General features: G+C 45.2%; 7 protein-coding genes across 9 annotated transcripts; 3 read left to right on the top strand and 4 right to left on the bottom strand.

Moving 5' to 3' along the window:
- The first annotated feature begins 12,021 nt into the window (after window positions 1-12,021).
- On the top strand, window positions 12,022-52,305 carry LOC8053991 (solute carrier family 26 member 6). Its single transcript, XM_029966792.4, has 17 exons — window positions 12,022-12,292; window positions 21,462-21,572; window positions 23,211-23,323; window positions 23,980-24,144; window positions 25,907-26,062; window positions 26,526-26,605; window positions 28,690-28,843; window positions 31,908-32,021; window positions 37,935-38,012; window positions 39,929-40,024; window positions 40,788-40,894; window positions 40,971-41,040; window positions 41,941-42,050; window positions 43,265-43,328; window positions 47,093-47,272; window positions 48,560-48,614; window positions 52,124-52,305. The coding sequence occupies exons 1-17, from the start codon at window positions 12,022-12,024 to the stop codon at window positions 52,303-52,305; spliced, it is 2,106 nt and encodes a 701-aa protein (XP_029822652.4).
- A 10,918-nt stretch (window positions 52,306-63,223) lies between these two features.
- On the bottom strand, window positions 63,224-115,492 carry LOC8029842 (exportin-1). Of its 2 annotated transcripts, XR_005797949.2 has the most exons (24): window positions 115,094-115,316; window positions 112,576-112,649; window positions 104,213-104,334; window positions 101,445-101,726; window positions 97,623-97,738; window positions 95,127-95,241; window positions 94,563-94,682; window positions 93,950-94,078; window positions 93,458-93,616; window positions 91,972-92,199; window positions 90,951-91,089; window positions 90,641-90,744; window positions 89,805-90,039; window positions 82,814-83,112; window positions 81,679-81,969; window positions 79,861-79,986; window positions 79,175-79,246; window positions 78,555-78,630; window positions 78,008-78,100; window positions 76,955-77,089; window positions 75,899-76,070; window positions 73,945-74,041; window positions 72,119-72,947; window positions 63,224-64,434 (listed from the first exon to the last, which is right to left on the bottom strand). XR_005797949.2 is itself a non-coding variant. In XM_029966788.3 (23 exons), exons 2-23 carry the CDS (start codon window positions 112,628-112,630, stop codon window positions 72,801-72,803), a joined length of 3,312 nt encoding a protein of 1,103 aa, XP_029822648.1. In that variant the 5' UTR covers window positions 112,631-112,649; window positions 115,094-115,492; the 3' UTR covers window positions 70,913-72,800. The 2 variants fall into 2 exon arrangements, 1 of the variants encoding a protein (XP_029822648.1); XM_029966788.3 differs by lacking the exon at window positions 63,224-64,434 and having other exon boundaries at window positions 70,913-72,947; window positions 115,094-115,492.
- A 1,261-nt stretch (window positions 115,493-116,753) lies between these two features.
- On the top strand, window positions 116,754-122,305 carry LOC8029841 (small VCP/p97-interacting protein). Its single transcript, XM_002407819.5, has 3 exons — window positions 116,754-116,911; window positions 120,607-120,774; window positions 122,125-122,305. Exons 1-3 carry the CDS (start codon window positions 116,843-116,845, stop codon window positions 122,137-122,139), a joined length of 252 nt encoding a protein of 83 aa, XP_002407863.3. The 5' UTR covers window positions 116,754-116,842; the 3' UTR covers window positions 122,140-122,305.
- A 2,941-nt stretch (window positions 122,306-125,246) lies between these two features.
- LOC8029839 (menin) lies at window positions 125,247-155,468 on the bottom strand. Its single transcript, XM_029966790.4, has 8 exons — window positions 154,997-155,468; window positions 144,262-144,414; window positions 143,450-143,625; window positions 142,763-143,028; window positions 141,519-141,697; window positions 139,021-139,286; window positions 137,589-137,789; window positions 125,247-127,683 (listed from the first exon to the last, which is right to left on the bottom strand). The coding sequence occupies exons 1-8, from the start codon at window positions 155,424-155,426 to the stop codon at window positions 127,456-127,458; spliced, it is 1,899 nt and encodes a 632-aa protein (XP_029822650.2). The 5' UTR covers window positions 155,427-155,468; the 3' UTR covers window positions 125,247-127,455.
- A 2,511-nt stretch (window positions 155,469-157,979) lies between these two features.
- On the bottom strand, window positions 157,980-159,742 carry LOC8029840 (cytochrome c oxidase subunit 7A2, mitochondrial). The gene is made up of 3 exons (XM_002407817.4): window positions 159,624-159,742; window positions 159,171-159,272; window positions 157,980-158,196 (listed from the first exon to the last, which is right to left on the bottom strand). The coding sequence occupies exons 1-3, from the start codon at window positions 159,636-159,638 to the stop codon at window positions 158,044-158,046; spliced, it is 270 nt and encodes an 89-aa protein (XP_002407861.3). The 5' UTR covers window positions 159,639-159,742; the 3' UTR covers window positions 157,980-158,043.
- Window positions 159,743-159,912: 170 nt separating this feature from the next.
- On the top strand, window positions 159,913-181,642 carry LOC8029845 (cleft lip and palate transmembrane protein 1 homolog). The gene is made up of 11 exons (XM_029966779.3): window positions 159,913-160,157; window positions 163,109-163,357; window positions 166,106-166,264; window positions 166,879-166,996; window positions 168,170-168,255; window positions 170,024-170,244; window positions 172,063-172,295; window positions 174,213-174,499; window positions 177,055-177,190; window positions 177,823-177,990; window positions 180,293-181,642. Exons 1-11 carry the CDS (start codon window positions 160,080-160,082, stop codon window positions 180,496-180,498), a joined length of 1,941 nt encoding a protein of 646 aa, XP_029822639.2. The 5' UTR covers window positions 159,913-160,079; the 3' UTR covers window positions 180,499-181,642.
- A 253-nt stretch (window positions 181,643-181,895) lies between these two features.
- Window positions 181,896-212,343, bottom strand: LOC8029846 (glutamine-dependent NAD(+) synthetase). Of its 2 annotated transcripts, XM_029966777.4 has the most exons (18): window positions 211,933-212,343; window positions 211,544-211,604; window positions 208,895-209,011; window positions 207,647-207,700; window positions 207,068-207,209; window positions 206,181-206,269; window positions 205,945-206,062; window positions 204,517-204,648; window positions 204,015-204,089; window positions 202,303-202,427; window positions 200,266-200,417; window positions 195,421-195,589; window positions 194,299-194,541; window positions 193,256-193,387; window positions 192,414-192,483; window positions 192,196-192,324; window positions 188,511-188,687; window positions 181,896-183,769 (listed from the first exon to the last, which is right to left on the bottom strand). In XM_029966777.4, the coding sequence occupies exons 1-18, from the start codon at window positions 212,015-212,017 to the stop codon at window positions 183,425-183,427; spliced, it is 2,415 nt and encodes an 804-aa protein (XP_029822637.2). In that variant the 5' UTR covers window positions 212,018-212,343; the 3' UTR covers window positions 181,896-183,424. The 2 variants fall into 2 exon arrangements, with proteins under 2 accessions (XP_029822637.2, XP_029822638.2); XM_029966778.4 differs by lacking the exons at window positions 207,647-207,700; window positions 208,895-209,011; window positions 211,544-211,604; window positions 211,933-212,343 and having other exon boundaries at window positions 206,147-206,269; window positions 207,068-207,204.
- Between the last annotated feature and the right edge of the window lie 40,558 nt (window positions 212,344-252,901).

Raw genomic sequence — 252,901 nt, 5'->3', positions numbered from 1 at the left:
AAATAAAAAATAGAAGGAAGACGAAAACCATTGACAAATTCAGATAGATAAGCCCCTTCACTAATTCAATTCTGGCTTCAGGTAGTTCATCGTAACCTTAAATAACCCAAGAGGAGCAGCGATATCTGTTAGCCACCAGCTATCCTGTAGGCTTCAATAGTCTTTCGGCCGAACTTATTCTTGTGTTTCCCAATTATGCTGGTGTCCTGGAAACGAGTTTCACAGTTCGTGCAGAGGCGTTTTTGCACCACAATCGGATCATACGATTCGCTTGAAGCACGGAAAACCTCGAGGATGTGCTCTTTTAAGCGGTTGTTCAGGCAACGCCCTATATGACCAATGTACCGATCACAGCTTCAAAAAGGGGATGGTGTACACAACCCGCTATTCACAGGGAACGGTCTGATTGGAATGTTTGATGGCACATCCTTTGGGGGCTTCGTTGTTGTTAACACTTCTGCAAATCTTTTTAGGCGCAACTTGCAGAAGAAGTCAATTGGAGTGTTGAAGTGCGCTGCTGTTCCCTTCAGTCTGAGTGCAAAGTTGTGCACATATGGTATGAAGATGACAAGTGAAGCTTTACTACATGGAGCACGGGGCATCTGGGGAGATAAAATTAGCTGAACAAGAATTGTACTCAGTAGATCTAACGAATATCCAGCTTTGAGAAGTAGGTCTTGTTGTTTTGCAGTGCTTAAGCCAACAAAGTGAAAACAGAATTTGGCACGAAAAGATGAAAGGAGGGACCGAACAATTTCATATTTCACCAGTTTAGTATGGGAACTGCAAAATGAAAGAACTGGTTTTCGAGACCGTTGTTGGAAGGCCCAACAAATGCCGGACGGAAAAAAATGTAGACCAAGATCAAAATACTGGAGTCTGTCGCCCTGTCTTATCTTGTGAACTTCAGACCTGAAAACGAAGAGGTAAAGGCGTGAACTACAGAATCAGGCGAAACGGAGATTGGGTGAATGACTAAATAATCACCCACATAACGATAAACATGGAATATGTGTGTCAACTCTTCAAGACGTCCTTTGATCTCCTGGTCAACATGCTGGACAAATATTTTTATGAGTACCGGGGCGAGGCAGGAGCCAATGCAGACACCTTTCTTTTGCCTAAGAATTTCCTTTCCATGTTCGGCCAGTGTATATTGTAGATGTAGGGCTAAAAGATCTAGGAAATCTCGTTTAGATGCTCCAGATAAGTTGTGAAAGTCCTGTCTGTCAGACACCCCAGATGAGCCTGAAAGTGATGTCTGTGTTGTCTGTCCTCGTCCCTACGTGTTTTTATTATTACTTTAATTCTTGTATTTTCACCAACCCGCTCTTTGTTTTTTGACTAAACATACAACAACAAATGTCCAAACAACAAAAATGCAGGGCGTAATTCAAGAGCATCTGCTCAATTTCACACGGACTCTGCATGACCTGTCAAAAATATTCCGTCATGCCACTTATTAACCAAAGCTCAAAATAAAAATGGTTATCAAATGTTGTGTTTAAAAACTATCTAACCCTTGAAAGTAACCTTGTAGACAGCTTGTTCACAATAAATGTTCTCGTGAACTTGTGCTACCAGATATCTTACGTCATTGTATATAATGCCACATGGTATTTGCAAGCTTTTCTTTTTTTAGAAAAGAAGACACGATGATAAAATGGTTTAAACGAGCTTCAGGCCTTCTCACAAGGGTTACCGTTCGTTGAGAAGCGACATTTTAAATAAGGTGAAACTGCGCGTTGGGGCTGTCAGCACATCGAAAATAGATTGTTTTGCTCCAAGGACTTTAGTATCCCGGATTAACCTTTCGGAGGGATATACACAGGGTGTTTCGCGAGACGATGGCTTTATTACTCGTAATATGAAACACTGATAGGTAGTATACACACACAGATTTCAGCTTTTAATGCGAAAGCATTAACTGTCTCATGGAGCGAAGCCGGCGGCGTCTGTAGCAGTTGTCTGTAGCAGCGAAAAACGGCACCTGAATACGCACTGGCTGAGCGAAACGACATTTAAAGTGACATTGTGACGCGTCATATCAGATGCTTCGTCACGGAAGCCGGCAGGGCCGCTCGAGGTCAAAGCGGACGCGCCTCAGAAAAAACAAAGCACGAAGAAAAGCACAGCAACGCAGATGCATCGTCACGGAAACCGGCGGTCCGCTTACGGTCAAAGCGGACGCGCCTCTACAATAAAACACAAAGAAAAGCACAGCAACGCAGATGCATCGTCACAGAAGCTGTGGAGCCGGCGGGCGCGCCGCGACAGCACAGTGAGGGAGCGTGATCTCACCGCCGGAGAGCCGTCTGAAAAAGAAATGCGTGGCACGCTTCGTGTAGGAATGCTGTCGCATTCCTACACGTAAGCAGCCTTAAGTGTCTCGAATTTTTTAATGTCAATCGTTTGCATCTGGAGACCAGGCAACATCGGCAGGATACTGGTGTAACTAGCCCATAGGAATCAGATAATGGTGTCTGAAACCACGTGACCAACGGGACTAGGGTCACTTAGTTGAGCGCTCTGTAATTCTTGCTGAGCTCTGCTAAGCACGTGCTGACGACGGACTTTTAGTTCTTCTGCAACGTGCATACCACACGATCAAGATTGCCGATTTCAGCAGCCTATTGATGTAAGCTCGTTCTGAGTGTACGCTCTAAACACCGCCCTCAAATATGGCGTCCAGTGAATACCCCCTGTAGCTTGTATCATCGGCGTCGCTCTCACTCATAGTGAAATAGAGTATTGTCAAACGTCAATACGCACCATTCCAGACCTTGCGGCTGAGCGTTTTCATCACCGCCATCGCCCATCTCGTCGTCGTCCACCGCGGCACTCTCGCCGCCGTCATTGGAACTGGTCGTCAGAGGATCAAAGTCAAAATGGCCTGCTTCAAACAGCTCTTCGTAATAATCGCTGTAAATTCACGCTCGTCGGAATCTTTGAAAACAAGAGACTCCGACCACATACGATATAGCTTCGCCAATACTTGAATTTCCTTCTAAAACCTACGAGAGCGGCAGCGAACGTGACAGTGGCGCCTCTATCGGGCTCGCAGTCTACGGAAGCAGACGACGCAATGGAAAAAAAAGTATAGACTCTGTGACGTCCTCGAGCTTGGCGTGCCTCGTTTCGTCACCCCAACAGCAGAAACAATTAATTACGGTCAGTCCGCTTACAAAGCGGAATCTACTGATCGCAACTGCAACGACAATCAAATAACAACGCGCGCAGAAACAAAGATAGAACAGCGTATTTAGAGGTCTCAAACGCCACTCAGAGGACCACACGCTCTTGAAGCGCATCTGGGAAGCAAAAAAAAAGGCGTTAAGCTACTCGAACTATGCCGTGAAAGGTTAGTGTTTATCCGTTACAAACTGCGTTGTCACAATTTCTTACCTGAATAGGTGATTATTAAAACGTGCGCAAACAACATGTTAAAATTACCAGAGCAGGCGCACCAGTCTCTGCGGCATTACAAAAACAAAAAGTAGCGAGAAAAATGACCGTGCAAACACTTTCCGAACATAGGAAAAATGTTGAGGTCCCCATCCCAGACGAAAATAAAAAGAAATGGGGAACAGTCGCTAACAACGGCGAATGAAACAAAAAAGTTAGCAGACGATACAAAGATACAAATCACCCAGAATAGACCTCCTTTAGCGGCGACTAGGGCCACTAAATAAGCTACGCCTCAGAGTAACGACACTTGGCCATATTGTGGCTTAAAATTATGGTTGCCAGTTATCTGAAGCTTTATCTGAAATCACAGGAAACGCTTTTCCGTCCTCCACAAAAGTTAAAACAGTTCGCGACAAAGCAAACCGATATTACCTGAGCTTCCTAACACCGAATCTAATGCTGAGGTAGTCGCACTTTTGAATCATGACGATCGGCAGTTGCATCTGTTCGGCACAAGCCCCAAAATGGCGGCCCCCAGAACAATGTCGGGGAACGAAGTGCCGATACTCTAAGCGTAGCTCATTTAGTGGCTCTAACGACGACCATCGCATGAGGCGTCGGTAGGAGCATTGAAAATTAGCAGGTGGTGATCACCGTCGGTGTCGAGTTCACAACAAACAAAGCAAGAAGTCAAGATCCATCACGAACGGTCCCCGTTCGATGTGCGGGTAACTATTAAATATGCCTTTCTATTAATCTAGTTTTACAGCGCGATGTTTCCATGAGTTTCTTCCCGCCCATTTGTTTATACCAGTCTCGAGCACCTTCGCAATTTATTTAGTGATATCGTCATTTATGGTTTTGTCCCCGCGAACGAACGCTCAGAAACTACATGTCGCAAACATGCCTATATCTTATTAGCAAAACTTTTTAATGACTTAGTGTCACCTATAGGCAACAATAAGAACGTGATATTTTAAACAAGTACGTACAATACTGTTCAAGATTGCTCGAGAACCCCAAAAAGCTGAATCGGTGTTTCGGGGAGACGTCTAATACCCTTGTTACATGGGCACACTTAACTGCTGTTACGCTAAGCTACAGTTAACACACAATAGTTGCAGACACCATTCAGCGGCTATGCAGTCAAAGCCATGGACGCACGTACACTTGAGCATCTTGCGCGCCCATCAAAGCAGTCCACGCGGACTCTACACTTCTTCTGAAATAGCTATCCGAGAGTTTAGTGCAGTAACTGCGGTGACGCTTAAGTAATTGAATTCCCCGCTAAATTTAGTGGGGAATTCAATCAGTGTTGAGGCCACGTGACGTCAATTTTCCCGCTAAATCTGGCGGAGAAATTGAATTTGTATACACGGGACGTCACACGAAGTCATGCGACGCCATTTTCCCCGCTAAATTTAGAGGGGGAACTGAATTGGTGTTGAGGTCACGTGGCATCGATTTTCCAGCTAAATTGCGGGTTGAACTGTGGGAGGAGGTTAGGTTATGGCGGAGGAGAGTAGGAGGGGAGGGGAAGGGGAGGAGGAGGAGGAGGGGAGGAGGAGGAGGACACAGAAGAGCAGGGGAGGGTACGGGGGAAGAGGAGGAAAAGGTACGCAGGAGGAGGAGGTGAGGGTACGGAGGATGAGGGAGAATATGGAGTACCTCCCCTCCTCCTGCTTCTCTCTTCCTCCTTCATACAATTTCTTCCGTACCCACCCCTCCTCCTCAAGAGCTGCGCTCTAATTTCGCATTACAGGGATATGTAATTGTCTTTAAATATTTCGCCCGCCTTTAGTGACACCAAACACTTGTTGTAACATAACGTTACAGGAAACAAAAAAGGAACTGCAAGACATAGTCTCTTTGTTTACTGCTCGTCTTTTCTTATGTTGTACCCACGGAAAGAAAGAAAACACTGATATGGAAATGGACAGCTCTCGCTGTCCCATTCCATTTAGTCACCCCCTGACGACGGAGTCAAGTCGACCCCGAAAAGTTGGAAACTGATTGTTTCTGAGCTTTTGGTTTGAAATTCCTTTGTTTCGAGTCACTAGATGCCATTTTTGATGTGGTCATGCTCACCGAAACGTGGTACAGAGATGATGACGCTTTTTTTGTTCTACCGGGTTACAGTCATTTTGTCCTTAATCGGGATTACGGTCGTGGTGGCGGTGTGTCATTGCAGACTAGTGTTTCGGGATTTGAGCTGCTCAGCGATTATTCTATTGTGACGCCGGACTACGAAGCACTTTGTATAAGAAAAAACCGTGATATATACTCAGTTTTATACCGCCCACCTACTGGAAACGTTGCGGCCTTTATTAGCTTCTTAGAAAATTTATTTCATTCTGTCAATGATGAAAGATGTCAGTTGTTCCTCGGTGGCGATTTCAATATAAATATGTTAGAAGACTCTCGCCTCAAAGATGAATTGATTGTTTTATTGACGTCTAATAGCTTTTGTAATGTGATTTTACCACCGACACGAATTACAAGCTCATCATCAACATTGATCGATCTTTTTGTGACCAACCATGATGAGAGCAATATCACTGCTGGTGTTCTTAGTTATGGGCTCAGTGATCACCTTCCCATATTCATGTTTGTTAACCAAGATATCCCACTAAAAGAGACCATAAGACCTCCTTTAATATTACAAGACATAAGTTGTGAAACGCATAACATATTTAGAGAAAATATTATCAATATTGATTGGAGTCATGTGCTACGGTCTAATGATGTCAACGAATGCTATGACCTTTTCTTAAACGAGTTAAAACGTGCCTACTGCACAGCGTTTCCATACAAAACAATTTATGTCAACAAAAAAGTCTCGAAAGCCCTGGATCAGTAAACAGCTTTTGAAACAAATTAAAAAAAGAAATTTTTTGTATGATTCCTTTCTTAAAACTCGAGACGAAGTAAAGTTGCGTGAATTCAAAAAATTTAGAAACTTCGTCAATACGCAGTTAAAACGTGCAAAACAACGTTATTTTTCTGCCAAATTTGATGAGTCTTGTTTTAGGCAGCCCGAAATTATGTGGAAGCGTTTGAACTCCCTAATGCGGAACCCGAACCAGGCCGGTATTGAAAGTATGACCATTAATAATAGGGAAGTATCCGGTACCGAACTTAGCAATAAATTTAATGACTACTTTGTCAGTGTGGGAAGCAGTACTTATAACAGTACAGCCATAAGTAATTTTACCACCTGCAATGAAACCATTTTTGTAAATCCTACCAATGAAGGCGAAGTTTTCTCCACATTTATGAACATAAAAAATAGCCGTAGTCATGACTGCGAGGATCTCCAAATCGGACCTGTGAAATTTGTCTTGGATTTGATACTTCCGTGCTTAACTCATTTGTATAATCTTATATTATCATCCGGTATCTTCCCGAAGAGGATGCAGATTGCTAAGGTTTCTGTTCTTTATAAAGGTGGGGATAGGAATGATCTGAGTAACTACCGTCCAATTTCCATCCTTCCTATATTTTCAAAGCCCATTGAAAAAATTATGTGCTCTCGACTTTTCAATTTTCTGGGGAAATACTCTTTGTTGTCGGAATCACAATTCGGCTTTAGAAAACATAGGTCCACAGAAACAGCTTTACTAGTACAGAAAGAATTAATATTAGAAAATTTTGAGAATAAACTTTTAACTTTAGGGATATTCATAGACTTTAGCAAAGCGTTCGATCGGATAAACCACCAGACTCTTCTTGACAAGTTAAAATGTTATGGTATACGTGGTATACCTTTATCACTTCTTGCGTCCTACCTAGAATATCGCCACCAATATGTTCAGATTGGAAACTCGTCATCCAACATACAGCGTATTTCGTCTGGGGTTCCCCAGGGAAGCATATTAGGTCCCCTGTTGTTTATTATTTACGTCAATGATATTACAAAGATAGAATCTTCCGCCAGGCTGATTATGTATGCAGATGACACCAGCATCTTTTTTTCTGACTCAAGAGAAGACCTACTCACTTCCAAAGGAAACTATTTTTTACGCAAGTTAACACACTGGGTCGCCATTAATTCTCTATCAATAAACCCGTCCAAAACAAAAGCAGTCCTTTTTAAATGTCCAGGATCACGGATCACATTGTCCAGAGATTTGTACTTTGGGCCAAATATAGTAGAATGCGTTGACAGCGTGAAGACCCTCGGCGTTGTGTTCTCAGAACACATGTCGTGGAATCCCCATGTATCCTACATACATAAAAAACTTTGTAAAGTAGTAGGGATAATGAACAAATATAGAAATGTATTTCCTGTAATAAATTAGTATATAATTCCCTTTTTCACTCAATTCTTTGTTTTGCCACCTGGTATGGGGGACAACAACAAAAAGTAACTTTGACAGGTTGAGGTTAATGCAAAAAAAAGCAATAAGGATAATTGAAAATGTCCCACGTGACCATAGTTCTCTTCCTTTATTTGCAAAGCATAAAATACTTGACGTATCTAACATGTACTCTAATAGATTAACGGTCACATATCATCGTGCCTTAAGAGAACATATTACAGTAATTTTTGACCTCGCTAAACTTGAAAATAATGTATCATTATATTCCTCACGCCATTGGCGTCCATGGAGAATCCCATCATCTAGAACTAATTTTGGCTTCCAGAGGTTGAGTTACAGATTACCGTCACTGTTGAACACCTTATATTCCCAAGAAGTTGATTCACCTTCATTAAATGCCCATAGAACTGAGGCTTTCTTATATTGAGTGAAAATGTTTGTCATATGTTTGGTATATTTTCTACTTCAGTCTGTTTTTGAAGCGCAACCTATTTCCAATGACACTTATTTTATGCGATATCTTATATAAGTTATCTTTATTGTGTTTTTCTTTCGTGTCTGGAGATGAGTGTTGGTAAACTTTCGTTAAATGTCCATAAAACTTAAACTTGCCGGTAATAAATAGATTCTTTGCCTTATGTTTGTTATATCTATCTATCTCAATGTGTATTGAGACGATGCTTAATATATTGCTAAATATCATGTTACATCAGTTATTTTCACTGTTTTTTTGTGTGTGTTTTTGATGACAGTGCCGCTCTGCCCTGTGTTTTTTGGGGGGCAGGAACCCGTCAAGCTGCAAACTTGCAGCTTTTTTTCCTGGCCCCCCTTGTCACATGTGTGTAAAAGCGCTGTGACAAAAATAAACTGATTCTGATTCTGATTCTGATTCTGATGTATTTGTATTCTCCGTCCCCCTTATTCGCGTAGACAGTAGCACAATTAACTCTCCAAGACACATCAATACATATTTGAGTCAAACGCTTCTGGACGCTGTGCGCAGACATGTACTCGTTGCCAAAATAAGTAACGAAATACGGATAATTGTTACTCGCTCAAGAAGTCATTAAGTATGTTACTCATTATTGAGGTTAAAAATACTTCGGTACTTAAGCTGATAACTAACGCGTTATTTTCTCGTTACTCTGAATGTCGTTTTCTCTGAAGCAGTCCCCGCTCTTCAGTGTTTAGACATGCAAATACTAAAGGTCAAATAGAGGGGTTTTACGTGACCAATTAAAGACCGGCAGACGGCGTGCCACAACGGAGAACTCGGGGTTAATTTTGACTACCTGGACATCTTTTGACGTGCAACCAAAAGTTCGGTTCCACGACGCCTTGTCGCCTCCCTCAGATTGCGGGCCCCTCGGCCGGGATTCGAACCCGCCACCTGGGGATCTTTAGGGCGGTGCTTTGCATCAGAGCCACCGAGGCTTTTTTTTTTCTTTATTTCCTGAATTATACACAAGCAATCACATCAATAAAGCGCTAGAAAAGCCACCCTGGCTGATAATAGAAAAGAAAATATAAAATCCTTAATGGTCGCCAGCTCTTCAAAAATGGGCAACCACTCAGGGGAAGGTTGTTGCATTTTCATCACTTCCTGCAGGCGACACACCATTTCTACAAAGTACTTGTACACTGGGCGGACGTTGACGTCTGCGTGGCGTACCGCCAGACGGCACTGCCAAATAATATGCAGGCCTAAAAGCATTATAAGATCATAAGGCACCGTGCTTTCTCCTTCAGACAGGTATCGAATGCCGTGAGGCGATAGAGGCAAGTCCTTCTTTAGCGTTCTCTGCAGAACATCCCAGAAGAACGCCGCGTCCCAGCAGTCGAGAAATACGTGTTCTATTGACTCGGGCTGCTTTCAGAGGACACAGTGCTCTGACCATGCTGTTGGTACGCCTTTAGTGATGAGCCATGTTTTAACCGACAGGGTTTCACTGTGCAACTTAAAGAAGAAATTTTTCACGTTTGCGGGAACTACCATCTTTTTAACTCTTTCTAAGACGTCTAGTCCCGGGCCAGCACTGTATCTGGACCGGTACAACGAGACAGGAAATAACAAATCAATCGAATCTCTTGACAAACGTTTACGCGAAATCTCAGAGAGATACTCCAAAGAAAAACGCGTCGCTAAAAAAGGCACCGATAACTTCCTTGAAATAGCCGTATGCACCAGAAAAACAATCATCACATGAAGCAACTACAAACTCTGGTAAAACATTGTATAGCCTTAACTGAATAACAGTCCTAAGAAAAGGGTCTTTCTGGTCACGAAGATAAAGAAATCTGTTGACCAGTTGTCTTATGTGTGTGCGACCTAGCCCTTCGTCTTTCACCCGACGAAAAATATTACTTCGAAACATTTTCTCCCAGGAGGGACTCCAGACAAAAACAGCAAAAACCCGATGCGTACGCTGTATGTTAATTCGCGAACAATGTATCACCTGTAGTACGTGCCACAGCTTTGCTGCTAGAAAGGTGTTACAGATAGTTGCGCGCGCAAAAAGAGACTATGGCATTTCCTCTCCACTTCTCAAACTTTGCACGCAAAGTTTTCGTTTCCTCGCGCCAAAACTGATCGCTGGCGCGGTAGGGCTCTAACGGAACGCCTAGATAGCGCACCGGCGTGACAGACCGTTCAATGCGCTCAAAAACAGGAGGCGTGGAGGGCCAATCACCGTGCCAGATACCCAGACACTTCTGAAAGTTGACAGAACTGCACGTGTTTTCACAAAACATCACACTTAGTTCTACGACTTTCTTAACAGTCTCTTTATCCGTACGAAAAAACTGCCACGTCGTCCGGGTAGGTCAAAATCCGAACGTCACTGGGCTGTAATTTGAACCCACATATTTGGCTACTACATATGACGCTTAAACAAAAGGGTTCTAGAAAAATACAAAAAAAGCAGTGGTGAAAGTGGACAGCCTTGCCGCACTGAAGAAAAAAGGGGAACGCGGCCACTGACACATTCGTTAACAATAAGACTGGTGGCGCAGTTCTGGTACGCCATACGCAGACCTTCAGTCAAATTAGAGCCCACGTTTACATGCTCTAAAATAGAAAAAAAGTATTTCATGGGACACTCTATCAAACGCTTTTTCGAAATCAATTTGCAGTACCGCCACTCTGCGCTCCATAGCATTGCAACACTCTGGAGCTATCGAGGCGTCTAAGTGAACATATTGAATTCACACATTATACAAAATGTTTATTCCAAGAATCAACTGACGGCTAGTGTCGCCGCGGTTGTAAGCATCTGTCATGCATGTCAGTGCAAACAGGCGTGACGAAAAGTGTATGGTGATGATGAAATGACCTCTATGTTTTTAGCACAGAGAGATACTTAGATTGAGCGTTCTTTCTTAGGTGAAAACCTAATTGGTTAATTTATGTTCTACACGTTCCCCTCCAGAAGTAACTGCATACCTTTGCTTGTCACTCAATCAAAAAGTAACGAAGAGTGTAATATGGTAGAAAGTTGGGCGAGTTGGTGGTACATGTTTAAAGAAAAATAAAACAGGGCCAAAAAAAAAAGAACCAGAGGACAAGAAGACGGAGTGTACAAACAGCGCTCTGTTTGAACGATTCGTCTTCTTATCCTCCGCTGTTTTTTTTTTTTTTTTGCGTTGTTTTATTTTTTTTTTAAATAACGAAAAGTGCGTTAATCATTCCTTCTCTTAAAAAGTGACTAAGTCGTTACTTTGATACCGCAGAAGTGACTAGATACAGGAGGGCGTTACTTGTAACACGTTACGTACAGGTCTGGCAGTATGGCGCTGTCTTCCAGCAAAGTGTGCCAAAAAGAAAATCCCCAACTGACTGCGTCCAAGAGTGCACGTTCGACTAGAGGTAAAGTTGGTCCTCTTCATTGTAATCGTTTTAAAATTGGTGGCCTTTGTAAGGAATACTACATTCACAATGCAACTGGCATCAAGGTAATTTATAAATTAACCTGCGATCACGTGCCAGGCACGGAGAGCCTATTCTCTTTTAAACAGCGTTTCTTTTCTCTCACTTAAATAATCAACGTGTTATTATTGGAGTGTCGGCTGTCGCCATAACAGTAAGACGACTTGAGAGGCCATGACGCGACAGCGCAAAATAAACAAAAAAAAAGAGCAAGCTGAGAGGCAAACATTTAGCGACTCGATGGTGCGGAAAGCGGCAAATTATAGTCCCTCGTAAAGCGTCCAACCCTCTCGGGGACCTTGCGGCGTCTTGGCCCGCTGGCTGGCCCTTCATCAGCCATCTTGTCCGGTGGCTCGCCAGCCCGCTATGACCCAGCGCGGGTACCAGGCGAGAACCAGACACGTGTTCAACCAGGATCGCTTCAACGTCGAGTTCGCCAATGTGCCCACCGCCAGGGGTTCCCCGGTGACGAGGATACGGCATGCCCTGGGCCGCAAGTGGAACAGGAGGCGGGTCAAGTCCAAGCTCCTGGGTTGGTTCCCCATCGTGACCTGGGTCAGAGAGTACGACCTGAGGCACGACCTTCTGCCCGACTTGCTCACGGGTGTCACGCTAGCAGTGTTCCATGTACCTCAAAGTGAGTACGCCCGATCATTTCGCGGCGTCATTTTACTGATACCGATTATACTTCGTTTCACACTAAAGGCTGGTTCACACATATGCGACTGCTTACGACCGGAGAGGCTTAAAACCGTATGTAAGCATTCTGCGAGTGCTTACAACCGGTTGCGCTGCTATGGAGGCCGTTTGTAAGCAGTAACAAGAGACTTAAAAACCGGTTTTAACCTTCTCCAGTCGAAGCACTCACAAATGTGTGAACCAGTGTCAAGTCCGACCGCAGCCCAATAGAGCCAGTAAGGTAGCTCTAAAAGTGCCTCGTCACGGTGCTTCTTGTTTTTGTGAGTTTGTACGCACCGGCTTTACCGATCACACAAAAACAGAGCCTAGGATTATGGCGCATTCACTGTGTGGGATTGGTTTAGCCTCGAATAGAAAACGACCAAAGACGACAATAGCCGTGACGATGCAGTTTTCATGCCGCTTGATTGGTTCTGTCGGAACGTAGCGTCGACATGGACGGAAAATATGGACGGAACAACTTTCAATCTATCCAACTTGTTTTTATTCTCTAGCCATTTTCCCGACCTAACTTTTGGAAATGTAAGATATAGAAAACGACTTATTTTTCGCGGGCTGAATATTTCGCGACTTAAGACAAAGCTGGAGTTTTGGAACAATTTGCTGGTTTTAATTTCTGAGACGCGGTGGGACCTCAATGTAGATTCCAATGTGTTTACATTTTACCGGAATTGGTCGCGGGACCCCTTGTTCGCGATTGTACGCGATTCGCGAAAATTAGGTCGTCGCGAAAACTAAGTCGTTTACAGTATATATATTTTCGTACCACAGTGGTAAGTTGGGCTAGTTGGTGTAGCATCGTAAAAGGATAAAAAACAGGGAGAAAAACGACCCGGACAGAGAATGTGTACACAGACAGACCGCTGACTTTCAACTGATTATTTTGAGAAAAAAGAAACACGCCCACCGATCGGTCACGTACAACAAAATAAGTCACATCATCACCTGACCATCGCGTCGAAAACTGCTAATAAACGCAAGTTCGCAGTCATATAAACTTATCGAGGGAGCGCTTACATACTTATCTTTGTTCATTCAAATAAAAAAGCTTCCGTAATCTCTTCAGTCGTCTGTTGACGACGCATTCCAAGAATCTTGGTCTAGATTAAAACAGGAGTACACCCACACCTATCGCAGTGCACCGCCGAGTTTCCTGGCGGTGAAGCCCTCATCGAGCACGCATGTTCACGCAATCTGTCGTTTATACAACAGCCTGTTTGGCCGATGTATACCTTCTTACACGTCAGCGGGATGCAATAAATTGCCCCTCCCACGCAAAGAACTAACCTACTTTTATGTTGCTTGACACATCCAGCGATAGGGGTCCGACCACTATCCACCCTTGCACACAAACGTCCCAGCTTACAAGGCACAGGAAAACCAAAGGAATGCCGTGCCGTTGTGCAGATTCTTTTATTTTGTGCGCAACCTTGTGGACGTAGGGCGTACCAACAGGGCTCTGCGTATCCTTCCTACCCATGCCACCCTCCAGATTACGCACCCTCTTCAAGAAACTCTCAGCTATACCTACCAGGAGGCTGCTAGGGTAACCACCATCCAAATATTTGCTAGCCTGCCCGCAAAAACTTCTGAACATTTGGTGCTGACACGATCTCGTGAGACACTTCGAAAGACTACAGGTTACACACACTCTTTTATCACTTTTGAGTGGCTCGAATCGTGCAGAAGAACACCCTTCTTTGACGTATGGGAGTAGCTCCAGCACACATGAGACTGGCAGAAAGATAGCTCAATGTCTAAAAACTGCATCGCACCTTCAACCGGGTCCTCCCTGGTGAACTTCAGCCCATTATAATGCCTTTTGAACACACTACACATGTCAGCTAACACAACCTCCCTATCTTGAGTATACCCAATTCAAAACAAAAGCAAAAAATCATCAACGTATCTGAATATCCGTATCACGTCACTCCCGAGGTCATCCGCAATTCTCCGGTCACACCTGGCAAGAAAAATGCAAGGGTAATAATTTTTTGGATGGTGGGCACTTTAGCAGCCTCCTGGTAGGTGTACCCGAGAGCCTCTTGAAGAGGGTGTGTAATCCGGAGGGTGGCATGGGTAAACATAATACGCAGAAACCTCTTGTGGCGCCCTACATCAACAAGGTTGCGCGCAGGATAAAAAAAAAGTTGCACCACGGCACGACATATTTGTGGTTTTCTGGGCTCCCTGTAAGCTGGAACGTTTGTGTGTGAGGGTGGACAGAGGTCGGACCCCTATCCCTCGATATGTTAAACAGCATAAAAATAAGTTTGTTCCTTGAGTGGGAGAAGTTGTTTCTTGCATTCCGCTGATTGTGTAAAAAGGTAAACATCGGCCAAACAGGCCGTTGTATAAACGACAGATTGCGTGAACATGCGTGCTCGATGAGGGCTTCACCGTCAGGAAACTGGGCGGTGCACTGCGATAGGCGTGAGTGTAGTTACGTTTTAATCGAGACCAAGATTCTTGGAAAGCATCGTCAACAGTCGACTAGAAAGAATACAGAAGCTTTTTTTTTTTTTTTTATTTCAATGAGCAGTGATAAGTCTGTCAGTGTTTTTTCGATAAGTTTATATGACTGCGAACTTGCGTTTATTAGCAGTTTTCGACGCGATGGACAGGTGATGTGATATGACGTATTTGATTGTATGTGACCACGCCGGTAGGCGCCTTTTTTTTTTAAATAAGCAGTTGAAAGTCAGCGCTTTGCGTGTGCACGCCTTCGCAGTCCGTGTCGTTTTCTGCGCTGTTTTTGACCCTTTTATATATCTTTGTACACTTCATGGAAAACCTGCGGCATTAATTATGCATATATAAAAATTCGAGAAGACACTTACGGCTGCTTCCGTGTAGGAATGCGAAAGCATTCCTACAGGGAAATTGTTGTTATAACAACAATTTTGGTGTTGATGGATACCGTCATAAAATTCCTGACGTCTACGTAACGTGTTACTAGTAACGAGTTACTTCTACCTAGATACTTTTTTCGGTAACGAGCAGCGTATTTAGCTAATTTTTTTTAGAAATGAAGTAACGTATTTAGTTACTCTTAAGGCCAAGTAACGAGTAACGGTATTTTGTTACTTTTGAGGAGCAACGTGTACAACACCGTTTAAACAGACTCGTTTTAATTCTAACCTGAGTAGGCGTCTATTGCGACGAAGCCAGATGGGCAACCAGAAGCACAAATAAACAGTATGACAGCACAGCAACGTTTATCGCTGAACACGACAGTCTAACTCTACAGCTGGGAATGTCCTTCACCCAGCGAACACAATAGGGTTCGTTGGTTGAACCTTCCAGAATCGTGTGGAGACCGAGTCAAAACACGGAGGTTGCCAACACGGGAAGGCCCAGAACCCCTTGTAAACTTCGGACTTTAGAAGCATGAAGGGCAAAAGAGAGGGGAATCCCAAATTCACCAGCTCTTCCCTGAAATAGATCACTGCCATTCCTTCGAACGCGTCACTAGAACGACTTTTCAGTGTCGCCGGATATGTATTTTGAAGCAAGCGGGGAAACATAACTGATGGAACCTTCGAGAGGTGGTTTCAGCTTAAGTGCAACGGCCACTGAAAAGAAAACAATAAACAATAAAACAATTGCAGTTGTGTACTTGGTCGTCGAAGTAACGAGAAAGGTAACTCGCTACTTTTGAGGTAAAGTAACGCGTTCCTTTTGAAAATCGGTAACGAGTAACGCATTTAGTTACTTTTAGAGAGGGTAACGGTATCTAGTTACTTTTTGGGGGGTAGCATGTACATGTCTGCAAAACTTCACATATGCACACTAAGACTACCGATACAAAGTCAGGAAAAAAAACGTATACACTCATAGAACTGTTCCGCCTCCCTCAATTAAGTGTTCTATACTCTCTGTCATCAAAATTTGTTCTTAGCAGATGCTATACTCTGGGTGGAGAAGAACGACGCTGACTATATTAGACTAGCTAAAGTAGCCAAAAACAAACGCTGGTCGAAGGCTGGGGAACAACGCCTGCTAAGCTACCACGATCGCACTTCAGTGTTGCGAAGTTTCATAAACAAAGGCGTTTCTTCACGAGGTGGCACAAATGAATCGTGGCCTAGTTCAAACCAATCTGCCGGCTCTCGTGATTCAGAACATAGATTGCGGAAAATATGTTCATACTGCTTTAAGTCCGGCCGCAACCGACGGATTTGAACTCAACAGCGCCGAAGTGCATCGTCACGTAATGTGAAATAGAGTATAGTAGAACAGGCGGCCTGAAGACTTCCATTTCATGAGGCTAGGAACGAGCGCGCAGTCAAGATGGTTGATGTTGACTATAGTCGGTGACAAGTTCAGGGCCGGTGCCCATATACAGCGCGCAGCGCCGAAGCGGCGCTGGAAAAGGCCGCCTGATGCAGCTCTGACTTGCACCTCACGTATCGCCGATGCCGCGCTGGGTGCTGTATGTGCGAACGAACCCTTTAAGAAGCCAATAAATGCTCGTCCCGCGGCCGGGATCTTTCCGCCTTCAATATAACAATTGGGCACACGCGCGCAGTCAAATCCCGAAGGCAATGCGCGCGTGTTGGAGGCAAACCTTCTGCTGTTTTTCTTTTTTTTTTTTCTTTCAAGTTTCATCGACTGCACAGTGGCTCGATTTTACCCCAAACTGGTGACAGAGACTGCGGAACTGAGGACCTATAGGAAATTGGCAAAAATGTTCATCGCTATTTTATCTTAATCGGTCCCTTTATCTTTCTTCTGTCATCTCGGACGCAATGGAGTTATCACCGGTGTAGGTTCTACCTTGACCCTTCGTCTTTAGCCTGACAGGTTATGCTCCGTTTTGCATTAAGTCTGACCGCAACCAACCGTATACAAACGGAGCCAACCTAGCAACGCAAAAAACTGCCTCGTCACACCGTCTGTCTTCTTTGTAGATTTGTTATCGCCGACTAAACCAATCCCGCTGAGACAGAAGCACGGGATCATGAAGCATTCACTGCGCGTGAATGGCTGAGTTGGTGATAACAAAGACAAGAGACGCCGTGACGATGTGAAGTCTTCCAACGAGCGGCCAATAGATGTGAAGTCCACCGATGGGCTCCTCGTGGCGATCTGCCGTTGTATACCACGAACAAAAGGTCCACGGCGGCCGAAAGCATCACGCGGTTGTGGGAGAGTTTGGAGCCACGTGCCGGAGGGGGAACAATCACGGAAAATATAAAGACGTAGTCTGTCGTTGCCCCAGACGTCCGTCGTCAAAGGAACAAACTCGTCGGCGTCGTTCTCCTCTTCCCACGCCCCGCCCGCTTTCGATTTAGCGGACGTGCATCGAGGCCAACCGAGCGCTAAAACATGCGACGATGACGATTTTTTTTTTCGGTGACATCCATTGATTTTTTGCGCTTGACCGATGACGGTTACAAAAAGAAAAAGGACCAATCAGTTTGCAAACAAAAAAGAACAAATCATCCGATACGAACGGACAGATGGTACCATCACTGCTGGAAACAAACGAAAAGAATGTCTCACAAAGCGGTCCCGGGGATCTCGTCGAAGGATTTCCACGAACTCGTTGCTTTCCGGAAATAGTCGTCACGTGTCGTCATGGTCCAGAGCTCCGGTGCCGTACCTTTCTTTCCATGTTTACTTTGGATAAGCCTCCTCGTGACAGGCCGCGGAATACGTCCGTTTATCGATTTGGGCCACTCATAACTACAAAAGAAAATGTAATTCTTAAACCGAACGATCCACAATATACTACGATAAGCTATGCAAACACAACACTACACAGATTGATCATAGACCGAGGAGCGTTGCCCTGCGCGCAGACGACGGTACTGCAATACGATGGAACCAAGCAAGCAGGGTCAAAAGTGCAACGTCGCGGCGCCCGTTGACTTTGTAGCTTTACAAGCTAAACAAATCACGCACAACAAAAAAAAAACAGAAAAACACGGTCACGACTCATTCGCTGTAATGAGTCGTGATCGTGGGTCATTCACAAAAGTAATGAGCGCCGTGACTATGCACTTTTGTGTCGCTTGGCTCCATCGGGTGGTGACGTCCGCTGTGGTCGAATTTGCGTCCGATGCAGTAGAGTGGAGTATTGTTTGTTGACGTTAGCGAAAGTTCGGAAGAACCCTATGGCATATATATAGGGTGATATTTTTTATTCGAAACACTTTCACGTGAACGTAAATGTGAACTTGAATTCACAAAACACGTGAATACCGTCTTCACTACATGTTTCTTGAGCTCGGCGGACATTCGAGGGGCGAAGAAACCGTCACAGTCTGGGGAGAAATTAACTAAAACTCGTTAATTAACTTTTTAATTATTGGCTCTACGCGTCATGCTGCAATTGTAATTTTGAAAACAGCCGCCCTGAAAAGCAAAACTAACTTGCAATATATAAAAACGAACTGGTTTAGAGATCTTCGTCGACAATTTCTCGCTTTTCTATACTCCGATGCCGAAAATGAAAGTTGCAAGTGCATTCTTTCTTTCTTTCTTTCTTTCTTTCTTTATTGGTTTTCCATTTCATACAGAATGGAGGAGGCCGAGGAAAAAAGCTACAAACGCAGCTTGTGGGGCCCTCGGCCCCCTTTAAATGATGGCAGCATTGGACTCACAAAACACTCACACACAGTAACAAAACACTTCCTGGTCAATCAGATTCACTCATTCGATACAGCTCCACACATTAGTATACAGTTGCAATTTAACATGATTAGGTCGGGTAAGGAACACAAAACAATTCTAGGAAATAGCTCGTTTTCATCTCAGGCAGTTCTAAGGGCACCGGTATCAGAAAATGAACACAAAAGATATCTCAGTTCAGAAGGGGTTATAGAGAATATATCGGTGCCAGCCTCCTCAAATGAATTTAGTAGTCGAGGCAAAGTATTCTTAAGCATTTGGTCACCGTAATTTGTCCGAGAACGAGGAACTATCCATGGTTCTGGAGTTCGTGTTTTATGCGAAGGTTGCCTTTTTTCTAAGTTTCCTATTTCTAAGAGTGTAGAGGTATTTTTCCTAATGCTATAATAAAAATCTCGCATAAGCCTCCTTCGGTATATGTCATGAACTTTTGGAATGTTATATTTCTTGAAAAGGTAGTCAGTATGTTCGGTGTATGAGACATTGGCAATAACGCGCATCATTCTCTTTTGCATTAAGTGTAATTTATGGAGGTTAGATTCTGTTGTTGTGCCCCATACAAGATGGCAATAGTTAATATGAGATACAAATAGCGTATTGTAGATTAATAATTTAACTGATTCCGGAAGAATATACCTATTTCGATTCAGTATACCAGCTATTTGACTAATTTTGACTAGTACAAAGTTAACATGCTCGTCCCATTGCATGTTACTGGAGAAGTACGTGCCAAGCACTTTTATAGTGTCCAAAACTTCGATGTTTGTGTGATTAAACGCTATGTTATGATGCAATGGGATAGGCGTTCCTCTTGTATAGAAGAAAACGGCTTTAGTCTTATTAGAATTAACTTTTAAACGGTTCTGTTTTGACCAAGAGCTTAATTTACGTAGAACATCATTTGCCATATTGGTTATCTCGGCGTAGGAGCTCGACGATAGAAATATGCTAGTATCGTCCGCATAGACTATAAACTTCGCCTGTTGACATATATGTACGATATCATTGACGTATAAGTTAAAAAGCAACGGGCCAAGAATGCTACCCTGAGGCACACCAGAGATTATTTCTTTGCTTTTAGACGTTAAGCCATTCAGAAAAACGAATTGTCGCCTTCTGCCGAGATAGGATTTTATGAACTCAAGTGGCAGACCCCTTATGCCATACCGCTCAAGCTTTTTAACTAGAATATTGTGATCGATATGATCAAAGGCCTGGGTAAAATCAACAAAAATGCCCAAAGTCAGAAGCTTCTGCTCGAAGTTTTGTAAAATATATTCTTTTTGCTCAAGAAGAGCCAGCTCCACAGACTTATTTTTTTGGAATCCATACTGAGTTTTAGTTATTAGCTGATATTTTGCACAAAATGACGATATTTGATTTAAAATAACTTTTTCTAAGCCTTTCGAGAAAATTGGGAGGATAGAAATTGGGCGATAGTTCTTTATGTCTAACCTATCACCTTTTTTATATAGTGCTGTAACTTTGGCAACTTTCATTTTGTCTGGAAAGGTTCCTGTGGAAATACATAAGTTGCATATATGAACCAAGACATTCGGAAGCGGTGACCGTGTGACGCTTGTAGAAGTGACGGCAAGGTGACGTACAAAACGTCATGATCTCGTATCTGTACTGCGGTTCTCAGGGTGCGGCTCGTACTATGCAAACTCGTTGTGCGCGCCTGCGCTATCTGGCGAAGCGCCTCCCCCGCCGGCAAACAATCGTGAGTGAAGCTCCGAGAGCAATGGCACGTCAAAAGCGAGAGTTGCAGAAGCGAAAGCGAGAACGAGGCAACTTACACATTTTTTTTTTCTAAGTGTGTAAGTTGTCTATCCTGCAGGGTGGCTGTTTTCAAAATTGCAGTTGTAACATGGCCCATAAAACCAATAATCAAAAACTAAAGTAACGAATTGTAAAGTGACTCACCAGACTGTGACGGTTGTTCGCCCCTCAAATGCCCGCATAGCTCAAGAAACATAAAGTGCCGACTGCTTTCCCGTAGCAATAAAGACGCCTTAAAAAAAAAAAAAACGTTTCGAATAAAATATATCACACTGTATATATGGCGAACGTTGAAGGGGTTAGGTTTCTGGCTTTTTCGTTGTTTCATAAACTTCGTTTACATTTTGACTCGCTCGTTCTTGACGTGTTTATTACCGGAGGACCTGAGTATTTCAGAACTTTCAGCGTGCATGTGGCGGTATGGTAATCAACTTGTATTCCACTCTCTGAATGGTTCAACATGAACAGATCTGACATATAGATATAGATGTCACAATACAATCTTTCTAAATCCCTTCAAGATGTACTAGAAAATTTCTAAATATTTTTTGGTTATTGCCATGATAGGTATCGGAAATCAATTCATATAGTGCTGATGTCGATCTAGTGAACTCTTTCTTGTTTTTGGTGTTATTGATATTTATTCGCACAAACACCATTTTCTTTTCATCTACGCTCTCGTGCAGGTTTTGGTTACTCATTACTCGCTGGAGTGTCCCCTATCTACGGACTCTACACATCTCTCTTCCCCATGATCATGTACGCCATATTCGGCACGTCACGGCATGCATCCATAGGTGAGACTTTGATTTTCAAAGGCCTTTGCAAACAGGACACTTCAAAAATCGTGAGGCGATACGACTCGGTCAAAAATCGTGGAAGTTGAAGCGTCCGGAACTCCGGCAGTCCGATGTCTGTTTGAACGGCCCAAAACAAACATCACGATTTTCCTCCTCGCTTCCTCCGCTTTTCGGGTTACCTCGGAGCTCGTCAGACTCGACGTCACAAGCCACTTGCAAATGATGTCTATCTGTTCTGCCGGGCCCTTGTATCCTGCACCGTGTTCCAAAATTTACTCCATCTTACTCCAGAGTAAGGGTTTTGTACCTTTGCGTTCGAAAACCTACCAGAGTCCGGCGTCCCGCTGTCTGTGTTATCACGTGACACGACCCGCCGGAATAGCTCGGATCTATTTGGGTAAGATTTCGGACACAGCCTTTTCCTTTCCCATTTTTTAGACCTGAAGAGCAGGGGAGGCCTTGCGGAATTGACCAACAGCCAACAGAGATTGTGAGTGACTGTCCGGACCCCCGTGATGAGCATGCTCAAGGTCCTCGTGGAGGACATCGGCGAAAGTTCATGGAGGGAACTTTTCCCCGCAAAAAAAAAGACGGACGGAAGCGGACCGTCGCACGACTTATGTCGTAGTCGTGTCGCATCACGATTTTCGAAGTTTCCTGTTTGGACGGGCCTTTACAGAGCCATGCATGGCGTAACCTCTTTGACTGGCGTTACACTTTATATTGGCACATTACGTGCGTTCTAAAAAAGTATCGAAATGGGAATCCAAAGAGTTCCAGGAAAAGGTCTCAAGGTTGTAGATGGACAAGGTCTTGGACCTATATAGACGCTTTAAACACGCGCCAGATTGAACCGCAACTGCCGACCTTCCCTTGTCTTAACGAGATGCCAAGCCACTGAAGCGTGCGTTGACGAGCCTTTACAAAGGACATAATAGCACCTAAAGAGGCAATAACCTGTCCTGCTGTGGTAATGATGAAGCAAAGCGAACGGAATAAAAGGAAACAAAAATTGAAGGTCTGTTATGGCGGCGCCTATGCACAGCTGCCTGAAAGCGTCTATAGTTTTTGTCGGTTTGTGTATGGGCTTGCAGCCTTCTTCAGTTTAGTTTTAATATACCTAGCCCACTTAATTTTAGTGTGTGCACCACCGTATACATGTAAAAACCAGCAAATTTTTCATTTTCACAGTAGACGTTTTACATCCTGCAAGTCGGATTTCAAGTTAACACGTCATTGCTTCTCAAAGAGTTTTTCATGACTTCTACGACACTACTGAAGGTCATTTTAATTTGTACGCATCACTGATGATAGTTTTATAAGCTTTAGACACTGAAGGACGTAGCAAACTAGCTTTAACTAAATTCCACATAAACGACGAACGTATTAAATTATCAATGCGCTTCCCTGTCAACAGCAAAAATTATTTTAAAAAAAACTTTTGTCTGCCATAAAATGTGCAGGAATTAGCCCGTGCGTGGACAAGTGTGTGCATATGCACAAAATCCTTTGGTGCAAAACATTCGGTTTAACTCCAAACACCGTTTAGGGACTCCATCAGTTTCTTACGTTGCACAGATTTCTCAAGGTCTAACAGCACCAGATGCAGATGTGGCAAATGTTCTTCTCTTTCAGGCGCATTCGCAGTAGTCTCCATCATGACCGGCATCCTCGTAGAAGAAAACAAACAGGAGTACAGTGCGGCCGACGTGGCCGCCACCTTGTCATTTCTAGTTGGACTATACCAAGTGAGAAAACCTTCACCGCCTCCAAGTTTCGGCTCTAGGTGCTGAGTCATCAAAGGCTATTAATGCGGTGTTTTTGGGGATAATACACTATCATGCTGCGGATTATATTGCTAGTATACTTTCTGTATTACTTTATTTTCTTGAAGTCTTTAATGTTTGTTACTACTGGAGCCACCCACAGCACTTGTAGAGAGAGGGACGGTAACATTGGCCGAGAAAAACGAACCGTGATTCGAGTACAAAATGATGACCAGCTCGCCTGTATATACTTTACCGCGCAGTATTTTGTGTGGCGTTCTCCGTTCTGTTAATTTCCTCGTCTCACAGTTTAGGTTATGACAGGTGAGCTGGTTAGAAAACGCCATATTCCTGCCGTGTATGTTATTGTATTTTCCTTCTCTCAGAGTTTAGATTGTTTTCTGATTAGCTCGCTCGCACACTTTCTTTTTACTAAAAACACTGTGTGTTTTTCTCGACCGGAGATATCAGTCAGTTTGTTCCTGGCGCCTACAGAGCGACGGGGTGCTGCTAACTATGACTTCCTTCGTCACCTCATGATTGCTTCTTGATGTGCATTACCGGGTGCTGCCACGATCTCGTTGGCTGCTCAGCGGTCGGAGCTCCCTAGGGTAACCGCCTTCCTTGTTCGTGCACAGTTGGCATTCCACGCTTTGGGGTTGGGTAGTCTGAGCGTGTTCCTGTCGGAGCAGCTGGTGAGCGGCTTCACGGCGGGAGTGTCGGTTCACATCGGGTCCAGCCAGTTGCCGGGCCTTTTCGGCATCAACATCACACTTTACTCCGGGCCTTTTCTTCTCGTCAAGGTACGCTTTCCAGCACTCGTCCTATTGCAGCGTGAACCTTTTTCTTACCGTAGTCGGCTCAATCACACTTTGGCATGAAAAGAACGCTTAAAAAAATTGGCAAAGACCTTTACCTTCGAGGTTGTATAACGCACGAAATGCATTATGGGGAATTGCTGAGAGAATTGGTATGTCACGTGACGTATATTTTCTCCCTAAATTTAGCGGAGAAATTGAATGGACGTATAGGTCACGTGACGTCGATTTCCCCTCGCTAAATTTAGCGGAGAAACTGGATTTGTGTCTAGGACACAGGACGCGCATTTTTTCGGTAAATTTAGCGGATAACTGAATGGTGTATAGGTCAGGTGACGTCACGTTCCCGCTAAATTTAGCAGAAAAACTGAAATGGTATTTTGGACACACGAAGTGGATTTCCCCGTTAAATTTATGAGTTGACGTATAGGTCATGTGCAGTCAATTTCTCCAAAATGTACAGGTCACGTGACGCCACGTGACGTCAAGTGAAGCACCTTTAACCGCTAAATTTAGCGGAAAATGCACGGACGGGCGGGCAGACGGACGGACAAAATTTTGGGATTGAGTGGTAGCGTTAACTAGTATTTCATGCTTCAAAAGCGTTTCAGAAATGAAATGGCAGCTGCCGCAGAGTTGGCCGGTTGCCAAGTTGATTTCTCCTCGTGATCCACCTGCGTCGTTGGGAGTTGTCAATGTCACAGTTTCGCGTCGCTTGTCAACACGCCTTAAACTCCAGCGCTGGTTTGCTGGGGAATGGCGGAATGTGTGTATTCCTTCCAGAGGTTAAAATAGCCGCAAAAAGGTACCTACGTTTCAGGAAAATGGCTGCTTTAAGTCCGTCCTCGCTTCGGCTATTCAACTTTGATTTTAAGCGCGGAAAAAGAATGCTAACAGGCTTGAAACGTAACTGAAATGCATCGAATTCGTATGCATCAGGAGTGGCATGTATCTCTTTCTCTGAGGAATGCTGCGTTAAGCGTGAATAAAAGAAAACGGCAGGTAAGGCTTACGTCCCTTGAGCGGATTCGACTAGAACTGTATATGTACTTTCTCACCACGCAACTGGTCATGCGATTTTAAAATCCCTCGAGTGACTATCTTAACCTCCGGGAGAAATACACGCCTTCAACAAACCGGCCCACCTGCAGTGTGTCGCTTTCAGTGCCGTAAATACGAAATAAGAAAAATGTTAACGCATGGTGTAGAGAAATGTGCTCCGAATGCTCAAAGATGCACGAGACGTTGAATTCACAACGCGCAATACGTGAAACTACAGCATTCATATTCGCTCAAGCAGACTTTTCTTTCTTGCGCAAAATATGTCATCATGCCGCGGCTAACAATTGAAATCTCGCAGAAGAAACTGTAATAGGCAAAATAGTTTGGATTGCTAGGATCCATCGACATTCATGGTTTAAGGCATGTTCACACATACACCACAGCGCCATTAGTCAGGGCTGGAAAAAGCGCGGCCTTGCTGAAGCAGCGCTGTCTCCGCGCTCTGTCAGTGATGCAGCGCTGATACAGTGCTGCATTTGTGCGGTTATGTTAAAGACTGCAGCGCATCAGCGCTGTTCCAAGAGTTGATTTTGCGCTGTTGTGTGTGTATGAACCAGCCTTGACAGGAGAGCGAAAGAAGGACACTTTGGTTGGAATGAGCATGGTTCCTTCATGCAAACGTGTTCAGATTTCAGGTCAGTAAGGATCACTTTCGGGCTAATGGTGTTGGGTTTCGGCGTCTCAGTCGTACGCCGAGTTCTTTCACAGAATCGCTGAGACACATCTACCGACGCTGGCGCTATCCGCGACCAGCTTCATCCTAATGCTCCTCGTGAAGATCTTGTGCGATCCATTCGTCACCAGCAAGATCGGCGTTCCGGTACCCATCGAAATGGTCGTGGTGAGTCGGAAGCCTTTCTTGCGTTTATTTAGTCTATTTATTCCAGCTTGTTAAACGTTGCACAGTAGACAACCGTGCAAATGTCATCTTTCGTTTTTATTGCTTTCGGCTCTTCTTCAGACACTTTTACCTTTACTCTCGTCAACCCTGTTTCATGGGTCTTCAATTTTATTAAATAGTTTTGTGCTTGACTAAGATCCACCGCGTGCGGCTGATCATGGCGATATTCGTGGGTTTGCAATTTAGCCTTGCTTTTTCCTATACCCAGGCTTCTGCTGCGATTTCGTGAGACTTCTTGGGAGTTCTTAACCCATATAAGTCACATAACATCTCTAGTGTTTTCTTTAATTATTAATATATATTACACACCCTATCTCCACACTACTGTAAGCTTCTCGTTTGCCCACGTTACACGTTAAAAATAAACATGTATCTTACTTACTTTATTAATAACCATCTTCAGGTCATCATGGGCACGCTGCTGTCGAAGCACCTCAACCTTGAAAGCTACAACATGTCTGTCATCGATCACATCGCCCACGAGTGAGTACTGCCCCATGGCGCAACAAATTGAGTTGATTCATTGTGTTGGACTATTGAACAGGCAGCCTGGCATGCCTGCACTTGCAATAAACGGAGCTTTTTAACATTTAGCATTTAATAACATAAAGCAGTTCGCACTTTCTGCTGAGTAACTCATAGTATCGTCACACTAATTCGATGCTTTTAAGTTGTCTTTTTTCTTTTCTCAACTGTGTCAAATTTATGTTGTTTTTTTGTTGTTGTTGTTTTTTTTTTGTAATCAGAGAGAGACGTTCATTAACGCCGTTAACTAATTTCTTGGGCCAAATGAAATATCTGCTGAATTATGTTACAATGCGTTTGAGATTAAACCAGGTACGTACTAAAACTCAGAAGCTACTAAGATTATTAGATAGATAGATTAGATTATTATATAAGATTAAGACTAAGATCATGCATCCTCAAATTCTGGAAATAGCTGAAGCAGTAAATTCAATAGATACGTTCAAAAAAAGAATAAAGGATTATATTTTGAAGGTTGAATAATATATTGGATACAAATGTGTAAACAACCTTGTTTTTTTTTTGTTTTTTTTTTTTGTTTTTTTATCTGTGTTGCCGCTTTGAAACCTGTATGGGGCTCGGGACCTTGGTCAGGTGCTATTAGGCACCTTTTGTCCCTGCCACCCCACTTCAAAATGGTTAATAAATGAAATGAATGAATAATTATAATGCAATTAAATGCAAAGGTGCAAATGAGCTGGACAAGAATGGCGAAAATAATCCCTGGAGAAGGGGAACAAGCTGTGTTTGGAGATTTGTGTTTGTCCTTTGTCCTTCTTGTTCCCCCTCTCCAGGGATTATTTTCGTCTACTAAAATGTCGCCCAAGTGAAGTTAATGCAGGCTAAGCCTGTATTGAAGACAAAATATAATCAAGACTTCTTAGAGGTCGTCATTTAACTTCGATTCTTACTGACTGGTGCCTAATAGATCCTGCGATATGGATCCTGCGATATTTACAGAAAGTCAATGTCTCCTCAAAAAGGAGGTTGATAGTGCTACCAGCTGCACTCTGAAAAAATCTCTTCGTAAAAGAACTTTAGGGGTTCTTCGGCTTGTTCGTACGTTGCACCCTAAAAAGTTTTAAGCACCCCCTACAAGGGTTCTTTGTGAAGAAGATATAAGGGTTTACTTTTAGCTCTTTTTCTTTTTATGCGCCAGAGTCTTTCATCGCCCAGTTGCCTTTGCGCCAGGGGGCGATAGTGCTTGAGGCGAAACCGTTCTTCAAGAGCTGAAAGAGTTCTTAGGGCGTCAAAAATCCTTTCAAGACCAAACTTTTTTTCATCGTCTCACTAGGAAGACAAATAACAAATACTGTTTGCAAATACGTCATATTGTCACGGGTGGTGACCAAAGGAACACTAAATAAACAGAAAGAAAGAAACGTTTAATGTGGCGAACTTGTGCCAAAAACTAAAAGGGTACAAAGATAATAACAGAGCGTCGCGGGCGTCGAAGTCGGCGTAGCAGCACAGTCGAACGCTGGGGCGAAACTGACTGCGGCTCGCCACGCGGAGCCCCTTATGTACATGCGTGGTCTTCTGGAATAATCGGCGAAGAAACTTCGACGCGTGGAATATTCGGGCCTGGAACAAGCAACATGATTCTCGAATTCTCCAGAACACTAAATTAGAGGAATAAACAAAAGACATGTCCTCCAGGATTCGAACCCTAGCTTTTCGCGTGGGAGGCAGGCGCGATAACCATTAGGCCACGCGCGCGCTGCCTACTTGGCGAGTGCGCGCGGCAATATTAGTAGCCATATTTAAGCATCGACACATGCCTGCGAACATGCAATACCAAACACAAATTGCTTTGTTAACCGAAATCCGACTTTATTTTGCCCACTAAGAAAAAGTGTATGTCGCACTATTAGGTAAGACTGTTGAATGATGCTTTTACAAATTTCGCTGAGCGTCTCCTCAATTCAGATCAAAGTCAAACTACATCAAGACACCGAATCCTAGCTGTTTGTTGCGAGGTCACAAGTTTCGTGTCCAATGGGACAGATGGTAACATTAATTCTGTGCGTGTAACCTTGTAGGATGCCGCGTCCCCACCTGCCCGTCTTGGAGGCGCCGTTGCTGTGTCACGTGGCGGCCCCTGCTCTCGCCGTCTCGGTGGTCAGCTACGCCATCACCATCTCACTGGGACGCGTATTCGCCAGGAAGCACAAATACATCGTCAATCCTAACCAGGTGAAGGCACCCTCTTTGTATTGGCTATTTTACTCGAATGTCAACGAATCATCTTGTTTTGTTAGATGGCAGCACAGGGATAAAGTCAGGAACGCGTGAGCACTACAATCTTGGTCACCTAAAATTAATCGTATGTAAACGCTTTACCGTATTTACTCGGGTGATAGCCGCACTGCTTATAAAGGAAACCTGAGGGTCGCTTTTCTGCGGAGCATGCGGCTTGCCAATCACCGCGACCGGCAGCATGATTCCAGTGGTTTACAGGACAGAGATAACGTCTTCGCGCGAAGATATCATCTGTGAAGAATGCGTTTGTATGGAGAATCGTGTTCTCGATCTGGTTATTCGCTATGTTATTTCTACGCAACGCAATGATTGGCTGTATATGTGTTCTGCGGGAAAGTAGACGCCAGGGCATTGTTCATAGATAGTGTGGTTATTACTCGTGGAAATACGGTATATATGCACGAAACCAAACGACACAACAAAATGTTGCAAATATTTACTTCCGTAAAATCGCCATTTGAAGAGTACAATATAGAACATCAATTTCAGATATGTGTGTTGTTATCACTTTGTCTCTAGTTAAGCATGCGTTTCGAGAATTACACAATAGAGTCATAGGTGGACTTGTTACAGAAGGTTTTGGCAAAATGTGAACTATGAAACTCAACAATTAATTCCACAATTTAAAAAAAGACGTTCGCTCATTTAACAACTGTAGAGTACTATTCGCCACACCAACTCACTATAGGTGGCGCCACTCGTTTCCCAAAATGGCGGTAATAGTGAGGGTCGGAGATGCGTGCCGCTGCTGAGTCTGTTAGTGGGCTGGCTTCACTAAGCGACAGAAATTGTTTCTGGTAATGCCAGAAAGCTAGGGTGTTTAAGCGCAGGTCACCTCTTTATCCTGAAAACAAAAACGGTGTTTAGCGTAATATTTACGCCAGAAGGCACGTTTTAATTCCAGAGCAAAACCGAAACTAACCTTTATTTTGCATTTAATTTCTCGGTATAGGTCTTAATTTCGAACTCTTTCGTAACTCAAGACTTGTCTCACATCGTAATTATTTAGTTAAAAACTTGTTCGTGGAAACTTTATTTTGTGACATACATGTTTGTTCCAGGCACTTCAAATTATTTTGAAGATTTCAGTATCCCTTTAAAGACACGGTTTCTTATACACCTTAGAGGTAACATACTGTAGAATATCGTAGTTGATGAAAAAATCAGTGCGTTCTCGCACTGATGTGTGCGTTCTCGCTGACTATTCTCGCTCAGATAATTGTCACGTAAAATAATTCACTGCGGGCCTTTTAGTCGGTTTATCGGCATTTAGATTATTAATTGCTTTACCATTATTCCCAGCACAAGGATAACAGAATAAATCAAATTTTTACAATATGCCCAAAAAACGTATAAATTAATAAACGCTCTTCTCACTACAACAGCCCAAAGAACGGAGTTCGAGTCAGACAGCTGAAGTGTGTGTGTTTTTAAAAGCAACGCGTGACTTACATGACTTTATATTGCATCCAGTGTTTGACTGTTTGTTTATGTTTATAACTATGTCAGAGATTTTTATATGCTAAAAAGAAAACAAAGTGATACATTTCTGGGAAGACTCTTATGGTTATTGAAGATGGTTACGGTTAAATAGCGTATTTCTTGTGAACGTGGCTTTAATTGGGGGCATACATTGATACAATTTGTATTAATAATAATAATATTAAAATTCAGATATTTTAATACGTAATTTTTCAAGCTCAAATATAATTTGTTGCTTATAATCTAATTTCAAACGCGCAAACAAGTATGAGAATCAAAAGTGTGCTAATTATTATCACTGGTGCCAATTGCAGCATTTTTAATTACAAAGTTATAACATAAAAATTGTCTAAAATCAATTAAAACATTCGAGCTAATGTGAGAAATTAATGTAAAATTACATTAGTTGTGGGTAAAGCATATTTTGCTATCAAAGTCGCGACTTTTGACAGTCGGTAAAACTTCCAAATCGCTGTCAATACTCTTCCAGACCAAATGCCCCCCCCCCCCCCCCCCCAAAAAAAAACATTTTTGTATTATTGATTTTTTATAACATTTAGTTACTTTCATTTTTAGGCCCCGTCGTTTTGCCAATCTCAGCCTTTCCATTTCGGAGGAACGCCTTCGAACTTGAAAGCTTGCACGAGCTTGCATACGTCTGCTCACTGCAGCACGTTTCGTTAGAGTTGGAAGCCGGTGAAACAGTAGGGAGATTTAGTATTGAATATATGAGCGAACGCAAGCGCCGTGTGTTTGCGTTAGCTTTTCGTGTTTCACACTGCGCGTGCGCGGAGCCCAAAATAGCGGTCTTGGATTGGCGCATAGCAATGACGTGCGTGCACAACGTGGGGCACGCAACTCTATATCAAACACACAACGCTTGCGTTTGATTCTATACGCAATACTCAAACTCTCCTATAAGGTACAATCTCATACCGGCTGCAGCACTACATTGGGACAGTGAGGTGCGTTGTTTAGGTTCGGAAATAACATTTTGCGAGCCATGATCGCGAGTTGCTCCGCCGTGCCCTCTGAGCAGGAGAATCGGGGGACCCTCACTAGAGCGATTCCCGTTTTCGCCGCGGGAGGGCGAGCAACGAGCTGGAAACACGAATACACCATTGGTTTAAAAATAACATAAACATTTTATTTATATTAATTGAACGTGAATGACCTTCAGCGCGATGTTTTCAATCCCGTTGGTTACAGAACTGACAAGCCTGTTAGAAGGCGCAGACGTTCCAACCAAGATGACGAAGTAGTTCTTACACTACCCTCGTTACTTTTTTTTATTCAATGTCGGTGTCTTTGTTTAGTAAGTTTACCCACTTTAATGTGCGGTCTATTTGCGTCGGTTTAAAATAAATACCAACAACAGTCATTATTTTGGGGGCTTAACATCATTCATATGTTAAAGTGTGCGTTTATAATTATAAATATAGACTGATATAGACTGCAGACTGGAAGGATTTCATTTCTATGTCACACAGCTCATTTTTAGTCTGCTCTTTCTCAGGAATTCCTGGCCCTGGGGGCTTCCAACTTGTTCGGAGCCATGTTCGCGTGTTTTCCTGTTGGAGCATCTGTCCCTCGCAGTTCCATTCAGGAGGGGGCGGGCGGAAAGACGCAGGTGAGGAACGATACGACAGTCGACAAGACCTCATTCAAGGAATTCTAAGAAGTTTAATCCAAATCGTGTAAAATAAACAGCAATCGATTTTGACTTCCCGCCTACGAAACGTCTTTTTGATTTCCTAAATGGCGTTTTAGCATGTATTTAACATTTAACAACATTATTTAATTTAACAGCATATTAAATTTTGAAATAGTTATATCTTAATCTTGTGAAACTATTTCGAAGAGATGGGCAGCTTCCAACAAAACTTACCAGTAGTGAACTGAACTGAACAAAGTTTAGTTGTCAAACCATTTTACTCGATTCAGTAGCATTAAAAAAAAAATTCCAGTATATAGCCACGGCTAAAAATGCTTATAGTAGAGTGAATGTCATGAACTTAATAGGAAAACTAGGAACGCTATGAACATAGAACATAGAAGAAGAAGATGATGTTTGCATGACCCGGTGAGCGTTCTCACCGTCCGAGGATTTCCCTCGAAAGCAAGAAAAACGTGATCTGCCATACTCCTGCGAACAAAGACTTGATGCCTGGAGTTGTGCTGACCTTGCCATGATCATCTTCGACGGGATATCTTCAAAAGAGCTGGCTGCGGCTTTCTGTCACCGTGAGGCCTAGCCACTCTGACGCTCCAGAAAATGCCTGCGCGACCATCTATGACCAGGTATCGTGGCGTCTCATGCCTTCTCCCACCCTCCCCAGCTGCGGTCTGACTGGGCTTTTTAGATTCGCCGGTAGGTTTACTGTATTGGGTATCCAACTTCGCTTATTCTGCTCTCAACGCCCGTCGTGCCGTCAGTGTGCAGAGGCCGGCAGCCATCCTGACTAGCTACCTGCCCCGTTGGCTTGGGTCATTACTTCGCTGCGCTTTTCTCGAGCCTAACGGCAGTACACGTATTTCGCCACCTTTCTGCGCGTCGATTCAACTATGACTCCAACCATCGAGTGTGTGGCGTGTACCAAGTCAGTGGAGACCGATGGAAGGCACATGTCGTGCGCAGACTGCAAAGGTGCTTACCATTTGGGCCAGACTTGTTCCGGTATCGCCGACAAGACGTTCACCACTATGGGTCAGTCTAAGCGTGACAGGTGGAGATGCCGGACGTGCCGTGGGAAAGAGAGTCAAGCGGGACCACCTGATGGGATCGAAGCCTCGCAGGGTGTGGAGAATCTATCTGCTCAGCTGGCTGCCATGACTGAGAAGCTGCATGGATGGGCTGCTCACCCTGAAAGGAAGTGTAGATTCCCTCCTGTCTCTGTCGGCGCAGCTCAACGAACTCTTATTGGTAAAGCCACTGGTTGAGAGCCTGAGAGAGACAGTCAACGAAATTCAACAGTCCATGGACTTCTTCTCCGCTGACTATGATCGTCTTCTCAAGCTGGCAACAGCCAACGAGCAAACTGGCAAAGGTCTCCAGGACGAACTGTCGCAACTAAAGTCAACTGTGCAGATACAAGCAGCCGAAATCCAGGAGATCCGGGGCGCGCTCAACGACAACGAGCAGCACAGTCGTCTCTCCAACCTCGAAGTGCACGGACTTCCTGTCTCGCCTAAAGAAGACCTATTATCCTTTATTGAGTCTCTCGCGGAAAAGCTGAACATCTCTCACTTCCATAAAACCGATATACTCGCTATACATCGCTTGCCTGCCAAACGTGAAAAGGCCCCGCCGATTCTAATTCGATTTGCTTCCGTCAGCATGAAGGAATCGTGGATGGAAGCGCGGGGAAAGCTTCACTCACTCAGTCAGGTTGGTCCTTTCCCCAAATTGTACTTAAACGACAACCTGACTCGTGCGAACAAGGAGCTGTTTTGGCAGGCTAGACAGAGAGGCAAGGAGCGAGGCTACAAATTCGTGTGGGTGACAAGGGCTAAGATATACGCCAGAAAGATGGAGGGTTCTCTCCCTGTGAGGATCAACCATAAGTTAGACCTTGAAAAGATTATTTCGCTCAGGTTTCAGATTTTTCGTCTTTAAAGGGATACTGAACCGAAATTTGGATTTCGCAAAGTAAGGCTGCAGAAGTGTTGAACGGGACGCAATGAACTCCAAAACATCACTCGTACATCGATATCTCAAACGGATGGCCGTACTTTTGGAAAAGAAGGGCGCGATCAAGCGAGTTCTTTGACGTAACTGTCCTCCGGGAGAATGTGAGAATGAGGAGAAGCGGCCTCGCTTCTCTCCTCCTCGCTTCGGTTCACCAGCTTGACGGGACGTAGCGAGGAGGAGAGAGAACGGGAATCGTGACGTGCCTTGTCGCGTCGGCCTCGTCGGCCGGGTTCAATCGCGCACTTCTTTTCCAAAAAATACGGCGATCCGTTAGATATATCGCCGTATGAATGATATTTCTTGGTTTTGCAGCTTCCCGCCTATCCGCCCGGCCTTGTTTTGTGAACTCGAATTTTCGGTTCAGTATCCCTTTAAGAAAGTTTCTTGGAGTCTCTCATGACCACTCTTTTTCTGTTTTACATGTTAATATAAGGAGCATACGAAAGCATTGGAATGAATTCGAGATAATTTCAAGGTATATTAGTTCGCTGGTAGATGTCTTTGTTTTAACAGAAATAAGCATTTCCTCTGTTGCTACAGATCAATTTTCTTTACCAGGATATATAGGTAAATTCTACACGCGGTGTTCCGGTCATGGAGGTGGCATCGCGGTTTTCGTGAATGAGAAGTGGTCCATTACTAATATTTCTCTGTACTTCAATCACGCAGAGCGTGTCGCCCTTTCTCTAGGAAACGCGGCAACCTCGGTATGTTTTTTGGCAGTCTACAGACCGCCTTCCACGAACGTTGGATCTTTTCTGGAAGAACTTGAATCTTACATAAGTAGTCTCACCATGCATGACCAGTTATGCCTTGTAGGAGATTTTAATATTGACATTTTAAGCACGACCAAATCTACGGTGTGCAAATACTTAACGATCTTGTCAACGCATGGGATAGAGTGCACTATTAATGCTCCAACTCGTGAAGAGTTTCTATTAGACAGACTAGTTTGCTCCTGCATTGACCATATCAACATCAGAACATCTGCGTCGATCGTTAAATCGGCCATTATTACAGAAAAACTCGCTGACCACTACTTTGTGGCCTGTCATTGATCTTTTGGTAACTTGGCATCGCGCCAACTACCGGGCCGTATTAAAATAACCAGCATAGACAATCGAGCCTTTGATAAGCTAGTCTCGTCATATGACTGGATCGGATTTCTGGAGTCCGTCCACCACAGTGACGTATATAAAAACTTCGTTCTTTTGTTTGATAAATTCTATAATACCTGTCGGAAAGAGGTGTACATAAAGAAACGTAACCCTGACCTTTTATGGCTAAATACAAATATTTTGACAGCAATTAGCGATAAAAATGCTTTATGGGCTAGATGCCGTCGTTCACCTAACAACGTGCAATTGAAGTCAGACTTTAAATTCCTTCGCAACAAAGTCAACGCAGTGATTAGATCTGCCAAACGAAACTACTACCAGAAAAAATTCGCAGAATTTCGTTCAGATGCACGAAAAACTTGGTCCCTGATTAATGAGTTCCGTGGAACTAGCACGCGCCACTCTATCGACGATACGATGAAGCAAAATTTTGGCGGTAATTTATGTTATGTTGTAGAAAATTTCAACGCTTTCTTTGCTACTTTTTCTGGAAAGGCGAGAGATCCACCAACTCCTATTGGTAACACTGTCAGCTCCTCTGCGTTGCTTTTCCCACTCCAAGAGACGGATCTGCACTCGATCTTGTTTAGCTTTAAGCCAAGCAAGTCGCCTGGAATTGACAACATTCGTCTCTCCGATCTTCGCAGAAATTATGTCAGTCTCAAAGCGGTCCTTCTTTTTATGTTAAACGGCTTTATTAAGGCTAAATCGATTCCCGATGACCTTAAAACATCAATAGTGCGTCCTCTATACAAAGGTGGTGCCAAAAATAACATCGAGAATTATCGACCGATTTCTATTCTACCGATAATCGTGCAGATACTCGAAAAGCATGTGTTTCAGGTAATGACGTCTTTTTTAGATAAATTTAATATATTGTCACCTACTCAGTTTGGATTCGTGCATGGGAAGGGCACACAGCCCCTTCTGGAAGATTTTTCTGATTATCTTTACTCTGGGTTTGATAACAACGTTGTCACGTCAACACTATTCTTAGACGTATCTAAAGCGTTCGACACCGTTAGTCACTCGTTACTTTTACGTAAACTTCACAGCATAGGCTTCCGTGGCACTTTTTTTTTCTTTTTTTGAGAGCTATCTTGACAATCGCTCCCAGCTGGTATCTGCTGGAGGTTTTCAAAGCTCACGAACCAAACTAAAAGCAGGTGTACCACAAGGTTCAATTTTGTCGCCACTTTTGTTTAACATCTTTGTCAATGACATCGCCAGCTATGTACCAGGATGCAAGATCTATCAGTATGCAGATGACACTGTAATCATGTCCCAACATATTAATTACGTAGACTCGATTCGCCAGTTACAGCACCATGCGACTGCGGTCATGGACTGGTTTGAGAAAAACCTAATCTATATCAATGTAAAGAAAACAAAACTAATGTGTTTCTACAATCCACATAAAACAATCAATCTCAGCGTTCCTTTTATTTTACACTCATCTGCTTGTAATCAGTGAGCCTGTGTCCCCTTAGAGTACGCTAGTAGTGTTAAGTACCTTGGTATTTTTTTTTGATAGTGGCCTAAAATGGCATGCCCATTTAGCATATATTTGCAAAAAATTAAGGAGCGCCAGCTGCATCTTATATAGATCCAAATGTCTCATGCCTCTTTATGTTCGTAAGGTTATTGCTCATACTCTAGGGTACAGTATCCTTCGGTATGGCATAACAGTTTTTGGTAATTGTTCCGCTTTCTGGAGAGCTAGAATTGACAGCATCCTTAAAGCAATCCTAAAGAGTGTCTCCTATAACATGCAAATACCCGAGGACACCACTCTTTTCGACCTTCTTCAACTGCCTGACTTTCACACCCTCTATGTTCACACAGTTATTTTGAGACATTTCTGGAGCTCTGAATTCAAAACTTTAAGCTCATCATCTTGTGCCCTCCGACACGTGCAGTCTTTCCAAATACCTCTTGTGCATACCCGATACGGTGAAAGTACGCGAGCATATTACGTTCCAAAGCTTTTCTCACAGCTGCCGCCCGAGCTTCTAGGCCTTACTTCGCTCCGTAAACTTAAGAAATCACTTAGAAGTATGAGTTTTTGATGATCTCTGTTTTACTTTGTTTAGTGTTTTCCAGTGTGGGTTTCACTTGTTTAGCCTGGACGTCCTGGACAATCGCTCGTTGGACTCCGTGTACTGCAATTTCGTTTTTCGCCTGACTATTTTTTCTTTTTCTTTTACACATCAGGCGCGACACTTTGGTCTTCGTGATTATCGTTATTTTTTTATATTAAGTTCTTTTAAACCTTATATGTGTACTTGAATCAGTATTTGGAGGCGTGATTTTGTGTGTTGCATGCACCCAAGTGCTGACTTTGACTTTGGGACATTCTAAGGACGTGTGTATGTCAATCTGTCTTATTTTCTTTTGTATACCGGGTAGCAATATTTAAAGTGTTAATTTTAGGGTAGCATCCCACAAGCCTTGTTTTGGCTTTGATGCGCCCGTCACGCAAACAGTGTTGTGCTCCATACAATAAATGTATTATTATTCTTATTATTATAATGTCGTGATTACAGGTGTAGCCCTTCAAAAATTATTTGTTCGGTCTGTGTGTTTTATTTTCTCAACCCCAGATTCGTGCGTAGGGCTTCAGGTTCTAAATTGTTATCAGAATTCGGCACTTAAGTCGCTATGATGTAGCTGACTTTTAGTTCTACAGAAGTTACATAACTAAGGGGTCATTTTGATTTCGTTTTGTTCGCAGGTCGTCAGCTTCGTCAATTCGCTGTTAATTTTAATCGTCATCACCTGCCTCAGCCCATACTTCGAGAAACTTCCTGTGGTAAATTGCCTGATTTTTATACTTCCAACAAGCAAACCAAATGGGTCATATTCCCCCGAAAATCAAACATTTCACTTCATAAGAAGTTCATTTGGAGACATTTGCTTTAGTTTACAATTTTACGTTGATCAATTTGTAATGTAATTGTTATTTTTTTAATAGCACAGCCGAGCGCCCAGATGTTTTCTTTATATAGTTGACAACAAATATTACAAAACTTACTCATGATAAAATAAGCGATGGCTATTTTACGGATTTATTTTTATTTGTGCTAATCAGAATGTATTTTGTTTTCATATTGAAATATTATTATTTGCAATGGCATGCATAAAACGTACAGACTCATATTTTGTGTCTGGATAAGAAAATATTCTTGTGAGGGCGGCGTTACTCCGGATCTTTTTCCCACTTCAAAATTAAGTTGATTGTTTTGATCATTTTCAAGCGTGCACAAAAAAAAAAGACCAGTGTCAGTCGTAAGCAACCTTGCAATGTTGGAGTCAACGACAAGTGACATGACTGATCAACCCGTGATTAGAGTGAACCGTGACATGACTTACCCGCGAAAAGTCTGCTCGTGGCACGGCTGACTCGAGGCACGACTGACTCGTGGCATGACTGCTCCCCTATATGACTTTGAGTTCCTACAAATTAATTTCAATCGAGTTGTGTCTTAGCTGAAAGGTTTTGTTTTTAATTGAGTTGTTTAAAAACACAGGGCAAAAGGTATTCGTTATATGACAATTTGGAACACTTTATTTTTTATTAAGAAACTTAGTTAGAATTTAATATTTTGAACACAACATGAGCGTATGTCTGTTTTGTCACTGCAAGTAATTTCTCATCGAGATATTATGAAAAATAGCACGTAACAAATCCGATACACCACTGACACAACAAAAAAGTAGGCATTTATTTATATTCATTCGTAACTTCATAACATTTTAGGTTTTGACCCAGGGTGAATGCCTCTTAATCTAAAACTTTCAGGAAAGCGTGTTAGACAGTCTGCATACTTACAAATTGGATATGGTTGGTAGAAGTTTTTAAATAAGTTTGTGTATCTTTCGTTACTACACTGACATTCAGGTCCGTCAAACTTGTTTCTTTTTAAAATTCGTAAAAAATGTAAATACGTTAGCAACACTGCACGCTGGGATAATATCATAAATTATGGCTGACGTCAGTGTATGATTTTTTTTAATCAAACTACTAAAACTTTACTTCGCTAAAAAAAGTTCACGCCTTTGAAACTTATATGGTAGTTAGCAGATACAAAACAAATGCTGAAATCACATATATGACGCAATCTAAACTCTTCTTTTTTCCAAGGAGTCTTAGCTATGAGAACTTGCAAATATTTGTTTTTAATGCACCCCGATGCTATGCTATGCAAATTATATTTTTGGAATGATGGGTGGAAGGCGTTTAAAAGTTACTTGACAGTCACATTAATGTATAATTTTCGGGAGAATGACCGAAATATTTAACACCTAAACATTTTTTCGACATATTTCGAAATCGCCGATTCCATCATTTTCAGGCCATAGTCTTGCAAACGTGTATGTATGTATGTATGTATGTATGAGACGATAACCCACATCTAGATTCATCATCTCTCGTATCCAAACGTTGCCTTTTGCAAAAAGAGAAAATCCGATAGCTAGAAAATAAAAGAATTGCTGATTCGTTTTCCTTTCTCAAAACCGGAATTTGAAAATAAATTATTTACTTCATCTTAAATTTTGATATTAGCAAAAGTTTTATAAAAAATACATTGGAATCAGGAAACCGACGTGCTATATTTCAAGTGTGACACGTTTACTAGGAAACATTAATATGGCTCCTAGAAACAACTGTATTAAGAAAGATGATTGGTATTATTAAAGCTTTGGCGGTATTTTTTGTCTTTCCAGGCGATTTTATCAACTATCATCTTCATCTCCCTTAAAAAGGTATTCCTTCAGGTCAAAGATTTCAAGAGGTTCTGGAAAGTTTCTAAAATCGACGGGGTGAGTTGGTTCGGTCAACGCATTACTTTAAGTAATTTCTCTTGCTGAAACATATTATACCCGGAAGTAATTGTGAACAGCCTTTCGCTTACAAGACCACAAACACTGAAGCAACCGATAGAGATTTAAGCAGAGTATGAAAAATAAAAAGACTACACAAGAAAAGACACAGAAAACGTCGCCAGTAGATAGATATCGAAGTAATACATCTGATTTTTTTGTAAAACTTCAGTGCTCCATGCACTTCGACAGGGGCAATATGCATGAATGATGTATTTTATAAAATGCTAACTAGAGGCTGTCATAAGTAACACTGTGTATCAGTAAAAACAACGGTGTAAAGGCTGAGACGACTTACCTTCTTGCACCGAATGGCCAAAATTGTTGGTGGTAAAAAAAAACTGCGAATAACCTAAAACATTGCATGGCCATCATAAAAAAGTTTTTTTCATTCACCTCTTTATTTTAAAAATCCAGGCGGTGTACACAATATTTTTTTCAAGTTTAGCCGGTAAATTTTACATATATACAAGAAATATTCAACTCTTGCAGCAATAATTGACTTTCAGTTATGATATGGCAACGTAAGCGGTCTTGGCGAGCTGACACATCACTCTGATACCAATGCCCCCGTCGCGTCTGTTTTTTATCATGCTCAAAAGAAATTGTTGGCTTGTAGCACACCTTAGATAAAAACTATTTTTCAGCCGTCAAAGTGGCTAAAATTTCACCAATTCTTTTAATGGCACGCCCTGCCCCGCAGAATATATGGCTGGTGTCCTTCCTGGCAACAGTGATCGTAGACGTCCAGTTCGGCCTCGTCATCGGAATCATTTTTTCTCTCCTCACTCTCGTATACCAAATAAAAAAGTGAGTCCGCAAAATTCTTCGGCACAAATTAAATGCGTAAAGGTTTAATCAAAGTGCGCGCGTTTGACTGTCACAGGCCCAAGACCTGCCTTCTAGGCAGCATACCCAACACTGATTTCTACGTGCCGCTCAAAAGCTATGGCTTGGTAAGCAGAAAGCGTCTCTTCACATTTTTGTTATCCTTTTTGAAGTCCCGCTCTTGAAATGTCCATGCACATATCCGTTAACTTCTGAACAGACATACTAAGAGGAGTAATATTACCCGTCACAAGATTGTTCCAGCATTGCCCACAACGAATGGGAGCTTTAGCAAAGATGTGAATTAGATAATCAAATTTTGATTATCGACCAGTGCAAGTCGGACCACACCCGACACTATAGGGTCCGATGGAGTTCATCAAGCAGCACGAAAAGCGCATCGTCATGGCGCTCGTCATCTTTGTGGGTTCGATATCATCGGCTTAAACCAATCACGCACAAAAGAAGTGCACGATCACGGCGCATTCCCTGAAAGTGACCAGCTCAGCCGATGTTAGCAGGCGTATACCACTACAACCGGTACGTTACGATGGGTCGTCCGCTATACAAACTCCGTATGTGCTTGTCTTCTGCGTTAGCGCATGCGCATTTCGTACCGGAGGGACCATCGTACCGTATCGCATGGGAAAGAACGGTTCCTCTCTATTGATTGACTCGATCGGGATCTAGCGTTGGCTACGGTCGGACCAAGTGTGCAGTCACGAAGAACATCTTTGACAAAGATGAAATAGATTGACAAATTTTATGTATTTGAGGTGCGTTTGTTTACCGTGTCGAGCAACAATTATCTTCCTCAACTAAAAACTCGACCTTCTATGGCAGACTGGAGGAAACTATAAAAAGTTAGTTTGTGGGCCAGAAACGCGATTGTTCACCTGTACACTTTTATTTCATTATGAAAGCGTCGTAGCCCTCGAGTTAACAGTATTAGATTTTCAAATGTATTTCCTTCCCTCGCGCCTAGATCGATATATATATATTTTATTGATCTATATTATTATTTTTAGGCGTCAGAGATTTCGAGCGTCAAGGTCTTTCATTTCGGAGGCCCGATCCATTTCGCGAACGCCGAGTACTTTCGCTCCGAGGTCGCCAAGAAGACGGGAATCAGCACAACGTAAGTTTGCAAACAATTTTACAAAGGGTGTATTCAGTAACATCCATCCTTTCATCCATGCGTCAGAGCCACTGACAACTTAAAATATACATGGTGTGGTGAGTTTCGAGAATCCTATGATCGCTACGCAGCCAATGAGAATGCGGGATTGTCCGATGAGAACACCGAAAAACCAGTCGCAAAGCATGAAGCGAGAACATAGAAATTCTCGCTCTGTGTTTCATAAGCTCTCAGCGACTACAGGCAGTTTTGTCATATATGAGGCGTTTCTTGTAGCGTTTCAATTGAACTGCATCCACTGTAAAAATAATAAAACTGTTTCTAATGATTTACATTGTGGCGTAAGTTAAAATGTGATTCATGATGCCGAAAAATACGCTAAGTGCAAGATCAGTGAGCATGACGCTTCACTTGCTGATTGGCCCTGCTCAAATTTGACTTTTTTAGAACTAATCGTAATTCTGAGCTTCCTTATTTGCTAAGGTTCTTCTGTTGTTTGCGGCGTGATTTGCTGTCTCTGTGTTCTGCAGGAAAGGAAACTCGCGGAGTTTTTTGGGGTGTGTGTAATATAGTATTCAATGCAGACATATGGTAACCAACGGCGGATATGTCGGATAATTCCTTGACAATGTGAAGCGCTAACAAATGTAAAATGGCGATCCTATATCCTCCCCAATTATGACGCTCATCATCCGTCCCAAATTACTTTTAAATCTCGAAACTCTCGAAGTTAAGCTTATTTTTTATTATTGTCAGAGACATATATCTTTAAAGTCCTCGAATGCATGAAATGCAGTATTTAAGGCGCGATCGTTTAAGTTTGTTTAGAAGACATTAAACAGTGGTTTGCGGGAAGTGAAGAACCAAAAATTTTATTCATTTTTCCGCTAAATTTGGCGGGGAAACTGATTTGGTACGAAGGTCAAGTGACGTCATTATCCCCGCTAAATTTATCAGCAAACTAAATTTGTGTACAGGTCTCGTGACGTCAGGTCGCCTGACATCAATTTCTCCGCCAATTTTAGCGGGGAAACAATATCGCTGTACAGGTCACGTGACGTCAATTTCCCCGTTAAAAATACAAAGAACGCCCGGACGAATGGACAACATTTTAGGCTTTGGGTTGGGAGAAAAGGGAAGGGGGGGGGGGGGGGGGATTTCGTTAAAAAGCTTTTCATGTTTTAATCACTATTTCCCTTGCTCTTCGTCTTTAGGTACACTAAAAAGAAGCCTAAAAGGGTTCCCTTCAGTGACCTGTTCACCTCAAACGGCGTCAAGGTGAGATCACCAGAGATCTTCCCTAGGGCACCCGTTTACACTAACGGTCTATCGCATTGCGGCAGCACCGCCTAGAAGACAAGGACTGCGCATGATGTCATCGTTAGTGAACCTCCGACCCGCCCCAAGCGGAGGTAAACATGCAGAAGCTCTACAAGAGTCGCCGCAAAGCGTCAGACGCGTCCGTCTTGGCGTCGCCGCATTCTAACTTGGTGCTCGTAGTGAGACGCAGCAAGACGCGTTTCTGGCGACGCTGACGCGAACTAGGCGGCGCTGCGTGGGTCCACTAGTGTCGATGACGTTTGGGTGGAGGGAAAGGCGCAGGCCTTGTGTTCTAGGTGGAAATGACTATGTCCAGTGAGAAGACTCCACGGAGCGCGCAGCAGTTGGTCGACTGACGTCTCCACAAAGCGTGCACACTTTTCCACAATACGCCCATTAAAGCGTGCATAATCCGTCCCCATATCACTTTTAAATCTCAACCTTCTTGTCGAACAACTGTTGTACGGTCAATTATGTGCCATCGCTACGCATGTGCCCGTAGAAGATCGTGTTCGCAAAGTGTGGCATTTCATTAATTTTAGTGGGACAGACTTACCGAATTCTTTTATAACAAATTTTGTTGTAACGAATTTTGCTATAACAATCAGCGAGAAGGGCTACCCAACATTGGAAATATGACTGCGCACTACTCTTGACGAATCATCCTCGCTTCGCAAAGCTTGTCCTTGATCTGCATCAATGCAAATAGCTTATTTTCTATTAGGAAAAATCCGAACACGACATTCTTAAGTTATAATGGCATTCAGAACGCTATGGCACTTCGAGAGGAAATGTTCTGCGGAGTATGCCCAGATTACAATAAGGATATAACAGACATAATAAAGTGGGTTGCTAGTGTTACTGGATAGATTGAGTTTAAGACCTTCAGTGAGATGTTTAGTCCTAGAGTCAAATCAACCTCAAATATTACAATCTCGTTTGTTACTGGACACAGATCCAAATGCCAATTGTTAAGAATTGTATTGGAGTCAACCAGCAGCATGCATGTTTGGAGCGGTGGTACGTGTCAATGCCCTTACAGCCTAATTGGTTAAAAAAAGGCGTCCACACTTTTCGCCACTGCCACATGATACAATATAACCTCGTTACAACATATCTGGTCAGGGCAGACATTCAGTTACAACACGCCGATTTTGTGAAGTATTGTTGATCTCCCGCTCTATGCCATTGAGCCAACTTTGCTTACTACAGATTATTTTATACATACGGATATAATGGACTATATTGGAAGTTTGTTAGTAGTTCACTATTTCATTATAGAAGACTCTTCGACAGCAGTCCTTATTTCGGACATCAGGTTTGTTGGCGGTCGCCGCGGTAACATTCATTTTGCGTACAGCTGCCACTGCATTCGGCTTCTCAAGAGGCTCGTAAGGCCCAAAGCGTGCAGTGATGACGATAACCAGTATACAGCTAATAAAATATCCGTACCTTCTTTCAAACTTCACAAGTTTCAATAAACCAGTTCTTTTCTAATATCCATTCTCACTTCGTCAGTCTCACTGGTTGCAACAGACTCCAGTGAAATTCCACCTCAAAGACTGCAGTAAGGGTTTGCTGTTAAAATTGTATGCATTCTGCATACCATTTTAACAGAAAATCAATATATTCATAAATATCAAGGTATGTTATAATATGTTTATACCGTAGCACCCATGCCAGTCACCATCCTTACTTTAGTGCTAAAGATCTGATCAAAGATTAAAGTTTAGAGTAGGTCGCGGACAGTAAATGTTCTAAACAAATGTCCACGTGTAGAAGTTCACGTAAATCATGCAGCGGTCTAATTTCTCCTATCTGCGAAGTGCAACCAGCGAATGACTGTGCGGAGCGCAAGTTCGTCTGGTTCTTTTGCAGGGGTTGTGGTGACGTCAGAAAAACGCCGAGCTCTGAATGGCTCCGATTGAAAGATAGTGGGTAGACCTCAAAGCAAGCTGCCTTGAGGCCTACCCATCATCCTTCAGTCAGAGCCAATCGGAGTTCGGCGTTCTGACGTCACCACAACCCCTGGAAAAGAACCAGACGAACTCGCGTTCCGCATACGGCGAGGAAATGTTCCAAAATGCGCCTTTGGCGCATCGGAAGGCGAGGGGGAGTACGCCAATCGAAGGGCAACATAGAGAACGCCCAGGAAACGCGCGATGAGGCGGAAGCCAAGCGAGCGCCGCCACTGGTTGATGTCGGGGGAAAACAAAAGCACGTGGGCGCGTTTGGCTAGTAAACAAACGCACGAGGTGTGCAAGGAGCAGACGAACTTGCACGCCGTCTAGTCGCACACCACGTAGGAAACGCAGGTTCCGAACATCTTATTACCGCTCTACAGCCATTGAGATTGCAGGACTTGCCGATAAGGATGAACGCCGAGGAACGATTAATCTCAAAGCAAAAAGATTATCTTAGGCTGTCACTAACAATAGGCGTAAAAAAAATAAACCCCATAACTCAATCTGCGCAGTTATAATGTGCTCACTGTCTGTGCGCATGTTGCGTTCTCACAGCACAGCTTTTATTTTTTTTTTTATTTTTTCTTTTTTTTTTTTTTTTTGGGGGGGGGGTTTGTTGGTTGACAGGCTTCCAGAGATTTCAGTGATTGGTCCTCACATGCTGTGTGAGGAAGTAAACGAGCTGACATTTTGAGAATGCAGAGGTTGGTTCACATACTTGTGAATGCTAACGACCGTGTGCCTTAAATACGTCTTCGAATCTCTTACGACGAGAGGACACACTGTTGCCATCTATCCGGTAGCAATGGAACACTTGCAGTTCCCGTATACGTATGCTCTTTTTTTCCATTTTCGCCCGTCATTCTTTCTCTTCTTCACGCGTCGTTCTTTTTCACTTGGCTCGAAAAAAAATAAACTTTTGACTGTGTTATAAACGACTATAACTAGTAGATAGTATGTACATTTGATATTACAAGTACCGCAAAACTTCCGCTCTCGTGCAATGTAGTTCCAGGGTCACTTCATAGAGGACGCCAGCGTACCAGTGTGTCAGGCCTCATCCCCACATCTGATTCCCTTCCCCATTCCCACTTCATCCCCCCCCCCTTTCTTGCCAGATTGTACCAACCAAGAGGCAACGACATAATCACTTTCGCTTTTCAAAAAACGTATTTACTGCTACTACACTCTAAAAAAAGTCTATGCGTCTACTTTCCCGCACAACACTCGGAGAGCCAATCAGCGCAACTTACGGAGGCAGCTCAGCGAATGACGATGCGGAAACATACGTTTAGACCAAAAAACGCAGAATTAGCTGTGACATTAGGGAGTTTTCGTAGATCGTTTTCGCCGTCCCGCAAGGCCCTCCGCAACCCGCTACGGTAGCGGGAACTCCACAGTCAAGGCTATCGGCGCGCAGGCGCAGTAGCAACTTCTTCGTTGCGGAACGCTTAGCGGAGGGTGCTGCGCGGTCTACGAAAACCCCCTATTAAGCAATGCGAGCGTGACGTTTTGCGTTGCCTAATGTCACAACTCAGACTGCGTTTTTTGGTTTAAACAGATGTTTCGGCATCGTGATTCGCTGAGCTGCCTCCGTAAGTTGCGCTGATTGGCTCTTCGAGTGTTGTGCGTGAAAGTAGACGCACAGACTTTTTTTAGAGTGTACCTCGCGAGAGATCACAAGAACCCGGCGGTGAGCCAACGCAAGTGCGTGAACGGAACATGAGAGTTTTGACGCAGCACGTGCCATGTTTTCAGGGGAGGTCCGTGTCGATGGTGGGTCGTGCGGCCCCCTCCAGCTATCTGGGGTCCCCGCCCACGCCCCGAGCGGACTACGGAGCCTCGGATATGTTTCTGGTTTCGACGACGACCTGCATCGTGTTCGACTTTTCCCGCGTCACCTTCGTTGACGGCTCCAGCATGACTACACTGGTCGAGGTAAGCTGACAGCCAAACAACGTTCGACGTTTAGGCCCTGGAACGATATCCGATCTGCGAGTCGAAATTTGGAAACTAATTCATTATGTAATGGCCACGTGCAGGCGTAAGTTGGTATAGATATCAAAAAAGAAAAAGAAAAGATTGGCGGTTCTATTCACTTGTTTTTTTATAAATATATTATCGTAATAATTCAAGGTGACCTCATACAATATAAAAATCAAAAGAATTCTAGGAACCGTCGAACCGTCACGAGTCTTAAGTTTTTAAACGTATTACTAAGCCATAAATAACTATATTCGTCGTTGATTACATCAAATGTAATCAATACTATTAGACCTAAGATCTAATATAAACCAATAAGTACTACAGCTTTCTTTGGGAGTTGGAATACTTTTAAATTATACTATGTTTTGGGAACTATTGAACACTGCGCAGGAAGCGCCTACCTGAAAACTTTAAGTTTATGTGTGGAATCGTCTCTTTTTTTTTTTACAATATAAGCAACAGGTGCTCGCAAACTGTGCTGACAGATTTTTGTAGTTTAGTGTGTTCGCGTGTTTCTGTGTTTCTATCAATTTTAAGTTCGCAAAAATTAGTTATTTAATTTATTTTCTAGTTTCTGCGATAAATGATTGATTTCCGCCATTTTAACTAGTGAAAGCTACCTCCTACCTCGTGCTTTTACTATAGTGACGATAGGTTTAAAGATTCCTCCGCTATTTATCGAAAATATTTTATGTAAAACGGAATGGGATATTTTATGCGCCCTGTCACATTCTTTTTTTTATGATTCGTAAAGTTCCAACATAAGGGAACTTTGTTTTTCTTTGTTGCGATTTTTTGCACTTGGTTGGGTGATTGTGTGATAGCAGGGCACCAAAGCGGATGCGGCGACAGGACTTCTAGCGCGTCCGAGACTATGTATCCTTTCTTTATGGTATATCATAGAACTATGAAAGCTGTTATGTAAGATGTTATACAGGTTTACAAATGTCAAAGCATCTCAAGACATTCATACGGTATTATAGTTTAAAATCAAGTTGCTTTGGCGCTAAATTTGTAGCCACTCACTGAAATTGCTTCTTCTCAGTCAGTATTGAAAAAATTACTTCATTTATAATTTTAGTTTACCCAATACTATACTCACCTACCTGACATATATTATTACCCCTTTTTAACTAAATAATTTACATAAAATTCGGAGAACCTTTTCTTATTTGTTATTTCTTCGGTGTTCTTAATTGGCTAGTCAGAATATTTAATGTTTTTATTCCATGTGCGCAGATGCTGAAGGAATACATGAACCTTGGCATCACTATCCTGGTTGCAGCATGTTCGGGTGAGGCAAATCACGCATTACTCGGTTAGTTGTAAATATGACACATGCGAGCAAATTTGTGTTTCGATGTTTTGAGTTCGATTCCGCGGAGAAGGCAACGGGACTAAACTTCACTTTGAAAGAAATTCGTCCTCCATGACGCACGATCCTCCACACGCTTCCCATGCTGACAGTCGTTAAAGCTGAATGTGTTCAACATTCAGCTTATGTACTTCATTATTTGTTATGTTTATTTCCTTATTATTCATATATTCATATTCTTATGTTTATTTCCTTATTATTCAGCTTCATTATTTCATTATGTTTATTTTCTGTGCACACGAAAAGCAGATGCCTTGGTAATTATGTACAGTGAGATTACAAATTACACAAAACTTAAGTGCTACAAACTGAGTTAAAAACGTCAATATCCGCTGCGATCCAATACGGGCAATCCTATACGCATAGCGCAAGATCGCAATGTTTGTGTAAGTAACAGATGATTAAGCGAGTCTAAGGCCTTTGAAAGATCTAAGTATACTGTATCCACCTGACCAAGCTGACTAACAAGAGACGAGCAAATTATAATAATGACATTAAACTTATTGTTACCGATGTTCCATTTACAAGCCGTGTGGTATAGGGCTAATCTTACGTTTAAAAGAAATCTACAGGTGTTTAGACCTTTGCGAACGGGCATATCAAAGATACGGGTCTGTGAGTTTTACATCATTCGTTCTTCCACTTTTATGTACTGGCACAATCACATAATTTTTCCAGCGCATATCTTTTTTTCCAGAGCACCCTTTATCAATGAAACTTGGGACACCATCGAATGCGACTGAAAACTTTGGCACATTTTTTTTAGTATTGCAAGTTTGATGTCAGTGTTAGCGAAAGATTAGATTGACAGGTAATCGCTCGAACCGCTACTCAAATTGGGCATAGACGTTCCAGATTCTTTGAATAAACTCAGGCGAAGTAGTTTGCGGAAACGTTTGACACATTTTCAGGCTCACGTGAGATAGTGCCCGATGAGTCGACTAGCTTATTGTCGAAGTTGTAGTCGTGCGTTCCTTGACATAGCGCCAAAACTATATGAGATTACTATTCAAACTACAATCCACACAGCCGCGGTACATTCTTTTATCACGCCTCATCAAAGACTTAGCTCGTGCGCGAGACTCGGAAAATTTCGCACACCAAAACGCTAAGTGTGACACTTTATACGAGGTGTGATCAAAACGTTCAGAGACTGATTTTGCAGCGTAAAAAGAGAAGGCTGCACAGTGCTGCGCGCGCAGCAGTCGAAGGCAGTGACATTCCTGTGTCGTTATGCCAAAGGACGTCGCTTTGTGAACGTTTGGAACTGCGCTACACGAGTTTGTCTGAACACATGCACGAGCGTAATGGCGATATCTCCATAGAATGCAGCAAACCAAAGCAAGAGCGAACATCAGTTTTATGTCAAACTTGCAAATATAAGAGATACCTTTGAAATGATTCACCAGGCCAAAAAGCTGAAAATTTCGCAAAGCGTTTTAAGTGGCACCCGCGCTTCAGGGATGGCAGAACATCGCTGAAAGACGAAGAGCGGTACAGCGACCTTACCGAACCTCTCCTTGACTTCAGTGGTGTTCTGCCACTCTTGAAACGCGAGTGCCACTCAAAACGCCTCGCACAATAACTATTGTTTCACTTAACGAAACAATACCATAGTCACACAAAACGACCTTGTTGAAAAACAGATTAGCCATTGCACGCCAACCACGGACGTTTTGGTAGAACGCTGTATGTTATACAATTAATTTAGGTGATCTAGTTTGGCGCAGCTTTGTGATCTCCGTTACTCCGTATAGCACGAAGAAAATGGCCTGAAAAGGGAACCCATTGGCTAGACACCGTCAACATTACCCTTGTCGAAGTATTCTTTATTCAAAGCAATGTGAAATGAAGATTAGATTTGATGTTTCGTTTTAACTTTGTGCACGGAAACGTTTTCCCTTGTAAAACTGTGCTAAGCACTTCCCCAACATCATTACATAAGGTGGCCAGATAAGGGCGTGGAACGAAAAGTGCCTCGATCCTCGAGGCTCTAGGGGCTATAGACAGCTTACTACTTTCGCAGGCTCTTGATGACGCGTCTTCACTATTTTTCCCCCTTTAGACGAGCGTGTAAGCGTCGTCATCTTTCGGTGCCCCACCGCGGGTCACTTGTAACGGCGGTAGAGTGCCAGCCACAGCCGGTGTTACAGACGGGCGATCACTTCCGGTCATCCGCTTACTGCCCGACGCAAAAGGTCGGGAAAATGAATCCTTTTAAAGAACCATAGCGAAGGTCGCAGAACCAGGAGCGCGTTGCGACAGCAACGTCGGAGTTGGCGATGACAAGACGTTCTAAGTGGTACAATGACGCAGCAGTTTCGTGTGTTTTTGAACAGATGCAGTATCAGGGACGCGTTCTTTGCCTTAATCGGGGCCACTTACTTGACGAGCGAATCAATTTTATCGAACAACGTCACCAGCAATTCGTTGCCATAGCCGCACCCACTGCAGGCACCAAGGAAAGCAGCCGCCGTTGCTCTGTGCGTACTGAAGCCCCTCTGCATGAAGTATTCGTATTCATCTTCGATGACTTCAATGCACTTACAACAAAAACGGCGGGTGCCACAGGACCCCGAGCAGCGAAGGAATTGCATCCAGCCAATAGACGGTTCAGAGCAGAGCCCGCACACATCTTTCGACCACGCCACGCTGCGGTCGAATGAACATATATCTACTATGCACAATGTTCCGTTGAGTTAGCTAACTTCGGCTTTTGCGTTTTAAACGAGCAAAGTGTAAGCCAAAACCACATTTATTTTCACGCAAGGTCCGGGCACCACAACTTCACTGTCTTCCAGCCACAAATGCACCGAAACACCTTGCCACACGAGTGAAACCATCAACAAAAAGTCTTGTCAGACATGACAAATACGCTGTTAGCAGCATTCTTAATGCTCAAACATCAAACACTGGCCATAACAAAAAAAAAAACGCTTTTGTTGTTTTTTTACGAATCTGGACACTTGGTAAAAAGTCGCCGAGGAATTCATCCTCCGTCATTGAACGGCGCTAAGGTGAAGCGCAGCGCCGGCCAGTCATGGCCGCCGAAATCCTTGCCGAGTTTTTCGTCAAGTGCGCAGATTAGAGCCCTAGTACAATGGAAGATTTCCCCGGTCACCAGTGCTGCTTTTCTTTTTAGTTGCAAAGAAATTTTTATTTTTGTCGTGCTAATTAAAACAGACGCGCCTGCTTATAAATTATAATCCATCATATATATTCGCAGCGGAAGTCTTCGGGAGATTGGGTGGGGAGAGGAAGGGGGGTGGGGGGGGGTGGGGGGTAGATTATACTTTCCTTTGCTTGATTTTATTGTTTAGTAGGACTACCTGTCATCCAGCTCTCCTCCGACGCAAAAGCTTGGAACTATGCTTAATGTGCAGGTAACGGAGGCTGTACTTCATTCCGCTTCATGTTTGTGTTCACAGCACACGTGTTCTCCATGCTGAGGAAAGGCGGCATCTTCGAGATCCTTCCCACGACCAGCTTCTTCCCGACCGTTCACGACGCCGTACTCCACACGCAGCGCGACAAAAAGGTTTTGAACTTTACGCATACACTTATAGTCGGGAACGTTACAGCCTCTCCGAAAATAAATTGCACCCCCTAGGGAGTGTTGTAAGCGCTTAAGAGATTAACTAAACCACCGAACGTGATGGGAGTAGTCCCTTTTGAGTGGTGTCCATTCGGGATGGCTTGTACACCCTAAACGCGGGTGTACAAGTTGTGAGGCCGACTGTAAACAAAGGGCATCTGACACCGCAAAAAGGAATTTCTTTTTCAATTCAATTGAATTCAATGTTTATTTACCATTTTTTACAAAAAATGTTAAATAACCATTTACCATTTTCGCACCAAGCGTCGTGTAATCGTCTGAGGACACCACCCAATTAATTGGTCACTTTATAATGCGATATTTCCCCCCCAAAAAAGGTCACATCAAAACCAGAGGATTAGTGCGAAAATATGTAACGTCACCAATTCGGGAAGTCACGTGGGTGTTTTCATTATTTCTCGCGAATACGCGTTCGATGTCAATTTTTCGCCAACCTGTTTATGGGGTTTTGGTGCTTGTAAAAATTTTGCTCCATAAATTATATTAAATTTTTAAAGCGATAGCTTTAACGAGCTTGTGTCGCAGAAACGCCGGCGTCGGTGGCTTGGGAGGGGAAAATCTTGATTGGTCGATAGGGTCATGGTCACAGCCACATGACCTCGCGCGGGAATTTCAAACCCACAACGCAGGCGTGACGTCACGAGTGGAACGAAAGTGATTGAAACATGACTTGTGGTGCGAATCGGAAAGATAGTGCGTGGAAATGTTGGGTAGCAAAAGTGTGGAGGGTTTGTTGATGTTCCGTGTGTAAGCAATTGTTTGAATATGTCCTAAGCTTCTCTCGTAAACCCATGTAAAAAAGTTGTATCTAGAAAGACTGAAGAGCTTCTGGGTCAGGGTCCCAAGTTTTGTTTAAATGTAAAGCCGTCAAGATTGGATATCTTATCGTTGATTCAGACAGTTGCGAAAGTAGTCAGTCAGGGTGAAAAGGCAGCATTAGTGGATCAAGCGGTAGGTCGGGTGGTAAGAATAATGGGCAGAGATTACCCATCATAAAGAAGGAGCTTTCGAGAAGCAAGAGCGGTAAAAAACGAGTTGAAAGGAAAATTGTTAGAGTTGGTACAAACAGACAAGAGTGGAAAGCTCGCAATCTTACCAAGGTCAGTTTACGGGAGGAAGGCAAAGGAAACGCTGGATAACCCTTTTTTTTTTGCGTGTGTGAATGGATTGGAAACATCGAAAAATTTAGGAAAAAGATGTGTGGGATTCTTAAGGAGGAAGACTTCGAAGGTAAGGCGAAAAGTATAATGAGTCAAAAGCAGTCAACTCTGAGTTTCAAGTTTTTTTCTCAGTGATTGTAAACCAGAGCTTCCTTTTCACACTCCTGCCATCCAACATTTCCATTTGCTATCTTTAAAACTTTGCCTCCTCAAGTGTTGAGCATCTTAACGCTGTTCAAAACCAAAGTTCTTCACTTGGGGAAAGAACTTTGGTGTAAATGTGGCGTTCAATACGAATTTCAAGTTGGGCAACCTTACCTTACCCCATTTCAAAGAGAAAACCCATAGAGAGATATCGGCCCCTTGTGAGGAAGAAGTCGCGTATGAGATACCTTTAACGCGTGGTTTTAAGTCTGTGTGTTAAACTTCCAGGTGTTTGGATGATAGACTAATTGAGCATAAAAGAAACGTAAAAATCAAAGCGGCCAATCCTTAAAATCGCAACAGATATGCAGGAATGCAACAACTACACGACACAGTGGCCGGAGACAGAAGTGGTACAATGATGTCAAGCGAGTTGTAAGATAAACATTTATTATTAAGTCAATAGGCACCTGTATAAGCCAGGCATCCATGCACCTTGCTGACAGTACCAAGGCGTTCCTGCATTTATAATTACTTTGGTTCTTGCCTTGTGTGTGTGCGCGTTTATTTTTTTGTCTAGTGTAGCAGTGCAAGAATTTTTTGGAAAGTTAGATTTTAGTGTGAAGATGACAAATAGCGTGGACGGGAGTTTAGGCGAACTAGTCCCGAGCCAACTCGTCATAGAGGAACTGGTCCCAGCGGATATCTCGTCATAGCCATCTCGTGCACGGGGAACTCGTAACGGCGGACAAGTGAACTTTTGTCAATTTCGTTGAAATTTGTTTGTCGAAAAATGCACCTCCGAGGCTTCAATTGCATAATTTACAATAGGTCATATTCGTTTTTCTACTTGTTACAAATTATAACAAGTAGAAAAACGAAGAGGCGTTCTACACAGTGCGCATCTCGTTTTTTTTTAAATTTGAACTAATAAAAAAAAAAAGCGATAAATTGGGCGAGTTGGTTGAACATCTCCAAACGTGAAAACAGCGCAAAAAATTGACAAGGGACGAGTGAAAGAAGTGCACGGACAAAGCGCTTTGTCCGTGCACTTCTTTCACTCGTCCCTTGTCAAATTTTTGCGCTGTTTTCACGTTTGAAAAAAAAAAACATTCTTAAAATTGAAAGAATAAAAACACGAAGGTTCACGCAAAAGAGTGCTTAGGGTGCGCACCATACCTCGTCGGCACGTAGATAAAGGGGGGACACCGAGACCGCTAGACACGCGAAATCATCGAATCATTCCAAATCGAGAACGCGAAAAAGAACGTTTCATCGGCATCCTTAACTCCATCGAGACGTCCAGCGAAATTTCTCAGGCCAGAACTGGAAAGAATGTGCAATTCCCCGTAGAAATTGTACTGTCATGGATCTTCCGCCCTCGCCTGGTCGTTCACCCCCTCTACCATTCCAGCATCTCCTTGTCAGGGTGATCTCGGGTACAGCGCGAATTTCGTTAACATAATCAGACGTCGTTGCTAAATGAAAGGGTGTTGTTGTTTAGTCCTCCTTCTTCGTGTTTGTGTTCTTTCAATTTTAAGTATCCACATTTAATCGTCTCAACAGAAGCATTTCTCATATTGAACTTTACGATACCTCTTACAAAAGTCTGCCTTTCTAAAAGGAACTATGAAGAGTGATTATACAATAAAAAAGAGGGGTCACAACGAAAGACAATACTCCCGTGTGGGACGAAAGGCTGTCTAGCGAACAAGATAAAAAAAAAAAAGAAGTAAGATATGTGAGAAACGAACTGAAAACATTTGACCACTTTTCCTACGACGAGAAGGTCAATGGAACTATGGTTGTATTGACCTTCTCGTAGTAGGGAGAGTGCACTCTCCCTACTAGGGATCACCTAGATCGAGATGTCCTCCTTGACCAGTTCACCTACGACCACTTTTCCTATGAAGAGTTGGTTGCGACGAGTGGACCTGTTTTGTTTATTCGTCGAAACCAAACACGTCGGCGGCCCATTCGTGGAATGGGTCTATTCGTCATGGGGCAATTCGTCGAAGGAAAACTCATCAGAGAGGCCAACTGGTCGCAGCTTTCTAAAAGCCAAAATATGTTTGTGCCTGAAATTTTAAAGCAAATACCGCGCTATAGTAGTAATACGTAAAATCGCCGCACGGTAAGTGACCTCCGATGTGCTCTTTCTTGTCGATGATAACAACTTGCCACTTTCGCCGCTTCCACGGTGCAGTGTGGGACGGTCATATATATTTCGCGCGTGTATCATTGGGTCGCGTGTTAACCTACCCAGCCCACCCGTTCACGCCGCTTGTCGGCGAAAGTCTGCGGGAACTCATTATACAAAAAGTAAGAAAGAAAATTAACAAAAAGGACGATCCCCAGATGACACATTTTTCAACTTATCCCAAAGTTATTTCCTGTCTTCGCCCTCTTGTGATTTTTTTTTTGTCTCATAATTTAACGAGTTCATTGCGCTTAGTCCAGACACAGATAAAAATGTTGTTCAAAATGTAACCACAAAATTTTACCTCGGACCGTCATTCCACCCATTCGACGAATCGACCTTCGACAGAATGACTTTTTCGACTAGTAGTTTCCTTTCGACAAATTGCCCTATTACGAATTGGCCTATTCGACGAATTGACCATCGACGAGTTGGCCTTCGACCAGTTCGCTTTCGACGAGTTGGCCGGATCCCGTCGGAAGTGTGCACATAGGTGGCTGCGAAGTTAGTAAAAAATATAGGAAAGAGAAAAAATTTTGTTTGTTTGTTGCATTGGTTGGTTGGTTTCAAAGTGTATATATGCTTAAAGAAAACCTTAGCTTCAGTGTATATGAGAGGTTTACTGAGTAAACTTATCAGCTGAGTTTGAGACGTCCGTCTCACCGACTTCTTGCCCTGTCTCTTCTACTTTTGGTTGTTTCAAGGTTTTTTTTACGCCCAGTCTCAGGTGTTTTAACATAATGCTGTTTTAGATTATACGTGCCTGAACAAGAGTGTGGGGAAGCCATGAGGGACCGGTTTTCGACCGGCGGTTTCCTTTGAGAAAAAAAAACTGGTTTTTATTTGCATCTCCTTGATAGTTGGGTACTTATAGGTTATGTTTAAAAAAAAAAATCTATGTATGTTTAAAGAAAACAGCTTGTCAAGTTTTCTTTCAGCATGCGTCAAAGATCCAAAGACCACAATAACTTATCTGCCGGTGCTGTCGGTTTCGACATTGACCGGAATTTGATTTAAAAGGTTAAAAAGCGCAAACGAAACAAGGAGAATAAAGATACAAAGACGACGGAATTCGACCATCGGAGCAGTCGAGTAACGACGGCTCCGGCAAACACTGCACTCGCCAAATCGCCTCGCCTGAGAAGACAAAACAGCCCAACTTCCCGCTTTCTAAACGTCGGGTGCAAATGACCTGACGATCCACAAAAGCATGAAGATGGTTCCGAAGGACCAGTAACGCACTTTCTCAGAAAGTGAATTGAATTGAAGTGATGGCTGTCGATTTAGAGGAGGTGATACGCTGTGCGTCTAGGACAGAATAGTTCCGCGCACAATTATCTGGGACAAAATGGCACCGAACAAAAAATTGGGCTCAACCTTTGTTTATGAGATATTAAACGTTATGTGACGTTATGATGTCAAGCTGTGAAGTCAAGTGATACCGGGCGACGTCAATGATAAATAAGGCGTATATTTTCCAGCGTTTACTGATAAGACAAATAGGCGGGTGTTTTTCAGTGCTCATTATTTTTAAATGTCGGTGTATTACGGGGATTAGCGGTTACAAAAATATCTCATAAAAAATAGAGTCTAAGTGTAAGAGTGAAGGATTTTGACAAAAAACACTATTAGCTGGAACAAAAATCTCGAGAAATCGGTGATTTTAACCAATTTCGTATTTTTCACACCATACATGTTTATCGCTGTTTTTTGGTCTTAACCGATTCGGTAACTTTGACACCTGAGCGGACGTTTATCTGCCTTTCTTGGTTAAACCTTGGAAGTATTTTATGCTTTAAAAACGTTAAACAAACTGGATCTGAGCGAATACCATGTTCAAACCCAAACTAAATAGTTCCAGTTACTTTCTTATTATTTATTTTTATCATTGTCGTTATTAATGTATAAAGATAAGACACGTCTGCGAAAGGGGTTTGTTGTTTTCACGCACCAACTCATCTTTCCGACGACATTCTACTGCGGTGGCGCTGCTGTCGGCATTTCGTATGCATGTTCTTCGCCCAACCTTACTAGAACCACTCAGTTGGGAAACTGCCATAGAGCCTGCTCTGAAAAAGCGGCGCCGATCCTTATCCCAGGACCGAGCTAATGGCGATCAGAACGCTGTCATTTCTCCCGCAGCGGCCACTCCGTGAACTGCACGGCTGCACTTACTCGCTCCGTCGAGTCACGGAAGGGCTGGTGGCGCCATCTCGCAGGACCATCTTGCAGTAGCTATGTAAAGCAACTTTCATGTCTCAACTTGTCTCTAAAGGGTGGCGCTGTTATCGTATTTAGCTCGGTCTCGGTGGGCGCCAGCGGCCCAGGTTTCAAGCGCAAGTTTCCCACCTGAGTGTTTTAGTAACGTTGGCTTCGCCCCAAGCCAATCTGGCTTGCGACAGGCCCCTAACTGCCATAGCTGCGTGCTCCATTTTGACTGGCCCTTTTTCGTATACAGGACCCCAGCAGCCAACCGGCCCAGCCCAGTGCGCCCTACTGAGCGCCAATGCCAAGGAGAATGGGCCGATCGGCCAAGACCCCATCTTCACGTACAGTTCGGACGCTGGTTCCAAGCCCATCGCGCCGAACTACAGAACCAGAAGCGGCTCGGCGGGAAGAAGGCGTTCAGTAACCAACGAGTGCAACAGGCTCTAGGAAACTATCGCTGTTGATCCTCTCCTGCGCGACTACGTTTCTGGGAGCAAGATCCGTCAAGAAGATCCAATGTGGTCACGCGGGTGATTAGGCCGCCACCAATTTATCGAAGCAAAAAAAAAAAAATACCCAGAACGAATGATTTTGGGAAACTGTCCAACAATACATGGATTGCACGTGACGTCATCGCTTCATGCTGGTGCTCCTTCGCACTATAGTCAGTTACAGGTTAAGAAGGTAGCGGCAAATGCTCCTCAAAGGGAATCGGATATCCCTCCGCCACCTCCGCATCCAATAGCGTCCCACCGTTTCCGTGACGCCGCGGCCAACGCGCGAGGAGGGTCTTGCCTTTCTGTACATATTTGCTTTATCTTTCGACTTTGACTTAGCATTGTGGAAGCCACGAGAGGGAGATTAGAGTTCTCGCCCACCGACGGAAACAAATACGACTTTCGGGGATTAGCTTCCCCCCCGATGGATACAAAGGCTGCTTTCAGGGGCTCGGTTCCCTCCCCGATGAATACAAAGGTCGCTTTCTTAAAAAGTGGGATCGGAGACAAGTGGGACTCCATTGAAGCGGAACAAGGAGCGTTTCCAGTGAACTCTTCTTTCGACTGCGGAGAGATTTGAAACGGGCGCATCACACTTGTGGGAGGAGCTTCTCCTACCTTCTTGACTTGTAACCGACTATAGCTCTTGCCGAGAAGTGCACGCCGCAGTAGGTACGCGCTCGGCAGCAAGGTTACTAAAATTCCCTATGATGTGACGTCAGTGCAGCTTATGTATGCGAGTATTCGCAGGCGGCCGTATCTGTTTGCTTTGGGATTAAGCGCATACTGACAGAGAGCGTTCGCCAGATTCATTTCACATTGGCAAGACCATTGTTCGTGGCACTCGACGAGTGTCTTCAACAACTCATAAAGTCACCGACATGTTGTTGAATTTTATCGAGTGGCCTTAGGCCCTATGGATGGGTCATCGAATCCTGTTCATGCCTTCAATCGAGTCTAGCATTTTCCGAAGGGAAATGAATCATCCACGAGCAAAATAAAGCAGCTTTAAATAAGGACGGTTGCACAAGCGCACTCCATCAGTGAAACTGCGCAGCAAACTTCGACACAGATCCAAACGTATGAGCCGTGCAATGCATGGCACGCGTGTTGTTGCGTAGGAATAAAAATGAACCAAAGCTGTGAGCTAGACTATTCAACTGCCTTTATCTTAGAAGAGGAACGGCCGTAAGAAATGTCATCACATTTCAAAAAACGCGCCATGCTGGGTATTCAGAATCATATTGATTGGGAGGTTCTGGGATGCCTTTGAAAGGTTCAATACTCCTGAAGAGGAGGAATTTCCCGTAAAATACCGAGCATGTGCCTGTTGCAATAAGCCCTCGCCTCCCACTTCTCAAACGTTTCAAAAATAGAAAAAGGGCATATCACGCGCCCAGATGACTTCCACGCCAGATGCTCGTCGCGTCAGCAGCTTCTCCGAGCACTTCGGTGCAAAGCGGTGAAGCCCACCACATCAGGCACCCCTTTTGCATTATGACAAGACAAGCGCCCACCCCGTCTTTTAAGATTATCTCAATATTTTAAGCGGGCACTTGCCCAAGACTATATCGCGAAATGCTTAAATATAATAAAATACATTGATTGTGTGGATTCATCCGAGTTATATATTTACAATTTTCCCCCCAACTCTAAATATTTACTTTGGACCAATTTGGATTTGGGATCATTCTGTCGAGGGCGATTTTGCCATATACCCTGCATTTAGAAAGTAATTTGACTCTATGTTGGTGTATCTGCCTCACATCTTGGTGAAATGTAGAACTTAGCAGCGCAAACGCTCTTAACAAAGTGGTGTGATTGGCCTAAGCTATTTTGGGGCACCTTTCGGAGCAGCTAAAACAGTGTTTTGGAGCAGCAAAAGTCGCCTTTGGAGCCGCCAAAACAGTGCTTCGGAGCAGCAAAAGGGGCTTTGATAGCAGATATTCTTAGAAAAATAAAAATATTCGTTTGAACTGCTGGAAAAACGAAGGGCACTTGGTGTTGTGCTGTAATGTGATGTGACGAAACTCGCTGCTTGTGTTTTTACTGCTGAGACATCTTACAAGTGTACAGTGTTGTAGGCGTTGCCGACCGCAATTCGGAAAAACCGCTTGCCACCAAAATCTGGCACGTCGGACACCGGTAAGGTGCCCGACGTGCCAGATTTTCGTCAAAAAGTGGGCAAACGTAAAACAATGGATTGCAAGCGTCCCGGCTGGTGCCTCTGTCGTGCAGTCATGTTCACGTTCACGTGAGGGAAACTTCGACAAGCTTGCCGGTGCACGTGCTTCGTTCAGCGAGCAGAGGCAACGGCTGTTCGATCGAAACCGAAACCATGCCACTCGGCTCCGTCGTCAACTGGTTCCTAAAACTGTGTGCAAAGTGTAACTGTCCAGCATACGACAAAAAACAGTCCGGCGGCGCGTGATGGCCAGGCCGGCAGGCGAGGTGCAAGCTAAACAAACGAACAAAAACTTTCAGCCTTTCTGCTTTGGTGAAGAAGGTAGACCAGTGGAGCTCTAGCTTCTATTCTCGGCTTTTCAGGCGAGCGACCTGCTCCTCTTATGCAAGGAAATCTGAATCGCTCGACTCGGTGTAACTTTAGGCGATAGCAGCCTCGCGGCGGTTTCGAAACCATTTGCGCTGCTGCGCATGCACTTCGCCGCTCATTCCGTTCCCGCTCTTCTTCCTCCGAAGAAATGTTGCCGCCATCTATGAGCGACGGCGGCAAGCGGACAACCGGCAAACACAAACACAACCCGCTGGACAGCTACCGCCATCTATGAGCGACGGCGGCAACCAGAGTTATGACGTTTTAGCGAACTGCGACATTTGAGCGAATCGACGTTTTAGCGAATAACGGGGGCGCGCGTTAACCCATTCGCCGCGCTGCGCTTACGCCGCTTCGCGGCGACAGTCTGCGGCGGCTCATTACAAAAATGTGAACCCATTTGGCCCACCCGAAAACGCCGCTGCGCGGCGTCTGACTATTCGCTAAAGTGTCATTCGGTGAAACGTGGGTGTTCGCTGAAACGTCATTCGATCAAGTGAGTGCCTCCCTGCGGGGGACACGATCCTGGGGAAACTAGCCCTTCTCCGCAGTAAAAAAAAAAGGACCTGAGCGCTTCGATGGAAGACATCGCGAGCCAGGGTCAAAAAGCTCATGGAGCGCATGTGCAACGACTGAACTCGAGACAAACAAGCGCGCTGTGCGGGTTCAGCGTGCAGACATTGCCTTTTTTTGCTTTAGCTCGCCTCTCTTCATCAACGTTCTCTCGCGGCAGATTTCATGCACCAGGGTCCCTCGAAAGTAAGCCCACCGAAAGAAACCTAGGTAATCAATACTTCAACACAGCAGTCTTTGTAGTAACGTATGATTTAAACAAGAACACGAATGTTGACGAACAGGTGCTTAGTTTCATTTTAGAAAGCGCCATATCTCCAGCTACGTGGGGATGGCAACACCCGGCGTCGCGCGACCACAGTGACTGGAAGGCAGGGAACAAATATAGTTTTCCCACGGCCGTTGCTTTAAGGAGCGAGTGCTTCAGCTCGCAAAGTAACTCCCGCCGAGCAAAAACGTGGTTTCGTTTTACAGCATGACGGCATGACTGGTACCTGGCACGGTAGCGTCAGAGCCACGGTGGAAGAAACATTTAGTTGATGACTTTGTCCGACGCGTCGAAATTATGTTCTGCGCACCGAGCGCTTCACTCGGACGGGGATAGATGGCGCCCAAGTATGGGATCGGGCAGAGCCGTATAAACGGCTCTGGGATCGGGATCCCTCCCAAATCGACCTGGTTGTTTCTCCCCAGCGGTGGTCCTGCCATTCCCTCGCTCACCGCCGCTTCTAAGTCATCGGAGTTCGTAATTCTGTGTTCTCAAACTTCTTCTGGTTAAGGCTCACCCTCGTGCACGATGCTGGCACCTGTGATCGACACAGCACCAAAGCAAAACACGAGGCCAGCCACTGGCCGCACACCACCACCACACCGCGAAAAAGGCGAGCACGCTACGCCGCCGACACCGTGGCCGCCGAGGGACCTCATACCTCAGCACCCTCCGCGACGGCGCGGAACTAACTACACCTGGTTTGAGGCTCGCTCCCCGCGGAGGGAGCGGCCAGTCGTCACCTTTGTGTTTCTTCCACTGTGGTCAGAGCGTACGCAAACGCCCACTAAAACAATTCCAAAATGACGAGACGGCAGGAAAAGCCGCGCAAAAACCAGATGGACGATTGATGCAGGGTATTTCCTGTCGTGCGGCCGCTTGTGCCCACGCATGCTCAATTACGATACTCGGTTTAGTTTGTTTTGAAAGGTGACCGAAATTGGTCCTTTGGCGCAGGCTTGGCGCAGATTACCCATATTTTGGCAAAATTTAGCAAGATGTAGCAGGGTTGGTCCTTTGGCGCAGTTTGGCCCAGCAAACACATTACTGGTAGAGCCTTCTAGCCCAGACAAGCAATTGCCATACACAGTATATTTCTCTTTATCCTGAACTTCCTTAAGATATGAAAACTCGTACAGTAAGCTTTGTAGCCCACCTTGGTACAAGACAGTCTAAAAAAAAAACAAAAAAAACTGCACGAGATATACGAGGCACGACTACATTATGTGAGCACAAAATGATTTGAATCAACGAATTACCTGACCACAGGTCAGCCACATAAAGAATCGAGGCACATCACTTCCAGAATGCCAGCTATGTAAAAACACTCATTTATTCCAGCAAAAACGTGTTTTTTTTTTTTTTTTTGCTCTTCTCCAATACACTAAACAGCCAAGAAAAAAAAAAAATCCTCCAACACGACAAAAAAATGCACACATCTAATCTCACATAACTGTTTCCAATCAGGCACGGATGCACACCAACCAACCACACACCGAAATTTTTTAACGCACATCGCACACCAGCAGTTTTTCTTTTTTCCCCTTGAGGTTCCATACGCAACACATAAGAGAGAAAAGATGCACAGACATACACGCTCGGCATGTGCACAAAATCCGCCCAATGCCACCATCTTTTTTTTTCCTTTTTTTCTCACGCACACACAACACTCACGCCACATTCTCCCAGATGCTTCACGTAGTGGGTAGCTTCTTCACATGCTGCTCGTGCTTCCGTCTTCCGCCGCGTCGCTGAACCCAAAGACTGCAGAGTCATCTTGCATCCGTCCGGTGGACGTCGCGTGCTCCGACGGTCTAGAAGGGGCACGCTACCTCCCGCTGCACTCGTCACTGCTTCCGGTCTTCCCGCAAGCCCGAAAAATAAAATAAAATCGGAACGGCACAACCGTAGGACTCTGACGGCAAAGACAGCGTTCGTACCGTCGGAAACTCAAATAAGCTACAACGGAAGCGAGTTAATAAATATTGAAACGCAAGAACGTCGACGTCGGCGCTCGACGACGAGTGAAAACGAAAGAGGAAAATCAATGTCGTGGGTTGTGGAACGTCTCTCTTCCAACGTTCTTCCTCTGTGTTCCGCCACAGGTGTCGGCCGCAGGGTCGCAGTTGTCGTCGTCTTCTCAATTCGCATCTTGAAAGCCACGCGCCGTCTGCCCCTGGTCGGGCAGAGTACTCTGTGTTTGCGATGACAGACGCCCCGCGACGAGAAGTCCTCTGTCGGAGGCGTTCGCTCGCCAGGCACGCACGCACACACGCACACAGGCACGCACAATCGCACAGCCACACTGCAGCCAGACCCACGAAGAGCGCCGTTCCTCTTCCCAGCACCGACGGGACGTTTTCGGCGGAGCGGGAAATCCCCACTGGTACTCCGGGAAAGAATTTTAACCTTTGGAAGATTATATGAAACCAACGCTGGATCGAAAATGGATGTTGGGTTGACCGACGTGGAAGCAGTTTCGAACCAACGTTTGAAGTTGGAACAAACCGGCCGTCGATGTAACTTTTTTTTTTTCCGAAGATTTTTTAACCTTCGGAAGATTATATGGACGTTTCCGTCGAGTCACAGAAGGGCTGGTGGCGCCATCTCGCAGGACCATCTTGCAGTAGCTATGTAAAGCAACTTTCATGTCTCAACTTGTCGCTAAAGGGTGGCGCTGTTATCGTATTTAGCTCGGTCTCGGTGGACGCCAGCGGCCCAGGTTTCAAGCGCAAGTTTCCCAACTGAGTGTTTTAGTAACGTTGGCTTCGCCTTAAGCCAATCTGGCTTCTGCGACAGGCCCATAACTGCCATAGCCGCGTGCTCCATTTTGACTGGCCCTTTTTCGTATACAGGACCCCAGCAGCCAACCGGCCCAGCCCAGTGCGCCCTACTGAGCGCCAATGCCAAGGAGAATGGGCCGATCGGCCAAGACCCCATCTTCACGTACAGCTCGGACGCTGGTTCCAAGCCCATCGCGCCGAACTACAGAACCAGAAGCGGCTCAGCGGGAAGAAGGCGTTCAGTAACCAACGAGTGCAACAGGCTCTAGGAAACTATCGCTGTTGATCCTCTCCTGCGCGACTACGTTTCTGGGAGCAAGATCCGTCAAGAAAATCCAATGTGGTCACGCGGGTGATTAGGCCGCCACCAATTTATCGAAGCAAAAAAAAAAATACCCAGAACGAATGATTCTGGGAAACTGTCCAACAATACATGGATTGCACGTGACGTCATCGCATCATGCTGGTGGTCCTTCGCACTAGCTCTTGCCGAGAAGTGCACGCCGCAGTAGGTACGCGCTCGGCAGCAAGGTTACTAAAATTCCCTATGATGTGACGTCAGTGCAGCTTATGTATGCGAGTATTCGCAGGCGGCCGTATCTGTTTGCTTTGGGATTAAGCGCATACTGACAGAGAGCGTTCGCCAGATTCATTTCACATTGGCAAGACCATTGTTCGTGGCACTCGACGAGTGTCTTCAACAACTCATAAAGTCATCGACATGTTTCTTGAATTTTATCGAGTGGCCTTAGGCCCTATGTACGGGTCATCAAATCCTGTCCATGCCTTCAATCGAGTCTAGCATGTTCCGAAGGGAAATGAATCATCCACGAGCAAAATAAAGCAGCTTTAAATAATGACGGTTGCACAAGCGCACTCCATCAATGAAACTGCGCAGCAAACTCCGACACAGATCCAAACGTATGAGCCGTGCAATGCATGGCACGCGTGTTGTTGCGTAGGAATAAAAATGAATCAAAGCTGTCAGCTAGACTATTCAACTGCCTTTATCTTAGAAGAGGAACGGCCGTAAGAAATGTCATCACATTTCAAAAAACGCGCCATGCTGGGTATTCAGAATTATATTAATTGGGAGGTTCTGGGATGCCTTTAAAAGGTTCAATACTCCTGAAGAGGAGGAATTTCCCGTAAAATACCGAGCATGTGCCTGTTGCAATAAGCCTTCGCCTCCCACTTTTCAAACGTTTGAAAAATAAGCAAAGGGCATATCACGCGCCCAGATGACTTCCACGCCAGATGCTCGTCGCGTCAGCAGCTTCTCCGAGCACTTCGGTGCAAAGCGGTGAAGCCCACCACATCGGGCACCCCTTTTGCATTTTGACAAGACAAGTGCCCACCCCGTCTTTAAAGATTATCTCAATATTTTAAGTGGGCACTTGCCCAAGAGTATATCACGAAACGCTTAAATATAATTAAAAAAAAATTGGGTTGTGTGTGTGTGTTTATACAGCCTAGAACTTGGTCTGCCTCAGAGGGGCGACGAGTCTCCCAGCTGTAGATGAGAAATTTAGCCAGTGCGGTCCAGCCGCTAGCCTGGGGTCTTTAACGTGCATCACGCAGTAGTGATACACGACCGCACGCCGGTACGATGCTCATCCAGATCGAAACGGGCAGGGGTGGGGCTCGAACCCAGGATCTGCAGAACCCAGGATCCCTGGGTTCTGCAGCGCGAGCTTTCGCTCCACGTGCTCCGAGCTGGTGTGCGCTAGACCACTCGGCCACCGATCCCCCCTTTAAATATAATAAAATGCGTTGATTGTGTGGATTCATCCGAGTTATATATTTACAATTTTCCCCCAACTCTAAATATTTACTTGGGACAAATTTGGATTTGGGATCCTTCTGTCCAGGGCGATTTTGCCATATACCCTGCACTTAGAAAGTAATTTGACTCTATGTTGGTGTATCTGCCTCACATCTTGGTGAAATGTAGAACTTAGCAGCGCAAACGCTCTTAACAAAGTGGTGTGATTGGCCTAAGCCATTTTGGGGCACCTTTCGGAGCAGCTAAAACAGTGTTTTGGAGCAGCAAAAGTCGCCTTTGGAGCCGCCAAAACAGTGCTTCGGAGCAGCAAAAGGGGCTTTGATAGCAGATATTCTTAGAAAAATAAAAATATTCGTTGGAAGTGCTGGAGGAACGAAGGGCACTTGGTGTTGTGCTGTAATGTGTTGTGACGAAACTCGCTGCTTGTGTTTTTATTGCTGAGACATCTTACAAGTGTACAGTGTTGTAGGCGTTGCCGACCGCAATTCGGAAAAACCGCTTGCCACCAAAATCTGGCACGTCGGACACCGGTAAGGTGCCCGACGTGCCAGATTTTCGTCAAAAAGTGGGCAAACGTAAAACAATGGATTGCAAGCGTCCCGGCTGGTGCCTCTGTCGTGCAGTCATGTTCACGTTCACGTGAGGGAAACTTCGACAAGCTTGCCGGTGCACGTGCTTCGTTCAGCGAGCAGAGGCAACGGCTGTTCGATCGAAACCGAAACCATGCCACTCGGCTCCGTCGTCAACTGGTTCCTAAAACTGTGTGCAAAGTGTAACTGTCCAGCATACGACAAAAAACAGTCCGGCGGCGCGTGCTGGCCAGCCCGGCAGGCGAGGTGCAAGCTAAACAAACGAACAAAAACTTTCAGCCTTTCTGCTTTGGTGAAGAAGGTAGACCAGCGGAGCTCTAGCTTCTATTCTCGGCTTTTCAGGCGAGCGACCTGCTCCTCTTATGCAAGGAAATCTGAATCGCTCGACTCAGTGTAACTTTAGGCGATAGCAGCCTCGCGGCGGTTTCGAAACCATTTGCGTGGAGTTCCTGTGCTACCTACGGTAGCAGAGTTGCGCATTCAGCCTCGGCGCGTGGCCGTAGCCGTAGCGCCGGCTTTCCCTGGATGCTTTGCTCCTCACGTGACTAAATTTGGCGAATAGCGGCGCCGCGCGCGCCGCCGCGCATGGAAAACAGGAGAGGAGGAAAAGGAGGTGGAAAGCAGGGAAACACACGCCGGGGCAAGAGAAACGTCGGCGGAGCGACCGTAATGCGTGGCTTTCTTGCACGCCACCGGATGCTTTGCTCCTTACGTGATGGATCTCGGCGAATAGCGGCGTGGCGGCGCGGGGGAAACAAATGCGCAACTCTGGCTCCCGTAGGGAGCCTATACAGGAACTCTACATTTGCGCTGCTGCGCACTTCGCCGCTCACTCCGTTCCCGCTCTTCTTCCTCTTACTTCCTGGATGGATGGATGGATGGATGAATACGGCTGAGCCCTTTGAATCGGGCGGTAGCTTACACCACCTAGCCATTTTGTTTTACCATTTAAGCTTAGAATATTTAAATGTGAAATCTATATTCACTCCGCAGTGCAAAGAAAGTGAGGCTATGAAACCCCCTTGCCATCAGTGGATAAGAAAATACCTAGTTTTCTCTCGATTTCTGCCACCATTCACTTAATCTTTGCTTGGTAATCTCTACAGTCTTGAAATCCACTCTCCCTTCGCTGTCTCTAAAACCCAATGACTTTATTAAATCTATGTTGTCTTCGGTAGGCATAGGGTGAAGCCCTTTACAGTAGAGTATCAAGTGCTCAGCCGTCTCGTCCTCCTCTCCACAAGCAGTGCACACTGTATCAATTTCCTGGTACTTCACTCTGTATGTTCTGGTTCGCAGAACACCCGTTCTTGCCTCAAACAGCAATGAGCTTCCCCTAGAATTGTCATAAATGCTTTCTTTGGCAATAACTCTTTTGTTTAATCTATAGCTTTCCAGAGCTGTCTTTGTCTGCATTCCCTCTAGCCACCAATCTCTTTCTGTGGCCTTAACTTTCTTCTTAACTGAGACTTGCTCTTCGGTATCTTCGCTATAGCCCAAAAACTTTCCTCTTAATTTCCTAGTGCGCTGTCTCCACTTTGTGTCTACACTCCTCATGTATAAATAGCTGAAAACCTTTCGTGCCCATTGCTCCCCGTCCATTTGCCTCAACCTATCCTCAAATTCTACCTTGCTCACCGCTTCCCTGCTCTCAAATGATGCCCATCCCATGTCTCCTTGTACTCCCTGGTTTGGCGTTTTGCAATGTGCCCCCAAAGCCAGTCTACCTACTCCGCGCTGTTTTATTTCTAGTCTCGCATGCACTTCGGATTTCATGCATAGCACTGCGTTTCCAAAAGTCAAGCCAGGCACCATGACCCCTTTCCAAATCTCTCTCACCACCTCATACCTGTTGTAATTCCAAAGTGCTCTATTTTTCATTACAGCTGCATTTCTGTTGCCCTTACCTATTATATACTTTTCATGGTCTCCGAGATATTCTGCACCATCCGAAGAAATGTTGCCGCCATCTATGAGCGACGGCGGCAACCAGAGTTATGACGTTTTAGCGAACAGCGACATTTCAGCGAATCGACGTTTTAGCGAATAACGGGGGCGCGCGTTAACCCATTCGCCGCGCTGCGCTTACGCCGCTTCGCGGCGACAGTCTGCGGCGGCTCATTACAAAAATGTGAACCCATTTGGCCCACCCGAAAACGGCGCTGCGCGGCGTCTGACTATTCGCTAAAGTGTCATTCGGTGAAACGTGGGTGTTCGCTGAAACGTCATTCGATCAAGTGAGTGCCTCCCTGCGGGGGACACGATCCTGGGAAAACTAGCCCTTCTCCGCTGTAAAAAAGAAAAGGACCTGAGCGCTTCGATGGAAGACATCGCGAGCCAGGGTCAAAAAGCTCTTGGAGCGCTTGTGCAACGACTGAACTCGAGACAAACAAGCGCGCTGTGCGGGTTCAGCGTGCAGACATTGCCTTCTTTTGCTTTAGCTCGCCTCTCTTCATCAACGTTCTCTCGCGGCAGATTTCATGTACCAGGGTCCCTCGAAAGTAAGCCCACCGAAAGAAACCTAGGTAATCAATACTTCAACACAGCAGTCTTTGTAGTAACGTATGATTTAAACAAGAACACGAAATTTTAGAAAGCGCCATATCTCCAGCTACGTGGGGATGGCAACACCCGACGTCCGCGACCACAGTGACTGGAAGGCAGGGAACAAATATAGTTTTCCCACGGCCGTTGCTTTAAGGAGCGAGTGCTTCAGCTCACAAAGTAACTCCCGCCGAGCAAAAACGTGGTTTCGTTCTACAGAATGACGGCATGACTGGTACCTGGCACGCTAGCGTCAGAGCCACGGTGGAAGAAACATTTAGGTGATGACTCTGTCCGACGCGGCGACATTATGTTCTGCGCACAGAGCGCTTCACTCGGACGGGGATAGATGGCGCCCAAGTATGGGATCGGGATCCCTCCCAAATCGACCGCTCTGGTTTTTTCTCCCCAGCGGTGGTCCTGCCATTCCCTCGCTCACCGCCGCTACCAAGTCATCGGAGTTCGTAATTCTGTGTTCTCAAACTTCTTCGGGTTAAGGCTCACCCTCGTGCACGATGCTGGCACTTGTGATTGACACAGCACCAAAGCAAAATACGAGGCCAGCCACTGGCCGCACACCACCACCACACCGCGAAAAAGGCGAGCACGCTACGCCGCCGACACCGTGGCCGCCGAGGGACCTCATACCTCAGCACCCTCCGCGACGGCGCGGAACTAATTACACCTGGTTTGAGGCTCGCTCCCCGCGGAGGGAGCGGCCAGTCGTCACCTTTGTGTTTCTTCCACTGTGGTCAGAGCGTACGCACACACCCACGAAAAAAATTCCAAAATGACGAGACGGCAGGAAAAGCGGCGCAAAACCAGATGGACGATTGATGCAGGGTATTTCCCGTCGGGCGGCCGCTTGTGCCCACGCATGCTCAATTACGATACTCGGTTTAGTTTGTTTTGAAAGGTGACCGAAATTGGTCCTTTGGTGCAGGCTTGGCGCAGATTACCCATATTTTGGCAAAATTCAGTAAGATGTAGCAGGGTTGGTCCTTTGGCGCAGTTTGGCCCAGCAAACACATTACTGGTAGAGACTTCTAGCCCAGACAAGCAATTGCCATACACAGTATATTTATCTTTATCCTGAACTACCTTAAGATATGAAAACTCGTACAGTAAGCTTTGCAGCCCACCTTGGTACAAGACAGTCTCAAAAAAAAAAAAAAAAAACTGCACGAGATATACGAGGCACGACTACATTATGTGAGCACAAAATTATTTGAATCAACGAATTACCTGACCACAGGTCAGCCACATAAAGAATCGAGGCACATCACTTCCAGAATGCCAGCTATGTAAAAACACTCATTTATTCCAGCAAAAACGTGTTTTTTTTTTTTTTGCTCTTCTCCAATACACTAAACAGCCAAGAAAAAAAAATCCTCCAACACGACAAAAAAATGCACACATCTAATCTCACATAACTGTTTCCAATCAGGCACGGATGCACACCAACCAACCACACACCGAAATTTTTTTAAACGCACATCGCACACCAGCAGTTTTTCTTTTTTCCCCTTGAGGTTCCATACGCAACACATAAGAGAGAAAAGATGCACAGACATACACGCTCGGCATGTGCACAAAATCCGCCCAATGCCACCATCTTTTTTTTCCTTTTTTTCTCACGCACACACAACACTCACGCCACATTCTCCCAGATGCTTCACGTAGTGGGTAGCTTCTTCACATGCCTCTCGTGCTTCCGTCTTCCGCCGCGTCGCTGACCCGAAAGACTGCAGAGTCATCTTGCATCCGTCCGGTGGACGTCGCGTGCTCAGACGGTCTAGAAGAGGCACGCTACCTCCCGCTGCACTCGTCACTGCTTCCGGTCTTCCCGCAAGCCCGAAAAATAAAATAAAATCGGAACGGCACAACCGTAGGACTCTGACGGCAAAGACAGCGTTCGTACCGTCGGAAACTCAAATAAGCTACAACGGAAGCGAGTTAATAAATATTGAAACGCAAGAACGTCGACGTCGGCGCTCGACGACGAGTGAAAACGAAAGAGGAAAATCAATGTCGTGGGTTGTGGAACGTCTCTCTTCCAACGTTCTTCCTCTGTGTTCCGCCACAGGTGTCGGCCGCAGGGTCGCAGTTGTCGTCGTCTTCTCAATTCGCATCTTGAAAGCCACGCGCCGTCTGCCCGTGGTCGGGCAGAGTACTCTGTGTTTGCGATGACAGACGCCCCGCGACGAGAAGTCCTCTGTCGGAGGCGTTCGCTCGCCAGGCACGCACGCACACACGCACACAGGCACGCACAATCGCACAGCCACACTGCAGCCAGACCCACGAAGAGCGCCGTTCCTCTTCCCAGCACCGACGGGACGTTTTCGGCGGAGCGGGAAATCCCCACTGGTACTCCGGGAAAGAATTTTAACCTTTGGAAGATTATATGAAACCAACGCTGGATCGAAAATGGATGTTGGGTTGACCGACGTGGAAGCAGTTTCGAACCAACGTTTGAAGTTGGAACAAGCCGGCCGTCGATGTAGGCTGACGCGTGCACGAAGTCGAACCGGCGTTGTGCCGAGGTTAGACGCGCTTGCCTCGACCGAGATTAAGCTGTCAAACGTGGAAAGGACACTGAGATAACCTCTGAACAAATTCTTGAGGATTCGACTCGTGTCGAGTTACATCGAAATTGTCTCGAGTAACCAATCTCAGACCCTCGGCGTCAAGACCGTTTCAAAATCAGACTTCGAAAATCTCGGCACTGATCCAATCTAGCCGACACGACGGCCAACCCTAGCCAGACAGCGGCGGGCGGGACAGACCGCAAGACGACTCCGCGTCTTCGTAACCAGCAACCAGGAGAGGCGACCAAAGCCGAGGCAGACAACCGTCGACGACGCAGCGGAGGCGGTGGACACCAAAATGAAGAAACTCCGTCCAAAAATTTCATCTCTCGCAAAAGCGTGTTTTCGATCAGAGTCGAAGGAGGACGTGAAGGGGGGGTGGGGGGAAGGGGTGGTATGGTAAATATACAGCAACGCAAATATAACTTATGCGACGACAAAAAAAAAAGAAATGACTCGAGAGAGAGGGGCGGGGGAGATGGGAAGCAAAAGCAGGTATAACCACTTCCGCGAGGGGGAAAGGGGGTGGGGGAGAGAAGAGGCTTTAGGGGCAGTCGCACAAACACGCCTGCACTAAGGAAGCGGAAAACCGGCTCAGTCCTGCATCTCTTCTGGGATCTCGTGGGGATTGAGGATTCCTGGAACGAGCATCCTGATCTTGCGCTTCTCTTCTTCTGCTTGCCGCAGCGCCACCTCCCGCTCTTCGAGGAACAGGTCGCTGTCGTCCTCGCCCGTGTACTCCTGCATTCGCGTGAATTGCACCGGTCAAGACCGTCTCAAAAGTAGCCCCCCCAAATCTCAAAGGACAACTCCGTTTCAATTCTGTTATTGAAAACACAGTGCCGTTCTCCTGTGTCATCTAACGAGACTGCCTATTAAATATTGGGATCTAAATACGTCAAAATGTTTCAAATAAAGGGCCGGTAAAGTTTCACATGCACCATGTGGCCGAAATCTGCAAACTCAAGCTGGTTGTGTTCGCCGCAATCAATAACAGTCAGCCAGTAGTGAGCTACGAAGTCAAAGATGTCGCCTTACGTTTCGTGTTGCTTTTTTAGGCAAAGCCTCCATCGTGTGAAAGATTATGTGACTGCACCACATGGTTGGGCATGTATGGTTATGACAATGAAAGACCAATGTTGCCCATTCAAAACACCAGACTTTTCGCGATATATGACACGGGGCCGTTCATTAGTACTTCGCATTATGAAATCAAACATCATCCCAAAATTTCTAGCATAGAGCGGAGCTGCTTTTTAGGACTAATGATAGCATAAGCACCAGTATTTTAAATTGAAAGGAAGTGTAAAGTTGCAGATATTGGGACGTTCCATGAGCCTGCATTAGCAACGGAAAAAAAGAGCTCTAACCAAGGTTCACTTCGAAGCACAGGAGTCATGCATTTAGCCAGGATCGAATCATACAAATTTATCAATTTCGGAAACTAGGTACCGTATCTACAGTAAATACGGTACATAGTGAATACGGTACCTCTGTTTTTAAAATTTGAATATAGGTCAACCTTTTTTTTTTTTAAGAAGAGAGGAAAGGTAGCTCCATGCCCTCGGTAGGGTCACAGAATTTGGTAACGAATGTAGGTCGGAAATATTTAATCGCGATTATAGCTCGACCCTTAATTTTTGACAACATTTCCCCCCCCCCCCCCCCCCCAAAAAAAAAGATAGACTTATTGTTGAATAAGTATGGTAATACGGTGGTGTAGTACTGTCATACTGACCCTGATTTGAACTAGGAAGTCCCGCAAATGCTCCTTGAATGCCTGGATGTCTTGATTCAAGTTGAAGAAGCCCTGGACTGTGATCTTCACTTGTGCGCTGCAACAAAACACAAGGTAAAGTAAGGTTAGTACTAGATTGAATCCTTGATACATTGTCTCAAGAACTCAAAATTGCCCCTCTAATATAACACCTGCGATAGAACAGCTATTTGTTTGTGTATTGATGCCTACCAACAGCAATTTGCCTTTCCCATAGGGCAGTGGTTCTCAAATGGAAGTCCGCAGATCCTTTGGGGTCCGCAAAGGCATTTTAGGGGTCCGCGAAACAATGCCTCATCAGTCAAACCCGGCAATAAAAGTTGTCTTTTTTTTTTTTTTTTTTCCAGAGTGAGAAAAAATGTTAATCAAAATATGAAACATGCACAGTGTTTCCCGATTAAAAGCGTTTGCACAGAAAAAAGAAAAACTGCAACATAGATATTGCTTCAAGATACTAAGATGTAAGTGTTCAGTCGCAAAGTACAAGTGCGTGCATAAAGATAACTCAATTTTTTTTCATCAAATCTACACGTGGCTATATTCGGGTCGCGACTTGCAAGAAAGAACATAATCACAAGTTTGTGCAAGGCCAACTTGACACTCAAAATGTTGGAACAGACAATTTGGAAAGCGCAAGGAATAGCTAAATTGTATTCGGTCAATGACATATTATTCATAAAAAAAACTGAAAAGTAACGACAAAGGTAATGTCGTTACTTTCATCGTTACCTCAGAAAAAGTTAATTGAGCTACAGTTAAAAGTTATATTTTTTAAAAGTAACTCATTGCAGTTACAAGTTACCACAAAAGTAACAAAGTTATGGTAAAGTGTTAATAGCAACGCATTACTACCCAAGACTGGTTTATCGGAGTTAATTTTTTCAGATTCCCCATTCTCCGGAATTCAAAGTCAGTTTTTGGGCCTTGTCAATTTTCCAAAATTTGGAAATAAAAAACTGAAAGCCGTTTACAACTCCCTGTAATACCGAATTAGAGCGCAGCTCTTGAGGAGGAAGAGGGAAGGGTACTGGGGGGGGCGTCAAGTGACCTGGGGGGGGGGGGGTCACGTGACGATGCCGATGATGCCATCAGTGACGTCACTGATGATGTCATCAGTGACGATGCCGATGCGGATTCCGATGACGTCATCAGTGACGATGCCGATGCGGATTCCGATGACGTCATCAGTGACGATGCCGATGACGTCATCAGCGATGATGACGATGACGATGCGGATGTCAGAGACGTCACTGATGACATCATCCGTGATGATGACGATGACGATGCCAGTGACGTCATCAGTGACGTCGCTGATGACGTCATCAGTGATGATGGCGATGACGATGCAAATGCCGGGGACGTCATCAGTGATAATGACGATGACGATGCGGATGCCGGTGACGTCATCAGTGACGAAGACGTCATCGGGGAGGTCACGTGACCTTGGGGTGACCTTGATTACGCCGACGCCGCTCAAGCCGGGAACGGGCCCCTAAGAGCTGTGCTCTAAAATAAACATCTGGATTTGGGTGCCGATACCAAACCAACCAATACACACTCAAGCTTACAATTCATAACTTCTCCAAGAGCCCAAATTTCCAACTCAACGTTTAATGGCACTATCGGCACTTTACCACAATGGAGTCGCAGCAATGGTTAGGCAGCAATACGGCACTACGAAAACACTTCAACGAATATGGTGGCAGGTGCAACCACACGCAAGAGCGATACTCAATTTTAATAAGCGCGAGCTCGGCAGAAGCCACAAGGAGAAAGCACCGGGCTTTCAGCATCCATACTCAGCACGCGCAACCGTGCATGCAAGCATCGTTCAGGGCTACACGCTTCGCATACAGATAAAGTGAAACAAACTAGCACAGCGCAGTACTGCCTAGTTGACTGTAATGGCACTGACTCCGAGAGGTGAGAGAAGGCGGTCTTGAGCAGGTTTGCGACGAAGTCCTGGACGTAGGCCAGGTTGGCCAATCCGTTGGCCTGCTGCAGGGCTGGGTTGAGCGGCACCGTCACCCGGTTCGCCTCCACTATGCTGAACATGTACGCCAAGATGGTCGCCTGCATGGACAGCCCTGGACACAAGTATGTGCGCCGTCAGCGTCAAGTCCAAGAGCCACAACACAATTAAGACCAAGCTCGCTTACAATCATTTCAAAATTGGAATTATCCAACCAGAGAAACGAGAACCTTGCAGGCGTCGCCACCAACTGTTTGTTGCAGTGCTGGGAGAGTTGCATTAACCCGTTGTGCCAACTAAGATAAAAAAAAGCTTGTGTGAATAGCGACTCATAAAGAATGGCACAGCATCATCCGCGTCGCCAGCACTGCAACAACAGCCGGCGTGCACTATGTCGTGGCTTTCCCTCACGTTCCGAGGCCTACAGTCAAACTCAATTCTCCGACGCCGCGCCACTGCGGTGGTGCTGCTGTCGGCTCTGCGCAGGTGCTTTGCCTCTCCAGAATCTGATTTCTGTGCACGCACAATGCCCACACCCGGTGTGGGCAAACGCGGGCTTGTTTACAAACAGTGAGTTGGTCGATAAATGATGCATCACTGGTCAATTCAATCCACCACTCCCCCAAGTCTAAAGATGGACAAAAGAAAAGGTCACGACAAACTGAAGAAAAGCCTAGAAACCTGGTACATTCTTTGCTGCAACACTTCCGATAGTGGTTGCAACGCTTTCATGCACCGCCGTAAGGCTAAGGAAACCTAGCTTCATCATTAGGCAAGCCCTTAGTTGACACCTTTGTTACACTGCCACAATGTCGGGGCAACATAGCTGCAATGCCAAACCAGCCCTTGTGTGCTGCGACACCTTTGCTACAATGCTGCAATGCTGTTCTGTATGCAAGCTCAAGAAAGCTACGGCACCTTGAAAAGCGGCCGCGACGTATCCGTCACAATTTTTCGCGGCTACTTTCCGTCGCAATGTCGTTCCGTGCGGTCACCCACCTGCGGTGTGGGAGGTGTCCGTGACGACGGAGAACAGGTGCTGCATGACGTCCGTGTAGTAGGTCTGGTAGAAGCTCTGTGACGCCATCTCCTCTCCCGCTATGTTCTGCAGCAGCTGGTACAGGATCTGCAGGCCTGGTAACATGCAAAGGCACGCAGCCTCACTGTTAAAAGCGCCGCGCGCTGGTCTTGCCGTCGAGCAGTTTTCAATGCCGACGACGAGGAGGGGAGAACGGCACGGCGTCCCCTCGAATGCCGGACCTCCAGCACGCGCTCAAACTGAGCGTGCACACACGCGGCTTAAGGGACGCCAAAGTGCTTAGGGAAGTAGGAGCCTGGAGACGGGACAACTCAAACTCCTCTCTGCCATTCTCATTGTGTCAGTGACTATGGCAGTTGACTGGTTAGCTGGGTTCAACGCAACATGATATGAAAAAAGCTTTCCTAGAATGAAAGGCCATTCCAACGAGAGATCCCCACCTTAAAATATTTTTGTTATTTCTCGATTATTTTAGCTGGAATTCCTACATTTGATGCAATATGGTGTGTGGTTTAAAAAGCACGACTTAATAGCGAACACTTCTGCCCTCTCAAAACTATGGCCAAGAGGTACTATGTCTATGTTTTACACCAAAACCAGAAAGTGAAACAAAAGCACCCTTACAGCTTTGGGCATCATACTAAAAAAAGCAATCACACATCCTAATTCCTTCCCTAATAATTTGAAATAAAAAATTACAGGTACTACCAGTTAAAAATTTGGTTGGTATGAACACTCTTCGGAAATCTTCACCTTGTTGCATCCTCCAAATGAAGAAGTATCAAACCAAACAAGCATCACTCCAATCCAAGCTCTTCATTCAGAGATAATCACGGTCAAAACATTGAGTTGCGACAAAATACATTCATTTCGACGTAATATTTTCAAAACTCAAAGCATACTCCTAGCCAGCCTGGACATGCGATTTTGACAAAGTGGTTTTGTGGAGTAGTAAGTTTTTTGCTTTTTCCAAGATTGCCACCAAGGAGACTGCATAGACAAAAACGGCTCACCGACGTCGGCGACATTCCGCATTGTGTGTTTGAACGCCCAGATGATGGAATCGAGCACGAGCTTGAACTGTGCAGGAGGAATATTCAGCAAAGCTGGAAGAGAACATTCGGCGTCACACACCTTTCCTTACACAAACAAGCGAAATTCAGCGACACAGACCTAGGCGCCGGATCCGGACGCCAAGGCCGCATTCACATCGCTGATACATCAAATTAAAAATCACGCAAAAGACAGCCTGCCAAAAACGTCCGAGGCGTGGCTCTTTCTTGAATGATGGTCGTGTCACATTAGTCCTACAATAATTGAGTGCAAACATTGCTCGAAGCACACAAACATACGAAGCAAAGGTGCTTCGAAGGTGCTCTAGGCGAGTCCGCAGATAGTCCTGTCATCAGGTCTACAGTAAACACGACGTCTTTTGTGTGATGTAGGATTCATTCGTTAGGCACCGACGTCGCAGCCACCTACAGGAATTAACGCACTGCAGTGACTCATAGCGGGGGCTAGAAACGAGGCTTCTTTACAAACTCAAAGCAAGCAACTCACCGGGGAAGCAGTGAGTAACCACAGCCTGGAGAAGAAGGAAGAAGTTGGTTCTGTGTTCTGGGAACTCCTCAAAGTCCTGCCACAAATAGAAAACGGGCAGAGAAGACAGATCAGGAAAACATGCCGCGTGTTACAGCGACCTCTAAACTGTTAGTTCCGAGCGCACTTCTCCGAAAGTGCTCGGCCACTGGGAATAAAAGGGCGTTAGACTCCTGGACAGTTTGCAGAAATAACAGTGCTGTCGTAAATGTGCTAATCAACGAGCTTTGTTGAAATTGATTAAATACTTCGGAAAACGCAGTCGAGAGCTTTAATTTGGTGATTTACAAACTGTTAGGTCAGTCTAAGCTCGTTATAGCAGACCCTGATTTTGACCAAGATTTCGGTCTGTTGTAAGAGGAGTACGTTGTATAAAGATATGAAGTTGAGTCAATGGTATGTAGAGGAAAACCAACCAAACTTCATAAATCGGTATGTTACATCCAAATGTCTGTTGTAACCAGGTCTGTTGTAACGAGCTTAGGCTGTAATTAGCTCAACTTGACCCATGAAAAAGTGGGGAAGTAATGCGGTCAAACACCGAACCAGAAATGGGTGGAGGCGGCAAGAGCCAACTGTACCTTGTTGATCATACTCAACGTGCACTCGAACACCGCGTCGAAGATCTTGGGAATCTCGCAAGTGATGAAACTCTGCGAGCAACAAAGAGAAAATGGATGCTGTCACGCACGGGCCACTAAACGAAACAAAAACGCCTGTTGGCAACACTGTTGCCTGGGAATTCAAAGGACTAACCAAAGTGTACCTTAGTCCTACAGAAAAAGTTGGGATACGGTATGTTCAGTGCGTTTTGAGCTGTTAGGTTAACAAACAGTGCCACCCGACTTCACATCATGACATTACAACCAACCATCTGACCATGTCACATGACATGACCATGATGTCAGGGTGTCACGTGACTTGACATCAAGTAACATCGCAACCATGTGATCATTTCACATGACATGACAGTACAGTGTTGTCACAACATTCCTCTCTCACATGACCTCACGTGACTTCAGCTCATGCGACATCATAATGTCGTGATGCAGAGTCATTCAGTCACAAGATGACTGCCACGCTGATGACATTGTGTGAACACTGTTCGCTAAATGTAGCGCCGACATAAAATCGCTAACATTGGTGAGCGTGCCACAGAATTTCGTGACAGTTTCCTGTGATGTCACCTCATCTTTTCCTCAGAACTCCCAGAGGTTATTCTTTGTTGAAAATAAAAAGGAGGAAAAGGTAAAAAGAAAGTGCTCACCTCTAACCGGTGCACAATCATGGACATGGCGGAGAGTACTTCAGGTTCCCGGGCAGACGGCACCGTGCACCGCTGGTAGTCGAGGAGTACCGCATCCAGCAGCGGGGGAATGAAGTTTTCAAGCACCTGGAAGTGTGGGAGAAAGACAAGAGTGTGGAGAGGTTGTTAGGGCTTTGCAACTCCACCGCACGGAGCAGTCCTAAACTCTGCCGAGTGTTCCTTGGGTGGGCAAATATTTTGGAGAGTGAATACAATAGATGCGGTAACCTCAAAATGATTCGGTTCTGTCTCGGAATTCTCTACATGATGCTATGGATACAGTCTAAGCTCGTTATAACGAACCTTGATTTTGAACAAGATTTTGGTCTGTTGTAAAAGGAGTATGTTGTATGCAAATACGAAGTTGAGTCATTGATATGTGGAGGAAAACCAGCCGAACTTCACAAATCACTATTTTATATCTAAATGTCTGTTGTAACCAGGCCTGTTGTAATGTGCTTAGACTCCGTGAAAGCTCACCACAGAAAATGAAGCAAGTGTGGCATAATAGATGTTACGCGCACGCACTCTCACCAACTTCTTTTACTTATCATATTTACACACAATTTGTGAGCTTTTTTTTTCAATTTGAAGCATAAAATAAAGTGCATGATCTTGTGAACGTGTGACTCATAGTGGCATAGAGAGTATAACAATAGTAGCATCCTCATATTCCCATAATATTACGTACATTCCATCTCGCAAATACCGCAAAACCATAGCTCTAGTGCAGGGGTTCGCAAACTGGATTCCACGAGCTCGTCTCATCGGTTCCACGAGCACCCGAAATTCAGTAACCCCTCCCCCCCTAGTTTAACCTTCCACGGACTGAGTCATGGATTGAATCGGTGTTGTGAAAAGAGCAATCTCACCCTTCGCACTAATATGCATATACATTCTACACTGTGCCCCAGGTTAACCTCTCTGCCTTCTTATTCTGTCTGTAGTACTCCATTTTGTCTTATTCCCATCAGTGCAAAAACTCTAGTTCACTATCTAAATGCCTTTATTGCCCAGTACTTTTGGTTGGCAACAAGAGAGGAAGGGGGGGGGGGGGGGGGGGTTTCTTTGGGACTTTTTGAGGCTCGCTGGGGTTCCCTGGGACAAAGTTTGAGAAACTCTGCTCTAGTACAATGCGGCTCAGGGGTCGCCCTATAGATGGCGCCAGCGTACCAGTCTCTTCTCTCATCTTAAGAGATTGGAAAAGCTTGGTTGTAAGCAAAAGCAAGTGTGCAAACAAGCCTTAAAAAACCACTGAAAAGAAAAAAATGTTTTTTTTAAACGATCTAATTGGGCACGTGTGACAAAAAATTGATTTTACCAAAAACCTGTTTGTTTAGCAATATTGGCGGCGCGAGATTTATTTTCAATTCTGCAAGCAGTCCATCACGTTACAGAATGGTCTAAACTCTTTCCATCCCAACAATATGGTCAGACACTCTCTCCACTTCAACTGGTGGCAAAGCCAATCCACCTCTCCTCCATGCACCAGAAATGCCCAGAAAGAGAACAAATAGAAAATAGGTGACTGCCGACTATATTGTGTCTCGTGCCGTCCATACTGCCCTAAAAAAAAGGGGTTTTTTTGTTGTTTTTTTCTTGGCGTAAAATTTATTTTTTGACACGCACGTCCCTGTTCAAAAAAAAATTTTTTTTTTTTTGTGTGTTTTTTTTAGGTTAGAGCGATGCGGCGCCAATGCAAATCTCAACACCACTTTCATTCAGATGCATTCTGTGCTTAAAAATACAGAAAGACGAAGGGACACCTGAATGGCTCACCATCTTGGGGTCGTTGGAGCGTGACACCCATCCCGAGATGAGCTTGAGGGTCTCCTTCTTGACGGTGCGCATGGAGCGGATGAGGGGCTGCTTGGTGACCACCTCCCCGTTGAGGGCCACCGCCGCACTGATGTTCTCGCTCATCACCTTGTACACGTTGAGCATGTCCAGGTAGATGCGCCCCAGCTGGGTCACGTAGGGGTGGCCCAGGGCCTTGCAGGCTCGCACATTCGTCTTGAGGATGTTGCCCAGCTGGCGCACCGCATCCGCGTCCTTCAGCACGTCCACATTCTGCGTGTGCGCCACCAGGGAGAGTTCAGTCCTGGCATATTGTCACGGCGTGACCTAGAAGCTTTGGGCCCACAGTGCACGCGAGACTGATTTTGAAAAAGGCGGGCAGTCATTGGGGATGAGGTACCACCTCACATTCCTCACCAGAGGCAAGATCTAAGACAAGGTCCTCGAAGATTAGATCCTATGACAAGATTTTAAAGGTAAGATCGTGGACAAGATTTTCATACCTTATTTTAGACAATGTCCTCAAAGATAAGGTATCTTAACAAGATCCTCAAAGATAAGGTATCTTCGACAAGATCATCATCAAATGTAAAATCTGATCTTAGACAAGAACTTTCAAAGACCTTAGACACAACCTATAAAGATGATAACTTATCCTTGATGAGGCCCTCGAAGGTGAGATCTTACCTTAGACAGGGTCTTCAAAGGTAAGATTTTATTCCAGACAAGTTTTTCAAAGATGAAGTCTTATCTCTGACATGATGCTCCATTAAAACAATATCAAATAAGATAAAAGATTACTTTATGAGATTATCAAAGATAAGACCTAACCTTAGACAAGACTGTTCAATAAGATCTTAATGTCAATAAGATAGTTAGAGATAAGACTTCACCTTTAGAAAAGATTGCTATATAAGAACTTAGCCTCATTAAGATCAGACATAAGACCTATAGACAAGACCTTATCTATGATCGTCCACCCTCATATAACGTCATCTCGCGGACAGTCGCCAATTGTAAGAACAATATCAAGCGTGCATTGGTCCCCTGCGGCCCCACGCCTGTCACCCAAAAGGCAAGAGCATGCACAGAACGATTCGCCTCCCAAAAGACGTACCTTGCTGGCCTGTTTGATTATGTCGTCCCAGACCTGGTTGGGCAGCAGCATGTAGCGGTCGACCAGGCGTTCCTGCACGGCCTGGTCGGCCTGGGCACTGATCATGTAGCCCACCGCCTCGCAGAAGGTGTGCACCTGCTGGGGCTGCAGGTCGTAGATGATCGAGCTCATGTTGGCCAGGATCTCCTCGATGAAGGGCACCGCCTCGCCCACTTGCACTTGCACAAAGTGCCTCCGGCATTTCTGGGCGATCTTGATGAAGGTGTCGCACGCCATGTCCTGCACCCCTTCGTGGGTTTCTGGAGCAGTCAAAAAGGAAACGGGGTTCCCAGTCATCTCTTTGAGAAGCAGGGCATGCGCCCGTGCAGGCCAGGAAACCTGCGCTTGCGGCGTGGCTCCGGCCTGTGGGTCGCTGCTTTCACTGAAAGCTTACTTCGCTTCAGGCATAGGAAGGACTAATTCCTTCTCTCCCTAAGGCACAGTGTAAGATATATGTTGAAGTGGAGAGATTTCTGGTGCGAGGTCTAAGCCCGCGCATGGCAAGGTCCCAGCAGACGCGCCGAGCAGGAGCGTACACGACCAGGTGCCATGGCAATGAGGCACTTTTTTTCTTTTTCAATTTTTTCTTTTGGTTGCACTGTCTGACCAGTGGAGACGCTGTCAGCCAAGGCTACTCGGGCGCACGACAATAGGACTTTATCTGGTCTACCGGGTCGTAGCGCTTGCTGTGCAGCGCATCCTCACCTGAAGACTATCTTGCATTGTGCTCTAATGTGACCCGCAGCAAAAGCTACATGCCTAAACTAAAGCCCCTCGATGCGTCCATGCTCGTCTTGCAAGCGACGTCAAATGCACCGAAGCACGAGGACCGTGCCTCGTGTGGCCCTTAGAAGCAAACAACGGAGCAGCACTCGCTCGTGGCACGTGTCTTCTGCATTTGCATGACGAGAGTTGTCGGCATACTTGAAAAAATAAAAGTGAAGGATATATTTTATCAGGGGGTTAGAGCTTGAACAGGTACTGCGGAGCCGAAGTACAGCGAGTTCGCTAGAAACGAGAACAGAGTTTTTCGGCTTGGGTAAATAAACGAAGCGTCGCAGAAAGCTCAAACTTCGTGAGAATCTGATGCCAGCGGTTGGGATAGAATGCTAAAGTTTAAAAATATGAAGTCATCTGGATCAAAAGATAATTAAGAAAAACTAAATTTTTCTTTGAGCCAATGTTTAGCTAAGCCTAATATCGGCAAGACAAGAAACAACACTATCGGTGCCGGTAGTATCTATTACAGTGAAAATAAATTGTCAGCAAGGAAAACATTATCCCCTTTAATGCTGACAACTTTTTTTTTCACTGAAAAAGATGCTACATGCTCCCAGTGACATTCCTTTTTTTAACGATATTAGGCTTACATGGACGTCGGGTCTTTGAAACTTTTGTTTCTCTAACCGCCAGCGTCCCATTCTCACGAAGTTTGAGCTTTCTGCGATGCAAAGTTCATTTACCCGGGCCGAAAAACACTGTTCTCGTTTGTCGGAAACTCCCATTAAATCCTCAAGATTGCGCTTATGGTCCTTGCTGCAGTTGATGCTAAGGTTACAGAATGTAAACGTGAAACAAAAGGAGCATGGCAGCTACAAGCAGCAGCAATAGACAATGCAGGTGAGCCGTTGGATATTTCTTGCAGATTCTCCAGAATAATGGAAACAAAGAAAAATACAAGAATGCCTCAGCTACTGTTGCGTTTGAGGCCTGGCTCGTGACATATAGTACCCACGAATTAAATGCAAAAGGTAAAGTAGCTAAACAAAGTACCATATGCCGCTTCACCAGCCCTCCACGGGCAAAATTCTACGATGATCCCAAGTCAGACGCTGCGATTCTTAGCGCCTATATGCTGTCTTATTGAAAATGTAAAGCAATTAATTTATATAAAATGAATTAAATTGCAGAAGAGTGTCCCTCTTTATACAAAACTCCTGCTTGTTGAGAGACGTGGAGATTAATCCCCCTCCACCAGAAAAACTGCATTTTACAAGGTGCCTTTCTCCAGGGGGGCAGAAAAAAACCTCGGCACTCTCTAAGAGGCACTAAAATGCTTTTTGAGATCGTTGTTTTATGGTCGCAACTCAATCTACGGGCTCCAAGCCTCCTAACAAACCCAAAATTACATTCATGCGTGGCCAATTTGCGTATTAAAAAAGTGAACTAAAGATCCTGACACTTACCGTTGGCGCAGGACGACAGATGGCGCTACCGAATCTTGATGAATTGTTGGGATCTTTGATCACTTTTCCAATGCTTACAGCTTGTAGACTGTGTTACGACAATGAACGAGGATCTCGAAAAGCACTTCAGTGCCTTTTTAACATTATCCTTTGCTACTAAAAATAAGTCTGTGCCAACAACAAACTTTATGAAGATTAGAGATTTAAACACTCTGCAATGGTTTACAAACTGCTCCCCGTGCATGCCATAATAAGGTTACCTTGTTCGCCGGTTGGTCCAGTAGGGAACACCACCAAGCAAATGGCGAAAAAACCCAATATCTGTAATGTCAGCTTTTCTTCATTCTACCAATTCACAAATTTATGTCAAAATCCACAAACTTCATGCTACACGGAAACTGATGGGCGACTAACGGTTACAGTTGCTGGGCCTATGATAGTATAGCAGGTGCTATCAAGCATTCATCCAGTCCTGGTCCCAAAGGCGGTTGGTTACCCTACCCTTAAGCGTGTCAGCTCAAGAGTTTGGCCTTACCATTACCTTCATCGAGATTGTTTCCACTTCACCAAAATTCCCTAGTGCATAGGCTCCATGATGATTTTTGTAAACTCAGTCAATGGTTCCGAAGATCAAGTAAACATGCCCTTTAATAGATTAATATGCTAGTCACATATTAACAAATGTGTGTACATGCCACAAAACCCCACATTTTTATTGACTTATGAAATGAAAATTTGATATAGTGGACATGGCAAGTGGCCACGGTTTGCGAGACAGCTTCCAAACTCAGCATTAAAAGCTTTTTGCTGGGTTTAAAGTATTAAGAAATAACAAAATGCTGTAGCATGTGCTGACATCCGAGAATGAACTAGCCGAGAAATTACTTTTAATGCGGAAACCAAAAATATAAATCACTCGCCACCCTTAAAAAATAATTGCAGAACCACTATAGTCCGATGCAACTCAAGAAGGTAGGGTGAGAGAAAGGAAGGCCGGGGAGGGGCAAAGAATGCAGAAAGCTGGAGAGGAGGGGGAAACCTCCGCTCTCAAGTGTTCTGCCTGCCTCCTCCTCCCCAGCTTTCCTTTCCCTCACCCTACCTTCTTGAGTTGCAACGGACTGTAGTACCTTACTTATTTTTCGTAAAAGTACAAGAGAAAATTTCAACAATGTTTTCTCCATATAATAGTATCTAAGGTAGAATAAAGAACACTGCTTACAATACTTTAACATCGTACCATTGAGCCCACCACCAATAGTGATGCATTTTCACAAAGACATCTAGAGGGACCCAAAAGCAGCATTCAGCAATGATTCGCACAAATTATACGAGTCACCACACAGACACCAGCCAAACAAGTTTAAAGGTTTATTCACTTAAATCCAGTCAAACAAACACACACATCTTTCAACCACACTTTTACAGCAGAGGCGCCATGCAAAGGAAGCCGCAAACACAGAAACCGCAGTCCTAGACCAAGCATTCACAATCTTTTTTTTAAATAATATGACGCGAAGAGCCATCACCTCTCGAAAAGTCCAACCACGCAAGTCCGCACTCACACACCACTCACACCTCGCAGAGTCACAGTCACGCAGTTCACATTCTTGCGCACATTGTCCACGGGCAAATGATCACTTCTAGAATGTTATCACCACTTAGAAAGACGAGAGTTCTGTCCAACTGTCATGCCACTCCCACACATACCGCACAGCGCGGGATGAAGCACTCCAAATTTTCAGGACATCCACACAACTCGGAGAAGAAAAGCCACGTTAAAGTATCACAGTGAATTATAAAGTTCTGCGCAGATCTCACATCTTGGAGTATTAATTGAAACCCCTCACAACCTACTGCCAAAAACTGAGCGACGAAAGTGGCTGAAAAAAATCACACAAAATGTAATCACCGCAAGAGTGACAATTAAGATGGATGGAAAGAAGACCAAGCTTAGCAGCAGAGTAAAAATGCCCACAGGCTATGCTAGATACTTACCTTTGAACAGATTAAATTTCAGAACTCTTAGTTGGACCATATCTTTCCAGGCAAACCAGTCAGTTCTAGCCCTTTACTAATTCCAAGTTTTTTTTTTAGTTTTTAACAAGTATCATGTCTGAGGAAGCCAGCTGCAGCAAATGCAGCCATAAAGACACACAAAAGCTCATCAAGCAGATTGTGAAAGTGAACTAACAGAACTACATTCAACTCCCATAACAGCTCTCAAAGCTTTACAATAGGCAAGCCTGAAGAACTGGCACACCTACGGCTCATATCCTAAAAGCATCAAAAAGGGGATATTGATAATAGCAATTTTCAAAAGTTCAAGACAGTTCACCAAACTGTCCTAGTGAGACAAAAAAAAAAAATGCTCTGTGGTGCCTACTTTATATGCCAAAGTCAACAGGAAAGCACATCCTTTTGCATGGAAACACCTAAGAAATAACACTGTCAGTTACACCATGTACAGAACCGTGCAGTGAATTTCGGTAGAGCCTTGCACTTGCAGCATTGTTTTAAGACGGCCATACCAAGGAGAGTCAGCGGTTGAATTGCACCGGTGCAGATTTCTATGATTGCTGCAGTGTGATGCAGACCAACAGCAGTCATGCTGGACTAGCGAAATTGCTCCTACACTCTACGGATGAAGGTCACCTTGATTCATGGCAAATTAACTTGAAGATATGTAAACGTCCATAAAACCAAGGATAATAACTTTTGAAGACAGCTGTAATCATCAAACACAACAACTGTGGCGGTTCGCTAGAGCTTTGTTTCATACGACCGCTTGCAGGCTGACAACTGTACAATCCACAACCAATAGGGCACATTTACAAAAATAAAAATTGCCGTCCTTGCGCAAATTCATCAAAGAACTTCTGTATTGTAGAGACAGCTAAAAGGGGCATTACAACAATTTTAAGTTTGAAAGAATTTGCAGCTTGTATTTTTTTATACTGGTTATCTAGGCACAAAGGAGAAAAAAATGAGCCTCCTTCCCCCGAAAACTTGCTTTTCTGCTCCGTAAGTGACACCGCTCAAAGGACCATGTGAGAGTTGAGAGGCACTTTGACCCTCGATTTGTTTTGTTTTCTTTAAATAAAAACTAGCGTGCACACAAAAAAAAAAAAAAAGATTATTTCTTCTTTGTTTTATATGTGACATATAGATTATTCAACACAGTTATTTAGCCCAAGTTCTAAAATCGTTGCATCGCCCCTTTGAGGGGAGATCCCAGTCTTAAAACAGGAAATGACAAAAGAAAGTTATTTTTGAACATGTTTTTTTTTTTTCTTGACTTATTATAAGTCACAAACAACATGTATTGTGAGTACTACACTCAGAAAGAACACATTTATACAGTTACATCGATTTAAAGTTTTATATCCCGGGTAGAAAAAAAAACTCAAGACGACTTAAAATTGTGATTTAGATTGCGATTTAAATCGGACTTGTTTTACATGATGGTTAGATCAAACCTTCTCCACAAAAATAATCCCAAAATTATTCTTTTCATTTGATCATGATGTAGAATAGCCGAGACTGTGGTAAACACTGAAAACCTTGGTCGAAAAAAAAAAGAGAGGGGAAGTTTCCCAGTTTTTACCACAGTCTCGAATATTCTACATCATGATCAACTTCCACCAGCTCGTCTGCACACTCACTGTTTTTTCTTCTTATTTACCGTTTATCTATTATTTGATGCTTTTATGTGTATTTCTTTTTATTTAAATCCAGGAATCATAGAGCAAGAAAAATATATATCAGGCTGAACACAAGCACAAAGCAGTGGTTTCTCAGCAAGCCTGAACTAAAAGATATTGAGCTTTTTTGGTCATACTATGGGGGTTTATTGAATAAAAAGTTGTTACTTAAACTGTACTTTAAATTTGCAGTGACTCTTTCTTCCGCAGTGTTTTCAGAAATCAAAAGGATTGATCAACAATTTGTCATGTTTAAAAAATCTATCTAGGCAGTAATTAAGAAGCACTATTTTATAGGTAGGATTAAAATCACATTATTCTGGTTTAAACCAAATAATTTCTTCTTACACTTTGGTTTATAAGCATGTTTTGAAAAGCTTTTCCAATTTTCTCAGAATTAATATTTTTCATCACAACAGAAAGTTTTGCCCACAGACCTCTGGATCCAAAGCTTGGACCCGAATACTTTTTTCAGGGTTTAATACCTTGCAAGAACATAAGAGTAGGTGTGAAAATTCCATATAAAAAAAAAGGAAAATGGCAAAGACCAGGGTCTGCCCATAAAATAAAAATTTGACTCAATGTATAGTTCTACAACCTTAATCATATATATTTTTGTTTCTTTTTAACATCTGTTTTGTTACTATATCAATATAGTAGTTTGGGTGACTATGATACAATCACAGGCATGCCAGCAAAGTTACGATAAGCTTATATTCGGGTACGAAGACTTTAAGCAACCTCGAAGTATAGAGAAGTATTTTTTTTCCTTTATTGGCTTTCCAATTTGGACTGCCCCCTGGTCATCCTCCTAGATAAGAACCCCCCCCCCCCCCCCCCCTTGACTTACCTGCTCGTGACAGGTTAAAACTAAAATGGAAGCTCCTCCCACCTCTTTCCACTTCAGTAGAGCAAAGACTGGAAAGAATGATCTTCAGCTCTCGCTCTGCTAAAGTAGAAAGGGGTGGGGCGGACTCCCTTTGGACTGTGCCACAGACTGTAAACGCTCGACTTGTGGAATTACTCCCCCACTGTAAAAGAGCGTCCCCAGAAAAGCCGACTCACCGTGCATGAACTCGAAGAGCTTGTTGACGACGGTCTTGAGGAACTTCCAGTGGGCCCGGAGGAAGCGTGGGTACTGGCCCACAACGTACATGATGTTGGAGGCAATGATGGCCTTGTTGTCCTTGCCCCTCTTCTGCTCGCACAGCCCCAGCAGGTCCTTGATGACCGTCACCAGGAAGCGCTTCTCGTCCTCCTCGTGCATGGCCCCGCTGATCGAGCCAATCGCCCAGCACAGCTGCACCAGGGCGGGTAACGATTGGGTCACGCGTCCGCTCGGACGAGACGCAACACTCGACCGGTCCTGTCTCACATAATCAGGTCATGCGTGATGTGGACCAAATGATCGGGACGTACGACGTGACCAGGATGCATGAATGGTCACACAAGACTAGGTCATGTTTGCCATGAGTAACATAATTGGGACATGTGACATAGCAGGTCATGCGACTGGTTGCATCAACATGAGTGAGGCATGTTGGACGAGTGTTTGCACATTATGTGACCAGGTCGTGCGACTTTTCACGTCCAACATGACTAAGATGTGCGTTACATGGCCGGATCACACGAATGGTCCCATCCGACATGACAAAGAGACGTGTTACGTGACCAGGTTGTTGGCCCCGTATGATGCAAACAGGTCACAAGACTGGTCACAAGCGACATAGCCAAAACATGCGAGTGGTGACGTGTGGCTAAGTTACGGCCAGGGCACGACTGGTGATGTTGCGGAGTGCACGACTACACTTTATATACCCGATTATCACAACTCAAACGTGTCACAAGTGAGATTTTAAACGGACATGCCTCGTGAAAGTAGACCAGAAGCCGTGGCTCACCGTGTTGAGGTTCTTCCAGGACCACTCTGTGCCATTCACCTGGTAGTGCAGCTTCTCCGTCATGATGCGCTCCGTGTCCATGTAGTCCAAGTGCGTCAAGTATACTGCAGACATACCAACATCAAACAATTCCTAAAAAGTCAATCCAGACAAGCGAAGAGTGTCCCGTTTCTGCCGCATGAAGTTCACCTAATTCTAAACATGACACCTAGTTCCTAAAGAAAGGACATTGCCAAACCGAAGTCTACCTCCGGAGTTCACATGCCAAAAAAACAATGGCGAATCAAAAGCGGAGAATGGTCGTACTCACCCAGCGTCTCACGCATGTTCTTGTAGAGCTGGATGGCGTCCGTGTCCTTCATGAACTCCCGCACCACCTCACCCTGCTCATTCTCCACCACTATCACCTCCTCCGGCTTCGCCATGCGCCCAATCATGATGTAGCGGAGCTGCGGGGGCGAGACAAGAAAGCATGAGCTGAACCCGAAAAACAGAGACGTCCATTGACGCCGATGGTGCTCCGAAGCTAGAAAAAAAAGCTAGCTTTCGACTGGGGGCGTTTTCTTTTTTTAGGCTTTACAGAGTTTTGGGAAAGCTGCGCAAGTTACAACTAAGCAGTCTGTGAAGGAAAATTATGCAGCCAGGAGAACATAATGTGAGGGTCTAATTGCCAGGACAAGTCAGATATTTTAATTAACGAAAGATTGAAAATAATTGCGTCATAAACTACTCAAAAATTAAATTTTAAAAAAACATTAGGAACATGTGGGGAGCACAGTTGTGCGCCAAGGCCGCCACTCGTCGAAGGGGCACAAGTATGGCGGTGTAAAAAAATGGAGATGTATCGCACGCGTTTTCGCACCAGCAGCCTCGCATCCATATCACGAGCACTAACTTTGCCTCACCGCCACGCTTTTCACGCACTCCAAACCTCTCTCAAACTTGGCGACACAGCGGTCCCCGACGTTGCTCGGCAAGTTTCCAATTGAAGATGTCTATTGAGGTACGCACCGCACACGTAAAGACAACAACTTCCGAGCACGCAAAAGTCTACCGGTTGCTGGCGCTGCCGGAGTCGAAAAGACGGGGGAGGTACGACTGACGCCGGTTTGAGCTTTTTGCTATGGTCTCGTTTGCGGCGACCAAAACAGCAACGATAAGGACGCCGGGACGACAGCGACTCGCAACCGCTTCACAAAGCTACCTCTTGCACAATTCACCACGTTCCGTTCGGGAAGCGGCTGTCCCAATGACCTCCTTGCCGCAGTCTTTTCAGTCACCCCGAACACAACCCACACTAGCGTCCGAATCGGGGTTCACGACCGACCCACCTTGGTGAGCACGGGCCCGTAGAGCAGGCGCCTGGCGGACTGCGGGGAGCTGGCAGCCCGTCCCCCCGGGGTGCAGGGCCCGCTGCCCACATAGAGCGGGGCCGCCGTGCCCAGCCCGTACGGGATCTCCCGGTACAGGTCCGAGGCCAGGGCGTTCCAGTACTCCAGGCAGATCTTGAAGATCTCCACCTCCTCCACCTCAGAGATGAGCAGCAGGTAGTGCAGGGCCTGTCCGGGGGTTGGAGGGACGCGGCACAAACGTGCGAGACACGCGTTTTCAGAGTGCAGCACACAATGGGCAGTCGGTGGCTGAACGGTACGACACCAAAAAGAGCCAAGCTCAATATATAGGGGGTCGGCGACTACACGCGTGCTCGTAAAGTGTCACTCAAGACATGCTCATGCTTCTCGCACCAGCTTCGCTCACATTCATAATGAAAGAGGCTATAAACAGTCGCCGACCGATTTTCCAGAGTTTGCAGGGTGCAAAAAAAAAAAAAAGTCTGAATAATAGAGCACTCTGAAAAATCGACAGATTAAAAAACTTGCCTCCATTACGTCCGAACGGGCTTAAAAGAGCCATCACTAGAGCCTTGCTTCAGGTTACACCTCTGCATGCGTTCGACCACTTCCTATTAGCTTGAGGATCGCTGCCTTCTTTTCTAGCGTTATGGTCAAGTACTTTTCGTGCTTGTTAGCGACACTTTGCTGCCGCGAAAGAACAGGTGGTGCCATGATGTCCAAGCCAGCGTAGTCAGAAAACATGATTCACCGAGGCAAGATGAGACGCAAGTCCACGACTGCAGAATGGCGAATGAAAAGAGTAAAATGGTAACAATGACGCTAGAGAACTAGAGAAGCTAGAGAACAAAAAAGGCAGTAGCATAGCATCACCTAGCGGTAGGGGTTAGCAGTACTCAAGTAGCGCTGCCAAACCAAGTCAATCCATGTGTAACCAACATAGAAACTAAGATGGCGGCTTCACGATGGTGTTTCCCGCTGATCGCCTGCGACGATTTTGTTCGAAAAATGTAACTTTCGGACTCCAAGTTGTCCGAAACATTGGTCGTGAATACGCGCTACTGCTATCAGGTAGGTCACTGCTTCTCCTTTAGGTCCGATATGTCGAACAAATCAGAAATATTGGCGTACGAAAAATCGGTCGGTGAGTGTAGATACTGTCAGTTAGCAATCTCCTATAGATGCTCATTCGCAGGAGTTGCGCCTTTTCCCCCCACTACAAATGTTTGCTGCCGGTTGATGAAAGCGTCACCTTTGTCGCACACTATGGCTGCTCCCTGGACCTCAGTCACGGAGACGCAACAGTGTGCAACGTAGCTACAGCTTAGATCTGTCGGCAACGAACACTGGGGAGAAAGGAAACCCAATATGTCTCGAATATTTGCCAACCGAGCCGATCTGGTAACGTCCACTTCCTGGTAAGACACGAGTTTGGCGGCAACGGCAGCCGGCATGTCCCACTCACGGCCTGCAAGATCTCGCGCAGGTCCGTCCGTTTCTCCACCAGAGCCCCGTGCTCCTTGAGGAAGGTGCACAGGAACAGGCTCAGGTTCTGGATAAACTTCTGCTCGTCGTCTTGGCCGTTCGAGTAGGCCTCCTTGATCACCGTGGAAGGAGGCAGCATCTGCGAGTTCAACCACAGAGCAAGCTGCTGTTTACGTGCGTCTCCCTCTGAAACACTTGAACACACTCTGAGAAGTCGCCGGGCTCCTAGATACCCAGTTCGAGAGCCCATGGTCTTTGGTACAGAGGAGCTTTGCCTGCTCTTAAATTTCGAAAGTTTACAGAAAAAACCAAACTTCCCCCAAGAAGAAACTCAGCTTCTGCAGGGCTAAGTATGCCAGCAAAACTTTTAGCAAGGTCTCGAGAAAGCATACATGCTACATGCTGTGTAATCTCGTGCTGAACATGCCCTCGTCTAAGCGTGTCCACAGAAGGCATGTCTAGCGGTTCATACCTGTTCCAGCTGCGCCATGGTCTGCGTGAAGAGGAGCACAAACATCTCGTCGTAGTGAGACGCGTTGACCCCGCTGATCTCCGTCAAGCACTTGAGGGTCACGTTGCGGAACAGCGGCACGTTGAGGAACTAGGGGGGGACACGGGGATGCTAATTAGTGGCCACAACTCGTTAGCTTATTTATTTATTATACACCCAAAGGCATTACGTAAGGGTGTACTACAAAACCAAAAGAACATGAAATACTAACATTAACTTAGTAGAACACATCAAATAAATTATATCATGCAACTTGTTACCCCTTGATGGAAAAGAGCAAGACCAGCTTGTTAAGATGGAAGCTAAGGCAAGTTTCAACAGCCCAAAAACTACAAGGACGGAAAAAACTAAAAGGACAAACAAGGGCACTGTCTTATAACTCTTGTGTCTTCCACTTTTATGAGAAGCAACAAAGCACAAAGAAAACGAAAAGATGCCCGTAGGATTTACATACATCACATTATCATCAGATCATTGGCGATGAAAATAATTGACTCTGAGAGGTCGTACTTGTTCCAAATTGCCCAGGTATCGTCATTTGTCACCAGCGCCGACAATAAAGTATCGTCCTCACCTTGTAGATGAGGGTGCTGATGAGTTTGGTCTCAAAGATGTAGCCGAGCGGTATCCAGTTGAGAAACCGCAGCAGCGTCTCCAGCGTCGCGTGAACCAACAGAGCATTTTGGGAGTTTTCCTGTCGATAACGACAAAGGGTAAGCAAAACTAACAGAGAAAACCGGAAACTTAAAACAAACGCGTTTGGTAACGCTACGCTTTCGTTGAGTCATTGGCACAACCTTCATCTTTGCCTCTGGGAGAGAAAAAGAACAGAAATTTCCAGTTCTATGCTGTGCCCAACAAACTACCTGTAGCGACTGCTGCGACACTGCACACTGCGGCTCACAGGCTACATACAATTACACTGCACACAGTGTCGTGCGACCTGAAGGTGTCACGTGACATCGCAATGCCACGTGACCATGTCACCTGACTTCACTATATCGAGCGACGGCATTTCCAAGCTAAGCGGCGGAGTTTTCCCGCGAAATTCGGCATAGAAATTTCCTAGCCACGACTCGCACGCTGCGAAACTTCGCCAAGGACAACTGTTGACGTAAGGACGAGGGAAGGCACGTACCATGACGAACTGGCAGAGCTGAAATATGTGGGAGAATTCGCTGCACATGGTGTCCTTGAGATGCTTGGCCTTGGCTTGCGTCATCTGGCCGCTCGAGAAGTCAAACACCTCCTCGCTGGACAAACAAATGCGGTGTCGGCATCAAAAACACGGTCAAGGTCTAATGGGGACGCCCTCAAATTGTGCTCGGCGTCAACTCGCGCAACACTGACACGGCTAGCACGGTTTCCGCTGCACCATCAGAGCTACTCGTGGGAGCACATGGCTTTCGCGCAAGAGCATGTGCGAATGGAACACGAAACAAAGCCTCCCACCTGCGCAGCATTATGGAAATTGGGATAGCCTCTAACTTGTCGCACACAAAAGTCGACCCAGAATATAGGCTTTTGAGCGTACCGTAAAGTACTCAAATAACACCCACCTCTAAAGACTGCCCCACTAAGTTTTATGGCCAAATTGAATTCCTTTAGATCTAAAGAAACCAACCAGGTGTTGCAGACCACTCCCACATGTATATTTATTTTACTTTATTTGTTCTACTGACACAATACCTGCTGCACTGTTTGGCAATATGCAGGGAATAAAACAAAGCACACAAAGAAACACATTTTCAAAATACATGCACGAAGCTACAACAAAATATAAATTTTTGTAAGGAAACAGCATTCTGAGAAATTGAAATTTTGGGGTCTCCAATGTCGAATTTCAAGCAAACAAAAAAAATAACATGGCCCCAAATTATGCAGATTGGAGAAAATACTGATTGAAATGTCTTCAAAACCTAAGAAGCCCATTTTTTTTATTGTCTAATTAAAGTTTTTGTAAAAAGAAACCTCCTTTTAACAAGTTGTGAAAGACAATAGACCATTTGTTAAAGATCCCTAAGCGCAATGAAGCACGATGGGTTTTTAGTCGCGGGTGTGGGCATCTGCAGCAGTTATTTGTCAATGTCCAAAACGGATGGCACTTTCCAGGTGCATCTGCCATCCCCTTATTTTAGTGATTTACTTAGCTGAGCACTGATACAGTGCCACAAAGTAGGAGTTGTGCCTATGGTGCACAGTTAGCGCTGCAATGCACATGGGAACAGGCCATTAGATTCTGCTGGAGTGCCCTGAAGTCTGCATGGACTGCGCAATAATTAGCAGCCACCCGAAAGACTGTGGTGCATCACATCTCTGTAACACAGCACCAGACTACCTTCAGTGATTCAAGACCAGCCCCTTCCCCCCCCCCCCCCCCCCCCCAAGCACAAACGGTTGTCTACAAAACAACACAAGAACGCAAGGGGGACACTACCTGGGAATGTTAACTTTTGAACAGCTCACTCAGTCGGAGTGATATTTGCAGGTGGTGTTTGTGGCCATGTAGATGGAGGGCATGCAAAGTTTCAGCCCTGTGAACCAGTTTATACCCCCAGAACGAAGTAAAGCGTAGCTTTGGATGGAATCTGCTCAAAGAATATGTTGTTGAGAAATGGTGTTGATAACGACATCTTTCTGGTGGAACGCATACTGGAATACCTGTTGCAGGTCCTTATGAAAAGAAATTTAAAAAAAATATGCACTTCCCAAATAAAAAAAAACATTTTTTTTTTTACATTTACCAAGTTTGTCAAATTACAAATTTTCATAATAAAGAACATGAAAATGCGAAATCTGAGTTCAAAGTAATTGACTCCCAAAATTTCGGCATATAAGCCGCAAATTTTAAGTCTCTATGGTTTCATACTGAAACGCTAGTTTTATTAAAGAGCCCCCGATTCTTTTCAGGGGCGCTTTAATAAAACTAGCGAATGTTAAAAAAAACTAACAAATGTTTTTTTTTAAACAGTCTGGTTGGGACACGCATGTCAAAATATAAACTTCACATGAAAAAATTTTTTTTAGTGTAATGATGGTGCGAGACGCAATTTAGCCGGCAGTCACCTCCTGTCCACTTGTTTTCCCTCTCAGCATTTCGGGCGCGTGGAGGAGAGGTGGATCGGCTTCGCCTTCTCAACCGAGATGGTCATTCCAGAATGACCAGTGGCGTCATGGACTTCACGCGCAGAATTTGAAATAAATCTCTCGCCGTCAATATTGCTCTAAATTTTTTTTTTCTTTTTTCGCTTAGATTTTATTTTTGGCACGCGCGTCCCAACCAGGCTGTCCAAAAAAATCATTTTTTTCTTTTCACGGGTTCTTTAAGGTGGGATTTATGCCAAAAAGTAGATTGGAGAAAAAAAAAATTCAAAGTGCTCGAACCTTTTGCTTTAGCATTGGTGGACTGAAAATAATTTATAAAACAATAACTATGCACTGTAAACAAATGGAACTTTCTTGGAATACTCTCTAGATGTTGGCGGATGCAAATAGGGCATTTTTCACAATCAGGTTTATTGCAGGAATTTCTTTTTCTGGGTAGTTCTGGGAAGGAAGTTCTCGTTGCCCATTAGAAATCTTTGCTCCCATTGTTCAGTGCATGAGACACATGAGAAGAAGAAGCAGAGCTCACCTGAGCAGCTTGAGGATGATCATGTTGTTCTGACAGAGGCTCTCATTGGTCTTGCTGGCGCCCACAATGTCACTGATGAAGGAGGGCCAGTTCTTGGGCCATTCCCGCTTCAGGATCTATACACAGAAATTAAAGAAAGACTGACTGTCAGAAAACAAAAACAACTCTATGTTCCTCTTTAAGGGGAGACACCCCCTGGGAGGGTCAACTTTTGAACCCTTGGCTTAAAATTAATGAAATTTACAGGGTAGGCTGGTGGTCATGCTAGAGGGTGCATGACAACATTTTAGGTCTGTTGGTTGAGTGGGAAGGAAATTAGGGCAGCTTCTATCAGTAACACCCCTACACTGTTTAGTTAATCTATCGTCAGAAAACTGTCACAATATTAAAGATTTTTATTTGCTAGATATGTAACAGAATGCCTAGGAGGTGCGCCTATGGAAAGGCTTTTGTAAAAAGTAATTGATTTCTATCAATTTTCTCTTCTGCGAAATTGGTCAACTTTTTGGTCTACTGTGTCTCCGACAAAATGTCAACATTTTTTATAAAAGACATCCGTAAAGTGACAAACAAACTCCATAGGCGCATTCCTTACTAAATTTCAGTCAGGAAAAGTGAAGAATGAGCCTTGCCTGTATTTCCATTCTCAAACGATAGATTGACTAAAATGGAATTTATACAAAAAAGTGGAACGGAGAAAAATGTGTTCAAAGTGCTCCAAACCCTACCTTTTCTTTAGCTTTGGTGGACAGAAAATAATTTATAAAAAATTAACTATGCAGTGTAAACTAGTGAAAATTTCTGGGAATACTCTCTGGATGTAGATGGATGTAAATATGTAATTTTTCAAAATCAATGTTTTTTTAAGAATCTTTTTTTCTCCGGGTAGTGTCCCCCCTTAAATACTATTCTAAAGGCAATATTTCTGACAGAACTTCTCAGCAATCAAATACACTGGCCGATCTTCATCTTCAAACTTTCCAAGACTCGCGACATATGGAGAGTACAAACTAGTGCAAAATACCGGAGAAGAAACGTTCAATGGGAATTCAAGAGAACCGAAATGTTGCGCATCTATCGACGTCCTAGTGACCAACTAAAGGCTGGCTTGCACACTTGCAACAGTATACAGTAATTCCTTGTTATAACGAAATTGTTTTTTTAGAATTATTGCTTTTATGGAAGCCCAAAGTGATGCCGACCGAAATGCACGCATTTTTAACCCCATTATTCTAAATGTACCGGCCGCCGACGACGCTTATTTCAAAGGCCGCAGTGCCGAAAGCACACACGCTTACACGGAGGCGCACTGAAACCCTTGCGTTCCCTCCCCGTTCTCTACTGAGGCAAACAAAAAACAGAGAAAATGGAGGAAACTGGTGATGGAGGGCAGAGTGCGCAGAGCTGGCAAGGCACCGCTTCCGACGCCGATGCACCGACGCATTGGGAGTGTTTACCAAAAGGCGCTTAGATCTGAGAGGTTGAGAAAAGTGGCCGGCTTAAGTTCGAAATCACCAAAGAATTAAACATTGCGGTACCGGCTGTTCGACACTGTCCACCATTTTGGGAACAAGCGAGACATATCAGATAAGTTTGAGAAGTTTCTCATACAGGAGAAAGAGCGCTTCGATCCGAAAATGAAAGATTGCCAACTGCTTCGTGCACATCTGATTTTCTCTCGCGAGCATGCTTGCCGAGCCGGCGCACAATTCTGACGGCTGCAACGACCTCTACAGGTGTGAAATCATGTTGGCAAAGCCACCGAGGATAACTTTGATTCGTTCACGCTTGTCGATGCGGACGTTCTCGTTGTTGCTTCTGCCAAAGATGCAGTGATCGTAGACCTTGCATGTGGCCAGGGTAAACACAAAGCGATGTCGGATAGGCACCTCAAGAAAGGCCGACGACTGCGGAGACGCAAAACATCCTACAGCTGCTTCGAAACAAAGTGGAGAGCAACGGCGGTGACAGTGTTCTTGCGATGCCTGGAGAAGTTCGAGGAAAACTGATGCCCGGATGAAATTATTGGCAAACTCTACTTAATTATTTTTTTACTCAGTAAAGGTGCCGTGAGATGTCCATAACCGAGGTTTGTTTGATTAAATATAGAGTCAGTGTGTTCCACAGTGTTCCCGTACACCTTCAAGGCTTCTGGCAGTGTTTTTTGGGCTCTATCACTTTTATCGAATTACCGCTTAGATCGAATTGTTTTGCCGTCCCGTTGACTTCGTTATAACGAGGGATTACTGCACGACCGAATGCCTTACAATCTCGTGATCTCTTACAGCGAGAGAATTCAATGGGGCCATCTATCGGGTAGCTGGGGGAAGTTGTGGGACACTTGCAGTTTCCGCATATTTCATACTTTCTCACTAATCATTTTTCCTTTATTGGCTCAAAAAACATTTGACAGGGTTGTAAACGATCGCTTCCCATAGTACCCTGTACGTTAGATATTGCAAATACCGCCAAACCTGCATTCTAGTGACAACCAGTTCCAGGGTCACCTTATAGGTAGCTTTAGCATGTCCTCTCGTCGCAAGAGGTCGTAAGAAAATGCAAGTGTGTGAACGAGCCTCGAGAGTAGAACGCGTCCTCCGTCCGTCGATTCCCGAGGCAATGTCGTCGGTGCGATCGATTCGTTTTTTTCCTGCATCTGTAAACTAAGAAACCATTCGTTCGGATGAGAACTTCCTCGGTGTTGGCTGGAGGACCACACCTGCTATGCATTTCAAACCAGAGCTCTACAAGTTAGTTACTCGGGATGAAATATAATAAATCCTTTTCAAAAGTGTGCGCCCCCTGGCAGCTGCTGTTGTGGATTGCAAAAGACCACTGGTAGTGCAAGGAAATAAAAAAAGGAAGATCCGAGATCAGCAGAGGCACGAGAGGAACGGGTCGGTGGCGCGGGACGGAGCTCGGCTGTTGAGCTGCATGATCAGTGCTTCCCTTGACTATATTGTACATATGTAAATATCTCGCTCAGTAAATAAGCGGTTTGTTACCGTTGAACTGTCTTGAACGACGTATTCCGCTAAAACACAACAGCTGCTGCATAACTTATTTTATCCCGCCGTCGTTTTGGGCACGGGTGGTGCATCAGAGTTCGGTGCCAACTCTGCTCAGCTCATATCAATAATGGTGAGGACTCGTACGCAAACGCACGTTTTGTGCCCGAGAAATCATGACCGCCAATGTTGCCCGACGGTGTTTTGAGAAGGGTCCATCGAGTTACAACTGCGGCTACACGCATCGGTGGATTCTCGCGTTTGGCATTTCTCATCTCGCCCAACTTTTGCTTTGCAAGAAAGAAGCCGCCCAAAGCACGCAATACCCCGGGCAGTTGTACACTTTCTCCTTCAATATGCAGTATCGATTTTTCCGATAATGAATTCAATTGCTGCTGCACCCACATTATCGCGATGTTGCAACGATGTTGAACTGGAGGTGCTGTAAAATCGCAACAATGTAACTCTGGCATTCCCGTAATATTGCAAAGATGCTGCACTGACATAGCAACAACGTTGCAACAATGTTGCACTGACACTGCTGCAACATTGTATCGACGTTGCTGTAGCACTGCAATGACGTTGCGCAGAAGTTACTGCAACATTGCAACAATATTGCACCAATGTTTCTGTAACATTGCAGCAGTGTTGCACTGCATTCCTGCAACATTGGAACAACATTGCGCTCATATTCCTGCAACGTCGCAACATCGCCGCAATGTTGCACCGACAATGCCGTGTCATGGCACCAACGTTGCTTCAACGTCCCCGACAACGTCCCCCGCAAACGAGCTTCCAAAGAGGGGCGACGCACCTGCACGAGGATCATGTTGAGCTTGTTGAGGTAGACGCGCTCCCTCTCCAGCACCTCGGGGTCGGACGAGGTCTTGATGATGAGCCCCACGATGTACTTCTTGATGCCCTCACACTGGTTGCGGGGCAGCACCTTCCAGCGGGTCTTGATCACATTCTCCAGGATCTGCAGGGCGTAGTACTTGGTCTGCTGGTTCTTGGAGAACTCTAGAATCGTGTCCACCCGCGTCCACGCTTCTGGGTGCTCCTTCAGCGTCGTCAGCACCTCCTGGGCCAGCCGTTGCTGCGCGCAAAGGCGGTGGTGGGACATAGCGACAATGTTACCTCAATGCGGGGACAGTGTTTTCGTGACATCGGTGCAACAATGCTGACATGATATGGCTGCAAATACAATATAATTTCTGCAATGACATTGTTGCAAGACTGAAACATTGCACTGACAAGTTGCAACATTCCGCCGACAACGAACGTGAAGCCGACGAACTCGACAGATTCACCACGAACAGTTTCTAAATATTTCCTAAATAACACATGTATGTCACAAAAAAAAAAAAAAAAAATGTTGCCAGAAAAAATTTGTAGAGAAATATTCAAAGGGGTATGGAAACAAAATTTTAGGGCTCATTTTATTGCTTAGGTAAATACCACGTCGCATCAGCACCTCAGAAACATCAGCCTTCCATTTGTAAACGCAAGAAAAGTCAAAAGTAATTTCGAAACATATAAAACGATTTCCCACTTGCACCTGGTAATTGAGGGGCCGAAGCTTTGTTAAATGGTCGCGACGTGTTGCTCCTCCTACAGTGGCACCACCCTCGACAATACACCGCACTCATGTAGATATCCTACCCATGAACGTAATGACGCAATCGCACGCTCCTCAGCACCGCCTTCAGCCGTGCTGAGGAGCTTGACGTCACAATCACGACGGAGTTCCTATGATGCATAGCATGCCTCGATGGCCGATTTCGAAGCGCTTGCTAGAATTTGACGCTTGAAACGAAAAATATGGCCTTCCGCTCAAAATATGAATGTGCGACTGTCATTTACAGACATCATAGGTCATATTTCACCCATTTCAAAAAGGTTTCCGTATATTTTGATTTTCGTTTCTGTACCCCTTTAAGTTGCGAGACACATTTCAAGTTACGATCAATTTCTAAAAATGCCTCTATTTCTGAATTGCTCAAACGAGTCATGTAACGTAAATAATGTAATTTCCTTTTTTTTTCTTTTTTAAGGAAGGGAGGGGGTTATTTTACTAAAATGTGTTCAATCTGGGCACTTAAAAATAAATGTTTTTTAGAAAATTCAGTGTTCCTTTAAATGGACCAGGGAATTAACTGCTAATCTTCTGCACGTCTTTATTTTAAATTCAAGCTTATATGTTTGCAGCTCACTGTTGATGGCTCAATTATTAGTCAATTTTCTATATCCATTTCGTTTAGGACTTGATGTGTTCTTTATGAGGCTTTTCAAGTTAATCGACCTTCTTGAAGTTTTCGATTTATTTTCTTTCTTTTTTTCGTGTTGTCTTAGGCTGTACTTTTGAAGGCATCCCTAGCTGCTCTGTTTTCTGGTACTTGTTATGAAATGGCTGTTTGCTACCCTTTTCACAGATTTTAATCAGTGTGTATCTCATCATGTCACAGGTTGGTGGTCTTCTATATTGTGCATCTTTAGCCATCACTCCTGTAACAACCAGAGTATAAGCCAACCGTATCAATAAATAAATAAAAAGGGTCCGTTTTTTTTTTGTTTTTTTTTCTCTTTTTGAAGATCACCTTGTCTGACCTAATGTATATGTATTGGAACAAAGGCTTCGAAATAGGCAAAAAATACCCAGACATCTACTTCAGTTGAATCACCTTCGTGAAAAAAAAAAAAGAACCCAAACTACTTCACTCTTTTGTGCATAAACACAGCATGCACACCATAAAACTAATTGCCCCACAATTCTGTTGCTACGTGAAAATTCTTAGTTTGGCACTTGCGGTGCTAAACCACTAGAGCTAAACCAAGTGTTAGGTAGAGTTCATCCTGAGTCACTGTTAGTAGTGCTAACTCCAATAACTCGAGGCTACACTTTTTGCGGCTTCACTTAATCTGAAAACTTAGCCTAAAAACATTTCACCTAAAAATTAAAAATTATTAAAAAAGGAGGTTTTCCTCGTGTGGAATGCCCACTAGAAGTAATTATGACAGTGTTAAGAGAAAAGAACACTTTAATTAACCCTTTTAAGTACGGACAAATATCGAAAGGAGGTTTTCCATGTGCCCCACTGCTGTATAAAACGAAAAATAAATGTACATGCTCTCAAACAACACCATAAAAAACAAACCAAAACAAAAATAATTAGCTTGGAATTGAAGTAGTGCTACTCTTTATCCAACTATAGTCACTGACAGTTTATCCAACTATAGTCACTGACAGCAGGGCGTGGCGAGTCCCACGCATCTCATTGTCGCTCCGCATCCAATGAGGTCGCTGCATTCACCAACAGTAACACCAAAGGACAAATCGCAAAGCGAGGAGCGTGAACGTAAAAGCCATGCCATGCGTTTTTCAAGCCTTCAGTGCTTATACCGTATTAAAATGCAAAATACATTGTGCAAATGTTGGAGGAGCACACCCTGAACACGGCTTTCTTTGTGCCTTAAGAATCCTTGCACGCCATATTAGAGGAAAGTACCAATAACTTACCTGAAACCCACTCCAAAAATAAAAAAAAAAGATGAAAAGAAATGGGCACGAGAGACGCTTCTCACCTGGGCCCCCTCGCCCGTGTACATGCAGCAGACGACGCTGTCCAGCAGATTGATGTCCAACTTCTGGGAGAAGTCGAGCAGACGTGATGCCTGTTCGGACAGCGCATTCATGCTGCCGTTCACTGCAAAGTCCAAACAACGCCGTTGCAATGTTAACAGGTAACCCTCTTAACCCATCACATTTTTTTTCTTCACAATAATAGAGTACGAAGTTTTATTTCAAATTAACGAATTGCACAAAAATTTAAGGAAGCGTTCACTTGGCCTCCAGATGTCGTTTGTTGTTCTCACTGGTGCTCCTCGGCCATCAGATGCGTCGACTAAGCAACTGTTCACCGTGCGGTACCGCCGGAAACATTCAGGAAGAAGGAGACCAACAACACAGAATCTGGAGGCCGAGTAAATGTTTCCTTCAATTTTCGTACAAATTGCCCATTTTGAATAAGTTTCCAATTCACCAGAGAGGTGGTATGAGTCGTCAATGGAAAAGGTGCGAGTATGTATCGCTTTCCCATAAAAGTTTCCCTATTCCTTCATCAGCTAAAGTGGACTCCTGCATTGATGCCATGTGGCCATGCCACCTTTCCCTGAGAGCATGCAGACATCAAATTTTGTTTGATTATTTTTTTTAGGGCAATCGAGCCCTTTCCCGGTGAAAATACAAAACAAACAACTAAATAACCCGCAAGAGAAATATTAGTAGCACTACCATCTGCTGAAGAGCGCACAATCCAAGCTCTGAAACTGAAACATGAGCCAGACTCACGGTTGGGCTTTCTGGTCCGTATTGAACCACACGAGAGGAACTCGCAATTAATAGTCAAGGGTGTGAACACAGCCGAACGATATGCCTCGGCAGATGAAATCTAATGGCCCCAGTAGGACCCTTAAGGGGAAGCTGAAGTCTGTATATGAGCAAAGACACTTAAATAAACTCCATTTGGCCCTCAGGATCACAAATATCGATTATTTTTTAATTTGGTGCACGGAGGTTGCAGGAAATCCCTTTTAAAGTACCGCTGAAGTTCCTCCTTCCCGGGGCATGACGTCATAAAAGGAGTTTTCCGAATCTCCGCTCTCGCACATCTTCAGCGCCTTTCAAAGCTATGCACGCACACTCTCGTTATTTTCAAAAATATCAAAAAAAGACATCACCACTGGTGTCAGTGTGGGGGATACTTGACGAGCTTGCAATTGCACGCACTGCCTGCACGAGCGACACACGCTTGGCGGCTGAGGCACCCTTCTATGGCAAGATGACTGGTTGGAGTTTTTTCGTGTTTTCTTGCGTTTAGTTACATCTTCAGGGAAAACAAATGTGATATTCAGATTCATGGGATAAGAATACCCTAGAATTCACCTCTAACTCGTCTTTTTCAAGAACCTCTTAAGCTTCCCTTTAGCCCTTCGAGTGCAGCGCCCGAGTATACTCCGGCGCGCTTCCCTGCACACTCCCTGCCGCGCCCGAGTATGCTCGTTTCGGGTTTTCAATGTACTCTCTGCCTTCCCTGGCTAAACTCGGGCCGACAATATTCTTCTGAACAGGAAGCGCCATCTATGGATAATCAATTGAATCAATGTTTTGAGTGGTGGTTTCGCCTCGACGGAACGTGGAGATTTTTGTAAAGGCGACTTCCGTATGCGTTTCCGCGTCAACGTTCTTTTCCAATGGCAAACGCATGTGCTTCGACTTCGCGCTCCTTGTTGGATGCTGAAATACAGGAACTTCTAATAAATTCTGAATCTGATGACAGTGAAACCGAGTGTACTTTGGAAAGTGACGAAAGCGACGACGACTCGACGCCACCTGAGAGGCTACTTAAAAAGAAAAAAAACTCGACGACACTGGCTACAAGTGGACTACAGGTGACCTCGCTCCCATTCTTCACAACTTTTACTCGTCGTCTTCCGAGATTAAAAAGAACATATTTCTTAAATAAATGTACACATTGAAGCATGTAAACATATTATTACCCCCAAAATAAATTATTTGCAGTGAAAAAAAAAAAAAAAACTTGGCACAGGGGGACCGCTGGGCCAAAAAAACCCAGCACTTGAAGAATTAAGGATTGCTAAATTACTTATTGAATTCACCTACGATAATGCATTCACGTTGCCGTTTGCCAGAACGTAGAAACAATGTTGTTGCTACATCAGTTAGCTCCAATGTAACTTGACAATGCATCTATGCTGCCATTCAGTACAGTGACAAAGCAATGCAAATGCTACCATAGTTAGCGTAATTAGCGTGACTGGGAAGGAATACCTCAGAGGACAGTGTTCTGCGCGGCCAACATATACACACCGCAGTTAAGCATAAAGTCTCTAATTTTTCAACTTAATTGCATTACAAGGTAATACGGCTAGATTTTTTCTGATGTTGCTAATAGGACCTACTTTTGAAGCTGAACATCACTGATGGCATAAAGATTACAACATCTCTCAAAACTTTACAAACCTAGTATTTCACACAGTTAAAAAAAGAAAAGAAAACTGTTGCTCCTTGTTTGGTGGGCTTGCTAACAAAGCTGTGGCAGCCATTCTAGGTAAAAATCTCTCCAAAATTTTAAAATTAAAATATGTAGGCTATTTTGGAATATCATCTCACTCTCAAATTTTTGCCAAATTGAAGAATGAAATGGAAATTCCCAAGTTAATTTACATGCACCCCACATGAAACAAAATGGTAAAGTGTAAGCGTAAAGTGTAACGTTAATGTTTATGAAAAAATTAACGTCATACATTGTTGTTCTCAGCATGACATTTCTCCACATCAAGACAAGCACAACGAAGCATCAGCCTACTCTTTTCTTCTTTAACCACCACCAGATGGCCTATTGCACCATGTCTGACGAAAGTTTGAAATCCCCTGCTTTGTTGGTGGAACCTTTGCATGTAGAAACCCTCTGCAGAGCAGTAGTCTTCCTTGAAAACCAACATCACTTTAACAAACCGATGCCATTAATCGCAGCTTCTCAGAAAACTGACCGATCATTTTATTTCCTAGTGTTCAAGTTTGACGAAAACTAGCAACGGTATTTGGTGGCCATCGACTGGGCATGGAAAACTCTGGACACGCAATAATTTCTAGACTTCCCAAGATCACTAGTTCGACACTCAAGGCCTTAGCACCGACCAACCCAATGTCTATTCTAAGTTAATAGTACACCAAGACATAAACAAAAAGGCCAGTTCACTGAGCAAGTTTACAGTCCACAATGAACTGTGCACAGTTTAAAGGCATCAGGAAAAAAGGAAGACAATAATGTAGGTGATCGTATTTCTACCTTTACATATAGTTTACCTTGTCTATCATGCAGTGACGAACACAAAAAACTATGACTGAATGCACAATGAATGCATGAGTACCTTAGACCGATTCACTTACTATGTCACATTTTCTTACAACGTAATTTAAGTAGCAAATCTGCGAAACTTGGGATTCGAGATAACCTACTGTCACTCGAGAGACTACATCCCTTATCCTTGGGCTTCTATTTCCGGCAGTGACAGTAACACAGTAATACACATTTTCTGCTACATCAACTCGCTCATGTAATTTTTGAGTTAACATTACGAAAGTTGTTGCACCACTCAAAATTAATTCACACGATATATAAAACTATATCCCCTTCCCAAAACCAAAATAAAACTAGCCAAATAAAAATTGTTAGTTCTACGAAAATTTTGAATTGATATGGCTTCTCGCAGCTGCTTGCCGCACGGCGACCGACAGAATTTAATTGTTTGATGGATTGCGCAATTTCGTAGAAAAAAAATGTTACGAACAAAAAACAAATATATGACAAATGGAACGCCATGCACACATCTTTCGACACTGAAAGGCACGCACGACATTTTGTTTGTCTCGTATGTTTGTTCTTTCCTTGTAACTTGGAGCAATCCATACCGTGGTGCATTTAGCATGGAAGTATCATATTTTCCTATGTATAAGTCGCGTTTTGTTGCTTTCTTTTTGTGTTTTTTTTTTTTTTTTTACAATTTTTGTTGGTGTGTTTTATATGATGGTGCACCTTATATTAACGTCTTTTTACGAGCATGGACCTTAACTACAGAAGTTTGCCACGGGGATTACATTTCTCACTCGATTCGTCAACGAGAACATTGAAACTTGGTCTTGCTTGCGCATATATGGCGATAGTGACACATGTATGCGGGCTTTTCAATGCAGCTCTGCCGCACCAACCGTACAACCGTGTGCCGTAAAATACCGGGCAAGCGCCCACTCGAAATTTAAAGATATTCGCGAAAAAATGGGGGATGGGCGCTTGTCCGGTCATCAATTTTACATATAAATGTACTGTGCATATTTTCTCAGATCTTTAAAATTTGGGTATGGGCGGATGCGCGGTATTCTATGGTAGGTGCCGCTTTAGACTGAAAAATATGGTACTGTTAAGGCTTGTTCACACTCTAGCGTTTGCTTGGGACCAAGTTTTGTCATCTCTTCCAACGAAAGAAGACACTGGCACCATCTACGACGGGACCCCAGAGTTGCATTTCACCAGAGCGAAGGTTTTTACGGTATCTGCGAGGCCAAACGTAGGCACTACCTATAAGAAGTGGTCGTTAAAAACATTGTGAAAAAGTTTTTTTTAAAAAAGAGAAGAGGAAATATATGGAAACTGGAAGTGTTCCACGAATAACCAACAGATGACGCCCGTTTCTGTCGCCGCAAGAGGTTTTAAGGCACACGGACGAATAACCAACAGATGGCGCCAGTTTCTCTCGCCGCAAGATTTTTTAAGGCACACGGTCGTAAGCTGTCGCAAGTAGGGATGCCGCGAACTTTTTTCGAATCGAAGTTTCGATGATCGAATCAAGCGGTTCGAAAGGTTCGAAAGATTTTGATTTTTCGAATTGTCTATATCGTAAAATTCGACGGAGGTCGAATTTTCGAACTTGTTAAGCTAAGAAGTTCGACGCTTTTCGAACCGTCGAACTTATTACGCTAAAAAATTCAATCTTTTTCGAACTTTCGAACTTATTGCGCTGCAAGGTTCGATGCTTGTCGAACTTTCGAACTTGACTGACCAAAAAATTCGATTAATTTCGAACTTTCGAACTTATTTATCAAGAAAATTCGAAAAGTTTCGAACTTTCGAATTCTGAAAAGTCAGAAGTTCGACGAACTTCGAACTTTTAGGGTAAAAGTTCGACGTTCGTCGAACTTCGAAAGACCGGCGGACGGTTTCATTTGATTTCAAGTAGTGGGGTACATTCGTAATTTTTTTTTCTCGAACTTTTACACGCGGTGCTGCGTTTCTTACGAAAGACAATGTCATTTATTTCAATGTTCTGGCATGCTTAGGTTTAAAGAAATAAATCCCCGAAGGGGCGAGGACGGACGACGGGTTTTTGACGATTATCGTTTGTGCCAGATTTGAAGCACGCTGCAGCCGGAGCTATTTATGGTAGATATGTTATACTTTTTTAAGAATGATCTATGTATAGCCTAGGTAAGTGCCGTCTTAAGATGTGATTGTTGTTATTCAACGCGAGTTTCGAAGAAATGTCCAAACATGTATCTGCATGCAATTATGACCTAAACTTGATATTTATTTTCGTCTAAGTTGTTTGAGGTATCGCATTTAAATTAACACCACAGACAGTACATATCATTGCCATCTGCAGAATACAAAATAATATATTTATTGTTTTTTCACGTTAAGGAATAAATTAACTCATTGCAGAAGATTTCTAGTAGTGTTCAAGTTCAGCACGTCATTAAAAGAAAACGTTTTTTTTTTTTTCGCTTCACGTTCCTGGGACGTGTTTCTTTTAGCCTGTACACATTTTAATAAAAGAAACTTGTTTCGAAGTTCTGAACCTCTGAATATGCAAGAATAGAACACTTCCGACGAATTCTTGATAGTTTTCTTTTTCTCCTGCTTTTTATTCCCGCATTTATTCTTTTTTTTTTCTTTTGTTACTATCGGCACAGGTGTTTAGGTCGAAAAGACATAGCTTTGAACTTCCGAACCACTATACTCCGTTTCATACTTCATATGCAACGCTGTCAAAGCTACTGGCGCGAGCGCGTGGCTTTGTCCATGGTTTCGTCCGCGCGAGCACGCGCGCAAATGATCAACCAGATCAAGCCTCATGCTCGCGCCAGTAGCTTTGACAGCGTTGTACGCCAAGTGTGAAACAGAGTATAAGCATGTGACGAGCAGTGCCTTCTGACAACGAGTTTCTAACAATGACCATCTATGCAACCTTTTATGCAGTGAAGAGCGACATATGCATAAATAATTTCAGATTAAAATAAGCTCGACCACGCCCTCTTTCCCCGTATTGTTTTCTTAAACAGTCCGAAATACCTGCAAGAGGAAAAAAGAGGCTAAAGCCCCCCCCCCCCCCCCCCCCGCTACCCTCTTTCCCGCCGTTTTTCCTCTTCCGCGATTCCTCCGTCCCAGAAAATAAACCTCCAGGACAATTATAAACTTCACCGGATCGGATTACTACCAGCGTGCAAGGGGTGACGAGGTAGTTTGCCAGGTCGCTTCAAGGTTTTTCTGAGCCTCAACCTCCTGCTCGCCCCTGGCCGTTTCGAACTGGATGAGTCTCGTAAAACAGTGTGTTCGTGCAATATCACTACTGCGTGATGCAGGTTAAAGACCCCCCCCCCCCCCGGGGCTGGCGGTCACAATTCTGCGCTGGCAAATATTCTAGCACGTCCGGGACACTCGTGTCTCATTTAATTGCCTGACCAACTTCGCAGAATCTAGATATCACACCCTAACTTTTCTAAACTTGATTTTGTGAAAACCAGTGAGTCGTGAAAACGTTATTTGAAACTGAAACTGTAGAAAAACTTGAAAATCGGACTTCAAACTTTGAAAACTTGGATTAGAAAAAAATTCAAAATCTTCGAAGGTTTTTTTTTTTTTTTTTTTTTTTTAATTTAGCGTTAAAAGAGAATCGAAACTTTCGAACTTTTCGAACTTTATGCCAAAAGAAATTCGAAATTTTCGAATTGTTCGAACTTTATGTCTATAAAAATTCGAAGCGTTCGAAGTTTTCGAATTTTTTTTACAAAGAATTTCGAAATCTTCGAATTTATCGAACCTGAAGTAAAAAAATATTCGAAATATTCGAATTCGAAATTTTAGAAACCGTGAAAGCTTCGAAATTTTCGAATTCGAAACTCCGCTGTGGACAAAAGTTGCGAATTTTTCGAAATCGAACCTCGGTCGGTACGAAAATATCGAAATTTTTCGAAATCGAACCTCAGTTCGCTTTGCAAATATCGAAACCTTTCGAAATCAAACCTAGGGTGGTTCGCGACATCCCTAGTCGCAAGTGTGTGAACCAGCATTTAGACGTGTAGCAGGTCTGAAAGGGGCACTGACACCCCAAAGGTTGTATTTTTTTTTTATCGTCTAAAACAATGAAAGTTGTAATCATAGACACGCAAAAAAAAAAAAAAATAACGCATCGAAAAAAAAAAAAGAAAAAAATACAAACTTCTCCACGTGCGCGCCCGCCTTTTTATTTTTGGCGCCTTTTCTTTCCCGCTCCTCTCCTCCTCGCTTCTTTTGATTAGTAACATCAAAAATCATGAAATTTGGAAGCTTTGTAGGTGACATTTCTACAACATTTAATAACGGTAATCGTAAAACATGTTTTTTAACGCAACGGCGAACGCACTATGGCCCATCTTTTCAAAATACCAAAAATCTGAGTCCGGTGTGATGTCGCCTCCTGGATTTGTATCCTCCCTCGGAAAACGTGGAGACGCTCGAAGCACATAGCAGAGGATGATCGGTGAGTCGGGAAATCGGACAAAGTAGTCTTTTTTAGGTGCCCGACGACCTCTCAGACTTCGAAAGGGAAATCGTCAAACAGTCAAAACAACTGGGTTTGGTGTCTGTGTATCGTAGTTTCGGCTGTGACTCCTCTGGGGCAACCTCTCAGACGTCAAGCGTCGTCTGGTCACTGCGATAGGCAGGCGGGACGGCACGCACAAAATAAAGCCTTTTTTTACTTCACAAATACTGAATTCCCAAGTTCCGAATTTTGAGGATAATGTCCCGGTATAGTTTTCAATTGTTTCGGATAATAAAAAAAAAAAAAAGTGATTTTGATGTGTCAGTGCCCCTTGAAGGAACGTGTGGAATTGAGACAGGTAAAATACTGTGGAAACGCTCGCCATTAACGTTTCCCAAACTTGGGAATTCTGTGAACCATACGTCAAGCGCCCGAGTCGACCGGACAAGCGCCCATGTCTAGATTAACCCAGTTTCCGGCAAAAGTGGGGTGGGTGCTTTTTCCCCGGTATTTTATGGTAGTTCTCCTCACCTAGTTACGAAATTTAGTTTGAAAATCGTCACACTTACCAGGCGTCCCAAACGGTGTTACCGGCTGCTTCATCCCATCCACTTGTACAGACATCAAAAAGATACCAGTTTACCTGGAATAGCCGGAAAATGCAGACGACCAGCAATGCTGGAGTTTCTTTACACACAAAAGACCAGTGTCCGAAATCCTAGCACCCAGCGATAAAATAATCTCAAATGCAGGCTCTTGTGAAGAGAGGGACTGCCCATAAAACACAAGACTTTCGCTTTTTACAGCACTCTTGGCATAGGTGCTGTTCTTGGAACTTTGTGATCATGCATTTCTGAAGTTTTTTTACTACGGTATATACAAAGGTTTCTAAAAGAAAAAAAAGACTTGCAGAAAAGCACAGCCCCTCCATGTGTCAAAAGCAGTGCAAGGTGCGTCGATGCACGTGCAATGTGCAGCCCTTGAAAAGATCATGGCAGCACAGCGCAGCACTGAGCCAGATTTTGGATGCCATGTTCTTCACAAAAGTGGTGTGTGGCATGTGTCTCGAGCGTTTTTGCAACAATGGCACTTTTCCCATGGCAGAGGGGCTTTAACTATGCTGTGTCATGGCATCAGCATAAACAAACGGCGCCCACTTTCGTTCCACTTGCTCCAAGCTGCGGTTCAGTTCGTCGACACTCCCAGCCACCGAAATCCCACTCGAAAGGCCCGAGAATCAAGAAAACCACAAAATATGTCCTCCCCGGCCGGCCGAGAACTGCTGTTTCAGACGAAAGCACATCTGTGCACAAAGAAGGGACAGTTGTGCACACGGAATACCGAAATTTGAAAGCCTAGACTCGAGGAAACGCACGCCAAAGGAGTCTAACATAAGGGACGCCGCAAGAAGTCGGCAGAGCATGGAAGCAATAACAAGCACATCGCAAGTGTCAACGAGTCATTTGCTGCATTAGGAAACTTCAATGAACGAAAACACCATGTTGTGACAAGCATGTCATTCAAAGTGCGCCAGTTGTGCTGGTTCGTGGCTGCAGCGCTCCGCAGGTGCAAACAGCTTTTCGTTCCCGAGATCTGGTTTGCTCAAAACTGCGTCTTAGAATTTACCGAGTGTGCCAAAGGAACTTAATCAGACATCATACTGAAGAAAGCTCGAGAAAAAGGAATTTAATAGACAAAAGGCGACTGCACTGCTCCACTCTGCTGGCTGCGGAGTGGACGGCTGTAGTTTCTAATATGGGGTTTTCATTGTACAGAAAAGAGGCCATCGTAGAAACAAGATTGCAGCAATGCCTTAAAACCTTGTTTGTTTGTTTTTTTTTGCTTCCAAAAAATTTTTTTTTTTCTTTTAGAACGATTATACACTAGTTTGCCTGTGCATTAACTCTCGTTTCGTTAATCAGACATACCTGGCAAACGCTTCGATTCACACCGACCTAGACTTCATACGCGTCCGAAACTTCTTGCCGCATTCTCTACCGCGATGACTCATTACGTCAACGCGCAGGCACGGCCTCAAAGCAAAGAAACATACCAAACGAAGAAGGCAAATCCAGATCACAACTTAACAACAATAGGGAACGAATGGTGGCATCTAAGAAGACGAGAATCCCCGCGGCACCTGAGGTTACGTAAAAACAGACCTCGGCGACATTTAGAATGGGGGTTCGGAAAAGAGTTACATAGCCGATCGACGGTCGGCGCAGATGTTGCCAAGACATACGTAACGACCGAGATCGCTACATCGCGAATGAAAGCTTGCTTGTAAACAATCGACAAGGTTTGTAGGGCAGACAGGTGTGCACTGCTGGGTTCGCGTCGCGACGGCTAGCTAGCACGTTCATTCTCTCGGTACGTTTTGTTTTGTTGAACGCTAGTTGCATAGTTTGAATTAAAGATACTAGCAACGCTACGTAACATAGGGTATCTGGCCTCCTGTTCCGTTTTTTGACGGCCAACGAACCCTAATTTTGCTTTTGTTGTTTTCCTTGCTGTCCACCCACATCAAAAGCCTCCAAACAACGCGAAAGAGGACCCAGTTAGACATAGTCCTGGGGTAAAGAAGATGCAACGTAAGTAGGTACCATGGAGGAAAAATAAAAATAAAAAAAATCGAAATCTCACACGTTATTAGCAGCGGCGTGCCAATTCGTCGGAAATGGTGACGCGAGCATTGTTCGAGGAAATGCTCCTCAGCTTCAAATCTTCCAGCGGGAGTTCACACACGAGAAGTGATGGACACTCGGTTAGGATGATTTTTGATCCTTCCGAAATTGACTCGTGCAGCGAGGTAACAACAAAATACCGCGTTTTGGAATGCACCAAGAGTTAGTTTTGTCGCTAGCCCAACGGTCGCTGAAACGTGCGAATTTTGTTTGGCGAGCGTCGCGTTGGCGTAGGTTTTGTTGGTTTTAGGGGTTCGTTTCAATCGTGAACGGAAACATAAAAGGGCAGATATTTTCGAGAAGGGTAGTGAGCCACGCTTACGGGCGACTGCACGATTTTGGGACTTTACACAGCGGTAGGACACAGGGGAGAAATAAGAGAGCATCGTTTGGAACTACTCACGTTTTCCGTTTTCCAGTTTCGGAGATGAGTTTTCCCTCAATTTCTAACGAAAAACACAGACCCCGTTGCGTTATATGGAGATCGTAATTTCGGTTTCTTTTGAAAGGGACCTCCGTTTTTTTTTCTTGATTTTTTTCCTTTCACGCCAAGTACAGCTTCACATCAACCACGCTCTTATTCGGTGACTGTGAGGGACCACGCACAATTATTGTACCTCCCCTAACCGGTTGGAACTGGTTCGGCGTTCGCGACGCTCGGCAGTCTTCGGCTCCGAACCGATGTACACAAAGAAATTTTCTCCAATTTTACAAAATTATGTTCATAAAAAAGTTTGTTACATTAAAATTACAAAATTTTAAATACCATCGTTAGCATGTTTGAGTAAGGGTTCAGGTTTTGAGTGCAAAATGAAACCATCGGAAATTTCCGTCGGACGCTGCGGCGCTCGGTGGCTAGTGGGTAAGCCCGCCGCCAGGATTGCAGGTGCTGTCATCTGTCGTTGCGGCACTCTAGGACAAAAAGAAAAATCACCGCGACTGCGTAGAAATTCGCCGATTTTTTTTTTTAGAATATACTTGTGGGTTGCTTAGGTTGTCAGGGCAGCTTTCCACGCGATTGTCAATAGCGCGCTTTTGACTGGATTAGGCGAGTTCTTTATCTTTGGCGCGAATGGAAAAGTTTGGCGATAATAAATTGAAGCAGACAAAAATAACGCGCGCACTTTTGACTTCCGTCAAAACACTAAACGGTTCTGAAAACGTAAGGAAAAAAAAAAATGAAATGTGGCATACTGTTGTTTTGGGCCGCGTTAGCTTATCTTTCCTCGTGATAACCTACGTATACTTTGTAACAAATCAAATAAAAAATTACACAATTGTTTCTTTTATTATTATTATTATTATAATTATATATATTCAATGCAGCTAATCGGTTCTGGTAGGAACCGGTACTGGCGTGTACATCTTACTTTATGGGTTTGCTGAATTGCTGAACAGAAAGCGTTGAACGTATTGGTTGAACGCGTAGGAGGACTGTGGAAGAATAATGCATGCCCACACATGCATGCCACATGCTTTGCACAATACTTCTCGGAACCTGCCGTTATTCAATCGCACGCTATTATTCAAAGAATAACAATTAAAACACAGAACATAGATAACCTACACGCGCCAATGTACCAGTAGGTGGACACGGTGGAGTGGACACCGAAAAACGTCATTATACGAAAAACGTATAATGAGAAAAAAATGCAAACAAAAAAATCATGATGTTTCTAGCTGTGTGTTTTACAACGCAAGACGTTCATGGATTTTTTTTAATTGTTTCATACGTTTTAATTGCTGAAGAATGTCGCCAGAAAGTAACTACAGTGTTGTTTAAAATCATGGGTGCGAAATATTCCAATTCGGAACTGGAACCTGGTGCAGCCTGAGCCTAGAACCACCTAGAACAGCCAACGCACTTGGGAGCATCTTGTGTTCACCGAATTCCTTGTTCCTTGTTTTGAATGCACACAATTTAAAAATACACGCTTCGAAATACGAGTAAGTAGGTTTTCAGGTTAACGTTATTTCGAAACAAATCTAGTCGATTTTAGCAGTTAGCGGAGAAAACGTGGCGACAAGCATGGCAGTCAGCAACACTGAAAATTTGTTATTTGCGCTTTATTTGTTTATTTTCTGCACATGTTCGCAGCTGACTTTGAGATCTTGTTTACTTCTCGGCTCGTTTCTGTCCGACGCTCCAAAAATGGGGATTTTCGCAAGTTGTTTCAAGGGCTCCAACGACGATGTCCCTTCTAGCACCGGACCAGACGCCGTAAGCGGAATACTATTTTTGTTCTTAATATTGATGACGCTCGGTATCAGTGTCCCCAAGTTGAGGGCGTAGTACCTCGACCACCCGAGCGTGAAGTGATATAAACGGTGTGCTGCAGATGCGTTGCTAATTTTCGGTGCTGTCAGCTAGCACCTCAATCTGCCAACACGAGAAGATTAGTCGCGTAATAGTGCTTCGGTTTCTGCGTTTTACCCGTCTTAAACTGGGCTGAACAAACATGACCACTGACAGCTAGTCATGGTGTTGTGCATGCCGACGTCTTCAGAGTACCACCTGCACACTGCAACAACTGTCGACGCGTCGCGTTAGTGATAGTTGGGTTAGCAGCTGGAATCATATCGGCCCATCTCTACCACATTGGTGATCTGCCGCACAACGGAACGTGTTATCGTGCAACCAGGCGATACACAAGCACCTCGACAGCCTTGCTCTCGTTAGCGCAGCATGACTTTTGTCCCGGCAGAAGTTGTGAAAATGATAGTATTTATTGCACTTCAAATTTTGTGGTGCCGCTCGGTGTGCAGGTGAGGAGGGAAAGGCACGCGCCCATACACATATTGTGCCCCTCTCACCAACCGGACGGCCCTATGAGGACTAGTCTAGACAAAAAAGAAAAGGAAAACACGCATGCGCGCACACACAAACCCTCGTCACCGTCACAGTAGTACACAGGATCAGTGACAGTCTCGACAGCGCAGTGCCATGCGAACTCGTACAGCTGGACTTTACGGAGGCCTTCGACAAAGTTGACCACACCCTTTTAGGGAAGAGCGTGCCGGTTTTCAGGATCAAATTCTAGTTCGGCTATCAGACTTCATTTGTATACTACAACGGCACATCCTAACAACCCCAATCTGTCATATCTGCAATCCCACAAGGCAGCGTTCTTGGTCTTGCACTTTTCTTTATCAATGATCGCATACCCCCTACAAACTCAACTCCTGTGCTTATATGCCGGTGACCTCACACTTGTTAAATCGATAAGGCAACCAAAGATTATGATCACCAGCAGGACCTTGACGGGGCACACAAACCTCCGTAGACAAATTACCCCTCAGTGCACGCCTCAAAATCTAAACCTGCAAGTACTTCACAACCCAGAGGAAGGTGCCATGCCCACTTCCCCTCTTGAGGATCAACGACCAAGTTATCAACCGCAGCAGTGACAACAACAACATATTTAGAGTTACTCTGGACACCCGGTTAACCTTCTCAAATCATGTTCATTCCATTGCATCGCATTCCCGCCGTTTGCTGGGGTTCGTACAAAATATCTGCAAAGGCCTAGGACCGATTGTGATGGCAGAACTCTACACCCCCCTTGTTCTGCCCATCTTTGAATATTGTTCACCGACCTGGTTCCCTCGATCCACATCAACACAAGAAATTCAGGAGCGGATCCAGCGGAAAGCCGCATGCAGAGTTTCCTGACCCCTTGTCTGCAACCAGGAGACATCTTGATGAGCCAGCTACTACAGGATTGACAATCCGCACTACCGGGAGATAAATGGCCACCCCGAGACTTTTAGCAACTATCATTGGGCCAAGAATATGCCAAGATGATCACGTGAGCACAGTACGACGCAGGAACCACCGTACCTGTCCAACTGGAGCCCCTACTCGCAAAAACTGAGCGCCACGCAGGCTCATTCGTGCCTTGTCCACGCTGTACAACTTGTCGTTCATTCCCAACAAGAGTTGTCAGCATGCCCCTTAGCGAGACCTGAAATACTGGAACTTTGTCGCGAAGCTGGAGTACACCTACGATCACACGCGTAACCCTGCCACATCTCTCACGATGCATCGCTGCCCCACCCTTCATTATACCTGTGTATATTAATTGTTAACATAATTACCCCCACTAGACGAGCCTCACAGGCATTATTGTACGGGCTACCTGCCTTTCTGCGACACCAGTGCTCGCGAGTAGAAATAAATACCAATACCAAAGTGCAGTAGCTGGCAAGTTTCAATCAATATCGAAGGGTCGTACTCAAGTTTGGTAGCTAAAGGCCATTTGCAGAACTATCCGACCACCAAAGAGCATGCTGGTAGTTCATGTTACGCACACAGCTCGTGCCCACTTTTGCTGTAGCACAGTTTCGAAGTAAATAACCAGATATGCACATGCTAACTACAGTACAGTAAATAGACTAACCGTAATAAATGTTTTGTGCAATTTTTTTCTTTTTTTTGAAAGGTGTTTTTTGTTGGATACTTGGTTTGAAGATTCGTGGATGGGAAACCCAAGAAGCAAGCAGCTCCTTTTGTAAGAACCCTAGCTCAAACCGGGAATCGGGAAAGCGGTGGATATACTGTACGATTGGGGTGTTCTACCGTAGAGCATGTACACCAACGCTTCAATCTCACTTTGGGCGGTCTGCAAAAATCGGTTTCTCGACATGTTGCGCCGAGTTTCACTACAGAGTTGCGGCTTAGTGGTGCGCGCATGGAGTTTAAATATGAACGGATGAACTTGCCTCATTCCAGAAAAGAAGAACCTGTTTCAAACAGTCTGCGGCATCATTTTCTGGGTGATGCAGACGGTGCTGACGGATGGCGGATGTTTCGAAGGCGCACGGGGCACACCGATTCGGGTTTTGATAGCAGACGATCTAGCAAAAGTTTTTCGATGCACGCGCCATCTGTCGGCGTCTCCGAAACCACGAACGCTGTCTGCGTGGCTCAGGAAATGGCGCCGCCGTAGATTGCCCGAAACAGGCTCTTCTTTTTTCTTTCTCGGACGAGGCAGGTCTATCTGTTGATAGTTTTAACTTTATGCGTGCACCGCCTGGCCGCACCTCTGTAGTAAATTCCAGCGCGATAAAATTTGAGAAACCGATTTTTGCCAACCGTCTAAAGTGGGATCGAAGCGTTAGTGTGCATGCTGTACTGTCACAGACAACATGGGCCGAAACAGTCCTTCAAGCTCCTTTGGTGTACCTTCCAGATTCGGAAAGCTGTAGTTAAAAGGACCGGAATGCGAAGTTGAGGTCTCGTCCTTCAAAGTCTTTGACAAATCAAGATGCAGTAGAGCTCGTGGGGACCGCAGGCACAGAAAGAGGCCGGATGGGACGTTTCGGCTGGAGTAATCAACCAGAGCAAGTCCTATTGGCATTTGCCCGAGCAGCCTTAGCCGACGGTCTCTCCGCCATCCAGACGGCGCAACTGGGAATAAAAAATACAAACAAACAAAAAAGAAAACACAAAAGAAAAAGTATCGTTCCCATGGCACCCGGGTGCGCACTCTTTCCGCTCGCAGCGTCTGCTCCAACCCCGACAGACGCTGGCTCGAACACCGTGCCGGAAATCTCTCCTCTTCAACGCATTCATAAAACTGTTATTGCCTCCGTGTCCAAGCAGCTCGCGCAGCGCAGGAGCCAAGTTCTACGTGGCTGGAGCACCCGGAAAACGACTTTAAATACATCTCGCATAAAGGAGCATGGGGAACCGGGCCCAGGACAGGCCGCCATTAACCGCACATTAGGGAGCCATCTGGTGACGCTGCTGTGCCGTGGCTGGTTATTGGTTCTCCAAAAAAAAGTTCCCTTTTTTTTCTTCCCTCAACCATCTTATTTTTAGAGATTTTCGAACGCTTTTGCTGGAACACCCTGTGTATCTTACACCGTGGGCTGGAGCTAGGCATCCGTGCCTGATGGACGCCGCCATTGCAGGTCCTCAAGCGACAACAAATGGCAGAAGCAGCCGAGAAGCGGCTGAAGGAACAAGAGTCCAGAGGCGTCAAGGACCCGGAAAAGCTGAGGCGCCAGCAGCAGAGGCAGGCCGAGCTTGACAAGGAGCTTGGAGCTGCCGAAAGAAGTCCAAATGATGCCAACTTACGGGTGAGCCGTAATAACCAGAATATTTCCCTAAAATCTTCACCCAATTTGCTCTCGATTTTAGGTGGGCTATCTCTCGGGATGTCACAGTAAGCTTGTTTGCATGGCTGCTTGTTAGGTGACCATCACCATAAGTGTTTGTGCAGTCAGGAAACATTCAAATTCGCTGCATAGTTTAGGGACAGTTACCGGTTCTGCTCTCAATTGGAGCAGTGTAATGGAATCCTCTAGTCAAGCATTTTGTAAATGAAGCAAGTGGTGGTTTTCATTTGCCTCCTGCACAAGCTCCAACATCTAGTTTTATTTTGAAAATATCCGAAGTTAAAAAGTTTTAAAACGCCCATGACGGCTTGTGAGGCAACCGCCGTTTTCGAATTTTGTCTCATTTCACGACTTTCACAGGACTAGAATTTCAAAATGCCAATTTTCTAGTTTTCATTTTTGACTTTTGTATTAGCATGTATCGAGTGTGATCATGTATATTAGAAATAAGGGTAGTTCTGCGGACGAGCTACTGTTTTTTTTTTCTTACTTAAGTGTTTTTGTGGAGGACCACCAATCTGGAGATCATTGAGATTGTTTGGGCACTTGAATAAAAATTATGAGTATTAATGCTGTAGTGTTGCAGGTTCAGATAAGCAGGACAGGCCACTCCTACAAAGCTCTCCAGCTGCCATGATTGGTGGTTTTCTCTCCACTTGCCTTCTCTCCAGCATTTCCTCTGCTAGAGTGGACCACTTTGTGGGAGGAGTTTGTCCTGCTATTTTTAACCTGCAACAAGTATAGTTTCATACTTGTATAAAACACAAAGACTCCCTTAGCACACTATCAGGGGTAGCGTTCATTCTACTGCGTGTCCCAAATATCGGCCAGGCTCTTTAAATCGACCGCAAAAATTGGTTTCTTAACCTATCACGTTCTGATTTTGTATAGCGTTGGCCACAGGTTGTGCATTTTTTCTTGTAAAATTTGCAAAGAGTGAACTTACCTGAGGAAAAAGTGAAAAAAGAAAAAGGCTTAACTCCTACGGAAACGCAGCAAAGCCACTTATGGAAACGCAGCGAAGCCACCGATCTTCAAAGCAGAGGGCGCAACCTGGTGGCCAACGCCGTACAAAATCGGAACGCAATAGGTTAAGAAACCGATTTTTGCGGCCGATTTAAAGAGCCTGGCCGCTATCTAAGACACGGGGTAGTTTTCCACAAGGCTCGAGCTATTATGCGAACTTTTGGTAAAAACTGCAGTCATTACGAGTTCCCTTAGTATGTAACCTGTGATGCCAGCAGGAGACAATATAGCAACAGTTTGAATGTTGACCAGATATTTATTTATTCTTTTTGTCTTTTCTTCCAGTGGCAAGTCACGTGAGCTCTGCCATGAGCCTTCGGTAATATCAAACCAAGGTAAAAAAAAAAAACGAAAACACCCGGTTGTTTGAAGAGTTGTTTCCGTGTGCTCACTGCCTGCGATTTATTTATTCAAGATAATTGTTGCTCTGTACACCAATATAACAATAAACAGAACTGTAATTTCAGCCAGTCTCAATCAATTTATGTGGAACAACTACTGCACAAAGGCTCAGGGCCCGTTTTGGAACATAACTCCGCTGAACCAGACTTTGTTAAATGTCGGGCACGACGCAGTATTAGCAGGAAACAAAATGTGAGGTCAATGCTACACGCGAAATCACGTAACACTCTCGGAACATTAAATTAATTCGACAATGCTCTCCCGGTCTCGAACACGGGGGTCGACAAAAACACGCTGTGTTGACGTCAAACGAAGTGACACATGTGAACTTATGTACAAAAACAAACAAAAAAACAATGAAATGTGCATTTCTTTTTTTTGTCTTCTCGAGTGTTGAAACAGATTTCAAAACATTTTAACACCAAACTTGACCTTATGTATGTGAAAAAAATAAAAAAAAAAGGATGATGCATGTATGGGGGCCTAAAATAATGAAAACTACAAATATGTATGTACAGACTGAATGAAATGTGCTTAACCGCAGCGTTAAAAGTGTGCGTGCTAGGGCAAGCGTGCGGTGCTACGATGACGAGCCAGAAAGGCGTCGCGTCAACGTTGTGGCAACGTCGAACCAACGTCACGCTGGCTTTGACAAGGTGTCAGTGGGTGGAAAAAACATGGAAAACCGGGCTTCACGTATGTACAGACACGCCATCTCTTGGAAGTGACACGAGGAAGGAAAAAAAAATCACAGTCTACAAGTGGGGCGGCAACAGGCCACCCACAAACAAAGACAATACAGGGATTGGGGACCCCCGCTTGCACAAGTGGGGACAGATGTGCCCTCCCCCATAAAAAGTGCACCTGTAAGATTCTTCAACAAACACTTTGCATAGGTTCGAACAAAAACATCTACTAGCTAACACACCAAGCCAGCAAAACGACTAACCAGCGGCTAACCACAAACGGGGTCCGACCGTTTCGAATTCTCATTTCGGACCGACGGAGGCGCGAGGAAGTTGGAACGACGGAACAGGCGTCGCAACTTTAAATGCATCCCATTTGTTTTACTTAGGTTTTTCGAGAGGTCTGGAGCAGAAGGTAATACAACGCCACATTTTGGCAGGCTAAAGACCCGTACCGGACTTAAAATGCGACGCCAACGTTAATTCAATGTTATCCCAACGTCGGTTCAATGTTGCACCAACAGTGCTGTTTGTGTGACCTAGACCCCTTTCGCTTCGCAGCACTTGCTCGGCACTTGGAACATCAGTACCTGCAGCCGAATGGTAAATAGCTTATAGCCGCCGGTAGGCACCCCAAGCTTTATGCTGACGCAACTTCGAAACAATGTTGCGTTACCATCGTTCCAATATTAGCCGAGTGTGAATTCGACCCAGTCCACGGGATTGGGGCCGACCAGTATAAACCGAATATGCGCCTCTCCTTGGACACTGGCTTGGCAGCCACATATCTATGGGCGTTTATTCGTGTCTCGAATTGCGCGAGCAACCTGGAACATTTCTGCCGAAACGTCGTCGTTGCACCCCCTTTCGTTCCAGACCTTTTGTGAAGCGAGCTTGCAGTTCTGTCCCCCTTAACAAGGCGCCAACAAAATTTGCTAGCAAACGATAATTCTTGCGCCCCGGGGCCTCTGCGTACGAGACCGCTGCTTTCCAACTAACTAGAAGCCTTGTCGCGTTTGGGGAAGAAACCCCGACGCTTTGCGGCGCCCCCCCGAAATGTTGGACCCAAACACGTCGGACCCTCTCTGTACAAGGCTCGAGAAAACTCAACGCTCGATCGCCATGACGCTCTTTGGTAGGGTCTTTGCACCCCCCCCCCCCCCCCCCCTTCCCCTCCCCGATAGACATCTGCATGTACATAACCGTCATCACAATGCTCGCTCTGGTTGCTCGGGTGTATAAATGCTCTCCCCGCACGTAAGGTGTGCCGCCCGAGATTGGGTTCACAACGGCTGCCGGCTCTTCGTCGGAACCGCTTTGATCACAGTTTCCCTCTCGCACCGCGAGGCAAGGAGTTCGCGCGCAGGTCGTGTCGAGCCGCAGCCAGCCACTGAAGCAGGACTACACACTTAACAGGCAGAAAATCTACAGTGCTATCATATGTACAGAGATACTTTGGAAAAAAAACGTGGGTGCGGCATTTTTGCAGCCTCTCCTTTCTGGAGTCGGTTAGAGATCCCGCCGCGTCGTAAAAAGAAAGGAAAAGAAAGACTACTTCCGTTTTCGTCTCTGATAATCGGGATCGCGGCGTCGTAAAAGATACGAGCGAGGCTTCTCGCAATTGCATCGAGCAACAATGGAATCGAGCGTCGCACCCCGCTCCCGGCGCTAACAGTTCCCTTCTCCGGAATCCGGCGCACCCAAAATAAAGAGGCGAGGAAAAATAAATGCTTCTAGTCGAAACGCGGACGTCTTCTTTCCCAGTTGGACGCGACGGTGTTTAAATCTCGTTTTGAACAACTGGTAACAAAACGACTTCTTCGAAGTGATCTGCAGCAAAGAATCGCAGCTTGCGCCCACCAAACGATACTTTATAGACGAAATCTGTGAGTATGTACAACCAGAACACTCGGTGCGCTGCACATGTAACAGGTGGCTGCAAAAAGTGTGGAAGTTTCGGAACTGCAAACTTGACAGTCATGCAAGAAACTCTATACGCAAAAGGGAACTGCTAGCTTGACGAAAACTTTGCCTTTATGCATTGACCCGTGCAGAACGGAGGAGGAATACGTTCCGTTATTTGGTTGGCTTTTGTATGTACAAACAGCAAAGCCATAATCTCATCTCCGAGTTGCTTCCGGTTGGAAAAGTAAAGAGTCTAGCAACAGCGTCGCCGAGACGCAGCGCGAAAATACCGGCAACAACGCCTTCGTCTCTTGTAAGCAACGAGGGGAATCCTTTCACGATCAGTATTTTAGTAAATGCCTTCCGTGAGACTTCGAGTGGCTTAACAGAAAGGAAGTCTGAGCGACTTCGAGTTACTCGATGCAAATGAAGTGGACGAGACGAAGCGAATTGATGCAAATGAAGTCGGTGAAAAATGAAGTGATGACTGAGACACCAATTGGAATTTCGTCTCGAAGGTGCATCTCGTCCCCTTGGATGCTCTTGAGGAAGTTCGAAAGCAAACTATCCGGTCAAATGCGGCCTACGAAAATGGGAGCAAGTCTCCCCAACAAAACTCTCGAGGAGCTTGTGCCTTTTAGGAACTGCTGTGTCTCGCAGCGACAAAGTTCCGTCACTCTTTCGACTGTTCAAGTGAACATATTACAAAAAGAAAGGTCCACTTGCCAAACAAGACATCTTCTATGACATAAGTCCAGAAGTTCTATGAAGACGGAATATAATTTTCCTCCCGTAAACTTTAACAGCAATAGGAACATGTTGCCACTCGCTACCGGGCACCCACTGCCATCGCGTCGTGTAAACAAGTAATATTGTTGACAAATTTTGGCCACGCTCGAAATACAAACATAACAGAGCTCCAGTATGTACCATACCCGTGACAATAACAGAACACTACAATAGCCACCCGGGTGCAAGGCCATCGCATATGGCATCAACCTTGGCTCCAACAAAAGCCCGTCGTGGCATCCGAAGATTAGGAATAGCAACGCATGCTAAGGTGAACAACACATTTGTACTGCTTTCGAGTGTTAACAGCTGGCAAACTCTTGGCTCCAACTCGTTAATACCGTCGGGTACAGTGCAACTAGAACCAAACACTATGTGCTCATTCGAAGAAAAAATTCTCGTGATAAAAACACAAGGGGCACTTAAGAAAGCCAAAAACCATTGGCAAAATTTAGATACAGTAGAGGACGAAAACAAAAGGGTGGATGTTATGCCGTTTGTTAAGCCAGAAACAAGTCTGGGAACCATTTTCTTAGTACCAAAACCGGGAAAAAAAAAGTTAAGCATGGGCATATTACTGGCCGTGTGACGCATAACTCGTGACGACGACGCACGTCTGAAGTTTCAACATTCCCAATACTTTGCAATATACTCAATGTTGCACGTTGCATGATAATAAGCCAACGGTACGGAAACGCTTCGGGGATGTCGTTTGACTAACAAGACCATGTGGCATTTTACATCTTTTGGGATGTTCCGGTACCGCCAGACAATGGCTCATTGTTTTGCAGGGTGGTTTAAAGCGGACTAGCCAGACCCTGAAAGCAGCATACAAATCTGTTCATCCCCTGCATTGTTCCGCAATTTACAATAGAGCTGTCTTCTGCCGTCTAACCAGAGTTTGCATATCGGCAAGGATTGCTACGAGCATTATATTACTCTGCACTTCGACACTCAAAGGTGGACACAACATCCATGATGTCATCAACCCCAAACAGATGCAAGTGTCAAGAAGTTGAGAAATGATAGTGCATTGTCTGCTTATAAACAAGCAATAACATCTTTTCGAATTCTGTTTCAATGTGCAACCTCATTGCTTCTTTGAAACATACACTGCCCTGCCACTTCTATCGCAGTGTCAAATCGGGGGGCACGTTGCGCTCTGGAAATGTTATTTCTTTCTATTGTATCTCCAGATTATACCCCCTGAAAATAAACTGCTCTGTGATGCCTAGCTTCCATAATGAATCCTCCTTTAAAACTTCTTTTGGAAATCTCCATCATCTCTTTTCCCACTGTACAACATCATCATTACTCCATCTGGGAGATGACTAAACTCTCCCACTGCTAACCTCTGGAGGTGGTAAGCTCTACTGTTACTCTCTTGAGCACCTTCCAGAGCACTGTCCCCTCTTTGCACCATCATATAGACCTCCATGAAACTCTCTCTAGAGCTGTACCCTGGTACCCTTTCTTTCCACTGTACAATCAACACACCACAGCCTCGCCGAAGAAGGACTAAACTCTCCCAATAACACCCACAGAAGGGCCAACAACCACCCTTGTTTCTCCATTCCCTTTCCACTGTACAATGTCCCCATTACACCCTCTTCAGAGAGGGAGTCATAGGTCCCATTACAGCCCCTCTCAAGCAAGAGTCAACCTCCTTTGTAACTTTCATCTCTTTCCACTGTACAATCCCCTTATAAAACCCTCAAGACAAAAGTCACCCTCCCTTATTACTCCCTCCTCTTTCCACTCGTTACACCCTCTTCAGAAAAGGGACTTAAGCTCTCCCATTGCACCCGTCTCCAGGAAGAGCCAATCTCCCTTATTACTCTCTCCGAATCCTCTTGGAGTGCCTCGTAGACACCTCGCTGGGGGCTCCTCCCCCGGGTTGCTGCCCCCTCCTGACGACCTGCACTTGGGACTGGGCCGTCACTTGCAGCTGGATGGCAGACGTGTTCAGCTTCTCCGAGAGCAGCAGCTCCCTCAGACCCGCCATCTTCTGACTGGAGAGTGTGACAGAAGGCTCCCCTCCGCCGTTACGACTATCCGCCTTCTAAATGGGTTTCAGAAAATGGGAAAAGAGGACAGTATCACAACCACGCTTTGCCTTTGCAGCTCTACGCTGTCCTATCCCAGAGATAACCCATGCACATTCGCAAGTGCAGCACTGCCATTTTGATGCTTTTGCATTAGCCAATTTATAAAGCAGGGAGGGATGAATAATTCATAATGGCAATATACTCTGTATTGGGCAGTCACTTGTGCCATCTGGCCTGGGTGGATAAACGGATGGTAGTGGCTAAACTCGCTGTAGTAGCTTGTGTCACCTTGCCTCAACGTTATTAGACCACTCAGTTGGGAAACTGCCATAGAGACTGCTTTAAAAAAGTGGCCCCAATTTGTCCTCGAGCACCGGGCTAATGACGAACACAACGCCACCATTTCTCCCGCAGCGGCCATTTGAGGAACCGTACGTTACTTCTATTTTGGCGTTAATCGGCCATTTTGGCGCCCAAACAGGTACAGTGGAAGAGGTTACAGGGGTGCCACCCCCGTCCCCCCAGCGGACGCACCGCGTCTTACTACCGAGGTTAAAATTCACCTAGGTCGGGACGTGCTACCTGAAAGCACTGCTGAGGCATGGTTGTATAAAAACAATATTAATTGTGCCGCAAAACCTTGCAAACTAAAGATTTTAAAAACATCACGTGCCCTTCATTTTGTACTAAACTCCAATAAATTTCATACAAAAAGAGTCTTTTCCGTTTGTTTTTATGCAAAAACAGGCTTTCTAAAAGCTCAAAGTGACCACAGTAGAGACAAATGATAAAGAGTGGCGCTGTTGTCGTATTTAGCTCGGTCTCGGTGGACGCCAGCGGCCCAGGTTTCGGCAGCGAGTCTCCCAACTGAGTGTTTTAGTAACGCTGCCTTGCCTAGAACCTTCGACTCTTTTAAATATTGCCCCACCTAGCCTAGAAACATTTCCTTTCCATCTTTGTGATTGAATCGGATTCCGGACTTCGTCGGCTTCCCCTTTGTTATCACAGAACTTTGGATTCTGGATCTAGCCAGTTGGCTCATCTGCTATTGCCACCCATGGTTGCTAAACCAGCTTTTGAAGCGTGCTCACTTACAAACCTGTGCAGTTGTTGACGGGCTGGTATGCCACCCAAGGCATGTCGACGGTAGAGTCAAATATTATTATAAGATACTATGGAACTGACCCAGCTGCAAAAGCCACTTCCTTCTATAAGGTTAGCCTCAAAGGTAGAATGTGCAAAACCAAAAGAGGCCTACTGCATGGTGGAGCATGCATCCGAGTGACATACACAATGCAATTGAAACAAAAGAGAATGGACTTTAGCCTACTCCTATAACCGGGCGTTTTCACGGGAAAGGCATCAGCTATAAATACATTCGCCTACCCTGGAAATGCTATACAAAGATGGAAAAATGGGCCTAGTCTTAAATGTGGTTCCACCAGCGAACAACAGCACAACAGCAGCCCAAGCTAAAGTTTCACAACAGCCCAAGCTTAAGTTTCTGCTGGAGACCCAATTTTCATCGATTTAACTAATTCCTAGAAGTTTCAATATGGGCAGCCATAGTACCGACACCCACTGACGGGATCGCTCCTGTATAAAGTAGTTTATAGACAACAAGTTATCAATAATAATGCACTGGCCAGATGGCATTTGTATGGCTAAGACACAATGTAACTATTACTCATACAAGGAATTTGACTTTTGAGCATTACCTCTTGGCTTATAGACCGACACGCGGCGCGGCTCTGTTTACCAACACGGCCTGAAGACCGCGCATGCGCAGCAGCTATGTGGGCAAAAGCGGCCAGGCTCTTAGTGTTTTCGCCATTGCGTTCTATGGCGTGCGCTCGTTGTTGACATTGTAGAGACGTTTCTAGCTTTATTTGTGTGTCGTATTTCCTGACAACGTATGTCGTATGCTACGCCCGACTATTTGAGCTCGCTACTCAAGCCTGAACGGTGGCGGTATCGAAAAAAACTGTGCGTGGACGGCCGACACGGTGCAGACGATCCGTACGCTTAGACAAGGCCTGCTGGACTTGCGACGTGAAGTTGCTGCCACCGACGTCGATGGCTCACGTCGTCGTTTATTTACATTTTTAGCCGAGCCAGTTGACGGCCGACACGGTGCAGGCGTACAAGTCTCTCAAGGCCTACGATTACTTAATTCGAGCCGGTTTCTGCACTGTTGGCGGGATCAGCAGACTGTGGGCCTGCGGAACTGCATTTATTAATTGATTAAATACACACAGCGTCCTTGAAGTGAAAGTACGATATTTTTCGTACCCTCATGACCACAAGGCATGACAAGCGGTAACGCTTTGTCCGTTCTGCAGTCTTGGCGGTAACACGTTACAAGTAACGGCGTTACCAGAAACGCGTTACTTTTTTCAGTAACGTAGTAACCTACTCGTTACTTTTTCAAAATAATAACGGGTAACATATTTACGTTACTATTTCAAGTAACGGGTAACGTAGTTTCGTTACTCGTCACTTCTTCTTCCCTAGTCTTAAAGGAATCGCACTTGAATTTTTTACGTTTTTAGATGTTAAGCCACATGAATTTCTAAGTTTTCTGCGTTTTTCTTTGCTTTTTTTTCTTATGAGTATTTAGGTGAAACCGTAAAAAAAAAAAGATAAAGTAATTGGGGTCAGCTTCTGCATGAACATATTTCTTGATATATGATTTTATGCATACCTGTATCGTCAAAACAGTAAAACGAGTTAAATCATAATCAAAAAAGTAAAGTAACGCAAAACTAGTGTGCGTTACATTTCATCGCCTTCTTTTTATTTTGAGGTAAAGTAGGTCGGCAACGTGTTCCTTTTATTTGCAAGTAACGAGTAACGTATCTCATTACTTTTTTCAGTCATGCCTACAACACTGACGTTGTGTCGCCGATCTTCCGCCTGATAGTACGGGCGTAGCGAGCCACCGACGAGCGCTTGGCCGGTGCTTTGTGCTCAAACACCGTGGGAACAAAATCCCGGTGGTTTCGATCAGACGAAGGTTTCCCTGCACATAAGCAAGCCTCAAGACGGAGATTGAAATGGAAGCCACACTTGCCTTCAAGAAAGTGCTTGCCGCACGAACGGTCAATCAATATTTTCGATCCACAGATATTATCCACCTTCTGCACCTGTCAGAGTCAGCCCGGAACTTGTGAAAACTCACCCCGCTACGTTTGCTGTACCTTTCGGTGCAATTAACGGCTACACAGCTTTGCGGAATGCAGAAACGCTATGACACCCATGCTAAACATGCGCCCTTTTGCCCACACCCCCCGGCTCCGGCGTGATCACAGCGCCGCCGCAGCTCCGTGACGCCAAACCCGCGTGTCGGTCTATAGCCCAACATCTAATCATGCTTGGCAGTGCAAAGCAGGCATTAATGAGAACAGACTTAACTATATTATAAGCACTGTTACACTGCAGAGAAGTGTCGTGCGCAACAGCCTGTAGAAGTATGCTCGACTGCACTAGACTATGAAACTATAGTGATGTTACTACTCATATTTTAAATACCTCTCACTGAAGTTAAGTACTTCAGTCATTACAAGAACAAAACCACCTCACAAGTAAGTTTAAGAAATTTAACCCTTTTCTGATCCCTGGTAATCAATGGCTTTTAAGCGCCGTCAAGGAATTAAATTTAGTGCGGAGAATTAAGTTCCACAACCTCGTGGATAGCGGAAGAATGCTAGTATCAATTTCAAGGTGGATTTAAGCTTTATCATATGGTGCTGGGATATCAAAAATAGTCCTGGGAACAGTGGTTGCATTTTTTAACATCACTAACTGCTTGCATCAGTCTCATGATGGCATTATTTACGTATCAACTGTATCTGGCATATTTTTTAGACCTTAAGAGCTCCGGGGACACTTTAGATTACGGTATGTTCTAGGCATCGCTTAACAGATGATTGTCGATAAGCATCACTATAACTTATAACGCTATATACTAACTCGAGTTTTGAGTTAATGTATCTCTTTTGCAGCCGTGCTAGATACGCAAAAAAAATGGGCATTTTTTAGATTTTTTTTTTTTTTTTTTACTTTTTGTGCTTATCCATTGGGACATGGCCCACCCCACTTCTTTTATGAATTTCAAGTCGGCGACGACTTGGGATATTACGGTATGCTCCAAAATCCAATAACAAAGCACCTGCGTTTTTGCTGTACGGCTAAAGGTCAAAACAATGCACGAATGCAAGGACAAAGTAGACGAAACAAGTCTTCAACTCGGGACTTCTCTTCTAGACATCGTTCTAATTTTTGCTCAACGTCACTAAACCAACATGCCCAAATTTCTACTCTACAACACCTCCTGGTTTACCTGCAAGTGCAGCAAATCAACATTTATCCCGAACACCCTTTGTTGACGCCCACAACAAATATCCACAGGTTCACCAGATAAAAGTTTATTCCACATCCATGCTGGAACTCCATTTTATCACCCAGAACCAGCCGCACCACCCGTGTTATTCGTCAGTCTGACCCCAGAAAGAAGATAGGACTTGAGAAAGTATAAGGTGGGTACCAACGGAAACAAATAGACGAAGAGATGAAAGGAAAGAGTGAGGCATGCAAGAGCGATCGAGGGGCTCCAGAGAGAAAACAGGTTTTTGAAAGAGCCCTCAATTAATCCCACTCAGCAGGCACAACACACTACAGAGAGAAATATGTGTTCAAAATTCAAAATGCAGCTACAAAGTCGTATGCCTTTCTCCCAATTCAGCTAGATTGTGGACAACTATGTGATGTTATATGTGGTTAGATAAGTTTCGTTACAAAGTATGAAGAGTGCTGTATTTCCTCGCACACATCTTCATAAACAAATGTGATGTGAACACCAGGAAATACAGTATGCAGTGTAACTACCTATGCATATATGCTGTTATGAAGTGTGATGTGGACTGCAGAGGCTTACAATAGTACGTCAAGTACAGTAGAGTAGAGCAAACTATCTAACGCTGTGTGGTAAAAATTTGAGAGATCTACCTGAGCTATCCAGAGCAGCGATTTATGCAAAGCCAAGTAAGGTAATGAAGTTGACTAGGGTTAATAATTGGGCTAGGTGATAATTCACGACAGCTAATCCAGCACAAAAGACGAGGACAAGAGAAACACAAACACGGCCCTACTTACAACCTAAGCTTTATTCGTGTTGGCATCTGACATAAATGCTACCGACGCCAACAAAACAAGCCAGGGAAGAAAAACTAAAAGGTTAACATTTGTGTACAGGTAATGTGTCATCTATACAGCATTGTCACTGGTTTCTTCCACTCGTCCAAAAGAACTGTACATGTAACTGACTGCTGTAGATGACACGTAACCTGTGCGTGGGTTTCAGCCTCTTAGATTTTGTGTTGTTTCTCTTCCCTGGCTCGTTTTGGCGGCGTCGGCAGTATTTATACCGAATGCCAACACGAATAAATCTTTCGCTGTAAGAAGCGCCGCCTTTGTGTCTCTTTTGTCCTCGTCTTTCGCGCTGGGTTTGTTGTCAAGGTAATGAAGATTTCACGAGTGTCCAAGGTAGCTGCAGCAATTAGACGCTTTGAACGTTAGGAAGGACACATCCGCAATCTAGGGTGACCAGATGTATGCAAGGCTAGGACATCCACCATCTAGAGCTAGCAGGGGTGTGTGAAGGTTGTTTCCTTGAGCTACGGAGGTGTGCCTATTCAGCATTCGGAAAACATGATTCACACATCTGCATTCGGTGAGTGTGATCGACTGTAATCACTCGTGACGACAAAACAAACTGATGCCATCTATCGAGTAGCCCTGCACCATTTACGATCTGCACACAATCTATGTGTCACTCCTACACCGTATGCATGAAAACAACTCTGACAACAAGCATAAATTTGATTCCGGAAATACCGCTAAACCTTCGATACGCAGAGGGCACAGGCGTGCAAGTGTGTTTTCTCGTCGTAAGCAGCTAAAAGCCTTTGTAACGGTGCTCTGTCAATCATGCTCAAAAGGAGACACACAAACCGTCCTTAAAGGGGTACTCCGGCGATTTTTGAGCTACCTCAACTAACTGTATTTTCTGACTCCCCGGCCCTTACCCTTTCTGGTATGCTATTTAGTATCGTGAAATTCATAATAGTTATTGCGAAATTGGCAAATGAAAATGATGCAAAAACCAACATTCAAATATACCCGCACTTTTCAGTGCCGTGACGAGCAGTCTAAAAAATAGAATATGCCCATCATTTGTTCCGTGCTGGAGCGCGGGGACTGGAGCGAGCTTCCAAGGCATTCATTTGACACCATGAAACTGCTTCGAATCAGTTGGGAACAAATTCTACAGTCCAAAGAGTGAACCCCTGCACTTCCAATGACGTCACTCTTTCGTTGTTGCCAGTAGAGACTTTCAGTTTGAAAAACACGGTGAGGACCAAAATTGTAAATTCAATAACTTCGTGAAAAAAAATTATTTTGACCTAATATGTGGGATACTATTTTGGCAATGTTGTTTGGCGAGTTTAGCAAAATTTCAAGCAAATCGGGGACCATGAAGAAATCGGCAGAGTACCCCTTAAAGGGTTGACCTACACAAAAAAAAAAAGATTCCCAGTTTCTTTTTTTTTTAATCCCTCTCGCGCTCTTCTCTCCTCCTCTCCCCATGGAAGCAGGTCTCTGGGCTACTCCCCGCAGAAAGGAGGAGGACCTCCCTCTTCCTCGAACGGAAAGAAGGAATTCAGGGAGAGTTTCCTCTTTTCCAACTGTTCGTCGACCTTTAAGAGTCTAGGGGGCCGCGTAAGGCTACGAGGGTTATGTAGCTGCATTGTAGACCTATGTGGAGTGCCCAGAAAGATGTCTCGAACTGTAGAAACCGTCCCCAGTTAGTGACATTCGCGTGTGTGTGCAGTGAGACCCGCCGTGTAGTGTAGAGTGATTAGTGTCCCTTGCACCAGCAGCTCGATGCATACCTTAGAGGCTTTTCTGGGCTTGTGAAAGCTCTTTCCGCTGCCATCGCCACCGTCATCATCATCATCGTCGTTGTTGTTGTTGTTGTTGTTGTGGGCGGAGCTGGAGTTGTCCAGCTCCCGGAATGGCGAGCCGGGACTCAAACGTCCGTTGACCTTCGGGTCGAACAGGTCGGAGTCATCAAAGTCCAACTCAGAACCCTTGAGGGTGGACATCTTGGGAATGTGCAGCAAAGGTGGACAGAGAGGGAGAGAAAGAGAGAGTGGAAGAGGAGAGGAGGCAGTATTGTCATGGAGGAAGGTTTGACAAAAGAGGCGGCGTGACGGGAGAGGGTACGGACAAACGGGACGGGAGAGACGGAGAAAACAAGCAAAAGAAAACAGTTGGAAGAGCAGAGACAGACACGACGTGCAGTATAAAGTTTTGACTGTACCCTGGCATCTCACAACAAGAGTGCTCCCATGAGCTGTATAAAAAATTGTGAACCATGGCCTCTGTTAAACACATACAGAGGAACTCTTCTCTATAACTAACTTCCTTGATGAGTACTGCATTGAAGAGCTGGCAAATGCTCAAGTACTTAATGTTTTAGCACTAAATATAAAAGAAATAGGATAACAATTGAATGTATAGCAACGGGTATGCAGGGCGTTCGGTTTTAATTCGAAACAATTTTTTTTTTAGAAAAGGAGGCGAGAGTTGGACTATTGTTGTCTTCACCGTGTCATTTATCGGGATCAAGGGACATTAGACGAGGGAATAATCGTCACTGTAACCTAACTTGTTAACTAAACTTCATTAATTAATTTCTTTTATTGTTGGTTCCAGGGATCATGTTGCAACGCAGTATTGCTGGCTCTTACTATTAGAGGCCAGACCAAGTGACAGAATTAGCAAAATTGTAATAACTTTTGGATATTAAAGTATATGATAAACTTTCATGTTTCTAGCCAGACTTAAAAATTGCGCACAAAAAGAGCACCATAAGCCCAGTCCACAATGACACTTGGAAGAGTGAGGGAATCGTTCCAATGATGCCGTCACTATCTCGGCGGTGTGGCCTTGGTGGGTGCGCCAATGACACAAGTGACAATGTGACTGAAACGACTAGCATGTCACTCTCCTAGCGGCATGGTTGTGGAACTTTTTTTGCATGCGATTTTCTAATTGGGCCAGAAAATGTGAAAAAGGATCTCAAAAACAATTACCGTAAATTCCCGAAAGATGCCCCACCAATGAAGAGTAACCCACCCCTATTTTTGGCTTTACTTGCTATATTCTTTTACACACTAAAACACAGCCCACTCCTAGTAATCGCAGTGTTGGGATAAGCGATGACCTGTTTGTAAATGCGTCTAGTTAGCTATCGCGGGATATAAGAAAACATTTCTGACTGGTAAGTACAGTCGTCTTTGCTTTATTGCCCCACCACGATAACAAGTTTGCAGAACGCATGATCTTAAAATAGCATTTTTTAATACTTCTCTTGATTGCACACCGAAAGCCAGCCCACTCTTTATTTTCACCCAATTTTCTCTCTCCATTTTAGGTGGGCTATTTCTCTGGATATTCCGGTACACTTTTCGCAAATATTTTCCAATCGATCCGACCTCTGATGGTAATTGTCGTCGATACTGCAATTGAAACATAAGCCTTAAAACCAACAATTAAAAAGTTAATGAACATATTTTGTTGATTAGCCAACTTAACAAGACAATTATCCCCTCACCTAATGTACGCCGAGCCTGATAAATACATGGTTAATTAAGACGGCACTCATCTACCTCTCACGCACCTTTTTCCTTCAAAACTCTGTTCGAACTAACCTGCATATAAAAACTGGATTTTTCCTTCAATACATTGCCTTTGTTTGTTCTTAAAGAGTGGTATTGGCAAGAATGGAAGAACAGACTTCATTTGAAACTGTGTGGGCCATGACTAGTGACAGAGATATTGCAGCATTACATCACTGGCAGGCTGACAATACCCAAGACAATTAAGTTTGAGGGTCTCAACAGCAGAAGCCAGAATATCCAACATGCCGTCAAAATGGTCTTCTAGGGGAGACGAGAGGAAAGTCGGCTTGACACTTTTCTACAAGAACCGTTTGAGAGCATGGTAGAGGAGGCCTGCACGCTGTGCACCGATTGTGGACATTAGTCTAAAAGTGGTACATAGTGTAAGCAAGGAATGCACTAATTCATCGCAATTTTACAAATGCATTTTTTTTTTAACATTTTATACGAAGAATATTAGTCAACTGCATAAACTCCTTCTACACCAGAAACCAAGTGCAGAATTCCCTTCAAGGAGGAAACCACCTCACCTGAACTGCATCCCAATTATCCGCTTTAAAGCAACAATGTCGTATTTCCCCATCACCTAGGCTACCAGAGGGGAAAGAAACTCCATAAACCAAGAGTAACTCCCTTCCTTACTGTATGACAAATAGCTGCTTCAAAGCCCCAGTGCCTTTTCACTAATTTCTCACCACAGACTGTTCCCTAAATGGAGAGTACCCCCTCCACAGTTGTGGCAATGCCTCAGTGCCTTGACTCTCCAGTGCCCTAGAAGAAGAAACAATTCCCTAGCGTTCCGCCCCAAAGCTAGAGTAATTCGTGTCTTCAATTCCCTACAAAAGAGACAATACCATAAATGGAGTTTACCTCCCTTTCCCCATCACAGTTATTTGCTTCAAACCCTCAGTGCCTCAATTCCCCAGAAGGGAAATTCCCCCCATGGAATCTGCAAAAGGGACTGTGCTAGTTGGGTACCATATGCTTTCAAGCCTTGTACACGTCCGTTTCTAGAACGGAAAAGCTCCCCCACGCGCGCGCGCGCCTATTACCCTTTTTTCTTTCCCCCCCCCAAGGTAAACTGCTTCAGAGGGTCCGAAACAAGAGGTCAACCTGCTTTTAGAGCAGACTACTCTCAAAAAGAGGGCAAGAGTGACCGTGCGCTCTCTCACCCCGTCCTTGCTGGTGCTGCCGTTGTTGTTGGTCGAGAAGGGCTCGCCGCAACCGAGCAGGTAGTCCGGGTTCAAGATGTTCTCCGCACAGGCGGCCGCCAGGGCAGCAATGTCGGGGTGGGGCGGGCCGTTGCTCTGGCCCAGCTGACTCTCCAGGCTCCGAAGGAAGTCCTCTTCCTTGGGTGCCTTACCCTCAACCAGCTGAGAAGAGCAAAAGAGAAACGCTTGAAGAAAATAATGCTTGTGTTGGGTAGTGCACTACAGCGGATTCCAATCCAAAATCTTACAGGGCTTTTTTCCACTACAAAATAAACGATGCGCTGCCAAATGCTCATTTTTTGTCCAAATGTAGCACTGGCAACTCCAACCAAATGCCAATGTTTCAGAACGAACCGTCATCTTATTAAAAAGCTGTAAGTCATTTTCTGAAGTTTCGACGGTAAAACGGGGCCCGTTCTTGGTAACTGGCTTCAGGGCTCCGTGGGCTGCCATTTTTCTATTAAAAATTTCAGGAAGTAACTTGTAAGTTTTTAGTAAGATAAAGGGTAGTTCTGAAAATTCAGCCTCTAAATTCGAACTGCCAGTGCTACATTTTGGGGGGAGAATGAGCGTTTGGCAATGCATATCTAATTCTGTGATAAAAAACCTCGTGATTATTTTAGGGGGACACCCTGAAGAAAAAGGCAGATTGGATCAAAGGAAGTAAACTACATCAGCTGCACACAGAAGCAAGTAACAATTCTGAGCAAGTTCCATGAGAGTGCTCACTTCAGAGTCGCACATGCGCAGCTGCGTACCTAGCCTCACCTGTATCTTGTAAGATTGGTCATTTTTGCACTTGGTGCTTTGCCTTAATCATATTCGAAACGATACAAGGCCCTTAGACTTGGAGATCTGGTCTGTGATAATATTTTTGATGTTGGAGGTGTCTGACGAGAAAAGATCCATAGACACATTTTGAGAAATTACGGACTAAACACAACGAGCAAAGGATTGGAGGGAAAACGTGCCTCAATGTTTAATCGAGGGTGACAGGGCAATAGGCCTTGAACATTTCTCGAGAACTGTTGCTTCGGTATCCCCCGTTTATTTTCGCACTCAGTCGGAGGGATGGTTTTCTCCCGACTCGTGCGCCTCTTGACCCAGCTCAATTCCGAATATAGCACGAGGTGCGTTTCAGAGCACATCATTTCAGAAAAAAACTGCATTATGTTTGTGCAATAATGGGAACTAGCATTTTAACTATCATCAATTAGTTTATTAATTAGGCACTAGTATTGATCCTTAACCGCATAGTTGACCGACTCTCTGATTGTAAGATATGCAATTCGCCCGATCAGTCAATTCGTTTAACGACAGCGAGAGCCCAAACAATGCAGGTCTCCAACTGGTTCTCGCAAACGAGGCTCCAGCCAATCGCAGACCCGCTCACCGTGCTGTCTTGTGAGGAGCACTCGCTGTTCTTCTTCGATTCCTCGTCGGGGGGCGTGGGTGGCGGTGGGGGCCTCTTCTGTCCCTTCTGCGGCTGCCCCTTCTTCTTCTCCTCCTTCCCCTCTTCTCTTTCCTCCTCCACATCCTCCCCCTCCTCTCCCGTAGAGGCGTAGACCCTGACGGCCGCACGGACAGCGGCCGGAAACTTGGCGATGGTCGCCACCAGGGGTCGCGCCCAGCCAATATGGAGCACGGGAGTCGCTGAGCCTGGAGGGTTGGACATCAGTCAGAAGACCTTACCGGGAACCTTAGCTTTTCTGGTCGTCAACTACTTGGCCCTTTGAAAAAGGCACGGGCAGAAAGCTTGGGGAAAGTGAGTATAACGTTTGCTAACGTGTCTAAAGCGAATTTCTGAAACATTCGTTCCCGATATGGGCCTGTTTCGAGGTTGCACGGTACTTGCGGCAAAGTGTATAGTGCCCCGACTCTCGAACTAGGTTCTCAAGTTCACAAGGATTCCTGGAACCCCAAGGATGCCCGGAACTCCAAAAATTCCCAGCACTCCAAGGGTTTCAAGATCCCAAGGATTCCAAAGATTTCGAAATTCCTGGAAACTCCATGGGAACCTGGGATACGAAGGATCTCCGAAGCACACAAATTCCCTTGATCAGTCTTAATTATTGCATAATCTGCCTTCTGGCTGGAACAGTCTTAAAGGGACACTGACACCCCCCAAAATTTTTTTTTTAATTTTTTGCCAGGCGCTTCATTATGGTGTCGGAGGACTACCCAATTAATATTTTGCAACAGAGTAGCGTATTTCTTTAATAAAGCCAAAAGACGCAACTGCTCGAAACCGAAACCGAAACCCGACGGAGGTCGGAGAAGTGGAGAGAAGAGAGCGAGTGGCGGAAGTCACGTGGCTACACCCGACCGCGTTTTTTTTTTTTTTTTTTTTTCTCCTTTCCGTAGCAGACGACATGCGGCGTATAGGAACTGTTCGCCGTGGGATTCTTTTGCAGTTATGTATGTTCCGCTCGTTGTTCTGTACTCCAAGATGAGTTGTTTTGTACATTGAGGAGTTGGAGATGAGTAGCGAGTGCGCGTGGTGAATTTTGATCGGCTTCGAAAAGAATACACCCAAGATGTTGCGTGAAGAGCTGGCTCACATGTCCTGCGTCCGAAACAGAAGTGGCATTGTGCGACAGAGTTTCCGAAAGATCAACGGGATCAAGACCAATGGCTGGCTGCAATTCCTGTAGAACATATACGGGCACCTCGGAAAGCGGACGCTACCTGATTTATATGCTCCTTGCATTTTGTGGAAAGTGATTACATTGAGTTCGCAGGTGTCAAAAGGGAAATCCCATACCATTTAATTCAGCGACGTGTCGTCCACAACATTTTTTTTTTTTGTTTCTTCAGTGATAAATGTAAAAAAAAAAAAGAAATGTAGACATAAAAAAACATATGAAAAAAAAAAAAAAAAGTGTCACGGGGGATTGAACCCGGTCCTGCGGCGTGTGAAGCGGACGTCTTTCCCACTAAGCTACTGGGGCATATCGAAACTAGGGGATCTCTTTCCTTAGTAATATTTCAGCCCATAAACTGTAAGTTGGAAAGTTTGCTGCCGATTTTCCTCTAGCAAAAGCACTCCCGGGTCGAAGTCGGGATGCACCACGCATTGGCGACATTTTCACCTTCTAAAGAAATCGTACGCGTGCATATTCAACTCGAAGTAGACACGTCGTGCTTGACGTTTGCGCGAGCGATGTCTTCAGCCACGAGAAGGGAGCGACGGCTCGGCGACGTCTTCGTGCAAATCGGCTTGGTGGCCGGGCGTGTCGTACGGGATGAATACCAATTCTTTTGATCAGTCCCAAATTTCTCTTTTAACGGTAGACAGAATTCGCCAATACCGCGAACGACAGTTCTGAAATAGAGGTCCCACGCCTGTCGTCCGCTGCCATCGCCGTCCCCGCGAGTCCCACGATACGCGAAACAACGAACGCACAGAATGCTTCCGGTTGTCTGTGGAACTTTCTTTTTTCCATCAATGTATTTACAGCTTTTTAGAAGTCACAAAAAATGGGTTTCATATTTTTTTCTATTTTTAATATTGTGTGTGTGCCTTCAGTGACCCACGACTTTGATTAAATTTGGTGGTCGCATCGATACCTTAGAGAACGGCCCGTGACCGCGGAAAAGAGAGTGAGCGAGACTCGAACCGGCCAGTTCTTGATCGGCGGTTTTCGGGCGAAAGAAACCGAATTTCAAGCCGCAAATTCTGTTCTGCGTAGTTGAGCTCTCATATGTCACGTACAACCAAAAACCTCGGCGAGCATAAATACCCTGTCAGTGTCCCTTTAAAATAGCTTGGACAGGCACCAGTGCTAGCTTCCCCGTTTTCCCCCTCTGCACATATTACTTTTTGTAAAGCTTGTGAGTGCCTGATCTGCTTTAGTGTAAGAGTTAAAGGGGACAAGGAATATACATCACCTTCTTCCCAAGCACAGAGCCCATCGTAGAAACGAAGCAGGCAGGCAAAGCACCGAGGGTCCTGCAGGAGATTTCCCCCGTCGCTCGAGGGAGACAGCTTGGCTGCCTGGGGCACGAGCTCATTGGCTATCTCCATGAACTCCTTGTAGATCTCTTCGTCCTCACGCCCATAGTTGAACCTGGGTGCAACACGGTTTATAAGTAAAAAGAGACGAACAACACGAAGCACTGCCATGTCACAAAAGTGAAACTACAAAGCACACCACGAGAATGTCTTCGGTAGCAACGACTCCACGACTTATGCATTACTCTCACAAAACTTCAGCTCTAATGAATGCCTGCCAATGAGTAGAGTGTAACAGTTTCTTTTTTCCCAGTGGCATGTGGCATCTTTGTCAGTTCTAAACCTCCCTACATCCAGGAAGCCCTAAACTGCGTCACAGGACAGACAAGGAAACTTTAAAGGTTGTGAACCAACTGTTCTGGGTCTCATTAGAGTTTGGCCGAGCTTGTTCATTTATGTATTTATTTAAAAATACCACCAGCTTAATTTTATACTTTAGTGGAGTAGTTAGAAAGGTCATTGTTGCAAAGAAAACGTTCAGTTTCTGGTGAAGGGTGAAAACAAAAACACACCCAAAGCACTGTACAGTGCTTTGGGTGTATACTAGAAATTAGCTAGATAAGTACTCGTCTACACAGATATATTCAAAATACCCCCGCAGACGATGAAAATCAAAATGATCCGGTCCAGTCTTTTTTTGTGCCCGCAGTCAGCAGAAGCTCTATTACGTCTCAATTTGTCAAAAAATTCAAAGTACAGGATGTCCCTCTTCCAATCTATTCATAGCTCGGACTGCGGCTGTTTTGAAAAATTAGCAGATATGGCAGAGGAGCTCGAAGGATTGCTTCAGCCCACATTGTTTGCGAAAATATGCAAATACCGCGCATTAAATCGTACAAGCAAACACATTATAAAACACATAACGCCAGAGTTTGCTGACGATTCCAGGTGTACGCAGGTTTTGACCATCAGTGGACCACTCCGAGACGTGAGAACGTTGCAGAACCAGTATTTGTTTGTCGCATGGAGGTGGGAAGCTTCTGGAGGCGACATGACGCCACCAGAGGTTAGGCCAGAAGTGTGGAGTTTGGTCGTCGCTGGGGGCCTGCCCCTCCATACTCTGGTGGCGTCACATTGCCTCCAGAAGCTTCCTACCTCCATGGTTTGTGGGCGGGCGTACTTGCGTATGACGTCCGCGGCATCTGCCCACGCCCTGAGTGCTTCCTTGAGCCTGCCCGATCGGAAAAGGTAGCCTCCCAGGTAGGTGTAGGGGTAGACATGCGAGTCCCGGTAGTAGGTGCGCGATGCGTGCACGGCCTCCGACAGCAGGTCCAGCGGAGGAGGCCGCCCAGGGCTGGGGAACAGGCCCTCCAGCTCGCCCAGGTTGCCCAGGGCCATCGGGTAGTTGCGCAGGTGGCCCTTGTCATACAGCAGCCACAGCAGTTGCTGCGCAAGCGACCACAACGGGGGACGGGAAAGAGGTCAGTCGCTTCCCCAACGTTAGGATCCGTTCACACACTTGCATCTGCTCGGGACCAAGTTCGTGCGATCTCTTACTACGAGACAACACGCTGGGAAGCTTGCACCATCTATGAGGTGACCCTAGAACTGCACTTGACTACAGCAAAGGTTTTGCGGTATTAGCGAAATGGAACGGACATTCGAAAAATGGTCGTTTATAATAGTGTCAAAACTTTTTTGAGCAAAGAAAGAAGGAATTCCCTGGCCACCCAATAGATGGCACCAGTGTCCTCTCGTCGTGAGATTTTAAGCGGTTTTAAGGCAGACGGTCGTAAGCAGTCCGAGTGCGTGAATCAGCCTTTAGGACGTCGGGCTCCCCAGTGTGTCCTTGCCGAGGTTCCCTCACCTGCTGGAGGCAGATGAGTTCGGCACTGTCGGTGGCTGCGGCGATGGTGGGGTTGATGGCAGACACCAAGGCCGCCACCTCTGTGGCCCTGGTGCACTGGATGGCGTGGCCGTTGAGGTACAGCCAGCTCTTGTCCTGGGGGATGGGCTGGCCACGCCGGTCTTCGTTGCCCTTGCCTGCACGGCCCCACAAAGAACCCTTGTTAACTCGGCCGCTGCCACGCAATATTGTCGGGACTGTAGTCCCGATTTGTTTTAGAAGAGTCGCGAAAGCTATACTTATGCGGTCTTTGCGTGTCAGTTATAGGGTAAGGGGAAAAGCCGCAAGAGCGCCCACTCAAAACGAAGAGACAAACGGTGAAAAAATGGGGTGGGATATCTTGGGGAATGCGACAGCTAAACTTTATGAAAGACAGAGAGGCACGCGGGGGGGGGGGGGGGATTAACTATGAATCATGTGACACGGGAACTGATACCGCAAGTCACGGATGCAGCAGATTCGCATTTTACGATGCAATGAACATGCAGTAACAGCTTGAGTGTCAAGGGTACCGATACCTCGCAAGCAGATTGCCGACAAAAACACAGCAACCCACTACGAACTCGCTTGTCCGACATCGCATGATGTCCGACGGGAATCGAAGGGGTGGGCGACGTTTCAAAATTGTTCTGTTATGAAAGTCCACAGGGCTCGTGTTCGGTAAGCATCGAGCTCTGGTGAAAACAAGCTGGACAGAGCACCCCCTGCAATTAGATTTCCTCGACAACAGTATCTAAAGTCTGGTACACTGAAAGGCTCGGGAGACTGCCCACCGTGCCAGGTGACCTCTGCGGTCTCCGAGTTGTCTGGTCCGAAAGTCACCCAGGCGTGGTCTTCAGAGAGGGCCAGGTGGACGTCTGTGCACCCCAGTGCCTGGCAGGCTGCCACCACCGCAAACGCCACGCCAAAGCAGTCCAGCTTGTTGCCTGGTAGAGAGAACAAGAGACAACTCGAGGCAGGCTCCCACACTTGCGACCCCATACAACCCTGTACCTTAAAACTTCTTCCTACCAGAGTACATGCTGGCACCACCTATCGAGAAACTGTGAAACAATTGCAGTTTACATATACAGGGTAAGCGGAAGTAAACAAAAACAAAATAACGGCCAAACTTCCAGGGTGTTATTTTTGGTTGGCTATTGTTTTTGCTTGTTTTTGACGACCTTCAGTGAGCTGTGCATACTTTAAAAGTATCACCGCCAAGGGCCCACGGCAGTACCTCCCGAAATTATCTTCTACGGGATCTACATGCCTCCCTGATCCCTTGGATGAAAAGAAAGATCACCAGTTCCTCGAGAAAATGACAAACCTGCCAAAGGTATCGCGGGCGCAATTTCATGGCTACTTTTTCGACTTGCATGGTCCACATACCTGAGAGCAACTTAAAACCTACAAGTCCTTAAACGTGTTCAATTACTTTGTGAACGTCAAGGCATTGGCGATGGGCACCTACCTACCTTCCCCCCAGGGGTCGCCAAGCCGGATCTTGGTTTTAGTAGACGATTTTCGAAAAAGGTTTTATTAAGCTTCCTTTAGCGCGACGCGAGTCTGTTTAATGCACAATTTTTTAGAGTTATGACTTGCTTGCAAGAATGCGGCGTCGGCGGCACAGCATTTTCATGTTTCTCGTGTTGTGCCGTCTGTTGGCAGCACATCAAAGTAGGCTAGCATAGTCTGCCAATGCCATCGTTCTGCGAACACCTAAGCTCGGCAGTGTCGGTGGAGTCTCTTGTCTCAAGATAATCGAAATAACTTCACTTGTGACATTTTGTTTGTGCTGGTACGCATTGGCAACTTAACTCTTCCCTGACCGCGCCCACAGGCCATCGATCACTGGTGATCTATGGTTTCCAAGCGCCGTCATGTAATTAAATTTTGTGTGGAGAATTAGGTTCAACGATCTGGTGAATAGCCAAAAAACTGTAGTTTCAATTTCAACAATCATAAGCTGGTGAGCTGTCAAAAATATTCCTGGGAACAGTGGTTGCACCTGTCTAACATGGCTGACTGCTTTGATCAGACTTTGTAACAAAGATGACATTATTTACGTAATTCAACTGTATTGTGGCACATTTTTTATATGTGAAGAGCTCTGGGGACACTGTAAATGATGTTATAGATGTCGCTTAACAGATGGTTGTCAGTAAGCATCACTATAATTTCCAATGTTGTCCCGAGCAAGCAAGCACATTTTATTAACCAACACCTGGACAAAAATGCTGAATCCCGGACAAAAGCTCACCCATTTTTTCACAAACCCGGACAAAAGCTCACCAGGGAAAAAATTTCATGTTGGTCTTAACACGAGTGCGGACAACTTAGGTGCATCCGTGCGACACTAAAATGCAACGATAAATTAAATCTGACAGGCGCATGGTTTGATGATTAGAGTAGAAACAGGTTTATTTATCGATTGGTTAGAAGCAAATGCAGTCCCTTACTAGCTCCAGCAGTCTTGGTAGATCTGGGTGTACCTGGAACTCCTTAAAATAATTTTTCAGACGATTCTGCAGGCGCAGAGTGGTTTTCCGCTCCCACTTCTCTGGGGGTTCACCTCGTCGGGCTTGTGTCAATGCCATGGCAGCGAGCGCCTGATTTTCATGTAGGCGTTCAATCAGCCTCTAAATGCTTGGGTAGGCGTGGCCGCAAACTTCTGGAACCCGGTAATCCATCCTTCGCAGGTGTTGTTCATCCGGTCTTTATCTTGAAGAGTATTGTTGTACATGATCCACCATTCCGGGGGAAACTCCGGCCGTCGTCGGCACGCAGTCAGGCAAAGGGAAGAATTCGCTCTGGGTGCCGCCGCAGAAGGGGCAGAAGCACAACGGAAGGGGCCGTTGACATACGTGCAATCCAAGTAGTACAGCAGGTCGCCGATGTTACCGGTAGACTTTTCCCTGATGTAGGTTAGTCCTTCGGGCACAAGCTGTGGTGGAAGAAACGGCAGCCTATCCGAAATCCCACACAGCTTTCTAAAGTGGTCATCTGTCTTGTATTCGTCCAAAAGGCCCAACTCCCGTTCCTTCAAAATATTTTTAAAAAATCGCAACTCAATGGTTTGTATATTACAGTTTTGCTTCAGCTTCCCTTTCACATCACACTGAGATAATCCTCGATTTCAAATACATTTACCACGCTCAATGACGGGAAGAATTTAATTTTCCAAGCCATTCACTTAAAATATTCCTATGAACCCCAAGAAAACCCAAGCATTATAGTAATGAAGAGACATTGTACTAAACCTTTATGTGCGTGTTTAGCGTGACAGAAGCACAATGAGAAAGCGAGGTCACCAAAGGGTGACTTCGCTTCTTCGGTCACTCTTCGGGCTCAAAAACTTTGGTTCACAAAGTTACTTGGGCGTGGCGCAAAAGTGCTCCGGCATACCTTGAGTCAAGCAAGCTTTATCTTATCAGCTCCACTCAGTTTCAGTGACCTAAATTTTGGTCCCAAGTCGTTACTTCTCTGCCTGTTATGGTTTATCTGTTGATACCTTTGCATGGGATGGGGTACAAGTTCTCCTAAAAACGGTGCAATGTCCATTGCATCCACATTTTATTCCAGCCAGTGTTTCGCCCGGGTAGCAAAAAAATAAAATGAGGCAAGTTTTTGTTTGGGTTTGTGAGAAAAACGGGTGAGCTTTCGTTCAGTGACTTTTGTCTGGTTACCAAACATGCTAAATATGAAGGAACTGCAATCAAGCTACTATGACAAAACCAAGGTAGAACACAAAGGAAGCATTCGGTTCGGGGGTGAAATGTAATATCTGTGTTTCACCAACACCGTAAAATCCTTAACTTTCGCAAATTTCACGAATTGAAAATTTTGAGAAATGTAAGGGCATGTGAAAATTTCGATTTTTGAGAGTTTCAATGCAGGCGTCCGGAATTCGTGAAATTTAGTAGCCGCAATTATGTCCTCTTTGACCGATTTGAGAAAAATAGGGGCCGCGAACATAAAGTGTTCTACAGTATAACCATTCCTTCGTAGAAAAGCACATGTGTTACGGAGGCTAGCTCTCCAACAAACCAAAACTAGACAACATTAGTTAGAGTACGCTAACTTTCAGAAGTAATAGCCGTGGGTTTGGGACACATTTTGTATATTACAAATTTGAATTTATTTGTCATTTAATTTGACATAACTGTAGAAGTTTTGGCATTTATAGAGCTTCCGCATGTACATTGTAATTAGAAGAAATAAAATGTTTAAATCTTTTTTGCCACATTGTATAAACCTCTGTTCCTTTTGAAAGAACAATTATTTGGCCCAATTCTAATGTGTCAAATCGCTTTACACGCAAATTAGGAAAATGAAATCCTTTGCACGAATCCTTTGCAGATTACTACTTTTCCCGTGGTCAGGAAAGAGTCACAAGCACGACACTGGGGTATTCCTAGAGCATAGCTCCAAATCATTCCTCGCTAGGGAACCAAGAGTCATTGCACATTCACCCAAACACAAGGTAGACATAGGAGAACCGGAAGTACTACTCTCCCCCTGTCATGATGGCCGGAAGTGGCATGAGCACAGCAGCACAGCAGCGCACACCCCCCCCCGCCCCCGCCCGCCCGCCCCTCCAAACAAAATCCTGGCTACTGCCTGGTCAAAACAGTATGCAAAAGACCAACACGACATCACCTAAGCTTCCAGACACCATATCCAAGGCTCAGGAAGCCGCATCTCCCAATCGCAACTCTCGCCAATTGCACGCGTTTTGCACTAGGCACCGAAATGGCGGCACCTGCATGAAAAGCTGCAAACCGAATGCCAATAATCTATGTGCACCTCGTTTAATGACCCTAGTCTGAACTAGCACAATTAATCACCTACTGATTCCTCAACAATTTTTTCTTTTTCTTTTGTCTGTGTGTGTGTGTCAAGGGTTGTTTGATCGACATGGGAAAACCGCAAACTTTTTGAGTGGTGGACGTGGGTGCTGTTGGAGAAATCCTTTCTATTAGACGACTACTTTTATTTTTTTTAAATGCTAGATTAAGCAAAAAAAGAAAAAGGAACACCAGCATATGATTACTTCTAAGCCTGTCCTTTCCTAACGTTCTTCTACCACCGGCCCTCCTGCATGCATTCTGTTACTTTAACCAACCTTGAGCTTCCTTGTGGCCTCTTGAGCAGTCGCCATCAGGCCCGCTTCAGACGGGGGCAACTTTTCAAACAATTTTGGGGTTCCTCTCAGGTTGTTTGTTCCCTAGTCTTCCCTAGATCGACATGAATTGCTGAGATCAGGTCCGGTTCGAAATGGACGAGCAACTCTGACAAATCGGAGACATTTGAAGGGGTAGCAGCCAATTACGGACTCAATATTTTCATGTGACGCCCCTCTGGCGGTGATGATGACAACTCTTCGTCCTGGCTTGAAATGGATTGTTTTTGGGAATAAATCATTTCAGGAAGATGAGTTAGTATTCTCAATTTGGTTTAAAGATATAAAAACATGTTTATAGTGCGTAACTGTGCATCTAAATAGTGCAAGAAAAATCAAATTGAATGATGACGATGGCAAGCCATAGTGATTCGGCTGCTGCGTGTGAACAAGGGCGGCCCCTGTTGCTGGTATTACGACACCAAGTTACTGAATGAAGTTGCCCCATCTGAAGCGGGCCTCAGAAGACACGGTCGTCCACCTCCAGCAGCGTCAGCACCGACATTTCCGAATATTTTTTAACAAATGCTGTGTTGGAGAAGGCTCCCAAACATGCTCCTAGCTTTCTCTTCTCCAAAATGGACTTGATGCAGAGTCCTAACTAAATGCTTTTTTCTTTCTTCTTCTTTAATAAATTAGTATCTCTTTCATACACTAAAAAATACCTATGGGTATTCCCTAGGTACCTGGGGGATTAAAACATACCTATTTATTAAAGGGTACCTACACTCGGCGACAACTTTTCTTGGCGATGCAGTAGAAGGTACAGGCACGCGTTCCCTCTCCCATTTTGAGCGCTGATTAAAGCTGTGCGCGGGCTCTACTCCCTTCCACTGCACTGCCAAGAAAGTTGTCGCCGAGTTTAGGTATCTAGGGTATTCTTTAGGTGCAAAGTGTGACGCAGCTAGCGTGAACAAGGGATTGTCCATAGTTCCCTATTTCCTTGCACAGCTAGAATGTCGCTATCAAAACTACTCTCATCGCTGGCAACTTAACGGGCAACTCCTCTCAATTCCGAAGAGTTTGGCATAATGATTTGACTTCGCATTTAAAAAGCACAAATAAAAGACAGTATTCATTTGTTTTGCGAAAAATGGGATATTGTTAAATCTAATCTTAAATACGAGCAGAAATCGACACCGCCGGCTCCATCCGGCAACATTGGCCCTCGAGCCGCCGAGAACATGGCTAGCATGTGGTATGAGATGTCATGTGATCCTCTACGCAACGACGGGCAGGATTGGGGCAAGCGCGTGCAAGGCGCAAGTGTCGTTTGCACCGCACTCTTCACCACGTTTTGGTGCCTATGGCACATTGAACGACGTTGGCACAACTGCGGCTAAAGTCTGCGCACGTGGTGTCCATAGCGTGAACGAAGCTTAAAGACAATAATCACCAACGATAAGATGACGACGGCGGTTGTGACGCGGGAGACTGCGGTAACGGTGGGGCCGCCGGACGGCTCCCAAGAAGCATGCTGCGCAGGCACGTCATGCCAATCAAGTAGACACCGCTGAGTGCCGTGAGGAAACGTTGCTGACGTCACTTGTTACGCTTGCCCAGAGCAGTAAAAACAAGTAAAAAGGGGCAATGGTGACGAAATTTAGCTTAAAGTTAGCTACGCACACACTGTAACCTTTACTGCACTGTTGGTTGCCCCTCAATTCGACTGCTAGAGTCAGCAGATTTCAACAACTTGGCGAGTTGCAAAGTTTGACGGACCGCTTAAAAAACGTTTAGAGGGAACTAGGTCCTTGTATTTGACGTGTGGTCTTCCCAGGTGATACAGAAGAGGACTGCATTGTTTTTTTTTCAAAAACAAAGCTGAGTCGCCCTTTAAGGAGCGCAAGGCGTGAGGCTGTCCTGAGTGTCTTATTGTCACGCCCTAGCCGATGAGATTGAGGCGTCAACCGAAAAGAGCAAGGGGCGTGAATGCAGTAAACCACGCCCAGTGCCACTGACACAGTGCAATGAAATTTGAATTTGTGGTAAGCCAATATACCTGACAAAATTTGGCGTTCAAACTAGATACACTTGTATAATGTGCACCAATGTTGTGGTTACATACTGTGCAGATTTCTATGCTCGTGGAGCGCGAAATGCGCTCCACGAGCATAGAAAAACATCTGTTGACTGAAGGACAAATTTTAATTCTTTTTAGCATTAAAGGTTCAAGCTTTGCAGTCAAGACACTCACACAGGATCTTACATTCCAACAGACGACAACAAAAGAAATGAAAACAAAAAAATAAAGAACACTAGAAATGATTCAAAGTCTCAAGAACCTCCCTAATGTCAATTACCTCTTAACTTGCCCCTTGTAGAAGAACACATCCTCTTTTTTTTACTAGAGATTTTAAACAAAGTTTTTTCAGACTGCCTGTGTCGTAAGCATCGGACTTTATAAACTCTAGAGTTATTCTGGGGAGGCACGTGGAGGCAAAGGTTTCATAACCACCGGTAGAAGAAGCTCAAAGAGACAAGCAGCTCCAAAGTTAAAGAAATATGTGAAGAATCTATAGAAATTCCCCTATGCCACAATGGCAGGAATCTTAACATACTAACGTATGAAATTGCCCTGGCATAACATCCACGAAAGCCATTTTATCTCTGCATAACCACTTTTTTTCTGTCAAGAAACCACTTGCTTGCACCTTTTTTACAGGGTATGTCATACTAACCCGTACTTAGACCACCTACATTTCGCTGTGCCATTTTACATTTCACCATGCACCAATTTCAAAGTGGGCATCCCTAATTGTAAAACTAATGCATTTCACCCATTTGTTCATCCCAAGAACTTCTCTGGAATAGAACCACCTTCCCGCTTCTGTTGTATCTATTATTAATCATCAATTGTTTAAGGGGGGAAACTACCCAGAGAAAAAAAAAATTCTGAAAAAAACATTGATTTTGAAAAATTACATATTTACATCCATCTACATCCAGAGAGTATTCCCAGAAATTTTCACTAGTTTACACTGCATAGTTAATTCTTTATAAATTATTTTCTGTCCACCGAAGCTAAAGAAAAAGTAGGGTTTGGAGCACTTCGAACACATTTTTCTTTGTTCCCCTTTTTGGTATAAATTCCATTTTCGTCAATCTATCGTTTGATAATGGCAACAGAGGGAAGGCTCATTCTTCACTTTTCCTGACTAAAATTTAATAAGGAATGTGCCAATGGAGTTTGTTTGTCACTTTACGGATGTCTTTTATAAGAATTGTTGACATTTTGTCGGAGACACAGAAGAACAAAAAGTTGACCAATTTTGCAGAAGAGAAAATTGATAGAAATCAATGACTTTTTACAAAAAAAACTTCCCAGGCGCACCTCCTAGACATTCTGCTACATATCTAGTGAATAAATATCTTGAATATTGTGATAGCTTTCCGACGATAGATTAACTAAACAATGTAGAAGTGTTGCTGATAGAACCTGCCCTAATTTCCTTCCCACTTAACCGACAGACCTGAAATTTTGTTATGCACCCTCTAGCATGACCACCAGCCTACCCTGCAAATTTCATTCATTAATTTTAAGCCAAGGGTTCAAAAGTTGACCCTCCCAGGGGGTGTCTCCCCTTAAAAAATGAAACAAATTTACAACTCCCTGTAACGCCAAATTAGAGTGCAGCTCTTGAAGAGGAGGAGGGGAGGGTACGGAGGAGAGGCTATGCCCCTTCCTTTTCTCCTCCCTCTCCCCTCCACCATTTTCCTCCTCTCATTCTCCTTCCCCTCGTGATGTCACTCAAGAAGGCCTCGTGAAGTGAAGGTCACGTGAAGGTCGTGACCTTCGTTGTGACCTTCACGAGTGACCGTGACGTCATTATGGGAATGTTCCACAATGCAACGCACAAGTCACGAGTGACCCGCACATTGCATCGTGGGACGTTTCCCATAATGAAATGCGCAGGACCCTCGTGACGTCATGAGTGGCGTTATTATGGGAAATGTCCCATAATGCAATGCGCGGATCACGAGTGAGACTCGCACGCCCGTTTCTGCTCAAGCCGGTAACGGGCGCCTAAGAGTTGCGCTTTAAAACACTGTTATCACCCTTCACCGTCTTTTCTTTCCTTTGTGTCTTTTGTTGTATACACTCCCTTCTATAATGTCGATGGGCCCAAAAGTATTTAAAGAAATAAATAAATGTAAAAAGGAACAAAATATTTTTTCTTCAAGTTCTGCAACAAGACAATGGCAAGCATGGCTAAAAGAGATACCTGTACCTCAAATGAAACCTCCTTATAGAATTCGAGTGGGAGCTTTCTTTTTCTAATTTAAAAGAACCACTGCATTTCACTAACAAGCAAGCTAGCACGAGGGCAAGGAACCAGGAACAATATTTCTGTTACGAAACTTTGGAAACTGAGTAGAATATTCTTGCTTTCATTCCTCCTCCGAAAAAGCAATGGACCTTTTTCACATGCCGACGGCACCAGGCGGTGGCTGCACGAACTAAAAATTGAGGAAGCGACCTACCTGCGCTACCAATCGATATAGGGAGCTACGCTACCAGTTTCTTCGCTCTCTGAGCAGCGGCGCCTGCCCAATGCGACTTTAAAGAGGGGCATCCGTAGCGTCCACCCAAACGTCGTGTTTTCCTTTCCGTCGACATTCTTTTTTTGTGTAACACAATTATATATATGCTGCAGTTATGTGTTCTACTCGCTGATACACAGCCTCCTTCCGAATTTCCTCGATTTTTCGTTCCGACTTTCGCCGCTTGGCATCGGGCGCTCGCGCGTGCGCAGAACGCTTCTCGGAAAAGGTCCATTGTCCACACGTCACGAAGATGTTTCTGGCACTTAAGCAGTGGCCCATACCAGAAGTGATATCAAAGTGGTATACTTTCAACTCAAACCCAAATTCAGCACACTGATAAATCTCCGTATTAGTTTACTCAAATACTCAACCAAGATTTTTTTTTTTTTTTTTAGCTTTTAGTAGGAGGCAGTAAATGCCGATCAACATGACTTTTTAATCTTTTTCTTTGTTTAAAAAATCCTTAAAAAAACGATTTTTTTTTTTCAACAGTTTGGTTGAGACACGGGTGTCAAGAAATTTTCAGTGAAAAAAAAAAATTTAGAGCAACATTGAGGGCGAGAAATTTATTTTTCGCAAGGTCCATGACGTCACGGAATGGTCATTCGCTCAACGAAATGGTCATCGGTTTTTCCACCTCAACATGGAGGCGAAGCCGATCCACACCTCCTCCACGCGCCCGAAAAAACAAGTGGAAAAGAGGTGCCACAAACTAAATCGCGTCTCGCACCGTCAATACTGCTATTAGAAAATAAACAAAACAAAAATTCGCTTAAAATTAATTTTTTGACGCGCGTGTTCCAACCAGGCTGTTTTTCAGGGCCCCTTAAAATACGAAACTTTCAGAACAATCCCACCGAAATGCAAACGCCAAACGAAGATGCGTTAAGACCGCCAAAAAATAATAAACAAAACGTGCAAGAAAACTGCGGTCACAAAAGTCATCGCCGATTTCTTGGGCGACTAGCAAAGCTACAAGGCAGGTGGCTACAAACCAAAAACAAAACAAAAACAATAGAAGCACAATAAAAACGAGTAGCACAGATGGGTAAAAAATAAAAACACGTAACAACGAGGGAAAAAAATATTAAAGACTTCAGCAAACACTTTAAGAAGCAGCGGTTGGTCGAAACGAATAACTCGCAGGGACATTCGCTCGAGACGTAGTTATACTTCGGCATGCCAGCTGTATAATTTTAGGGAAGGCTGCCGCCGAAAATCTGTATAATCTTTTAATTGCCTTTTTAAATGACACGCGTAAAAGAAGCGACAATTAAACCGCCGTCTTTTATTTCATCAACACGCCAACAGCAAAAGTAAAGCAGCATCGCCTACCAGTAAAAACAAAAAAGAAAACGTGAACAAGAGTGAAAGCAAACAAACAAAAAAAAAAAACAAATAAACGTGGAACTGTCATACGACGCAGTAAGCAGTTTCGTTCTCGGGGCAATGCGGCTCGGCTCTTTCCTTAGACAATTTCGGCGGCATTGAAAGGCGGAATGGCAAGCATAACATACGAGTCAAGTCAGCCAACATCTAAAAGACGACAATCGATAAATAAAAGCAGCACGCACGAGTTGAGATTCAAAGCGCGAACTACAACGTCCGAACAAGCTAGCCCAACTAAACGCCGCCACCGCGACTGTCCGACTCCGAGAAAGTCGGGGGTTTTTCCGCGCTCCCGCTCAATGAAAACGCGTCACCGGCCGTTATATGATGTAAATAAAGAATCGATATTGCTCGGCAAAAGAGCGCGCGCCGTAATAGCAGCAAAAACAGAAACAACAACCGCTCACCGGTGAGGTAACTGTAGAGAGACTGAAGGTGAGGGCGATCCTTGTAGTAGCTCCGAGTTAGCGACGACCACACGACGTCGGACACACGCTTGATCAACTCCCGAGTCCCGGACACGCCCGCCGTCTCGATTAGGCTCGCGTCCACCGAACCCTTCACCTGACAGGCGAACTTGGCGTGGAGAGCTTCGATGGGACCGTACTCGACCACGGGAAAAGCTGCCTGCTTGGCTGACGCGTCGTCGGCGATGTTTTCAACGGGCACCGCGACACTCCGGTGGCATGTCATGAGGTTCTCGATGTAGCCGGTGACGACGGATAACAGGGCCAGGTCCGGCTCGTCTCCCTTTTCGAGTTGGGATCGGAATAATTCGACAACGTCGTCGACTTTTCGCATGGGAAAATGACGCCTGACGCTCGCTCCCAACGCCATGTTTGTTTTAGGGCGAACACCAGCCAGCCAGCGTCGAGCTTCTGCGCGGCGCGCGGCGCGCACAAGCAAACGCGAAACGCAAACGCGGGTACAGTGTTTGCGGACTGCGGGGTGGTTGTTGGGCGGCGCAACGCCAAATAGAGACAGGAACGAAAGTGGGGGGAAAATATGGTGGAAACCGAAAATTGAGAGGCGCGCTTAGACGGGCTCCTGTTGAAAACAAACTAATCCACGTCAGAAAACCCACTTTTCTTTTCTTTTTTTTGTTTTTTTCGTAAGAGTATTGTTGTAAAGCTCGAGGTTAGTAGCAAGGATTAAAATGCAAGAGTTTTGTTTATCTTGGCCATCCTGGCCTCCTGGCGTTCTAACGTTTGTAGCGTTCTTTGCCCGATTTTGAACAGCTGGCTGCAATTTTTTTGTTCCTTTTGTGACCAAGGTTCAAGAGGTCTTGGAAGTCGCAAGTCGCCTCGACCTTTCGAGTCACGTGATCACATTTGGCCCTCCTCCCGTGTGACGCGCGCCACGTTCCAAAGGCCCCAAAACTCCTATTTGCTACTTTTTTTTTTTTTTTTTTTTTTTTGTATTGTGTGTTAGTCATTTTTTGGGAACAAGGATAAAGCGGATTAGCAGTCGCCAAGGTTTAATCCGTTCATTGTTTGTTTAGTTAGGGCCGTTGTCCGGTCGTTGGGACGAGCAAAATTGGGGAGTTGAAGGGAAAAAGGGATAAGTGCAGAGTCCCTTGAGCGCATTTTATGCTGAAACCAGCGCGTGTAAAACAGATTTTCGCTCCATATTTTAAGAATATATAGTGTGTAGTATAAGCATTAGCTAGCCAAAACGAGAATATCGTTTCATAGTCATTTAAACAAACTTGTTGATAGTACCTATTCAGCTACTTCCTTTTCCCAAGTCACCCGGCTCAATCTAAAATGGACCGTGAAAATCGATGCCTGCACATAGTAATCGAAAATTTTCGTCAAAAATGTATTTCACAGGTCAGTTCTTTCTTGTAAAATTAGAAAGCGTAGCGTCCTTTCTGTAAAAAGATAGGGCCAAGAAACTTGCCAGAGTCAACGGCGGCGGGCTGCGACGCAGACGACGAAGTCGACTGGCGGGGCGCATTTGGCACTTGTATTGATAGATGACGCTACTTCCTTATCGAGACAGCTAGCAACCACCGTGGTTTATTAAAATGAGCATAATCTTTTTGTAAAGTACCTTTGGTTTAAAAGTTAATGCAAACAATAAAAGCAAAACTTAAAAATGTTTGCATCAATATGGCGTGTTTGTTACCAACGGATTTCGTCCAAGACTCGTCTGCTTTCTTTCGCTGGTCGGCTGCATGTTCGGACACTGCTCCCGATGCAGTACTATTAACATGCGGGCCAAACGCGCCCCACAACACGATTTGGTCGTCTGCGTCACCGTCCATTGTTGACCAGGGCAAGTTTCTTGGCCCCATTTTTTACAGAAAGGGAGCTACGCTTTGCAATTTTACAAGCAAAAACCGACCAGTGAAATACACCTTTGACGAAAAGTTTAGATTGCTTTGCGCAGGCGCCGATTTTTACAGTCCATTTTAGATTGAGCCTTGCGACTTGGGACACCCTATATATATATTTTTTGTTTCAGAATAAATTCAACATATTTTGCCATCGACAGTACGAAAGCGAGCTCCCCACCTCGGATAATGCTTCACGAGCGTTCGCTGCCTTCCACCGAAGCATGGTGGAAGGCGACAAACGACAGGCCGGGCATTTGAAGAAAAAACGCCTTGCCGTTCTTTCATTCTCTGCGACAATATCCAAAAAGAACACTTGCCAAACATTAAATATAGCACCGGGCAAGAAAAAATTTTTTTTTTAAAAAGTACAGTTCTTTGTTACGTCTTGTGATTAAACTGCGCCAGCATACGAGACGCAGCATACTGCTACACACTACTGTATCCAAGTTTAGCAGATGGTACTCATGCGACACTAAGTTCCTGCCAAGTACAGTGCGTCTGCCGCACAAATTTACAGGGTTTTTTTCAACACAAAACTAAACGACGCATTGCAGAAACCTTGGTCTCCGCCCAAATGTAGCACTAACAGTTCGAACCAGATGCGAGTTTCCAAACGAATCGCACCTCTATCAAAATTTACGAGTGACTTGTTGAAAAATTTAACTGGAAGATGGGGCCTGTTCTCGGTGCCATTCAGCTCCACGTGCTCACGGCCATTTTCCTCATGAAACATTTCCCAAAAAAATCACTTATAACTTTCGAATAAGGCACCGGTTCGTTGTGAACCTTTGGTATCTGGTCAAAACCCGCAAGGCTCAATTTAGGCGGAGAATGAACATTCAGCAATGCATAGTCAATTTTTGCAGTAAAAAAACCCCGCAAATTCTTTTTTAAGACAGATACGAGTATTATAGGGTCAAAACTTTTTGTGATAAATTCTTGACGGTACCAAACACACGTGGGATCTACTATGAAAACTCGCCAGCAACGACAATAGTCGTAAGGAAAAAAAAAAAACAACTCAAAGAAGCACATGAGTGCTTCAAAGATTCCCGGTGTATAGATTTATTAAGTGCCCCTAATGTACAGCCTACGTCGAGTCCTGGCCGTAGCCTATTTGCGGGCGAGCTCCTTCGGGTAGTAAATCATCATGTAGGTGTTGTAGAAGGTCCAGCCCAGGCCCACTGCGCAGCACGCCATGGTGAACTGGTAGAGGAACACGTCCAGCTTGCCTCCCTTCAGGTGCACCGGAACACCGTCGTCCGCCTGCAAGCAGACATTTATCCTCGTTTGTCCCGTGCGCATTGTGTGCTGGCGGACTTTGCCCCCGATGCATGGTGCGAGACATACAGGGAGGGTGCTAAACTTTAATTCGAAGAGATTTACTTTAGAAAAAAGAAATGGCAAAGATACACTAATGCTGTCTGCCCAGGCGAGTTATATGGCCGGGAAGACATAATATGGGGGGATAATCGCAAATATTCCTTCGAGCAACGAAGCTAGATCCTGTTGGCTCCATTTTGCTATGGTGACCAAGATCGGATGTGTGCAAACTTTTCAGTCCCACGACCCCTAAAGTGTCTGAACACCGTTCGGTGAAGCCCGCGATTGTACTTTACAATAACTTGGCTTTCTGAGGTCCCTGCAACTCACACTTTGTGCATCTCTGACCTAGATTAAACTCCCGAAACACTGCTTTTGTGCCCATTTAACTTACCTCTCAACCTCTAGTTCATAGAAAGAAGCTTCTCCACTTCCATTCCCAATGTCGCGCATTGTTGCCCAAAGTTTCGTACCCAGAAATCCGCAAACAAATTCCCCGTCAAAAGGCACCACTTGTTCCGACAACGGTGGACTGTTTGCCACGCTTTACGCGAAGCACAAACAATCCCAGTGACTCACGGGCATAACTCAATACAAGTCCTCGCAACGTAATCGGACGGCGCAGTGTGAATGGGCCTTCACATGCATTTCGTGTTTTTAGCAAACACTACCTCTGAACGCGAATTATCGTCCCTGTTTCTCGCTGCTGGCCAGTGTCGTCGTTTTGCCACAGATCAGGCTCAATTTTCGCTTCGTTTTCCAGCAGGCTGACTTCAACTATTTTTGTGTCAGGCACAGACGCGACCGCGTCACTTTCGAATGCGTTTACTTTTATCAAGCGATGGTTTCTGATAGCGCTGTACACGACCTGCAAGATGGACTCCAGTGAGAAACACTGTCTTGAGTGCTCCACCTACCGTGAATTGCTTCTGGAGCTCCTTGATTCTCTCCAGGGGAGTGTAGTTTCTTTTGGGCACGACGGAGGTTGTCGGTGCGCGACGAGCCAGCGTGGTGAGAGCCTGAAAAATGCCATACTTTCACAAACAAATCAACTTCAGCATTGCGACGGCGCTAAGCTGAACGGCGTCACGGGCCACTGAAATGTCTGCTGAAAACTTCAAGCTCCCTGTAGACACTAGACTACAAAAACTATGTTTCAGGTACATCTTGGGCATAAATTAACCTAAACACGAGGCACATCAGGCGCGATATATTAGGTTATGGAGAATTCCGAACACGCATGCCACAAAAAGATGGCCGATGGTACTATCGTACCACCGTTCTTTTTCCCGCGGTTAGAGAGCATTTTAGCTGCCAATTTATCGTAAATTAGCGAAAATTAGAACTTTAAAACGTTTGATTCGTCTTACACGGGCGACGTTCATGACTTTTTGATGGTCCTGGGGTCACCGGTAATCCCTCGGCAATGTGCCCTTGCACCTCGAAATGTCCTTTCGATCCTGACGAAAACGCCTGTGGAACACCTAGCGGTTACAAAAGTGACTACTCTTACGCTGAAACAAATCGGTCACAAACCTTAAACTATAGTAATATTTTTAGTCTGAATACTAACAACAAATCATAAATATATTTATATAAATCATTAATTAATTACAGCAAGCCGGTTGCGTCCGAGAAGTCCCAAACTCCGAAACGGTGAAAGGTGCAGTGAAGCAACACTGGGTAGGGGTCGATTTCTTGTTTGTCGTGGTCGTGCGTACCTCGCACATCAGCGGCTGCGAGTTCGTCGCAGTAGATTAACCGGTCTTTAAATTTCCATCGGGACTCCACAGAATCATTCTCTTTGTCACAAACTCACCGATGCGATGACCGAAAACGCGGATTCCAGAGCCGTCGTCCAATCCAGTAACGGGACAGTTTCGAATCCTACCCCCAATCAACCGGTGAGAGACTCCATTCAGTCATTTACTTAGTTCGTTTCTCCTATATATTAGCTATCGTTTACGTCGTTTCACTTTTCTTCGCTACTCATTGAAAGTAACGTTCATATACGACTCGAATACCTGTTGCTAGGCTGACTCGTTTGCTCTGGAAACAATATCCTAACGTAAAATATTCCTGCGCGATCGTAGTCAGCCTATGCGCAAAGCACTGCGCATGGTCTGAAAGCAAAATTTTCTTAGCATCTTTTCGTTATATAAAACTTCCACAATACAGAGAATGTCCCCTAAAATGACCGACTCGGACGTTTATGAGGAACGCTAGGAATTTCACTGAAGAATAATTTCTCAAGGACTCGGCACCGTTATCGCGAAGCTGTCGTCAAAATTCGGAAAATGTTCTGTTCTTTTTTTGAGAAGCTAATGACACACTGGTGCACCTGCTCGCAGAAATACGGTGACTCAATTATTGTGACGTAGTAAACGCTGCCGACCCCTCAGATACGCTGCGCTTCAAACGTCTTGTCATAAAGTATTTTTCGCGGATAAGATATCCTAAGACAGTCACTTTGCGACTTCCCTTATTCAGTTACTTGCTTTCGCAATATTTCTCCTTTCTCTTCTTTCTATCGCTTTCCGTAATTGTCCAGCTTTTCATTGTGTACGCGTTTCGACGGCATGGACCTTGGTGCTCGCGGTACCCGATCTGCGCATGCGCGACGCGTGGTGACGTAACGCAAGGACCGAAACTTTTATGGTGCAGCAGCTTGTGTCTGATTCGGGTGTTCACCCGGAGGTCGAAACCGGAATGTATTACTTGCATCAGCAGACTGCCCATGTTTTACTTTTTCTTTTTTCATTCTGTATGCGATAGGAAGCTTATAACACCTGGCATAGCACTGTGCAGGGCTCTGCATGACTACACGATTGCAGTGTGTCCTCTGTAACTAGGCCGTAAGCTTTGCGGTTTTAACCGTAAACCACCGATAAACATGTGGCAGTGTCAAAACGACAAAATCGGTCATAACCGAAAAAAGCCGATCTCTGGAAATTCTTCTGCTAAGAGAGGACTGTTTTTGTTGAAAACATCTCTTGTTGAATGTTAGTTGGGCACATACTCTTACCCAGAATCAAGCATTCTGCCAGTCCCAAATCGCTGCTTGACGTGCCCTCGCTACCCCTGCAAGGCAAACAACGACCACACAACACTAAAAAGAAATAGCATTAATAATAATAAAAGAAAAAAGCATAGACTATGGACGGTTTTATACAATGTTGAGTATGGCAGTTTTGTTTACTGAGGTGCAATGTTAAGTAAAGTACATCTAAAAAGTACTTCAAGTAAAGTACAAAGTAAATGAGACATGATGTACTTCAAGCAAAGTAGTAAGTACACTGGGTGCAATGTACATGAAGTAAACTACTGAAAAACACCATGTACAGTGCTAATCACACTTGTCTATAACGCGCGAGCGTGAGGCTTTCTCCGGGGAGCGCTAGACTGTTGGCATTCGCGGAAACTAAGCTAGTCACGTGGCACAACATGGAACGGCCCGCTCGAGGGGTGTCCTGCCCACACTATCAGCTTGATAAGCGATAAAAGTGAAGTGCTTTATGATATATCTGTTTTTATGACGGCATCGTTGATACGCCTTCATGCTTTAGTTTGTTTATAGTACGAGCAATGATGTTTGTAAAAAGCGTGCGAGCAGCCTTCCGCGTTCGCCGCCAGCTGATAGACTGGGCAGGGCACCCCTCGAGCGGGGCGTTCTATGTTGCGCCACGTGACTAGCTTAGTTTCCACGAATGCCACCAGTCTAGCGCTCCCCGGAGAAAGCCGCACGCTCGCGCGTTATAGACAAGTGTGATTAGCACTGTACTTTCAAAGTAAAGTACGAGTATTTCTACAAAATCTTTCATGATGCTTTTTCATTCCCCTATACAGTGATTTTTTAACTGGCATGCATTGCCCAGGGGTAATCAAGGGTGTATAACCTATTTTTAAAACCAGCGGTGGATACTTGATAAAGTCAAGTGACTATAGAGTAGTTATTTTCAGGAGTGGAGCTAAATTCAGAAGTCCTTCTTCTGGATTTGGCGCCGCTTGCACTCATAGAGGAATGTCCTCTCTTTAATAGAAAAAAACAACAGTGCGTGTGCAAGCAAGCTGGTGATAATTAATCATAATATGACACTTGGGATTGGGGTGTGAAAAAATGAAGGAACTTTCAAATAGAAGGAAAAGACAAAAGAGAATGTCTCAAAACATTGTGACGTTCTCCTCTGTTGTCTTTTACTTCGGCTTGAAAATTTAATTTTCCCGCACCGCAGTCTTAGGTGCTACATTATGATTAATTTTGCTCTCCAAATATTTTAAACCTCCTCGCTTGCCCTGACCGACTGAGAAGTAGCGACAGTTCAGAAAGCTTTGAGAAAGCCGCCCCCAGAACAAACGGAGCGGTGTGTCGTCTGCTCACGTTTCTGGTGAGAGTAGAATATCCCTCCCAGTATTTATTCGGAGTTGACAAAGCATCATTTCGTGATACAAATTTAACAAAACCAAACTTGTAGAATGTACTTTAAAGTCGGAAATTGTACTTTCCTCGGAAAGTACCAGAAAAAAATACTTTAGGTAAAGTACCAGTACATACTCAGAGAATGTACTTCAAGTAAAGTACAAGTTTCCCAAACCTACTTGAAGTAATACTTTAAGTACAATGTCTTCCGAACACTGCTGATGTGATGTCAGTTTCTAAGTATGCAAGATGATCTAGTGGTTCCGGCAGTGCATACTTAAATCCTCGATGTCCAAAGTTAGTATATGATTGGGGAATATGCCATGAATGTATCTGACGAGTTTGATGTACTGAATTGTGCAAACGAAAGCCAACAAGGTATAGAGAAGATTTAGAATTTACTGTTTTATGCTAGACTGATATGTTCATATCTCGCAGACGGCCGTCGAACAGAATGGCAACAACAACCAAGATGTGGACAACAATGGGCAACCCGCGGCTGCCCAACAAGCCTTCTCCTATTGGTCTGTCGCCAAGGGACTGCTGGTGCGCGCGGCCATCATCTACTTCATGACCAGCTTCTTCAGGTCGAGCCCGGCCAACCAGACCGCGACACCGGGCACGACTGGCACTGTCCCTGGAACACCCGCAGCTTCGTCCAACCTCTTCCCCAATGGCACGGTCATGGTGAGATTAACTTACTCGCGGATTGTAGATCATGCCGAAGTTGACTTGTGGATTGAAAACCAAACCATTGTTGACTTACTTGCGGATCAAGTTGAGCTGACTTGCTTGTGGATCGTCTACGTATTGGGCAGATATTGGCTTGTTGATCGGGCAGAGATAGAATTGCTTGTGGATTGTCCATTGGACAGAGATCAACTGGCTTGCAAATTGTTTATTGGGCAGAGATTGACTTCCCTGTGGATTGTCAATCAGGCCGAGATCGGCTTGCTTGTAGATTGTCTATTGGACAGAGATCGACTCGCTCGTGGTTTGTCTATTGGGTAGAAGTAGGGTGACCATATTCCTCAAGCTAGAAAACGGGAAATCCCAGTGGAAAGGGCGGGGGGTACTAAAGTTTGAGATTGGGAGAAAGAATTTAATAAGATTCTACATGTTTTGCCATATCTACATGATTCTGTGCAATATCCAGTAACTAAAAAATATTTCTTTCTACACACGCGTCTTCGCGAGAGAAAAGCTGTTTGTGGAAAGAACAGTTCTCAATTTTACACTCTGAGTAAATATTTAAAAGTACCTACGGTTATTTTTGTAAAATATACTTGTAATGAACAGGCATAGTTTCGGTTTGCTTCTACTCGCTTGGTGCCAATTTCGAAACTATGTACTCCTGCGAAAACGGGACATGATTCTATATTGGGATAAAAAGACGGGACGGCAGCAATGTACCTCAAAAACGGGACTGTCCCGGCCAAAACGGGACATCTGGTCACCCTAGGTAGAGGTTGACTGCCAGTGGATCGTCGATCGGGCCAAGATTGACTAGTTTGCTGATAGTCTATTGGTCCTGAGCTGGTGTGCGTTAAAGGGGCCCTGCAATGACTTTTTTACTGGTTTTTAATTTGCACCGAACCTGAGCATTCGCTTTATTTTAGAAGTTATAGGCAAATCAAAATTACAAAAACAAGCAAAAAATAAGGTTGTTTGACTGGCCGTGAACTTGAGGAGGGGTAGTGAGCTCAGCGGGCACTCACGGCTGCCGCACTTTGTGTCGATGGCTCGAGAGGACGCCACTAAAGCATGTTCTGGATAGGCTGTATGAAGCGGGCAGCCAGGGCGGCTCGCATTGCATTTGCTGCACGATTAAACACTAATTTGGCATGACACTTCATTGGCCACAAACGACAGCAAACACGGGGCAAAGATCAGTTCAAAACGGGAGCCACTTTGTGCTGCCATACCGTAAAACGGCCAAATGGTAAGCCAAACGTGCGCTGAAGGCCTTCGGAATGCTCGGAACCGGTCGGATCCTCGAGTCCGTAAACGACCGCAGCGCCGCCACATACATCCAAGACCTTTCTTTGCTCGCCGCTCGTCGGAGCCTGATCCCACTATTCCTTTCTAGTATGCGCCACCTTTTTTTACCGCTTGGTGGTGGGTATGTCGACGGGTCAGTTCTGTTTTCTGGACTTCATAAACTGCATTTTTTTCTTTTCTGATCTAAAATACTGAACAAAACTACCTTCATAAATAATTGAAAAGTTTCGTGCCACTTATATTTTGTATTTAGACTAAAAAGGAGCTTTTGGCGGCTCTGACCAGTAGTAAGCCCAGGACCAAAGACATCACATTTCGTGCGCTTTCGGCAACGCGGGTCGCCCTCGTAAATGGAGGAGGTTTTCGCGTCGTCCGGTTAAAATATGACGGACTGATATTTAGTTACTTTGTCCGTGTCCGCTGGCTTGCCCGAACCCCAAGAGACATGGAAACCGCAAAAAAGGTAGACACTTAAATATGATTGCAGGGCCCCTTTAAGAAGACTCTGTGAAATAGTGGCGTGTGCTTAGCTGAGTCGGCTTTGCATGTGGCTGCCACACGAAGGTATCGGGATCAAACCCTGCTGGCCCACTTTTTTCTTTTTCTTGTCTCCTGTGGAAAGTCCTTGCCTCTTCTGAAAAGTTCCAATTTGCTCTTGACTGTTATCATCTGTTCTGGTTTACATTCCTGAACATAGCCTGTGCATAGAAGGTGTGATTATGCATTCCACCGAGCCAGTCGCCCCTTTATGTTGCAAGTGCAAGCTTGCCTCATTAAATGTCTATTTTCAATTTTAAATTCATCTGCTCTCTTTTTTTTTTTTTTGTGTGTGACAAGGTTTATGCAGCCAGAGACAACGTAGCTATAGCAGTGGATAGAATTTGTGTTCAGGCCAATCTTCCTCTCTGTTTTTTTTTCACTTCTTTTGACAGCACGACGAGGTGCGGGGGAGAGGTATGCATTGGGCGTACTCTTCCCTGTGCACCCTCCAGCCAGTGGGAGGCTGACAAAATTACTCCTACCTTGACATCCCAGAGACATTGACCTCCAAATGCCAGCTGGTTTTGAGCTTACACGGGCGAGCAAATAACATTGATATGAGCTTAAAATCTGTCTCCCAAGCTAAATATTACATTCATTATTTTTTTCTTTTTGGGGGGACAGTGAATTTGGTGATATACATGGCCTCTCTGGGCTGTTTAAAAAATTGGTTCTGAGAGTGCAGTGTTTTTTCTTTTTTTTTAGAGTAACTGCCATACCTTGTATTTTTTGTGTCTTAACCGTCGGTGCATCCAGCTAAGTTTTGTGTTCTGGTTCAGGAGTTTCTGGCAAAATAAATTATTCCATCACCTGGATGCAGAAGCATCTAAAACAAACATGTCTGTTGCCATATATATATATATATCAATATATATATATATTTTTTTTTTCCAGGACATGCATGTGTACATCTCTGAAGATTCAAAGTTTGACCAGTTCAACGACCCTGGTTCCCTAGTGTGGAAGCAGACGCACATTGTTTACGGGGACTGGCAAGGAGGACCCAACGGAGATGCCACCTACACCACTAACACCAGGTTCAGGGCATCCGAGGCAGGTCGCTCTCCGTACACTTTTTCATAGCATTTTTTTCTTGAGTGTGTCCTTCAATTTTTTGCATTGGGTGTTATTTTGAAGGAATCGCAAAGTTGGCTGCTGTCTTTTTGCACAACTTGGAGAGCTCTTGTCCCTTTTAGGGACACCCTTCCTGAAAGGGAAAGGCATGGCTAAATAATGTCCTTTTTTTTGAACATCTAGTTTTAGAGAAAGTGTTCCTTTGTGTAGTGAAAATGAGGCAATTTGAGCCAACCTATTTTCTATATTATCTTCAGTGCTCTGTAAAACGTTCAGTGGCCCCTTTTCCATAGTTAAAAAAGTATTCTAAAAGATTGATTGTTTCTAGATCTGTGTTCTGTCAACTCCTATAAAAAGATATTAGTTCAGTTCTATTCATTTTAACCACCTGGATCTTTGGTCGGAGGTCTGTTTGTTCCCTGAAATACTATACACTTCTCAAATAAAAATGAAGCGTAAATATGTTTATTATATTATTTTTGTGTAGCTCGCTGTTATTGGGTTTGATATAGCCAATGGAGGCCTGCAATGCCTAGTACCGCGTCATGTAACAGGGTTACGGTTTTGTTTACGTGCATCCTTCGTTCTTCCAGAAAGTTAAAAACAACGGCACTGTCTTTCTGCACGTCTACTTTGTGCTCAGCGGTTATTCACCCGATCCAAAGGCCGGGAAGGACTACTCGCAAACTCACACGATCTACCGGAAGAAGCGTAAGTGGGGAGTTGTCGGCGAACTCCGAGATTTGAATTCATTGCTTCCCGACTTTTTTCCTTTTTGTTTCATTGGCTAACACCATTTTTACGCATTATGCATCTTGATTCGAGTAAAATGTAAGGTGTGAAACTGCTTTGTTCTCATTATGGGCCTAAACTAATATCCTCACATAATGTGAATGCTTCAAATTAATAAAATACAGTCAGTGTGCAGGCGAGCTGGTGGAAGTTTACCATGATCTACAGTAGACTCATTTATTCAAACTCCAGGGAGCCACAAACTTTGTTCGAATTATCAAAAGTTGGAATTGCCAGAAATTTCTCCAAATATGATGCAAGATAACAGTATGACTTGCTATATGAATGGCTACACATACAAAGCATATACCTGATCATTTCCTCTGCATAGGCCTACTGATCATAAGCAGGTAGGCCACACAGTTGTCATGTGCTGTTTAGACAGCACGTGACAACTGAAAACAAAAGTTTGTTCATCGGGCCAAGAAGTTGTCTAATGTCGACTATTAAGCAGGGGACACTTGAGCAATGAAAACGGGCACCGCTTGTCAGTTGTCATAGCAACTTGCACATGCATTATGACGTGGAGCTATGCCATGCCACCACGTCGTAGCGTTTGCACAAGTTGCTATGGAAACTTTTGCGTGGTGCCCATTTTCATAGCCCATGTGCACCCACTTGAGCCCCGTTGAGTGAGCTTCTCAGCAAGCACCAGTGCATTGCAGAGAAGCAACACCTCTGCAGTGCACTGAACGGAGCTGCAGGAGCAAAAAGTATGAATTGCACAAAAATGCCGTTCAGATTAAGCGACTTATCAGCAGAACTACAAAAACTTCGAAATTTGTTTGAATTCAGCAGAAGTATAAAATATCCGAGATGAATTATCACAAGACTATTGTATCTAACGTGAGACTGGGGCAGGAGAACAAAAATTTTGACAGTGGTACAGAAAGAGACATCTGTCCCTGTTTCTTTTCAATGACCCTCAAACTTTTTTACTTCTGCCCCAGTTTCGGGTTAAATAGATCATAGTATGCTTCAAATGTTGATTTTTTTTTTTTTTGTCTTGTAAGCAGTTTTTGTAGCCATTGTTTTATTGTTTAGAGCATTTGTGAGTGGATGGTCAATGATAGTCGCATGTTTCGTTTGCAGAGCTGAACAAATACAAGAAACTGAGGTACAAGCGGACACAGAACTTGCTGACCGGAGAGACCGCAGCAACGCCCGAGATGGTTGAGGTGATGTACTGATTATCGGTCGGATTGGTCAGTCATTGTTGATAAATTTACTTTAAGAGAGGACACCATAGAAGCCTAAATTGCCTCCAAGTCTAGGTCACTCAAAAAAGATGAAAGGCGTCATGTACATCGCCGCATTCCGACTCTGACCAAACTTCCTGGGGAAGTTGTGTTTTCCGATTGTTTAATTTGCTCACTTGCTAGTTCACAAGGAGTGACCTCTGACGTGTTTTTAGCTACTCTGTATACACTTGTACCCAAATCTAACCGCATTGGACAAAATTAGTTTCTGAATTGAAAGCGGACGCCATTTTACGGGCCATGTTTTATGGAATTTGTCGGCGAGTGGTATATTTGAGGCGTTTCCTTCTTAACTATTCTTACCATTGTGTCGAGCGCCCGAAATACGGCGGCTATTTTTCCTTTAAGTATGTTTGGGTTAATTGAGTCCCCAAGCTTCAAGTCCCGACCCACTGACGGATCATGCCTGTCAAGCAACATGTACTAGGACTACAGTGGGTGTTGCTGCTTGACCAGTGCTCTTGCTCTTCAGTATTTTATCAAATACAATTAATGGAGATATTGGCTGCTCTAAATTGTAGCTATTATCATTTTAAAAAGAACACCTTGCATTTATTTGGTACTCAGTTATTTATTGGCTTCGTCCCTGGAACTTTGTGCTGCTGCAGAAAACAGAGGCAATGAAGGAAGATGTACTGTCTCTCTGACACATGAACCTGACAATTAACATCATTGAGATATTGACAATGTAACCGTCTACTGCTCCATCTACACTTTTTTTTTTTACAGCGGAGCTGTTAAGAGCTAGGTTCCCCAAAATCGTGTCCGGTATGTCAACACAAACCTACCTGCACAGCTACCGCCATCTATAAGCGACGGTGGCAAGCACACAACCAGTCTGGTTGCCGCCATCACTCGTAGATGGCGCCAACCTTTCCAGCTATCATAGAAGAATGGATAGTTGAGCGCTTTGGTTGGATATCATCGTAGGAAACAGCGCGAAAAACAGACAACGGCAAAGAAGAAGCAGGCGTAACCAGCGCAGCGCTCGTCACGAGTGTTACTTCGTCCTCGTCTGTTTTGCGCGCTGTTCCCTACGCTTTGATCCGTTTGGTTTGGATTTAGGATGGGTCGGCCGCACACCCTTTTGGGGAAGGAAAACTGGCTGCGGAAGGAGCGGCGACGTACGCAGCAGCGCGAATGGGTTTGCAACTGCCGCAAAGCCGCTGATGCCTCGGCTTCCACTGCGTCCAGCGCTTCAGATTCCCTTACCAAAGAAGAGCGCACCACTCGCCTGGAAAGCCTCCGCCGAGAACAGAACCAGCGATGTAAAGGGCGCCGGCGGGCCAACGCCATGAACGACGATCGTGCCACGGAGCCGGCGTGGAGTTCAGCCAGCGTGGAGTGCAGTCGTCGCCAAGCCTCGCGCAAGCGCGAGGCCCGGCGACGACTGCACTTCACGCCGGCTGAACAGTTCCCGGGCGCGACGGCGAGGTTCCAGAGGGAGTTCGTGGAGAACCCGTTTGGCGTCACGTGCGCCATGTGCGACCGACTCTGGTTCAACGGTTGGCGGCGTGTCGGACGGGAAGAAGCAGGAACCAGGCGCGTGCGCGTTGCGGCAGTGTATCGAGTAGAGCTTCGCTGGCCTTCTTTCTTCACGAGAGTGGAAAGGCTGAACGTTTTTTATTCAAAGTTTTTTAATATTCAGCTATTTATTGACTGACGTAACCTCGTTGCGCTGCTGCAGAAAGCAGAGGCGATGAAGGAGGAAGTACTGTCCCACTGGCACCCCAACTTGACGATCAACATCATCGACGACCACACGCCGTGGACCCCAGGCCATGTTCCGATGCCCGTGGACCAGTACGTGGAGTTTGAGCCCACCACCGGGAAGTACTACCCCATCGTGTACCTCAACGACTACTGGAATCTGGTTCGAGACTACCAGGCCATCAACGAGACCACAGAGTGAGTTTCATGCTTGTAGCCAGCTAGTTTTAGGCAAAGTAAAATAAAATAAAGAATGCATTCTTTTTTTAATTTAGTTTAAATTATACTTATTTTATTTAAATCTAATTTTATTTAGGTTGCTGTAGCTAGAAAATAGTGATTTTATTATTACCATAGATGTATTTTTAAGCATGGCAGGTCGATCGACAGATTCGTGCAATTTGAGAGTGACGACGCGAAATAAACAATCACTCTAAATTGAAATTACGCTTTGATTGAGAACTTTTTTTTTATCTAAAACCTGCCGTGCTCCATTTCATTCCTTCATTTATTAATGCTGTCAGTCCGTGATTGCTGTTGCAACTAAACTTCTTAGTTTATAAAGCTTTCTTTTTTTTTCTTTCGCATTCTGATATGCTTGCAATAGGGCATTACTTTCCCAGTTGTGTTTTTCTTCCACATTTTTATTTGCATGCAGTAAGTAGGACATTGCATAACCCATGAACGAAGTGGAAGGTAGAGAGGAAGCTCAATGCTCCGATTTGCTCAAAAGAGCACCGCTTTTTGCTCGCATTTTGCTCACATTTAGCCTCATGTACATCTTTTTGCTCAATAATTTTTTGATTTAGATACTACCTAAACAAATGAACATAAAAGCATGAAAGAATAGTGCAACGGTAAATTAAAAAAATATTTTTGTGGTCATTTTTGCGTGAAAGGTTTAATATAAATCATTGTAGTAAAAGTGGTCTGATTTAAATCACAATTTAAATCCAGATTTTTGTTTTCCATCCTGGTAGGAAGTAATCGGCTATTAGTACTTGGCTAGCACTAGCCGACGTGTAGTACGGGGGCTACTGTTGAGACCAGTCCCAATGAAGTCAACGGGCATCGAAAATCACTTCGCTATTTTGTTATAATTGACTTCGGTTGTAATGAAGTGCAAAAGGGAATGGGAAATCGTGATCGCTTCGCTGTAGCCTCTATTTCGTTATAACCGACTTTGTTATAACTCGTCTCGACTGTAGTAGCAGCCAACTAGTAGTAGCCAGCTACAGTCGCAATCACTAAGCCCAGTGATGCACCCAAGTTGCAGAAGGGTTTGTGTACCGGTTATGATTCCTGCACTGTGAGGTACTTTGCCGGAGTAAAGTCTTCCCCAAGTCTGGCAACTTGCAATGGGGGAAGGCTGGCGATTATCTCCATGGCCTGGTGATAGTTAGAGAAACGCATTGGCTTGAAGGGGGAAAATCGTGTTTTTGTCATTGTCTTTAGGTTAGGTGGCGCAAGCTACTGCCCGGTATAAAGGGTACAGCCGTTATTATCCATCCATCCATCCATCTTCAAGAGCGAGTTTTAAGTTGGAAACTCGGCTTTTAGGAAGTTTTGCAGCAGCAACCAAACATCTGACAAAGCCTTGGAGTGTTATCAAATAGAACTGATGACCATTTACTTCCCTATAACAAAAAGACCCCATAAACTGGCCTACCCTAAAATAGCGTGAGGGTGTTGCGGTAGGAGATAAGAAAAGACCGACGCTTTGATGGCTGGTCAAATATTGCATTCAGAGTCTGCACTACCTACTATGTGTTATTTGAGGCTCACATTTGGGGGGGTATACGCATAAGGTTTTTTCCACAGCATTCAGCCTGATCCTGTATTCATTATATCAAAGGTTATTTTTATGAACAGATTAACATTTGCTACATATGACAAGCCTCGTTCAAAATATAGAGATTTCTCTGTTCTGTTATGCTGATACCGTAGCATGTTGTAGCGGTCTCGTTGTGCGGCATCCAACTGGTTTGGTCCCTCTGGTGTTGTTCTTCGCCGTAGGTGGTTGGACCTTCAGCTGACCTTCCAGCCCCTGAGCATGTTCCGGTGGCAGCTGTACGTTGCCCAGGGCATGCGGTCGCTCTCCCTCTTTGGCCAAGACCTGATGGAGGAGAGTGAGGAGGACAAGGACTCCCTGAAGGAGGCCTTCCTCGAGACCTCCCCGTACCTGCTGGCCGTCACCGTGGCAGTCTCCCTGCTCCACTCGGTCTTCGAGTTCCTCGCCTTCAAGAGCGGTGAGGGCTTAGTGCATAGGGAGGTGGGGAACAAGGAAAGATGATGAGGTTGGATGTGCAGTGGAAATTGGGGAACTAGGGATATAGGGAACAAGAGAAGATGGGCAGTTGAATGAAGGAATGTGTACAGATGAAATTGGGAACTAGGGAATAAAGAAGTACATGCGGATGAAATGAGGAATTATGGAGTAAGGGAGGAGCTGCATGTGAAATAATGAATAAGAGAGGGTGTGCACATGTATTGGGGAAAGAGGAAGGGTGTCAGGTGAAATGGGGAACAAGAGATTAAGGATGGAGATGTAGATGAAATGGAGAACTAGGAAGTAGAGGAGGTTGTGCATATGGATTGTGGTGAGGGTTAGACGAATGCCATTTTCATTGCATATTTATCAGAGTCGGCGGAACATTAGATGAGATAACCGTTATGATGAACAGGTTACTTAACTATAATCCATTAATTAACTTTTTAATTATTGGTTTTACGGGTCATGCTACAGTTGCAGTATTGATGGCAATTACCATTAGAGGCCAGTCCAATTAAAAGAAGTTGCAAAAACATAATGGTTTTTAAGATAGTAATTATAATACATTTTCAAGTTTTATATCCCGATTTAAAAAGTTTGTGCAAGGGGCGCACCGGAAGTTCTGCCAACAATGAAGCTTAGAAGAGTGACAGTCCTTTCAATCATGTGGTCACTACCTCGGCAGTGTGTCCTTAATGTTTACGCAGATGACACAAGTAGGAAATTCACATTACATTGAGCCTGCATAAGTTATTTATTATTCGTTTACAATACTGATAAGCCTTCTAAATTGTCTCAGGAGTTTTTTTTTTTTTTTTTTAAGTTGGGAATAGAAGAACAAGAACTGTACAGCAACCATTCGCCACAAATACAATCATCACTCGTGTGATTTCCCGGCTAAACACGAATTTCCACAAAATTATCATCATCACAATGCTCATGGACAAAATTACTGTATAAACTGAATATAGGTCGACCTCCTAATTTACAAGTTGCAAAAAGCGAAAAGAAAGGGTTTTATGGCAAAAACAATGCAACCTTACCTTGGTAACAAAATTGGCCAAGTGTACGAAAGGACGAAAAACATGACACATTTATTTAATTGCTTCTCACGCAATAAAACAGGAAGTGTGGGAGCGTTACTACTCAGATTCTTCAGAACCCTCGTCTGACGAGGAGTTCACTACGGCAATTCAAAGGGACGATGCCGACCCTTTGAATTGCACCCTCGAGGGCCGGGGGGCACGAGCGACCTCAAAGGGTTTCATATGGATGCACTCCGACGTCACAAATCCCGAATAAAATTTGCCACCTTTGTTTCCAATCCGGGGTACACCGCAGCCCTTACACGAAGTGAAGTTTTCGTCGCCTTGGCTGCACGCCGCCAGTTTTTGTCTCTGGCCTCGCCAGTACCGATACCCCGAACTCTCGTTGCGCTGCAAAATTCCTGTGGATCTCTGCATAGGCGATTGCCTTCTTCATGAAGGCTACCGTGAAATGTCTTCTACTTCCGCTCATTATCACTCCGGGAGCGGCAACAGAATAGATGTAACCAACTGAGGAGCACAAGTGAAAGTGAATCATGACAAGCGGACGAATGCTAGGCAGTTGCAAAGAAAAACAAGATGGCGGCTTCAGCCACCCAGTGTTACGAGATTATTTTTGGTTTTCCGCTAATGACCGCTGATATATAAGACGACAGTCAAATTTTTCAGATCCATTTTCAAAAATGAATTTGACCTATATTCTGGTTTATACGGTATCACCATCCCCAAAGATAGGCCAGTTCTGGAGAACTAGCGCGTCTTTGAATAAAAGTGAAGCCGTTTGCAATATCCGTGAAATCCGACATTTGCAACTCTCCCTCTGAGCCCTTCCCCTTGTCCCATTGCAGACATCCAGTTCTGGCGCAACCGCAAGTCCCTGGAAGGCCTCTCGGTGCGTTCGGTGTTTTTCAACGTGTTCCAGTCGGCCGTGGTGCTGCTCTACATCCTGGACAATGACACCAACACCCTGGTGCGGCTCTCGGTCTTTGTGGGGCTCCTCATCGACATCTGGAAGATCCACAAGGTGGTCAACATCTCCCTGGACAGGGAGAACCGACTGCTCGGCATCTTCCCTAGGGTGCGCATGGCCGACAAGACCACCTACGTCGACTCGTCCACCCGCGAGTACGACACGGTGAGTGGACGGAAAAAGCACGTCGTCTGCTAATTGGGTCGCTGCCCCCACAACTAAGGTAACTTGGAAGGAGCTTGAATTGGAATTTTTTTTAAGCTCCTTCTTCACTAAAATTTGATTTTGTAGAAATGCCTGGTCCGTCCAGAATTAGAATATGGATCATCAGTATGGGATCCTGGCCATCAAAATCCGATCACCACATTGGAAGCCATTAAAAACCGGGCGACTCGTTTAATCTCGACTAATTATCGTCGTACAGTGAGCGTAACTAACATAAAAGCAACCTTAGCATCACCCGCTTTGTTTTCCTGCCCTTAAAAATGCTCTTCCGTGTTTATTCCACGAGCTTTCTCGTCGTAACCCGTTCCTCCGCTAGAAACTCATCCTTGAACCGTCTCATCACTCGGCTCGTCTCGACGACTCTTGTAAGGTTGGCGTACCGAGAGTTAACACTATCAACGTTTCATTTACACGTCGAACACTGCACACGACCGGAACCTTCTTCCCACCCGATTTGCTGCATTGAGGGATGCTGTTCTTTTTAGATACTCTTAATATCAGCTCCCTTAGCCGACTTAGTTAGCTTTTTTTTTTTTTTTTTTTTTGTGCATTCATTTTATTTTGCAATGTACTTTGTATCTTGAATATAAACAAATTGCGTATGCCGGAGCCTCAATTACGTTTTTTTCTAAACTTCCTTTAGAAGCTAGGGACGTACATAACATGAAGAAACCAATCTGTCTGTTTAAATGACTCGATTAAAGGCGATATTGAACCACGGTGGCTAGAACACGTCTCGGACTGGTGTGCTTGGCGTCCTATACTGCCCGCGCATCTAAACTGGTCCCGAAGTGGCAACAAACAACGTCGGAGGAACCGGAGTGTTGTGCTGCCGGTTGTTGCAGTCCCGGCGGTTGGACGTAGAAGTTCCGGCAAAAAGTATGAGCGAACGCGAGTGTCGCCGTAGTCGCGGCGTCTTGGCTCCTGGCTGCCGATACTTCCGTGGGCTGTCGAGCCGGAGGTAGACCTGTGGCTCAACACCGCCAGGATTGTGGCACGCAACAGGACGACGCTTCCGCCACATTGTGGGGCGGAAATTCAGGGACCACTTTTGAGGACGCAGTAAACAAACGAGTCGGGGATGCATTTCAGGCGCCGTACAATAACTGGGATCCCGAAGGGGAGCGTCTATAAACTGACCAGTTGTAGTGGCCCGCACTTCAGTTCAAAGAATGATCTAGGATTGTGAGAATATTCGAATTTTCTGCTTGTAGTTTCAAATAACGTGCTATTTGACATTCACTTTGAGATGAACCGCCATGTTTGTATTTTTACATCAACGCTGTTATGCGCTAGGATATGGGGAAAAATGTGTCCGCAGATGCTGACAGAAAACTCCCCATTGGTCGTGGCAAGTATGAATAAATACAAAAAAAAAAAAAATGGGGCAACCAACATGAGTCAGGTTTCCTTGGCATTATTAGATAGTGAGGTCCTGATCCCTTGTTATCATCTCTAGGCATCGTCCTCGAGGTAGTCCTAGAAGTCCTCGTAGTCGTCCTCTAGGTGTCGTCCTTGTGGTTATCTTCGAGGTCTTCCTCGAGGTCGTCCTTGAGGTCGTCCTAGACGACGTCCTCTATGCGTCGTCCTCGAAGTCGTTTTAGGCGTCATCCTCTAGGCATTGTCCTAGACGTCGTAAATGAAAGCATCGCTGGTCCTCCATCTTTATGTGAAGTGGAAGGGCTCTACAATTTTTTTAAGTGCAGATTGTGGCAAGTTGCCCCCTTTGAGCGCACTTCCCTACCGAGCCCCGGTGTACTGTGGAGAAGCAATGCCAATGCCCGCGGGGCTTGCTTTCATGGGTGCTGCTTCTCCACAGCGCAGCGGGGTCTCGCTGAGGAGCGCGTTCAACAGGGCTAACTTGCCGTGATCAACGCTTCGAAAACTACAAACTTCACATGATTGTATGTTAGGCAGAAGATGCCCTGACAACCTCTATTAATCATACGTGATTGTCTTTTTAATTTTTTTCCTTCACATTCGGGAGTGAAGAAGAAAACATGTTTGCATATCGCAAGATATATAAATTCCCTTGATTAGGTATAGCTGGACGTCTCTATAGGTCTAATTGTACGTTAAATAAATCATTTAATTGCCATCTCAATGTAGGCATTGGACTTTCTGAGGCCACAGTCCATATAGTTAGATTAAAATTAACTTGGCCATGAAACGCTCCACTGAAAACTTTGGGAACAATCTTCACGAGTTCAGCTAAGTTTTCGTTTAAGCATGGTGCAGTAGTGAAAAAACTTAAGAAACTATTTGATATTTTAATCGAAAATATTTTGCAAAAACCGCTATTCACTTTGAACTCCAAATCCGCTATTTCCATGAATCTAAGTGACACTATTCTTTTTAGATACGAAGAAACTAAAACGAATTTGAGAACAGCCAACATTATGTGCCCAAACCGTATGCACCGACCTCATCGATGTCTGGCGTCGTGGTGCACTCAGTCACCGGTTGTGCGTTTTCTCGCCTGCGTACCTGTGCAGATGGCCTTCAAGTACCTGTCGTGGGCACTGTTTCCCCTCCTGGCAGCGTACTGCGTGTACTCCCTCATGTACCTGGAGCACAAGAGCTGGTACTCCTGGGTGCTGGGGGTCATGTATGGATTCCTGCTGACGTTCGGTGAGCCTCTCAGCCTGTGGCTCCATGTAGTGTATGTCGCTGCAGTTGCACAGGCTAGTTTCGTCGATTTTGCGGTACAATTGACCGTGTTTGCACCGTGGCCCATGTTGGCCCATGTGGGTTGACAGCAAAATTATAAAGATCTTTGCGTGCAATCCTAATGATTGTGTAACTATTGATTACTGCATGTCTGCGTACTTGCTTTGCGTCTGTGCTTTGTTGTAACACAGAATCTGTTATAGGGCTGGGTTTTATGAAAAAAAAAAAGTGACATGCTTGGCCGACACACAGGTCATGCAACCTGATGATGTCATGTTTGGGTGTCATGATATGATGTCACGTGAATCATGATGTCACATGACTGCGATGTCACACACATAGGGCATCTGCCCAGCTCATTCGCAACAATTAATTGCCCTATTACTAAGGTGATAGACTCTTTTGGAAGTGCTACGTTGGTCACTGTGCAAGTCATCCTACACATCAGTCACTATCAGTCAATGAACCAAGCACACTCCTCTGTGAAAGATGAGTCAGCAGAGCCGTAGGCCTTAAGCAGACACAACGATGGCGCGCAACATTTTCAAGGCGAAGTAGTAGCGTGCCAACCTGCGGTGCCACTGTCGATGCAGGCTTCATTATGATGACACCCCAGCTGTTCATCAACTACAAGCTCAAGTCGGTGGCCCACCTGCCCTGGCGCATGCTGACCTACAAGTTCCTCAACACCTTCATAGACGACATCTTCGCCTTCGTCATCAAGATGCCCACCATGTACCGGCTGGGCTGCTTCAGGGATGGTGAGTGGCGCCACATACCGTGCGGTAATGGAAGTAGAATCGTTACGGTAACCTAGATGTTGGGCATACACCGTAGAATCCCTATTAAACGCCCACCCACAATGAAGAGATAAACGGTTAAAAATATGGGTAGGCAATCTGGGGACTTGCTCAAAGCACCAAGCACGTGTTAGCCTGCGCTCATTCTGCGGAAAAACGTTCCAAAACCGATGTCTCGTATCTCGCTCTTGTAGCTTCGGCTACAGTCTTGGCAAAGGAACAATGTGAACTGCATAATGCAGGAATGCAGGCATGGAAAATATGCATTCCACAGTCTGCATTAAGCACACAGGTACTCGCTACTAGTTCCCAAGTCACGGGAACCGATGCTGCAAGTCGCGGATACAGTAGGTTCGCATTTCACGGTGCAAAAAACATGCGGGACCCTGCCACGAACTCGCACATCACAGGCATCACCCGCGCAGATCGCGGACATGGTAAACTCCGGTTTCGTGGTGGAATAAATGTGCGAGAACACCTGCTATAAACTCGCTCGTCACAGGTTCGTCACATTCTAAAACTTGAGAAGTTTTAGAATAACATACGCAATTTTAGCGCTAAATTTAGCGCTTGCGTTAGCGCATGGCACGAAAAGGTGTTTCGGAATAGCGTTTCTCCGCTGCGACAGAAAACCCCAAGCATCTCGTGCCTGCAGCGCCACCAAGATAGTGACAATTTTTATTTCACGTGCGAAATGCTGCAACTTGAGAAAAAAGTGTTTTGGTTCAGAGTAACATTTTAGACTCGTTTTTTCTTGCCAGGGCCAGCGATATAAAAGGAAATAACCGAAATTTAGATGCCAATCCCATGCATTCTACCGGACGAATGAATGAAAATGGCGGCCCTCCGTGCCCAGCTGGGAGCAGCCGGAAGTTCACGCGCATGCGCTTGCGCCTCTCGCTCCGCGCCGCCGGCTGATTGGCTCACTTGGGAAGGGGGCATTACGGCGCGGGATGATAAACTGGTCGTACTCTCCCATATATGGCTCTGCGCTGCCTCGGCAAGCGAGGTCTTGCATACCGACCTTCGCATACCGTACCTTTGCTGAGAAACGTTTGCGCGTCGCATGCAGCGAGTTGCCGGCGATGGTTGCCCACCTTGCTGGGTCTTCCAAACCGTTTATAAAGTGCACCTCCCGTAACAGCGCAATGTCGTCCTGTATCGAAAATCGCAGTCGCGAGGGTGCCGCGATCATGCTCACGACGACCGCCGAAGCAGCGCCAGCCGCCGCAGCTGCTGCGGTCCTGGTAGCCACCATTTTCCAACTGTGCTAGTCTTGGCTTTAGCCAACTTCTCGTCACGAATCCTCCTTGGAGGAATGCAGAAACTCTTTGCATGCGCGCGCAACTTATAAAAAATAGCGTACACTAAAACACCACACGCAAAACGTGGTTAGCGTTTGGCGCGCGCGCAGTGACAACAATGCCATTGTTTGCGTACGCGAAGCTTTAGTGTGCACTGTTCTAAGGCTGCCTATCAGTGTTTAGCTAAAAAAAAAAAAAATGGGATGGGCCATTTTTCGGCGGAGGACTTTTTACACAAGAAATTACAGCATACCTGCCAACCTGTGGACTTCCAAATTCGTAAAAGTCCCGCAGCCGCGGGGGGGGGGGGGGGTACGCGAAGCGATGTGCAGCTTAATGTCAGCCTGGCCAGCGCGCGAAACGCTTACATCACACGTGCACGTGCTCCAAAATCCGAACTTCTCTCGCTTTTTGGGCGGCACGAAGCACAGAAATTTCGACGTGCAGGACTTCAGGAACACCCGAAAGTACCTCTTTTGAGGTTTTGAGTTCAGCATTGCGCCGCGAAGCCAAAGTGACCAGGAGAATGCTACAGTTACACGTGCAACAAACACAGACGCCGTACTTCTCGCCTCGAAACTGACCGAAACAACGAGTCCCAACAACGTCTGAACACGCCGAACCAACGTGCACCCCTGCACCGCCGAACATACGAACAGAGGCTTTGAGCTTTGGATTGGCTTTCGATCCGTGGCCACTGGATAGACGGATAGTAAAAACCACGACCCTGCTGTGGACGGTACCTATCGTCCTCTTGTGGCAGTGAAGCTACCGCCAACAACGGAGTTACAAGACAAAAAGAAAAAAAAAAAAATTAAAAAATATATTTTTCGTAAGATTTGAAGCAAGATTCGTAAAATCGTAAAATTAGTCTCAATTCGTACATTTTACGAAAAATTCGGAAGAGTTGGCAGGTATGTTACAGTAACGACATGCCGTTTTTTTCTTTCTCTCCGCAGACATTGTCTTCCTAATATTCCTCTACCAGCGCTGGATCTACCGGGTCGACCCCACCAGAGTCAACGAGTTTGGCACGAGCGCCGTGGACAACGATGGTGCGACGACGTCCGACCAAGCGAACGGCGACCTGCCGTCGTCGTCCGGAGACCAGCCGCTGCCGCTGGCAGACTCTCCAAAGCCGGCGGAGCTGAAAAAGACGGAGTGACAAACCCCCTGTGAATTTACTTTTCTTTTTGTCTCTTTCCCTACCAAAGTTCTCTTTATTGACGTCTTCATCTTGCATGGTTTTTGTCCAAGACTGCTCTGTCCGGAACGGCGTCATTAGACGTCTTATTTGGAGGCCTCCCCGGCTTGGACAGTTTCGTCTGCTGCTACGGTTTCATGGAAGACGTTGTCTCGAAACGTCTCGCCTTGGGCGGTTTTGTTGGAAGATGTCATTGTTCAGCACAGATTAGTCGTGCGTAGCTGCCTCGGACTGGTTTGTGAAGAGAAAGGTGCAGTTTTGGCAGACGGTGTTCTTTGTCCGAAACGCTTTGTCTCCTTCGATTTCATAGAAAACATTTTCTTTTTGTGTCTCAAACATGCTTCGTCTATTCATTGATCGAAGGCATTCTTCATGATCTTGTTAGAAACAGCCATCTTTTTTGTTGAAAATGTCATTGTTGTTGTTTTTCTCCGATAAGCTTTGTTTAACAAGGATTTTTCCAGACAGTGTTACCTTAGTCAAGCATTTTTTAAGCAAGAGCATCTCCAGTTATGTAGCTGGAAGCAGTTTCTTTTTGTCGTGTGCTTGGAAACATGTTTGAACATCTTGTGAAAGTGACTACATCTCCTCTGTTGAAGACAGCTTTGCCTTCGACTTCTTAAACCTTCTTATGTGGCAGGGTCAGTGTCGGCGACTTCAACTGTAATGGACTGTAAAGACGGATGTTGTGAAAAACTTGTGTGGTTAATCTTGTTGAAAACTTGAAAAGCCGTTTCAGATGTTGCAGCAAGGAAAGGTGCAACAAAAAAAGGAAGGCAACGATTTCTAGCGATTGTTTTTGAACACCTTGGGGTGTAGTTTTTTTTTTTTTTTTGATGTTGTGTTGGTGGCCAAACTTAGTGTAATGGAGCTACTATAATTATTTCAGGACTGTGATGTCTGGTATTGCTACACCTTGTGCATGAACTGGATGCTGAACAGCGCTGCGCTTGTTTGGCTTGTGCCCCCAAATTGCAGCTCATTCCGAGAAAACTATCAGCCATTTTTTTGTACGAGAAATTGCAGGATATGTACTAGCAAACGATAGAAACACAAAGACCGGATCAAATGAAAATCAATTTGTGCACAATTTCTTTTTTTTTTTTTGTAGTTCAAAAGTTTTTTAAATGCACCACACAAGTGTAAAAATAAGATTATCCGATTTTCCTTTTCTTTTATATACATATTTTTTCCAGAGACCTTGAATTACAGCATCCCTTCGTTGTACAGAAAATTGAAGATGTATAGTGTAAAGAACTTGTGAAAATCGAAGCTATGTACGTATATTGACCTAAAAATACACCATTTCAGATCTTTTTTTTTTTTTTTTTTTTAACGTTTACCAGAGATGACATGCATAATAAACAAACTTTATTTGAAGAACTCGTTCATTGTTCCATTTGGCAGTTATGCCACAGTTTGGACACAAAGTAGTGTAAAAAAGCATAAAAGAATACTGAAACAAAATACCTCTAAAGACCGCAGACTTTGTTGGTACCTATAACACAGTTGCGTCAAGACTGCTTGCGTGGAGCTGCTGCTATGGCAACCCTGACGACGAGGCAACTGCACTGCACGGAACAACACAGTCGACGCAACTCTGTCAACGAGCCTATACTTTCCAATTTGCTACAGCAAACTGGAACCAAATTTGGAGCCCGCAGATGCAATACAAAGTACTGCATCTGCGGGCATACCGTGGCTTTGTTCGAAGAAATCTTATTGCCTGTGAAATGAATGCTGCTCATTGCAGCGTACACTGCAAGCAAAACATGTCTGAGCACTTCAAGACTAGCATGGCAGTATCCCAATGTCACTTTCAGCACGTCTTCACAACATAGCGGATGAAACAAAAAAAAATCTACTCTTGACTCGATACCCGTGGAAGCAGGTGCAGTGTGGCAAGATGGTTTCAAATACAGACGTTGCTTTAAGTAGTTTTTGAGTCTAAATAAAATACAAGTAGATGGGATTAAAGTTAGCTCGTCAACTGCTATGAGAATGTCGGGGAGGAGCTTTGGTTGCTCCACCTCCAGTGCAGGCTTCCTTCGACGATGCTTTGGCTTCTTAAGCTGCGTGGCCAGGCGTTCAAAAGATGCCCTGTTCTCAGCCCGTCGGTGATTATGCGGAGTGCAAGTTCGTCTGCTTCTTTTGCAGAGGTTGCATTGATGTCGGAACGTTAAACTCTAATTGGCTCCGATGGAGGGACGGTGGGGAGAACCCTATGCTAGCCACCCTGAGATCTACTCCCTATCCTTCCAATCGGAGCTCGGTGTTCTGACGTCGATGCAATCCCTGCTCAAGAAGCAGATGAACTTTCGCTCCGCATAGGATTAAAGACTACGCCGAAATGAGTGCCTTGGGTTACGAATGATAGTCTCGTGTTTGCGGACTACCTATGCTAAAAAAGGAGCTTGAAAAACTGTCAGAATTGGAATACCTATTATGAGGGCACTGGGTATATGGCGACGTGCCAAACTCGTGGCTACCTGCTACGAGTTTGCCCACTCGCGTCACATTTCCTCGTACGTCGAGATCAAAAACACAACATGATCCGAAAATATTTTGAGTTGCGTCACAGAGTTCCCGTCGACACCAAGGTCGCCCATAATGAGAATTCAATGCAAGCTTTCAGAGTGACGAAAAATATATAGAAGCAAGGGCAAACCAGAGTTCAAACACCAGTTTTTTGGCTGCTTGACTCAGCTTGGTTTGGCTCTGTATGTTTTCTTCAGGGAAAACGCAACACTGGAGAAAGAACTGAGTACAAGGAGTTAAATGCCAGTGTTTCAACTGCTCGGCTTGGCTCGACACATATCCAGGTAAAATGCAACGCTGGGGATGCGATAAAAGAACTAAAAAGAGACCAGTAAAGTTCTCTTCCCCATCAAAGCAGCCAAACTCTAGAATTCACGTCACTTGTACCCAATGCTGTGCTGCCGGAACACTTTGTAGCCAAATGTTGCCCGAACTTGGCGACGTTTCCGCCGAGTTCGGGGAATGACGGGAAAGTGAGTGACGAGGGGCTGTTCCAGGATCCGTCGGACACATAGATGCCCAAATCCCCACAAAGGGACGACATGCTCCCTAGTTTGTCCCCGGGTGCCGGATGGGTCTCCTTGGTGTCCCTAGGTTCTTCCCTAGCTGGCAGAAACTTGGAATCAGGCTTCCAGGATGCTGGAGCGGCGGAACTCGTGGACTTTGTGTCCCTCTGCACCTCCATGAGCTTCACCTGTGGTGCGGACGGCAGAACCCGGTTAGGGCAAGGACACGGCGAAAGTAAAAGCAGAGTCTTTCGAGGTGCCACAGTCGGTAGGGGAATGTTACGAACTAGGGTGTACAGATCGAAAATATAATAAAAATTTATATAAATAATGAATGGAGTGCATTAAAACTTTTCACAGAGGTGTCTTTAGGTAGTACAGTGCAATCCACCTATAACAATGAGAAAACCCGAAAATTCAATCTTTCTAACTGATTCGTTTCTAGTTCAAAAACTCTAGAAACTGATCGTTACAAGCAGGACATTGTTATATATGTGGTGTCGTTACAAGTGGATTGCACTGTATTTGTTACGCCCAAATTTCATGAGTGGGTTTCAGAGAAAAAATAAAGCCTAGAATATCCTGCTTTTTTCCTATGCACAGGAGGGCCTATTATTGGGAGCAAAGCCTTAAGTTACCTTCATTGCCAACTGGGTCGTCTCCAAACGTGCCCGCCGTTGACTTGAGAAAGTTTGTTCTCGTTTTTTTACAGGAAGAGAACTCTGCTTTGAAATTTCACAAGGAAACGCACCACCTCAATGTGCATTCCATGAAAGTTTGAGCTTCCTATGTGAAGACAACGATTTTCCCAACTCGTTTTACAGTGCAAGATCCACTGGGAACATTCTGCATATATAGGTGCAACTTATGCAATAAGCTCTCACTTGAGTGAATGTCGGTTTAACAAATATCTCAGAATAGCGAACTTCGAAAAATCCCCGGCGGTTTTCCTATGCACTCTATGCAAAACTGTTGCAGTTAAACGAATTTCGGAATAGCGAATATTTCAGTTCAGCGAACTTGATCAATGGACCCAGGATTATGTTTGCAATCAGTTCAACGAAGCTTTGTGCCCTGCAGTGCAGGCGTAGCCGACGCCGCGTCTGCAGCAGCGGCAGCGTAACATTGCTGGCGTTTACAGCGTTGCCGAGGCAAAGCAGCGGTGCTGTAGACAAGAACCAACCATATGGTGTGTGTTTTTTCTTAGTCATCAATTCCATTCGGCCATCTTAGTTTTGGGTAACAACAGCAGGATGGCAGTTTGAGCGCCCACCTTCGTAATGAGTACGACAAAACGGAAGGAGTTGTCTCTATCAGACAAGCTCAAAATCCTTCAGCGTCTGAACAACGGTCAAAGGCAAGCGGACGTTGCGAAGGACTATGGGATTCCACCGTCGATGTTGTCAATGATAGGGAACAAAAGTCGAAGCCTGAAGGAGAAACTGCGTTCAATCTTAGCAGGAAACGACTCTGCACGGGATATTTTGAGCCAGTGAATGATGCCGTTGCGGTATGGCTTCGTCACGGCACCAAAACAAGCTGTGCCAGAGGAAGTGCAAAAAAACATAAGACTCTCTGGACAGCTTTGTTACTTCATGTGCTTTAAAGGCGAACTTTGCCGATTTTTTGAGCTACCTAATCCAAAGGCAGCACCTGAATGTGGATGGCTTCCCGAATCCGAAATGCTATCTCGTTCTCCCAGATTCACTCTAGTTAATTAAAAAAAAAGTGATATTTTGTTTGCTGCCGAAACTGAAACATCGTTCTCCCTAATTTTTCCCCAGTTTTCCCTGCCACCCAAGCGTGACGTCGCCGGTGGACAGTGAGGTGCGCGGCCGGCAATCGGGTACGCTCGCGCCCGCCTTTCTCGTGTCTAACAGCGAGAAAACTTGGGCGTTCGTGGTATCTGAAGTTGATCATAATCTCTATTTGCACAGAGTATGCCCTTGGCCTATGTGCTAAACTACGAGAAAGTAAAGAATAAATAATAATAATAAAAACGGGAGCAATTGGAATTTTGATCAAACCGTTTTTGCAACTCTGTACACTCAAGCCGCGGCTCGCTAGTAAATCCATTCTCTTTTTATTAGAAGATGGCTGGCAAAGAAAGGTCGAAGAGTCAAGCAATACATTTTTTGACAAATTGCCAAAGCAGCACGAAAAATGCTCGGAATGTGGGTACGAGCATGCCCCACATGCTCGTACAACCCAAAGGAACGTGCCATTTCTTGTAGATTTTCTTTAGAAAAGTTACTGTTGCAGGCGCCAGTACGTGTAACTACTCTTGTGGTATGGATATGCTCCTTGGTGCTTAAGTAATTTACCAAAAGATCTATAGACCATTTCTGAAAAGCGCTTCTGGTCGATGCCATTTTCGGCATTCGTGCGTGTGGCGCGTACATTGCTCGCCTTCCAAAGCAACGAACGTGTGCGTGCTGGGATGGGACCCAACACATGTAGGCTGTGATTCTCGTAAACAATGAAATGTATAGAATGGAATGAACTGCATTCGTGTAGATCAGATGGCAGGTTACTGGTCATGAAGATTGTGTTAAGATGACAATTAAAAGAACTCTGCAACCACCAAGCCAAACATCAAGGTGCAATGGAATGCGTATAAAGTACACAAATACACTGTTCATCTTCAAATAAAGAATATTTGCTTGAAGATATAATAGCGTGTAAGGTGCAGAAAGAAATAATAAAACTTTTAATTCAAAATATGTTAACAAAAGTTACTAAAAAAATGTGTACCCATTTTTTTTTTTATTTTAAAGTTTTTTTTCTCTTTTGGAGTAGAATGCAACGCGTTCAAACACCCATCAACGAGAGCACATGGAAAGGGAATAATTCTGCATAAGATTTTTTAAAAATTAAGGTTTGGTTTAGCACAGTTTTCATCAGCTGTAAGTGTGCACGCCTCCCCTCAACGACATTAATATTTTCATGGTTTATACAAAACTTTTCAGCCCTATATGAAATTTCTCCGCAATAGAATAAATTCAAGACGTTTTCATCACTTCTTCTGCAGAGAATATTGCATGCCATCCATTTGACAAACCAGGCAAAGGATCCATCACATATTGATGGAGCTCAACACCTGCTCCATAAACCTCTGCAATTGCAGACAGGAATAGCATTATGTCAAAAGCCATGTCTAAATTCAGACTTCTCATCTTCAACTTCTCGTCTCCAAGATATCGGCCGCGTGAGTGGAACCCCGAGAATAGCCCGAGCTAGATTTAATGTCCGAAACAAGAATAGAGTTTATAAAAAAATTTAAAAAATCACTGAGCCAATTGTGAATAACAAATGTGACTGTGCAAAATGTCGACTATAGTGCTAGACTGTGTACTATTTTTGTCAATATTATTAGCGCCCTTCCTTGGACAGATGTCGTAGTGGTCACAGTGGTCACAGCCAGCTTGAGTTTGCGCTTGCACTTTTGAAGCTGTTCCAGCTGCTGAAGGATACTCAACTCGCAGCACGTGGCTATACAGATTCCGAGCATAAGTGAGAGTGTTTCACGTGACACTAGTTCTTTCGGCACACAGCTCGCGCAAAAGCACCTTGACGTGGCTGGCCTCCATTGCTGCCGGGGAATGCATATTTTTTTTTTGCCCACGAAAACAAGTTTAAAAAAGAAGCTTTTTCTTAGCACTGTTTCTACAATCTATCGCGGAGCACAGATTGCTACCCACTGCAAAGAAACTTTCAACCTTGAAGCTGCGAAAAAATTATCTCGATGGCTGGCGCCCGAAAAGCGACTTGGCGGCTGCCAGAGTCGCTCATCCGCCTGTACATCCATGACGTACGCGGGTAGGGAAAAGTAGGGATTTTTCATTGTTGCCAGTAGAGGGTCGCCCCCTGGAACCCTCGCGGCCAGCGTAACTTGAAAATTCAATAACTGCACGGATTTATAAAATATTTTGGTTATCATTTGAGAAAGGGTTATGATGCGGTTTGCAAATTTCCAGCCAAATCGAAGTCTACCAAAAAGTTGGCGGAGTTCTGCTTTAAGAGCGCCAGTGCAAATGAAAATGAGTGAATAGGGTGACCAGATGTCCCGTTTTAGCCGGGACAGTCCCGTTTTAGAGCTTCCTACCGGCCGTCCCGACATTTTGTCTGAATAAAGTAAAATGTCCAGTTTTTGTTGAAACTTACAAAATCATTACCACGCAATTGAAAGAAAAACAAATGCTTACTCGCGACAATATGTTAAAAGGAATATAGTAAAAAAATGTTATCTCTAGCAGAGTATGATTTTTAGCTTTTTCTGTGGCTCCACTTGCCAATAAGTTTTGTTCACACAAACACAAGTGTGCACAGGAACTTTTTTATATTATTAAATTTGGCATGCTTAGCTTTTGGAGAACGGGTAAGAACGATGCTCGTGTACTCAACTGCTCGAAGAAAAGCCCCAGAAAAGTGTGCACTTGCACGGTGAACTGAATAGTAACAGAGCTTTTTCTTCCCGTCTCGCTTTGCACTCCCCCTTCCTTCCTCCTTCCGCTTCCCCCCCCCCCCCCCCCCCCCCCTTTCCCTTGATGTCCAGTTTTCTACTGTGAGGAATATGGTCACCCTAGAAAGGCAGCAACCTAACTGCCATGCACTTCGTATATATTGATGCACATGACTCCATAAATTCCATTTCACATTTCTGATTTGATGTCATGGAACAGCCTATGGAAAATGGAACAGCCCTATGCTGTTCCATATTCCAGCGAATATATTCAGTTTAGTGAACTTTCAGTTAAGTGAACTATTTCCCTGGGGTCCCTTGAAGTTCGCTCAATTGAGAGTTTACTGTACACCAACTTTTTTTCTGAAAACGGCCCTTTAGAGGTGGGTGCGACTTATAGAACAAAAAATATGGTGGAGTGTGTGACAAGAGTTGACGCTTCACTAATTCAAAGAGCAGTCTGTCACCTGGGCATCGATCGCGGTGAACTGCCAGATCCAGAGCGGATTGTAGAGGAAGGGACGGTGATCGAAGCGGTTGTCATCGGGGCTGTACGACTCCGCGTGGTACGAGGGGGTGATCACAGTCATCTTGTGGCGGTTGATGGAGTAGCTGCGGAAGAAGTGCTTCACCTTTTCTGCAACCTGCACCAAGCCAGAACCGGAGAGTTACTGTCATAGCAAGTGCAAGAAATGTGTCCACTGTGTAAAACGAGACCGCGAGAAAAACACTAAAAAAACACTGCATGCATCGGTGAAGTCAAGCGGTGAAATCAACTACAGGTTATGTGGCAAAGCCAGCTAGAGGGGATATGCAGCATAACAAACTTGGTGCAATGTGACAAAGCCAATCTGATGTGATCTAGTGAAGGCTATTCAAGAGATATTCGGCATTTGCCTCCCCAACTACAAATAACTTTGTCCCACTAGAGCGACAGACACAGATTTTTGCCCGGCGACACCGAAACGTTTCGTGTCGCTGATGCTGTCCCACTGTAACGACCAACACTCCCGACAAACGCCAACAAGCGCCGACAAACGATTGACGATGGACAAGTTCTTGTTTGTCCTTGGACTTGAAGCGCAGCATGCAGTTTCACTGAGGAACATCTCTCGGAGACAAACTTATCCTCCTTGCCTGCTTGTACCCTCTGTTGCCTCGCTTCCCACCCTTCTAAACTTCCTCCCATTTCTCCCGTAGCTCGCTCCGCCACTCGACCTTCAGAGAAGTGCTTGGCGGCCACTGATTGTTTTCGCAGGTCCCGTCCCTTGATTGTTCGTAGTGGTCACGGCTTGCTTGTTGGCGGTCGTGTTGCGAAAGGGAATTTGCTGAGGCTGGTTTTGCTCGTGAAAACCTGGTGCGAGGTGGTGCTTCAAGAAGCCAAGATCTATGCCCCTGCATCAGGATGGATACACCGACGTTCGAGATCTGACCAAAGTAAAACCGCTCGCCACGAAGTAGGACACGACGTTCCAGCAAGCAATTCCGGCAGGCAAGAGACTTGTCATCCCGTTTTTTCATGTCCCTCCAAAAAACGCCTGCCTTCGATCATTTGGATATAAACGTCCTCGAAATCGGCGTGAAATTCTGTGGTGCTCCACTCGAATGCCTCAAACGACCCAAATAATGAATGATTTGGGAATTCTAAGCCAGAAAAAGTTTGGGGTCGATTGTCACGACGGTTTACGGAAAGTCGCCAATGGCAAATGAAGACTAGCGGAAGCTTTAATTAAGAATTAAAGTAATCGTCTCCACTTTCACCGTGTTTGTCTGCACGTTCTCTGCCCAAAGAGTGAAACATGAAAACTGCATCCCCAGACTGTTTGTCTGTGTATTTTGAAGTGTTTTGTTCACAACTTCAGTCCCACTAGGAATCAAGTTTCATTGTCCCCGTGTTCTGTGTTGTATCCTCCAGGTGGGACAGCGGACTCCAACAAACAGGCTGTCTGTCAGCGTCATTTGTCGCTCGTTGTCGTGTGTTGCTGTCGTTTGTTGCTGTCCTTTGCTCCAGTGGGACGCGGCTAGAACCAGCACAGGAAAGCATTGCATGTGGCAGTGATGTGATTGGCTTTAGCCGTTTTGGAGCACGTTCTGGAGCAGCCAAAACAGAGTTTTGGAGCAGCAAAACTGGATTTTGGAGCAGCTAAAACAGTGGTTCGGAGCAGCGAAAGTGGCTTTTGGAGCACATATTTTTAGAAGAAAAAAAAAAGATATTCATTTCAAGTGGTGAACAAACGAAGGACACATTGCTCGCCGCAATCAACCAATTATTGTCAAGATGGACCTCCTGGGAGTCTTTCAACATGTAACTGAAATGCCAATGACATGACACATTTCGCAATGCTTCAGTTAAATAATACAAATACATCGGACCAAACGGCACATATTAAAATTTATTTGAAAATGACCAGCTTAGTAGTAAATATCACATCATTAGGCTGACTAGTAATATAATAAATGGACGCAGTCTTTAACTGATGAAACACGTAACTACTGCCGTGCAATGCGAAATTGTCGCGTGAGCGGAGATGGCTGTTCGATCGAAACTATGCCACTCCGCTCCGTTTCCAACTAATTCCCAAAAATGTATGCAAAATATAACTGTCCAATATCCGACAAAAACAAGAACAAAAAAACAGTCCAGCCGCAAGGGCCTATCAGGCCGCCAGGCGAGATAAAACTAAACACAAAAAAAAAAAAAAAAAAAAAAAACTGAGCGCATTAGTGCAAGACATTGCGAGCCAAGGTCAAAAAATTCTTGGAGCACTTTGTGCAACAACTGAATTGGAGACAAATAAGCGCGCTGTGCAGGTTCAGCATGCGGACATTGCCTTCTTTGCTTTAGCTCACTTCTCTTCACTAACTTTCTTTCGCGGCTGATTTGTTTCACGTACCAGGGTACGTCTCTAAAGAAACACCGAGAGAAAACTAGGTAATCAATACTTCGACACAACAGTCTTTGAGCTAAAGGGATGTTTGGAGTAGCGTATTAAACAAGAACAAGATTATTGATGCATGTGCGGCAGTGCTTACGTTTCAGTTTAGAAAGTGCCATAACTGCAGTAACGTGGGGACAGCAACATCCGACGTTGCGCGACCATGGTGACTGGCAGGCAGGGACCAAATATAGTTTGTCCACGGCCGTTGCTTTTAGGAGCGAGTGCTTCAGCCCATAAAGTAACCCCCGCCGCGCAAAAGCATGGTTTCGTTTCACAGCATGACGGCATGGTTATGCTGTGAAATCAGCATGAGCATCCGCACACGCCCACGTCTATCATTGAATTTTTTTTTTTTCAAAAAGACTCGAGACCAGAGACGGCGGGAAAAACCATGCAAGACCGGATGAACGATTGCTTGCACCACCTAGCTCATGTGTGCTCAATTACGGTACTCAGTTTAGCTTCGGTTTTCAAAGGCGACCAAAATTGATCCTTTGGCGCAGGCTTAGTGCAGATTACCCATATTTTGGCAAAATGTAGCAGGATGTAGCAGGGTTAGCCCCTTGGCGCAGTTTGGCGCAATTGGCGCAGCAATCACATCACTGATGTGGTGAAGCTAACTTGGTCAAGTTATACAGTGAAATCGACAAAGGGCGATGTTGCAAAGAACTATAGGAGGTGAGGCAGTGAAGCAAACCTCGTGCAATGTGACAAAGCCAACTTGAGGCGATAAAAAAAAAAATTTAAGCAAGATTCAGCATTTGTTAGTGAACTCTCCATTTAGCCTGCACAAGAAAACATTGCATGTCGTGAAGCGAAATTGGTCAAGTTATACAGTGGAACCAACTAAGGGTTATGTAGCAAAGTCAACTACAGGAGGTCATGAAGTGAAGCAGACCTAGTGCAATCTGACAAAGCCAACTTGAGGTGATTTACAAAAGGCAATTCAACGGAGGTTCAGCATTTGTTACTGAACTCTCAAACTGCCAGCACAACAAAAAAATTGTATGCGCCAAAGATAACCTGGTAAAGTTATCTGGTGGCACCCAACCAAGGGTCATGCAGAAAAGCCAACTAGGAGTTATGCAGCGAAGCCAACGTTGCACTATATAAAAAGCCAACTCGAGGTGATGCAGAGTAATTCAGCATCTGCTATTAAAGTGCCCAGTTAGCCAGAACAAGAAAACTAAATATAAACAGGAGGTAACGCTACCTGACACGGTGCGAATTGGTTCTTCCACTGATGCACCAGCTTGCAGAACATTGAGTAAGGCCCGCAGCCAAGCTGCTTGCGGAGACGTCCGTAAGTGCTCAGTTCCTCGTAAGTCATGCCCATGTCGGCCTGTGCAGGGTACAACGGACAAACGCTCGGCACACTCTTTCGGCCGCCGACTGCGCCCAGGGACCGGGCGGCTAGAGGGGTTGCATTACCTCGTCAGACTGCACCGTCTCTCCATTCCTCAGCGGTGTCAGTTCTGCCGTCGGTGTCATCTTTAGGATGCTGCCAAAGGTAACAAAAATGATCAGTTAGAGGCACATCATGGCAAGATGCCCAAAAATAAATGATGCAAGAAAAAAAACAAAAAAAACATTGCTTAAAAAGTAAAGTAAAGTGGCTCGCTTTTAAAGTTCAGGAAAAATTTACACCAAAACACCATGTTAATGAAAAAAAGGCAGTAGAAAAAGGTTTCTCCTTTTACTCTTTTAGGTCAACCAGAAACTGCCAAATGGGTTCTATTTGCAGTTACTAGATATACTACAATTAATTTTCTTTTTTCTTTTTTTATTTTTTCAGGTGAGCAATGTTATTATCTTGCAAAGAACAAAACATGAAGAGGCCATGAAGCGATATTGAGTTTTAATTTTACAAACTGCCCACTACATAAGGGGACAAACAATTACTAACACATCAAAAATTTCTCTATTCCCGGGTTCGCTATATATTAAGTGGGTTTGACTGTACAGCACATGTAATCACCACTGAACTAGGAACAGGAACAATGTCCAGAGCACAGCATGCATCGAGCATTGCCAGCCCAGGCGCCTGGCCACAATGAACACTGGCAGCACGAGCCAGCAACGGAACAGCTAAAAGCTTCTTTTGTCCACGAGTCAAATTTTTCTGAGTTTCTCCGGTGCTCATCAGTGACTATGTTTAAGCAGCATTTAATAAAACAGAATAAAAGGGTTCATGCTCCTGTAAAGCACATGACAGGTCTAATGATTAGACCTAGCGGTTATGCATACATTCGGCCATAAACAAAGATGCTCACTCGTTCAGAGCGGACAGCTTGAAGGTGTTGCACGCATATCTGAGGAAGCGCTTGAGGTCCACTTTGCTAATGCCTCCTATGGGATTGATGTCTCCGCTTGAGCAGTCATACTTTGTCAGGTAGCCCCGCAGCCTGCAGCAGGAAAGACACCTTCAGTGCTGCGTCCACATACACACAAAAAAAAAAAGAGATCTTCAACATTTGGCTGGATCGACATCAAAGACGTTTGTGCGGTGCTCATTGAAGATGTGCACTAATTGTGTGCACGTGCAGTTAAAAGAAAAAAGAATGCATGCTTTTCCTTTTTCTGTGCGAGAGCAAAATGTATTCTCGGCTAAAAGTTACTTGCCTTTGCTGTCAGTTTTGCATGCTTCGCTAGCGTCCTATCAGCTTTCAGTAACGTACACATAAGGGGATGTTTTTGGTTCTGCAGAACCTTGGGCTAAAAAGCTTTAGCACTTCTCTTCACATACAATGAACAGATCACGACAATAGCTCGACACACTTTTAGAACCAGGGATGTCGTCTCTGCAGCTAAATGCGAGGACATGTTCCTATTTCTAATGACTTCTTCACCTAAGGAGAGAAGTCTAGGTTTACAGTTTTTCCCTGGTTTTTCGGTCAACAGAAAAATCCCACCAAATACACTGCCACTTAACGACATCTGTACAAAAAATAATTTACAGCATAAAAAATTCTATGTTTCTCATTCACTTAGACTCCCGTAATTCTCGTGAGTGAAAGCAAAACCAAAAAGGCGAAGACAGATTTGAAAACAAGGACAGCCTGTGCTTAGACCAGAAACACCAGTCTCGAAGCGGAACAGCAGCACCAGGTCTCGGCGGTCTGCCAATGTCCAGCGACTCGAGGTTCGCACGTCGTCTTTATAAACAAGATCTAGACGGGACAAAAGGGCTGCAGGCCGCCATGTTGACTATGGTGCCATCTAGCAACCCAGAACCTGCCCGTCCTCTTTAAAAACAAGACCCATAGGGGTCGAAGAGACTACATAGAAAGGGCCGTGTGCGGCCATGTTGGCGCACCCTTCGTCCACGTTGCCCGTCGAGAGCACGAGCAGCCCTCCCGGTCGTTCTCTGACCCAGAGTATGAGCTGGGCCAGCAGGTAAGCCAAGACCATCCGCAGCCGAGCCTGCACGTTTTGCAACGCCAGGTCTTCCCTAGAGCCTCCGCCTAGGGAACGGAACTGGGGAACTCGGCCGGTGAGTGCCGAGAAGATGCCGATGATGGCAGCCACGGCCGCGTCGATGGCGATGGTTGTGTGGTAGCTGCAAAAGTGAGAGAAAGCGTGCTACGGTACACAGAAATGCGAGATCGATGGTACTGCACATTCTTCAAGTGTGGCTAGAGAAGTACCGTCGCTAACTTAGGGACAGTTTATTTTCACTCGTTTAAACACGGCGCATGCCAAATAGCATGCGTTTGCCCAAGCAGAAGGGCAAACACAGGTGAAAACACGTCCAGTAAAAATGTAAGTACAAAAAAGCTACAAATAAACAAAACAAAAAGGCATCTGCACCAATGCAGTTGGTACTTCACTGCCAAAAACTACTATGTATTCTAACAATTTATACACAGCAGTTTAAAAAAAAAATGTGCAAAGCTCTTAATTAATGACGAAAAAGTGCCATGAACATTCGTGACTTTCATTCGAGGTTTCTTGGAATGCACACATTGCAATTCTGTACAAGGTCACCACTGTTAGGAATGCATTTGGGATAAATATAACCATGCGAACGACTACTGCACTTGGGTCAAATCTACAAAACAAAGATTCTATTTTCGTAAGAAAACTGGTTCGAGGAGGGCAGAGCAAATTAAGGCCAATCGAAGCCCCCAACGTCTCATGGTTCCATCCTCTCACCAAGCAAACTTGAACGCCTGTGAGATTGCTGTTTACGCTTCCAAACAACGGGCTTAATAGAACGTCCAACCACGAAAACTTTCCTAACCTACGTAACTGTCCCCGCCAAAAATTTTGAAAACTTATTCCTACTGGCTAATCACACCAGTATGGGGAAACAGCATAGCAGATGGCCAAGAAACACAGTTCCGGCACCCAAAAGAACTGAAGGCAGTTTAAACAACCCGCTCGAGCCAGCCCAACCGCACCATCAACGGAAGAGACGAGATCGCAAGTCACACACCTTCCAACCTGATTGGCCAAGTCCTTTGCTAGCGCCCTGGTCTCCCGCGAGGAATTCTCGGTGCCCATGTAGCAGGTGACCAGCACCCGGTTGCACAGGTCTCTCGGCTCCCTCGGCACATAGTCGGGGTCCCCCACAATGCGCCGGACGTCTTGCAACACTTCTGCATCTGCAAATCGGGCACAACGCGCCGTGCACTGCGCCGCTACGGCCGAGAGCTGCCCCTTGAACCACCCGTAAAGTTGCCGTGAAAAGGCACCGAGCGGCGGTCAGACTCTCTATCGCTGCCGAGCACAACAACTATCGAGTGACTGCACTTTTCCAGGTTGCCCCCTCTTAGCTTTACGTGAGGCGACACTGCTTCAGGAGCTTTTTTACGACTTGTTGTCCAAATCTTTACATAGCTCATCTACCTTCACAATGGGACTACAAATTTGTACTTGGTTTTGACATGGCCTAATTACTTTCATTAATACAGTTAACTTTCATTAGTTCGACCTCGGTTAATTAGACTTTTCCTTTAATTCGATCGCGTTCAAAAGTCCCGGCGAGTGCCCATACATTTCTATGGAAGGAAAAGTTTGATAGTTCGAACTCGGGAAGACTCCGCGTCGGATAATTCGTCCCGAGCGAATGCGCGCAGGCTCACGTTGCACGGCACCACGGCAGAAAACCACCAACGTACGGCGAAACACGGGCCCTTTGCTGCAAAGCCGAATGTGTGCAAATAGGCGCCTGCTCCTCTACGCTGTTGAGATGGACCGTAGCGAATGACACAAGCCAGCGCAACTATCTGGCGTGGAGTACCATGAAGAACATAGCACGTGGTCGGACAAAGAGACAGTGCACGCTCTCAAAGCACTTGTAGCATCGTGTACGATCTATCTTGCGCGCCAAAAAGCGCAAACTGTTTTTTTTTTTTTTTTGTGTTATTTTTCTTTGTCATGGATGGTCTGGCTGCCCGGTGCACCAAAGTCAACTCGTAAAGCCTTCTTTTTCTTTTTTTTGTAGCGCGCAATTTTTTTGGGGACGTGCCGTTTAGCTACGTTGCTCTCCGGAGCATACATTTGGACACACGTTTTAGGTGCAGACGACAGCAGACCGCCCATGAGTACTTTGGACAATAAAAGGAAGTTTAATTTTAACCGTTTTTCTGTCTTTTTCTAATTCGATCCTTCGGATCATTCGACCAAATTTCAAGGTCCGGTCGAGGTCAAATTAATGAAAGTTTACTGTATTAGAAATGTCATTTGCAAAGATTTCTGGGAGGATTAAGACAAACTGAAATACTGAAGTTAGGAAATAAACATACTACATAAAAACATACTAATAATAGAAAATAAATAAACTGAAAAATCCGTGAGATCCGATAAGGTATAAATGAAAGCTTTAGGATGATTTAAGCTTTTGATGACACTTGAACTTTCCAGTTTTGAAATTATTGTATAAAGTAGCTGTAAGAAGCACCTAAAAGAACACCTGATGCCATATTCAACATATTTATATCCCTTACGGAGTACCTCACAAACACACATACCAGAGAAGAAAAATTAAGATTGGATGTGTGAAACTGGAGGTATGGCTCCATAAAATAGTGAGGTATGTAAATAGTAATCCAATTTGAAATAACAGCGAAACGAAAACATGCACACACCTATTTCGCTATGTTTACAAGTCAATATTTCACGATAAAAGAGACTCATTTCTTGGAATAACTCCAGGACAAGATGATAAGCGTTTGTCAATCTTCAAAAGCACAATTTCAAAAAAACTTTTTTTTTTTTTGCCTTAGAAAGCAGTGATTAATTAAATCCCTAAGTAAGAAACAGCACAAAAAAAGAATTGAGGACTAGAAGGAGCACACAAACACAGCAGTGTGTTTCCCCGCTCCTTTTCAAGAGTTATTTGTCGTCGCGCTCGCAACAAGTCAACATCGGAGATCAATACTCTACAAATGAAATGGTGCTCACAGGAGTACCACAAGGATCTGTGCTGGGGCCGATTCTTTTCTCTCTCTATATAAATGACTTGCCTAAAGCAGTTGGAAAATTAAACGTAACAATGTATGCGGACGACACAGTATTGCTGGCATCTGGTAACTCCTGGGGTGAACTGGAGGGGGAGATTAATCAAAACCTTAAACAGATGGAGAGTTGGTTTTTGAATAATAAGTTAACTTTAAACTACCAAAAAACAAATTATATAGTGTTCGCTTCCCCACATAAGGTCACTCCAACAGAGTCGCAAAATATACAAATAGGTAATAAGTCCATTCAAAAGGTAGAACATATTAAATATTTAGGAGTGATTCTTGACTCTTGTTTCAACTGGAAACCGCACATCGAAACATTATGTAAAAAACTGGGCTATTCGGTTTACAGCCAGACAATACATTAATTCGAAAACTTTAAGATTGATTTATTACAGTATTTTCCATAGTCACTTACAATATTGTGTAGTATCGTGGGGTTTTACATACCAAAGCTATCTACAGCCGATAGTAACGCTGCAAAAGCGGGCATTGAGAATACTAGAATATGCAAGTTACAACGCCCATTCAGCTCCCTTATTTCAAAAACAACAAATAATGCCATTTCATGTGTTAAGAGACTATAGAACTGTAATACTGGTGCATAATATTGTAATAAATAATGTATACCACTCCCATCACGTATATTTGTACAATCAGGTAGAGTCACGAGGAATGTTCTCATAAATAACTTCAATACTCCGCCCTATAGCAATACTTATGGTCAACGTCTAATACAGTATGTAGGTACAAAAATTTGGAACTCATTAAGCACAAACATAAAAGAAAGTAAAACATTTGCACTGACTGTAAAAAAGCATTATTTGGAAATGTTGTAAAACCTACATTTTATTTGTAAGGCACAAGGCCGGGACCGAACCGCATGCCTTATATTGGTACATTTGTATGGATCCAGAACTAGCCTTGCTGGCTAAGGATCCAGATGCGATATGTAGTGATTTCGATGTATACAAAATATGAATAAAGATAATTATTATTATTATTATTAAAGGGACACTGACAGGGTATTTATGCTCGCCGAGGTTTTGATTTGTACGTGACATATGAGAGCTCAACTACCCAGAACAGAATTTGCGGCTCGAAATTCGGTTTCTTTCCGCCCGAAAACCGCCGATCAAGAACTGGCCAGTTCGAGTCTCGCTCACTCTCTTTTCCGCGGTCACGGGCCGTTTTCTAAGGTATCGATGCGACCACCAAATTTAATCAAAGTCGTAGGTCACTGAAGGCACACACTCAATATTAAAAATAGAAAAAAATATGAAACCAATTTTTTGTGGCTTCTAAGAAGCTGCAAATACGTTGATTGAAAAAAAAGTTCCACAGACAACCGGAAGCATTCTGTGCGTTCGTCTTTTCGCGTATCGTGGGACTCGCGGGGACGGCGGTGGCAGCGGACGACGGGCGTGGGACCTCTATTTCAGAACTGTCGTTCGCGGTACCGGCGAATTATGTCTACCTTTAAAAGAGAAATTTGGGACTGATCAAAAGAATTGGTATTCATCCCGTACGACACGCCCGACCACCAAGCCGATTTGCACGAAGACGTTGCCGAGCCGTCGCTCCCTTCTCGTGGCTGAAGACATCGCTCGCGCAAACGTCAAACACGACGTGTCTACTTCGAGTTGAATATGCACGCGTACGATTTCTTTACTAGGTGCGAATGTCGCCAATGCGTGGTGCTTCCCGACTTCGACCCGGGAGTGCTTTTGCTAGAGGAAAATCGGCAGCTAACTTTCCAACTTACAGTTTACCGGCTGAATTATTACTAAGAAAAGAGATCCCGCAGTGAAGAGTTGCCCCTGTAGCTCAGTAGGAAAGACGTCCGCTTCACACGCGGTAGAACCGGGTTCGATCCCCCGTAAAACTTTTTTTTTTTTTTAATTTTTTGATGTTTACATATCTTTCTTTTTACAATTATCACTGAAGAAACAAACAAAAAAATAACAAACACATGTTGTGGACGACACTTCGCTGAATTAAATGGTATGGGATTTCCTTTTTGACACCTGCGAACTCAATGTAATCACTTTCCACAAAATGCGAGGAGCATATAAATCAGGTAACGTCCGCTTTCCGAGGTGTCCGTATATGTTCTACAGGAATTGCAGCCAGCCATTGGTCCCGATCCCATTGATCTTTCGGAAACGCTGTCGCACAATGCCTCTTTTTTTTTCGGACGCAGGACATGTGAGCCAGCTCTTCACGCAACATCTTGGGTGTATTCTTTTCGGAGCCGATCATGGAAATTCACCACGGGCACTCACTACTCATCTCCAACTTCTCAATGTACAAAACAGCTCATCTTGGAGTACAGAACAACGAGCGGAACAAACATAACTCACGGCGAACAGTTCCCGCACGCCGCATCGCACGCCGCATGTCCTGTCGTCTGCTACCAAAAAGGAGGAAAAAAAAGACAAAAAACGCACGGTCGGGTGTAGCCACGTGACTTCCGCCACTCCACTCTCTTCTCTCCACTTTTCCGACCTCCGTCGGGTTTCGGTTTCGGTTTCGAGCAGTTGCGTCTTTTGGCTTTATTAAAAAAATACGCTACGCTGTTGCAAAATATTAATTGGGTAGTCCTCCGACACCATAATGAAGCGCCTGGCAAAATATGAAAAAAAAAATTTAGGGGGTGTCAGTGTCCCTTTAAATTACAATGAATGATGTGACAAATCATTCACAAATCAACCAGAGAAACCAAGGACTATTCAATTATCCATGAGAGGCTCGAGTTTGGAAAGGTTTTGATTAAAATAAACTCTACAGCCAAAGCACGAGTAACTCCTCCTCACCCCCCTCTCGAACAGAAGAGCAGACGAGCCTGCACATGGAGAAGACCAGGGTGGCCACGCTGGCGCTGTCCACCCCTCCACTCAGGGGCAGGAAGAACCCGCCCTGGCCGCTCCGCCTAAGGTAATCCCACATCCAACAAGCTGGGCCTAGGCTGCACGAGCAAAGGTGGCGTCGTACAGTGTTAAACTCGGGACGCAACAAAATACATGAAAAGCTAATTGCCAGGGATGCACGGAGGAAAGCACGTACAGCTGATGGACGTCGACGGTTCCACAAGTGGAAGAAAAAGAAAAAGCAGAATTGACGCTTAAGGCGACTTTGGGGCACTACTAATCGTGAACCAAAAACATTGTTTGGGAGAGTCTATTGGTTCTTATAATTTCTAACTAATGTAAATATTACGGCGTTGTCAGGAATGCTTCATTTTTCGGGTAGTGTCAACATTCTAAACTTTCAAATATTGAATAATGCCATATTTGACTCTAAGTTTGAATCGAATAGGGCTATTCGACAATTTTGAAGTATTTTTGAAGCATTTCGAAGTTTGAAATGCTGCAAAACAAGTTAAATCAAACTAAAAAAAAAAATGATTCCGAGCACGTTTAAGCATTTTTTACGAGTTGTGAATGTGAAAGCATTCTTGGTGTCGAGAGGAGCAGAGGCAGCCGAAGCAGAGGCAGGAAGTGCAGCGGTGCACGTCTTCCTGTTGCGCATGGCACTGCGGCGGTGACATCACGCTCCTCCACTGCGCAGGAGCGGCAAACCTTGCTGGCTCCACGACAGCCTCCGTGACGAAGCATTGCGTTGCTGTGCCTTTCTTTGTGTTTTATTTCTCAAGCACGTCCGCTGTGACCTTGAGTGCACCCGCGGGCTTCCGTGACAAAGCATCTGAATGACGCGTCGCAGCCAATTTAGGTGCCATTTTTCGCGGTTATGGGTTTTTACGTTTCATTTTTACGCAGTTACAGATGCCGCCGGCTCCATTCTAGGGGACAGTTAATGCTTTTGCATTAAAAAGAAAACAAAGAAAACAGCGTGCTCTATACATGTTTGCAAGTACGACCTCGGGGCGCTGCCAATGTTGTCGAGTTGGGGTGCGCTTGGGCGCACCATAATTCGATTATGACGCCTTGCTAAGGTGTCATTATCGGATTATGATGCGCCCAAGCGCACCCCAACTGTGCAAGATGGCTGGCACCCTGAGGCCATACTTGCAAACGAGTATGCATACTTCAAATCAGTTCACCAACCGAGGCTGGAACACAAGTAGCAATAAAAATAGGAGCAACAAGTTTACTCGCTTGAATCTATTGCGGATCGCGTTTCTAATAGACAGCGGCAAAGTGTCCATGCTAAAGAGTCGTGGCAATTTTTTTTCCCGAATAAGCCAGAATAAGTCTTTTGTGGCCACCTTTCTTGCTCTTTATTTGAGGCCTTGACCTTGATTCACTAATATGGACTCACATTATGGCAATTTTTCTGGGCAACGGAAGTGTTCATATTAATGAGACATGACTTTACTGAAATAAGAGCAATTGTGCAGGCAAGCTGGTGAACGATCATGGTAGAGAACCTTTCAGACCTTGTTGTGTTTGTCTTTTTATTTCCTGGTAGTCCCAAAGATTCTTAACCATGATGGTATTGACAGTCACCAACTATTCGCTTCGAAATTATTCGATTTGATTCTAAATTATTCAAACAAAGAAGCTGTTTGTTTTGTATTCTATTTGGACTAAAAAATTACTATTCACACATCCCTATTAGTTTTGTCTCCATATGCCTATGAACATATTAATACCAGAGTTGGGCAGTAGTCCCACCTGTTTTCACCTTCATTGTGCTGGATTAGTTGAACTGAAATCTACTTGTTCAAAAACGGTTGCAGTGGAACATACATAAAGGCTGTCCATGTCCTACAACTAAGGCTCTAGCAACACTTGCAGCGTATTATTGGTCAGACAGTTATCTGCAGGCAGGGCAAAAGCTGAGAAATACTACCTATTAGTCTCATTCCCAGATATCAGTTGAGCACACACCTGATCTCCTCCTCAGGTGTTGGGAAGACCCATTCTATGGGGGCAGTTGGTGGGCAAAGGGCATCGTCGGTTTCGGACAACGAGAAATCCACTACCACTCGGGAATAGTTCTCAGACTGTGCCGCCTTTTCGATGGAAAGAAGAACAAACCAAGTCTTATAGCATACATTGTAGATGCAGCATCAGTAAGCAGGAAGACCTAGCTAACACACGTATGGAGTTTCTGCTGCACAAAAATGACGTCACTGCACAGACACTAGGGAAATCTTAACTGAGAGGCAGCTCCCGGAAATGTTGTTTAATGGAAGGCAAATAGGCCTTGCATTATAAATTAATAGACACTACTAAAAATTAGTGGAAGATCTATTGGTGGATTCTCAGGGAATGCGTTAGCACTACCCTTGGAAACGCCGCACACATTCCCCTTTCGGAAACGCTAATGCTGACCCTCTTCACTTTTCTCTTTTGGCTTTCCCTTTTGCTTTCTCTATTTTTTGCTGCCCCTTTTCGGCCACGTTACGAGGTCAGTGTTAGCGTTTCCCAAAGGGGGACGCATGTGGCGTTTCCCAAGGATCATGCTAGTGCATTCCCCAAGAATCCACCAATGAATCTTTCTTTAATTTTTTTCACCCTTTTTTTTTTGTGCTCTGCTTGTCAGAATACGTCGACACCCTTGAATATGGTCATTCATATCACCCGCGGAAAGAACCGCATCCATCATTTTAACTACCCACACATCACAGCCCACGCACAGCTACTACAGAAACCCAGGGCGAAGAACGACCGGCGGCGGCAGGACGGCAACTGAGCATGCCCGCATTCCACCGCACCGCGGCGCAACACCTCCTAGATAACAAAGCCGTAGTGCTGAATGAGATGGCGTCATCGGAGAAGGTCAACACTGGGCACAGATTGGACAGGAAGATTGTGTCAACGTTTGCCTCAAACTTGACTTGAAGCCGAGCACTGACGCAGCACTTGTTTCCAATCTGTGTCCGGCATTTGCCTTCTCTGATGACACTATCTCACTTAGCCCTATGGCTTTGTTATCTAGTAGGTGTTGTGTGGCGCCGCCTCCTCTCTCTGGCTCCGCGCCAGCTGCGCATGCGACTTTGACGAAAACGAAAGGGCTCGTTTTGACGAATTACGACGTGCCCGGCAGTGTCTGTCAGTTTGTCAGCGCCAGGGAGAGAGGAAGAGGTTGACGCAGCTGACGTCAGCGCTTGGGACCAATGGGAGCGTAGCACGCATCACCCTCTCACCCTCCTTCTCCCTTTCTCTCGGCACTGACAAATGAAAAACACCGCCGGGTTTTCAACAAGACGATCGTTCTAACATATTAAAAAAGGACTACAAGGGTATTGCTTATTGTACATGCGCTATCCTGGCTGTTCAAATGGGACTAAGTAGCAGATTTTGTTGCTTTTCACCGCATATCTGAGCAGAGTCGCGATACCGTAGATTGTTGTGCACTTCATGTAATTATCATGGTCAAAGGTCTATTCTAATAAAATGCTCTAATCAATCAGGTTTTTTATGGCTAACTACATGGGAGTGCAATGAAGTTTTCCAAATCGAATAAGTGAAAGACAAAATGCATTGCAAGAACAAAATCCCAACGAACAGCTTACATTGATGTAACGAACGAAGATGAATTACAGTAAAGAATTAGTTGCGACAAAACGTCCATTTAAATATAATGCAAGAAGTACCTTGTAGGTTCTGCTGCGAATTTGGTTCCGGTAAGCTCGTACATCCTCCAAATCCAATGTTGCAGTAGTTACTTCCTAAAGGCAAACATTCAAACAATGTTACTAATTGAACAAACAGTCCTCAGACTGACATTTTTGTTTAACACTTCCACTGTGTCACATCAGTGATGTACTATTTTCACAGGTGCCGTAGCCCCCCCCCCCCCCCCCATGCCAGGCAAAATAATACATATGCACAAATAGTGACACCAGATGAAACCGCAAACAAATGCTTGAATGTGGTGCGATGCTTTGGCCTTCGAATCAAGTTTATGTATTACTGACTAGATATTTTGCGCTTGACATTTCTTGCCCACTGCATGCGTGGCAACTTTCTAAATTCTGTTGGTGCACATATGTCATGTGAATACGTAACACATTCGTCGATCGGTGGGCCACATGCATGACTGAAAATCCCAGTCAATTCAAAACATGCAAAAGCAGCATGTCCGGCTGAACCTACCACTTCCTGTAGCGCAAACTGCTTGGAGACGCCCACAAAGTCGCCGTTGATGGCAATGGTCGAGCAACCCTGGTAGTACACCCTCTCCCCGTCACAACCCCGGAGGTTCGAGAACATGTAGATGCCGCCACTCTGCAAAAAAGGCATACAAAACCTATAATTGGACACATCTCGGAAACTCTAAGGGACTTTTCACACAAAAGTTGCCAAACGCAATGGAGGTGCCGCATTGTTTACTATTCACTGGAAAAAGAAAAGAAGCTCTCCCATTGGTTGATGGCAGCAATTTTCGAGCCGGACGAGTCGACCAAACTAGAAAACTAGATGCTAGGACGTTAGACCCTTGTTCTTAAAGGTCAACTTTCTTCAATGACTTCAATTGTGGCCTTTCACATAGCGTCGTCTGCAAGCGTGCGCGTGCGCTTTGCAGGACAGATTACCATCGTCATAATCATGAACAGCTCTAAGCACTGGACGGATCAGTGACAAACAACTTAAAGTCTTTTTTCTACCTAGTGATTTTATATAACATATATAGTTAGCCTTTTATCAAAATTAGTTCAATGTGTTTCAGTAAGCACCAGACTGTATTCTAAGTTGTCCCATGCTATAATTGCAAGACGGCATTTCTATCTTAGTTACACGCCATTCCCCCCCCTCCCCCCACCTCCCCCAAATTTAAAAAAGATCTCCCCATCTCAATCTTTTACCTTTCTTCAAAGCAAATAAGTGCCAATCTGCTACATCATGAAAGCCCAGACAGCAAACAAAAGATGTCACGCCACCGGCACAGCCGGTGTGAGACTGACATGGTTTTGAAATTCGTCCATTGAACCACAGCTACGAGAAGGTACACAACTAAACAGATCCAAAAATGTGGCCTAGACACTAGAAATGCTTGTATAGTTTGGCCCGCATAAACTAGATTCGCTATATATAGGGTATGGCCCAAATTTCAACAGCTATACTGAACCTCGACAAATCCTTTCTAGGTCGTACTGTGCATGAGTCTTCTCAACCCAGGGTTCAATTGACGAAAATATTCCCTGGAGAAGGGGAACAAGAGGGACAAAGGAGAAACACAAATCTTCAAACACAGCTAGGTGACTGGTGCGCTACCGAAAAAATCCGCCTGGTCCGGGTATCGAACCCGAGACCTCTCCATTACAGGTGGTCCACCTGTAATGGAGAGGTCCCGGGTTCGATACCCGGACCAGGCGGATTTTTCCCATCGTTCACCAGTCACCTAGCTGTGTTTGGAGATTTGTGTTTGTCCTTTGTCCCTCTTGTTCGCCTTCTCCAGGGATTATTTTAGTCATTCTTATCCAGCTCGCTTGCACCTTTGCATTTAATTGCATTATAATCAAGGTTCAACGGTTTCTCTTTACTGATGTGCTGCCCTCTAGAAAGCTCCGACAGCAGTCCCACCTTGGCAGTGGCAGACTTGATGAGATCGGCAACGATGTACGTCTTGCGCAGTTCGTGGTAAGACCCGCTTCCATTGACAATGATTTCTGCTCCATCCAATGCCTGGGGCACATGGGTGCTGATTACGGAAACATATAAAAAAACAGAAGCATTATTTGATTCAAAAATGGTTATTTGGAAGTAAGGATGTTTGTTCACTTACAGAAATTGTTTTGTATGACCAAAATCAAATTCACCTGCAAGGGTTCCAAAGTTCTTCGCAGATCTCATACCCTATGCAGGTGTCGTTTGTCGATATCAGGGCATCTCCAAATGGCACTGTTCTCTGCAGAAGATGGGTTACAGTGAAAAAAATATAATATTCTGAGAATATCAGGAGTGCAAATTATGTAATCACAATTTCAATATTGTCGTGAAAGAAATTTTAGGCTCCACCAGAAACTCCAGTCATTCATACTTTGAAAGGGAGATAACAAAAAGTTCCCTTTCTGGCAATGCTAACCCTGTCATGTGACATCGGACTTAAGACTATTTTGGAGGTCAAGGGGTATCATTACTAAAATGTTATAGTTCTGGTAAACACTGATTACTGTGAAAACCCCGAGACGACTGTTTGAGCCATACATGAATGTCTGAAAGCCTCGACCAACTGAATTTACGCAGTCCATTCACAGCATGTTTAAAGAGGCGCAAAATTTTCACAATATTCTCAATTCAAAGATTTCTCAGCGTGTATTTCAAAATCCCGTAAAATGCCAAGCATCCGCCCATTCTGCAATAAGCGCCCCACTTTCAAATTTGTAATATTTGGAAGGTACACAAAGGACAAGTCTTTACATATTGTTGACCTAAGAAACGTCCATCCCCAGTTTTACATCATTGTCTCCAAATTTTGAGTAGGCGCTTGCTCGGGATTTTACAGCAATCTCACATCCTATCTTCATTAAAGAAATGCAAAACATAGCCATAACACACACTTCTTTGCAAAACTTTCTGTGAGCCGGCACAAATCAGGTTAATGCTCCAGATTCTCTATAGCTATTTTCCTTAATGAATGCACAGCACTGCTTATGAAAAATAAATGAGGGACCAGCTACAAAAAATACAGGAAACACAGACTTACTTGGTTCGTGACCTCCCGAATCATTCTCGGCAGAAAGTATTCCTCCACTTGCCGGGGTTTGCACCACGGCATAAACCACCGCGTTTCTCGGTAGTTGCCATCGTCACAAAGCATCATTTTGGGCCGGATAAGCAAGACTTTTCTGTCCCAATTAGAAAGAGAAGTTGAAGGCCAGCACACAAACTTTCCTTAAGCATGGCTGGAAATTCCTCCTCAGTTTCCTTCTTGCACTCTCGCTTCAAGAATACACATGGCCTTTAATATGCAAGGCCTTCAAGAGTACACATATAATTACTGAAGTAGTTAAAACCAACAAAAAGCTACATGAATGAGCTTTTGGACTTTAACAGGCAACATCCCAGCCAATCGAATTTCCACCTCTCCCGCTGTTCTGCCCCACTAGACTTTTCATCCACCCATGACCAACTGCAGTTAGTAATGTGATGCCTAGGTATTGCATATGTAATATCTTTCTTATGTATGTTGCAAGGTTGTGCAACAAATTACAACACTGAAAAGGCCTACAGTAGTGAGCAGATGCCATGCATAAAAAAGAAAAAGGGAAATCTAAACACTTACTTGTTGAGGAACACAACTCTGCAGTTGTAGTTCACATTTTTGTGCATCACGGGCCTGCACATCGAAGTGTGAACGCAAGTTAGAACACACAAGCCTTTAAAAACTCGTAGTTTCAACCCTGTCCAGCCATCGGTAAGTATGAATAGATGATGTTGGTTCGAAAATACTAAAGATCAACCAGCGAAGCACCGTCTGTGGCCTCCAGACTGCAAGCAGATGCCATGTTGATTGTGCCCTCTTTATGTAGCAGAAGCTTAGAATACTACCACAATCTTCAATACAAATCGGGTATGCCGACTGTGCTTCTTTTCATGGTCAACACAGCTTCAGCAAATTTTTTTCGTACAAATTGGGTTCTTCAAGTATGTCTCTTTCAATGGCCCATATAGCTTCTGCAGAATTTTTAGTAGCACATATGATGGAACTCTCATGGGGTGGATCGATAGATGGAAGCAGCTGCCCCTTGAATCAGGAGGTACAGTAGGCTCGTGATAATTCAAACTTGGATAGTTCATACTTCCGGTTAATTAAAACAAAATTCAAAATTTGGGTTGTCCCGCTATTTTTTCAATGTATTTATAAGCTGCTTAATTTGCATGGCACTTTCGTGTAATTCATACTATGTATTTGTTCTCACGGCCCCGTTGAGCACGCTTCTTACTAAGCACCTGCACTCTGCAGAGAAGCAACATCCACGGAGCTTGCTGTCACAGGTGTTGCTTCTCTGCAGTGCACTGGTGCTCGGTGAGAAGCTCACTCTCAGAGGGGATAATCGTTCACAATAGACAACATTCTTGCTGGTGGGACAAACCTAATTTTGTTTTCAGGTGTCATGTGCTATCTAAACAGCAAATGATAGACAACATTTTTGAGGGATGAATAAACTTATCTGACACATTTGATGAAAATTTCAGGTGTGGCATACCTGCTTATGATTACTAGGCCTGTGTAGAGGAAATCATAAAATATCAGCTCTGTACGTGTAGTCATTCATATGGTGAATCATAAATTCATCTTCCATCAAATTTAGATAAATTTCTGATAATTCAAACAAAATTTGCGGCTAACTGGAGTGAGAATTAATGAGGGTCTACTGTAGCTAGTGCCACCTAGATACGACACTTGCAGCCCTCTTTATTTTGTGTCTTCAGTGTTTCTTTCATCAACGAGGGCCCAGGTCACTTGCCCACTCCGTGTAGTTTGGAACTGTCTAGGACTGCCGAAGATTTTAAAAAAGCGTGGCCTCACATGCCAACATCCACCAGGATATCTTGGCATGCCGGATCGTTCAGGAGCTGTGCCAACACCTCCCAGGAATGCAGGAGCGTATCACTCTCGAGGAAATGGTCCGCACACCCGTAGCCACTGCCGAGTAAAAGAGACAAGGAAACAATCAGAAAGGGCACTAGCGAAATTGCAGCAGGTGGCCAAGAGACACTGTACTAGTGCTTCGATCTGACAAATGAACTGCGAGGCATCCCCAAAAATATTTGCGGAGATTTTTAACCACAAAAATAAACTTGGCATCACAAAGCTCCTATTCTCCACCCAAATGTAGCATTAGTGGTCCAAACCAGATATCAAAGTTTCGGAACTAACAGTTATGTTATTCGGAAGTTATACAATTTTTCTGAAATTTTTGAATGAGAAAATGGCAACCGACAGAGTCGTCGAATACATGGAACTAAATAGTACCAGCTACCAAAAACGGGCCCCATTTTCCAAATGAAATTTTCAAAATCGCTTATAACTTTTAATTGAGATAACAGTCAGTTCCGAAACTTTGGCATCCGGATCGGACCACTAGAGCAGTGGTTCCTAAATGGGGGTCCACAATGCCCTGACTCATCAATCAAGCCCGGCAATAAAAGTTATTTTTTCAGGTCGAAAAGAAATGTTCCAATTTTCGGATTAGTTTCCTCGTGTGTATGTCAATAAGAGAGGTCTACTTCACACTAGCCCTCAGTTATATCCGTCTATTAAATCATCATTATATTTAACCAATACCCTTTCCCCTGCCCTCACCACAAACTGGGTCCTCCATCATCTCCACAAGTAATCTGTGAAACATTGATGGTTGGGAACCACTGTGCTAGGTGTATGTTTGGGTGGAGGTCGAGCGTTCGGCAATGCACCTCCTAATTTTGTGGAGAAAAAAAAAAAGAAAGCCGCAAAATCCTGAGGGATGCCCCACCCTCGAAAGATAGCCCGCCCCCTATTTTTGGCTTGATTTGTCATATTTTTTTTTAAACACCGAAAGATGGCCCACTTTTAGTAATAGTAGTGTTGCTATCAATGATGGCCTCGGCGTAAATGTGGCTAGTTAGCTGTGGCGGGATAAAAGTGAACATTGCTGACTGGGAAGTACAGTCGTCTTTGCTTTCATTGCTCCTCACCACCATTCATTGCTCCTCACCACCTTGATTGTAGACCGAAAGTTAGCTCACTCCATATTTTCACTTGATTTGCTCTTGATTTTAGCTAGGCAATCTCTTGGGATATTACAGTAAAGCGGGGGGAGTGGCATGTATACAAGGGCTGTTTTTTGTTCTACCTCTCATGAACTGAATAAAAAACCAAGTGATGAAATATGTTTAAATAAACACAAATATGAGTTACATACTGTATCTACTTTTCACATAATCACCATGCAGATCTAGACATTTATCATAAAGTGGCAGAAGTTTTTGGATACCCTCCTTCCTCCAAGAAAGTTACTGCATGTGTTCTCTGTCATTTCATCACCCCTTAACAAGACCATTAGTCACGACGGACATTCTGTCCTGACCACCATTACCATGGACATTTGTTCGTTCTCGCCGAAACTTCATGCAGTTCCCTCACATGTCTGTGGTGACTCAGGGTCTTGTTGACGTTTGATCAAATGAGTGGGATCCCAGGCTTCTCCAATGGGGGCATTGGAAAGCTCGTGCCACGTCATGAGCAGTGTTTAAATCTGCATGGCAATTTTATGTGTACAAGTAGCTACACTATGTAATATGCCCTTTCGGGTTTAAACAGGTACAGGCTGAGGACTATATATGTTTAAAGCTAAAGTTCTGTGTGGTGCAGACTGTCCACACGTGCAGACTACGCAAGGATTCATATTTCTAGATGGTTCATCACGACAAGGCACAAGAGATTTTGAGAGAGTGTGTTAGTGATAAAAGAGCTAATAGAGCTGCAACTTATCCAGCTGTACTGTGTATAAAACGCTTTAACATGCAAACTAGACACTGGGTGCAAACAAATTTCGACCTGCCGACTATAGTCCAGACCAGGGTGTAAAATAGGCAGGTGAGGAAACGGCCCATAGAAGCCTACCACAGCGCCGTGACCGGATTGTGTACTCGTCTGCTTGCAGGTACCCCCGATTTGCGACAGATGGCGCTGCGGCGAGAGGAAAAAAATTGGAATCGGATTTGCATGGAACTTTATGGGAGAGTGCGCAAAATAAACCTAAAGCACGACAGTCCTCCATTGAAAATCTACGAGAAATCATCTCCGTCATTTTAGCCGGTCGCCACCGGTCGCCCACCCGGAGTGAGAGTTCGCAGTGCTCCACATAGATGGCGCCACAGAAAAAGAGAAACCCGAAGGGGACACAATCCGGTCGCTCATTTGGCTCTCATTTCCCCACCTGTCTATCTTACACCCTGGTCCAGACTATTGTCCGAAAAAAATTACAGCGAAACCGTGCGAATATTGAACATTTTAGATTTTTTTTTTTTCTTCTGTTTATCGGATGTTGGAGAAAGAAAAACAGCTCGCGTATAATCCCAGGTGTTCAAGTGAAAGAGCCATCTAGTACGTGCATGACACTGTTTCACTGGAAGGATCACGTGAAACATCTGTGGCACTATTTCCCTGGATACTTTATCAGCGGAAGTGACTCACGGAACTTCCAGCTCAGGGCCACTTCGAAAAGCTGCTCCCTTGGATTTCGCCTCTTTTATACCTTGACAAAAGAGCACATAGAGGTACAGTGTTAGAAGCCCGTGGAGTTTGCATCATGGGCAAAATGTGCCTTAGGAGCGCACATCTTAAAAGACACGAAATTATGACTGTCATCTCAGTGCAGTTCTAATCAGATTAGTCATCCTTTTATTGTTTTATAAACGTTAATGATGGAGTCATTACCGACTCTCATTTAAGAGTCTGCCCGGTTTATACGCCATCCAATAACGGACGAAACATTTTACTCTCCCGAAGGGCGCAGATGAACGGCGCTGCGTCGAATCTTGAGATCGCATCACTTATGGGCCAAAACGAGTGTAGTAACTTACTTCTGAGGATTCTCTTGTAATTCCCGTCAAAGTCCATCGCCCACTGGTTGAGCGTGCACACCGCCAAAGTCACCTTCCTACCCATGTTCTGTTTTGGTCGGCTGGCTGATCTTTCAAACCAAAACTTTAAACGCAGCTGTCGCTTCAGCGGCTTCAGCTGTTTCCGCGATGGTGGCGACTGTGGCGACGCTTGGCCACTTGGAAACTGAGCGACCTAGCACTTGGCTCCAATTAGCGTGAATGCGCGTACGCCTCGAGCAGACGCCCTTCTTTGCATAAAGATAGCTTGACCTTGTCGCTAAGTAAACTTGTCGCGTTTCAAAAGCAACACGCACGCAGCATGACAAACACCACAAACACGCTGCCGGAAAAGTCACGCGGTCACGCCTTCAGAATAAGTGGATGCATCGCGCACTTCCAGAGCCGTATATGTAGAGAGTTTGGTCAATGGGAGGCGCGAGCAGAGCCAGGGCGTGCGGCAGACTCGGAAAGAGGGCTTGGCATGCTCTCTTGACCAACCAGAAGCCGAAAAGAATCCCCTAGCGGTGGTAGCGAGAAACAGTTCTGAGCCGATCGATCATCGAAGGTCTATGTTCGTATATGCTTTTAATAAGTGCGTAAGAGTGAAGTGTAGTAACTCTTTGTGGTTGAAAATAGGGTGCACATGATGTTTCGATCATGATCATGCAGAAAGATGTAAGAAACGAATGCGCCGCTCAACTCTGTTTTGCGCGGACAGAGTGAGACCGCTCTGACGGCAGATTCCCGGCGCTTGGCGTTTGGCGTAAGGATTATGTGGATCTTTCCGCTAGTCACACTCTTCCACCATCATTTTAGATGAGTGTGATTGAAACATCACGTGTACCATATTTTCAGCCATCGAGAGTTACTCCAATGCAGTTATCAGGTTTGTTTCTCGCGACCACCGCCAGGGTATTATTTCCGGCTTCTGGTTGGTCACATTCGAATTTCTGAAGACGCCCTGGAACACGCCCAGCCCGCTTTCGGCCAATGGCGCCGCTTCATTTGTCTCCTATAGTTCCCAACGAATGGCCAAACTCTCTACATATACGGCTCTGCGCACTTCTCACGGCTCTGGCACGGCTCTGCGCTTGATGGCTGTCCTCTGTATTTTCTGAATTGGGTGGTTTCTTGCGCCATCTAGCCAAATTTGTTCTTCCGGCGCAGGTGAAGCTGGTGAAATTTAAACATTATGTACCACCTGAGACTGTGGTGAGAAAAAATGAACAAACTTTAATGTCGAACAAAATGACAACACCAGGAAAACGCAGAAGGAGAACCGTCCACGTTGAGGAATACACAGCGGCGGATAATATTCGGCGGCTGTGGCATGCGGCCCTCTTACGACCCTGACGTCTGATATTGGCGCGTAATTCAAAATATCGCGCCAGAATGGACGCCTTTCTTGTTTATTATCATGTTATTTTCCTAGTACCAGTGTCATTTATTCGTGGTTCTTCACAGCGCAGTTCAGCCAAAACATCAAAATTGAATGCATATTTGCGATACATCCTTCTTACAAATACATTCGCGCGAAGTTACGCAAGCCTCTGTACCCGCTGCGGTGTGGAGGAGGGACACTTCGGAGCGGCGTTCAACACCCCTCGATGCAACCGCTGTGGCGGCCACACCATCGAGGACTCCACCTCTCCGCGCAAGGGTAGCCTCCGGACATCCAGCACTCAAGCAGCGATGTAAGGTGAGCGATTTTCCATTTTCCGCGCCTTTCATTGGCCGACAACCATTTTCCCATACATTCTGGCTGCCGCAAGCGGCGGATCATGCAGGCAGACCCTCGGGGTCCCAAACACGGTTACATCATCAGAGCAGTTTCGTGAACTTCAACAATTCACGAACTTACCGGTGGAAAGATATTCACGTTCCTTTCGAAGCTTTCTTTTTGAAAAGCGCGCAGATGTACGGCCTCCGCTCAGGGGGGTAAAGGTGGGTGAGGAGGAGTGGCAAATCCCGTGCGCCGACATCCTGGGTCCCGAGTGAACGATCGCAAAAGAGAGCGACAGAACACGAGAGAAAGAAAGCAACGTTGCCATGGTAAACACGAAGAGTGAAAACTCTCAGCAATATAGACAGTGATAATTTAACGTTGTAAACTAAATTCTGAGCTATTCTAACGCTTATAAAAAGCAATGAAGTCATTACGCTGCATTAACTTCCCTTCTGTCGAAATCTCGGAAATCTGGTGGTTGCGCAGTTTCGTATTCCTCAACCGCGCCCAGCCGCGCCCCACCAGCGAAGCCGGGTATAGACCTTTCCAGCGGCAGTCTCGAACGAAGCGATTTACAGCGCGCGTCCCTGGTTTTGAGAGTGTACGTCAGTGTTGCCCGACTACGCTGAGCTGTGGAGTTTCTCGTCAGTAGGCTGTGGCAGCCTGCGTAGGCGCAATTCCGGACGCTGGTAGCGGCTGAATTGCCGCGTTTTCTTTTTTATTTTGTGTTCTGTGGCGAGCATAATTTATAGAGGTATTTAAGAAAGCAGTGCTCTATTTTTGGGAACAAAAACAAAGAAATGAAAGCTGTTTTGGCTAGTCCGTACGCGACGGAACAAATGCAACTGGAATGTTTGTTTCATTTTATGTTCATCGTTTTACGGCACCGTACACTCAGCCGTGTCAATCTATATAGGTCAAAATATTTGACCACACATGATATCCGAACTGCATGGATATTCCCCGTCCACAACATGAAATTCAATGAGTCTCATCAATCGAACAATATATATTGTACGTACCCCATGGTGCCGTGTTATCCGAAAGGATTTGAGAATGGTCTCAAATAACACAGCATATTCAATATACAGTGTCGACGATAGTCACTTCACGACGATCGGACGGAATCCGGCGTGTTTTGGGGCACATGTAGAAGAGAGCAGTTTTTTTGCACAGCTTCAAAGCAAATGAACGAACGTGTCTATTCTGTCCCCACACCCCGCACCCGACCCTATCAGCTATTTTTCGCGAAAACCCGGAACACAGCCGGGAAGGCTTTTTGGAGATTATCTCAACGGAAATAATCCTCCAAGAACGTCGAACTGCCCGCGTCGCGGGCTGCTTGACGTTCGCTCTCTTCGTTCGTTTCCTGCGAAGGCCGAGCAGGCTACGAGCCCTGGTATTCTCTGGTTCTCACAGTGGAAGATAACATACAAAGGGTAAGCATCCTAAACAGGCGAATAAAGTAAAAACTTCCAAGAAAAGCCGGCGAACTCCGAATGCAAAATGCAGGTGGGGAGTCACGCTGACCGGGTTTCCACAGCTCAGGCAGGTGACAGAAATTTCTGGCTGATAGGGGTCGCTCGATTCGCAAAATGGCGGCGGCCAGAGCGCTCTTTTTGCAAAGGTCTATATGGTTTAGTTTAGCGTTAACGCGAGGCCGTACATCTGCGCGCTATGCAAAAAGAAAGCTTCGAAAGGAACGCGCATATCTTTCCACTGGTAAGTTCGTGGATTGTTGAAGTTCACGAAACTGCTCTGATGATGTAACCGTGTTTGGGACCCAGAGGGTCTGCCTGCATGGTCCGCCGCTTGCGGCAGCCAGAATGTATGGGAAAATGGCGGACCTTTTCCTCTAGATTTAGTATATGATCTCTATGCCTCCGCTTCGCCGGTGGGGCGCGGCTGGGCGCGGTTGAGGAATACGAAACTGCGCAACCACCAGATTTCCGAGATTTCGACAGAAGGGAAGTTAATGCAGCGTAATGAATTTATTGCTTTTTATAAGCGTTAGAATAGCTCATAATTTAGTTTACAAAGTTAAATTATCACTGTTTATATTGCTGAGAGTTTTCACTCTTCGCGTTACCATGGCAACGTTGCGTTCTTTCTCTCGTGTTCTGTCGCTCTCTTTTGCGTTCGTTCACTCGGGACCCAGGATGTCGGCGCACGGGATTTGCCACTCCTAATCAACCACCTTTACCCCCCTGCCAGGAACTCGATATCTGCGACCAATCAGTAACTGTGCGCGCTGCGCTACGCCACGCCCGTCGACGTTACGTTGGAGTATAAACGTACCTTTAGATTTTGCCTTCGTGGTTTTGTGTGCATCGTAACATGCTTTTGTATATCATATTCCTGTTTGTATGTACAGGTGGATATGTATATAATCTGCCTTGTTTTCGTTGCTTCTTCTCCTTATTTACATTTAAACCTTCGATGTGCTGCTTTCTTACGTTTGTTCCACATTGTTACGAAAAATGTATACTTGTGTCATGTTTCAGGTGGAGGGTGTTGTTACGAATGACCCTTTCCAGAGTTTAGCCGTTCGTTTGCTCCCCCCCCCCCCCCCCCCCTCTAAAAAAAGTGTTTCTTCGTTTCTTTTTTTTTATTTTTTTTTTACAATTGAAGGTTTAGCAAGACGTTCGTCCATAGAAAAAAAGCTTTTCCCTATATTTTCTTATTGAAGGTTGGGGGGGGGGGGGGGGGGGGTGGAGGGAGGTATTTGTTAAGCTCACAATCTAGTACTTGCCAATGTTCCCTACAGACACCACTGTAGTTGATCGTAGCACGATATGTTAGGCAGTACCGGGCCACCCCTATTTCAAACTTCGTTTCCATCGTAAGGAGGACTTACCTTGACACATATACCCTAAACAGGTTTAAACGATCGCTCCTTAAATACTGCATGCCCAAACATAATGTAGGTAAAACAGCGCAGAACGACAAAGACTAGGAGGAAAAAACAAACAAGACGGGACAGGCGCTGGTGAACAATGAACTGCGTGTTTTGCTTTCGGACAGCGCCTCTCCCGTCTTGTTTGTTTCTTCCTTCTAATCTTTGTCGTTCTGCGCTGTTTTACCTACATTATGTTTAGCCTACACCAACAAGCCCAGCTTTCAACTTTGGTATTGCATGCCCAGTTTGTACCTGAATGATACTTTTTAGAGCGCTGCTCTTAGGCGCTCGTTTCCGGCTTGAGCGGCGTCGCCGTCGGCGTAACCGCGCGTTGCATGATGGCACGTCACCCTCGTTACGTGACACGGTGCCTAAATTTAGCGAAAAACTCCCCGCTAAATTTAGCAGAAAAATTTCTCCGCCATATTTAGCGGAAAAACTTCCCCGCTAATTTTAGCGGAACATTTTCCCCGCTAAATATAGCGTAAAAAATTCTCGCTAAGTTTAGCGGGAAAAAAATCCCCCTACATTTAGCGGAAAAATTTACCGATATATATAGCGAAACAGATTCCCCGCTAAATTTGGCGGGGAAATTTTCCCCCGCTAAATAGGAGGGGAGCAGGAGATGAGGAGTGGAGGGGGGGGGGGGGGGGAGGGGAGGTACCCTCCGCTCCATACCCTTCCCTCCTCCTCCTCAAGAGCTGCGCTCTAATTTGACATTGCAGAGAATTGTAAACGTCTTTCGTTTTATTTGTGTGACAAAGATAATTCTGGACACTAAGAGTTTGAAATAATGCGTCTCCCACTAGCGACGAGCGATTGCCGACGTTTTATAAAAGAGAAGGGGAAAAATTGTGTTTTTTCGTGCAATATTTATTTTTATGCCATCATGCTCGGGGTATTTCAACAGCCATAAAATATGCGGTGAGCAAGTCGTCTGCTTCTTGCACAGGAGTTGCGGTGACGTCGGAACGACGCCAAGCTCTTATTGGCTGATTAAAAAAAAAAAAAAAAGTAATGGTTAGACCTCAAAGGACCTAGCATTGAGATTTACCCACTATTTTTTTCGATCAGCCAATAAGAGCTCGGCGTCGGTCTGACGTCACCGCCACTTTCGCGCAAGAAGCAGACGACTTGCTCTCCGCATAGTTTACACACTTGAAATAACTTCCAAATTTATTTTTCTTTATTTGACCCATTTTTTTTTTTTTTTTAGCTGCACGTTATCTAGTGGCTACTGAGTCAATTATCCGAACCCGCCATTGTTTGGTCACGTCCTCTGATCCCGTATTGGACACGAGGGCAACGTCAGCGTTCGGCGAGGACTCGGATCCAATCACACGCTTCGTGCTCAAGAAATGGCGACCGCCAATGTTGCTTCACGGGCTTTTCAAAAGAATCTATTGTTTTCCCTTATTTCCCCTGTGGATACTGCGTGATCGACGCATCGTTCGATGCACTTTTTTCCCCATATCAAAAAGTATTTGAAGTCGGTCTCCAAATACGAAAGATAACGAATCGCTCGTGGAAGTGGAGCGTGCTGGCTAAGTTACGGTGTTTGAGGAGAATAACATGGAGGACAAAAACCGGACGACTCGTGTCGTCCGGTTTTGTGCCCTCTATGTTATTATTGAGTTTTCGTAGACCGCGTTTCCCCCTTCGCTAATCCCTCCGCAACGAAGAAGCCGCTACTGCGCCTGCGCGCCGATGACCTTGACTGTAGAGTTCCGGGTACCATAGCGGGTTGCGGAGGGCGTTGCGGGACGGCCACACCGATCTGCGAAAGCTCCCTATTCTCCTCAAACACCGTAACGAATCATTGTTCTTTCTTTTTTTAAATAATATATTTGAAAACAAAGAAAATCTTGAAGGCAGAAAGAAACAGATGAAGAGTGGTGAGGGACATTTCTGAAGGGCTGTAAACGTCGACGAGGTAGTCAATGTCATTTCTGCTTCGGCATACATCACGTAATAAATTGCGCAAAAGCGCCGTTTCTGGCATGAAAAAAGAAAGTTTTCTAAAAACATAAAAAAAACAAAAACACGATGTGCACAGGCAATTTGAATTTAAAGTCTTCGAACGCGGAAATCGTTGGCGCGCGTAAGCAATTCTCTCCTTTTTCACATCTTGTTTCGCAAACCAACTCCTCTCAAACTCGCGAATATTTTTTTTTTAGTGGCAAGAAAATGACGTTATACAACACAAAAATTGGAACTCCTTTTTTTAAATTTTTTTACATGTCTTTTTGCCAATTTGGATGCTTTAGACTTGCAAATTTGGACACACAAAAGTGGTCGTATCCTTCGCAAACTCTATACCTTTTTTTGTTGTTGCTATGAACGCATGACATGTAAGTATAGAAAGAGCCGAGAGCTTATACCGGAAGCAAACTTCAGTCAGTGACAGGATGATCAGAGATTCTATAAAACCGCAATCGCGCGCTGCTCATATTATGGCACACACGACACGGCGAGTGCTGCAGGCATGATGAGAGACCTGTATCCTCAAGCATGTTCAGGGCATGTTCGGCGCATGTTCGCTTCATACATGTCGGCAGACAGTTTTCTTCGGGTGACCAATGTGGTAGGGCCGTCGTAAAAAAAAGCCGTTTACAACTCCCTGTAACACCGAATTAGAGCGCAGCTTTTGAGGAGGAGGAGGGAAGGGTACTAAGGGTGGTCCCGTGACCTCGGGGGTCACGTGACCTTGGGGGTCACGTGATCCTGGGGGAGGGGTCGCGTGACCTTGGGGTGACCTTGGTTACGCCGACGCCGCTCAAGCCGGGAACGGGCCCCCAAGAGCTGCGCTCTAAAAGAAACATATGCCTCAGACATCGTCTGCAGATGTGCCGTTTGACATGCGGATCGAGAGTTCCGCCATCAGTATTCTGGCAAATGCAGTGTGGGCGTGGATTTGGGTCATCGAATGCTCTTCGTGTATTATTACGGTGCCTGGAGAAGGCGTCCTCGGCCGGTGTGTTGAGCGTCCTCCTGCGCACGCATCCAAAACTGGTCCCGAACTGGCCACAAATGACGTCACAGAAGCCGGCTGCTCGTGATGTCGATGACGATGACTTTGCAGTCACGCCCCCGCTTGGATTACAGAGGAAGGTTGAGGCGGCTCGAAATACGAGCGATTTGAACCGCGTTCATGTGATTTAGAAAAAAAGTGTCAAACATGTCAAACTTTAAAGTCGCAAAAAAAAAATTTGGGAGGTGAAAAACGTTTTATCCAAACCTTTAAATCGTATTCATAAAATCACCGTAAACCGCACTGGCACGTGCTTCGACTCTCTTTGTAAACAAGCTGAGACCACGGAGCATGTTTTCATATTTTGCTGGGACGTTGTATCTTCTTGGGACGTGGTCTATAGCGCACTTGAAGAGAGCAACTGTGCATTAGCCCAACGGCGTCGGCGTAACCACGCGCGTTGCATTGTGGGACGTCAAAGTTTACCCGCTAAATTTAGCGGGGAAATTGACGTCACGTGATCTCAACACCAATTCAGTTTCCCCGCTAAATTTAGCGGGGAAAATGACGTCGCGACTTCGTGTCACGTCACCCATGAAGAAATTCAGCAGGAGGAGGAGAGAGGGAGAGAGGGAACGAAGGAAGAGGGGCACGTCCGCCCCCCTCTACCCTTCCCTCCTCCTCCTCAAGAGCTGCGCTCTAGTTTCGCATTACAGAGATTTCTAAACGTCCTTCATTTTTTAATTGATTTTCAAAAACACGGCGGTGTGTGTGTGTCAGTTTGTGTTCGAACGCAAGTGTATGTGCCTGTGCGTGTGTTGTCCGTCATCCGGTAGATGAGTATTCGTGCTTCAAGCGGATCCATCTCAGCGACTGTTTGCCGTCGCCATAGAGATAGATTGAACCCTCGATGCTTGTGCAAACACCACGCGTTGCGCCGACATTGATATTGACGGTGCATGCATGGCGGCCATTGCTCTGAGCGGGAACGTACGGGCGCTTGGTCTGTTTCGAGATATGCGACTCGGCCGATAAGCCATTTTGATAACATCACCACGCGATTGCGTGTTTGCTTCGTTTCGCCCTTCAGATTCACGCGTACCTACCCGCAGTGCTGTTATGATATGTTAATTAAAGCATAGAGTGCCTTATAACGGTACCCCCAACCCGCAGGTATTGTCTGTCCTCAAGTGCATCCCTGTATACCCGATGATGACAAGGCATGTCAGAAACCAAATGAAACCAAATCTGCCTTTGAGGTGCGGTGATGACGCTGGTTTACGCTCATGAGAAAATTAGCCAGTGCTGCACAACTCCCAAAAGGACTTCTAGCAAACCGTTATTCCTTACAAAAAAAACGGTGATGCTTTTCTGTTGAAAGGCTGTTGAAAAAGTCATCACAAGATATAAAATGTCAATAGCTTTCCATCTGACTTTTTCTAGTTTTTCTGTTGACTTTCTTTAGAATATTGGCCCACTTTGTAATAAAAAAGTCAACAGACTTTTTGTCGCCTCCAAGATGCTTTTTCTGCAGCTTTTCAATTGAAAAGCTACAGTTTTTCAATAAAAAAAAAGCTACAACCGTTTAAATCAAACTTCTTTACAGCTAAGGTATTCATTCAACAAAGTTTTAAAAACTTACTATGGCTTTCCATTCTGCTCTAAATAGGGTGCAGCAAAATATCGTAAAGAAAACATGCAATATTTATTTTTATTTTCTTAGTAAATGGTGTCATTTTGGTATTTGAAAGCACTATAACTACGTATTCATCCCCAACTACACATTAGAAACGAGCATGAACACCCTGATTAAGATGAATTAATGCAAAGGTGCAAGCGAGCTGGACAAGAATGGCTATAATAATCCCTGGAGAGGAAACACAAAGGTGAAAAAGGACAAACACAAATCTACAAACACAACTGTAGGTGACTGGTGCGCAACCGAAAAATCCGCCTGGTCCGGGTATCGAACCCGAGACATCTCCGTTTCCAGTGGAGCGCTCTGCAAACTGAGCGAACCCAGGGTTAGACGCCAGTAGAGCAAGCGGGTTTTATCCGCTGCCACCAGTCTAACGCCAACAAGGGTGAATGGCATGCATTTTTAAGGTTATGATTAAGATGCAATTAATGCAAAGGTGCAAACGAGCTGGACAAGAATGGCAATAATGATCCCTGGAGAAGGGGACAAAGGACAAACATAAATCTACAAACACAGCTATAGGCGGATTTCGCCAGTCACCTATAGCTGCGTTTAGAGATTTGTGTGTGTCCTTTGTCCCCCTTGTTCCCCTTCTCCAGAGATTATTATTGCCATAAACTCCATGAAACACTAAACACATGACTCACAGTCCTGATGACTGTGAGACATATTGAAGGTAATTATTTGGCCGGCGACTACGTCAGCACTTATTAAGGTTCCAAGTATTCGATATTCTCATCGGGAGTCTGTCCAAAGAAAAACAGTGTTTCGAAGTTCGTGGACTATATCTCTTACTAAAAAGCATTGGTACAACAAACAATAATTCGGCGCAGTCGCTAAAACAACATCCAGGAAAACGGCTCCTAGAAGAAATGCTATCGCTTCCCTGCATGGCATCACTCAGGATGAAGCGAGTCAAGGCAGTTTCTCCACTTTAAAATACTCACTGTGCTTTTCTTTACTAGTTGACTATTTAATTGACTATTTAATCACTATTTAATATGGTCATTGAAGTCACTGATGGCGGTTGAATTGCCGCGTTTTCTTCTTTATCTTGTGTTCTGTGGCGAGCATAATTTATAGAGGTCTTTAAGAAAGCAGTGCTCTATTTTTGGGAACAAAAACAAAGAAATGAAAGCTGTTTTGGTGAGTTCGTGCGCGACAAAACAAATGCAACTGGAATGTTTGTTTCATTGTATGTTCATTGTTTTACGGCACCGTACACTCAGCCGTCTCAATCTATAAAGGTCAAAATATTTGACCACACAGGATATCCGTACTGCATGGATATTCCCCGCCCACAACATAAAATTCAATGAGTCTCATCAATCGAACAAAAAATATATTGTACGTACCCCTCGGTGCCGCGTTATCCGAACAGGATTTGAGAAAGGTCTCAAATAACACAGCATATCCAATATACAGTGTCGACGATAGTCACTTCACGAAGATTGGACGGAATCCGGCGTGTTTGGGGGAACATGTAGAAGAGAGCTCCCTTTTTGCACAGCTTCAAAGCAAATGAACGAACGTGCTTATTCTGTCGCCACACCCCGGACCCGAACCTATCAGCCGGTTTTTGCGAAGACCCAGAACACAGCCTGGAAGGATTTTTGGAGATTATCTCGACGGAAATAATCCTCCAAGCACGTCGAACTGCCTGCGTCGCGGGCTGCTTGACGTTCGCTCTCTTCGTTCGTTTCCTGCGAAGGCCGAGCGGGCTACGAGCCCTGGTATTCCCTGGTTCTCACAGTGGAAGATAACACACAAGGGGTAAGCATCCTAAACAAGCGAATAAAGTAAAAGCTTCCAAGAAAAGCCGCCGAACTCCGAATGCAAAATGCAGGTGGGTTTCCACAGCTCAGGCGGGTGCCAGAAATTTCTGGCTGATAGGGGTCGCTCGATTCGCAAAATGGCGGCGCCCAGAGCGCTCTTTTCGCAAAGGTCTCGTTCTTGGTAGCCTTGGTAGAGATAGAATTCTGTGTTTTCCAAGGGTTTTTTTTTTTTTTTTAATTAGGAAATTGTTTTTTTAGTGTTTTTTTTTTTTCTGACAATTCGGGGTTTATCGGAGTTCATTTTTATTAAACTCCCAATTTTCTTAAATTCGGACTCTATTTTATTGTGCTTGTTATTAAACAAAAAAGTTGCGTGCCATCTTTCGTTGCTTTGGAGGAATTCCTTGACGGGCTAAAAGCAAAACCCCTTTTGTCAGAGATTCCGATGGAAACGGAAGTGGCATCTCCTCAGCTCGACGAGCCTGTGCTCTCAAAAAGCTCATTCGGAAAGCACTTTTTTTTTTCTTTTTTCGTTATGGCCTCGACATTCTGAGTTTTCCGGATAAATCCGAATTGACGAAGAAAATTTATCGGCGAATGTTTTGCGGATTTTTGCATATTTATCCGAAAACACGGAACCCTAATTATAACCAACAAAAAGTAAAAAAAAAAAAGAGTTGATGAAGGTGCTACATTTTAGGAAGTTTCTATTTTTGAATACGTACGAAAAGGTTATGATGACAATGCAATTAATCCAAATGTGCAAGTGAACTGAACAAGAATGACGTGTTTGGAGATTCGTGCCTGTTCTTTGTCCCCCTTGTTCCCCTTCTGCGGGGATTATTATCGTTACGTATAAAAAAAAATGCGAATTCGTCGGAATAGGATTCCATCGATCGCTTCTTGGCAGACGAAGAACGTGAAACAAGTAAATCCGACCAAAAGAAAATAATGATGCGAGATTCGAAGGTACCAGCTATTTCTTCGGAAAATCAATCTCCCCTAGTTCTCCTGTACACCGCTCCGCCCTAAGCCGACAGCGCGGTGGAAGCTAGTCATACGCCGACCTTCCACCACCTGGTCACGCTCCCACCAGAAACGCCCTCAGAGAGCGCGGTCATTAGTCGAAAGGGAGAAGGCCGATTGGTCCGGCAAGCGCCTGACTTCCACCGCACTATCAGCTTAGGAGTGAACGGATAATGCAGTGCCATATTCAGGTTGTCTCGAGGAAAAGTCCTAGTTGAAATGTTAAAATAAAAACGCGAGGATCTCGGTCTTTGTTTATTTTTGCTTTCTATTTTTCGGAGTAAGGGTGGTTGATATGTGCAGAATTCGATAGACACGTGTAACTGAGTCGGCAGACAGACTGCGACGCACAGGAGGGTCCATTTAAAAATTCTAAGGAAGGCATCGCGAAATATGTCTATGTTATGAAATAAAATGAACATCTTCTTTAGCGTGCATTCAACTGTACCTTATTGGGAAATACGCGATTTTTTCTTTACCCCCTGGAAAGTGCGTAAGGTGGTTTCTGCGAAGAAACGAATGAGGATTTGCAATTTTTGTCTAATTTCCTCGGAAAACTTAAATAACCCGTCCAGTTGCGCTAGCTGTAAAAAAAAAAAAAAAAAAAAGACATCCCAGTCAAAATGGTTTCAGCCGCCTTTTTAAATTTTGGTTAAACTACGGCTACGCTTGGTTACGCGTAACTTTCGAATCCCTTTGAAGTCGACTCTCGGTATCCATTAACGAGAAATTAAGCAAGGTTCAAACTCTAATCTCAGCAAAGGAAGACATCAAACCTCACAATTAAAAGAAATAGATTTTACTTTTATGTGAGACGCACGAAGCAAAAGGTAGTGCGGAGGATACTGTTTCGTCTGCAAAATGCCTTTCTGATTATACACCGACTCAACCCTCTGACGTCACGACACTGCGGTGGCACTGCTGTCGCCAGTGCGCATGCGTATACGGTTCCTCCCGAGCTAATAGGCTAGATCGCGGATCGGGAGCCCGTCGGTGTCGCCACCGGCGGCCATTGCTTGACACCAGGCGACACACGCAAGTCTATGGGAGAAACGCACAAAAAGCAAGAGTGTTGAAGCATATACGCTGTTCTCGGGAGGCGAGTCTTTTACTTTGCGCTGCGATCCTTATGTCGGGTGTTTGGAGATCGAATGAGTATTTGTCAAACGTTCGGTCGCCGAATAAAAAAATCATATGTACCGGAGCACCTACGGCTGAGCTGGCAAGCTTGCTCTCGTAATGGGGTAAGCAAAGAAACTTGCCATCAATGAGACCGTCCTTGGGGAAGCCCAGACGTTGATGAATGACAAAGAAGTTCCATCTCGACAGCGGCTTTCCGAGAGTGAGCGAATTCCGCGTAGCAAAGCCTTCGAGCTTGTCGTCTGCTAAACCGAACTCAACGAAACCGCCCCCGACTCCGCGGTAACTCTAGGTAACTCGCATCATTGAGCTGCACTACAGCGGAGTCACTCTCGACCACAAAATATTTATTTATAAGAATTGCGAGGGCTGTCAGTTTTAATGTTTGTACGCAAGCTATTTGACGGGCTTATCGAAAAGCATCCAAAAAGTTTCAGTGCCAACAACAGCTGAGAAAAGGGGGAAACGGCACTTTTTATCGTTCTTCCCATAGAGTCCTATGCATTGGCTGGTGTCAATCAATGGCCGCCGGTGGCGACACTCGGCCCCAGCTGCCGAGGCCGCGGTCCGCGATCCGGCCTAGTACAGTAGAGATCAGTGGGTTTCTGAGCGCGCGTGTGCAAACACGGGCTTGTTTGTAGAACAGCGTATCGGTGCACAAGTGCGTAGAAGAAGGGCCTTCGGCTCCCGCAAAGTAAAGCTTCAGCCATGGCCTAAAAGCTGGCTTACGCCACAGTGGAAGGAGAAAGAGCTTTCTGCATGAAGGGCACCGCCTTGGTCATGGAGCGAACGTGTCCAAGGTTCGCTGCCACCTTCGCGCCTGCGCATTTGGAGCACGCAACGTACAAGATGACGAAATGAATTCCTGGAAAAGGGGAACAAGAGGGACAAAGGACAAACATAAATCTCCAAGCACAGCTAGGTGACTGGTGAGCGACCGAAAAAATCCGCCTGGTCCGGGTATCGAACCCGGGACCCCTCCATTACAAGTGGAGCGCTCTACCAACTGAGCTCTACCAACTGAGCTCTACCAACAAGATGAGCCAGAGTCCTTGACGTTAGCTTCAGAGCGACAGGTAAGTTTGTCGGTCATGCTACATGAAGCTTCGGCTCATGCACTCTGGCAGCTCAAGAAACGCGGGACGTGGTGGGACTCGATCATCTCATTGTAGCTCCGCAGTCAATGAGATACCCGACTTAGCAGATGACGTCATGCCACCGAAAAAACAAGTCACGAAGTAAGAAGCGCGAACACGCTCTGCTTAGGCATTCAATTACCATATAGTGACTTCAGTGTATTCCGGCATCGAGCGAGCATCTGTAGTCACAACGTGGCTTTATGATGTTGTCGAAGACGATTCGAAAGCTATCCTCAATTATGGCTGTAGGCGACGAGATTGTCTGGGTGGCTCTCCCTCTTACGGCTCTTATCTGCGACGTCACGACCAGGGTTCTCGATTGCCAGCGACTGTTTTCGACGGCGTGTGTAGAGGGGTGTTCGCACGAGGGATGTTTCCGGAGAGAAATGTGTGTGACGTCAGTGATCGGCGGAACCAGTGAGATTCTCTTTCCGACTCAAGCATTCCTAAGAACGGCGGGGAGGGAGCCGAGAAGGATGTCAGTGTTATCAGACGCATTTAGCCGTCTCACTCTCGATTACGAGGCTCGGGGCGCGCTGACGAGAGTAGAAAAATGGAGGCGTACATAAAACAGCGAGACACGATTGTGGTAGCGGCGCTGTTAGATCCAAAAAAACCAACAAACTGCTTTCTGCTAAAAAAAAAACGTTTGTTTTTAGTGGGTGGAGGCAACATAAAGGACGTAAAATTCAAACCCATTTGTATGAAGGAGCGGCTTGAGGACAGCACCGATGAATATCGAAGACTCCCTCGAGCATGCCTCGAACTTCATGCGCAAAAGCGCAAGCCACAAGTTGGGCGATCTCAATGCCCCCAGCGGTACCCCGCTGAGCAAAATCTGTAACGTTGCCAGACACGCGAACAAGGTACCGCCAATTGCGAAGAGATCCCACGTCAAGGCGGAGATTGTTGCCAGTGCAAAAACTATCCCCCACCTCCCCCCCTATCTCCCTGGGATGTCTACATGCATGTTGACGTGTTGGTGACTCTTACACAATTAGAAAGAGAAGAGAGACATAAGACTTATTTTCGACTTCAAGCATGGTTCCCGAACGCTCCGTTTCCCCTTCCCTTCTTTCCTCAGACGCTTGAAATCGAAAATAAACGTACGGTAGTTGAAGTTAAAAGATTGCCCCGTGCGTGTCGTCCCCTTTTTCTAATTGCTTACATGTCGACGTCAGCGCGGCTTCCCGCAAAGGCGTGATGTTGTTACCACGTGATGCGCATCCGGTAAAGCAAATGGCGAGATTTCTCCCCCGTGCAAATACCCCTTCAACAGCGCGGTGGCAGCTTGGAGTCATCGCGTCATTAAACCGACACCTTCGAAGGTGATTATCAAAAGTAGAATTTGTCCTACTCAAGACCTCATAGTGAGCGTTCGGTCAGTCGTGGAAAGCCGACCAGAGCAAAGCTTTCCGGTCGCGCGTGTCGCCAGTCGGCTTGCAAGTGGCATGCGAATTGAAGTACGACGAAGCCGAGAACACGGTGCTGCTCTCTATGTGCCAAACCGATGCTCGAGACGCAGACTTGTCGCTCTTGTTTGTAGACCTTTTTCCAGAAGGGCGTCGCCATGTTCAACTATCGTCACTTCTAGTATGGGCGAAAACATATTGTTTTGCCGTCGCCAAGCCAATAGAATACATCTAGGATATAAGCGTACAACCGCCACCCATTTTCGCTTTGCCTCCCTATTATTTCTTTTACTGTTTGCAGGTTGAACTGTTTTATTATTTTTTCGTCGCCCATACCGGATGTGCCTATCAGATGAATGGGACGAGAACAAACGGAAAAAAAAAGGTCTATATTGATTCCTTCTGTCCAGCGTAAGGACCAATATCGTCTTCTTTGAGCTTCCCAATAAAACAAATAGCCAGACAAATAAAGGCCAAGACAGCTTACATCGGGGTCGGGGATTACAGCCTCGGCCAACTCCGAAGAAAGGCTTAGACCCGTTCTTGTCCCGATTGGCCGCGCATGTCCCCTGACGCGAATGTTCGTGTATTGTTCTTGACGTGGAGTGTATTGTCAACAAATGGAAGACAATATTGGCTATTTGTGGGCCAGAGGTGCACGAGGATTTGCCCACTCGATCGCCGAAAAAGACCACGGAAAGAATGGGAAGACGTGTGCGCCAGAGGGCTTAGGAAAGCTTCTTTAGATATTGCTTCCTGACAGGCGTCTTCGAACGTTTTGACTAAGGGGTCGGATTTGGGACCTGTCGCAGTCTCGAGGGCAGCAGTATATGGTTAAGAGAATATAAACGAGGAAATGCAAAATAAATAAGCCTAAATAAGCATTTTACTACAAAATGTTAAACTAGATCACACATACACACAAGTTTCTTTTCTTAAAGGGATACTACAACGGAATTTCGGCGCTCGTTTTTTAGTCTATATGTGTTCAAAGGAGCAGCATCACATCGAACATGCCAATATCTTGTTATAAAAGTCACGAAAAGGAATTTTAAAACAAATTAAACGATTAGCAAAGAGCACCTGGTGGATGTCGCCAACGCCTCGCTTGTAATGCCCGTCTAGGAACCTTGACAGATAGTGACGGAGGTTGTCTCGCCTCCGGCCACGACGAGAAAAGAGGGGCAGGAGGAACTCCCCTCTTCCCGAGGATGCATTTTGTGTATCGCAGAAGTCGCTATTGTCCCCCTACAAGATTACAGAAGATTAACCCGTCACTCAATATTCGTACAAAAGCAGCCGCTTCGGTGGCTGGAACGAATAGGCCATCCTCTTGACGTCAGCCTCGCCGTAGCTTTGCTCGTCCTGAGACGACCTACGTCACGATTACGTTGGATGTCACGTGGTCTCCGCTGGGCCTTCTCCGAGCGCTTGCCAGAGTGGGCCGTTTATAACGAAAAATACAGCCACCAGGCACAAAATAGAAGCGTGCGATTGTCATTTACGGATATTCTGGATCATATTCAACCTATTTTTGAACACGACGGGAATATTTCAAATTTCGTTGAAGTATCCCTTTAAAGGGGCCCGCAATCATATTTAAGCGTCTACCTTTTTTGCAGTTTCCACGTCCCTAGGGGTTCGGGCAACCCAGGGGGCGCGGAGAGAGTAACTAAATATCAGTGCGTCATATTTTAACCGAACGACGCGGAAACCTCCTCCACCGACGGGGGCGACCCGCGGTACCGAAAGCGCGCGATATGTGACGTCTTTGGTCCTGGGCTTACTACTGGTCAGAGCCGCTAAAAGCTTCTTTTTAGTCGAAATACAAAATATAAGTGGCACGAACCGTTTCAATTATGTATAAAAGTAGTTTTTGTTCACTATTTTAGATCAGAAAAGAAACAAATGCAGTTTATAAAGTATAGAAACAAGAAATGACCGGTTGACATAACCGCCACCAAGCGGTGGAAAAGGCTAGAAAGGAGTAGTGGGATCAGGCGCCGACATGGAAAGGTACCGGATGTACGCGGCGGCGCTGCGGTCGTAGGGACTGTAGGATCCGACCGGCTCCGAGCGTTCCGGAGGATTCGGCGAGCAGCTTTGTCTGGCGGTTTGGCCGTTTCGTGGTATGGCAGCGCGAAGTGACTCCCATTCTGAACTGACCTTTACCCCGTGTTTGCTGTCGTTTGTGGCCAATGAGGTGTCATGCCGAATTTGTGTTTACTCGCGCAGCAAATGCAATGTGAGCCGCCCTGGCTGCCCGCTGCATACGGCCTGTCCAGAACATGCTTTAGTGGCGCCCTCTCGCCCCGTCGACACGGAGTGCGGCAGCCGTGAGCGCTCGCATAGCTCACAACCCATCCTCTAGTTCACGGCCATGAAGCGACCAAGGACGTCATGAAGGACGTTATTTTTTGCTTGTTTTTGTAATTTTAATTTCCTATAACTTTTAAAATAGAGCGAAATTCGAGAAAAGAAAGGTTTCATTAAGTTACTACGTTCAGTGCCCTAAGGTTGTGTGCAAATTAAAAATTACTAAAAATCATGTAGCCTTTTCCTCATAGATGGCGCAGAAATGTTCAGGAACAAACGAGTTGCTCCCAGCAGCGCATGTAGCTCGGGCGCTCGGGATTGGCTGGGGCCACGGACTCTTCGCTGCCGGTTTAAAAACGAACTTGGGTGTGCGCATGTGCATACAACCTTGAATTTAGTCTGCCTCAACTTATACCCGTGCCACATGGGCAACTCGAATGCCATTTACAACGAATGACATTTGAGCGGACGGCCAATCAGCACGCGACACTCCGGGCGTAGCGCATTCCACGCGCGACAGATTGCGGGCTGATTCGCCGATCACACAAATGTCATTCGTTGTAAATGGCATTCGAGTTGCCCGCGTGGCACAGGTATTAGTCTCCCAGCCATACCTCGGCAAACCTCACTCATGAGGGCCCTCACTTACCCTCACTCACCCTCATCTTCACAGGTGAGGTGAGGGTGAGTGAGTTTCTGAACCAGGAAAATTCATGAGTGTGAGGGTGAGTGAGGGCCGTGAGGGCTGTGAGGGCGGTGAGGGCCGTGAGGGCTGTGAGGGCGGTGAGGGCCGTGAGGGCGGTGAGGGCCGTGAGGGCCGTGAAGGCCATGAGGGCGGTGAGGGCGGTAAGGGGTATGAGGGCCATGAGTGCGTGAGGGGCGTGAGGGCGGTGAGTGGCGTGAGGGCCATGAGTGCGTGAGTGGTGTGAGGGTGGTGAGTGCGTGAGGGGTGCGAGGGCCATGAGTGCGTGAGGGCAGTGAGTGGCATGAGAGGCGTGAGGGCCGTGAGGGCCGTGAGAGCAGTGAGTGCATGAGGTGGTGTGAGGGCCATGAGTGCGTGAGGGCGGTGAGTGCGTGAGGCCCCCTTCAGATCGAGCATCTTTCTCAGCAATTTTGGTGGTAATGGCGGGTTGTTCTCTAGCTTTCCCTAGATCGACACGAATTGCTGAGATCGGGTCCGGCTCGAAATAAGCAAGCAACTTGGAGCAATTCGAATGCGTTTAAAGCGGCTGCATCCAATCAGGGACGCAAAATTTTCACGTGATACCTCGTGCCGGAGAGGATGACACCGAAAGACTTGGTTCTGGTTTGAAATCGATCGTTTTCGGAAATAAACTGTTTCGGAAAGGTACATTAGCATTCTCAACGAAATTTAAATGCACAAAAACACGTTTAGAACGCGTAATTGTGTCTAAATAGTGCAAGAAAGACAAAATTTCATGATGACGATGGCAAATTGCAGCAATTGGTTGCTGCGTGTGATCGCGGGCGGCCCGTGTTGCTGGTGTTGCGACGTAAAGTTTCTGGGCAAAATTGCCCCATCTGAAGCTGGCCTGAGTGGCGTGAGGGCCATCAGTGCGTGAGGGGCGTGAGGGGTGTGAGGGCCGCAAGGGCGGTGAGGCGCGTGAGGGCGGTGAGTGGCGTGAGGGCGGTGAGTGGCGTGAGGGCGGTGAGTGGCGTGAATGCGGTGAGTGGCGTGAGGGCCGTGAGGGCGTTGAGGGCCGTGAGGGCGGTGAGTGGCGTGAGGGCTATGAGTGCGTGAGGGCCGTGAGGGCGGTGAGGGCCGTGAGGGCGGTGAGGGCCGTGAGGGCGGTGAGGGCCGTGAGGGCGGTGAGTGGCGTGAGGGCGGTGAGTGGCGTGGGGGCCATGAGTGAGTGAGGGGCGTGAGGGCCGTGAGGGCGGTGAGGGCCGTGAGGGGCGTGAGGGGCGTGAGGGCCGTGAGGGCGGTGAGTGCGTGAGGGCCGTGAGGTTCAGTGAGGGTCAGTGAAGGGCTGAAGGTGAGTGTGACTGTGAGGGTGAGGGTGAGTGAGGGGCTGAAGGTGAGTGTAGCTGTGAGGGTGAGGGTGAGTGAGGGGCTTAGGTGAGTGTGGCTGTGAGGGTGAGGGTGAGTGAGGGCGACCTAAAATGCCGACCTCTGCTTCCAGCTGTAGATGAGCAATTTAGCCAGTGCAGTACAACCACTAGCCTGGGGTCTGTAACGTGCTCCACGCAGTAGCGATACACGACCGCACGCCGGTTCGATGCTCATCCAGATCGAAAAGGGCAGGGGTGGGGATTGAACCCGGGATCCCTGGGTTCTACAGCGCGAGCTTTCGCTCCACGCGCGTCGAGCTGGTGTGCGCTATACTTCGTCTCACCTTAGTATAAGCTATTGTTAGCCGCTCGTGCTAAAAGCGCGAGCTAGTCGCTTTGAATGAAGCCGCGGCGGCTGCATGAGCGCTCGTGCAGCAAGTGCTCTAGCCAAGGCTGTCTAGGTTGGCCGCTCGCGCTAGCACAGCCTTCGCGGTTACTCCATGCTAGTACAGTGTAATGCTAGGGTGAGACGAAGTATAGCACACTCGGCCACCGATTTTTTTTTTCTTTATTGTCAGCCACCGATCCCCCTCGCAAATAGCTTTGGAAGGAACATACTTTATTTACAGCAGCTCATTGTCCGAGCCGCGTTAGCTTTGGACATAGTCTCTTATATAGGGGCTACGCATATATATCAAGCATACGGCGCGCGGCACACGCCGTTTGCTTGACACAGGGCACGGTCAGGATTTGTTTGGCCGGAGAAATACGAGATTGCATAACGCAGTGGTGTCATGGCAACGCGCAATACCTCGCTGCCGTGCGCCTTCTTTTCACTTTCAATAGGTGACCACAGGGGGGAACGGTGGCCGAGTGGGCTAGCTCGGAGCACGTGGAGCGAAAAGCTTGCACTGCAGAACCCAGGGATCCTGGGCTCAAACCCCGCCCCTGCCCGTTTCGATCCGGATGATGATCGTGCCGGCGTGTGGTCGTGTATCACTACTGCGTGATGCACGTTAAAGACCCCAGGCTAGCGGTACTGGCTAAATTTCTCATCTCCAGCTGGGAGACTCGTCGCCCTTGGAAGCAGACCAAGTTCTAGGCTGTATAAACAAACACACAACCCAATATTTTTTAATAGGTGACCACGGCCGGTGCAGCGAACTTTCGGGGGCGGCCGCTCTCCTCCAAAACAAAGCCGACCGGGAAACCGGTTTCCTGCCTGCGTGCCGTGCTGCCTATCGCTTCGAGCAGACGACGATGCCCCGCCGGTGTCACAACCGAAACTACGATTCACGGGCACCAAACCCGGTTGTTTTGACCGTTGGACGATTTCCTTTTCCAAGTCTGAGAGGTCGTCGGGCACCTAAAAAAAAAAAACACTTCGTCCGATTCCTCGACTCACCGATCACCCTCTGCTCCAAGCGTCGAGCACCGCCATGTTTCCCGAGGGGGGATACAAATCCAGGAGGCGACATCACAACGGACTCGGATTTTTGGCATTTCAAAAAGAAGGGCCGTAGTGCCTTCGCAATTGCGTTAAAAAACACGTTTTACGATTACCGTTTTTAAATTTTATAGAAATGTCGCCCACAAAGCTTTTAAATTTTATAATTTTTGACGTCAGAAATAAAAAAACAAAAAAAGCGAGGAGATGAGGAGCGGGAGAGAAGAGCGCCAAAAATAAAAAGGCGCGCGCGTGCGTGGGAATTTTTTTTTTTTTTTTTTTTTTTTGCGATGCGGTATATTTTTTGTGTCTATGACTACAACTTGCATCGTTTTACACAATAAAATAAAATAAAAAAAAGACCTTTGGGGTGTCAGTGCCCCTTTAAGGTAGCAGTGCTCATAGAAGAGGTTGGATCAGTGCGCTTTGACAAATAAGGGAGAAGGGGAAAACATATGCTCACGAAATTATTACGTAATAAATCATTTCATCTCTAGTAACAATATAACTACGATAACATAGGCAACCTTATCATAAACGGGTTTTACGCGGCGTTGTAGGTTTTACCAAGGAAAAGTAACGAAATTTGTCACTCGTTACTTGCAAACAAAAGGAACGCGTTACGGCCCTAGGTTACTTAAAAAATAGGTTACAGTTACCGTTACAGATAAAATGTAACGCACTTTACATTTGCGGTACTTTTTAATCGTGAATTGAATCGAAAGAGCGTCAGTGTTGGGGTTTTTCGCAAGTGAGAGTCTTTGCTTGGAGAAAAGAGAGGCAAAATTTTGAAGGTACGTGAGATGAGTGCAAGAATTCATATAGCTTTGCACCTAAAAACAAGGAAAAAAATTGACGCGTAATTGTTTTGAAGTTTTTGGAAGATCAATGACTTCTACGCCACCCACTAGTCGAAATAAGTAACTTAAGTAGGTTATGCCTTACTGTTCTGAAAATGTAACAAGTGCGTTAATATGATACCAAAAAGTGATGCGTTACCGGTTACGTCGTTACTTGTAACGCGTTACCAGCAATACTGGGTTAATGTTGCAAAACGTCAAATGTCAGGCACTTGTATTGCGACCGTACTACGATTTTTCTTGCCCACTTTTTGGGTACCTTTCTAGTACCCACCTTTGATACGTAGGAATCGTCTAATCTGATACATAACCAGTTTCTACATCAACTTTTTTTTTTTACCGAATGTAAAGAACAAGTACCTACCAAACAATTGAGGCACGAACTTACCGCCGATTCCGACGCGAATGGGACCCATAGAATCGCAGCAAACAGGGTCATAAAGTAATCTGCGCCTTTCCGATCGAAAGAGAGACCCTCGGAAACAACACAAAGCAATATTTCCAATCTGGGATTTCGGCACATCGCTTTCCTCTCTGGTTTTCAAGTCCCCCGTCGATATCGCACCCTCTATTCTTCGCAATCTCTTATAATTTGATTGCTCTCTTTCGATTTGTGGGGTTCCTTTTTGCCTCTCTACTTCGCTTCAGCGCAACTTGGCAAGCGGCGAAGTCTACGGTCACAGCGAGCCAATCAGCGCGACGGAGGGAGTCACGTGACTTCACTGTACCATATACTAATTGCTGACAGTGCTGTCGAAGCGACGGGTGAGAAAAAAATGGACAGCCGCCTTTGAATGAACTTGGAGTGAGCTTCTAATTTTCTGGTGGGACAAAAGCGACGTCTGGGATGCACAGAAGAGGGACCGGATAAGAGAGGAGTTCCTCCTTCCCCTCTTCCCCGACTGCTTTGGGGTCACGTGCCTCGCATCCGTCTCTCTGATTGGCTCCAAGGCGGCCGTGGCGCTCGCTCTTTGCCAGGTTACGGTGAAACCACTCGCCCGGCTTTTGTCGAAAGTTTTGGGTGGTTCCGAGCAAGCTAAGTATAGCCGCTGGCTACATCTTCTTCCCAGTGGCTTAGTAACATTTGTTTTTGTTTTGATTTTGATCTCTTTAATGCAAAGACTTTAAGCTCTTGAGTCATTCCCTGACACGAGGTTGTGACAGCAGCCTATTGGATTAACGCTGTCGATGTTTGTGTTTCTTAGGCGTGCATCCTTTTTTCTTTTTTTTTTTTTTCAGTCGATTTTGAAGACTCGGTCGATGTGTTTTGCTCAGCTTAATTCCAAAGACAAAGTACAAAAAAGGATTGTTTACAAACCGCTCGTTCTTCTAAGATATTACAGCAGAATGGGGAGACGTATTTTGACAACTAACAGCGCTGTTCCCGATCTTGGTCGCATTAAGAATGTATTTTTGGTTGGCTTATTTATGCGCAAGAGAGATACGAGAACGACCGGACAGCAATAAGGAAAGATTAGTGGCACAACAATACTCGGCGTGAAAAACAACAATGACAGTCTTACGACAATATATAGCAACAAATGGAGGGGACAAAGAGAAGAATATGCGGGGTCTTATAGACAATGCGCCATCTTCCTGAACAATCTGTGCGGAGCGCAAGATCGTCTGCTTCTTACACAGGAATGTAGTCAATTAAAACTGGTTGTTGTGTTGTTTCATGATGCAGTCTAGAAGTTTCTTATTTTTTGCGCTTGTCCGTGCTTACTCCCTTGTGATTGTCCCTTGTGTCACGCAAAAACTTCTAGGATGCTTCTCGAACAGGGTTTGCAATGATGTCCGAACAGCGAGCTCTTGTTAGATGGTGTAAAAAAACAACAAAAAGTCTCTAGTTTTGAAATGTAGCCACTATATATTTTCAACGAAAGCCAATCGAAGTTCGGCGTCATTTTGACGTCACCGTAAAGCGCCATACGCACATTCGCGTTTGAACGCGTTTGAGTGCGTTGCGGAGTCCTTGCGGCCAGGCGCGGTCGCTTGCGGACCGACGCGCGCCTTCCCGCAACGCTCGGTAGCGCGACGCAAGCGAGTAGAGACTGGTTCAACTCTCCGAAGCGTTGCGGTGCGTTCGGGCGCGTTCGTCCAATCAGAAGCCGAAAGAGGAGAGGGGGTGACGTGTTCGCTCCGGCCGACTCGGCGAGACGTATCCGGTTCGCCGGTCGCAGTGCTTGCTTTTTCGTTTTGGGGAGCGGAGGGGACTGTATTTTCCAAGGCTGCGATGGTTCAAGCTTGACAAAACGTCGGGGAAGCCGGCGAGATTCTCCCAAGATCGAACGCTTCGACGCTGTCGCCGTGCGCCGCCATGTTGCCTTGGATTTCGCTTTCTATTGGTGAGCCACTAGCGACGATAGCGCGTTCTTATTGGCTCTTGACTGCGGTTGACTGCGTGTCAACGCAACTGTGCGTACAAGTTTGGCGCAAGCGGTCTTCGCAACGCAACGCGTCCGCTTGCCGCTACGAAACGCACAGCGCTCAAACGCGAATGTGCGTATGAACTCCCACGCAAGATTGCAGACGACTTGCTCTCCGCGTAGGCCAAAGCGCCGTTTACAAACGAGCCCGCGTTCGCTCACATTAGGTGTGGGCAGTGCGCGTGCGGCTAGGTGGCGCAAGCTACCGCCCGTTACAAAGGGTATAGCCATTGACATGCATCCATCTAGAAACCCGATTCGAGGTCGCTCGGCGTCAAGTCACAGCCGCGCGTTGGTGTTTTCAGGTGACGTCATCGCTTCGTGCGTGTGCTCAATACTCTCGGTCAATCCTACTTGCGCTTGCCGAGAAAAAAGAACACATCCGGTGTTGCGAAATGTATGTACGCCAAACATGTACAAGTTACTCAAAAAAGTAATTAAGTCACTGAGTATTGGCCTCAAAAGCAATTTGAGTAGAGTAGAAGTTACTCAAATGGAAAGTAATTAAGTAAATTACTAACTACCGTAACAAAGTAGCGAATTACTTTTGAAGTTATTATTATATTTTTTATAGCAACGATAAAGTACGTGAATGTTTTGATTCGTTAGCGAAATTCTGGTAGTCAAATATAAAGCGGCTTGTGTTTTCATATAAATGGTTTAATAGCTGGTTTCGCTTTTGCGGGATTAATTATTTCGTATTTTTTGTTTTCTGGTCAATGATGTGCTGTGAATGTATCATTTCTACTTTGAGGTTTAACACTTGATTTAGCAGGCAGTGTCTGCTTGCTAAGAGTGCTGCGCAAAGTACATCTAAAAAAACACTTGAAGTAAATTACGAAGTCAATTAGAGGTTATGTACTTCAAGTATCGCGAATACACCGGGTGCAATGTCCTTGAAGTAAAGTACTATGAATTCAACATACTTTTAAAGTAAAGTACAGATACTTTTTAAGACAACCTTTCATGATACCCTTTCATACCCTATTTTTACTTTATTTTATCTTTTATGCATAGCTCCAGGGGTAATCGGAAAAGCATCAGTTTTTTCGGAAACGGCGGCAAACGTTGGATAAAGTCAAGTCGCCACGGAGTTGTTATTTTACTTCGCTGACGAACTCTTTAACACAATCACCTTAGAAGGCACTTATTTGTATCAGTCTTACAGCCGCCATTACTTCACTCAGCGAAATGACCAAATGACGTCTCGAAAGCCGATAGGGCGTTTTCACATGATGGTACGCCATTTTTTGTTTTAAAAATTGGGGAAAGTCCTTCGAAGTCCTTTGACATGCTAAAAGAATGTACCTCAACTCAAGTTCAAGTTTCCTGATCCTACTTGAAACAACACTTTAAAATGCTTCCCAATTCAGTTTTTTTTTTTAATTTTCAAACGTTAGGGAAATTAATAATCTTTTGGAAGAACCTTCGAATCTTCGACGACGTGCATATTCTGAGTTTTGGGATGAAGGGAAACGCAAAGAGGTCACCTTGGCGCTGGCCTTTAGCACGCGATCCTTCAAGTACAGCGCAAACTACGGGAGCACCAGATGGGCTTCAGAGCAGGTGCTGCATTTTGTTGCTTCCTTTGAGTGAGGCTGTAGTGTGTACACCTCCTGTAGTGGGCGAGAGTTCCAACGTTGGGGAGGAGCGAGGATAAACAATCTTTTTAAAGCGTCAAATCTCCTTGAGCTTCGGGACTCAAAGAAATGCCAGTCTTCCGCGCTAATCCCGCCCTTACTGGGCCTCACTTCCGGCGTGTCTTTCCGGTTTCCGCACCTCGTAGTAAGGTTCTTGCAGTGGGGGGCTCGTGAAAATTTTAGAGTTTTGGACCCTCCAAATTACTCCCCTCCCCCCCCCCCCCCCCCCCCCCTGGCTACGCCATATGCTTCCCCCTCTTTGAAAATATCAGCTGATCTTCCAACATCTTATTCTTTTGAGGAGGAATGTTTGTTGATACGCAAAACAACCACTACAATTCAAAAGTAATTTGTAATTTGAGTAGAAGTTACTCGAAAAAAGTAATTAAAGAAAACTACTAATTACCGGCAATAAAAATATAATTGAAAGTTTCTAAACAACTCAGAAAAATAGTTAAACTACAGTAACTAGAGCAGAGTAGTTGAACTACGTACAGGTCTGATTTACACTGCAGAAGGTAGGCGCTCAGCCAATATACTACGTAGAGAGGGCAAGGCCTGTGCGAGACGTCATCTTTAGTGGTACCCCCGACCCACCACAAGCGGCCAGCAGACCGAAGCATGACGAGAGAGGCCTTAGAGGGGCAGACGCGTACTTCGTCCAGGCACAGCCGCGGGGCGAGTCGGGGATCCACCAAAGATGACGTCATGCACAGGCCACCGCAACGGCCACGGATGTGACGTCACATGAAGCCACGTTATATTAGCGTGTTTGACAAATGTGTTTCTCTTTTCTCTGTTTCTTTTTTTTTTTGGCGAGGAAATAGGGTTTTTGGGGAAGCACAGTTGAGGCTCGTTCGATTTACCTGAATCCTCCTGCACCGGTGCAGAAAGGTGTAGGGCAGCGTACCAAGTACATCGCCCTACCCGTACTCACCTCAAAAACCGTAGTAAAATAATGAAAAAAAAAAGATGTGGATGTCAAATAAAGCTACGGGACTAGAAACAGCAGGAAAAAAAAAATGAAAGCCGTTTACAACTCCCTGTAATGCCGAATTAGAGCGCAGCTCTTGAGGAGGAGGGAAGGGTAATGAGGGTCACGTGTTCTGGGGGGTCACGTGACCAGGTGGAGGGGTCACGTGACCTTGAGTGGTCACGTGACCCCTCTCCCCGAGGTCACGGGGAGGGTCACGTGACCCCCAGAGAAATTTTCCGCCAGATTTAGCGGGGAAATTTTCCGCTAGATTTAGCTGGGAAAATTTTCCGCTAGATTTAGCGGGAAAAATTTTTCCGCTAGATTTAGTGGGGAAATTTTTCTGCTAAATTTAGCTGGGAAATTTTTCCACTAGATTTAGCGGGAAAAATTTTCTGCTTTTCCCCTAGATTTAGCAGGGAAGTTTTTCCGCTAGATTTAGCGGGGAAAGTTTTCCGCTAGATTTAGCGGAGAAATTTACCCATAATGCACCGCGCGGTTACACCGTCGGCGTCGCCGCTCAAACCGGAAACGGGCGCCTAAGAGCTGCGCTCTAAAAAGGCCGGTTTATTGCGGAACGTTGAATTAGGATGCGTTAGGTGCACCTTAGATTAGTATTATGTTATCGGATCAAGACGTACTTCTTTCAAAAGCCACAATCATCGCTTCTTCCTTGGAGAACGAAACCTGACGAGAACTGCACCACGCGCAGCGTAGGAAGAAAGCGCAAATAATCCCTTTTTCTTGATCTGACAAACGAGTGCAGGACTACACACCGATTAAGAGATGTTAACTTGTTAATCCGAAATTCTTGATTTGATTAAACAATAGGTTTAATCTAGAGTCCTAGAGTCCAAAAGAATGGTCAAAGTATACTGCGAAATTATCAATATACCATCATATCTGGAGCCTTTAAATTCCACGTTATATCAATAGTCTTTATCGATGACTGTCTCGATGCCACGTACGTGATGCTAGAACGATTCACGTATGCGACACATTTACGCCCAGCAATTTTTTCTGCGTGTTTGGTTTAATTGGCGATAGCAAACGTTCAAAAACGATAAACGCCGTGATGATGCACTTTTGATGCAGCTTAATTGGTAATCGCGCTTAAAAAAAAAGGTGTAGCCTGAGTGCAACCGGGGGATTCAAACCGTTCCGCCCAGGCTGCCCCTCCGACAATCCTGAGTGGTCATCTTGACCACGAGGGGGCCAAGGGCAACTGGCCACGCGAGCGGCGCTCCGCCGCTGATAAAAGGCCGTCGCAGCGGATGCGCGGGGGCTGTTGGGATCGCGGCGCAGGCGATAGCGCTCGTTAAATGTTGACCTGTTGTTGAACCGGTGTGCTGTGTCATTCTCCGAGACGGGTAGCAGCAAGGGAAATCCCACAAGCCTTACGCCCCTTGTTCCATTTGAATACACCCCAAAACTTCAGTTCGATGTGCAGCGCAGTGACGTCGAACTGACGGCCCCAACTTTTACTCGAGGCTTGATGACGGTGGGGTAGAACATAGTAAACAGCCAAAGTACGTATCAAAGACTACACACACACACACACACACACACACACACACACACACACACACACACGCACGCACACACGCACACACGCACGCACGCACGCACGCACGCACGCACGCACGCACGCACGCACGCACGCACGCCCGCCCGCCCGCCCGCCCGCCCGCCCGCCCGCCCGCCCGCCCGCCCGCCCGCCCGCCCGCCCGCCCGCCCGCCCGCCCGCCCGCCCGCCCGCCCGCCCGCCCGCCCGCCCGCCCGCCCGCCCGCCCGCCCGCCCGCCCGCCCGCCCGCCCGCCCGCCCGCCCGCCCGCCCGCCCGCCCGCCCGCCCGCCCGCCCGCCCGCCCGCCCGCCCGCCCGCCCGCCCGCCCGCCCGCCCGCCCGCCCGCCCGCCCGCCCGCCCGCCCGCCCGCCCGCCCGCCCGCCCGCCCGCCCGCCCGCCCGCCCGCCCGCCCGCCCGCCCGCCCGCCCGCCCGCCCGCCCGCCCGCCCGCCCGCCCGCCCGCCCGCCCGCCCGCCCGCCCGCCCGCCCGCCCGCCCGCCCGCCCGCCCGCCCGCCCGCCCGCCCGCCCGCCCGCCCGCCCGCCCGCCCGCCCGCCCGCCCGCCCGCCCGCCCGCCCGCCCGCCCGCCCGCCCGCCCGCCCGCCCGCCCGCCCGCCCGCCCGCCCGCCCGCCCGCCCGCCCGCCCGCCCGCCCGCCCGCCCGCCCGCCCGCCCGCCCGCCCGCCCGCCCGCCCGCCCGCCCGCCCGCCCGCACGCACGCACGCACGCACGCACGCACGCACGCACGCACGCACGCACGCACGCACGCACGCACGCACGCACGCACAAAAAACATTGAGGTTTTGCAATAGTGCACGCCCCCCCCCCCCCCTGCCCCCCCCCCCCCCCCCCCAAAAAAAAGTCAGTCACATTTACATTAGCTGTATTTCGATAAGTTGTACCAGTCGGCTGTCCAGCCGCTTGTGAAAGTTGGTACCGTCGGTTTAACGTCACTGCCTTGGACGTCCAACTGAAGTTTTGGGGTGTATTATACGGGACAAAGGGTGTAGTAATACACCCCCTTTTTTTAAGGTGCGAACGCCAGAGCGCAGCATCGCGAGAAATTGACGCCGCGTGACGTCATGTAGTATCGCGTGTCACGAAGACGAACGAATACAGGTCACGTGACACCGTTACGTCGCGTCACGTGATTACGTCGCGTGACGTCAGGTCACCTGACGTAAAACTTTTTACGAAATTTCGTGGGGAAACTGGAAAGAAAAAAATTCCCCTTCACTTCCTGAAACGACCGCTTAATATCTTCCAAACAATTTTGAGATGATCGTAAATATATATATCCAAGGTGCGGTAATGCACAAAAAATAGGACCTTGGGTGTGGAGGTCAACGGTAATTCTTTCAATTTCTAGGTTGTATCGGCTCATTGGAAATACTCGAATCAACAATTTCATTCGCTTTCACATTTTTTTTTACATCGAAAATCACAAAGGTGGTACGAAGGTGGTCGCGGGATGCTTAATCGTTCAAAATTTCTATCTTAGCAAAACGTCGTTCCCCCCCCCCCAAAAAAAAAAAAAAAAAAAAAAAAACTGCTGCTTCTTTTGCTTCAAAAATTACCTTTCACAAACTTTGATTCTTTTTTCTCACGCAGAGAAAATGATAGGTTTGCGCTTAATGAGCCAGCCAATATATAAATAAATATATATTTCTTCACTCCGCTTGTAATGAACCTACATATTTCGCGTCGCCAAGATGGTCAGAAGACCGTGCCAACGAGAGCGCCTTCTCCCGTTTTGGCGGCACTAGCTCTCCACTACTTTTCGTCCGTAAAACAAACAGTAAAAAAAAAAAAAAGAAAAAGAAGACTGGTATATTAAGAAAGATTACAAAAGAACATCTAACGATCGTCAAAAACCCAGCGGATATCAATTTGATAGAAACTTATTTTTTAAAGCAAATCTCACACAAGCAAGCAATCCAGGCGGAATATTTAGGTCGCACACAACCCTTCTCAAATTTAGCGAAAAAAAAGAAAAACGAAATAAGCAAAATTGAAGAGGGAGGGAACGGAATTACGAGAAAGAAAGAGAGAGAGAGACTAAAGTTTGACTTTCATGAATTAATAAAATGCAGGCTAAAGAGTGTTCATGGCAAAAAACAACAAAAATACACCGGGAAGAGAAAACTAGGAGGAAAGAAAGGGAAAGTGCAGTGCCAAGCGCTGCAATCATCAGAAAAGTTTAAAAAGGAAGGAGAAAGATTGAGAGAGAGAGAGAGAGAGAGAGAGAATATAAATTGAAAGTTGAGGAGCTGATTTGCAACCTCCCGAGAAGAAAGAGGGGACAGATTAAGAAGCAGAAAGAGGAAAACACCGAAGAAAGAAAGACGAGGAACTTGAGAGGCCCCTGGTGTCGAAACCACATAACACGCCTCGAATTTTAGCACACTGAGTAGGCAAAATCAAACGCCCAAAAAGCAAATGTGCTTATTATTTTTTTTTTTTTGGAGTGTGGTTGGGAAAAGTTGTGTTCGATAATGCATAAAAGATAAATCAGCCTGGGAAGAAAATTGGCGTTTACTTGAATTTGTTTCGTCGTGGAACGACACAACGTTACCGGAACTTTTGTGAATGCTTATTCATTTACGCCGCGAAATAAAACAATAAAGCTAACATTTTCTTTAAAGTGTGTTCTATTTCAGTGTTGTGCACCTCAAGGCGCTACACATATGTCTATTCTTACTCTTCTTTTAGTTTGTTTTTGCTGTATTAACGAAATGACAATTTTTGGCGTCTTGAAGTTTCGAAACAGAAGTTGTGTAAACGCGGTTCTCGCGCACCCCATTTTCGAATGATGTCATTCCAATCACGGACCAACCTTGCGACGAGCAGCTGGCAACACAGTCGGAATAAACAAAACAAAATTTCAAACTCAGTGAAGCTTTGCGGTGAAAAAAGCATACTGTTATTTCAAAAGGTACCGCGAGGCTTTTGGTACCTTATTTTAGAAAGGCGTATTTTCGTAGAACAGAGCGTGGGCCGGATCGAACTAACACGCTTTATATAAATCTCTACCACCAGTTTAGCACGCTACGACATTCTAATTATTTCAGAAAGGTGCGACGAGGTGGTGCATTTATTTCGAAGAAAAAAAAAATCTTGCCTAAAAATGAAAAACTCATTTTTCTACGGACCAACCAAAACCTCCTAGAGGACGAGGCCGTAGTGCTTCCATTTTTGCGTCATCAGAGAGGGCCAACGCGGGACACAGATTGGAAACAAGTACTGCGTCAGCTCTCGGCTTCGAGTCAAGGTTGAGCCGGACGTTGACGCACTCGTCATGTCCAATTTGCGCCCAGCGTTGGTTGACCTTCACCGATGACGCCATCTCATTCAGCACTACGGCTTTGTTATCTAAGAAGGGTTTGACCAACAGAAAGCATTGTTTATGACAACATAAAAAAAAAAGAAGGGCCACTGGAGCGTTTGATTTGACGAAAGCAAAAATAAGAGTGATGAAAAAATTATTTTGACTTTGCTGTCGTTCCACGTCTCGTGACCGCCCATTCAAACGCCCCAAAGGCCAGCAAGCGAGATAATTTTTTTTTTTTTTTTCACACAGGCCTGACTCCGTTTGAGCCACGGGAGATATTTTGGTTTTTATCTGTAATTTTTAACTTAGGTAAGTTTCTTGTTACACTCTTTTCTCGAGAGAAATGCACCACTTATAGGTATAGGCTTTGGAGGTAAATTGCAGTGTCAGAGCACGCGAAAGTAATTTATTTTAAATTTTTTAGACGGATTAAATTAATTGGGGCCACCCTGTATATACGCTCGGAAATTATTCTATGCTAGCCTTCGGAAAACGAAACTGGAGGAACTCCCAGACGAGATCCGTCTGGCGACGTATGTCGATTGGATTCTGCCCACCAGTCGTGACAAGACGATCGTTTCCCTGCTGTGGACAAAGCTGGCGGAGTTCGTCTACGACAACGACGGCCCCGATGGACGACTTCGCAGCAGCCGAAGGCTCTGGGACCAACACCCACCCAGTCCGCCATGACGGCAACGGCAGATCCTTAGGCCCTCACCGATGCAGACGACAATGGTGCATTATATGTGTGTATGGTATATATATATATATACATATATTATATATAACAGGGCAATAAAGAACGTTCTAACAACAACTACCCCGCCCTTGAACACGTCGTTGCTGCTTCTCGATTGCACTGCAACGTACGGCATACGTAACTGCTTACAACGTGTGAAAACAATGGCGTCATCTATCCGAAAGCATTGTAATACATCCGATCTGCGTACATTTTACGAATTCTTCTTCCACTGTGTTCTTGTGAAAAATTCTGACAATATTATAAGCGGCCATTTCTCAGATTGTTGGTAGATTTGAGCTCGCAAAAAGTGCACTATCTTCAGTCTAATTACATGTGCACTTATTAGCTGTGTTTCTAAAACTGCCCGGTAGATGGCGCCACTGTGTTATATTCATACAGAGAAAAAATGAACGACGTTTACAAAACCCTGTAACGCGAAATTAGAGCGCAGCTCTTGAGGAGGAGGAGGTGGGGAGGGTTCGGAGGGGCCTCCTCCTTCTCCTCCCACCCTAATCTCCTCCTTCTCTAAACTCCTCCTCTCCGATCCTCCTCCTCTCCGATCCTCCTCCGTGCCTTCTCCTTCTCCTCGTCCTTCTTCTCTCTCCTCTTCCTCCTCCGTACCCTCCCCACCTCCCCCTCCATACCCTCCCCTTTTCCCACAGTTTCCCCGCAAAATTTATCTGACAAATTGACGCCACGTGACGTCAACACCAACCAATTCAATTCCCCGTTAAATTTAGCGGGGAACTGAATTTCTGTTGAGGTCACGTCAAATTTCCCTCTAAATCTACCGGAGAAACTGAATTTGTTCATAGGTGACGTGACACCAAGTCATGTGACGTCATTTTCTCCGCTAAATTTAGCGGGGAACTGAATTGGTGTCGAGGCTACGTGACGTCAATTTTCCCCCTACATTTAGCGCGGTTACGCCGACGGCGACACCACGAAACCCGGAAACGGGTGCCTGAGGGCTGCGCTCTAAAAAGTGCGCGTTTTGATCGACGTCGCCGCCGCCGTCGTCATCTTGTCGGGGAACCTCGCGTTTGCCGAGAGAACACGCGAATTTTTTTATTCGTCCGCTTCGTACGATCGTTGTTGCCTTGCCTTCGTGATTTTGTATGAGGATGGAAACAAGTTTGAAGTGAATGGACAAGGGCGATGGTTATATGTTTACACTCCAGCCCTGCATGTGCTGTATGTGTAAGAGGCACGGAATCGAGCGCGCTGCTTTAGAGGCGCTGTTTTGGCGCGTTTTTGTGCCAACAAAGCTTAGCACGGCGCCACGCCCGTGCGTCCGCACCTTTGATAGCACTGCACGCAGCAAGTCCGGTAGTGTTTCAGGAGGGAAACTACCCTATTCCGTAGTGGTGGCGTGCGCACAAAGAGTGCACAAAACAGATTGGGAGTGATCGCTAGCTCTCGCGCAGTCGGAACAGGCTGCAAGTTCGTCGTTCGGTGGCGGCTTTCGGGCAAACGATGGAGAGTAGCTTCGCAGCGTCGTACACGTACAGAGCACACTACCGGCAGTCGGCGGCGTAGACTTTCCCTTTTTCCCGGGGGGGGGGGGGGGGAGTACTGCTCGTGCATGCAGCGTCTATGAGCAATTCCGTAACTGGGCTAATCTATTAACGTTGGCTAAGGCGAGCGCGTCGAGAGACAAATTGGGTCCGTTGAAGTCGTCTTCCGGCTTCTTCTTCCACGACGCGCGACTTTTTTCACCACAAAAACAAGCAAAAAAAAAAAAAAAAAACTCAGTCGCGGGTTTTCCCGCAGTGTGAATGCGCCTTTACAAGTAAAGGCCCCTCTATATCGAGACTAACGCGAACCACCGTACGCAGCATTTCTCCTTGTCAACACCCTCACTCTCAGATATTGCTCTTCCTCCTTCTGGCAGACGACGACATTTTACTACGCTTGTCTCTTTAGGTGACGTTCATACTGCAGCACTACTGCCTCGTTGTCAAGGAAGTGTTGCATAGCCACGCTCAAAAATGGCGTCGTCCGCCGGGAGGAGAAAGAAGGAGAGGTTTGCTTCACTTTTCCGTATGCAGGAACTTTAATTGCAACACAAACGCAAATTGGCAAGCCAGCCATCATAATCACAGGGGTCCGATTTCGGTCAAGGTGAGAGCGAGAACGTCCCCGGTCTACTGATCGGGAGTGTCGTCTCAGCTCGTGCGTAAAGGCCCGTTCACACTCTTGCGACCGAGTACGACTGAGAGCATAGAGTTATTACAATGTACACTAGAGGTTCAAGTGGCGCTAGTGTGCTGCTGCAAATTGAAGCAGACAGCAACCAGTCGGAAATTGACTTCCGGTAATGCATTTCTATGGGAAAAAGCGAGTACATTTTCTCTCCGCGCTCGAATATAAGAGCAAATATCACGAATAATTCGTACGTACTAGGTAGCTTGGAACATTTCTCAGTCAGGCCGACGAAATAATTGGTCAGTTACGGCGTTTTTCTTTCAAATTCATCAGATTAAAAACGGTGCTAAAACGGCTTCGTCCGTGTATTTATGTCCACTGTCGGACACTGTTAGCGCGAACACGGCATCGGCGCTTTCCACCATGGGGATATACGTGTCAAACGAACGAAGGACACGTGGAAAACCAAGAGAGACGGCAAGAACTATGCAGTGACATTGGATAAGTAACTCCTTGTGCATGCAGGCGACCAAAATAAATTGAAAGCCACTTAATATAGTCCGATTTGCATTAAATAAGTACTGCTTTATTGCTCATGGGTATGTGCAAAGATGCATGTTCTGGGTTCAAATCGTCAACCGCACGCTCCAAATCTTTGCAAATAGCGAGAGGTCAGAGAACAGGGGCCCGATAAGAACTGCCCGACATAGGAAATAATAAAAAGGCACATTTTTCGTAGTCCACGTACTTTATTTCTAACATTCGAATGTTTTTTACCCGTCGTAAAGATGCACGACGGAGTCATTTTCATAGAGTGACAGGACGGGCATATTAGCAATATATAAGCGCCACCGCAATGCTAGCGAACCTTGAACACACTCTACATTCTTTTCGATCGTTAGTTTGCTTAGAATCGTCGCTCGTTTTTACATACCTGCCATGGAACATAGGTTTGGGCCTGAAATATAGCGAAGCTTAACATCGTTCAGTGGTAAAGAAAAATGCTGTTTTAAAGCAATTACACTTTTACAATATTAATAAGTGTACATACTATCCGGTACAACCGAAATAATAAAAGCCATTCGTGTTATTTTCCGGCGAAGAGGCAAATTTCACGCGCGTTTTCCCACAGGAATGCACAGGAGCACCGCAAAAGTAGACTGGTTGCTGTCTGCTTCAATTTGCCTCCCGGAAGTCGCATAGACACTAGCGCCAGTTGAACCTCTAGCGTACATTATAATAACTCTATGACTGAGAGAGACGAAATCTCTTACAACTTCTTAAATGTTTTTAGAATGAGGGAACACACTGACATTGTGGCGCCATCTATGCGGTGACCCTGGAACTGCATTTCACAAGAGCGAAGGTTTTGCGGGATTTTCGAGGTCAAATGCGCGTAATACCCATAGAAAGGCTCGTTTATAACATTGCCAAAAGTTTTTCGAGCCAAGAAAGAAAGGATAATGCTCGAGAAATAAAAAAAAAAAAATATGCCGGACCGCCGAGTTTACACTGCTTCCCAATAGATGGCGCCAGTGTGTTTTCTGGTTTAACAAATTTTAAGGAACCCAGGTTTAAGAGGTCGCAAGCAGTCGCAAGAGTGTGAACGGGCCTTAAGGCGCGTTCACACTCTTGCAACCGAGTACGACCGAGAAAGACTTCTTGAGACCGGATGCGCTGAGCGGAGCTGGTCCTAAGAGATCGCAAGAGGCTTAAAAACCGGTTTGGTCTCTCTCGGTCGTACTCGGTTGCAAGAGTGTGAACGGGCCTTTAACCAACAAATGAGGCAATTTTGATCCATTTGCGAGGTCACAATCGCGCCATGTTGTGGGGAGAACGTTTAGCCAACATGCAAATAGCGAGAACGATCTCTCTGTTTCTAATATGTTTGCAGTTACTCCTTCATCCACCGGTCCATGTCGCCTTGTGTACGGCAGCGGAACATCTTGAGATTGGAAAACGACGTTCGAGTTATCAATGGCTTCCAACGTGAAATAGCAGACGATAGCAATTTCATCCTGCGTTCCATCTCATTTCGCCGCTGCGCTCGGTTCGTCGCATACGGTCAGCTTTTTTTCTCGGTCAGTTTGCAGACGACATAGACATAGTTTCTTTGTTTTTATTTCCCTGTGCGAATGACGCGTCGTAGCAGACGAACCGTCCACGAACGCTATCTTCGCTCGCTCCTTGGGAGGCAGATTAATTTTGCTCTTGCTTTCTTGGTTGCTCAAGACGACGCTTAAGAAATACCATAAAATTAATGAAGAGACGTCCACTTCAGACGGCCGTCTAAGAACAATCTAAGAATACGACGCTCCACACAGAACGCGTTTTTGAAGGCGACGCCGACAGTCTAACTAACGCGAGCTAACTAACGGCGTCTCCTTACTGAATTTAATCGTCCGGGTAATTTAAGAAAGACCCCCTTTGCTTCATCTTTGCCGCGGAGGCATCTAGGCAAAGAAATGGGCTTTCAAGTGCTAACTCGGTACTTACGCTGCATGGCCGGGACGGTAAGCGGATTATGCAAATCATGCGAGAAGGGAGAAGCACGAGCTAGATAGGCAAGAACTCCGTTTCGTACAAGCTAGTTTTAATTATTCTTTTGTTTGGCTGGGATCATTTCGCCACCACCTATACATCTGAAAGTGCCTGCCGAGAAATATAAGAGACTGCAAGTTACTTTTTATATATTTCGTTGTTGTCTTCGCATATTCTTGCCGTGTCGGAAGGGAATACAGTTTAGAGACATATTCCATCCTTGGCGATTTGCGTCACAATAGCTGAATGTTTGGAGAATCGTAATAAGACGAAAAAAGAGAGCCATCGTTTGCTTTTCTTTCTTCGTCTACGTATTTAATCCGTACATTTCTTCAGGGATCAGTCTACAACGTGAAGTTAATCGAATATTTAAACAAAGGCAGTAAAGTGACCTAAGCCCGCACATTACATAGCCGTAACCACGCAAATAGAGATGCCTGCTTATGAGCATACTCGTGAAATTGTAACTAAATTCTGTCTGATAGGATAGAAGATATGCGGAGCGCAAAGTCGTCTGCTTTTTTTTTGCAGGGGTTGTGGTGACGTCAGAACACCGAGCTCTGATTGGGCGCGTTCATTCTATGCTCCGGAGCGCGAGAGTTTGGCACTCCTTTCACTAAACGGACCGGAGTGCCGCCGGAGACTGACACTCGAGCGCGGTCTTCGTGCACCGAGTATTTCTCAGAGCGCGAGTGACTTCTTCAAGCTCCGTGACGTCACGTAAACAAACAAGATGGCTGCGCTGCTGTTGAGGCCGTCGAGACGAAAGGCGTAGCCGGACCGCTGCTCCTTTTCAGTTGATTAGCGTTTAATACAGCAAATAAAAACGATATAATTTGAAAGCCAAGACAGCAATTAGCGTTCCGGAAAAGGTTTTTTCCTGCATCTCGACTGAAACGAATTTATATATCAAACGGTAGCGTGCCGATAGCACAGCGACAGAAAAGTTGTCAAGAAGACAGTCGGGCCGCTGCCCTTTATAGAATTCTTAGCCAAGCCAACGTTGGCCCAGCGATTGAAGATACTTTGACTGGAAAGCGGAAACATCATATTTAAGCAACTCGCACGAAAACGAATTGGCGTGATACCCATTGAACGGCGGTGTGCCGGTATCGGCGTAGCACATCGACTTCTTCCTTTTCTCGCTGCAAGACGGCGCCACGAAATATCTGACAATTTTGAGGGTTTCCTGCGTCGACAAGTGGGCTCGAGAATGTTCCCTTTAATTTGAATATGAACAACATACACGGTCAGTAAACATAACGGCCAAGGTAACTTTCCACATATGTGCTCGAAGCGGGTCTTCAAACCTTTCAGGAATATTAAGACGGTCATGGAAACTTCATAGCGTCACCGTCTCTCTTACTTTACACCCTGCCGCTCCACACTGGCCTTAATTAATTTATCTCCGAAATAATTTCGGCTTCTGCTACCTGTATCCAGGAGACGCCGGGTTCGTCATAAGCGTGCCGTCGGAAGGAGCTCGTGTGGCTCGTTGACAGTTTCGGTGTGTCGCGCTCCTGCATGCTGTGCTCCGCTTAGTGTCTGCGCTCGGAGTATGAAACTCGGAGCGTCGGAGTAGGTGTACGGGAGCACGAACTTAACGTACCTGTAGATCTCAAAGCAAGCTACTTTAAGGTTTACCCACTATCCTTCAATCAGGGCCAATCAGAGCTTGGTGTTCTGACGTCACCACAATCCGTGAAAACAAAGCAGACGACATTATTTCTTTACTATATTAGCTTCCGAAAGGTCTAAATAAATGAAAATATTTGACGAGAACCATGTCTTTGCGATTTCAAGATCCAACTTAAGCACGTATTTTATCTAGTGCCTTGAATCTTTTCTTGCAATTCTTTGATATTTGGTTGTTGTTCTCGTTTTTGTTATTTTATAATGTGCAATTACAGACTTTTCCGAAAACTGCTGTTCATGTTACGGGCTCCCAGACCACGTCGAGCTGATATTTAGCTGCTTTTCTTTAGGAAGACACTCCGGAGTAGATCCGAGAAATAAATATTTGGCTTTAATAGAATTGAATTGATTATCAAATCCACCACGGAGAGTTCAAACGAACTCTCTTATCGCAACTTTATTGATCCAATTTCATCGACACTAATCGACGTGCGAAAAACGTTTATCGAATATCATCCTGGGTGCGTGCGCCCTCAACCGAATTCGGCTTTCCCAGCAGGGAATTTCGTCAGCACTAACGCAACCACCTGAAACTCAATTCTACTGGTACTAAAGGTGCATTCGCCGACGCTAGAAAACTTTAGTCAACAAACTCTTAGCATTCAATGCACAAGATAAGTACACACTAAAGTCTGGCTATCTTTATTACTAGCAAACTCAGTTTGCTGCGCGTAAACTAATTGAGCGGCTTATTTCCATTCGCGTGAAGATTTCTTAGTGCGTATCTGAATCCAAGGTAAAAAAAAAAAAGTAAGTAAGCAGGAGGGAACGTTTTTGAGATGTTGACAACTAAAAATATGAACTTAATACACAAAGACTAGATCAAAATGCACCACGTTAGTGACAGCAACCCACAAAAATATCGCTATAAATTGATAACGTAGCCTTTCCAATTGGCTTGTTTTGTGCGACTCTAAAACGAGAAGTCTCCTAAAGCCTCGCAGGATTTTTCCAGCGGAGCGGTGCGGGCTGCGAAAGGTAAAATCCAATTTATCTTTTCATGTTTCGTTTTATCTTTTTAACATTCTACAAAGATTAGTTTAGTTTTATTTTGTTTCTTTTTCCTTTTCCTGAGTTTTGAACTCCGAATCAATTTACGCGCTTTCGATCTTTCCTAAAGAAAAGAAAAGTGTGTAAAAGGTTTTTTGAGCAGTTTTATTTTCGACACTTCTCCCCCCAACCCTTCCAGCATTTACACCAAGGTTATACTTTTTTTTTTGTTTCCGTGCTTTAAGCTGGCGTCTCGACAGCCCCCTCCCCCTTAAACACACACACACACACACACACACACACACACACACACACACACACACACACACACACACACACACACACACACACACACACACACACACACACACACACAAGAAAAAAAACGTGCTGTTAAATTTTTGTTTTGTACGAACGCTAGTGCAGTTTAAGAGAGGGAACAGCGATATCAAATAAACTGAGTTGGGAACGAGG

Source organism: Ixodes scapularis, unplaced genomic scaffold, assembly GCF_016920785.2.
Source record: "Ixodes scapularis isolate PalLabHiFi unplaced genomic scaffold, ASM1692078v2 PGA_scaffold4__175_contigs__length_147842914, whole genome shotgun sequence".
NCBI lineage: Eukaryota > Metazoa > Arthropoda > Arachnida > Ixodida > Ixodidae > Ixodes > Ixodes scapularis.
This window is presented reverse-complemented; position numbering and strand designations above follow the sequence as displayed.

Coding starts and splice junctions, on each gene's coding strand:
- LOC8053991 (XM_029966792.4), top strand. CDS start 12,022: ATGACCCAGCGCGGGTACCAGGCGAGAACCAGACACGTGTTCAACCAG. Junction 40,895..40,970: donor CTCGTATACCAAATAAAAAA/GTGAGTCCGCAA, acceptor TGACTGTCACAG/GCCCAAGACCTGCCTTCTAG. Junction 43,329..47,092: donor TCACCTCAAACGGCGTCAAG/GTGAGATCACCA, acceptor CCATGTTTTCAG/GGGAGGTCCGTGTCGATGGT.
- LOC8029842 (XM_029966788.3), bottom strand. CDS start 112,630: ATGTCTGTACAAGTGGATGGGATGAAGCAGCCGGTAACACCGTTTGGG. Junction 101,727..104,212: donor ACACGGGCGAGGGGGCCCAG/GTGAGAAGCGTC, acceptor CTTTGCGCGCAG/CAACGGCTGGCCCAGGAGGT. Junction 93,617..93,949: donor CCATGGCGCAGCTGGAACAG/GTATGAACCGCT, acceptor TTGAACTCGCAG/ATGCTGCCTCCTTCCACGGT.
- LOC8029841 (XM_002407819.5), top strand. CDS start 116,843: ATGGGGATTTTCGCAAGTTGTTTCAAGGGCTCCAACGACGATGTCCCT. Junction 116,912..120,606: donor CTAGCACCGGACCAGACGCC/GTAAGCGGAATA, acceptor CCGCCATTGCAG/GTCCTCAAGCGACAACAAAT.
- LOC8029839 (XM_029966790.4), bottom strand. CDS start 155,426: ATGGCGTTGGGAGCGAGCGTCAGGCGTCATTTTCCCATGCGAAAAGTC. Junction 143,626..144,261: donor CGCAGAGGTCACCTGGCACG/GTGGGCAGTCTC, acceptor GGGGCCGTGCAG/GCAAGGGCAACGAAGACCGG. Junction 127,684..137,588: donor GCAGCACCAGCAAGGACGGG/GTGAGAGAGCGC, acceptor AAACCCATTTAG/AAGGCGGATAGTCGTAACGG.
- LOC8029840 (XM_002407817.4), bottom strand. Junction 158,197..159,170: donor AGCTCCAGAAGCAATTCACG/GTAGGTGGAGCA, acceptor GTCTGCTTGCAG/GCGGACGACGGTGTTCCGGT.
- LOC8029845 (XM_029966779.3), top strand. CDS start 160,080: ATGACCGAAAACGCGGATTCCAGAGCCGTCGTCCAATCCAGTAACGGG. Junction 166,265..166,878: donor CCAGGTTCAGGGCATCCGAG/GCAGGTCGCTCT, acceptor TCGTTCTTCCAG/AAAGTTAAAAACAACGGCAC. Junction 174,500..177,054: donor CCACCCGCGAGTACGACACG/GTGAGTGGACGG, acceptor GTACCTGTGCAG/ATGGCCTTCAAGTACCTGTC.
- LOC8029846 (XM_029966777.4), bottom strand. CDS start 212,017: ATGGGTAGGAAGGTGACTTTGGCGGTGTGCACGCTCAACCAGTGGGCG. Junction 202,428..204,014: donor TTCGCAGCAGAACCTACAAG/GTACTTCTTGCA, acceptor TCCATCGAAAAG/GCGGCACAGTCTGAGAACTA. Junction 183,770..188,510: donor TCACCGCGATCGATGCCCAG/GTGACAGACTGC, acceptor TCCGCACCACAG/GTGAAGCTCATGGAGGTGCA.